A 275,578-nucleotide genomic window follows, 5' to 3' on the forward strand; every position below is an offset into this window, starting at 1 on the left:
CCTTGAGTTAAAGAGAAAGCTTGAAAAGCCTTGTCGTTGTAAAATAAATCGATCCATGTGAGTTGGTGTGAATTGTCTGTGGCACCAATCAAAACAATATTAAACCAATGCAGCCCAGTCTACGGCTGTGGTGCTTTGAGTCCGACTGTCTTTGTGATCACAAAGACAAGCAATCATAATGTCAACCATGGTCACCAGTTTTAGCATCTCAGCATGAAAGCATTGGCTCATTTGGCTGATCACAAAGTGCAACTGAAGCAGATTTTTTCGTCACAAACCAAAGTGCAGAACATTTCAAATCTAGTCCAGATTTAATTTCTCTAATATCACCAGACAATTATTGTATTTTGCTAAATCTTTTTTATATAGCTCGAGCTTGGAGCTCCAGCTACAAGATTAGTTACAAAAACAGTTTGTCCTGCAATACAAGCACGGTACCTATGGGTGGGGCTGTTTTAGAGGATTAATGCAACACTATGGAACTTTAACTGAGCAACAGCGCCCTCTGCAGCCACTCATTATTTTGGGCTCTGTGTCAAAGCCAAATTGGTTTTTCATGTAGAGAAAAAACAAAGATTATCAACCTAGTAAAATGAATAGGCATGATCAAGTGTTCGTTCTCTGTTGTCCATCCCTGCTCAGAGTGACATCATCACACCCCTCACAGCGCTCCTAATGGTGACTACCAGAACAGAAGGGTGCAGGTACTGGCAATGCAGGTATGTAATTTGCTGTTATAGCTCTTGTTCACAGCTTGTTCCTGCACAGAGCTGCAGCGGGAAACCCCAGAGCCCCAACACACAGCACATGCTCATCTGCAACAGGCCTGCCAGGTGTCAGCTCATGACTGTGCAATAAAAAATAAATATTTTCCACTCTGGTAATGCTTCAGAGATAGATCCAAAAATAACATGTGTGCTGGCTTGATTTGTTTGTTCATCCGGGAACATCAGTTTCTGTTTTTTCCCCGGGTGGTATATTTGGAATCTATGCAGTGAAGAAAAGTCGTCTTTTATCAATCGTCTTAGAATATTAAATATATTGCAACTACGGTAAATGAGGACAACATCAAACACAATCACAAAGGAGACTAATTTTAGACCTGCCTTACTTTTGGCCTACATTGTTCAAGATCTTGTTTTCAGACGCTGCAGATGCTGAATTCTTACGTGGTGGAGATAAGGACAGACTGCTCTATTTGTCAGTGCGTGGGGCCCCTCAAGGGCCCCAGAGAATCTGATGTCCACTCTGACATTTTCTCAGCAGTATGAGGTTACATATGAGGAAGACGAACGTCCTCATCATCAAGCCTCCACTGTGAAACAAAACGACCTCTCACTCCTGTGTCTGGTGACATCAGGACAAAATGGCAAAAGTTCCCAAAAAACTGCTGGTGAGACAACGTTTTCTCAAATGAGAATGGACAGGAGCGACCATTTTTAGATGACCTATATGTATCAGTGGCTATTTTTATCTGCAGCTTCAGTTTGGTGCGATGACCTGCGACCTGTCGGGGTCCTGCTGAATTTTAGGAAAGGGCAAAGAGCACAGTGTGTAGTGAGGTACATCCCAGGGATTACAAGCATTGCAGGGTGAGAGTCAGTAACCTGTGGTGGCTGCAGGCTAGCGAGGGTCACAGCCCACCCATGGGGGGAGGGACGATAAGGTCAGAAAAGGCTGAGGAGGATGCAGTTCCCAGACATAAAGTAGACAGATCCAGAGCTCAAACACAAAATAAGAAAACACACGCAGGAGCAGCATGATTCTTGAAACCTTTCAGTAAAATAATATAAAAGTTGGCTACATCAAAGCATAGGTTTAAAAGAAGTTGCAACATGATGAAACTATGAGAGAAACTATTTCTACACTTGTGAATCCAAAGATATCTTGAAGCAGCGAGGAAAAGATCAGAAATTGAACAGTGTGGGCCAAGCGAAGGAACAATAATCACAAAACGCTCTTGAATTCCTGATTGCAGCGACCTCCCTGAGGAAGAAAGAGGTCACAGGATCTCTGAAAAGGCAGCCATTGTTCGTCATTTCCTATGAGATGTCTTAGTAAAATTGAGAGGAAGAAAGGCACACTGCCGGACCAACGTGATAGCAGCCCCTGAAAGTGGAGAGCACTGATGCATGAGAGAAAAGCGCCTTATGTCAAATATAATTGTCCTGCCCTGAAAAACAAGCTTGCAATGTCTGATTCGATTCCCTCCTGTTCGGCTCAGGTTACTTCCTGTCTGCTTTAAGGGCGATGGTCACGGCAACGAAGCTCCTGGGAAGATATTTTGTGGGATTTTCTGATTTCTTTGTCCACAGAGGGGCCGAATTGAATGACCTATCATGCCCCATTATGTGAGTCGTACAAGTCCATGGAGGAATTAGTACTCAAAACTAAATATCTGCTGCAAAAAAAACTATATACAATATATCAATTTGGTGCACCTACCAACACTTTCATCCACGGAGCCCTCTAAAACAAATAACTCCAATGGAACTCAGTAGAGCTCAAACCTCTGTCAAGACCCAATAGTCCCCTTAAAACAAATCAAGCTGTAATAAATTGAATGCATTCATATCAGTCCCCTAAACATGTCATACATTTTCATCAAGATCAATGAATTATGATAAATAAGTGAAAATGTTGGTATCTTGCAATGTTTAAGAAGTGAAAAAAAAAATCCTGGATCCAAGCCCTGATCCAGATCCACGCACGGATTTAATGGGTTCTCTCCCGATCTGTACGACATCCTCCCTCCAAGTTTCGTTGAAATCTGTTTTGTGTTATCTCGCTAACAACAAACAAACAAACAAACGACAGGGATGACATCATAACCTCCTTGGGGAAGATAATAGCAAACCTTCATCCTCATGACCTGCAATAGATGATCATGAAGATGTGAGGCCTTGTGTCTAAAATTAGATTAAAACAAATCGTTTCTATATTTAATTTCAGGCTCTGTGATTGAGATTCAAGCTGTTGTGATGGAGGAGGCGAGCGCTCGTCCTGCTCCAGGTCCGCTGCCCTGCTCTGCTGTGTTTGCAGACGACTGCAGTGGCCCTTTGGTTTCTCTCCTGCCCGCTGCCTGGAAGCTTGTCCAGCTGTCCCATCATTCTGTCAGCGCTGCTGTCTCCCTCAGCCCCAGATTAAAAACGCCAAAGAGGCCGCCAGGAAAAGTGGCTCGCCCTCGTCTCTCAGGACTTATGTCAAAAATGTTTCAGTCCGCAGGTAATTTGCTACAGTCTGGGATCCTTTCGCTGTTTACTTCAAAGCAGCTCCCAAAGAGATAGAGAGAAATGAAAGAGAGGAAAAAATGATATTTAGTTGTGGGTAGTGACAGATCTACATTCTTTGGTATTGTCATGCCATGAGAATGAGGAGTGCTTCTCCGGGGATGCTGACTGAGTCTGCAGGAGTCCTTCAATCGGACTGATAAAAAGCACTGAATCCATGGATTGTCTTTCTAAACAGAGCTTAGTCAAACAAATTGACTCAACTCCAGAAGAATGCGTGGTCACTCCAACACAAACACACAGGTTAGAGACACTTTGAGTGCAAAGTTTAGAAAATCACTCGAGTAGATTAGAGCCATTTGCTTTTGTAAAGACAAACACTGAACGTGGACAAGTTTCTTCGATCTCGCTCTGGGTAGTTCATCTGGAAAAAGGATAAATTATCTAAATTATCTAAATCAGTTTGGAATGATCTTGCAGATTTGCTCTTTGTTTAGACGTCGGTAAATTCTGCCCTCTGTGCAAAATAATGCTGTCGAATCGATAAGACCTGAGGAGGGAGGAAGAGAGCGAGGAAATGTCAAATAATCTGCTTCCCAACTTGTTAACCTTACAGTGAATTCTTATGTATCATTAGTATTATTATTAGTATTAGAAGTAGTAGTATTATTAGTATTACGCTTATTGTTAAGAAAAATATGTAATATTTATGTTCCCCTTATTACATAATACATTTTCTGTCTTGTTTTCCTTATGTAGAAAGCCTTTATTGAATTTTTGCTCATAATTATAAATTTATGGGGGAAAACAAGGAACATGTTGAAAACCACCCCCTTGCGATGTGAAAGAAAGTGAAAAAGAAATGTATCTGGATCTGCACCAAAATGTAATGGGTCGTGCCCCCCCTCCTCCCCACAAATGTTCATTGAAATCTTTTGACTAGTTTTTGCATAATCCTGCAAAATCACAAACAAACAGCTGCAGATGAAAACACCTTCCTTAACCAAAGTAGCATTAGATTTATCATACTGACACCTTTATCTGAATCAAATATCGGTAGAAAAAATAAATCTGTAACTGTAGTAATGGTAACTCAGTTATTGATGAATCAAGTATTTTAAAAGTTAGGGGAGAGTCAAATGACTTGTTGGCATATTTGCTCACATTGTGTTCACTATGCATTTCAATACTTCAAATTAAGAAAAGTTCAGAGGCCACCTGGACAGAGCTGGTTCTAAAAGTTCTTATTTTTAAGTGAACACAACATCAGATAAGACAGATTAATAGCACCAGCCCTGGGAAGTAAAGCAGATATTTGAGGTCTGGAACAAGCCATGATGATCACTTGTCCTGTGGAACATACCAGCACAGTACAATACGTCCTCTCGCTGTTTGGCGTGTATACTTAAAAACCGTACAAGTGTGCACATGTGTGATGAAAAACCCTTGACACCAGTCCCGTCTCAGCGTTTGGATATTTGAAATGCACCAGCACGAAAGAATTCGCAGGGCCTCGGCAGGCCACGTCAAACCCCTGACATCTCTGCAGAACAACATCCCGGGGTTTTCAAGCTCACATCAGGAATGCATGGGCGCATTCATGGCAAACAAAAACAGTGATTAAAGAGGGTAACAGGATCAGCTCTAATCAGCGTGTCCTGAGAAAATGCCAAGGAGTTTTCAGCCATTGTCAGGTCATTCCAAAGGGGGTGATCTCTCTCCCTATTAATTATGTGGCGTGCCGCAGCAGCGGTCCTCTGCAGCCTGAGCGACCTTCTCTGCTTTCATACGTCTGTGCAGGGCGACCAGGACATGCAGAGGCAGTGTGGGGCACCAAGCTTCCCCCCACCTTGTGTCTGCCCTCTCATTTCTCTGACAACGAATAATGGCCGCCTCAGAACTAGTGGCACTGTTAGAGAGAGAGAGGGAGCTTCTTCAGTGCAAAGGGGGGGGGGGGGGGGATAATCATTATCCAAAGACGTGTTCTATCATGGGATGAATTCTGTTTTGTCAGGCCCGATGCTTTGGTGCCTCTGTGCTGGAGATGGTCAGAGCTCGTAATAGAGATGAGCTCAGGAGATAAATATGAGCTCAAAACTCAAAAGATTGATGATGTTGAATCTTGGGCTTATCGTTGGTGCAACAGCTCAATGACATCCTCTGTCTAGTCCCCCCCCCCCCCCCCCCCCCACACACACACACACACTCTATTCCACTCACAGTGAGTAGGGTCAGTGAGGGATGGAGATCACCACACCAGTCTTTACTGTGTCAATGCTGCCCTCTGCTGGTCACCTAGGTTAAAATATATCAACAACCATGAACTACTTTCACATTTGATGATTCTCACATCATTTTTTATCTTCGGTAAATAAAAGCCTTTAGGTAAAGTTTATCACTGACACTTATCCAATGAATTCCATTGTAGAACAGTTATGTTTATTGTAAACTCTTCACTACAACTGACACACACAGAGACAAAGGGCCCTAATTTACTCACTTGGAGAAGGTCAAGAATGATATTAGAGATATGTGTATTCTGCAGCCTTTTCAAAAATAATTTCACTATAATACTTTAATTCTAATTCTAATTTAATTTTAGGACACCTTCAATGGAAACCTTTGATACAGATTGCAGGTGAAATTGGATTGTTGTGAAAACTCCTTTACTGATTTTCACCGTAGCTCGGAGATGCACTCTGCAGCTTTGCTATATCTAAACAATTACTAAATGTCATGAAGATTGGATTTGGCTCAAATGCAAAAGTGTGACAAGGTCATTCGGATTTTTGTTTGAGCTCAATGAGAATAAACTGTGGTTCAGGGACCCCTGTGCCATCCGATGGGTGAGATCTGACACCGTGTGGGCTCGTTGTTTTTAAAGTCGTTTGCTCACTTTAAAGGCCTTAAATGACCTTTCACACAAATACATTTTAAACTTATTGATCTGCCAACAGAGCCCTGCTGGTCATTCCCAGCTCTCACCTTGTAACAAATTGGACCTGGGCCTTAAGAGTAAGACTTCCCACATTATGGAATTCACTCCTGTCCTGACTACTCTGCAGCAGCTCCGTGGAAACATGAGTCAGTGACAGGAGCTCCCAGTTTGACTGCTGTTTGAGGAACTGATGAGAATCTTCTATCATTTCTCACTTTCAGTATTTACAACCGGAACGATGTCGGGGTTGTTTGAGAAACCTTATAAACTATATTATATATTAATGAACCATTGGTCAGATTGTGAAGTCAAACAAACACCATGCTGACATTAATATGTGGGAAAACTTTTGCACATGCGACATATTTTTCATTTGAAATAAAAAATATGAATTTATCAAGAGATACCCAAAATGTTTGTAGAACAATATAATATTTTCTCACTTGACCTGTACAGCTAACCTTTGCCATAAGCCAGTGATGTTTTCAGTTATATAGGCGACGGCTTGCTCTAGAACCTGGAAAGCATTTATCGGCAGCACATTTGGACAACGAAGAAAACGTGTGGCGTTAAAGACTGCCATTATCTGTGGTTCATTCTGGATTGACTTTTGTATTATATTTCCCACAATGCAATTCGACTGCTGACATTTGGGTATGAAAATCAGGCATGCTGTCCTGGGAGCAGCAAATGGAGCCTCGTACAGAGGGGTGGGGGTAGGTGTGTGTGTGTGGGGGGGGGGGACATCACTTGAGGCAGTTCATCAGACCTAGAACAGCTTTACAAAACCTTTTCCCACATATGCAGCAGAAGTCTTTAACACCTGTAAACAGACTGTGATGTGTAAATTAGCTGGAGTTTCCCTTCAGTGCCTGAGCTCTTCATAACACATTACTGGCCGGCTTCTCCACACAAGACCCACAGATGAGTTGTGTATCTCCAAACCACCAAGGGATTAAAGATATTTTTCATTTTCATGTTGTATATCCATATATTGTACTAGTTATAAAATGGCCATCAGACCCAGAGCAATGGGACGTGAATGAGCAGAGCCACAGAGTTATTGCTTTTATCTTTTATCTTTTAGCTAAAGCCTAAATAAATTAGTATTGTCTTTTCTCTTGTTTGAGGTTTCTACATTTTCCTTGATGTTAAAAGTTTTTTTAAACAAACTGTGATTTGTTAATATGGGCGATGCAAATGAAACTGGATTTATTGATCGATCTTCTATGTATTTCAGCCATTTGGTCGCATTGAGTCAGCGCAAATAATTCAGAACATCTTTGCTGATGGAAGAGACTGCTCCTCTACAATTTACTTTGGCTATGTTGCGGCTCATTTATCGGTACAAAACAAATGTTTGTTTTATTCGCAGCCAGTAACAAAGATGTAATGGTCACACTCCAACAAGGACTGACTGGATAGGTATCTGGACTGAGATTCAAACCATGGAGAGAGCAACTTTTTCACTCTATCTACGGCAGAAAAATGTAATATTTGAGAAAATGGATTGTGTCCGAACTTGTTGAATACTGATCTGTGGGCCTCAATCTGAATTTGTCACAATCATAAATGTCAAGTAGTCCCATGGACCGTCATGTGGTGAGGGTGTGATTATTAAACCTGCAATGTGTTCATATGTTTCAAATATATGTGACATAGATACAGTGGATACATGCAGAAACTTGAGACTTTGTAAGATTCAAATACAAGTTTTATTCACAAGAGAAATATAAAATATATAACATTTGACAATATATACACTGTACATTGCAGAAGAGTAGTTCATCTTCTCATCCACACATTCAAGTTTAACTCTGCTGTTCTCAGATTGTCAGTCTCTGCACCTCCTCCTCAAAACCAGGGTCTCCACACTGACGAAGAAGAGTTCAGTGTTGACCCCTCCCTCGGCACAAGGTGTGGAGAGAGTCTCGGGGCCCAGGGTGGTGGGAAGTGGGTGCCAGCAGGGCTGGTGTGAGGGGCCGCGGGCGAGAAACTGAAGATGGAGGTGTTGGAGGATGGAGGTGACAGGCTAGGGGGGAAGGAGAAGTGAGAGGAGAACGACGGGAACGGAGGAGAGCTGGCATATGTGGAGAAAGAAGGAGGGAACCAGGGGGAAGAGGGGGGGGAGAGGTAGTCGTGGGATGGCGTGGAGCAAGAGATGGGCTGAAATGGAGAGGGGGACGGAAACAGCGTCCTGGAAGGCTCCTCCGCAGACGTGGCTTCCTGTTGCAGCTCAGACGTATACTGGTTGAAGTCTGGTCCCTGCTGCTTCTCTGTGTGATGCTTCAGCCCCTCGATCAGGCTCGTTCTCTGTGCCGGTGTTACTCTGCTCATGTAGCTGCTCAGCTGGGACATGCACTGCTGGAAACCTGCACTCTGGATGCTGAAGAGTGGAGGAAGGCTGGACTCTGAGGGATGAAGGCTCAACACAGGAGCACGAGTCTTCGTCTGACCATTAGGAGAATCTGCAACAAGTGACAAGACACGAGGGCGAGAGGGAAAACAGGGGTGTAAGATTACAACATGGATTTACATTTCAAGTACATTTCATGGGGCTGATGAATCATTACATTTGACTAACCATTGCTCCTTTTCTTTCCATCTGTCCGCTTCTGAAGATATTCCACAACCAGGTCCAGAATCTCTGCTTTCTCTATTTTAGGGTTCTGTAGTCGCTGTGAGCGATAACACACAAACATGGGGAAAAAAATTAGTTTTCATCATTGAAATGAAAGAAATACGTGCAGCTTCTTTTTGTGATCTTTTGACTTGACTCACTGGATCCGATGTGTGGTTCAACAGCAAACTCCTCAGCTCAGTGAGACTTTGGTTTATTCTATCTCTTCTCTTCTTTTCAACCACTGGTTTCAGGATCTAGAAAGAGATTATGAGATAGTTAAGTTGAGGTCACTCATCAAGTCATGAAATTAATGTGCAATGATGATGCATTTATCCACAACAGTTAAACACAAAAGACATGTGAAATAGCTAGTTGTAAGTGTCTGAAACCCAAAGCTCCATCGACTGAGGACTGGATAAACATAACGCAACTTTTTTTACTGAGATGTATGATTAGAAAACAAGCTTGTCTTTTGTAATACCTCTAATGAAAAAACAAGGAAGAGAGCATGAGAGCCATTTTGGGGTTCTTGATTGTAAAAAATAATTGTGTTGATTGTAATTGCTGTTAAAGTGCTACAAACCAATAATCAAGAGGCTTTCTTTCTGTGTTTTTTGTTGTATTCTTAAAGAAAATCAATTAAATCCACAGTTTGGATTTTCCTTCACCGATGACTTACAGGTCAAGAGTAAGATAAACACCATGATGCAGCCATGAGGGGATTACCTAAAACTCTCCCTAATCTACAGAGTGTTACTCCATCATTTGTTCTTATAAATAAAAGTGTTAACTTATAGGTACAGTTAGCAAGTGTCCCCAGATAAATAAAAGAAGGAATAGATGCTTACCCTTTTTCTGCTCCTGCCATCCTCCACACTGGGGTTTTGCAGTTTTCTGGTCATGTTGCTGTGTTAGGTCCAAATGTCCAGACTGAGAACTGCGGCTGCTCATAAAGCCTCCTGCTCCCTGTGGGTGGGTTTAACAGGGCGAGGTGCAGCCTCTGATTGGCTGACAGGTGTCAGTGACGGCACTTAAACAGAGAGTGGTTGAATTGCGTCTATGGGGCTGGACGAGATCGAAACTAATAATCTAACGTGCTGGGTAATGATGAGAAATTAAGATAACATCACAGTTAAAGTCAGATGATCTTTTTTCTGACCGAAGATCAGAAGAGTTGTCTTTTATTTGTCATGTGTGAATGGCTTTGCAATATATATATATAATAAAAGATTTTTAAACGAAATCATTTGGCTTCTGAATAAAGTTTTTATTAACGTTGCCCTTCTGTATAACATTCGTAATAAACCGATATGGGAAAAGCTATGTATACTGTAGCTATGAGTTAGAATAAAATGAATATATTTTTCTCTAATCTTTAAATTACGGACTAATTCCCTTTAATCCCAAATTCCAACCGACACTGGAATTAAATGTCTGCCACACTCGGAGCTGTACATTACGAATAAAATGTGTTTAGTAGCACACATAAAGTAGATGGCAAACATTGTGTAACATCAGCCACGTTCTCGATTCACACTCCTCTGCTCCACTAATTGTATTAGAAGATGTGACACATTGTCTCTAAGGCATCAGAGAAGTGAGACCATGGGAACCTCGGGGATTTCTGGTCGTGGGAACAGAATTGAAGTGAGAGAGTGAGCAGCTCCGAGTTTTTATGACGTGTGAGACATCAGCACTTTGCACTAAGTGATGAAAACGACCAAATGAGAGCGCGTTACGAGACTGATGGTGCGAATAAAGAAGTTCCACTATTGGGCGCTCACATTCCTGCATCTATTTATATATTTGGAACTCTGCATGTGGATTAACAAAACTGAATTAATCTAAACGATAGACTATTATGAACGTGGCAGTCAAGGGATGTGTGGGAACAGTGGGCAAAGGGACGCACATCAGGTCACATGGTGATGATGGAGTGTGATTATTACACATGAGTGTTAAGTGTGCGAGGCTTCATACCTGACCCGACATTCGGATTCACACACTCTCTTGTGTGAGTGTGTGGCTGATTCACTCGAGGAGCCAAAGACTACGTTTAAAACTCATTAGTTTCCTTCACAGGCTCAGGAGAAGGAAGTATGGGATTTATTTATGGGGCGGGTCCACGTGTCTCAAATCCCTATACACACACATACAGAGAGAGAGAATGAACATCCAAATGCTAAATCTGTGAGAGAGAGTATTTTTTAAGTTTGGCTATGGACTGTATCATATACTTATCATAATTTCTTACAAAATGTACACTGTGTTGAACTCGATATAGTTAGTTGAGCCTCCATATAGTTAAGCATTGTCATGGTTACTAAGAGCGACCCCTGAGCCTCCACTGATCGCCCTGTCTTTGATTTTAAACGGAAGTATCATTGCCTCTGAAAAGCCTCTTAATCTCTCCGTGATCCGATCATCCCTGTGTTATCTCCACACTTTAGCCAATTATGGGGATCAGTGGTCAGCAGAAATCCAGTGCCGAAGAAGCTGCCCCCCAAAAAAGCCTAAATCCCACTCTCACCCTAAACCCCACACATCTTTAAAAAGAGCATGCAACAACGGGTTGTTCATGCGTCAACACCTCACACCAACCACACCCTCTGTAGATAAACACAACTGCTTCACACACACACGAGCGCAAAGGTGTGAAGCAGGGCAATTTGGCTGATGGGTGTGTAAGTGTGTGTGGGACTGGGGGGTGGCAGGGGGGTTGATAAACAGAAGAGGCTTTACTTACATCTATCTACATTATCTTTCAGTCAAAAAGTGTCTCCTGGCTCATTTTATTGTAACAAAAATATTTGGTGATGCTGTTACGCGTGCGTAAAACTGTGGGAAAACTGCTGATGTAAAATGCAAATGATGCAAAAAGAAAGAAAGAAAGAAATAATTAGTTTATCTCTTGTCCTGAATAAAGTAGGACATTGGGAAATTGTACCTTTAATTGGGCTTCATGAGTGAGGGAAGGTAACTAATTACACGACAGATCGAATGACTTGATAAAAACACAACTTTGAGTAAAACAACTAAAGTTTAAACATTTGTGCAAACTGACAAACCGATGAAGTAACCCTTGCAACCGGGTGTGTGTGTGTGTGGGGGGGGGGGGGGGGGTCACACGGCACACTTTAGGCCCCTCGTTTTCTGGTGATGTAATTTCAGTTGTATTCAAGAACCGCTGAATGAGTGGGGGCGTGTCAGGGGCGCGGCTGTGATTAATGAAATCAACAAATTCCACCGAGGACGCAAATATGAGCTCATTTCATTTTGGATCCACTGTACCGACACCGCTCTGAGCATGAAGGCTTTATCCTCACCTGAGTCTCAAAGGCCGAGGACCATGAGAAGGGTAAGCTGCTGAACTCCATTCGTTGAAGGGAATATATCGTTTTGAAAGAAGAACGAATCAGTCTAATGTTGTGCGTTTCCCTCCAGGTGCCCAAACCTCTGATGGAGAAGCGCAGACGTGAGCGAATCAACCACAGTCTGGAGACTTTAAGACTGCTGATGCTGGAGGGCACACAAAATGAGGTTCGTCTGCGCGTCATGGCTTTGTTATGGTGTTCGTGATTCCTGTGGCTCTTAATTTCATTAATTGATTTAGTGGCTAATTTTTACTTTACCTTTCTTGATTTAGAAACTGAAGAATCCAAGGGTGGAGAAGGCCGAGATTCTGGAGAGCGTGGTCCACTTTTTGAGGACAGAGAAGGATGAGGACAGAGTCATGTCCAAGAACCAGGCCTGCAGCGCCAGCAAGCACAACTTCCATGACGGCATGAGATCCTGCCTGCTCCGGGTCAGCCACTTCATCGCCACCAAAAGCCAGGAGGTAGAAGAAGCTAGCGGAGATGCAAGTCAGGCTTCTCTTGCGCACCCCGAGGAGCAGACTCACAATTCCTCATCAGAACACATCCACAAGACACTGGTACCCGCCGGTGACTCATCTTCTCTGGCTCCCATTGTGGCCCGCCATCACAGCAAGCACGGAATCTCTCATCCGTACCTCACCGGCCTCCACTGCGAGAGCAGGACGTCGTTTTCCTCCAACGCAGCGTGCACGAACATCACTGATCCCGTGTGGAGGCCCTGGCCGCAGTAACAGACACTTTGGACACAGATTTTATTTGAGACTATGAAGCTGACTGTATATGACAGCAAACTGTGTAAATATCTTATTTTATTGTACAGCCATGCACCCCTGTACAGTTTAGACATTTTCTATGACATCATGAGATGACTTTTTCCCCACAGATGTGTGGCGTTTTTATTCTGCCATCCTCGTGTGCAAATATTTTTCTTTTTTATATTTGATCTGTACATATGATATTTTTTTCCAGACGGGCATGTCTGCAGGCTGGTGTTATTTTAACACCATGAGAGAATATATTTTTTGTTGCGCTTTTACGCGTGCGTAAAATGTTGTAAACCGTGCGTAAAATCAGCTTTTACTTTTGCAGCTCGATCCGGGGCGCTGATTTTTCCCCCCTATTTGCACTGCGAGATACATACGGTTGTTGAAACTGTTCTTCTGAACCTGAACTTGTATATGATCTATCTACAATAAAGTACAGTTTCCTGATCATTCACAGTTTGTTGGAGTGGCCTATTTGCTGCGTGAAAAGCTTGTACTTGAGTCGACTATCCAGCTGCTGTTGAAGAAGAAAAGGTTGCAGTTAACACATACTTTATCCAGGCTGGAAAAAACAGTTATGACACATCTTGTCTATTGAAATGTTGATTGTTTTCAAAGCAAAGTGGTCATTCAGACTGCTTCGAGTCTGAAAGTGTCCAATCTACAAAACCCCAGACACCGAAACAATGCGAGAACATATACCTCCATTCTTTGGAGTGGGTTTAATATGCCTATACACCATCCGAACGTTATCAACAACTCATATTCTCCAGGAACATATGTTAGTGAGCCCACGTTAGCTTTTCTCTGATAAAAGATTATGAATGAGGCTGCAAGCAATGGATCCAGTGTTCATTTCCACATCTTTAGTCCTGTCCGCATCTTTAATCTTAGCATGCCTTTCAAAAGTAACACAACTTGGTAGAAAATGATCATGTTGAAAATTCAGATTAAACATTCTGAGAATATTTATCGGTCATTTCAGTTGATTCAAAATTATTTTGTCAACAATAACTTCATATATCAAGCTGAAGTGGTTCGAACGTGGATTTTGTTATGTTGTGCAAGCTTTTCAGCGACAAACTGTGTTGTTGTAGTTCAGAATTTGCGACTATGGGATTTGCTCGTTGAATTGTGTCGCAGATGCGCACACGGTTTGTCCACTGTCGTGTGCTTCTCTAACTCTGAATAGTGCACTAAAAGCAACAACATATATCAACATATGAATGCACGCTGGATAGTTTCCTAGCTGTTCCCCATCCCGGGTAAGGTGCGTGCTAACTGCCCAGTAAGGACCCCTCCCTGAGCGCATGGAAATGAAGTGTCCACCTTCAAGTACAGTATACAATCTTTGACTCGTGGTGACCTGGTGGTTCTGGTATGTGTTTTAGATCACCTGGAGAAGAAGCTTGTTGAAGGGAATTATAATTCACCGTTAAAACTGGATGATGGACGTGGGGTTATTCTGGTTAAATTACCATCTATTTTCCTTTTAAAAATAAATGTACAATTCATCCCATTTATCATCTAAATATCCCTAATGTCCAAGCTGTGTAACTCTGCTATCCTTGTGTCTTGTGCAGTATTGCGATGCGCATGCACGCATTCCCTAGCAGCTCGTTAGAAACCTTTCCTATGAAAGGAGGTGTTAGTCCCGCTGTGCTGATCTGTGGACAGGATGCTCCTTTGTGCACCTCAAAGCTTCAGCTCCCTGGTGAAACGCTCACATCACTGAAGTAAATCAATTAAAGCTGGAATCAGATTAGAGTTTCATTTGAGGAGCATCTGTCTGATTGTGGTTTAAACAAGGCCTGGCGTATTGTCTGAGTAAAATGGATCAGATTAGGCCGGCTCGGATGTGGGCTATGATATGTTTATGATAAGGTTTCCAGTTTGTTGACTTTGGACAAGAAGAAGAAATGTGTCCCAGTGACTGAAGAATGACCTCAACAGAAACCACTGAACGTGTTGTTTTTTATCACATCAGCGCGAACGCAATAAACGCAAAGTGATAAATCACCGTTTGGCCTCATCCGCGAACCGTTCGACGCCTTCAATTCCCACGAGCCAGAACACTTGAATATCCATATACATATATACACGTAGAGGACATATTGTCATAGACTAAAAGCACCTGAACATTTTCTGGACTTATTTAAACGATGTGTGGAATAAATCGAATCGTAGTTTATATCAGAGCCCTTCATGTGTCACGGCTTGATTAAAACCACTCCAAAATAAACCATGGAATTAATTACAGTTCTACAGACTCCCAAATAATATATATTCTAATCCAGGATTTAGAGAAGGTGTGGGTCTGTATTTTCACCCGCGGACACGTGTCTGCAGCTTTACAGCCGCAGTTTGGACATTATAAAAACACAGCACCTCGTGGTGTCAATGGGTTTGCTGGCACCCATGCGTCGGTTGTGACGAGCTCGTGCACGGACACCGCTCTGTGACCTGTCTTGTTGTTGTTGCAGGTTTTGTTGTTATTTGTTTTGCCCACGCGCTTTAAAACATGTATATGTCCCCTGCAGCCCTGAGAAAACTCATCAAACAAATGATTTAGTTCAAACAACTAAAAGTAACTTTCAATAAAATGTTGGTTGTGCTTTGTTATTCTGGAGATTTAAATCAAATGTCGGTATGTTGAGTAATTTTAAAACACTTGTTAGGTTCAGAGGTCGAGTTAATGAACATATTTAAGTTGAATTGCTACAAATAAATGCTTGTGATCTTAAGCATTTACATATTTGAAAGTAATTTTTCGAACATCTTCCACTTTAAAACTGAGTGTTCGGCCGTATCCTACTTTTGAGATAGTGTAAAGTTTATACCTTCTGATTGGTCCATTCAGTCACATCCGAGTCAGAAGGGGGAAGCGATGTGAAGCTGCTGAACAGTAACAACTTATCCAATTCCAAGCCTTAACTCCACAGTGAACGCTAATGTTACACATTGTTATGGACATTTTCTAGAAGCTGATGAAAGGAGAACTCAGGCAGCAGCTGATGTCTTATGCAGAAGATTTTAATGTAGACTTGATGCATCAAGGAGACCAGAGGGTGAAACAATATACAAATGCTGACAGAGTAACATGGGCAAGTGTCACCCATTCTAACAGCACATCCATGAAAGACTTGAATTGCTGTCACTCTCTATGGTACATGTAGGTGTTGGCATCCTAAAGTATGTATTCCTAAATCCCATTGTGTCCTTGCATCTTGCCACTGGTGAAATATTTAAAAAAGTTGAAGTCGATGAGAGTTGAAGTTGGTGTCACTGTCTGGCCCATATGAGTTAGATATGAATGTCCCTCAGCGTAGACACTAATGTACTGGTGGTTGGCCCTTTATCGATGACCTGACCATGGGTACTGCTTAGAATGACAAGGGAGTATCTGTGGAATTTAGATGTGTAATATTCAATATGCATTAATATATAGTGGCCTATACACATGTGGGAAGATTCCTCAGCATACACTGTGTTCTTTGGTTGTGAACACATCATCTTCTAGACTGAGGGCTACTGTGGAAATATTAGGCTACAAAATAAGCCTAATTCTTTAGGATCATTGACCTACAGTGAATGCGGTAACAGGAAGTTTACATTTTAAGATATTACGTTAGTATGTAGAGCCTTGAGATAATGTATAGTATACTAGGACACTATATAAATAAAATTGGATTCATATATGTGTATTATATAGTCTACAGCACCCTCAAGGATCAATCAGCAAAGAGTTGTGAATGTTTAAGCTACTTCCAACCATAAATGTACATTCACAGAAGAGCTCCCAAATGTTTTTGTAATCTGGGGTTTCTGTTGAGGCTATTTGCACAGTTAAATCTGTAGAAGACTTTGGTTTTGGTTATTCATGTTGCCTAAATCCTCTGCTGGTGGTCAACAGCAGGGAAATTCATTAATTAAGGTGAACAATGCTCTACCGCTGTGTCTTTATTCACGGCTGAGCTGAGGGGAGGGTCAGTGACTGGACAACAGCTGCTCTGGTGGCCACAGGCCTGCCTCTGTGATTACAGCAAATGCTAAGCAGACCACTCAGACACACACACACACACACACAGTAATGCAAATACCTTTTTGTGCAATCTAACATTATCAGTTCAATTGAGATACTTCTCAGAAAAGTTTAACTTGAGAAAACTATATGACCTTCAATGAAAAACATGTTTATTAGCAAACAAGAGAATAGTCACAGTAAAAGACGGGATACAAGCAGAATTAACTCATGTAGTACTTTTTACATTGCATGACTGAATGAATGGGGGGCATGGCTGTCATGGGCGTGGCTCTGCACAAAGAAATCAACAAATTCTAAGGAGGATGCAACGTGCGATCATTTCAATTTGGATCAAGTCTACCGACACTATACACTGTACAGTGTATGTGTGTGTGAGCGTGCAGCTTCTCCACTCGGTCAGGCTTTGCCCACAGCGAGGCCTTGAGCTTTCTGATAGTCCTGCTGTAAACTGGACAGGACTTCTCGGTGCTGGTCAGATTTCTTCTCCATGTCTTTCAGGAGCGCCTCATACCTTTGACTGTGACAGGAAGAAAAAACACAGAGGGAAAGAGAACAACATAAATGTTACAATACTAAAGAAACACCAGAAAACACCCTTTTGAGATCAGTTGTATAAACTGAATACACTCACATGAAACATGCTGCTCACAGCTCTGTATGTTATTTCCTGTTTGACACACAGCTATGGTAAGCATCTTTCTATGAACTTAGGTAACGAAGATCCTGCTAACACTACAAAACTATCCATTGATTAAGAGGAGGCTGTTCAGAACAGACAGTCACAAATGCTCAACTGAGACACCTTCTACATATTAACATACAGCTTTGACACCGAGGGGTGAAATATGATACTTTCTAATTTCTGTAGTCTTTGAATAAGCCTAGAGATGCGTTCAAGGGGATGAGGGGTGTTTATTAAAACCAACATGGTCTTATCTGACAGAGGATATACGTAAATCATATAAGATATTAAGACCGAATTTAGGGCTGGCCGATATGGAAAAAATCTTCTCACAAGAATTATTTTTATATCTGTCTATATCGTTTCACATAAAAATCACAATATAGATCAAATCAGTGCCACTGCATAAAACAAAACAAACACAAAGTAGACATCAGTCCTGTACGTTTTCTAATGACTTCTGATCAGTGATGTTAATTGTTAAAAGTTTAACTATAAACATCATCAGTGAGCACAGGTCAGAGAGGGAGTGGGGAGGAGTCAGAAACCGACAGAGACTCTGACTAAGGGCGACCGGATGTTTAATGTGTGTCTGTCCTGATTCTGAAGCAGCAGTAGTTTTAAGTATTCAGCAGTGGAAATTAGCTTTGCGAAAATCATATACCAATAATGTTCAGTCACTGCATCGATGCAGGGTCGCCAACCTCTTTACAGGAGCTCAAACATCAACAGGTATGCTGCTGCTGCTCCTCCTACACTCTGTGCCAAGTGTCAACCTAACCTGATACTGTAACTATATTCCAGACACAAGATTGGTTCGGCACTATGCTCATTTTTATTGGCTGTTCGGGTTTTCTGTCAAGATGTGGATGGATGAGTTCTACCGACCAGGTCTTAAGGTCTTAGGTATAAAAAGAATTGACGGATCTATGTACTACTTCTCTTCGGATGATTGTGAAATACTGTTGTCATGTTTAAACATAAGGCTAATGAGAGAAGTGAGAACCAATGTGTCTTTTGTATATACCAGACATTTCTGTGTTCTAAAGCACCACAGCCATGAACCAAACTTCAGTGACTCACATTTCTCCTTTTATATACTCCAGCCTTTTTGCGACTGTGGCTTTGGCCTCGTCCTGATCTTGTACCACTAATACAGGACCAATTAGTTTATAAACTGTGTTTGTGCTGTTCAGCAGGTCCAGCTCCTGGAAAGAGAGAGAGAAGACAACTTAGATAATGATCGGTAACTTGAAGCGACACATGAAGAACCTTGAATCTGTTCCCAATGCAGATAAGTAAATACTTAATGTTCTTAAACTGGTCAGCTGAAGAAATGGCTTATTGATCATCAGAAAGTTGCTCATTAGGCTAACTACTGACTGTAGCTGCCTGGGTGCAGTTTGTCTTTGTTGGTGTTTACCTGCTGTGCTTTGTCTCACATGCTGTGCTGTTACATATTGTCATGCATTGCCCCTGTCTGAATGTGTTGCTTGTATGTGTTGCCCATAACAAGTCATCTTATCTTAGTTTTAGGTTGCCATTTTAAAAAACTGTCCAGGGAAGAATTGACAAATAGCATGTTAAGCTAACTCTGTGTCATTGACAGTCATTTTGCTGTTGATTAATAAGCATTGTCCCTGTCACACAAACAAATAAATGACAATGACCATGAACGTGAACTCCACGTGAAACTTAAGACATTAGAAGGACAAGAGTTACCTCTTTGACAAAGTTGTTCTCCGTTAGCTGCGCCTCCAGCTTCTGTCTGGCGGACACGCTCTTGCTAACATCTGAATGACAGACAGACATTAGCCGGTGAGCGTCTTATTGAGCACATGTGTTTCAACAATACACTTTAGATATTTCTGAGCGTAATTACTAGTTTAAATGCGTATGAAATGTTTAAGTAGCGTATTTCATGTGGGGTATCTGTCCTAATATGGCCAGTTAGCTTGTTCGCTACAACATGGCTCGATGTGTGTAAGGAAAATGACCCACCTTTCTGCATCTGAGTATATATTTCTATTTCCGCTTTTATCTTCTTTTGAATGGCGTCTGCCATGTTTGTGTTTTTGTTTAAATAAACACCGGGCGAACTATATATAAGAATAAGTCCCAATGTGGTATGACACGAAGGAGCGGCGGTAGCTAACAGGAAGTGGCAGTAGCAGTAGCAAGAGCGGAAGTCAAGTCGTTAATTCAAAGTAAGAGCCCTTACTGATCACAAACGTATTCATATCATATAAACTCGCGGACGTTCACCGAATATAAAACAAAAAGAATATGAAAGGTTTTTTTTATATTTTATTTGAACTGCACGTGTTTTAGTCGCCTTTTTTTCAGTTTGTGAATTTATTCTGATAGCGTCACTGTTGCGGCTCTTTACGACAGTGTTTTACGACAGTGCGCTCAGCTCCTAGTCGCCCTGGTTCAAGATGGCCTCGTCGTTTTGGAAAGGTGTCGTCGGTGTCGGACTTTTTGCCTTAGCCCACGCAGCCTTCTCAGCGGCACAGCGTAAGTATCAGGGCAGGGGAAGGAAGGCTGGTCTGCGGGTGTGTGTTCGCTCCAGGCCGGCGGGCTCGGTTGTTCCCCGGCTTGGTGATATAACAGCAGCACGGGCCTCTCGGCTAGCTGGCTAACTGGATGCTAACGCTGCACCTCTCAGCCCTTAATCAGACAAAGATTAATTTACATCTGTTGTTCATAATAAACCACCACGTTCAGTGACACGTTACGGTTTGTGTGAACTGTGTAATCCTCCGTTTTAAAGACTACTTGTTTCAAATCCATCCAATCTTTTTTCTGTCAACAGATCGGTCATACATGCGACTCACAGAGAAGGAAAACGAGACACTACCAATTGATGTGAGTGACTTTAATCCTCCCAATAGGACATTTCTACCTCCAGTGTACAACCCACCCTACAGGTGTCCCCCCCTGTTCACTAATGCCCCTCTGTCCCGTTGCAGATTGTACTACAGACCCTGTTATCGTTTGTGATGACCTGTTATGGGATTGTCCACATCGCTGGAGAGTTCAGGGAAATGGATGCCTCCTCAGAGCTGAAAAACAAGTAGGTCCCTTTTGCTCCGCAGCAGCTCAGTCCCCCGGTGTGCTGTAGGTGTTGTTGTCCCGTGCCACAGAGGACACGTGCACGTCACCACCTGCACAGCTTTTATAGCATCGTTACTTTGAATTAGGTCCCACAGAGAGACACACACACACGTCCCTCAGCAGCAGCTGTGCTACACTGTGGTCTGTGTTATGAAGGTCCTGTGTAGCTCATTAGTGTTAAACATTGTGTTTTTGTTATTGTTTGATCAGATAATTATAGTTTGGCTCCATTGATTAATCACTAAGGCTATGAAAAAACAGGGAAAATACAGTTTCTGAGACCACAACAGATGGCACTCATCAGTGAATGGTAAATGCTGTGTATTTATATAGTTTTTTTCTAGCCTGTACGGCCACGATGAATTCTTTACAATGCCGTTTTGCCATTTACAGTTTGGCCATTCACACACACACATACAATGCATACAATGTGCGCCACTGTCTCTGTCACACCTCAGTAACACACATGGATGCAAATGCAGGTTGTTGCCCTCGGCCACTTTGGCACCCTAAGTAGAGAAACTCAATTAGCTGCCTTTATATGACAAAGGAAATACAGCTTATGATTATATTATATTTTTAGAGGTTGAATCAAATTCATTTTCAGTAAGCCACGTATCTATTTTCATTAAAGAAACATCCCACTTAATAGCACAAAAAAGGGATTACTTATTTTTTATATTTTTTAAAAAGTTTTTTGTTATGCAGGGTTTCTAAAAGTGTCTTAAAAATATACGTTTAAATTATCAGAACTTTAGGCTTTGATAGCCTTAGAAGAGAAGTTTTTGCATGATGCATAGTTTGTGACGCTTCAGTGTGTTGTTGGTCTTTCTCTATGATACAGATATGAGCTCGCCATAAGAAAATCTTCAATAAGAAATTCTGGTGCTTCAATAATGCTTCAATCTGTCATACTTGACCTAGGTCATACATTTCATTCATTACGGTCTGAAATAGTCTTAGATTCATCTTGTTAAAACCTGCAGGAACTCTGTTATGGTAAATCCTAAATGGGTTTAAAATCCCAAGCCTGAACCATTTTTTAACTGTCAAACCCATTAACTGCGCATTCAGTTTTTTTTAAATGGGCTCCATATGAAATTATTAAGATGCAAATGTATGCAAATTAGACCTTTTTATTTGTATATAATATCTGCTGAAGTCAGTGTCCAACATGTGTGCGAGCCCCTGTTCATCAACATCTGTGCAACAGCAGTTCTTTCATAACCTAGATCTGTTTCTTCCTCCAGAACTTTTGATACACTGAGGAACCATCCATCCTTTTACCTTTTCAATCACCGGGGCCGGGTGCTTTTCCGCTCGCCGGAAGAGGAGCCCTCCTCTGCTTGCAACCAGCAAGCTATTCCCAACCCCATACGACTACGCAAGCTGGAGCATTTGCACTGAGACTGGCCTTTTTTCCTGCCTGTAACATCATCTACGTCAGATAAGATTTGTTTTTCGTTAGACAGAGGGAGGGCAAAGTGAGAGTTCATCTTCCCTCTACTTTTATATATTAACTAATATGCTGTCCAAACTGTCATCAGTCCATAGAAGTGGTCACTTCCATATTCAACACTGACTGTGCCAACCCTTCAGTTCTTCAAGCAGATTTTGTTTGTATATACAGTATGTAAATGCTTTGGAGTCTTAAGTTACCTTGACATCTCCCCCCTCCTGTCCCTTCTGAACTGAAGTGGGATATTGCCGTACTTTGTATATCCTTTGTGTGAGGGGCATAAAGCACTTGGGTTCCTGTTTATTTTCAACCACACATAAGTCTTGAGCTGGGCAGATTTGTATTTTTTTGTTAACTGAAATGTGTTGTATGAACTGAGGACCCTTTATTTCCCTGATGATTTTCTTGAAGCTTAAAGGCTCATCTGTACATCCTGTATGCAATAAAGAGGTTTGATTAATGCCACAGGAAATCAGCGTAAGCTGGGACAACATCAGATGACTGTTCTAATGATACTGTGAACAATAAGGCAAAGTAGAAAGAAAGTCATGGTACATTCATTTGGGTGAAGTTTATTTTTCCTTCATTTTACATTTTGTTAAGATTCAACAGATTGTTTTTAATTTAATAAAAAGGCGTACTGATTTTACTTGGGGTGTCAGAATCTATTTTGTAGATTTGCGTGGGCTCATATTCAGAGGCTGTGAAGTTGCTTTCCTCCAAAGTAAGTACATCTCTCATGAGATCATAATGCTTTGAAATGACTGCGTGCAGAGGAGGACTTTACGGGTGACCTTGCAGCTGGTTTGCTGCATCAGTTAAAAATTCGACCTCATTCAAAGATGTGCAGTTGCTCATGTTGGCCTGTAGATGTCAGCAGAGTCAAAGTTGCCAAGGAAACTTCTCAAACTGAAATATCTATTTTCAGCTGAATGGTTTCTCTGATAGAACATATTTGTGGTTAGTGCCAGTTAATATTGTGTTATTTCAGATGGTTTTATTGAACTTTGAGGAAATTGGTTGTGTGCTTCCAGTAGATCATGGGGTCAAATGATGACTAAACAAGACAGGGAAAAACTTATTTGTTTTCTCATGTGAATTTACTTTCACTTCAGGCCTTAAAAGGATGCTGGTAAGATGTGGGGGAAAAATCACTTAGGTTAAACTTAATAGTGCCAGTAATCACATGTGACGTACCCCTACAGGTGTCAAACACAAACATACACATTCATGCTGCAGCTGATAAGAGGCTGGGTCATGTTCCTCCTTTTTCCACGCCCTGAGAATGTGAGTCAGATTCACGGATCACATCTGTAAACTAAAAGGGCAATCGAAACAGATACCTCTCCTACGGCTGATTGGCCACCGGGCCACCATATTGTGGATACACTCACTTCAGTCTCTGGATCTGCAGCAGCTGTTCAGAGATAGTGGCAAAGAAAATATAACCTCAGAGAGGGAGAGAGTAAACCCTGGGGATGTGTTTTTAGAAATGGACACAAATTCACACACTGACAGTAAAAACCATTCTACTAGTGGTTTATTTTTTTGTTTTCTTAAAAAAATGGAGCATGTTCATAAAACTTTACACTTTTGTATATGCATTTAACAGTTTACAAAATTGGCTTTTAAACATTTCCTTTCAAAATAGTTCATATACTCTGAAATAAACAAATTCACAAAAATAATCTATATTCCTTATGAACATTAAAAAGTACTGTACAACTGTGGTAAAAATGAGGAGAACCAAGGGGGAGTGCTGACTGTGGTTTGTGTGAAAAGCAGCAGAGGGCAGATAACCAGTTGTTCAACAACAGATGATCGTCCACTGAGCACAGATGCACAGATTCCTCTGACTAAAGTTGTAATTCTGGGAATCAATGGAGTGTTTGTTGTGCTGAGCTGTGTGTGGTGAGGGTACCAACTCTAAATGGATACCAACAGCTGCATTCACTGAACCAATGTTGTGTTGCTATAATGGCAGGTAGGACAACACCAATCCTCAATCAGTCTTGTGTTTGGTCCGTTCTCAGTACAACTCACTAATGTGTAAAAAAGAACAACTGATACTTCTAGATTCTAAACTATGGTATGACGCTTGTTTTCAGGAGTGAGTCAGTACAACTGACTTTAGTAACATATTGGACCCAGTTTGGACATTTAGAGACTAAATGATCTCAAGAGAGAAATGTTTGACGTTTCAACTTGTTGACAATAGAGTGGGCAATAAGGCCTCTGAGATGAGGGAAATTATTCTACCATTCAACATTTAGCTTTATCATTTATAGATGTAACTATCCCTTTAGTAAGGAGGCCCCAAAGGTCAGACAGGTGATACTTTTTATCTTGTGTTTCTTGTGCGCACATTATAATATCAAATGAAAAATATGTCATGGGAACAAGTTAATGTATGTGCAGGAAATTATTTCTGCTGATGATAATCGTTTGTCTCCATACATTCCAAGATGAAAATAAAATTTGATTTGCTGAATTCTATCCACCACGGTGAAACCACTATATCGACCATCTGAAGTCGATAGAGATCCATATGACTTTGTAGTAAATTATCTTTTGTAAATCAGTTAGTAACTAAGTAAGCACAAGATTCCGAACAAAGATAAATAATATCACCTGCTACATATTTTAGTATGGAATGTGTATTTTTGTATCATCTTATTCTGTTAAAAGTATCCGGTGCAAATACAGTTTGGTTTGTCATCACTTCAGACTGCTGCATCCAAAAACACAAAACCTGGACAATTTTAAACTCAGTTACTTTTTTAAGACTCTATTAAAGACTTTTTTATTGACAGCTGCTTTTTGACTCACTAGGATCAACATACCCTCGTCTGTCTGTCTGTCTGATGCTGTGTCGAAGGTATACTATCGTGTTGTTGAGCTACGGCTGCTGCTGTTTGTGCTTTGCCTGTTTGTCATGCAGCTGGTGCTCGCTACTCTTGTTCTGTTGTAGTATGTAATTCAAGTAATGCTTGTTGTCCCATGTTATGCTGTTTTGTTGTGTATTGGTATTGAGTGCGCCGAAACGTTTTTGAAGGAGTGTGCTTCAGTCGTTTTAGCATTTTCCCCTTTGCCAGGCTTCCATTGTGAATAGGAATTAGGTTTAATGACTTGCCTGGTTAAATAAAGGTCACTGACTAGATTGACCAAAAATACACATTTTATCGTTGGAAGTCCCCCTCCACGGAAATTCATGTTTTTAAACATTTTAAAAGGTCCTTCTTGTGCCTCTGAGTATTTCCTCAACACTGCAGTAAACAAATGCCAATTGGAAGAAACCAGGGGATTGTAAAGTAACAAACCTAATGATATCAATCCTGTCAACTTGTGGGTGGGGCTATGAATCTGGAAAAGGCTCCTTAACTGCAGGTGGCGCTGTGAGGGTGGGGAGACAGGGAGCGGGGGGCAGGGCCGTATTAGTGTTGCATTTTAGCCATTTCAAGGCATTAATGGAAATTTTTAGTTTATCAATAAAAGTTTCAGTAAAGTGATGATAAACTTCAGCATATATTGCTAATGCAACTTAAAATCACATCATCATTGTTTGATCCATATTGCCCACCCTTAATGTTAATGCATGTCAAGATCATCAAATGATTATTCTCCCAGTGAAGATGTTCAGTACCAGTATCAACACCAGATATTAATACTAAAAACATGAGGGGGACCCAATTGGATCAGATTCCTCCTGTCGTTCATACAGCTAAATGTTATTAATTACTCTAAAAACTGGTCTAAGACTAACAAACACTTTTCAGACCAGCTGAAGAAAGGTGTTTTAAAAAATAGAAATAACAATAACAGAAATAATCTGTCCTGTCCACACTCTGCCAATGAACGATCTGTGGGCTTACTGTGTCTGTCTAACGGAGTGTATATCTGAACAATGTGCTGATACAGACAAAAGCCGTATGGATGTTTAAGGCATCTGTCAATATAAAGAGGATTATATTAAAGTCTCTTTAGTCATCCTCAGTCGATCTGTGCTGGAGGCCCCTTCTCCAGCTAAACCCCTGACCTTCCGCCTCTAACAGGATGTGATGTAACAGCACAGGGACAGTAGGAGCGTCGGCTCTCAGTGCATTTGTCCTTTTTACGCCCCTAGCTTCTCAGTCTTTTTGAGGCAAGTCAATGAGGACCTCTCTTCGATGGCGGTGATATTCAACCGTGAACAAAACATACTTCAGTAACAAAAACCAGAGATGGCTTCATCACTATCTGCCATTGTCGTTGGACAGCAGCAAGGACGCCGCATGCTTCTCCTCCAACTCAGCAAGGATCAACTCCAGCTGCTGGATCAGAACCCGCTTCTTGAACCTGGTGAACAAAGTGAGAAGAACTGAAATACACATACAAACAGTAATTATACTGCAAATTACTATAAACTGTAATTATACTGCAAATTTAAGTCAAGGAATTTAGAAACCCTCTAGAAACAAGCCACTGAAGATTCTTTAAGGTTAAGTTGCTTTGAAATGCAATGAAAATATTTAGACACAGGTCTTAATGACCGGTTTAATGCCTCGCTTTAAACCGGGCAAAAACTCTTCCACTTAATCCTATGATATAAAAAGCGAGTCACTCTTACCTGATGGCCTCTTTGATGGCATGTTGGATGAAGTACCTCTTAACATTAAAAGGGCCTTTCACCTGCTGCAGGAGGGACTCTATTGCATCGTAGTCTGAGAAAAAGTACAGGGAAAGACAAGGATGAAGAAACTGGTCTAACGCTCCTAACATGGCATCTGCATATCGCTATATAAAAAAAAGGAAAATGTGGGGCAATTATTTCTAACATGCATTCATCTAACCCTAATGACAAAGAAATGTTTTTGAGGCTATATATTTAACAGTTTAAGTATTGACTATAAGCAAAGGAATCACAAATACAACCAAATTGTATAACGACACCTTTGAAAATAAAATGAAACCTTAAGCTCAGTCAAATTAAACTACTTGTATGTATCGACCATGTACAAAGCTACTGAGATATTTTTGTCAGTTTTTTTCCCTTTATTTGCTTTAATTTTAACTCACTGTCTCCAGCTTTCTTAAAATCCAATAAATTAAGTAGTTATATAATATTAGAGAAACTAATAATCTATTTCTATGTTTGACTCAAAACCCTTCTTGAAAGGTGGGTGTAATCAGCCCGTCCAAAAGATTTAAACAGTGTTATAAACAGTGACATGTAAGACTACTTTTGCCTATTTAGCTCACCTAGAAATGGACAAATTGAAACTGAATTACAGTAATGTAGGGGAAGTGGGAACGTATTGCACACCAGCGTATCGCTGAACTACATCACTATTTGTTTGGGTAGTTTGCGTCATGCTTTTTTTCCTTTGAGGACTAATTAAGTTACTTTTTTGAATGAGTTGGGTTAATTAGGAATTAGGAAGACAAACACAGATATGACCCGCCCTACTCGGTCTCTGATTGGCTTACGCTGATATTCTTATCCTAACTTGCTAATCAGAGGCAGAGTCAGGCGGGTTTTCAGAACACGAAGGAATGATGCGCACAACAGGCGATTTAGAACTGGGTATACGCTTTGCTGACTGAAAAATAAGCAGGTATACCCTGCACTACACGACTGGCTCTACCGCTCTAACTCACTTCGTCCAGGCTTGCGGACTTCCTTTATGACCCGCGTCCGCAGCTCTGCTTGGCTTCCGTCTAGTGGTGCTATGAAAATGGTCTCCAGCATTGCCATGTCATCGTCCGAGTCGTCGAGCTCGCTCTGCGGACTCAGTTGTTCACAGTTGTGTTTATCCTCCAGGGGCTGCTCATCTAGACAATCCTCCACTAGTGTCTCCTTCACTAGTGTCTCCTCCACTAGTCTCTCCTCCACTAGTCTCTCCTCCACTAGTCTCTCCTCCACTAGTCTCTCCTCCACCAGCCTCTCCTCCACCAGTCTCTCCTCCACCAGTCTCTCCTCCGTTGAGTCGATGTCCTCTTCCTGATCAGCTGCTACCATCCTGGACTTCTCCTCAAGGATCAGTGCAGGTGAGTTTTCAACTACAGGGTCCAACTCAGCAGGCCAGATCGCCCCCGACTCTGGCCCAAGGCCTCCATCGCCATTACTCTCAGGGACCACCAAGTTGTTGACATCCACTCCTGCAGGGGTGACAAAGAATTGTTAACACTTACTCTCTCAGTGACTTTCAAGCAGTACTGTACAATCACTTCCAATCTGTGTATAAAAAGTCTTACCTTTGTGCTGTGGGATGGGTTTGATGAGATTCTGCTGCTCTTGAATCGCCACCGGAGTCTTTCCCACCACCACATGGTTGGTGTTTGCTGGTGGAGTCTGTGGCCGCCGCAGCAATGGGGACATACTTCGCCTTCTCTTCACAGTAGCACTCGAGTTGGAATCATTGGAATTTCCTCTTTTCTTACTTTGAGGGCCTGCGACAAACTCATCTGCCTCATCGATCATCATGCCCTGAGATGCAGGTTTCAGAGAACAGAACAATTAATGATGAACGATGCTAAATATCGTATAAAAAAAAAAAAAAAACATTAAAAGGGATAGTTCACAGAAAAATGGTGTGGGGTGGAGGTGTGGGTGAAGTGTCTGAGTCCACAAAACACTTTAAGAGTCTCAGGCCTAAACAGTGTTGCAGCCAAAGTGACCTCTGAGTTGTTTTACGTCTGAAGAAGGGATCCCATTTACTTCAATTTTATTGGATTTGACTGCAACAATGTTTACCCCTGAGATTCTGTGTTTGGTGGACTCCAACACTCCACCCACCCCTCCACAGGCATAGTGGTAAGTGGAAGATCAGGTCAGGCGGAGAGAGTGTCTCGTTCGGATATTTGCGTTTCACTCATGTTCTCTCAGTTCAGTGCACGTCTGAAAGTTGCTTATGTCGACATGTCTTTACCTTCTTATCCTGTTTGAAAGGATTCCCAAATGTGTGCAGACGTTTCGGTTGGTCGGGGTCAATCTCTCTCAGAGGAGACGGCATCATCTTTAGGTACTCCTGATAGTTTCCCATCTGAGCCACTGGAATACTGTGCAGATAGTCTAACAACCACGAGGAGTTTTATTAGCATGAATATAATACTAAACGAAATACACAGGATTTCCTATAGAACTTTTGTGTTGGTGCTTTGGGTATGTGGTGGTTTGGGTCGTCAATATCATTAAAAGTAGAATGTTGCAGACAGTGATGTGTATGTATAGAATGTTCTTATGTTACTGCTGCAAATACCAGAGATATGACTATTCAAAGGAGCAAAACCTCACATACCTTCGTCTTGCCCTCGGATAAGTTTCTGTGATGTCCGCAGCAGATTGGAGCGCATTCGGGTGACCTGGTCTAGAAGGTTCCGTCTGGGGATGTCGAAGGCATTTCGATAAGCCTGAGGTTTTAAATCCTGCGAACACGTTAGTAAATCCAATCAGAGAAAACCCACCAAACTGTGCACTTCCCCTGTTTTTCCTGTAACTTAAAGTGTGTCACACTCTTCAGAAATGTCCTTGCTGTCCTAAATCTACCTTGTTGGGCAGAGCGATCTGGAAGCCAGCAAACTCTTTGAAGTTGATGTCCGCGAGTCGAATAGGCCCCTCCCCAGTGATTCCCTGCAGCAGCTGCTTGAAGTCTCGTCGGTGGGCTAGAGATAAAGAGCCGGAGTGGTTCTTCACCTTGATGCCTGTTTCTTGAGGAGCTTTCTTCCCCACGGACACGATTAAACGGTCTGACTCAATCTTTGCCTTTAGATCAATAAAAGAACAACAACATTTTACTGTCTTTCCAGATGATAAAATTCACACTTTAATGAAATGTTGGTTAACAGTACTGTTCGTAGCACAGACTCATTTAAGGATTACATTTAAAGCCTCAATCTGTGGTTTCTAAACATTTAAATTGCAGTCATATCTACACTATACTAGAGATTGATTTAATTCCATTTATATATTTACTATGTGCTTATAAATGTTACTGAATGTTACTGAATGAATGAAACCCTTACGGCATCAGAATAATAAATAACAAATCTCTTAGGTTATGGTATTGAGGTAGAAAATATACTACAACCTGTCAATCAATTTGAACGGAGAATTTCCTTCCAGAGTGAAGATGATTTTCAGTTGAAGGGCACTTTGACAATTGACGAACACACTAGCTGTATCACGCTGATGTAAATGGAGGCTGTGAGTGAGGAGTGGTTACCTGCTGACTGAGCTTCTTCAGATAAGAGATGACACTGTAACTCAGGCCGCAGTCCATCGTGTCTGCTATTAGATTAGGTGCACCCATCATCCTCAACGCCTTTTTTAAGGGCTGTTGGATAATTGTGGGGTAACAGTTTTGGGATATTAGTTTATGGGGAAAAACATAATAAATCAATGGATTACAGAAATGATCCAAGTAAGTGACATAGAATCGGCTTACCAAGACGTAGTATGGAGGCATCGTCTTTAGGTAAATCTCTAAGGCCTGACGCCACTTGAGGTTTGGTTTTAGTTTGTGCACTTTAAACAAATCATCTGAAAGGAGAAAAAGAAGAGAGGGATGTCTGAGAAAAAGAAAGGTTTTGCTGTTCTGGGTCAGTGACCAGTCAGTCGTCCACCTGCAGCTCCTCCTGCTGCAGTACACACAATTATAAGTGGCGAGTCTAAGCGAGAATTGCAAACATTTTGTTTTAGAGTGTTTAGCTCGCAGTGAGGGAGCAAGAAGCCGATTGGCAGTTGCAGAGCGGAGTGAACGGGCTGTAAGGTTTAAATCTTTCCTGGATGTAGACTAAACCCGATCCATTCACACCACGGAACGCAAGGACTAGTGTCTTGAAAAGGATGTGTGTGAGAGAACTTAGGAAGGTTGAAGACCAGTTCAGCTGCTCTATTCTGGATGAGCTGCAGAGGTCAGATGGCGCTAGCAGGTTGACCTGTCAGGAGGGACCTACAGTAGTCTCAGCGTGAGATGACCAGAGCCTGGACCAGAACCTGCGCCGCCTTCTGAGTGCCAAGGGGACGTATTCTCCTGATGTTGTGCAGCATGAATCTACAGGAACGTGTTGTTACAGTAATGTTGGCAGTAAGGGAGAGTTGACTGTCGTGTGTCACACCCAGGTTCCTAGCAGTCTGGGTGGGGGCTAACACGGAGTTGTCAAATGTTATTAAAGATTAAAAGTTTAATTTCCTCTGTTATAACCTTGTTATTTGTGATTATGTTTAAAACTTAAGATGTACGCAGAAGTGCTCCAGAAAAACGTCCTTTTTACATTAATTTCAGCTCTGACTCGATGACCCAGAATGTTTGAGGCCAATTTAACGACACACTTAACTGTCACACATCTTACCGAGAAGTGGGAGAAGGACTGGGAAGTTGTAAGGCATGACGAACAGGTTGACACAGGTAAGAGTGGTGCTGGCTTTAAGGTAGCCAAACGGCTGTCCCAGGTCATTCGGCTTCCCACTGCTGTTCACAAACACCTGAGAACAACAAGATTGTGAATGTTTGTAGTTACTGCTTCTTTGGTACTTTGCTGGTTTTCAGAATAGTCAACAGGAGTGAGAAAAGAAGCAACTCATCAGAGTTGATTGGTGTGTGAATATGTACAGTACCTGCCAGCACATGTGTGGAGATTTCCGTTCCAGAACGTACTGGGTGAGTGGAGAGGGCTCCAGTTCATACTTGTCAAACGGAAGTTTGTCAATCACCATGGGCTCACAGTCCACACATGAGAAACGCACCATGGGGTGAGCAGAGCGAGGAGGCTGAGAACAGGAGATGGAGACAGATGAAGAAATTGTTATTATCTGTGATTTGGAGCCATGTGACATCTTCGCAACAAAACACTGAAGATTTAAAGACAATGGAAATCACAGAGCAAGTTGGAGACTGGAAGATATTGGCTATGAGTCAAACTTACTGACTCTGAAAAACACTACTGCCAATAAAAGAAAGAAAGACAGGAAGATAAGAGTGAAAGTAAAAGAGCAGGTTTGTGGGTAAATGTGCATAAGCTGGGAAATGTACATCTAGATTGACACAGACAATATGAATTAGGGCTGCATGATATTAGGAAAACATGCGATAACGTTGAATGCTGCGATGAAGATATGACTTGCCATAAATAAACAAATGCTTGAGTACATAGGGTATTCAGAAAGTCTGCTAAGTGATTATTTGGGGCTTTTCCTACAAGTTAAGACCGTAAGAAAGTTATGTTTTAAAGAAGCATGTTGTAATTGTGAAGACGGTAAATTTGATAAAATATTTTGCAGCCCTAATATGAATAGCACGTGAATAACAGTGTTCTGTCAAAGGTGCCCCTGAGATATTTCTGAGTGTGTCTCAACTCACAAGCGTGGGAGAATTCTGGTCCGGCCAGAAGGACTCTGGTATGGGCCAATGCCCAACTGGCACGCCTGTCTTTGGGTTCGGCCGAACGTATATGAGTTTGTGGCAACTGTGCCACAGCTGAGGACTGAAGGACGACACAGGACGACTTGAGTCCACAGAGATATCTGTTAAACAAAGGATGTATGACATTAGACGGAAACATGTCTCAGTCAAATGCAAACAATTAGCAGTTTGAAAACCCTTTTTAGCACTGCTCAGACTTTCGGACCAATCGCAGGAAGTTGAGGCGGCATTAAACAATAGCAGAAGAAAGAGAAGCAGCTCATAAGGATTGCTTGCAGCGACAATACAATGTTTGCATGACAAGGATGTTCATTTGGCAGATTTTAAAATGGGTTGAGTACTGCGTCTGATGTTGGCGATCTTGTTGGTAATCCCATAATGATAGTACACTGGCAGAGTAACAAAAAAAAACAGTTCATTCATTTTCTCCATTCAAACTAAACGAATATTGCCCGCCAAACATGGAACACACCAACGTCAGACCCTCGTCCATCTACAAACCAATCAGTTTCAAGTATAGGTAGACGCAGCTCACGTAGGTGAAGATGACAGGACACACATATTTCATACAAAAGTCTTGGTGCACTCCCTAAATTGAATTGTGAAACCAAAACTAACTTGATCAAATTAAACAATGCAACAAATCAAGTTACCTCAGTATGAAAGAAGTTGCTTATATTCATCTGTTTTTGGATGATCTAGAAAATGCACTCAGTTCTGCTTTCAGTGTAAAAGTACAATGTGATGATCCACAATACAAAGATTCTCCGCTTCTTTCACCTGTTTTACTGCTCAGTGTCTTTGCTCCAACTATCTGTGATGATATAATGTGCTTAGTAAAATGTCCTGCACTTATTTTAGAAACCACTCGATTCATGTTTTGACTTTGCTTTTGAGCTATTTAAAATGTTGTGTATACCAAGCTGTTATGACAAGACAAGGCAGTTTATGAAACCTCACCTTCCCCAATGGGATCTGGCCCCGTCTTCTCAAAATTAATGACAACTCCACTTTGGACCTTTTGGACCAGAGATTCCAGACACTGGTTCAACATCCTCTGTGTCCGTACACAGTATGATCGCCCTGAGAAGAGAAAACACACAATGATCATATCATATGCCAAAAAGAATAGACACCCACAAAATGAATGACTCCACATGCAAAACCAAAAGAAAAAGTCCAACCTCCAGTAACTTCACACATCTGGGTGATTGAGGACTCATCTGTGGGGACACTACCGAGCTGCTCGTTGTCTGGTGTTGCTGCTCCCGGCAGCCTCAGCACCAACGCAAACAGACGCTGGTCCCACCGAAAGGGCTCTTTGGTCAGTTCACTGCCAGCCAGAGGAGAGTTCAGAGGCAGGTGCAGCTAGACGACAAGCCAGGGTTAAGGTGAGACACATAAGAGAGGAAATTAGTAAGTGCCAACCAAATCCACTGTTATACAACTTTACACTTTGTCATTAAAAAACTGAAAATGATTACATAACGATTTTACAAAACCTCTGACAGTATCAGTTGGTGCAGTGCATAGTGGCGCGGCCACATTTTGTATGTTCTTAATCTCACCTCATCTGGCACCCCAGAGCTGTGCGTAAGCTTGTTCCCATCGGTGATAGTGATGATCACAGATGGCTCGAGGAAGAAAGGGTTTCGTCCCTGAGAGTGAAATGATAACATTCAGCAATTAAATCCCAGTTTAGCCAAACAGTGACCCCATTTATTCCAACAAGCCTGACTTCATTTTCCAGACCAAATTTACTCTTGTGAGCTGTGACTTAAAAAACATTCACATCTCCTAAAAATTGGTCTCTGATTCTCACAGTGATGGTAAAATACACTCTAGGTTTACTGTTTAAACAGAGGTTTGACTCAAACACAGTTATTGGTTTGGTTTCGGGATAACACCCCTGATAAGCCTCTCGTATGAACTGTTTGGAAACTCGTTTTCTTTGCTTTGTGCTTCTACCACTGTGAGCTGTAGGGGTCAGACTTGATCAATACAAATACACAAATATTGACATAGTAGATTTATGCACTCCTGATTCAAACTAGTTTATTCATATCTGCATTCAAGTCAAGCTTTGGAGAAAAGAAAGTGTGAGGAGCGGATGACAGTGAGGACTGAGGACAGACGGATAGGATTAAACTACAATAAGATTCAGTAGTCTTAGTCTCCAGGGAAAGTAATCATTAAAAACTTCACAAGAATTCACATATGTTGTTGCCAGACATATGCTCCAGAAACTTTCCTGATAATTGCGTCTGGACATTTTTAAAAGTGCCTCTAACAATCAATTTAAATGCAGTGCACAATAGTGAAACCTCCCATTGACATTTAAAATAAAATCACAGAATGATATCACGATCATGATTTTCACAAAACTTATGTAACATTGCGAGATAGGACATGTTAACCAATTTGCAAGGGAATAATAATTTATCAGATTTAGATATCTACAAGTGTGTAATTTGGTGCAGCTTGATTCAAATTTAAGGGGACTGTTGGGGCTTGGCAGAGGTATGCATTCTACTAAATGTACTAAATTCTAGTTTAATAAAACCAAGTAAATATATTTTTATGTAATAAATAATTGATCTGCAACTAAGCAAAAATGGAAATTACTCTCAAAACGTTCAAATAAATATTAAGCATGGAAAAAGGAGGAATAGTTCTGCTATTCACTTGTAGCAACACATGAATTTGCTGCCAAATACATGCGTTATAGGATTTTGGTGTCAAATACCTGTCCATAGTTGTCGATGCCTGAGACGAGGCGGTTGAGGTTAAGCAGGTCAAAGGCTGTGCGAAGAGCGTGACCTAGTGTGGTCAGCCCAGACGCCTGCAGGTTCTTCAGCTCGCACATGAAGGTCGCATGGTTCTCCTTCCAGCCTGCCTGAAATACAAACATCAACAGTGGGCTAAATTCACTGCACAGCAGGAAAACTGACATTGCAGCAGAGCAGGCCTGGAGTCAAAGTGCATAGTGAACAGCCACACACAGAAATAAATCCAAGCCAAGATACCAAGACTTTGTAATTACAAACAGAACAAGTTCTGTTCAGGGACCATCACAAACCCATTGATGTTGACTGTCACCTTTGTTAAATCTAACACTTTTAATTACATATTAGTGACCATAAATGAGATCAGGTCAGCTGAAGCTCTGGAAATAGATGATAATGCTGTGAAAATTTAGACCCACATTTGAGCTGGAGGGTGCCATTTCAAACAAAAAAGAAAAGAGTCTAATTTCATAGATGACTTGCATCCCAAAATACACTCCCTACTGCTGCCTTGTCCTCTGTGACGGAGATCCACCCCCACAGGGCCGGATGTGGCCGTGTGACTGCTCTTGGACTTTTCTCCAGGGAGGTCAAGAACCTTATTGCTGCCGCTTCATGCTTAATCTAAGGATGACCTGCAAGCTTACCACTTCCTTTAATGGGCGAGGACAGAGGAAGCTAAGGACGTACACAGAGAGAGGTGGAGAAAAAGTATTGAAGTGTATCAACATGTATGCTCTGAATCAGAACAGTGGGTCGATTTTTGAATTATCATTAAATTAATGACGTTAGATAAATGCTGGGCTCTCATACAAGCAACCTCACTGTGTTGCTGAAGCAACAATTAAAGTGGAAGCACACATTCACAGTGGAAGAAGCAAAGAAACCAACAAACCAGACTATTCTGTAGGCAGTCAGAAATGTAAGGCTTGGCTTCCACTCAATAATTCAGACTACAGAATATTTCTATTTTTCTTCCTGCCCAACCTCCTCTCTCCCCCTCTACATGAACAATTTATTTCTTCTGTAACTGTGCAATCAAAGTATCGCCATTCAGCATAACCTTGTCCTTTCATCATAATCCTCGGTACACACAGCAGGCAAGAAAACAAAGCAGAAGGCACTGAAGATAGAGATAAGAAGATAAGTTGATGATGGACTCTACAACAAGGGAGAAGCAGTAGCAGCACCTGGATGGTTTTATGTGAGGGAGGAGAATTAGATCTTGGATTATTTGGCTGAGATGACAATTGAATGCTTTTTTCTATAATCTGGATTTGTGTATACTGCATTGACTTTGAGTAAAAACATTTTAGTTATCATTAATGACAGCAACTATGCAATGCAATTTGTTGTGACCCCAGCCCTATAATAACGTAAATGAGAATGACGTAGTAATGTTTCAAGTGCTGAGGCTGTGAGCTGAGAAATACCCTTTTTCCCTTTTCAATATGGAGGTCAATAAAGAGCCAGATATAGCCTACGTTATTTTAAGGCTTGCGCAGCTTTAAGCATTAGCACTGAGCAAGACTGTACATTAGTTAATAGATGATCACCAAAAATTATTTCCATTCTTCACAGTAGAAGATATATTGAAATAAACTGTTATGGTCTGTAGAATGGAGTGTGGCCCTGCACTAAATATGATGTTTGCTCAAAGTTATATTTGAGTAAAGACAAGTGGTTACTTTTAGAAATTAGCTCAGTTTATGAATCAAACTCGGACATAACTTAAATTAATATATGAAAAAAGCATTTCATCGTAGGTTAATTACATAATACTCATTCAGTTTAAGATATCAAGCATAATTATTTATTCAGTGTAAAAATGTAAGAAGCCCTTGAAGTGAGAAACACTAATAATATACAATTTAAAAGTATAATTAACTACATAAATCATAGTGACGGATTTAAAATCCAAAAATTATGTTACTTGCACAAATTCATATTTTACCAGCTCTCATTCTCAAATGACTTCAGCTGAACATTTAACTTCTTTCCATTTCATGTTTGTTTCTTGTAAGATAAATTAGAGTACATCCCTACTCCAAAGGCATTTAAATGAACCGTGTATAAAATAATACTACATTATTATTATATAGTAATGTCATAAATTACTGTGATATTATACTGCAATATTGTTAGTGTAGGAAGGAAAACTGAACTTTTAAAAGTATTGTAAAACCAAGTGCTTACTTGGACTGCATTTTGCACCATATGCCTGTGTATCGATATTCTAACCCTAAGGAGGAAAATATTTTCTCTCCTTAGCATTATCTTTATGGGCCATGATGCATGCAAACAAATTTTAAAAAAACTATCGTGTGGGCCTCCAGGCATTACTGGCGTGGGACAAAGTAAGGAACAGAGCATATTGTGTTGACAGAAGTGCTGGAGTGTTATTTGTAGACCGTGTTAGCCAAGAGATTTGTAATACACCAGTCACTGATGCAGATCAGGGAGTTCAGGTGCTGCGAGTCGTTATAGATGTGTTTTTATTGGGCAGTAGGAGCTCAGAGGAGGAGATGTAAGCCAGGTCATAAAACATGTCATCAGATGGGTGGTGAAGATGGCTCTCCTGACATGAGACCACTTCACAGATCCGGATGGGTGTGCGTGGCAGCTAGGGTTTGTTTGCTGAGCCCATAATGCTCATGTTAAATAATGATCTCATTAACACAGATCAATTTCTTCTACCGAACTCGCATAAAGATTCAAGACAAAAAAAAATAAAAAGAATAAAAACGTCACGGTGAAGGGGGTTTATCAACTTTCAGACCAGATTGGCCAATGGTAATGCGCGGATGAGGCAAGAGGCGGTCTAAAATACGATTGGCAGGCTCTTTGGCCAACCTTAACGCGGCACGGTTAAAAAAAAAGAGCGACGTCACAGGCAACGACACATCTCTCCGCCTCCATCTCAACGCCCGACACTTTTCTCAACACAAAAGCAAAATGTCCGCTGGATGTGGTAGTGCATCTCCGGGGCTGCGGGTTTTTGGAGCAGACAAAAAAGGCCGTTTTTCGCCACGGGGAAGCCGCCCAGCACTGACTCCATCCCAGACGGACAATAAAATCTCACTGACAGAAAAACACGTTGGTCTTATCAAATGTAAAAAATGGTTATCAGCTGCTAATTACCTTCACTCCGTATGGTGGATCATCGAATGTAACTAGCATGTACCTGTCGCCTCTACTAGCCGGGTCTCGGGCACGCAGCTGTCAGAAAAGGAAAACCAAAACAACATATATTAATTTTGCACGACCTTGCCCAAGGAACCCGAAGCTCACCAAAGCTGCACATTTGCTTAAAAGAGTCGGGGTGAAATCGTTCTTTACCTTCATAAAGACCTCAACCGCGCCTTTAGCAACGTCCAGATATGTCGTACCCAAATAAGTGCGCTGATTCATAGAGGCGGACGTGTCTAACAGGAAAAGTAAGATAGGCATTTTAAATGGAGAGCCGCGGTGGTATGCTTTTCTAAAAGAACTGATGTCCACATAGGAGCTATCGTGCGGCCAAGCAGCTCACACATGTGTGTGTATTTGTTCGGATAAGCGCCCCCTCCTGCAGAGGGCCGCTGCCTGTGGCCTCTCTCTGTCCGCCTCTCGACAGCTCTGAGCTGCCTCGCGCTGTTCCACTCCTGCTCCGGACCCACGGGAACGCCCCGCCAGCTCAGCCGCGGCCCCACTGGCTGAGCCCCTTTTCCACCGACCACGCCCCTTCACATATATTAATATATAACGAGGACGCCATGGCTGGTCTGCAGAGTGGCTCCTTCTTTACACTCCAGTGTATATGCTAAATTGTGAGAGTGTATAATACGATCGTTACCACTAAGTGACCTGCCTGGTTTAAAGTGAGACAACTGAAATCTGGAGCTGTTCAGATCACATTCAATGTTCCTGCCAAATCCACAACCTCCATCACCACACACACACGTTTGCATAGTTTTCCTTATTGGGACTTTGCATTGACTTCAATTCATTGTGTACGCCCTAACCAAAACCTCCTCCATAACCTTAGCTTAGACCAGTCCATGCACAACCAGAGCCAGAACCTGACCACCCTTCACATGTATCCATTGACTGTAACCTGGAGCTCAGAAAAGAGGTTATGTCTCATCAGGACAATGCTTTCATTAGTCCCCATGAGGTCCCCTGGTCCTGACAAGGTCAGGGTTTCTGCTGAGAAAAGTCCCCAGAGAGGGCAGAAACAAGCACACACACACTATCTTGTTTCTCAAAAGCTCCGAGGACACTCATAATACATTCCCCAGCATCTACACTAACATAAACCTAATTATTACCTAAACCTTATATATCCTAAACCTATGTCTAACCCTAACCCAAAGCTAAGTTTAACCCAAGCCTAATTCTAATCGAAACCTCATTCTAACCCTAACCTCAACCTTATTCTAACCTAAACCTAACCTAAACCTAAACCTAATTCTAACCCTAACCCAATTTTAACCTAAACCTTAGTCAAAAATCTAAAACCAATTCTTAACCCTCAAACAAACACACACACATACAACCACATCACCTCTGATTCTCTCCCTTGTCACTCTTTTGCTGCGTTCATGGCCCCTCACAAGCTCCACACATCCAACTGGCTTAATAAGTAATTAAGTTGAACATATTGTAAGTATATCAGTGTCACAATGTTTGTACCTAGGATGTGTGCAGCAGGGGTAGGACTCAGACTAGAGAGAGAAAATGCACAATTCGTTTAAAAACAATTACAACGGACATATATATGGTCACTTTCACCACAGCCCTCATCATCATCAGTCATCCCTGTTCCACGTTCTCTCCGACACCCCATGAAGGCAACATCGCTGGTACGTGACAGAAGATTTCATCAAAAGAGATTAAAAAAAAAATACATACACTCCATAGATTTAAAGGTCAGTGGAAAGTCATGGTGGCCAAACCCAGGCACAATGTAATACGATTCAGGTGTCTGATTACAGTTACTTTGGCAGCATACAGCAAAATGTACACAATTGCATTTGTGGTTGTCATTTGTTGCCCTTATAAACAGGTTGGATACAAACAATTTTTTAAATATAAGATTTTTTTTAATTTTTACAATTAATAAAGTATCAGGGAGGGAATCTTTATTCTGTAATAATTATCAATTATAAAATTGCAGTGGTATCACGTGGGCATTCATATTCCATATAATAACGTGATTAACGAGCCTTTGAACGACATCCTTTGAGTCTCTTATTTACGAGTTAGTTACTTCTTCCGCTTTGTTGACGTCTCACACGTACTGTGCCTTCCCAGCATTCACCGCGAGCTCTGCAGCATATTATTGACAAAGAGACGAGGCTGGAGGCGAACAACAACAGGGTGCGATCACACACACAGACCGCGGAGACTCTGACCTGTGTGCTGGCAACAAGGTAAAACCCTCCTCCGACTTGTTGTCTTCGTGTAGGACCTCTCTCGGTTGTGTCCTGTGTAATGACACCGCGCACAGACAGCGTTTAGAGGCGATCAGCTATCACCTGGGCTCGGACTAGCAGGCTAATGCTAGCTAACGTCACCAGCGCTGTACGTCGGTTAGCATTACACTGTAACGATGTGTTAACTACAGGGACAGAGCGAGCAACTGCGACCGTGAGCATGATGTTTTCTTTCTATTTCTATTTCTAATAAACACAGAAGCGTGAGGACCTTATATCTTGCGTCTGTTCACGCTGTCACTCACGATCACGCCACACTTTAAAGGCAGACTACAGTGTGTGCTTCAAATACAGTCTTTAGATACAGTCTTTAAATGTTAATATGACGAACCACAAACTACGACGCCTCAGTAAGTGATGAGCGAGTTCAGCAGAGCTTAGTGGACATGGAGGTGACCGTATCGGGAGGTTCACGTGTACGTGGAAAACAAAAGTGTTGATCGCCACTTGGATTGCGACACCACGAGCCCCTGGTTCCTCGAGTAGCACAGTAACCATGTAAACACAGAGACACGTGACCGGACAGGCCGAGCTCCTGTTTGTCTGAGCCTAACTTGATTAAGGTTCATGTTTTTGATGTAGAAAAAAGTGATGAGGAAAAAGCAAAACATGTGTTTATCGATAATTAAAACAGATATTAGTTATACTATAGTTAGATAAAGAATGTTAGCACGAGCATATAAATGTGCACTAATTCGTTTGAGACCATTGATGAATTATCTTGTGTAAACTGCAATAAAACAGCAAGGTGCCACTGCTTCATGTCAGCTGAAGCAGGGGCACCTCATAACAGGTTGGCAGTGTAACTTTGGGCCAAGCTGATATATTGTTTTTCTTTTCTTTCTTTTTCTCCAACATTACTTCCTGCCCAAAAAAATGCACAATTAATTTATTTGTAGAACAAACCTTGGCAGTGCATCTTACATGTTAAGCTTTAATGCATTAACCATAACAGAATATTGATGTGCAAAAAACTAAAAACAGCAGATGAATTCATGGAATAACACGGCACTCGTTGGAACATATACCTCCATCAAGGTCCATGACTCCTGTTTAGAACCACATCTCCTGGACCTGCCGCTTGATCCAGATCTGCATCAATATTTAGTCTTCTCTGACTTCAACCAAGTTTTGTGAAAAAAAAATTTTTTCTTACAAACCTACAAACAGATTACCTACTACTATTGTGCCTATGTCATTGAGTAACTGTACTTTATTATCATACTTTGTTACTTCACAGTGTCTTGTCATGGCTCTAAGAAGCTGAGGGCGGGAAGTGCCGTTTCCACCAAAAGGGAGTTTTGACAGCTGACAGTGGGTAGAGAAGGGTGGGGGGCCCAGCAGGCAGACCGTGGACGGGGAAGGGGACGAGCTCAGCTGGAGCCAATGCAGCAGCAGCATCGACAGCCTGAGCTGGTGGAAGGAAACCTTCCCGTGTTCGTGTTCCCCACTGAGCTCATCTTCTACGCAGATGATCAGACATCCCACAAGCAGGTGCTCACCCTCTACAATCCCTATGAGTTCGCCCTCAAGTTTAAAGGTTAGTGGGCAGAGGAAAATACAATTCATCTCATGCTTCTGTGTACACTATATCACATTTGGGATTATTTCTGAATAGATTGGTAACTTGTGCACTTGTTAATTTTTGTCAGTGCTCTGCACAGCGCCAAACAAGTACACTGTGGTGGATGCCACCGGTGCCGTCAAGCCACAATGTTGCGTTGACATGTGAGTTTGTTTTTTGTCTGTAGTATATTTATTTTTCATGCAGTGGTACATCTATGAAGTTGTTATTCATGCCCATGTCTTTGTTGTTCATTGATTTCTTTAAAAATATTAGAAGGTTTGCAAGGCAGCGTTGACTTTATATCTCCTGTCAGTTTGGGTTGTTTGTACAGCTGACCTTCCCACCTTGTTAAATAAAGACTATGTGTCCACCCAGAGTCATCAGACACAGAGATGTGCGGGCCTGCCATTATGGGGTGTACGACAAGTTCCGACTGCAGGTGTCGGAGCAGAGTCAGAGGAAAGCCCTGGGTCGCAAAGAGGTGACGGCGACGCTCCGCCCCTCTGCCTCGCAGGAGCCGCCCAGCCCCCGGCCCCTAGATGATGACCGCAGAATTAAAGAGCAGTTTGCAGAAAGCGAGTTTTTTGAACAGACTGCATTTCAAACAGGTGAGTAGAGCTGCCTGTTGCGTGGTGCTGTCACTAGATGGCGCCAAAGTCTTACAAAATATGTGCAAATATGGGAATGGGTGCATTCAGGTTGTTTTCTCCCATTTCCTTTAGCATGGCGAAATGGGGAGTTAGCCTTGAGGGAGATGTAACTCTCTGATTGGACAAAGCCTCAGTGCTAAAAAATAGAGTTGATCCTCATTATGAGTCAATGCTGTAACTGCATTTACCAGTTTGCCAATCCCATCACTGTTCACTGCTATGTGTTGCTAATTGGAGGACATATTGTAGTTATACTGATAAGTCAACAGTTTTAGTTTCATAAACCCTGTCTGATCTTATCCTTTAGCTACACAATCCTTTGAGGTCTAGAGCCTTCTCCTTGATTAGAATGAAAGTAAGTTTGCCTTTTCCATGCCACAAAATCTGTTTAAGGCACATAAGTCTGGGGAAGAGTTTATATATCTCGTATATTAAGCAGCAATGACATGATCCCACTAACAAGCCCTGTCTGTAAATCCAAACTCTGATCACACACTGTGTCCTCTTTCTCTCTCGCCTCCTCCAATGTTGTCTAAACACTATTAAAAGCACATCAGTGAGCCGCACCTTTGCACTGGGCATCCTCCTCATGCATTACCATGAGCGTGGACACTAGTTTATTTTGAGTGTATCCCACACACTGAGCTGCTGCTGGAAATACTCAGCAGACTGTAGCACCAAATGTGTGCTAGAAAATATTTCCCATATGCAAATACACTATTTAATCCTGTTTGAGTACTGTTTGCTAAAGTTAAAAGAACAGTTGTTAGAATTTAGTGACATCTAGTCTGCTGAATACCCCTCACCTCACCCTCCCCTCCCTTACATGGAAGAGAACCTGTAGAAGCCCTCAGTTCTCATAAAAACTCAAAAGGTGTTTAGTTGTCTGGTTTGGGCTATTGTAAAAAAACATGGCAGCCTCCATAGAGTGGACCCGCTATAAAGTATTACAATATAAAGGGCCCATTATAAGGTAAAGAAAAAAATTTAGATGAAACACAAGTGAAAACAGAACCAGGATTCTTTTTTATTTTCTATTCCTTTCTATCACCTAAATCTTACCAATCAACCCATTTTTTAATTATACAAATAGTTTATCATTTGTTCTAGATTTTTATTGTATATTCACGTTATCTGACACTGGATTCTTTTTATCTAATTATTTCCCTATTTATGTTTGAATTTAGTGCCCTATGTGAAGCACATTGCAGTGTTTTTGTAAACAGGTCTATAAATAAACATCAAACAGTGAGCTTCAGGCCAAGAGCCACAGACCAGCGGGGGATATCTTAAAGTAAGACACAGTAACATGTTGTTGGTTTGGGTCTTTTCATAGGATTTATTTTTACACCCTTAGAATAATTTTGTGAACTTTTCTAAATGATGAATCTGATCACAGTGTATCCCTGTGTGTGTGTGTGTGCTTGGTAGAGAGCCGTCCAGTTGCCGGAGGACCCAGTTTGCTGACGGTGCTGCTTGGGCTGGTGTGTATGGCCGCCCTGATGCTCCCGACGCTGGGGGAGCAAGACTCTACTGTGCCTCTCTACCTCCACTTAAGTGTTAACAAGAAACTTGTAGCTGCTTATGTTCTCGGTGAGTGAGCAATTCACGTCAGTGGATAATATTATTAATAACAACTTAATTTATTGAGAGCGTATAAAATGCTGCACAACAAAAAAAACAAATAGAATACAGAAGGAAGTACATAAATAATAATGGAAACCCCAAGTTAATTTAGGAATATAATTTTTTTACAAGACTCAAAAGAAGACAACGTCTTAGTCAGCCTTATTTCCTAACACAATTCATTACAAAGCCCTGATGGGAAAAGCTCTGTCACCCCTAGTTTCCTGCCTAGAACCAGGAAGTGTCAGTAAACCCTTGCCTGAAAATTACAAGCTATGCAAAGGTAGATGAGAAATTAAAAGGGTCAGAGATATTACCTGGGGTCAGGTCATGAAGAGCCTTAGAAGTCATCAATGTTTAAAATCAATCCTATAACATACAGGGAGTGAATGTAAAAACAATAAGTACCTTAGTTCTAGCTAATAGCCTAGCTGCTCGCTAGGACAAAATGAGGTTGCATTTAAGTTGGATCTACGCTGATATTATTGTATATTTTGTTAATATGAAATGACATTGTGTATCTGTGTTGTCTCCTATTATATTGTAGGTCTTCTTACCATGGTCATCCTACGCACATGAAGCGCTGGGAGCTGAGGAGGAGATTGAGGGATGAAAATGATCCAAAAGACTAAAGAAAAACATTCTCGCACCTTACGCTTCAGTGTGTAGAGCTGACAGCAGGGGACTGGGTCTATTATTATTCTAAATCGCCTCGTCCCCTCATACATACATTTTTTTTTTTTTAGCATACTCGTTTTTAAATCCACATATTGTGTTAATACATACATTTACACAACACTGAACTGATGCAAACAGGAGAAACCTCCGGAGTGTTGGTGTGAGAGGAGCCGTCCCTGAACAGGGTCTGTGAAGAATCATGAAGCCACTCGCCCGGAGTTGTCCTGTGGCCTCATATTGCCTGTGTTTGTATTTCTGTGGTCAATATTATTTTGAAGGAATCCACATGAGAACATGATACCATGTATATAAAGCCATTCAAGTTTTGTTATGGTACTCACCTGTAACCATTATATTCAATGTTTTGAAACATTTTCAGTGTAGACGTCATGGAGCTTGCAAGCGTTGATACCTTATCTGAGTGAGTTCTTTTTTTTTTCCAGCAGTATGATACTTTTACATGTCACCAAAGGAAAATATTTTTTCTTTTGTTTGCCGTATTATGTCAATGCTACATCAAGTGTTTAATAAAGTCTCCTTACATCTGTCTGGTATAATGTTCATAGATTAAATCAGGGTTTTTCATTTGACATTTTTAAAGGGTTGGTCCGGAGTACACAGATTGACAATTACATCTCGTCAGCTTTGTAATATGAGGTAGTGAAAACAATCCCTAGTCCCAGTGTAATCAGGTTTGACCTCGGAGAAGAGTCTTTGTTTACAGAGCAGTAATGACGGATCAGACAGATGATCTTACTGTGGCCACAAGTGCATGGTTGATATTTCATGTCAGTACATGTGTAGTTGTACTTAAATCTTCGTCAGGACCATTTTGGGCATAGACCTCACAGGATGACCATATTTTGACCAGTCCTCACCTTTTCAAACAGCGGTTGAGGTCACAGTTGGGGAATGAATAATGCCAACGAATGTCATGACTATGATACAAGTACAAGAATGTGTTGGGTTCAGGTAATACAAATGTGGGTGGATGTTATGGTCTCTGAAGCCATGGAGATAAGCTGGTGTGTTCATACTCTTGTCATAACTAAATAAGGTTGATATACTTAAAAACACTTACACAAACATCATAAAGAAATAATTTATTTTGTCCAGATGTTCGCTACAATTGCGATCACAAAAGACACAAGCGTAGGAGACATGTTGGCCAGCTTGAAAGAATACAGCCTTTCCTTCACAGATGCAGTGTGGAGTAAGAATATCTGCTAGATTTGTGCCCTCAATGCTTCTTCAGATGAAAAAAGGTTTATCTCAAATACCTTGTTGGCCGAAGGGAACGCCAACTGCTTTTGCCCTGCACATTTTCTCAATTGTAAAACTAAAAAAATAAACATTCAGTAGCAGGACTGCAACCAAAACTTTTCCTTAAATTGAAAAGGGCACACTTCCATTAAATGATTTACAATCACTTCCTTTTGTACATACATATGGAAGGCGATGGGATCGAGCCATGTAAGTTACACAATAGATATGAATGACGGGAAGTACAGGTTGAACCTCAATATGCAGCATTTCTTAGGCTCTTCAACAGAAAGCTATCATTTCAGTGTCATGTCTTCCCTTTGTAAGACTTAAACACAGGCTGGAAATACGACAGGATTGAGGGTCCTGTGCAACAAAAAAAAAGCTTTTAATAAATGTAACAACACAGCAGAAACAGCAGTCTCTTCACTCACTATGGTGCCATTTGGATTTTACTGCCAATTCATTCAGGCAGTCAGCTGATTTGGTGTAAATGACAACACAAATTGGTCATTTTTTTTACTGAGATAGAAACCTATCACCATCCAATTCATATAAACTGTTCTCCCCATAAATGGAAATAAATTTGGGGGAAAAAAAAAGAGAACATCATGTCCATCCTGAAAAGAACACAGGAACTGTTAGTGTTGACAGATCATGTCCTTCCATCCACTGAGCTGTTCAAGTTGCAGTAACGAACAGCGACGGGCACAAACAAGCCCAACTGAGAATTCCACCAGTTCACAGCCTGTCTCATAAAAATCTTTTGAATCTGCTGAACCCCAGAAGTAGTTTACGTTCTTTTAACAAAGAACCTTCGCTGTTGTGTGCCCATATTCACCTAACAGCCAAATTTAAAACTATGTACCACATCTGACAAGGTTAATATGTACATAATTACAAACAAAGCAGGAAAAAACAATAAGTTAAATCTTTTCTTTCAAAATCTGCAGACGGTGTAAATACAAAGGCCTGAAGAGAAGTTCTCCAGCACAAAAAATATGGAGAAATGTACACATCTGAATAGTCTCTTTTCTTTTTGTCCAGTGCTCAATGTCTCTTTCCAGTGAGGGGAACTGGTGGGAGAGTTTTACAGGATAGCCACATTAAAAAAAACAAAACTAAAAAACAATATCACTATGAAGCCAAGCACCATCCAAAATCCTCAACTAGCAGCTGATGCTCTGTGACTTCGGTCATCCCCAGTTTCACTAGGTTCAACCTCTGTAAACACCAAACCTCGTCCATGGCTTTCATTTCCTTAATTCAAAACATATCTAGACCCTCCACAGAGCAGCCATGAAAAACAGTCACCCAGAAGCAAACGCAGGGAACATTATACTAAATCTAGCCGATGGTGTGGTGGAGGGTCTGAAAAGGAAACTGGTTCCCTGGGGAGAGAGGGGCTTCCCCTACTATGCCAGTCCTTTTTAGTGTATTTCTCCAACCCCCTTCTCATTTTGGGGACAAATCCTGGAGGGAAGCGAAGGGCGAGTTGCTGGATGAGGAGGGCGACACCCCCTCCATTTTGCCTGGGGAGTCGGTGGAGGAGCCGACGCTGCTGAGACTGACATCCAGTAAATCTGGAGAGTGACTGAAACGAAAGAAGTCTTGTTTGGAAATTTACCGAGACACTTTGTTCCTTTTCCCATTTATGTAGTATCTTAAAAACTATGCTGACATATACTGCACTCTCTAGAATGAGTTGCTACATTTAAATTAGCATTTTACATAAACACAAAGGAGCTCCAACAGTAGACCTACTCATATTTCATATATATATGCCCACACATGACCAAAGCAAGCCTGTTGACTGTATGCAATGTACTTAAAAAGGTCATATTCACAACTGGGTAAAAAATACAAAGACATTTTGCACAGTAGTATGTATGCACTGTTTAAAAGGGCAGGTGTGCAATAAGGGAATATATCTAAGAACCCAGTGGAGTAGTTTTTCCCACAGATTGAAATCTTTAATTCAAAGTTATGACACGAACATCCTACAAATTCATTTTAACCATAACTCCTTAAGTTACGTAGGTTGCCTACATGTTTTTTTACAGCACATAGACACTGGCATCGGCCTTTGTGAGAAAGCTGTCAAATCATGTCGTCTTTCCAAGTTCTTCATCGTCGTCTACGTGTACGATCCTGAGATATTTGTATTCCTCCAGTTTTGCGTCTGTCTCGCGTAATAAATGTCACCAACTCACTCACTGTGAATTTTCTACTATATTCTTACAGTTGCTCACTGACATTTTCCAGACATGTTACAAGGGTGTTGGCCAGAAAAAGCCCGGAGCAACTGAATTGGTAATGTTTGTTCTATACAGCCCCTCCAGAAAACTGCAGTGCAAGTCTGAAAGCAACTTGAGTCTTACCAAGAACTCAGATCTGACAGGCTGGAGATGTCGGAGGACAGCATGGTGGTGGTGCCCTGGAAGAGCCTCTTGGGTTGACTCTCTGTCTCCATCTCACCTCCTGAGTCAACAGAGCCGTACATTTAGAAATTTGTGCACACACACTGTGGTGAGTCTGAGAGCCACATAATTGGATTAAATATATAAAGAAAAGATCTTATCAGATGACGGTCAGTGAGCCATTTCAGTCTCTAAAACTTAAATAAAAAACAAGAAAATTAAGTTAACTATTGGAGAAAAGCAACTAGAATATTTGAACATTTTAATAATTTAGTAACTGCAACAATAAGAGCTTTGTGCAGGTTAAAGGTTTGAATAGGGTCCCTAAAAAGTTTCTCATTAATGTCACAAAATGTAATGCCTTATTGGCTCTGTGCATAGCAAAAACACCATTTACATAATTTGAGCAATATTCTTTTTACCTACAAACAAAATTATATCCTGAATATGACGACTGTCTCTCTAGAAGCATGTCAGGTATCTCACCTTTGCGTTTTATTGGCCCCAGTATGCTGGCTCTGATGCAGTTGATGGGGCTTTGACTGCGTCGGCTGAGGAAGACAGGAACTTGCATGTCGTCAAACCAGTATATTTTTTGTAATAGAGACACAATCAGTGGCAATCAGTAAAGTTACACAAGGCCCAAGAAAATAATCTGTCCTCTTCAGATGTATCATACAGATAGATGTATAGGTTTACTAAGACACTTGTACAAATTATTGAAATAAATTCTTAAAGTGCAGACATTGTCCAATTTAGTGCCAAAGGAGGGAAATTACAGTTGTACTGGATCCAACTGGTTTCAGTACTGGCTCACAGAAAACCGAAATTTTCATCAAAATTAGCAAAAGGACAAACTATAGTGATTATGAAGTTGTTAACTCCAAAACATGGTCCTCACCTGAAGCGCCGTGTCGGGCTGGGTATTGGGCTGGGTGTTAGGCCATTGCTGCTCACAAGGATTTGTAATGAAGGAGAGAAACACTGCTGCTCGGAGGGAAGGGAAACAGAAGACAAAATATATCAGCATTGACACAAACTGAACAGATGCATTTGATTAATTTAATTCAGATTAAGGAAATAAGATTGTTTCTGTAATTATGGTTATTTGTTTATCATTAGAAGTTCTGTGACATCTATTAATATTTCAAACTATATAGAAGCTGCCAAGTATTTCTAAAGTACACTGATGTAACTCAAAATAAAAAAAACAAATATTATTGAGGCAGCAGCCAACCGTAAGAAATCAAATTACTCATATCCAATAGGAATACAGTTCGTGTTTTTTTGGGTTTCCAATAAATTGCTTCCTGCAGGCTACCAGGCACAGACTTCTATTCATTAGCCTGATTGCATCGTGTTCTGACAATCAGGTTACCACAGACCGTGAAAGTACTTTAACTTTTTACCTTCACTGAATAATCAGGTTAGGGTGCACATGTAAACATACTGAAGTCAGATGTACCTTTTTTCCAAGCCCTCTGGTTGGAGAAGGGGCCGGCGACACGGGCACAAAGTCAATGCGCTTTGGAGACGATGATACTGACTTCTCCAAATCATTGTCACTCTGAAAACACAATATCACTGCATATGTTTATGTTTTCTCGATTTAAAACTAGAGTTATAGAGTTAGATTGTAAAAATCATTAAGAATGTGGGAGTCTTATACTACCAACTCAGTCTGACCTTGAAGGACTGGTGGCCCTGTTAACTCCCGTACGTTTGAAGTGTTTATCTAGCATGTTTGTGAAAGTCCACTCTACGGTAAAAAGAGAGGCTGACCATGGCCGGATGCCAAAACATGCAGTGGGAAGATACAGTAGAGGCGGCTTTCAAGGATCCGCATTAAAAGAACATATAAACAACACTAATAGGGGATGGAAAAGCTGTAATGAAGAGTTGTTTTTACCAGACTAAGGCTTTCTTCCCAGGACTGGCTGATCTGCATGGCGCTTTGAATTTCCCTGCATACACAAAAACATAAAACAAGGAATTTGATTATGACTTAGCAATTTAACTACAACTGCACAGCATTTTAAAAAGGAAAAATCTATCCATCCACCAACTGCACAGATAAATGATGAACTTACCGCTCGTGAGCAAATTCTCTGTTCATCACATCTACACCCTCCTCCTGCAAGAGCACACAAGAGGGTTATGGGCTACAAAGTCTGAGTTTATCATTTGAACTCTGAACATCCATTTAACAGTTGATATATTCCGATACCAGCATCAGCAAAATGCCCTTGGAACTGCTTGGCAAGGCAGCATCAAGTGTGCACATCTATGCATTGATCTGATACTATGTCTTTAAAATATAATCGTTTTTCTGTTATAAAACTGCATATTTTTTGTTATCCCTGGAATCACTTCTTTGCCACCTCAAAACAGCATGTGTGATTTACGGTCATTGGCAAGAACTGTTTTTAGAACTGTGAGGAAGTGGATCCTGTTAGTGTAGTGTTAATCAGAACTTATTAAAGTGTCTCCAAAACTAACACTAAAATAATGGTTCATTAATCGTAGTCGAGGTAAAAATCTGAAAAAAATCGTGATATTGATTTTAGGTCATATCACTCACCCCTCAAAAAAGCAATAATATTTATAAATTGTGGCGGCACTTTAACAGCTACTCAAAGGGTTTACTTTACAGGGTAATCGGCATACAGTTGCTACTATACAGGGAATATGGCATCGGAACATTACTATGAACAGTGATCACTCTCAAGTCGCTGCAATCAAACTAATTCAGACTCAAAGTCGATGCGCTTTGGAGACGATACTGACTTCTCCAAATCATTGTCACTCTGAAAACACAATATCACTGCATATGTTTATCTTTTCTCAGTTTAAAACTAAAGTTATATAGAGTAAGTTTGTAAAATCCATAAATAATGTGGGAGTTTTATACTACCAACTCAGTCTGACCTTGAAGGACTGGTGGCCCTGTTAACTCCCGTACGTTTGAAGTGTTTATCTAGCATGTTTGTGAAAGTCCACTCTATGGTAAACAGAGAGGCTGACCATGGCCGGAGGCCAAAACATGCAGTGGGAAGATACAGTAGAGGAGTGCAGCATTTACCAGAACTTATTAAAATGTCTGCAAACTAACCCTAAAATAATTGTTCATTAATCGTTAAAGGTAAAAGTCTGAAATAATCGCTATATTGATTTTAGGTCACATCGCTCGCCCCTCAAAAAAGCAATCCTATTTATAAATTGTGGCAGCACTTTAACAGCTGCTTAAAGGGTTTACTTTACAGGGTTAATAGCTGCTACTATACAGGGAATATGGCATCGTTAGCTCGGTGAGAATGGAGAAGACGGGGAGATGACAAAACATGGAGCCTGATACTACCAGTAGATCAACCCGGCAAGACCGACGGCCCTGTGAACTCCAAACATTGGTGCTGTAGCAGGTTTTTGAATCAACATCACGCCCAATGGCTTGAGAAGGAGACGGTGGCCTCACATGCTCCATCTCAAAATGAAACACCCTAGAAACAGTGTCTTTTCTTACTTGTTTGATCTGGTGAAGTCTGGTGCTGGGGACACGGATAGGCGATGAAGGGACCTGTAGAGAAGGACGTGAGGGGAGGGGAGACCTTTCAATACGGAATTGTTCATACATTCATTAATTGTGTTACCATGCATTTGAATCAGAGTAATATATACCATGTTGGGCCTGTTTACAACTGTAGTGCTGTTTCTCCGGCTGCGCAGGACCTCTCTCTGGAACACTTGGGAGTTATCACTGCAAGGACACATTTACACAACAACCTGATGTCATCAATCTCTTACTATTGACGACAGGGGTGATGCATTTGCCGCAGTGTGAATGAAAGGGATACTGCAGTAAAGTAGAACAGCTATGTGATCGTGTAAAACCTTAAGCCATTGATCATGGGTGCACTGTTGGATCTCCTCAAGTGGCCATCGGTCTGCACTAACAAAGATGGGATTTCCAGATCCAGCTCCATCTTCTCCTGGGCCATGCCTCTAGAGTTGTTCCTTTTGCTAGCTAACAATGCCCGTCAACAAGTCATCAAAATGCTCAAATCAGCTCGGCCGCGTCACATTGTTGCGCTGCAAACTTCGCTAACTTTACAGTTGAAGAGGAAACATCAGGAACCAGGCGACAGAGCGGACGTGAGAGCAACTAGCTAACGCGGTGTGGAGCAGATAAGCCACAGCAAGGCCCCGTCGTCTGTATGAAGGAGGTTAACACTGGATGTTAACCACCATAACGTTATCGCTACACTTCATCACACAACGGCTGCATGGTCAGTCTCCACTACCAACAATGTCTGCGATGTTCTGACCAGTCATGAACTTTCCTGATGGATGGTTAGCATGCCATGGCTACATACCGCACAATGCCCGGTAACAGCTAGCTACCGACCCGTGGGAGCGCTGGAGCGAGGCGGCAGAGGCTGGCGACTCAAACCCCGCTCAGCTGCTACAGCATGATAGCGCGCTCAACGAGCTAACGATAGCCAAATTAGCCCCTCAGTTTATCTGAAAACAAAAGGAATGGTCGCCACAATACTAACGTAGTTAATGAAGCGACGCTGCTGTTGCTGCTACACTCGTCGCCATAAGTGCGAGTCTACCCTCTGGCTAACGCAGCCGAGCAAGCTAACTTAAGCTAGTCGATGTTACAGCCAACCGCCCAGCAACCTAGCCTGCTGAGCTAACTAGCTAATTTAGCGTTGACGCCAATGGCCAGAATGCCATGTCCAGAGAGAGGCCGGGTCAGCATATCAATACTCGCTCCTGTCGCATCAGCCCGGTAATGGCCCGGCTAGAAGGACTTTTAAAACAAGGTTGCTCCCAGTAGTACTCGTTCTATAATGTGTTATTTTCGTTTCTGCAGGGCGCCACCAGGAGGGAGCTGGATCCCAGATGATCACAGAGCAGCTAACTGGGCTAGCAGTAAACTTCACGCCCCTTTTAACGAGGGCAGACCTGTCCAATCAAACCCCTGATCTACCGGCGTGCTCAGGCGGGATGCGGCGGCCTGCAGCCTCTGGTTCCTGGGTAGGCTCCTCTCATTCACCGTGCGTGTGATGTATGAATGGTGAAAGCTCTCCTTACTAACCTTGCTGGAAAAGGCAGGTTTGAATTAATTTACCTTGTTCATTAACATCTGTCCTGTGCAGAGAGTGGATGAGGATGAAGGGTTGATGGTTACTCAGACCTGAGCAGCCAAACACCTCACTGTCCATGTTGTAATACAGACTGCTTACAACATCACAGTAGTCTTCAATGAAGTCACAAAGAAGTGTGTGATTATTAGTTTGAATACGAGAAATGGAAGCTTTGTTCAACATTTGACAGTTAAAGGCAGAGTTTGATTAACTATTCAACTTTTAAAAGCATAGAATTCAAAGTAAACAAATTGCAATTCCTTATTCAAAGTTTTGATTCGCAAAATCCTCCAAACTCTTTCAATATAAAATAATCAAGGAAATGTATCAAACAATTTTAAAATAAGCTCATATGAAGACACATAAACGCTCAGCATTAGAAAAATTAGTCCTCAGTTATTTGTTTCATTTTTCCTGAGCATTAGGTAATGCAGATACAATCGACATCATGTAGTATGTGTGTCCCTAATCACAAACTGCACACTTACAGCATTCCCACGGTTTCCCAGACATTATTTCAACGTTCAAAGTAGCTGATGTTAAGTTGTATACAAAGCTTTTCTAGTGAAATCCACAGGTTGCAGGAGAGGTGAGAAGTGTCAACATTTAATGGCTGGTATAGCAAATTTCAGTCAACATGGCTTCACGGAGCATATGGTATGGTTGAATTAAAAAAAGTTTAATTCAAAGATAGGTACATGTAGATTTATTATCTGATGAGTAAGTGATTTTTGACGGCCCCTTCACAAATCTCAAAAATAAAAAAATAATTTCCAGCATAAAAAGGTTTTGGGTTTTTACCTTAAATACAATTACTGATCCATTGGATGCATTGGTGTTAATTTAGAATCTTAAATAAGATGATGTCATCCTGAGCATGCCAAAGTGTTGTAATACAGCCAACATCTGTGTTACTTTTCTACACTGAATCTTAAGAAAATGTTCTCAAACAACAGTTACATAGAAAAGGATTTTGTCCCAAAATATACAAACAGGTGTAAAGAGAATGTAACATTGTCTTCTCGAGGGCCAGTATCGATTGCCCACTGGTAAAAACATAATTAAAACAAAAAGCAATACATTATAAAATAGAATAAAGGTGGTCAAATCTATGAAATGTTACGATACTACAACAATTGTGATACTGTAATTAAAATTAGCAGCATTGCTTTTAATAAATTAATCAATCGCTTAGAAAAATAATCGGTGTTGGGACAAAGCGTTTGCGGTTCTTTCAAAGCCAATCAGTCTAAGGATGAATTCAGTGTGTGGTGGCTGAAAACAGCAAATGCAGTGAGTCCTCGGGATCCCGAGTACTTTTGCTGACACAAATGTGAAGTAACAATTAAAAATGGACTGCAAAAGAAAAATATATACCCATACATTTAATTTGTTTTTAAGTGCTCTTCATGCCTTGTACTTCTCCTTCCCTGTTTCACTAATGACGCAGATATGCTGAAACAGAAAAAGATTAATTTAGTACCACAGCATATTATTAATCTGCATTAAATGTTACAGTCTCTTAGCCTGGTCATAATTATTATATATGTAAAAAGACATCAAATAACGAGAGACTTGAGTAATTATGTTTCTTTGTGTATCTCAAATACTTACATTTAGATCTCTAAAGTACTCATTGTAGTCTAGCGCGTATCCCACCACAAATTTGTCAGGCACCTCGAATCCAACAACTACAAAGAAAACAGGTGAATGCATCACTTTCTCATCTCCTTTGTTGCAAACACACTGTAACATATAGTCCAAAAAAACAACTGTTTGTAATAGAAAACATTGGTCTTGAACTCACAGTCTGGTCGGTAGCCAACACTTCTTGGAGTTCTCTTCACCAACAAACTAAGACAGAATCCAGGTTGATTATCAATCTTATGAAAATTCTTAATAGTTGCATGAAGCACTGAAAAGAAACATGATAATTTTGTCGCATTCGATACAGTAGTTAGTATTTTAAAGGAAGTTATGAGCAGATGAAGTTACCTTGCTACTTTAACCATTTTGGGTTTGTACTGCTTGAGGAGCTCCAGCAATGTCTTCATCGTCTTCCCTGTGTCGATAATGTCCTTGAAACCCAAAGAAGAGCATTTTAGTGGAGCTTGAATTCAAAGTTTTCTACTTCAATTTAATGAAACAGCGCTTACCTCCACGATCAAGACATTCTGTGTAAAGAGGAAAGAAAAAACCTTATTTCAGAGAGGAGCAGTACACTGAGCACATCGAAACAGTCAATATTGTTACTGGCAACTGACAAACAAAATAAATCTGTTTAGCTTTGCTTCAGTGTAACACAGTCATTATCATCAAATATCACCATCAACATGTCTAAAGTCCAATTGTTTCCAAAATTATTGATCAAGTGCCTTTCAGCAGCATTAGTCAGGATGGAAAACAAGCAGTAAAGTCTGCTTCCTTTTTAAATTTTTTACAATTTTATGCCAAATATTATGTCAACAGGGTTGTATCTGTCATTATAATGCCTCCCTCCATACGTCTTACCTTGCCTGTCAGTGTAGACAAGTCATCTCCACCAATAACTTTGATTTCACCTGTCGACTGGTCGTTCTGTAGAGACAAGAATAATGTGAGGACAACAATAAAGTGCCACCGACTTCACATTGCGACTTGTACATATGCATGTGCATCAAGACCAAACCACACAAAAAGGGGCTATGTCTGTAGCATATTGCATAATTATCTTATATATATATTTCAGTACTTAGAAAATGTGAACAAAGCAGATATTCTTAAATATGTAGAGAAACTAGTATGTGCTTTCATAGTTCAAATAGCCAATTATAGGCTTTCAGTTCTATAATTGGCTATTTGACTGGAAATTATTTAATCTGCATTACTATTTTAATATATTGACATGTCTTATTGTGATGTCAAAATGTTTAATTTAAGGTCTTTTGAAGGAGAAATGTTCCAACTCCACTTAAAGATGTCTGAAGCTTTCTGATGTGCTTCTCTAAAAAAACTAAACAAACACTCAGAACTGAGTCAGAACTTTTCTTTCTTGTTAACTGCGGATAATGTATTCATCCGTATTTTCTTACTATTTTTTCTATTTAACCCACAGGTGTGCATAAACTACATGTTTTTAACTTCTTTTTAAGAAAAGTGAAATTGTTTTTAAAATAAATGATTAATATTGTTGGTTTACACAGTAGCTCTTGAGGCGAATGAAGTCCACTGTCATTGGGATGGAGCGGTCACTGTTCCTGTTCAGGGCCTTGATATAGTCCAGCAGGTCTGCAAAGAACTTGTAGCCCCCTTTGAGCACACAGAGGGCCACAATGTGATGGCCCCCCATTTCTTTCATGATCTCTCTGGCCAGTCTCTCTGTCCTGGGGTCACGTGGGAGGGAGAGGAAAACAGACAGAGGGATAGTAAGAGACAGAGGGAAAGAGAGAGAGAGAGAGAGAGATATGGGGACGGGGATGAAAGTCAGCAGCAGTTTCCATTTCCTCACCATTTGTGTCGGCAGACATAGCTGTTATTACTAAACACTCCAAAGAACAATGACCATAGAGATCCGGTTAACAGAAATGAACACAGGAAAAAGGAAAAAAATTATGAGTTGATGAGTTCCTGTTTAAGGCTTTTTTTAAGCTACAGGAAAAAATCAGTTATAAACATCTAATAACAATTTAAATACTGTCTGACATTTCTTATTGTTATGATTATGCAAACACAGTTGTAGCAATTGTATCAGTGTTCATCCTAGCTTTATTCAAAAGCGCGGTCTTTCAGTTTGAGAACAGAGACGTTTTTTGACATGATCTTCGGATAAAGTCTGAAGAATTGAGTCCGGACTTTACCCGCAGTTTGCTTTTCATACATGCACAGTGCAGCAGGAAAAGGGGGAAGATAACATAAACTTCAGTAACACATGGCTGGGAGTTAATCGACAGAACCAATCATTCAAACTACCCCCACTTTATTTGATCCTGTGAATTAATCACATTTCTAAAAGCTCCGCTACAAGCTGCTAACAATGCTACACCCCACCTGTCCAAGATGAGTCCATGTGGGATGTAGACCCTCTCCAGGTCAGAGGCATAGTGCTTTGGTATGCAGAAAAGGTCCAGGTCATACCCCTGCTCCTCATCACTGATCTGAAATAAAACACGACACAAAGGGGTTAAAGAAAATCTCTGGGAGTATTACCTAACATGGGACAAGGCGCAGTCATCTGATGCAGGGTAGTACGAGGGGGCAGTGGGTGGAGTCGGTAGTTATCTATGTTCAGTTCCCACCACATGTTTCACAGTTAGAGGACTGTGTGGGATTTTGCAGAATAAATATCCAGGATCTCAACCCAGATCTACACTGAGGCAGTACATACAAACCTAAGATTCTTACAGAGAGAATCTTTCCATTATACTCGGTCATGATTAAAATCGCCCTTCACCACAACAGATAATCTCCTTCTAATTACATGTCTCTCCAGTAATTTCACACCTAGCCTAATTCTGTAAATATTTATTTTCCTGTGGTTTTTTGTAAAAAAAAAATCAAATTTTCCACTCTTATATGAACTGCATGCCACATGAACCCAGTCAGCAGAAGTGGAATCATGTGACATCGGGAAGCTGGTGCAGAGCTGGACATGCTATGGCTAATAAATAATGTGAGTGACCACAGACAAATTCACAAGTCAACAAAGTTGCTTAACTCGGAGTTGGAAAGTGTCCATCCTCTCATTGCATGAGGTTAAAGCCGAATAGAGCATTTGCCCTATGTCTGCTCAAAGGGAAAAAACAGGTCCATCTGTTCAGGCTAGATCCATTCAGTTACAAATAATAGAGACTGATACCAACCAGATGTCCCCGTGTTTGCCGTTAGTCATATGATTGTTGCCTGTTATTAAAGGTTTGAACCAAAAACATGACAAAGAACCCGATGAACTAGTCTGAGATCTATGATTTTGCTGACAAAATCCATGTATGGTGACAATGCTCTGCTCAGCTAATCTCATTTCAAATGTGATACAGGAGGTTTCACTGTCTTTTAATGCTGTTTTGAGCTAAAGGTGTATTTCATCATCTGTGTCAGTCAGTCTGAAGTTCAGACTTAATGACAATAAAACATTGGATTTCAAGTCCTCGAAATGTCCTGACAAATAGAAAATAGGTTATTCATTAATAGAGGCCATCACTGGTTAGTGATTCTATGTCTTATCTATAATACATGGTACAGAATGCACACATGACCTAGTGCATGTATGTATTTCTGTTCTTGAAGGGTAGGAATTCATGTTCAGTTTGGGACAACTAAGAAAAAGAAGAGTTTTGTGAGGAACGTATGTCAGTGATGTGGCTTAGAAGAAATCAATCAAGCTAATATTATGTTACACATTAAGTAAATTATGAGAGACAGAGCACAGCTACATTAAATCTCTGTTATCCCCTGGCAATCATGATACAATCTTATTATCATGTCCTCTGAATTACTCCTAATATAGAGAAAATTGGGGTCAAAATGTTAACAATTGTGCAATAAATGATCTACAGCTTAAAATAAGATCTGACACTGTGTGAAACAGTTTGGGTTTCACACATTTTATACTGACTGTGAATTTTGCATGTGAGGATCGCTTGATAAACATGAGTCAGTTTACATTTGCTTGTGGAGTTGTGACTGTGAGACTCTATTCAAGGTCTCCAAAAATCCACAAATACATGCTGCGTTTAGATACTGGGAGAAAACAAGGACATCTGGGCCTTTGGCGTAGTCATAGTGTAATTTCAAAGTTGACAAGAGTTTTTTTTTTAAATAGATAACTTATCTCACCCCTCATTTAAAACACAAACATTTACAAACTATAGACTTATACAGTAGTCTATAACAGGATTAAATAAACTGCTTCTCAGTGGAGGACTTTTCTGTTCTGCAGGGGACATATGCAGCAAAGGCAAAAAACCGGATGTTGCATAGATCTAACGTTAACCACCGTGGTGTTAAAAACTGACGATCAGATGAGACATGGAGGTTACTAATGTGAGACTATGAACCTCGCCTTGAAGAAAGCTTGGAGAGAGATACTCCACATTTTCACTAAATTCCTGTGAGATCGTGTCAGATGATCCCACAGACACACAACCACCGAGCAAACATAACACAATGTTTGGTTAACTCCATTTGATCACTGTGTGATATTTGTTCAGTTCCAGTCACAGAGGTGAACTGCCCCCCCCCCCCCACCACACCCACACACACACACACTCACATTCTGAAAACCTCTGTTATTTCCATGGTTATGAATCAACATAAAGCTGAGCACTGTAAAGGAGGGAGACTGCATAGCGCCCCCTGGTTAGCAGCTCGTTTGTTGTCTTCCGGTGTAATAATGTGTAAGTAATGTGTGTATCAACGTGTTATTAATGGTCACATATAACCCGCAAAGTCGGACGCACATGTTTCCGTGACAGGCGTCTTCTGCGTCACGGACACTGATCGTGGAGGGCGCGTGTCTGTGACGGTCTCCACAGCCGCGGGCCACGCTACATGTGAAAAACGAACATTTATTTTCCGCCCAGGCGACACACGCACGCCACTGATTCATTACCGAATGGAAACAGTGGAAGCTGTATTTTTTTTATCACGCGTGGCTTTTCTGTAAATGGCGCGTTGTTCTCTGAGTAACCTCGTTCCACCTTGTGCTCTTAATGTTCCGGTTGCTGCGGAGGAGACTCACCACCACGCAGGAGCTGGATGTCGCCATGTCCGGGTCACTCCCTGTCGGTCAGCTATACACGGTCTGATGAGGAAGACTGCGATGTTTTCCACGATGCCCCCCTTGTGACAGGAGCATACACACACTCACACACACATGGAGGTGCAGCGCTGAGTCGTCACAAAGGTTTTTTTCTGTCTTGTTCCGGAATGCGTGTGTGTAGGTTGTGACGTAGAAGAGCGGCGGGCAAATCAAAGGTGAAAGAACCGGGTTAGCCCCGCCCCTCCGCGCCTGGAGGCGCTGCCTGTGTGTGGCTCCCACAGACTGTCAAAAAAAAAGGTTAAGGAGAAGGTAAAGAAAACAGAAAATATAAAAAACAAGTACACAACCGGTCAAGACAATTCACCAGAGGTGGGACCAAGTCATTTTTTTGCAAGTCCCAAGTAAGTCTCAAGTCTTTGCCCTCAAGTCCCAAGTCAAGTCCCAAGTCAAGACAGGCAAGTCCCGAGTCAAGTCCAAAGTCAAGACTGACAAGTCTCAAGTCAAGTCCAAGTCCTGCAGTTTGAGTTTCGAGTCTTTTCGAGTCCTTTTGATCACTGAGTAATAATATATTTACACAGATCATGTATGCTTTTAAAATATGTATTTATTTATTAAAACAAGTGCAATTGAAATTACAGAAAAAAAATTGTGCCAACATTGCACTTTCCTATTGCATTATTAACCAGTCATTTTTAACATTTAACTCATATTTTGCAAGAATATTCTTCATTGTAAACCACTCCTACAGTATGAACAAATTTGAAAAAACAAGTGCAACTGTAATTATTTGTACAAAAGTACAACATTGTCCTGTCCTGTGTTTATCTCACGTCATATTGTCTGTCTGTGTGTGTGTACATGTGAGAAACATAACAAATACTTGAACATAACAATGAACAGGGTTGTGCTTTTTATATGTCAGGGCCCTATGCTGCATTGCATTTGCAAAAGACCACATTGGCCAAAGGTCTGTCAGTCATTTGTGCACGATGGGGACGTAGTATGATTCCACCAAGTGCCGCTGCGAGCCATTTTGGTGCCCTAAGCATAACTCCTCTATGATTACGTTAAATAATCATCAATAAGTACAAACAAGAATAGTTGGGATTGCCCAATGATGCTTCCTTTTTGGAAGGGGATAAAGAGCGAGATAGATAAAGTTTTGGGAATTAATATACTATTCACCCCAAGTCAGTTTCTTTTCGATCTAACTTCTGAAGGCGTGTACACAAGAGACCAAGAGCACTTGTTACATATATTCTTGATGACTGCTAGGAAAATGGTGACAATAAAATGGTTGAATCCACAGCCACCTACAGTGGCACAGTGGAAACAGAAGCTGAAGGAGGTGTATGGAATGGAGGCTTTAACTGCTCAATTACAATTAAGGTCTGGTGTTTTTGTGAGGAGGTGGCTACCTATTGCAGGATACCTCTCTAACTGAGGGGAATCCTATGGTACGATGGAATGTCTAAACTGTCCATTTATTTTTTTATTATTTTTCACTAATCAGTCTGTCATATATCATTTGTGATGTTGTCAAGGAATGTTTGTGTTTCTCTTCAATAAAAAAATAAAGTTTAAAAAAAATAAATAATAATCTGCTATATTCAGGAGACTGCAACGACATCATGGCTGGAAACCCCCTTAACAAGCCCCTAAGCTGCTAGATTTCTACCAGAGGCGTCATTATTTTAGCGATTGGTCGAAGATTTCAGTTTGGTTCGATTTAGAGCCTCTCAGATCCCTCTTTCCTGGGGCCCCCAAAGTCCCTTGAAACCTATGTGTACTTGAGGAGAGGAAAATTAAAATCCCATTCATTGAGTTGTGTGTTTAACTGTATTCAGACCAGCAGGAAATAAAGAAGAGACAAAAGTATACTGTCTTTGACACTGGGGAGATGATGGTTCAATCAGAAATGATGGTAGCATAGTATGTGTCTGACTGAGAGGACACACCTAGTCAGATACCTCCTCAAATGTGAAGATTTCAGCTGAGGAGAAGGAGAAAGAAAACCTGCCCACGAGCAGTTTAGCTGTGGCCATAATAACTGACTCAGGGCGAAGCAGAACTGTCAATTTGAAACCAAGGAAGGGAGAGGCAACTCAACCTACTCTATGAAACAGTCCTCTGAACATAACTGTTCATGATCATTTTGAGACACAGCACAATGAATATGCAGTTTTCATATCTGCACTGTGACACAATTTACCATTATTTGATCATCTTCAACTAATGGTTGTTTTCTCTATGAGCTAATCTGACAATTTTTTAGATTCACTGCTTGTTTTCCAAGTCCACCATTGAGCGTATAGGACAAGATGTCCTATATTCTCTTGATATAATTATTAAACAATTACAAGGAAAAAGCAGCAAATCTTCACATTTGAAAAGCTGTAGATCCATGAAATCTTTTTCTTCTTGACATGAAAATAACCTAAATTTATGAATACAGTACTTGCCATTGATTTTCAATCGATCAAGTAAATGAATCAACTTCATATAAGATAGGATTCAAGGTCTTCATTTTCACCATACTCAGGGAAACCCAAATGTTTTGAAAAAAAAATCCTGATTTGTAAAGTAACTAGATGATGTTTTGTTATTTCTTAAAGTGATGGTTAAGCTCATCAGAATGTTATAAGAAGGTTGGGGTGGTGTGTGGCTATGGTTCTGCCCATTAGCCATTGTAAATTGTCACTACAGGAAAACACCATGCTACAACTTGGTCCAGCTTAGACATGTCCTGAGGAGATGTCTTCTTAACGATGTTGGCATTTAGCGACAAATCAAATTAAAACAACAACAAAGGTCCCTGTCATCATTATTGTTTACGTTATTTACTCCTTCATTCTCTGACTAAAGAGCAGCTCCAGTGTCTATGACTACAGGATAAGGTGGATTTCTGTATGTAGTGTGTTCAAAGTGTAGGCGCCATAATTAAAATACAATGCTGTTGATGTTCACTATTGACCCACAATATGATGTATAAAGGAAATTGAGAATGTATTTACAGCTGTTAAATATGAAAACAACTTGCAGATGTTGGAGAAACATTTAGATGAAAAAATATCTTTTAAAAACCCCAGACAAGCACAAAGTACTTTGATCAGGACATGAATATGATTGAAGGCACATAATAGGATTTAAACATAATTATCTAATTAAAGCTGAATTCCTTTTAGATGCTTCATATTTAGGGACCTGCTAACATCAACTCACTGTCACATGACTAGTTTCTAAGAACAAGGTTTTTCTGCTCAGAAAAGTAAACATTTAGTTGAATTAGCACAACTGGAACGCTGAGATGTGCAAAACTGGAAGAACATAACATTGACTTTTTTATAATTGCTTTTCCCTTTTATGATTTAATAGTGTCTTGAATAATTGAATTAAAAACATTAGAATTAGACCTTAGGTTTTACCAATGAAAGCTCTGTTCCTTATTTATAATGCCCGCACCTCGATTACCAAAGGCTTTAACATGTATGTTAGTATAGTCATGATTTTACTTTTAGTTTGCTGCACTGAGTCTTTCCACTCCCAGATCTCTCGGATCCTTTGACCAGCTGCTTCTGGTAGAAGTTGAGGGGTAAAGTACATCATTTTTTAGGGTCATAAGTATCCTCAAGTTGTTTTTATTCACTTTTTCCATCAGTCAGTTGACAGGATTAGGCAAGAACCTTTGATCTCTGGATGTAGTGAATTTAAATGTCTTGTCGCATTAGGGGACTGTTGGGCCATGGTAGAGGTATGATATCCACTGAGTATATTGTTTCTACTTTTCTTTATTGTACAGTACTGAACTTGTGAATGAATGGTTTATATATAAAATACAAAATTAAATGTACACCAATTTGAATAACTGCAGAGTAAATAATCCAAATGGCTGCAGAAGAGGCTTTTACTATAAATGGAGAGTAGAGCTGAGGTAGTCTTGCATGACCTTATAGCCTGTGACTTTCCTTCCTCTTCAAACCTCGACCTGCCAGGGGACTGCTTTCAGTTTGGTGTACCCTATGGACACACTTTCAAATGAAATGAGAGACTCACTCAGTAAATGTGTAAAATAAAAATATTTTCTATTTCCAATCATTCATGGATACATTTGTAGAGATACAAGTCAACAGTACATCAAACAAAGTCAAGCCAACTCTTCTAAAGAGCTCTACTTTGCCCTTTAACAGCTAAATAAAAAAATGCCACCTTTAACAGTGGGTAAATCCAAGTGCATGCTGGCAAAACTTGTAATAGTGACTGTCCGCAATCCAGATATCCAATATGACTCATGATGATAATAGAACAGTAGCAAAATATTACATATCAAGAAAGAGAGGCTAACATGAAGAGTATTCTTAAGACATGATTACAGAAACAAGGTAATCAAACGGCACAACTTCATAGTGAGACTAGTAACAAACAGACCCCTCTTAAAAGTGAGTCCTTCAGAAGCTAAGCAATAGGAAGAATGTGTCCACGTTCAGTAAGTGAGGGTCATGTAATCTGTGGGGACATGGGCACTGAGTGACAATCAAAACTTCAGCTCCTATTCGCTGCAATTGTTCGGGTTCTTGAGACTGAGTCCATCATACCCCCCCGTGCTCAGTACCACCGGTCTGTTAAAAGCTCGTCCAGACCACTCAAAACAGGATTTCACAGAGAACACGTCTGTTGCACGCTGGGGACATCAAGTCCATTTACTGGAAGAAATTGTGTGAAGGACTCGTGGGAGCTGAAGACCACGACTTTGTGAGTAGGCTAAGATTCAGTATAAAAAATATCTCTCCCTCGCTTCTGAGTTCTGCAGTTTTCTCCAACATCACAAGCATCAGAACTACCTGTAAAAAAAACACATGACAAAAACTTTAAAAATCTTTTTTTTATTCAAACTCATATTTCACATAAGGACTGTTCAAGAATCTTAGCAACAGTTTTTGTGTTTAACAACCTAATTGCCGTTCACTTGCGTTGCCGGTGTTCCTCCATGGTCGCTAGCTGCCCTCTCTCTGCTGCGATTCTCTCGTTCCTCATCTTCCTCATCCCTCTCCTCATTCCCACTGTGGTTCTTACAGTACAGTCTAAAATACACAGAGATACACACAAACAAAACACAGCAATACAAAGATATTAGTTGTAGTTTCTGATGGGTTTCTGTGAAGTGGTGCAGAATTGGTATTAAAGGTAATCTATGAAGTTTTTACACAATGTTTTAATAGCCGTTTTCAGACATGTTCACTGGAGGACCTCCAGAGAGCATTAGATCTGGACTTCCTCCAGAGGTTTATTTCACACATGAACAACGCATTGGGAGATTCTCCGCTGAGACGCAGCAACAGATCTGCCGCAGGATTCAGGCCAGGGGGGGCCCAGTAGGAAGAGACCAGACGTGACGTATTAATTCTGCTGCGGAGATCACATGTGTTTGTTTACATCATATTGACACAGGCATTGGTTTTATCAGTATCCACTCTCTAGACATCTCTGTCCGTGTCTTCTACGTGTGTGGATCCGCTTTTTCATCCTGAGAATCTGTGGAAACGTTGGTGATTCTCGTTTGAAAGCAGGTTTGCTTAAAATTGAATTTAAAATTTAAACAAAACAAAAATCTCAAGTTTTAATCAACTATAACTAGACTGATATGTTTTTCTTTGACAATGACAAGAATAGTGATTTCCCAAGTCTTAAAAGGTTGCATCTAAATAACACTACATACAAATTACCCAGACTTGAAATAGCTGACAAAATAACGCTACTTGATGATCATGTCAAACTGAATATCAAGCAACTGTGTGGCAGCAGTTACTGTATATATAAAAAGAAAAGTCTGAATGTAAAAACAGATTATACCGTAAATGAATTTTTTCATAGTGAAGTGAAAGTGTTTGTCTGTAGAGGCTGAGCTCACTTGTAGATGCCGCGGGCCATGTTTTCGATGTACTTGGCTTTGTCCTGCAGGCCGCAGTGATAGTGGTAGGTCTTCACACATGCTTTGATTTCACAGCCAATGGTGGCTCCCAGCTGAGTGCACAGAGTACATTTCTGGGAAAACAAGCCGACCAATTAATTTCAATGACAAAACTTCATTTCAAAGCATCTTTCAAAATGAATTGTCCTACCATTCTTTTCCCTCGCTTGATTTCCTGGATGACTGTTTTTACTTCAAAGTTTCCAAACTCAGCGCGCGATGTTGTCGTCAGCTGGACTGTCCCCGATGAAAAAAGCTGCCAGGGGTCAGAGATTAGACTAAAGTTGATATATGTGCAAATTTACAGACAGTGTGTGACACAAACACACGCTCTTAAACAGTTAATCTTACCATGCACTTGTAGTGTGCCGCCACTTTCTTGGAGTTGTCGCTGTGAAGCATGCCCCTCGTTGTGTTCTCTTCCTCACCAGCATGACAAAAGCCACAGCGCTGGCCGCCGTCTCCTTGGCTGGTCCGGAGAGGTGACCTGTCCCGCTACAACAGACAGAACAAACTCAGTACAATACAGCCAACACACCATCCAGGTGAATTTACCAGAGTGCTTCGAAGAACGAGCGTGCTGCCTTACATGGGAGGAGCTCTCCTCGTCTGCAGCCTGTGAGGAGGTTGAGCGGGTGTCTTCCGATTGGCCACGAGAGCCCGCCCTGGCTCTCACCTTCTCAAACCTTCCTCTGCCTCTGCTCTGTGGAGGTGACGAGTCGGACTCATTGGCCACACCTCCCTCTTCATCTGCTGACAAACCAACAACAAAGTTTAACCAAACTAAAATGTATCAAAGTAAAGTTTATGTGTTGTTCACGACAACTTTTCCACAATGTTTATCTTTGCCAATATGCACAAATTTGATAATTCCCATTTTTTTATTCAATTTTATACATCTGGTTGGAATTGTGTTCTATTAATTTATAATTGCTTATGGTCAGACTAAAATATCAAGCCTCGAATAAAAAAAATAGTCAGAAAGAAATCTTATCGTAGCAATTTTATCGTTTTCCTCCAAATACTGTCCAACATATCAGTTTTGCTGCCCAATATCCATACCAGTCTGGTTCTACTTAATCGCTGAAAGAGCGTATTTTGTGGTATTGTTATTATTTATAACTGCAACACAAATCACAATACGATTTAAAAAAGACAATAGAAATAACTTACTATAAATGACATTGGAAACAATCCTAATTCATCAGATATAAGCGTTAATAATGTGTAATATGTCTAGTAACTGAAAAGGAAAATAGATCCAATAATAACAGTACAACACATGGTTGAGTGGGTTCTACCTTCAACGTTGTCCAGAGAATCATCTCGGTGTTTGCGACAGTAAACACTACCAACACACAGATGCAAAGAAATGAGGATAAAATGAACTGATGATAAAAAATATCTTTCTTCACGTCATGATTGATTGAGGGTCCATTCACAGATTGACTTACATGTAAGTCCCTTGTGAGGGATTCTCGTTGATTTGAGCTTTGTCCTTTAGGGCACAGTAATAGTGATACGTCCTCCGACAGGTCTTCACGTCGCAGCCGATAGTAGCACCCGGCCGGTGACAAGAAGAACACGTCTTGTGGGGAAAGTAGAAAAGAAGAAGCTGAGCACATGCTGTTTCCCAAACATTAAGGTTCACTTGAAGATCGTCCTCAGTCAGTTCATAATGTGAAATGATGACATGTGGATCAGAATAGTAATTCAAACAGACACAATTGTCAGACAGAAGTTCATATAATAGCAGTAAAAAGCAGCAAAAATCTTAAAATGAATCAGAATGAAAACATTTATGCAGTATTAATCATTATAAATTGGGTTTTATTGGTTTTATAATTAGAAACACATGTATGTTAAAAGGAAGAAAGAAAACAACAACCACATACAGGCACATGACTTTAAGTAAACGCAAAGACGTGGCGGAGGCTGGTGAAACCACTGTGAAATGTAATGTACAATTTGTAAATCGATATGACATGAAATGTTGCTACTTAAGACTAAATTGCATCTTAGCATCAGAGTCCTAATTCAACATATTTTCAACATGAGGAATAAATCACAATGTGTTGATTTTATGCAATAATCTAGATGTTATATCCTAAAATATTAACAAAAGCTGATATTATTTTCCCAACAGAAGCAGCAGTGGTGTCGGCTCACAACAAGAAGGTTCTGGGTTCAAACCTAACGACTATCCGGGGTCTCCCAAAGACGTGCAGGTTAATCGGAGACTCAATTACCAGTAGGTGTGAATGTGAAAGTGAATGGTTGTTTGTCTTAAATGTCAGTCCTGTGAAACTCTATTAACCTCTCCAGAGTGTACACCTTAACGTCAGCTGGGATTGGTTCCTGCTCCACACATACCCTCAAAAGGATAAGCAGTATTGATAGGGGTGGACTGATTCCCTACTTACCTAATTGATGCTCATAATAGCATCAATCTCTCTCTCCTTTGTAGGAAACTCCTATAAACATGCAAACGTACACACCAGGACTGCAAAGAAAAGACTGAACACACCCCGACAAACTGAGAAAACTTAACATTGAGGACATAGGTCCAAACCCTGGTGGCATCACTAGGCAGTGTGTAAAATCACGCGTGCATCCTAATCACAAATATCCACGTAAATACGCTCAATTTCATTTGAATGATTCATTTAAAATGTTCAGCTTTCACATTAAAGAAGCTCTGTGGCCTTACACAATTCAGTTCTCCTTGACTCAGTAATGCTCATTAAGAAGAGGAGGAGGTGCTTACCAGTTTGTTCCCCCTCTTGATCTCCTTCTTCACATCCTCAACAGAGAATGCGCCGATGTTTTCACTGTCTGAGTGAGACGTGACCAGAGCAGAGGAGAACAGCTACACAGGGAAAAATATGAAAACTATTATTCAATTGTCTTTTTCTGAACAATTCCTCTTGAATAAATGTTGTCTAATTAATTATGCTTATAATATATTTTATACTTAAAATATTTTCTTGTGGGTTCCAATAATCTATTTTTGGCAAATTCATTTTCCTTGGCCACTTATGATGCATTATTTCTCAGCAAACTAATGGTTAACATTAGTTTTAAAGGTTTTACTGATCATGCAGTCGGAGCTGATTTCAATCTAACACACTTCATACTATAGACAGTTTTATTTAAATGGGGTGTCAGAGGGTGTGTAGCAGTGTTTTCTTAATTTAGCATCAACCAAGGGGCTATTTCAAGGATTTCAAGATTATTTATGATATATACATATTTACTCTGAACGGATACATTATATTTATTTTTGGGGGATTTGTAAATGTTAGGATTTTTGTCATCTTCGTCTTAGAAGCAGCTGTCACAAGACAAAATTGAAAATGCACACTTTCTTTTCGACATAGTTCACAATTCTGCATGTGACAGGTAGTGTCGTATGCATGACTTTAGCTTGAATAATCTCAGGTGAAGGGGTTGAAAACTACTGTGTGTGTGTGCTTTCCTCACCATGCACTTATGGTGGGCTGCCACCTTCTGGCTGTCCGACAGCAGCAACTGGCCACACTCCTTGTCTCTGTTGGTTCTGCAGAAGGCACATTTAAGCAGCCGTGCTGCAGCGACTTTCTTCTGTCCCGACATGGCCGCAGGCTTTTTTTGTTGGCCCAGGAATCTTATGAAAAAAACAACAAAAAATATAAATGATGAGGATAACTTTGAACCATCTCAACACTTTTACTTTGATCTCATTATATATGAATTCAACTAAAAGATCTAAGTCTTTCTAAACACACTAATGGCTTATTTCTCTCAAATGTCCCCACAATGCTTCAGATTATCTGTATGTGTGCCGCAAATTAAACCCTCCAATAGAAGTGGTGTATGTGAGGTTTCTGATTTGCAGTGTGATTATCTCACATGTTGTTTTTGTTAAGTGCTCATGTAATATATAGGACACTCTGCACCCTGTTTCATTGAGATCTAACTCCAGAGAATCTGGTGGCCTTTGGTGAAAAATAATATCTACAGAATATGTGAATTGCTGATCAATACCAGAATTTGGGGGAAATTGGTGAAGGAAGGTAGTCGATGATGTTGTTGATGTGTTATGGATTAAGAGACATTATCAACCCACCACAGGCCAGCAATTAGCTACATCCACCAGTCATCCCACAACTAAATCAGATTAAACAGACACAGAGAGGGAGATCGACAGAAGCTGGACGACCAGATCTGATGCAAACACAGACACACAAACACACTCCTTATAATTACAGACAAACCCCTAATATACATGTGATATCGTCATTTTATCAGGCCCCGAGCACCAACAATGTGAATGCCCTATTGCTTTTCCAGTAGAATTAAATGCATTTTTGAAGGCTTGAAAATGTTCATATTCTGTAGCAATTTGAGACAACTCTAGCAAAATGGCTCAACTGCGCCCCCTAAAGCAGCAATTCCGTCTGGTTTAGCCAATCTTCACAAAATTGGTACACATATACAGTATATCATGACCAGATGGAAAAAAACGTTCTTGGCACCAATTTGATAAATGCAACAGGAAGTCATCCATTTGATGACATCTACACAGAAATCATGACTAAAATCACAGTGATTTTGCACGTCTTACACTTTGTTGTACTCCTCCTCGTCCATTCACCAAAAACATGTCAGACTTTATCAGAAGGCTCTCAAGACATTGATGATGAAGTCTAATCAAAACTGTGAGTTTTTGTTGAACACCGTGTTAGTGGCGTGGCGTCAAATTTCAATTGGTTGCTGTCCCACACGCATTTGCTGTATATTCAGTGTACTTTGTTAAATTTCCCTAAAGACATTCATATGTCTTAAAGGAATGGGCCTAGCAAGGTGCCATGTGTCATTTCATAAAGAACAAAAAACCCTCTTGGATCGATACGCTAGACCAAACAGTAAGTCGGCCATTTTGAATTAAGTGGCCATTTTTTTTACCGTTTACGCATGTTGTATTTTGACAAAATTCTTCCTAGAGCTTTCATTAGATCAACTTGAAACTCAGTGAGTGATAAAAATGTATTGAATTGTTTACTCTACGGCCAACAGTGTGACCGTGGCGTGGCATCAGTCTGATGATTGCCAAAAAAGAGGGATTTATTATAACTGCTCTGTCCATTGTCCTATCAGCACCACCTACGGCCAAAAGGAGGTAACCCTTGTTTTACAACTTAAATTCGATTTACATTAAATTTTTACTCCTTGGTCTTCACTTGATGGCGTGGGCCGTAATGGCTGATTAGTAGGTGTGGTCTAGTGTCGCGTGACAGACGATGGAAGTGATGCGTTTATCCTTCCCGGGATGCACAAAACGCACACAAAACAGAGACGTGTTCGCCCGGCCCCTGTTCCCCCTCCTCCGCGGCCACATTGGGTTCTGAGGTCGCAAGTGCTGCTCGCAGCCCCAGTCTTTGTATATGGTTTATCGCTTTTATTATTTTTAGTAGTATTTAGTACTTCTCCATTATTTTACCACTTCATTACAGAAAATCGATTATTGAGATGTAAATTTGAAGTTAAAACTGTATTGCCTGATTTGAGCAGCAGTGAACACACACACAGGAGCTACACTTTTAAATATATTTTAAAAATATATATGCATTGTTTTTAAACAAACCCTATATTCACTCTCTTCCTATATCTTGCCACTTGTGTCTGCCACCAATTCTATAAAATACATATACTTTTCTCATTTCAAATGCCAATTTTTGACTATGTTGCCTGTTGTGATCAGCATACACATTTTATTTTTGAACGATTTGCTTCAGATGTGCAATAATTCACATGTTCCTTCAAAATCCATTACGACTGGTTGTAAACCAACATGTTGTTGTGTGGAGTGCAGGAGAGCTGTCATCTGAGATGGTGTGTGGTTGCGTTGTCCTTCATGTGCTGCATTTACATGAAACATGAGGATTAATAGGATTTGGTCAGCCTCAAAGGAAAGTGTCTTTTCTTTTATAAACCACAATAGCAGTGTGTGTGTGTGTGCTGCTGCTGCAACGCCTTGATATAAAGCCATTATTCCAGCCATGATCGCAGGGCCAGGCTTTTCCCTTCGGCGGCTCCAGACACACACACACACACACACGATGCTCACCCCGCATGTAAATAACAACAACCAGGCTTTATTCACACCGCTGATCGCCCCTGAAACACCTCTCATGTCACATCCCTGCATTGCTCGTCCACGCTGGCCTCCATCTGTGACGAGGACGAGCCCGTATAAAACAAAAGTGGCTGAAATTTAAGGTGGAAAGTTTTGAATTAAAGGGTCAGTGTGTGTGTGTGTGTGTGTGTTGAATTCTTCCTATGACATGAAGTGTCTCTAAGTGAAAACATTTGTGACTATGAACGCCCTGAAATCTCTCCACGGGCCCTTCCATGCAGCTCCCTGAAAGGAAAACGTCTCTCTGAAATGTTGTATTTTGGACTGGAAGTCGGGGAACTGGGAATATTTCCCTTTAACTGAGGGGAAATCTCGTGACGGACGCGGGTGTTTTCGAGTCGTTTCGAAGTAAAGAGCGCCATACGTGATGTGCGGCTGCGAGCGAAGAGCAGCCCGGGCTCGAACGACACCAATACGGCCTGAGAGCACAACAGGCCACGCTACACAACAACTACCGCACAGCCGCGGACACACACAACACACCTCACCTGCTGCTGGGCCCTTAACCGGGTGAGACCGTGGAAAAGGGGGGAAAGTGTCCCGGGCGGCCGCTGAGCTTCTCACCGTCCTTCACTAGTGATCGTGGTGATTTTCACGCTAGCATCAAGCTAGCTGTAGCGTCACAGACCGCAGCCATTTCCGAGTGACGTTTTCAGAATAAGACGCGTGTAGGCGGTGCGCATGTTGAGATGTTTTATGTGTGAAGGGAAAGGCACAGGAGGTCTATCGTGTGTGCAGGAAACGAAAGCGAATTACCTGAAAAATATCTTTTGGACACGGCTTGAATTTTGAAGTCTCGTTTCCCCTGAAACAGAGATGACTTCATGTCTGACCAGATGTGACTATGTATGAGCAAACCTGCTTTGCAATAAAACCCGATTCTGATTCTGATGCCTCGTGCAGATGCAGAGCATGTTGGACTGACATGTTTGTTATGTCATGATTTCACTAGAATAAGAGATTTATGAGCTGATTTCAGATCTGTTTGTCAAAAAATGAATGAATTGTTGTGTGTGTAATGTTTTTGTTTTTCCATCAAAGCCTTGAACAATGCAATGCACCTATCAGTTTGATTATTCAAACATAGATAATTAATTTGATGATTGATTATCAAAAAGAAAGTGATGATTACCAGTCGAGTCATCGATAGATAATTGATAATTTGTTCAAATTCGCATGCAAAACACAGAGGGTGAGAGTTCACCCATTAACAGGATGATCTGAGCACAGACTTGACATGTGACAGTGTAAAACTATACAGTGGTCTACTGCTGGGAGGTCATGCTGGGTAAAGTTCAGAATGTTACCTTTCAAAAGAGACCAAGACCATGCATGTACTCCAAATGGTTCAAGAACAGCTTTCAATTTACTTTGGGTATTCCTCAGACAGGCGAATTTCCCCCCATCTCTTAACAGGTTAAAAAATCAGCAAAAGCAGTTGAAAGTGTAACTGAAAGTTCAGAGAACTGATGATAGATAGATAGAACTGTGCCTGATGCATGATGGTATAATGCTGTAGGCCTCTTATGGGTTTAAAAAGGAATAAATACATTATCATTGTGATTTGGTGTGAAAGACAACCATCAAGCTCATATCACAAGATGACATCAGAAGATACAGGAAAGAAAGACACTTGATATTGTAGCACAATGAGAGTATATGTTGAAAAGATAGACTGTATGGTTTATAATGCCCATCATCATGATGAAAAATCTGTCTTGTAATTTTAAACTGGAATTGATAATGTGATTGTTATCATGATAACTAACAATATTGAATGGTATGAAAATGTTTGTCTTGATATTTGTATCTTGATTACATTTTCGGCCGTATCACCGAGCACTAAGCAAACCTATGGGATTATTGCTGTTCCTATTTTTGAGAATTGTGTTTGTGCACACTTGTGTCCACCCAAGTACACGCTTGTTGAAGAAGTTTATATATAACCAAGAGTGTCGACGTCTCTGAAGCTTTTGAAAAGGTTTATTAATTTCATACACCAACATATATAATGCATATTACTACTAAAACAGTTTTAAACAGCATTCATTGTATACGGGGTGATAATACGTCATTTAAAGCCGAGAACATTTCTGAACTCAAATTCTTTGCCTTTATCTTTTAGCGAGAACTCGGGTGCACTTGCTTTATGTTACAAGGCAGTCCGTTAGACGGAGCTTCTTTTGAAGTCCTCAATGTCTCCACCCGTACGAAAAGTAACCGAGCACTGAAACAAGCGCAACTACAGCGGAGAAGGCGTCCCCGCACATAATTATCTGGGGCTGCAGTGATAGGCTGAGACGAGTGTCAGTCTTTTTGTTGGGCGAACACATCCCGCCCAGTGTCCCGGAGCCGAGCTGCGGGTGGAGAGAGAGAGAGGCTCCACCAGAGGAGAACCTATGAGGACATCAGCCCAGAGACCCGCTCCTCACCGACACCAGGCAGCCAGCAAGTTAGGTGACAGTCGGTCACGAGTGGAGAGATTTTTCATGAAACATCTCAGCGATGAAGGTCGTCGGTTTGAGCCACTTGTAGCGTCGGCTCGCTCGGGTTAGACAGCCGGTGCTCCAGATAACGTGCCGGACGCTCACAGCGACGCTGCGGCGGGGAAAAGAAAGTGGAGACAACTTGCTAGCCTGCTAGCTAACCTTTAGCCACCGCCGAGCCTCCTTCAGCCCGAAAAGCACAGTTCACTCGGTGAGTGTGTGACAGCCGAAGCTCAATGTCCCGGCCGTGTGTTTCATGTTTGTGTTTTCCACGGGGCTCTCTGACTACATGCTGTCGTTAGTTTGCCGGCTTTATCGCTACAGCTAACTAGGTCACAAGCTAGCTGAAGTTTGCTGATGAACATCGCTGCGGGGTTGACATTTTCTTCTTGCCCCTGACATCATTGTTCCACTTAGAAAATCAGCGTTTTGACTCAACTGGGCTCATGTTCACTTCGAGAAACTAACCAAACTAAACCAGAGTTAACTAACAGTGGTAGAGTTACTTCAGCGCTTCGCCCTCGATGGTGACTCGTTTAAAGTTAGCTAAGTCGGCTAGCTATTTGCGCTGTTATACTCTTAACTGTTATTGTGTTTTTTACCTCGGAGTATCGAGTTACAGTCAGACAGGGCAGCTAACCTCCCTCTCGCTTTCTTCAGGTGAGACATTTCAGCCATTTCCTGAAGCAGAGAGGTACAGGAAGTGGAGCTGCATGTACTTGCACAGGATTAGTTTGCTGAAAGTGTGTTGTGTTTTATATTTCCACAGAGATTGTTGGGCTTGGTTCAACTCTCTTCAGCCATGCCTTTTCCCTTTGGTAAGACTCAGAAGAGTCCGGCCGAAAACGTGAGGAGTTTGAAGGAGAATGTGGCGTACTTGGAGAAACTGGACCCTGGAGACAGCAAAAAGTGTGAGAAGGTCAGCAATGATTTCTCCCCTCACTGTTTGACATCTGGATCTTGTTCTCAGCACTAGCTCGTGATCGCAGTCATTAACTATTTCCCCACGATCACAGGTTGCAGATGAGGTGTCTAAAAGCCTGGCCTCACTGAAGGAGGTGCTCTGTGGAACAGGTGACAAGGAGCCTCACACTGAAGCTGTGGCTCAGCTCGCACAGGAGCTGTACAACACCGACCTCCTCATCACCCTCATTGCCAACCTGCACAGGATTGACTTTGAGGTGCTTGTCTCTCTGCTCTGACTTTTTGTTTAACGACCAAAAAAATTAGTATTGATTTACTTTGTGCAGACACCAAATTGCCAGTAGGAGTGATAATGTCTCTACATAACATCATTAGCCAGTCAGCCATTCATCTGACTGACTCAGTCTTTCTGTTTTTTTCACAGAGGAAGAAGGATGTGGTTAATTTGTTCAGCAATATTGTCAGACGTCAGATTGGCACTCGCACACCCACGGTAGAGTACATCTCTACACACCCACAGATCCTCTTCATGCTTCTGAAAGGGTAAGTTCATCTATTCAGGCTACAGGAACTTGGGGAAGTCAAATGCTTTCATAATAGATTTATTATATTATAGATAGGTAATTCTACTCTTAAATAACTGGTAAATATCACAAGCAAATCCCTCAAATTATTATTTTGTTGCTGTGTTTTAGGCTTCAATTTGAGTGTTTTGTGCTAAAATAACTTTTCCTAAGCATGCCTCGTGATTTTCTACATTAGCCAGTATGTGTTTCAACAACTCCCAAAAGAACAAGCATGAACTTGTTGCATTCACATGTGGGTTACACATTTAGATGAAGAGAGTGATAGTTGAGTGCTGGTTATACAGCTTCTAAAAAGAAAAGAAAAAAAAACAGTTATCCCGCGTACTCAAAGAGCAACCTTGTTTAACGTTTACACTCCATTATGATGCGAGTGGCTGGTGTTTGTGGATCAAGGGCTCTCTTTGCAAATTTCCACCTGTGTCATGGATTTCCTCTGCACTGTTTTTACACCTTTTACCAAGAAATTCTCATTTATGAAGAGCAACATTCAGCTGGATTTCTTAACTTCAACTTCAAAGTCTGATATTTGATGTTCATGTGTTTGATGATTCTACCACTAATGTCCCATGTAGCTGCGAGGAGGATTGTCAATGTTAAGTCAGTTCTTTTCAGCCATATCAAAAATACATCGTGGAAAATAGGGCCTAAAAATAAATGTTGTAGTAGTGCTAAAAACTTAGCAGTGTTATGTGTTAAGAGTGGATTTTCCTACAAATGAGGCTGGTTAGTAGTGGTTTTCATTGGTGTTACATAGACAGTGTGTGCTGTATAACTCGCTTATTAGTTGACCTGGACATGACATGTATTTAACGACACAGCTACGAGAGTGCCGAGGTGGCTCTGAATTGTGGAATGATGTTGAGGGAGTGCCTGCGTCACGAGCCTTTGGCCCGGACGGTTCTCCTCTCCGAAGACTTCTACTGCTTCTTCCATTATGTCGACCTCTCCACCTTTGACATTGCCTCAGACGCTTTCGCCTCATTCAAGGTACACTGGCATACTGTCTGTCTAGAAAGTTTTCAACAGTTCTTATTTGATATCTAAGTCTCATATTTTTTTTCTCTCAGGATCTCCTTACTAGACACAAGATTATGTGCGCAGATTTTTTGGAGAACCAATACGACAGGGTGAGCTTTCTCCTGTGGATTTTTGATCTTTAATTGAAAGCAGGCTCATGATGTGCTTTAATGTACTTCAACATTTTCTTCAGGTTTTTACAGAGTACGAGAAGCTCCTGCATTCCGAAAACTATGTCACCAAACGACAGTCTTTGAAGGTGAAAGCTCCAGCGCTCTGTCAAATCACAATTACTGATGGGCTCTAATTTGAGCGGCAGATTCAACTGTTACTGACATGTTTTTAATGATGCGCTGTTTTCCAGCTCCTCGGGGAACTTCTCCTGGATCGACACAACTTCACTGTCATGACAAAGTACATCAGTCGGGCAGAGAACTTGAAGCTGATGATGAACTTGCTAAGAGACAACAGCCGAAATATCCAGTTTGAAGCGTTCCATGTCTTCAAGGTGTGAAAATAGAACACACACATTGTCAATTCATTGTTTAAACATTCAAGTTGAAAAGTCACATAGAATTTTCAATTAAAGAGTGATAGTTAAATTCATACAACATTGAAAGTTTATGGAGAAGTCTGGACTGATTAAGCCATTTTATTTTAAGATAGAACTTTTCAGACTGCTCGGTGAATTTGTATCTTCACCTGCTTAAATATGTAGCTATAAGAGTTCTTTTCATCTTGGCCAATGTTAGACTCCAGCCAGGGTCCTTTTACTATCAACCCCCCTCTGTCAAATAAAGGCAAAACAGTCATCAACATCATTTGAACAGAGAAACTTTTCGGATTGTTAGTTAACCTCATCTCTCTCCTTTCAAAGGTATTCGTTGCAAACCCCAACAAGACTCAGCCCGTGCTGGACATTCTGCTGAAGAACCAGACCAAACTGGTGGAGTTCCTGAGCCACTTCCAGACGGACCGATCCGAAGACGAGCAGTTCTGCGGCGAGAAGAACTATCTGATTAAGCAGATCCGGGACCTGAAGAGGCCCGCAGCGCCGGAGGAAGCATAAAAAGCTGTGTTGACGACTGCTCGGTCAGGTGGTAGATTGTAGAGGTAGTGGCTGGAGCTGCAGAGAGGCTGAGTGAGAGACATGCTTCATTAAGATTTAATATTAACTACAAAATATAGGAAAAAAAGAGTACAGATTACTTCCTTCACTTTCAGTTTTTTTTAGTGTGGATATGGAGGTGATTTCCATCCAGATACCTGAGTGGGCCAAGAACTGTTATTTAAACCATAGTGTTTTCATTTTCATCATAATGCATTTAATCTGTTTTAGTATCCTTGGACCTTAAACTGTTGCCCTTCCACATACACTGTAGCTGGCAGAGACTTTAGAATGACAGAAACGTCACCCCATGCACAACCAACATCTGCTCTGAGGTTCTCTTTAGTCTTCATCTTCAGAAACTATATTTTAGAGATTGAGGTAAATATATTATTTTTCTAATATGTCTCTTCTCTCTGGACATTGCTTAGCCTCACTAATCACAGCGGTTTGATTTGTTGCCTTATTGTGAAGCTGTTGTGTTGCACAGGGACCTGAATTATCCTTCACATGTGGATCATATTGGCCAGGTCAACACACAGTGATTTTTTTTTCGTGAGGGGGTTGAGAATTGTGTATTTCTTTGGCCTTTGGTCACATGTGTAAGGTTGCAAAAGTTTGAAATGATCCAGCTGTGCTGTACTTGCCAATGCGTTAGTTGGAACAGGAAGAGAAAATCCAAATCACAGAGGAATCAATTTATTGTGCTGCGTTTTTTTTTTTTAAGCTGTGTTCACTGAGGCTTGCATGACTGAAATAGAAGCACAGCATCAGATAATGCTGCAGGGTAGTAGCCATCCATTCAGCGCAAACATGTACAGCCAGGATATACAAATTGATCTCACTCAGAGCACTCCATTTCATCCTCACATGCTGAGCACAGATAGCAATAACTCATTTGAAACAATGATGTAAGAAATAATTCATTCATGTCTTTTGAAACTACTTTCCATTACGGTATAAGCACTGCTTAAAACAAGAAATAATATCGCAGTTTACACAGAGGCGCCGCATATTGGATGCATCATGCGTATGTTACATTGTGAATATATTATGTTCTTATCGGAGCATGATATTTAAAATAAGTCGACCTGTGAGACTTTGTACTAACATTGGTTGGAGATAATTTATCTTGATTAATTTAACAGATTTTCTATGACTAGAGTGGACTGTAGGAAATGGTTTCATTTAAAAATATTTATATTTGGCTTTAATGAAAAGTCTCATATCTCCCCATTTATTCAGTGTAACTCCATCTCTCCAACCATTATCTACACTACTGATCTCAGCTGTCATTGAGCGAGACGCGGGATACACCCTGGACAGATCACCATTGTATCCTAACCATTTGCCTCTCTCTTGTCCCCCGGTGTGTCATGTTTGACATCACAAAGACACTGACAGCTGAGGCGTATTCACCAGGGAGTCTCGTTTCCATCAATGCGGTTTGAAGCCGGAGCTGATAAAAAACCTGTGTCTACTGCGGAGTCATTTCACCCGGGAGTGAATGCTGATTATATCTATTCTCATTTCAGGAAAAGGCCTGATGTAAGTGGCGTTTGTGGGTTTTTAGACCACTGGAAAGGGGGCTGTAGAGGGAAACATCCATTCACAGCTACAGGCAATTTAGAGTCTTGAATTAATCTTATCCCCAATCTACATGTCTTTGGACTGTGGGAGGAGCCGTAGAAAAGGAATAACCCGCACAGTCCACTCAGAAAGACTCCAGCCGGCCATCAGGTTCAAACCCAGAAGCTTCTGGCTGTGACCGCTCTAAACACTGCAACAGCGTGTCGCCCCCACTTCAACACCAAAGAGCACAAAAAGAAAAGAGGGGGGCAGATACTGAAACACACAGAATTTTAATTATCATGTCCTTTTCCGATATGATTGTAATGACACATCGACACAAAAAACACTGTAACATAACTGTGATGCATCGGAGAGCACTTTCCTGTCAGAAGTTACCACATTGTCGAAAATAACCACATGCACTGTTAAAACATGAATGAGTTTGTTTTTGGATGATGAGCACTGAGGTCCTCACCAGATCAGTTCTACTTTTTAAAAAAGACACCTTGATATAGTTGCCTTACTTCTGCTGTTGTTACTAAAGTGGCATATTAGGGATTTGGAGACGTGTTGTCTGTGCACAGGTTTCCTAGTACATACCTCATTGGATTTGAGTTTGCAAATGCTGTGTTCTCTGCTCTTTCCTTCCTAGATGGGATATTTTATTTGACATTAAAAAAAAAAAAAACAGTGGGCTGTATGCATGCCTAATCTTGATATATATATATATACACGTACACATAATGTGTGTGTTAAAACTTGGACAGGGACTGCAACCTGGTTTTCACAATGGAAAACTAGATTTTTAAAAGTACTTAAATATTTCATTGTTTGGTGCCACACAAAACGTTAATTCATAATGAATTTCAGTGTGGTACCTTGTAATGAATGTTGCCTTATTTAAAGACATGTAATGGGTCGTCATGATCATGTAAAATTCCAGAACTCTTTAATTTGCATTGTCTTTTTCAACCAAAAGTCCACAAACAAAACATACATACATACAATACATCTCAAGTCCCGCATTTATGACCAGTTATTTCTCAGAACCACAAAGACACTTTTAAAGTGATCCTTCGGGTGGAATTACATTTTTCATTGAAATTAGTAAGGCTGCACTCAAAAAAGATTATCTGCTGTGATTAAGTTGCTTGTTAAAAACTGCACCAGAGAGTCAGATCCTTTTCAAGATTTGGAAAATAAGTACAGAAGTGTGATATGATTGTGGTACATAATTCATAAATACAAAGACTGAAGTCCTGGTCACTGTGCACGGTCATGTCACCAGTTAATGAAAGAAAGTTTGAAAGTGTGTTTGAGTTTCTAATAATATCCTGATTTGAGGCTTTGCTCTGCAATAAAATCAACATAATCAGGCTGATGTTTTACTTAATTGTCAACATTAATACTAATTGGTGTAGATATTGAATCAAACTTCCTTGAAATGTGAGTTTAGACTTGCCGTGCACTTTGTGAAGGACGTTCTACACGCAGACATCCCACCAGAGGGAGCAGTTGGCGTCAATTGGCACAATGCATTAATTGTACAAACAAAGTATTTCATGTTTTCTTTAACCCTACCTCTAATTATGAGTATATATAAATCACTGACAATATTATATAGACAACACAAATCCCTTAAGATCAATATTATGTATTTGATGATTTAAAATTCTCTGTTTAAAACATTTGTTGTGCTTTATTTTATCCTATTGCCTTATTTCTCCCCCCCCCCCCCCCCCCCCCTGTCCTTTTCCACACTCTGGATATATTCTCTTTATTTACCATGGGAGTGAATTATGTGTACATAACTTTATAAAGGGTAAAATTGTGAGCGCAATAAACTTTGTGGCAATTGATTTTTGTGTTGCTTCAATAGTTTGACACAAACATGGACTTGGAGTCAGGTGCAGCCACACAGTTGTTTTCTATTTACTATGTAGGTGTGTACAGACGGAGCTACACTACAATCTCCCTGAATCCTGTTCGTCTATTTGCACGTTAGACCGAGACAACTGACAGCTTCATCATTCCCATGGTGCGTGGAGATGTGGGACCTCGTGTCTTCTCCAGAATCAAGGATAAAACAAGTCGGGACAGATTAAGCCCGACACACAGCTTTCGAAACTACACAATAGCTGCTGCATCACACAATTACCAGTGTGAACATCACAGCTCCATCCAATTTTCAATCAAATCAGAGATCTTATTAGGACAATAACACTATCAACAATAACGCAATATATTTATCATCAATTGCAATATACCAAAGGTCAAATATACATGAATAAATATAATGCTTGTGCATTGTGTAAGCACAGTGAGGAGTTATTACACTTAATTGATCGCCCTTAGGTTTGTCAAATGTTTGTCATTCTCGGCTCATAAAGAGGAGTTAAAACCACAACCTTCAATTAGGAGAAAAAATTTTTACACTTTGCAGACATGATTTGACATTTATTATGATAAATATCTATATCGACAGAAATTAGTGTTCTTCAACTGTTATTTGGCCATATTGTCCAGCTCTTTGTTTAATCAGAGGTGAGAACACGTCTGTGGTACGTTTATCTGTACAAACATTTATATATGAGGAATATCTGTGTACTTTCAAGTAATAAACTATTACAGATATTTTAAATCACCACTTTGGTTTGGCTTTGGGAAAACAGTATCAGTCTCAATACACCTTTAACTGAGACATCCAGATAAAGTCCATACAAAAGCTGAGCTGTTGAGAAATAACTATTTCATGGCTGTTTGTCTGACCTTCAGCAGGATTAAGAAAAACTACTGGACCTATTTTATTCAAACTTGAACCAATTGCATTTAGTTCTGTGTTGCCACGGATCCAATATATCTATTGGCCATATTGACACTGTTTTAGACTTTTACAATTATTCAAATATGACAAAAAACACACAAACCCCTGAAAAACCTGAATGACCAAAAAGCTAAATAAATAAGTAGACAAATAGATAATGAATAATATAAAGGATATGATAATATAAGGGAAAAGGAAATAAAAGAAATAAGAAAAAAGTGGAGATTGAAGAGAGTTGGAAAAATAGAATTGCCTTTTATTGTAGAACTTGTTTCTTACTGAATGTTTCCGTTTCTCTTGCTTTAGAGAGGACGTGACATCACTGAGCCACTGGGTGTTGGAAGGAGCTGTAGTAGACTTCTAGTGAAGAGGAAGAATGTGGTGTCTATAGGAATTATTTAGGTGAAAGGTAGCATTTCTAAACGCTTGTGATAAACTTAGATGGGATGTTTTGTTTTCTTTTACATATTCACCACATTTCCCAGGGAACTATTCCTGTATCGTGATTTAAAAAAAAGATGGGGCACTTTTAAACCAATTTATAATAAAATGTCTTATCTCAATTTATTCGCTAAATTATATGTCATGGTTTTGTTTCAGGGTGCCATTTTTATTTCTTTGTGTCTCCTACTTTGAACATCGCTTAACACCTTTTACCTGTGGTTCTCACTACTGAATTGTTGAATATATGCCATATTTCTTAATGAGCATACCATACATTCAAACATAATTTGTGTGTGAAAATTGAGTTGAAATTGAGGGGCCTTTTGACGGAGGTATGCGATCGCTGTGTGTATCTGCTAGATGACAGGAGAGGAAAGAAACAAAGATCTCTGTTCAGTTTCACCAAATCATTTCAAACACTGTCTGGACTCTCCTCCTCCGGCTGCAGCTTTTAATGAAGTGTACCAGCACTCCAGGGTCACTGTGGCCGAGTCCTCACAAACCATCAAGAGTAATTCAGAGGATTTTCTCTTTGTCTCTGTTTTGTGTGTTAAGTGAACAGAAGCTCATATTTGACCTCATTCTTCACTACTCCTCTGACATGTTTTATTCTTCAATGAAAGATAGGCGATAAGAATAATCGTTAGCTGCAGCCCCTCTGTGACCTTTTGTTTCTCTGCAAAATGTTGAAAATCCACTACACATTCTAGATCTGCTCTTCAGGCAGTTATACGATATAGCAGCAGTGTATTGGGTCAATATTGCCTGTTGCTGTGCTATTTATAGTGTAAACAACGACTGAGAGGAACTTTTCTGGTAGAGGTTGAATCGTAGCTTCACTTCCAGATCATCCATCTGATCTAAGTCATCACTGTTTGCCTCTTAGAAGTGGAATTTGTTTGTTGATATTTGTAGCAGGGAGTGTGAAGCAGTCATGTCCGTCCAGCTCAAAACACTGGGACACATTCCATCCTACCAGGAGGTGTCCTCCACGATGAGGCCTGTTCATTAGGCTGGCAGGCTGATGTCTCTGTGGAGCGCAATTACAACAGATTGAAAATATACAATCTGTATGTGTGTACAAAACATAAATCTTATCTGTTACATATACGTGTGTGTGTTTGTGTGTGTGTTGGGTTTGAGGGCAAAGACTTGCTTTTTAGGGTTAGAGTAAGAGACTATAGGGAATGAGTTATGCCAATGAGGGTCCTCACTAAGATAGAATCCACACCCATCCACACAAACACACCTTCGTGTTCCTGTGACTTCAGAGAATATTACATTGATACCTAACTACCTAACACTGACCCTTAAACTCACTTTTTCCTAAATAAATCTAAATGTAACCACGAACGAATCCTAAACCTAATTGAAATCTAACTTGACCTTAACAAAGCTAAATCAAAAACTTAACCTAATCCTAAACCTAATTTAAATCTTATCCTAACCTTAACCCAATCTGAACATTTACAATAGCATAATCCAATCCCCTAACCCAAACAAATCTAAACCTTATACAAACTTAACAATAACCTAATCCTAACCTTAATCTAAATTTAAATCTAAAGCTAACACAAACTGAAACCTAATCCTTACCTTAATTTAAATCTAAACCTAACCTTCACCATAAATAACAACTAACCTTAACCTAAACTAAAACATAACCTCACAACAGACACTAACCTGAACATGATTGTAACCATAAAAACAACTCTCAACCAGCCCTAGAGAGTTGTGAGGACTGGCCCAAAACTCCTCAGCTTCATAAAACGCGTCACTGGGTATGGACTGGTCTCAAGTACACACACACACACACACTGGTCATAATGCACAGTGATCTTCCACTGACTAACCCATGTGTGTTTGGATGGGCTGTAAATACCAGGCCACAACGAACCCGGCTCTTTCTCTTCTATCAGCGGCTTCTCACCACACATCAACCATGGCCTGTACTGGCTGAGATGAATCAGTCGGGATGGGCAGCTGCAATTTCTCTTCCCTTAAAAACTGCAGCCAATCAGAGCAGCGGCAGCCGCAGAGAAAAGGCAGCATGGGAAACTGGGTTAAAGTTCACTGAGGAAAAGAAGGCAACGCTGCAGCCCGTTCCCACAGAGCCACTGCCGAGGGCCGCCGTGCGCCATCAACAAACCCTGTGCGTCTCTCTGCTCTGCGTCCATGGCCAGAATCTGCGCACTAAGTCCACTGTTGCAACAACAACGTTGCGGATTATTTGTGTGCACATGCGGCTGGAGGGTGGAGGGACGTGCTCCTGCAGACGGAGCAGAGCAGAAGGCTATGTGGGGGCAGGGTTTACAGGGGTTACAGGTCACAAGCCTCCTGGGTTTTTTTTGGCCAGCAGCACGGCGCTGAATGGAGATGGGTTAAATACAAAACAACTCCCCCCACTCAGTCTGGGTTAATGTCGGGAGTTTGCAGAAGTTATTATTTTTATTCCAGGGATGATGCGCTGCTCCGGAGGGGGAATGGTTTCAATTGTGGTGGTGCCAGAGTGCGGAGGGGATGCCATGTTTGTGAGAGGATTTGAGGACTATATCCGCAAAGATGAGTGCGTCGCTCGTGCGCGCCTCTCCCCACCCCCACAAAGAGAAAAAACAACACACAAAAAAGAAAGGATGCTCTCACAATTACATGCATGACAAAACTTTTTGTGCAAAGAGGAGGGCTGCAGAGGAGGCAACATCTGCGGAGAGAGGTACGCTGCAATACTGGGACCTTTCTGCAGACACACTCACTCACATACACACACACACACACACACACACACACACACACACACACATATATATATATATGTTATAGTAGATGAAGCCTATATGTGACTCAGTCACTTGGATGAACGTCAACACTCTCCAAAGGTAGGCTGCAGCTTTTCCTGCCGATTCTTTTACAGATGAGTTTGATGATTATTGTGCGTAAAGATAAGGATTAAGATTGGAGAACTTTTCATGAGCTAAAAATGCTTCTTTTTGTTCTTTTGATGAGCCTTTGATCTGCTGCTTTGTTTGAGGAAATATGAAGCATGTGCTCAAGTCAACCCTGTGCTAAATCTGAATTGATATAAAGCTTTAGTTCGTTAGTTTTATTGTAAGTTAAGTGGTTGTCGTTAGTCACACTTAACGCATCTTGTATTTTGGTGGTTCCAGTGGTTAGATTAGTTGTGTTAACGCTGCAGAGCTGAGGTCTTTGTTGTGTGTGTGTGTGTGTATGTTGGCACATTAACTTCGTCCATGTGTTTGGAATAATGCGTAAAAGACACCCGGCTTCACCCAGCCTCCGCTCACCAGCCACAGTGTTTGTGCTCGTTACGTAACAGAATAAAAGCGGATGTGATCGTCATTGAGACGCATTTTTTAATTGACGCGCTCTTCATCACATTATATGACGCACGTTGGCGCCACTTTGTTACACGAGCCACACACCACGCGCTCAGAGCCGCCTCACACATCCTGGTTAAACCTCGCTCAGTCTCCACACTGCAAATACAAACCCGCGATTAAGATCATGGTGGATGAGAAGAAATGATAATGATTAGTGAGTTTTGATTCAGATGATTTGAAATGAAATGAATTTCTGATCAGAAAATGGAGTCTCGTGGGTTTCCTCCCCTCCGTTGGTGTTTGCAGTGTCTCCACACACTGAGATTTACTGCTCTCACACACACAATGAGGGTTTTTAATAGAATTTCTTTACACTACAGAGAGTTAATAGTCAGTAATAACACATTTCGAGGGAATTTAACAGTTTAGTCTCTTAAAACTGAGATGAAAACTTTCAATGATTCAAAAAGTAACAGTAAAAGTACTTGTACTCAAGTAGGCTATATTGTTAAGTACTTCTTAACGTGACTAATTCAATTTTAAGTTCTTGTACAGCCTGATTCTTTCAGAATAAATGCAGGATTTACTCAACTCTATTCATTTATTTTTACATTAATAGACTTTACTGATTGAGATTTTACCTTTGTGGTAATAATATGTATTAATATGATGCTTTGTTCAAGATTAATTACACAGTATATATATATATATTAGCTCCAGCTACAACATGTTCCAATGTTAATACCTCCCTAATGATAAAGTAATTTAGATTAAGTTTAAATACATTCTTCTGATAGTGCTTCTGTACTTTCACACAAGTACAAATGTTAGTAGTCAGTATTTGTTACATAGTTTTATTAATACCTTTTTAGAATATCTTTGCATTACCTCTTTATTTATTTCCACATCTTTGATGGAATGATTTTATTATATCTGATCATTACAAAGGAAAAAATCAGCCACTTTAGCTGAACTCATTTTACTTCCTGTTTTTTTTTTATTTGATCAACATCTGTGAATGTAGGTTTTGTTTAGGTTTATCTTACATCACATTGTGTTTTTTATGACTTTTCCTCTCAGCATAAAAACACCTTCCTACTGCTGGAGCTTACAAAGCATTTAGATAATCTCCAATAGTTAGTTATCGGATGGAATTTAACATTGTATTCATTCGTCACTAAAATTTGATCTTGTTGTTGTTTCAGATTAACCTGACCTGCAGCAGTTGGAAGTGCTCCACTACATCAGCCCCCCCCCCCCCCCCCCCCCTGCCTCTCATGGTCCTCCAGCTAAGGTGCATCTAGTGTAGTTAGTGAACTACTTAAATATCTACTGCGCTAGTTGCTCCTTCTGGCTGGAGGGCCTGTCGTTCACGCTCCGTGATGTTTTTCACTTCACTTTTCCCTGCAGGGTAGACGTGATGAAACACCTCACGTCTTTCTTTAAAGAGCCTGAATATATTTCAGCTCTCTAAAAGTGTTCCTATTAGCCGGAGTCTGCATGTCACAGCTTTTGTTTCAAGGGATAATTTTAAGATATCTTCACTGACAAATATCAGACAGCTATAATACAGAGCATATATTTATATGTTATTATGGGTTATTTTCAGTATTTATTCATTGTTTAGTCTCAGAAAAATAAGTAAAACAGTGAAAGATGTTCATCCAAAGTTGCAAGAGCTCCGGGGTTACCTGGTTTTCTGATTATTCTCTATGTGTATGTGAAATTTTCAGTAAACAGACATTTTCAGTTTAAAATTATTAAACGAGCCCATAAACTGTAATTAGGCTGGAAACAGCCAAAAGAAAATCTATTTTCCTTTATACTTCATCTCAATGAAGACACATTTTCTAATTGTGTAAAAAAACCTGAAACTAATCTAGTCATAGTTTTCGATTCTGATTTCTCTGCCTAGTTGAGACAACAAGGGCACTGATGGAAAAATTCCCAGTCAACATTTGAATATGTCGTGTTGCATAAACAGGAAGTTGAACAAACTGCTGTCAACTGGTTTGCCTACATCTCTGAGCCTGTTTGTGCTCAGGTGTTTCCCCTCTCACACGTCCCCTGTGACGCACAGCTTCTCCAGCCTCTTGAAGCTGAACGCGTTGTCGGCCTGGCAGTTCAAAAGTGCTCACAGTGCAGGTAGTGTACACAGTCATCTACTGCAGTTTGTGCACTTCAGGTACTGCCTGCCACTTCCTCCACGCCTCACACTGATATCACAGCACGTGAACTGACTTGGAGGTTTACAGCGAGTTTTGTTGGTTTGCCCTCAGCTTCTGTCAGCCTCTGCTGTGCAAATCCATGCAAAGCTCTCTGTTCCCCTCTCAAACACACACACACACACACACACACACAGTCAGAAAGAAGAGATGCACCGCTTTTTGTCTTCTGTTCCGAGCTTTGATGAACTCTTGAAAGTCTGAAAAATCTCAGTCCCAGCAGGCACCAGAGAGCAGCTGCTGTGTAGTCATTTTTGACTCAACAGGCAAATCCTAACATTACGTCTCTTTTGACACTGCTGTTGTGTCTCGCTGTTTACGGGTGGATGACTCCGCAATTTCAAGACTTGACAAGATGAAAAGAAATTGCACAGTATCCATCTGCAATCCGCCAGATGTTGTGAACAGCTACACATTTTATTAGAAAGTGGTATTTGAGATATTTGGAGGAAATGAAAACAAGAGATTTGCTTCTTTTGACTCAGTGAACCTTTGTGCCAGTCTGCACAGAGGATGGGTTTCTCAGGTCCTCTGTGCTGGCTGACACGGAGACTGGACACTAGATGGCACCATTTCAACTTTAATGGAAGGGGAAGTAAAATCGCTGTCCACTCGAGATATAAAAAAGCCAACATATTAGTGTAAAATAGATTGCCACCAGATAAATGTAGCAGAGTGAGATTTATGTAATTATTATCAATAAAATGAGTGTGAATCACTTTTTCTTTGGTCTGTCCACCTCTGTGAACGTGCCACATGTTTTCTGTTCACTTCCATGCGCCTGAATAATAAAAGCTCATCTCCAGCTCATTTACTGTGTGAGTGTCACTTTCATTGTAATGCATGTGCACCTCCATAGTCATATGTAACCACTGTTCCGTAATTGCATCCTACAACACACAGGGCCATCCATCTAACACGACAGCAGCCCTATCCTTACATCACCACTCCTGCAGCCTCACAGCACCAGTGTATCAGCTCCCATCACTACTATTATCACACGAGAGCGCACATCCCTTCATGCGCGCAGGTTCTCGACGTGGCGCGCGTTTTTCTTCTGGTGAGCGCGCTCACAAGGCTTTGCGCTCGTTCGTGTGCGCAGCTACAGCCGAGAGGGGTGATGCACGTGAAGAGGGACTCTTAAGTTGTTGTAGTCGGGGTATCGCTTCACGAAGAGGCGCAGCTCTCCGGTTGGACGCACGGGCGCACGGGGGAGAAACTAAACACCCAGCGGAAGGATGCTGAGCGGAGCGGATCCAGGAGCTGCAGCCTCACCTCGTCAACTCAACACGGCTCCGTCCTCCTGTAACTTTTAACGCACTGAAGTTGATCCAGCTCTCTGTCGCTCTCTGCTCGCCTCTGCCATGGCTGCTTCGTCAGCCCGCGGTGCTCTCTTTCTGTGCGCCTTCCTCCAGCTGTTCTCCCTGCCCGGCGGACAGGTGCCAAACTGCCAGGAAGTGCGCACCGTGTTCCAGTCCCTCCACCCGGGCTCCAAATGGGTCCCCGAAACCCCAGTGTCAGGTAATTTATCATTAAAACGTCCATCTTCGATCCATCTCCATGCTTTACGCACAGAACGCCTGGCAACCGCATCCTCTTCCTGTGATTCCCTTACCTCTGCATTTCCAGCTCTGCCTCTAAACCCTCAAATCAAACTCCAGTGTTCCAGCTTCAGGGACATGACCAATGCAACACTTCTCGAGCTTTGTTTCTCTCTAGAAGGCTGCTGACCTCTCCATGTTTCAGTGCTGAGAGTCAACCCACACACACCCTCCATCCCTCTGACTGAACATTTAACCAACGTGCTCCGAAAAATCCAGTGGTTACAATAAGTGTTTCCCAAAATTTCAGGTTGAATTATAAAAAAAAAAAAAAAACAGCTCACAGAGTCTTTCTATTGTTCCATGCAAGGAGCCTCAAGTGACCCAGCTTTGATTGGGTCACCTGAGGTATTTGCTGTGTGGGGTTTAATCTTTCTTTTGGATTCACACACACACACACACAAATCTTTTTTTCTTTATGAGTTGATTTATAGTCGTGTGACAGGCTGGTCTCTTGGCAGCTTCTCCACAGCCACACTGTCACAGAGTATAGATTAACTGTGTGATATGAGTTGTGTCCACCCCTGATAACAGTTTTGTCAAAGATGCAATTATCCCAGCAGGATAATTATTGTTCCCTGGAGCTCAAATGCCACTGACTGTGTTTGAGATGAGGAGGAGACGTGTCAAAGTGAATTAAGATGAAATAATTATAATAAAGCATTGAGGTACAGAGGAGCGGCGCCGGCCTGTTTTGCAGGACGCAGGATGTTGGTGCACTGCTGGAGCCTGTTGCATGCTCTCTTTTCCAGTCTGTGAGGGGAGACCCTTCTCATGGGGCTGAATCACAGCCTGCTCTAAATGTTAATTGGGTGTTTTAGTGTCATGTCAGCACCAGGGGAAGTGCTCCAGGTGAACTGTTTTCTCTCCATTCTCTGTGCAGACAACATGCCAAGGGTGACAACTAAACACAACATGCTTCAAATCACAACGCGGGGGAGGTGTGCGTTGCACTTTGAAGCATGTTTTGGTCACGCTCCCACCGCCACATGTTCATCTACCATCTGTGGGTGCAGGCAGCTCCAACCACTGAGCCCCACGTTCCTCCATGCATCCATCTTTAGTCACACACCCTCCACCTTAAGGCCATCAGGCTTTTTATCTGCCACGCAGCCCGGGGGGGGGGGGGGGGGGATATATAACCTACCCCAGTCCTGTCCTCCTTCACTGGACACTACACACACACAAACACACACACGCACGCACGCACACGCACACACACGCACGCACACAGACACACATACACACACGCACACACACACACGCACAAACACCATTACTTACACTGCAAATCAATTCACCAGTGTGCCAGAGGACATTCATCTTGGCGGGTTAAGGGATAGTTTGGTCAACACGCGCCCATTATTCCACTGGATGCTGAGTTGCAGAATATTATTGGGTTTTGTTATAGGAACTTGTTGTACATTAAGTTCATCGTGATAAAGCACTGGATTCATACATGAACAGTCAATACAGGATGTCTGGATTACTCTGCAACACATCCTTTAATGCTAATGTTGTGTTTGGGCTCCTTCCGGCCGCCAGTAACAACTTAAATAGCATAATTTAAGATTTATCAGTTTGATTCATGATGTTAATTCCTAATGTTATTAAAATGATGCACAGACAACCACTGCTCTAAATGGGTAAACACAAAGTTTTTGTTTTGTGTATTCTGTATTTGTGATTGGTGTTGACAGAACCTGTTAACACATCAGAATAGAGCAGCGCTATCAGGGTTTAAAACAGCTTTGTCCTTAAGGAGTCAGGGCGTCACAACTCTTTGGGGTCTAACTGACCTTAAAAATAACTGTTTGTCAAAAGGAACATACCACTGTTCATGCAGAGAAGCTAAAACATGAATTGTAGATTTTGTTAAATGAGAACTATGCTTAATGAGGATTTCTGTATTTTGTCACCTTCGTCGAACGCACACTCTCCATTTCTGTAAAAGCAGAGTTTTTATTTTACTTATTTATATTTCCACAAGTTGTTTCAATAAGACGACAACAAAAGAGAACAGACAATCAAAGAATATATTTCCAATGTTCAGTTACTGTTAATTTTATTACACAATGAATCCACAAAACTAAGAAAAGTAAAAGTCAATACCCATAATGGAATCATGTTAGAGGCCCATTTACAAACAGGCTATGTTAATGTATATTTATAAGGAATTCCCATTTGTCCCATTGAGTCTCAAAAATTAAAACATGTTCGTCATCAGATATGATTCATCAAGGATTCTAATTGTACCTGGAACATGCAAAGGACACAGGCTCACATGATCAAGAGCCCATATGAACATTGAAGTTATAAAGATCTTTTCCTAGCCACCAGCCTTTTCAGCAGAATATTCTCTCTTTGTGCTTCTGCCCCTTTTCTGCAGCTCAACTAGCAAACACTCTCCTGGAAAACACAAAGAGGCAGTTTCTCTTAAAAAAAGATAAAAAAAATAAATTATAAAAAACTTCTAAAGCCTCATTTTAGCTTTAGATCTACTTTCAAATAGATTTTTTTTTTTGCACAGAACAAGGAAGTGGAAGTGTATCACAGAGGAAGGATCTTTAAACGGCCAGTCTGAACAGGTGGAACGATTATTGTGAGACCGACTTCAAAAATGATGAATCTATCCTTTAAACCTGCGAGAGAGAAAAACACACTCCCTTCATGTGCGCGCTATTAGCACTTGGAGTAAAATAATACAGAAATGAAACAAATTAAACTGAAGCCTCATGGTCCCGGAGAGATCTCAGGACCTCCCTTTATGAACCACTGCAGTAAAACAGAAATGGGATGCGTTTCAGGACTCGGAGCCAAACCAAAGCACAGTGAGCAGAGAGCAGCGGAAAGATATTCCACTGATTTAACAGCAAAGTAAGGATTTGGATTTGCATGGGGAAAATGTCCTGCAGTGCGGGGCTGTTGTGTGGCCTTGGCTGCCTCAAGACGTAATTTATAAAGTCAATTTGTGAAGTCTCATCACTACGGCACCGATATTCCTGATCCAATAATGTGTTAATCCAGAGAATGATGAAAATCTGTTGTTCCTTTGATGGAGTGGAGGGTTCTCTCATGTATAAAACCATTATGGATCATTTTCAGATGTAAAATTAGAAGGAAACCGCCTTTAAAAAAATAAGCAAAGACTAGAGCAACATTTGACAAATATAATTTTTATGTCGCACAGCTATTAAGTGTCTGTTTTCCTCTTCTCAGTGTGTCATCGGCATTCTCTCGGGACCCAGCATGGGGGTCCCAACCTCCACTGGCATAATGCAATATTGATTCATTTTCAGCGTGTCTAACACCGAACGTTACATCATCCACAAATAATCATATTTACTGCTTTCACTCCGCCTACAACGCATGATAATGTATTCATTTTTTGTGGGTTATTTTTCAGTGTCAGTCTACACATACGAGGGGAAAAAGTAGATACAGCAAAGAAGATCTTTCATTATTTTCTAACGCTCGCACAGTCACAAGCTATTTCTAAATAAATAATATATTTCATTTCTTTTCCACTGCAAAACACTGCTGCCTTAAAAATGATGGCACATATCAAACTCTTCGGACACAATCCCATTATTCTATAGCTTTTTTTAAATATCCAGTGGGGACACCGTCTTGATATTTTACAGTATTTAAACTCTCTATACATTTGTTCCAAATGAATATCCTTAACGAGACAGAGTTACGGGCCAATGCTTGTACAGTAGGTAGGATTTCAATAACTCCATACTTCTATCTGGAGCTGACTGTCTTTCACAAAGCATGAAATATGCTCACTCTTATATTTGGGACATTTTTGTGTGTGTGTTATTTCTTTTTTGGCCAGGCCTCATCCATAATATAATCCTTGTCATTAATTAATGCAGAATAAGTTGGAGGTTTTCAGTCTCAGTCTCGTCCTCTGTAATTATTCCGAACTTTGTGCTCGCACAGAATTTGGCATGTTAATGCGGAACAGAGGGCTTGTCGCGCATGTAACACGAGTTCCTCATCCGGGCATACGGCAAATGAAAGATTGATGAAATTAAATTTAGAGGATGGCTAGCTGTGATTTGAATGGGGAAGTATCACTTTCACTGTGTGTGTGTGTGTGTGTGTGTGTGTGTGTGTGTGTGTAGCCTGTATTGATATGGAGTATTGTGTGGGGGAGGTAGCTGATTCAGGGAGATGTCCTCAGGACGGCAGGACAGACTTCTAATAATGCTGCATGTGGTGCCAGAGGGCAAACACACACACACACACACTCACACACACTCACACACAAGCTCAAGTTTTTCTTTGCTTTCCTGCAGCATGATTCAAAAGAAGCAAGAGCAGAGAAACAACATCAGAGCAGCGATATGAGAAATCAAAACCGAACACAGCTGTAGGAGGTGTAGCACCACTCATGTCTTTGTAGTGGTTAGTGTGCTGCTGCTGCCGTGGGTGGTGGTAGTGTCTGAAGGTGAAACGGAGGCTGCGGTGTCAGTTCACAACACCGAGTCGTCATGTAGCGTGCAAACGGGCAGAGCCGAGCACGGGCAGAGCCGAGCACTTACCCCGGGACATGAGTGTGAGAGCGTCTTAATCAGAGTCAGCAGCGGTTAGAGAGCGGAGGACGCGGTGGAGCTCTGACAGGAGCAGCTGACCTGACTGGCAGCATCTGATTCACTCTAAATAGAAAAGCATACGGTGTAAGCTGCCACTTCATTTTCAACAGAAAATACTCATCAGTTCTCCTACAGCTTCGTTCAGATATGCAATGAACTCCAGATTATCTCCTGAAATTATCAAGCGGGGCTGCATGTGGCAACGCAAATGTCTGAGTCAGAGGTTCCGGAGTTTTTCTGGACAACCCCAAACTCTAGATAAGACAACAGGGTCAGTGGGGTTCTGCAAGGCTGGGTGTCATGTGATAGGAGCCCGACGAATCAGCTAAGACTTGGTTGTGACCAAAAGATCCAATCAGGAAGCGGTTGTGAGCGTCTACGTCATTGTTTCCGAACGTCTCTGTTTCCGCCCATCCAGAAAAAAATACACCCCTGGAGTTTTCAAAATAAAACAAGGCCAGCAGCCTTTTTCCAAACTTCTCAGGTTTAGCGGCTCTAAAATGTTGGGGTAGTGTGGATGCTGGTCGTTTCCCTAGCAGAAAACAACGTAGAGTGGATATAGCGAAACCGGCAATGGACTCAAAACTGAAAAAAAACATAACAAAAAGAAGAGGAGCCATTCAAGTCAAGTTAGAAAGATACTGACATTTGAGATCTTTTTGTGATAATGGGTGAAGATGCGGTTGATGTAGTGTAGATAAACATGTGAGCTCAGCAGTGGAATTCATACGTTACATCCTGCCTCATGTATGCTGCTCCACCCCCTCACCTGAGTGTTCTTGATAACATCCTGTGGCTACTAATGTGTCTGACCCAGAGAATCTCCTGCTGTTTTCTTCATACGAGAAAAGCAGACGTCTGACCCTCAGTCCTGACCCCATCGCCCGGACATCTTCCGGACGTCATGTATGAAAGCGGCTTGCGAGTGTGTTTTCCACTGTGAGCTGTGTAGTTTGATATTTCTTGGAAGGATGCTAAAAGGAAGGGTTCAGGGGATGTGGAGTTCTCTGCAGTAATTAGCTGCAGGGTCAGGTCGCCCAGGCTTGTTGTTCATCATGAAAACACTGAACCACAAAGACCTGTTGTGTAAATGACAACAGACACAACCGATAGGTGGATCAGTGGGACCTGTGGCAACAGCTCCCTTGTCTAATTAAACGCCGAGTTGTGTTGTGTTTATTCAGCTTTTCCTTTTCTGAAAAATCCATCACCCCCTCTTTAATGAAGGGCTCCTGTGTTTAGTGAAAAAAAGACTCTTTCACATTCATGCTTCCAGCTTTCAAATTATTGCTTCATCAAACGATTTAAAGTAGAGCAGCGCGCAGAGCACTAAAAATACTTAAAACGATTGTAATCCCCAGTAGCTAATGGTATTATTATTCCTTGGGTGGGTTGTAAATTGCACTATCGTCATTTCATTTATTGTCTCTGCAAAGTGACACTGGCTTCTTTTGCCCCGGAGAGGAAGCCATGCATTCCCACACGCTTCCACTTGACACTGGTAGCTGATGTATAATTTATGCTCATAATGAAGAGCTTTTAACATATTCTATATCTTAATACAACTTGTTTTTTCCCCCCCCATGGTCTCCAAAATTAAACTTGCATGGAGATATTCTTCTAATTGGCGCGGGGGAAACTTGGAGATACATACTGTGTTGGTGGCTCCCCCCACCCCCCGGCGTGGTGTCCCTGAGCTTGTTAAAGATGTAAGGAGTGGGACTCCTCTGGTCGTGCACAGGACTGTTTGAGCCCCTTGCTCGAGATCTCACCCCTATGGCATTTAAACTGAAACTTTCTATCTGAAAAGAAGTGGCCGAAAGGATTGTCAGATAAGGCGGCGACAAAGTGAAGGGCGATCAATGTGCTCTCTTTAAAAGCCACTCAAAGACCTTGACACACGTGGAAAACAGCGGCCGTGCTGCATGTTGAATTGTCCGGCTCACCATTTCAGTATTGACTGAAAACACGTCTAATAATTTCAACGTGTCACCTTGAGCACAAGCTTGTGTGCTCGGGAAATTTACATGTAAATTGCTCTGAGCTCTCACCTTGTCTTTCTTCATTTGGTTTGAGGGAATTGGCCATCAGGACACAATCGACTAATTAACCGATAACACACTGAGAGACCGCTGCTCTCTGAAGAGCCTGATGGCCATTTAGGCTCAAGGGAGGTGAGCTGAAACAAACTCGGAGCAAAACTGTGCACAGATGACAAGGAATACAAAAAAGTAAGGGGAGGAGAAAGAGAACTGAGCCAAAAGCACAAATAAAAAGAAAAGCAAGAAGCTTATTCCCAAGGGATCTGTCAGTCAAGAAGAAGGCTTTATTTAGACGGCATGATTTTATTATTTGTGAGGCTCAGCGGGGAATCGTTTCCACAGCTGAATCGCTCACTTATTCTCCACGCGCTGGAACTTCTGTAATGAAACGCATTTATCATCTGCAAAACGACAAAAGTGCAGATGAAACTGTCTGTTTGTGCTGACGATAATTGCTAAATCCCTGCCTCGTCTCACCTAAGGAGCTATTGACAGCTTAATAATTTTTGCCCCGGCAGTCTGAAATTAACTTGATCTTATCTGTCAGGAGTCTTTTGTCGGTATTGATTTAAGATATTAAGCCTGTCAGTTTGCATGCAATAGGAGCTGTTTGACAGTTTTATTGCCTGTCTCACTCATTAGACTGTGCACCTTAAACCCTGATGGGAGTCAGGAGTGAGTGTTTGACTCCCCAGTACTTAATTATCAAGGCTGTCACTCCGTAACGTCCCCTGCTACTTTAGCTTCCCTCCACGCTGCCTGTTGTCATTGTTCCGGCCCGAGCTCTGTTTCTGAAAATCCAATGTTTGAAGATCTCAAAGAGACAAAGCCTGAAACCGACGGAGATTTTCATTTCGAGATAAAACCCTCCACAAAAGCCTTTCTTCTGTCTTTTGACACGCTTGTGAAAAAAACTTTTCTCATATAAATTTATACACATAAATAAGTGTGAAAGTGTGTATACATACAATTCGGGCCCTCCCTGCAAATGAATCCGTCCGCTTCTGCATCCTACGCAGCCCGAGCAGCTGAAGCTGGCAGACTCCCCTGACATTTGTTTACCTCGCCATCAATCAGGCCCTTGTCACCGATTCCTCTCAGGCAGCAGAATCCTGCCGACAACTCCTCGACACACGTGTTACAACTGCAGCCTCCACTGAAGCTTTCAACAGACTCATGGGAGAGAGAGGCTGAGAGGGGGAATCAAAGAGGACGGGGGTTTTCACTGGAGCTCCTCTTTGTGTTTAAACATCAGGTGTTTGTGGCCTATTTGTGTCTGTGCATCACTTTTAAGCAGGGATGTGGGAATAAAGTTGAAATTTGTAGTGGTGTATAGGAAGTTCTGTCTCCACTGGACATTTCTTTTTCCTCAGAGGAAATTCTGTCATAGAAATGTGTGTTGACTCTTTTGTAAAGGCATCATTGCTCGAAAACCCACGTTAGTTTTAACTACGGTATAATCTGCTTTTCAAACTTTGTGGACCAGAGGTCATACATCCTGCTGTGCAGCTGTGACAATGTGATAGTAGAGGCATGTTCAGGTATTAAAAACAAGAATAGCTCTTTTTAAAAAATGTCCTTCAGTCCGTCACCACTCAGAATTGCAGCTCATTCAACGTCGCCGCTGCACCAGCTGAGGTTCCGTCTCTATCCTTGATCAGACTGAATTCTAAGCGTACAGACTTCATCTCCCTGCTCACCGGGATTGTTTTTCAAATTAAATGAATTTCTCCAGGGCGTTTGTGTTTTGATCCGGTTTTCGCGCGGCCACGTCGCCCCAATGAAACATCCTTGTCACCCCAAGCTTTTCTCGCGCTGGCGTACAACTGCACCTCTCAGAAGAGCTCTGGGAATCCAATTATTTCTCATCTGTGTAAACAACCCTTAGTGTCTGCGGCCAGGTGCAGAAATGTTGTTTCATTGCCTTCAATCTCACTTGTTGCTTTTATTTTTTCCTCATGCCGTGTATTGAATGCAAGAACCTGGGTTTGTTTGTCTGCACGCTGCACCGCTCCCAGCTCCCATCTCTGTGGCTACAAAAATACTCCTTTTGATCCTCGGTGTGAAAAAACGCAGCCTTGAGTGGTGGGGAACCGTCTGTTGACCAAACTGATCTCTGAGGAGAGCATCACGGCCTTGGTGTTTTGCTCAAATGTATCATCAAAATGACTCTTTTTCTTTTTTTTTTAAAGGAGCAATTTATTTTTTGACTTGAAGCCTGCTAAATAACACAGCTGCTAGATTATATTCCGATTCTCATTAAGGATAGAAGATAGTGTTTCCTGCATGTACAGGATGCTGCTGCATCTCATTGTGTGTGTGAGAAGGAAGAACGTTTCTTCTCTGTTTTAAAAAGAGAGAAACAACTCTCCAGCTCCTTCATTAAGACTCCTGTCCTGTCTCTGTTGATTTCCTGCCAGGTTCGGATCTGCAGGTTTGCCAAACAAAAGGCCCGACCTGCTGTTCCAAGAAGATGGAGGAGCGGTATCAGGTAGCCGCACGCAGCAACATGGAGTCTGGTCTGCAGGTGGTCAGCGCTCAACTCAAACGCCTCATCATCCAGAACGCTGCCATTTTCCAAGGTAAGCAGTGAGTACAGTTTGTCCAAACCTGTCGCAACTAAAATAAAAGAGCGTTTTTTAACTGGCACACTGAAGAACCAGCATCATAATCACAATTTGAACCTGATAATTGATGCCCTCGTATCAACAAAGTCTGTTTCCACTTTCTTGGCTTCGCATCCCTGTGAACGTCAGCAGCTCACTCCTCCAGGCAGTGAGTCACCTGTTCAAAAAGAGCAGGAACATAATGCACGCAGACAGGGATGAGACGTTCAGCTGCTGTTCCACTAAATGCTAGAATGGCAGAGACGTGTGGTTTAAGTGACTTTAGATGTAGCGTGGTTGTTGGTGCCAGACATGTTGCTCCAGAAAAGTGACAGCCCCCTGAGATATTGACGCGCTGAAGTCGGTGATGACTGTTATTCACAGAGTGCAAGACGCCAGTCAGTGGTGGTTGGTGGAAGCCGCTCACAGATGAGAGGTCAGATGAGGCTCACTGGTTGGACTGGTTCAATCGAGCAGACGTATTTGAAGTAACAGCTGAGTGATGTGGGAAGTGACACTTGAAGGTGGTGGAAGGGGAAAGTAAGACCTTACGGGAAGCTATGTGTCTAATCAGCGAATTTTTCCCTGAGAGAACAAGCTGTTCTGGAGGCAAAATGAAATCACACCGTGTAGGCTACCAAGGTGTTCAAACTATATCAGCAAATTGGTGTGGTACAATAGTCATTTCCGTATATTTAGTAATAAGACTTTTTCTCAAGTGTTAGAGAATCTTCAATTAAGCAACAACAGCAGACCATTAATATGGAATAAGACTAATCCTGGCTAAATGAGTAGTTTGACACTAATACGTTCATAGCTTGCAGCAAGTTCAAGTTGAACTAAGCTAACTAGCTTAATGTGTGGACATGACAGTGTTTCTAGTATCACTAGGAATACAGAGTCATAGAAGCACAAATAAAGATGAGTAGAGAAAGTCAATGACACTGACTGTTTAAGAGAGATAAATTTATTGTCCCACACACATAAAGGGGAAAATTTGTTTTCTGCTTTGAACCATCCGGTGTACACAGGAGGACACACAGAGCAGTGGGCAGCAGCGGGTGTTAGGGGAGTAAGGTGCCTTGCTCAGGGGCTCTTAGACAGGGGGTCTTAGACAGGGGGGTGGGGTAGGCACTTTGACAGTGTGGAACCGATCCAGGTGTTGTCCATCCAGGTATGTTGTTTTTGTTGTCACTCCGTGGATTCGAACCAGAGACCACCGTTGGATTTTCTGCCCACAGTCCAACTTTCTGCCACTAGTCCACCGCCTCTACCCATTTCTACTTGTCTTTACTTGTGCCCCCCATGACTCAGCAGAAGTATTGGTTGACAACACAACGACACATGGGTACACAACTTTTCTTTCGCAGTGCCGCCGTATTAGCAACAGTTGTTGTGAAATATCCATTTTACAGTTAATGTTGATCTTTTGTTATCACCCCACGCAGGCCTTTTCAGAACCTCGAGCCGCTCTGTTCGCTGTCTCGGGGTTTCCTCTTGAAGAGAGATGTGTGGACTTGCTGGGCCAACTTTTTTTGAGAAGGCACACTCATGGGTTGTGAAACGCAGCACCATCCTGACATGCTAATTAAAACTTGAGGTTTAATGGGGACCATGGGGTTTGACTTGGTTGTTTCACACTAACTATGTTAGAGACGGCCTCTGTGGTTAGCCTGCACTTTCCTAGAAGGGCTTCGATATTAATTGCGTTAGCATAGGACTTGAGAGAACTCCCCAAACAGCCCCCGGACTGAAAACCCTTTTAACATCCTGGTCTTATCTGTTTCCATCTACTTCATTTTCATCCTCTCACTCGCTTCCCCTCTGTTCCTCTCCATCTCTATCTCTCTCAGAGCCTGTCATCCTCTCTCTCCATGGCTGTTTCGCTCAGTCTACTTGACTTTTCTTTCTCCTTCTGTCTTCCTCCCTCCGTCTGTCTCTTCCTCTCGTGTTCATGCTACTATTGGGAATTGAGTGCATGCCTTGTTTGCAATCTTCTCTGCTGCTCTCTTTCTCTCTTCTTCAGCTCTCACTTCTACCAGAGATCAAAGGGCTTCCATTTTCCAGTCGTCTATCTCCCATCGCTGAGTGCTCCCTCTATCCTTGCTTCTCCTCTCCTTCCAGCTCCACCTGCCCCGCTCAGCTTTCCCAAGCCTCAGACTACACCAGAGGTTTTCACCCTTTTGAAGTCAACTTCTCCAAACAATAGAAAATGCGATCGCTGTTTCAATCTTTGCAGTGAGATGACAGGCAGCTTTAACATCAGGCTTTCCTCAAGATCAATGGCAGGAAAAAGGTACGACATTAGGAATTTCTAATGATGCGTAGCTCTTGTGCAAAAAGACTCATATGCCATTTGACAGTCTAATGAGCCTTAGCTGATCTCTTTATAGGATACCAGGGAAATACTTAGTAATGGATAACCGGCAGCCTCCACTTCCATGTGTGACAGACTCTGGGATTTCATTTTGATTCACATTAGTGAGACGATAACAGCATCCTCCCCTGCGTGCTGCGATCGTGCCTCGTGCTCAGTGGCCTGATGTTGTCAATTTACTTGAAAATGGGAATCTGCAAACCTGTGCAGGATGCTCATCCCTTAAATCAATTTTTTTTTAAATGAGAAACTGATCTTGTGCATGCTGAGAATTTAATTTAGTTAATATATTATGGAATCCAATATTTCTGAAGAGTGTATTAGTATGTGATGCTGCACAAATCTGGATATATGATTTGTATTGCAGCAGTGGCATAGAGATGGCATAGATTACTCAAAGTGGCCCTGCACTCATTTAGATGTTGCAATTATCATTACTTGCTACATTTTCAAGAAGTAATTTCTTCCTTTACTTATTAGTCATCAGCTACAATAACTGCATTACTCATTATATTACTTTCCATTGCTCACTTTGTTGAATAATTTCTCCCTAACTACTCAGAGAATGTCCTTCCATGGATAAACATCCCCACAGCAGGTTGTTACCATTAAATTCTATTCTTAAGCAACATTTTTTAAGTTTGTCCCATATAGAGACCAAAATCTGGAGATCCCGGCATAAGTGCTGAGATACCTCAGAGCTGTCTTTTTTCATCTATCAACTAATTATATGGAAATGCATTGGATTGTTGTAGAATCCCTAATAATGAAGTATTCCTTAATTGTTATTATTAAATAATCAGTTCCAGTCGGTGAAATAAGGTAAAATTATATAAATAACTGAAAAAAGTTGGAAATTCATTTAAAAGTTTAGAGCTCATGTTTGTAATCTTTCATCAATCCCCTAGGAATCACGTATTCTACTGATTTCTTTTGCTGCCTGGCTTTACATTTTCCAGAGATGGAAGTGGGACATTTTCAATCACCTTCAAGTTATAGAGGTGGTCTTATATCGTGGGGTTCACATCCATGATCTAACACTCAAACCTCAAACCCTAAATGAGAGTTTAAACATGACATTTTTTATAATGCTGTAGCTGCTGTATCGCATTGCAAGATCAGGTGCTGGAGGAAAACGCATGAAATATATTGTCATTGAACCAATTATTGATAGTGTTACTAACAGTCCCCCATCATATTAATGAAAACTTATTAATGTCTGTCGTCTGTGTGGTGCTTTTAACAATTTTAAAAGAGATTTCAAAAGCAAATAAAAGTTAATTAATTAAGTCAATTAATAGAAATATAAAATACACATTAAATAGAGTAATGTTTCAAAATGTGTAGATTGCTGTTGCAAATTTTTAGTATTAGTAATTATCGGTAGTAGTACTATTTTCATAGATGACTAAATCCTTATTAAATGCACTTGAGTCTCCAACTGTTTTCCTCAATTGTCTGTCTTGTACAGTATTTATATAAAGAGGCAACAGAGATGGTTGGTAAATCAGTGTGTGTACTCTATGTCTGAAGGTCGTTGTAAACTCACTCAGCTTCACTTTGGGCTGCAACACTTTTCTGATTCCAAATCAGAGTCCTTAAACGGTGACTCAGCTGACTACAGCACAGATTTGTGTTTGTGTTGTGATTTTACTTCTAGTCCCAATGTCATCCCCTCTCTCTCACCCATCCTCTCTGTCTATATCCCCTCTACAACCGCCAGACGATGCAGAAACTCATCCAAAACCATCTTCTGGCATTTTTGGATGATTGGCAGCTCTAATTGTTGTTATTTCCCCATCGATGTGTCCTTCAGAGCCGTGCTGCTGCTGTAGTGATGCTCAGCCTCAGCCTGCAGATTAGGAATAAGATTATCCTCCTCTCTTAACAAGACAAGCTTTTATTTTACTTTTTTTATTTTAATGACTTGTTTGGGTTATTATTGTGTGGGAGCTAAAAGCCCCTGTGCCTGAGAGGGATCTAGCCACTTTTTGTTGCGCCGCGCTTGTGTAAAATGACACATCAGGAAAATGAGCCTCTCCCGGCTGCAGTGCCGCTGGAGAGAACAAGACCGTGCTGCTGTCTGCTCACTTTCATCACAGCTCGGTGCTCCTCTGCAGCCCGAGGAGCAGGCTTCACCCAGAGGGGAGTCACACTCAAGTCCAAAGAGCAAACCCAATTAATAAACATGAGAGGACGGGATTGGCCCCGATTGCTTATACAGTCAAATATGTGGCGACGAGGGGGGCTGCGGCTGGAGTGTGTGTGTAGATATCAGAGAGTTTGTGTGATATCGGTTGAAAAAAAGTGGGACAGCCAGCGTGGTGCTCCTGGATCACTCAGTGAGTCCATGGGAGGCTGGCACAGTGGGGTGTTGGAAAACAGGTCTGACTTGGACTAGATTCAGGCAACATGAGGGCGAGCTGTATGTGGCTTCACTTCGAGCTTTCTCCACTTTACTCTGAGCTCACAGGGGCCACGCTCTGTAAATTATCTGTAGTTTGGAAGCAACTTGAAAGGACACATATTTTTTATCAAACGTAAAGATCCCGGGCAACCTGCGGTCTGCACTGCTCAACTTCTGCGGGGACAAACACTCATACCACAATTTAAAAAAGTTCACTCCATGAAAGTGTGAATAAATCTTCTTTTGTGTCCTTGAGTTCCTCGTACCTCATTCCTACTGGGCTAACAAATTAACATCTCATTAGCAGTCTCAAAAAATTCAATCGACTCCCCCCCCTTCATCTCCTGGATGGGTTTTAATTACTCTAAGTGTATAAGGAATTAGAAAGGCACACCCCCAGTGGCCCTGCTGGAGTCGGTTGGTGACCTTGAGAGGCGTTCGCCCTCATTTGTCTCCGATAGTGCTGAGTGGACGTTTGCCGTGGCGGTAACCCAAACGAGATGTGGCAGGAGGTGGACGATGCAGAAACCTGGCAGGCCCTGGCTGCCTCTCCACACAGCAGCCAATAATCAAAATCAGACCTCGCTGCCCTCAGCATCCATCCCCCGTCTCCCGCTCGTTAGCCAGCCGCTCGATCCTAAGTGCTCCAGGCGTCTGGCCTGAGCAAACCTTTCCTCTGTTCTTCCCATCATCTGCTTTCCAATAATCATTCCCTGCCTCCATCTCTCCGTGGAGCCGTTTTTTGGTCTTCTGGAGAAGTTTTCCCTGAGTAATCCAATAACAGTGAGGACTGGTGGGATGTGTGCCTGCTGCGAGATGTCTGAAGTTGTTTACTTGCTGCCCCAGGCTAATCTAATAACTTAATGATGGGGAAAGGCAGTTTTCCCATGTCCAATGGGCTCCTTCGAGCGTCGTTTACCAGACATGATGGGGGTATACCAGCCATTACCACATCTTCTTCTTTCAACTCGTAATTTGGTTTTAGCATAATTGCTGCGTTTTATCATTATGCATCACTTATTTGTTTTACTTGTAATGAGATTTTTTGGGATATATATTCCGGGAGCTGTTGTATAGATTGATAAACCATAAAGCTGTGCAATTCTGTGGAGTGTTATCTTGTCAGTTTGAGTTCTGTGATTTCTCTTGAAGGAAAAAAAAAGTCGGTGTCTGTCTGCAGTGAACAGCCTGTGAGAACATTTTTGTGTTTGTGAGCCTGAGGAAGAAACATCCGCTGCTGAGAGACAAAAGCAGAAAACATCCCAGGTACAGCGAATGCACCACCGCTGCCATCCGTCTTATTATTTCCCCTCATTATCCAGTCTGGTGTTTGTGAAGACAGTCTCATAAAAACAATCGCTCACCAGAGGCAAATACAAAATAGATGTTTGGGGGCACTTTGCAATTAAATGAAGATGGCTTGCATGGGAATCTAATGTGTGTTTTCCCTAGTGTGTCACATTTTCCTCATGTGAGTCATGCAGATAATGCGAACGTGATGTGTTCTAAAATCTACCGGTATAAAAATATATCTTTGTACCCTCACAGATTTAGCTGCAGCTGTGAAGGTGGCATTCTGACTCTTCTTCTCTGCCAACAAATGACTGTGGTGAATGAGAGTAGGGGGGGGGGGGGGGGGGGGTTTGAATGGCAACATGGTTTGAAAGGTCTTACAGGCTATAGCTGGAACCCTCTAGTGTCTAAAATGTATTTTATCCCTGCAGTTATTTGAATGCTAGTTTGATGTCACAACACTCACATGATTGATTTATTTAGTTAAGAATGAGTTTATATTTTCATCCACGTTGAGACTTGTCTTCGAGGGCTGTTTAAGCAGCGTTTTCAATCAATATCAAAAGCTTTCACCTCCCGGGAGAACATTTGCACAAAATAATGAATTTCAAAAGAGAAGTGCCTTTACAAACTGTGTACTATAGGTGATTGTTTCTGTGGGGAAGCTACACCCTTCTGCCTCATCTTCACTCAGTCATTCTAGGCCTTGATCTCAGTGTCATCTGACAAGATGTCCAGTGGGAGGCGATCTGACAGGATGAAGCAGCACTTTCAACTAATTTGAATGAACACGAATTGTATTCTAATAAACACAACAAGGTATGTAATTTATAAATAATGTTTTTACATTCATTTGTCGTGCCTCCCTTTGTTACTGAAATGCAGTGGCATTTTTCAAAGTTCATTTCTACCAAAAAAATAAAACACGTCACCACATTTGAAAGCTGTGTTGGTCTTTGAGGCAGCAGCCTGTTGACCACTGCCACCAGGAGTAATGGAGCTGTAAGTGCTGAACCAACCACTCTGCAGTTTCATCAAAAATCTGACCGAATTTAAATACTCATACACCCTCTTTTTCTGCATCATGTGCTGTACAAAAAAGGTTTTCATATGGGCGTATATCAGACAACATATAAGTTCTTATGGCTGAGATAAATCTATATCAGTCTAGAAAACTTTGGTTTGACTCTATGTCAATCCAATTATTATCAGAAATCCATCAAACAACTTCAGATACATTGTTCTCTAGGACATTATTCAATAACTCATCTACATGTCAATGGAGCCTCACATCTGTTCTTATCCCAATGTTAAGACCCAAAACTGTATTACAAGCACATAAGGCCGGGCTATATAGCTGCTCTGGCATCAGCCCATTTGCCCTCGACTGCCCCTCAGGAGGAACATAAAGGTGAGGCAACGCCATGATGGAGCACGTAGCATTCAAATATTTATGAAGCGGCTAATGACTAATGATATAAAACCAGTGGGACTTTGACTAATACCCTCAAACAATGCCCAGCTTCTCATGTTTCCATCACGTCATGCAGTATGGCCTTACATTATGCTTTCACATGAACCATCGCTAGATAGTGAGCTAACTGGCTAGCTAGTGAGCTCACTGGCTAGCTAGCATCTTTCTAATGAGCATCGAGGAGGAGATCACTAGGTCAAAAATCATGAAGGAATTGTCAAGCAAACATTTCCCACGTAATTATTTTAACTAGTTCGATCAAATCATTTTTAATAACATGTTAGATAAGTGTTTTTCTGAACGAGGCTAGCCCCCAAAAGCTTCAGTTCATGAGAGAGCCTGTTGATCAAGATAAAAGATCTAGTTACTGTGGATTATGGGACGGTAATGATGTTAAAAGAATCCTATGATATTTTTTATGTTGTAATACATATTTCTATAAACAAAAATTCCTGGCCTTCACCTGAAATCTTTGAGTCAAATCACTGTCGGACTCACGTCCATGAAAACTCTGCTGGCTGCCCTGAAGGTTTCTTTGTGCATTTCTAACAATGAGAGATGAATGTTGATGAGTCAGTCAGACAGTTTGGTCTGAAGTGATTTGAAGTGAATGGAAAATGCTTTTTCTGATTCTAATAATTGTATTAAAGACGAGGCACAACCACAAGGCTCCCGACCCGAGAGTGAGGGAGAGCATGCATCTGAAGAGACGTTAGACATGTCAGACATGAGAGGGGTAAATGCAGAGTGTGTTTTTATATGAAAGAAACGAAAAAGAAACTCTGTATTCTTAAAGGTGCACTGTGGAGCTTAGGCAGACTTATACTAGAGGGTGAAAAAAAACCCACATAAGCTGCTTTCAGACATGCACTAAACTCGGGTTGTATTTAAAAACACAAATTTCCCAACCAGTTCCACCCAATATTTTCCAGAGCTTTCCTTCCAGCCCCCTGGTAAAATCTCTGTGAAATGTCTAAGTGAGCACAGGCGGGGAAACAGAAGTAAAAATCCCTGCTGGTGGGCATGTGATGACGTTTCTTAACTGTGATGTCACAAAATTGAAAAAATGCACAAAATGTATATATATCAGGATGAAAAAGAGTAGCCAATCATGGAGCGATGGAAACCTGTTAAGACAACGAGATTTGAGAGCTTTCATGGCTGAAGCCGGTGTCGATTTGCTGGTTCGAAACACCAAATTTCCCCCGTTGCATTCATACGTCATGTCCTACCTCCTGCATGCTCCACCCGGGCGCCACTCCTCACTTGAATGCTCCTGATATTTACATGCAGAGTATCACAAAAGATAAGAAACAATACTTTACACTATTCAAGTAAATGCGTGCGTGGTTGCCGTTTTTTTATAGATAAAGCAATACCCCACTCACATGTCAGTGCACGTCCTTGGTCAGGGGTTAACTCACATATGTAAACCATAGTTAGGGAGTCATCACAGCCTCACTAACCAGAAGGTTGCTGAATGGCTACACATGAAATCACCCCAACTTGGGAATCGTTTTCACTTCTTCTTCGTCCAAATGAACCTTTGTTTTACATTTTTCAGATGCCGTCAGTTCCCATTGTTTGGCTTTCCAAACTGTCTGCCTTATCTCGACAGGCTTTATGTAGGTTGCCAGGCCCTCCTGTGTCCACGGGACTCCTCCTCATCCTATTCCCAACAGGGCTGGCATCCTGTTTAAAGTGCTCCTGTTGTCTTGCGTTCTTAACAGTACACCTTTTTTGATTTGACCACACTCGCATCCCCCCCTCGAGAAAAAAAAAGAAAAAAAGGCGACGGCTGCCTCTCTGCTGATAATATGTCAGCCAGTCAGCGCCCCATGGGGTGGATATTTGCATATTATTTCAGCTGTGACTCTAGAAATCTTCAATAGCGGGATTATCACCACAGAAGAAGAAAAAGAGCCAACACTTTCAGACTTGTACTTTGGGCTGTTCATCTTCTGCATTGCCACCATTATATTTGAACAAAGGCTGATTTTACCACTGGGATTTAGAGTTGGTGTTTTATGTTGATTCTGGGAGGACCTGTGGAGAGGACGGCTGTTGAGCTTTGCCTTTGAGCTTGTATCAGAAATTACGGGAAAGAGAAAATTTAAAAAGAGAAAATTATGCTCAAACGTTAAATCTTTTATATTTCTCCATTGCTTGTTTTACCTATTGTCCTTGAACAGTAATGAAGTGTCTTAATTGATAAAGAAAACCTTTTTTGCAAAGTTTTTACTCCAAATGTTGTCTTCTTTGGTTTGAAGGCAGGAGGTTGTGCTTTACTCTGCTCAGACCAGAGACATCGCTTAGCTCTGACAGATCTGCCTCATTAGATTCATTATTCCCATTGAGTCTTTGCAGGGAGACCCGCATTTTGTTTTAGCATCGGTGTCACTGAATCATCTTCAGGGACAACACATGATTCGTTTGTTCCTCTTTACAATTCCTACGCCACCTACTATGTCGCATTCTTTACGACGTGACAAGAGTTGTCACGGGCGCTTTCTCGGGACGAGTGTGGCTTCTCCGTGTTTGAGCCCCATTTTAATGATGAGCCCTGTTGCACGCCTCTCGAGCTGAATTTCATCATAGGGGAAAAACAAACAGTGTGGAGTGAGGATCAAAGTGTCATTTGAAATGCTATCATCAAACAGAGCTGAAGGGACTGACAGCTCCTCCCAGCTCCAGCTGAGAGAAGGAGCCTTTGTTTCTTTCAGCGTGTGATGACTGGTGCATCGGGCACGGCAGAGAGGGGAGGAGAGGAGAGGAGAGGAGAAGAGAGGAGAGAAGAGGAGAGGAGAGGAGAGGAGAGGAGAGGAGAGGAGAGGAGAGGAGAGGAGAGGAGAGGAGAGGAGAGGAGGAAGGAAAAGGCCGAGGATGAAGAGTGAAAGCAGCATTTTGACATGAACACATCTCATACTGAGCTAATGAGCTCCCTTAAATGAATCACCCAGCATCTTCATACATCACGTGAGACTTTTTCCTCCAACTTAATGGATGATAACAAATATCCTTTTCAGAAATGCCCACAGTTCTATTTAATCAAAGGCGACTCTCTGAGCTAAATCAATGCAAATGCAAAATCCCATTTGAGCAGCCACAATTATTAAGAAGACGTGTTTGAGAAAGTACAATTTGTCTTCATATTAACCCAAATGGTGCCTATTCTTAGATGTCACTTTGTTAATATTTATCCTCTCTGCAGGGTCATGGGCACAGTCAGTATAAATCTAGAGCCTGAACGATTGTTTACCGCTGATGTGTTTTCGCCTGCAAAACCTTTTTACTACCCTTTATTACGACTGCGATCACCCCCTCAGTGTGAAGCTATTTGAGTTCAGCTCTGTGGGGGCAGCCCCAGCAAGACCTGAAGCTGTTTGCATGTCAATCTCTTTCTTTGTGCGTGGCGTTTGGCAGGCTGTGGCATGGGACACCTGCTCCTAAATAAATGTTCAAGGTCTCGTTGTTTATGAAAGACATCTTCCGCTTTGGCGCTCTGCAGTCGGTTCACTCGCAGGTCTGAGTTGTTTGAACATTATTCAGATCGCAGTTCTGTAATATCTGCACAGAGTTTCCCCGAATAGAAAGATTATAAGACTGTCACAGAGCCAAAGAGCGACCCATTTATTTCTCATCATCCTCTAAGTTTTCATAGTTCTTCCCTCACCTTGCGACCCCAACGGCCTGCTCTCGTCCTCCTGCTCCTGCCATGCACTTAAAGATCAAAGAGATGCATTTTTCATTTTGGCCTATGAAATATTGAAATGCTTACGCAACATGTGCTCAGCCACGCAGACATAACAACCGTGTCAGGGCAGGGTGGAGCAGGGCAGAAGGGCTGATCTCACATCTGTGGGTTCTCATGGCTTATTTAGAACAATATAAATAAGTAATAACAATTAACCAGATTTAACTTCTTCTAAAAGAGGGAGTCTGTCCTCATTTGAAATATAACTCTCACCCACCATGTGTTCAAACACATGACCTGTGTTTACCCACTGACAAGTGACCTCTCCATAGCTGCTATCAGAACCGCACTGAACTCCGCAGATCCTCTGTATTTTCTCACGAGGAGGGTCATGTGTGAACGCAAATGTCCGAGTAACACCCTCAGCAGTTTCTACGGACTTTATCCGCCTTGCCTCCTCAGATAAATACTGGAGAAATTCAGGGAAAGTCGATGTGTGACCACAGCAGGGGATCCCCCGCTGGATTGAGAAGACACCAACTAAGATGTGAAGCGAGTTTGTGGTGATAAGAGCTGATGTCAGTGTCAGGGTGGTGTAAACATGACCATGTGATCTACGCAGCTGTAGTTTATACGTCACTTCCTGACTCAGCCTGCTGCACCTGGTTGCTCCACCTCTCGCCTGAAAAATGGATTTGTTGCTGTTGTGAACGCATCTGTGCAGATAACCTCCATCATTGTTGTGCATGTGTGAAAGGCAGATTCTGGTTAAACTCTGTAGCCAATTTCCACATTTTATCCTGAGGTCATGTCTGAAAACGGCTCATGGCAATATTATTGTCTTCTTTGTGCATGTCACATGTCCATTAAAGTACACTGGTCATGCATATGCTGGTGTAAACAAGAAGCATATTGTCACTGCGGTTGGTTGTCAGTAAGTCTCATTGTTTCCCAAAGTCTGCATTTGAGCCCATTCAGAAAAAATGTTAAGACAAGGACATTCATGATAGTGAGTGGGTTACCGAAGTCATTATAATTCATCCTCGCACAACTAAATTTGTTTAATAGTTATGAGCCACCGTTTCCCAAAAGCTTTCGACCAATTGTGGTTTAGATTTCACAAGAAAGTGGTTTAAACTGGTATATTTATGGAAGGTCATGAAAAGTGTTGGTGAGTAGCAATAATGGCTGCATTGCCTGTTGTAAATGTGTCTAATGGTTCATTTACTCACTGTGGTTTTGCTGGTTGCAGCTTTCTTGAATAACAAAAATGACCTGCAGTAAGTGAGCCGCTGCAAGTCATTCTGCTGGACGCTGGAGAAACAGTTCTGGCTGAACGCTCGAGAAACACGCCAATGTCATGATAGATGACATCACTTACCAATGTGTCCCAGCCCCTGCTGATTTACAGTGCTGTTCATTTCCTTATTTAAAAAAAGAAAAAAGAATGTATATATGTACATATATATACATACTTTTCATTTTTTTACATTTTAAAGTACACTCAAAACACACAGCTTTGACATATGGAAGTGCTGCGACGTCTATTCTCAAGAGTTTTCACTCTATTGTCTGAATCACTAGCTTCAAGTCCTATCAATGCTGCATGATGTCAAATAGCCGATAAAGCACAGTTTGTATTTAAGCACATGTATTTGAGTGTCATTGATGGCTAGTATCGTCCAATGGGTGTGGTTTACAGGTGTAGGTGGGTGTGCAGTGTCCCTGAGCTGAGGCCCCACCCCCTCCTCCTCCGAATATGGTTACTTCTGGTTTCAAACAACCAGGTTGCACTGGACAAAGTGCTAAACAACTGGGGACGGTCACACATTCACCCTCCACAAAGGAAAGGGTACAAGCAGTATCATATTTTCATACCCTCTTCTTAAAACAACACCGCTGTCACCATTCAGACAGCAGCCAAGACTGCAGTTGTCTTTATTGAAGCGATTGACCCAAGGAATTATTGATGAAGTAGGACACCATGTCCGCCCAGCAGGAGTGCGTGAAGAGGTTACTGTTGGCCCAGGGTAAGGCAGAGACTGAGTGTCTTAACGAAGCAAAGAGAGAAAGGCTGGTGGAGAGAGCAAGTGCAGCACGCTCCTCTGCCTGCCTGGCGTGACTGATGTGAGGAGAAATGTTTGGGTGGTGAAGAGTCTGCTTCGTGTCCCAGCGGAGTCTCATCAGGGGAGCCCCTCTCCCCCACCACCTCCCTTTATATTCCTATATCACCAGGCGCACTGGCTGGACGAGAGGCTAAGTGGTGTGAAGCAGGGAGCTCTCCGACAAGCTCCATTACTCCTCCACAACCAATTCCCCTGGTCCGCCTGTCAGTGGAGAGGTGATGGGGCGGACGTTTGGGGGTGTCGGTGGGTCGATCAAAGGAGTTAGAAATGAGTAAAGTCTCATTCATTTTCCAGTTTCCCAGCTGTAGCTATATATATTCTTTAATAACTTCATAATGATGGCTGTGAAAGTAGCTTATTCTGCCTCGTTAGTTTGACTGTTTTAGCCTACATTATAGGATCGTTTTTTCTGTTCTCTCCTCCTCAGAGAGGCAGTGAGACAGAGGAGTTGCAGGAATATGTGAAGTAAAAACAGAAAGAAAGAACTCTGTCATGGCTAACTCAGACCTTGTTAGTATCGATCTGTTCAGATTGAGCACCCTTTCATTTATAATTCATCTCTGTCTGATGCGCACAGATGAGGGCTGGAGAGGGAGGGAACAAACTGTGTTTTAGTATGTTTTCATTAGCCGTCTGAAACGTTTTTTCTTGTGAGGCCACAGATAATGATCCACCCGGGGGTTGTGTTTCGGGTTATGTGCAGGGGGCCTCTCTGTGGCTTGTTGTCCCGGGCCTGATCCCCACAGCTTTATATGGTTTGACAGGGGCTGCGGGCGGCCCCATTGGCCACCGTCCCGTTACAAGAGGCCGGGGTATCTGCTCCCGAATGCAGCGCTGCGGTCCACTTCAGGGAATGTCAGTTTGAACAAGGCGAGTGGAGGGGATCACTCCTCATTAATATGTGAGGAGCTCTCGTCGCTGCAGCTGTTTACTTAACAGAACACGCTTGGGGGCTCCCCCTAAAGAGCGCACCGCGGAGGAGCTGACAGCGTCGCCCTGTCACTCACTCCTCTTGTCCTCCACCCACCCTCTCCCCTGTCTCTCGTGGGCGCTGTACTGTTACCTGTCTCCTTTCCCCAGGCTCCATCTCTCCCCTCATCCATCATGATCCCATCATGCTGCTTCCTACCTGTCAACCTCTGTAGTGACTGTGATTATTTTCCATTTGTGCAGCCATGTTGTACGAGGTAAGAGCATAGGCTTGCTCAGTGGAGGATTTTGTTGTTTTCTTCCCCCGCCGCAGTCTCGTTTTAAATTCGTAAACATATCTATATCTTTGATCTGCTCAGTCAAAACCTTGCTAATGTGCCAAAGCGCTGGTTGCCTGTCACCTAAGAGCAGTACAAGTGGAATAATGTTGGTTAGGACCAACCTGTGTCCCCTCCTCCAACACTGCGGTGATGATAACAAGCTCTCACCCATGTAGGCCGTGCCACTCCCGGCCTCATTCGTCGCCTGTGTATATCACTGCTCTGAAGTCAGACAGAGTTCAGGAGTTCATGCAGCTTTAATAACTTAGTGCAGTTCCCTTCAATCCTCTCTGTCTTGTTTCTACATTTATTCTGTATGACACACTTCACACTCCGTGAAGGAACAGACATTTAGGAAATATTTATATTTTCTTTGAGCCTAGAATTAAACTGGAAGATTAAAGCTTCATTATGCAGCTTCCACTTTAAAACAGCAGCTTCACAATTAGTTTGATGTTTTCGAGGGTTCACTGAGTCTTCACCCCGAACGTCTGATTTTGCTCTAGTAAAAATTATACAGTGTTGCTTTAAGGACACTGTCATCCACATGAATATTTAGTTCCCGTTCGCCTCCATTCTCTGCAATTAAGGGGGGTTACACATTCACATTGTGTAGCTGGCGACGCAGCTCTGTATCGTGGCTTTGTGTGAAGTTCAACTTACGTGAACTTTGACCGGCGATGTCAAACCCTCAACAATAGCATTTTTTTGTGGTTGACCTCACCACAAGACATCTCTTCTTTCTTCTCGTCACCAACAATGCCAGCATCTTCCTCTCTTCTTCACTGTGCATTTTCTCGCAACCAAAAAAACGGTTGTCCGACCACCACTACAACAACCACAGCCTCAAATGGACAACAGACCTCGCATTGTATTTCTGTGTTCATCACATCCTGCACTGCCCACATTCACCAACCAATGTTATGTTATTCACCTCCACAGTCCATCATCATTCGCCTTCATTTGCATATGTGTGACCGTGCTCTAATACCAGTCTGGCTCTGTCCGACAGTAACAACAGCAAATAAAGAAATCCAAAAACTGACTTATCGACAATTACATCACGCTGATTTAATCCATATAAAAACAGTTTTTAAGGCTATTTATGTAATTGAGTTAAAACTTAATTTTTTTATTTGAACGGTATCAGTCCTACCATCTGACCGAAGAAACCAAGAAAGCGTGTTTCCCATAATGTTGAACAATTCCTTCAGGCATTAGTTTGCCCTCCAGGATGCCTCACTGCTGAAACACAGAGACAATAAATAGACCAGAACAAGATGGGATTTAAATTGGCCTCTTTATACTTTGAGGTCAATCTTTCTTTTTTGTCTCCCTCTCCCTTCATCTTATTCTTCCTATGTACTTTACGTCTATCCGGCAGCTTCCTGCTCCCCTCAGTTGAGCAGGATTTGTCACAGGTGTTACCAGGAAGCCCTCGTTCTGTCCTGCTTTGAACCCTCCTTCGTTTCACCGCTCTCAATATTAGGAGCAGGATTGATGCCGGCAAACAAATCGCTTGATCTCAATGATCGAGTCCATTTCAGGCTTGGAGGAAGGGTCCGTTTGTGTGAGCCTGTCTGTGTGTGTGTGTGAAACGCCCCATTAATTGAAAGAACTTGAGTTTCAGTTTCCCTCAGCCGATGCAGAATTCCTCTCAAATTGAGCTTTGTCTCGTGCAGCCTCATTTGCACACCTCACGCCACGCTGTTAACCCTGCTGTGTTTTTGTTTGATGCCAGGCTGTGTTTTCTCTAAGTGGGCTTATTTGTCGAGCAAAACTGCACAGTCAAATGCAACGGGGAAAGTTTAGAGGCTGGTCACGTGTCTGTGTGTGTGTGCAGATACTGTAGGTCATGTACCGGTTCGCTTGGTTTTCAGATCGTTTTCTATTCATCTTCTTCACCATGCCATTTTGTCATGCACATGTTGCCATGTGACACATTAGTTTGTAGTGTTGAAGAATCTGGTTAAACATTATTTCTTTATATATGTTATATACAATAAGAGTGACAGGACGAAACGTGTTCTCTAACAGCACATGTTTAGAAATGTGGGCTTTGAAAGATTTTCCTTGTGGCTTTGAAGTACTTTTAAAAGCAGTGCACTGAATATGAGTATGAAGGTGAAGTGAAGGACATTGTGATTTCTTTACTTGGGGTCATTCTCCATTATGTTAAAGGTAGAGGAAGGACAGCTAATTTTTCATTTTAACAAACCTTTTGTTTTACGACAAAATCCTCTTCATGCAAGGTGTGCCTTTACATAAGAGATTAAAATGCATTGAAGGGTGAGATGTGTTGCTCCTGCGGATGAAAAAGTAACACACAACCTTGGTATAAGGACAATGGCAGCATTCATTTTAGAAGAGCACATTTTAGAAGAGCGCACACACACACACACACAGAGAGGTTTCTACAGCAACTTAGTCTGACATTTGTGTGAGTTCTGCTGGTTCTGACAATGTTTATGTGGGCAAGGTCCTAAAGAGGTGGCATAATGAGTACACACACACACACACACACACACACACACACACACACACACACAAACACACACACACACACTGTGAACTGTCCAGACTCTGATAAAACCCCAGGAGAGGTGTTGAGTTTAACCACGACTTCTCAGAGTAAGCTGTAGACAAGCACCAGGGGTGCAGCAGGGACTAGATCTCCTTACAACATCCCAGTGTGAGTGCAGATGCCCTCATGAGATTAAGAGCTAAATAATTAGAAGAGCGCCTGTGCAGGTTATTCACAGAATCAGGAGAAAACACGGTCGGTAGCGTGACTGCAGAGAGGAAAGCAAAGCAGGCTGGTTATAAAATCACAGCCCGTAAAAGGGGTAGATAAAGAACTTATATTTTAGGTTTTAGCAATCAATACTTTTATATAAACAATGCAGGGAATGATGTATGTGAGAGGTATCACTTGTGTTAGGGACCCACTGAGAATTAACCAAATTTGTAGTTCCCTCAGCTCTACAGAGCTCTCTAGCATCTTTTTTAGATCACTGCAAATATCCTCTTCTTTCTCTGCTCAGCCTTGGTTTTAAGCAGCAGTTAGGAGTTTATATCCGAGCTCTCAAATACCAAATAAACCCATAAAACTAGCAACTATCTAGTAGTAAAATATCTACTAAATAATAACCTTAATATCTCAAGTGGATTTTAGAATGGAGATAATCTACATAGTAATATTTTACTGGGCAGGTTGACAGTAAACAAGAGGCTAAAACAATGATGCTAATGTTGCTCTTAGTTGCATGATGTGTTAATAGTCATTCCTTAGCTAAACGGTTCACTATCAACATTTTATTGATCAGATATTGTGTTTTAAGCAATTAACAATAATGTTTATAATACGATTCGGGAAAGTGAAGCAATTACCGAACTGCATGAAACCTTCTCTTGAATGACCAGCAGAGGGCGACTCCACTGGTTGCAAGAAGAAGTCTTCGTTAGAATTCTATATGAAAATGCCACGACTTCTCCCTGGATTTATAACGTCAATTACCTGAGGAGATCTTTTGTTTCAAGTCTTCTTCAATAGAGCATGATTTATGATGTGAATTATGGTCACGTGTAGACTAAAATAGACGATAAAGCACCAAACGCATTAGGGTGTGGATACCTTGTGATTGACAGTTAGTACAATCCAATGGGTTCAAATATGGCTCCTCCAAATATGGTTACCTCGTTTCAAAAAATCTAGATGGCGATGGACAAAATGTCTAACTTGAGGCTTGGAAAGAGCAGCCCTGAAATGGCAGCTCACAAACGTCATGGTGGGGTTGCCACTTGGTTTTTAGATTGTTAGATTGCTATCCCCAAGTGGTAATTGATCAATACATTTATTGCAGCTTTTAATTTAAAGACAAATGAGAGTTCTTTCAAAGTCATTCAATTAAATAAAGAAATAGTAATTTTTAACACTATCCACAAGCGGCCATTTTGAAGTAATTTAATCTTATGATATATTGAATCCATCAATATTGTAGTAATTATATTTTGTTAATTTAAGTTATATTTATTTGTAGAGGAAAGTTTCCTTCATGGGCAAATGTTCTCATTTACAGCAACACCCTGTTAAACTGAAAAAATAAATAACAATAACAGTCATAAACAGATATAAATAACAGATATACAATTTACAGAAATTAACAAGGGGCCTAATAATTGGACACATAAACAGTTAAATAAGAAGAATCTTAAGATACAGAGAGGTACATCGTGGATTTCTGTTGCTGTTTATTTAGACCAACTCTATCGCTGTAGGTGACACATTTGAATGTCAGCACACTGTGGATTTCCTGACCTTGTGTTCTTGGCTGCTGAAAACAAGAATATTGTGCAGCTGATTGCGGATATTGGTACTGGCCAGCTATTCTTTGTATTTCTTTGGTTCATCCTGGCAGAAAGCTTCTCTGTTCTTTGAAAAATAATAGGCAGCCTTGGGAATGTACTGAAATGAAAGGACACGACATGGCGTGTCAGAAAATTACTTTTCCCTTCCAAATTATTACTTTTTTCCACATCTCCAAAGCAATGTGTCCCATTGACCGATTCCCTTTGGGTCTTTTTCTTTTCTTTTTGAGTCTCTTTGTGTCGGACCATAAATAATAAAATGAAAAAAAAACAAAATACGAAGATTGAATAAAATCTGAACGAAATACGTTTCCTTTTATAGAAAGCACAATCAATAGCTGTTGCTGTCATTCGCGCGGCAGGAGAGACTTTGACTGTCAATGTCATTTGAAAGTCTGCACAGTTTGAATGGCAGCAGGGACGCGGCTGCTTTGAGGCTCTCACTGTGACACTGAAGGGAGGAACAGAGAAAGTAAATCTACGACCCAGAGCTGCAGTGTGACTGACGACCGCTGTCACTTCTGTCTGTGTCTCTCTTTTAACCAGCGCTGAACTCTCACTGCTTTGCCCCCCACAGGAAGTTAAATTGGAGTCAAATAAATATGTTTTCTTATCCACAAGAAGAGTATTTTGGATAATCGATGAGTATTTGAATGCTTGTAGTGCATGTCTGTGTGTGCACAGCCCCCATGTGTCCTGCGCTCGTGATTGTCGGTCTAATTATCTGGCGTCAGACGGAGCTAGAGGCCAACAGGTGTGTAGAGGAGGCTGCTCTGGATCAAAGCCAGTGAAAATAATTACACAACCCATCTCTCCCCTCTCCGAGATAAGAATAACTGCCTGCCGCCTTGTACTCAGACACGCTCTAACCACATATCCCCAGCCCTTTAACTTGGAGGGAAAAGGAGGACAATCATTTTTACATTTATGCTCTGTGGTGCAATGACGGTGAGCAGAGGGACGTTGGACACCCTCACAGACGTGTGGGTACACACGGCGCTGAGGAGTGATCACGGGCAGACAGATGCAGAGTAATGCCACTCAGTTGAATATTTTATCTGTTCATCATTAACACGCAGCCAGGAGGCCAAGAGCAGACATTAAAGGACAGACGCACGCTCCACCAGTGCTCTGGCATTTCCATGGCCTCATTTCAAAGCGCCTCTTTGAAGTCTTGTAACTAACTTCAGTAGTGGCTAGGTTGATCTAAAACCACTATCCGACAATAAAACTGATCGGTTCGTCAAAAAAAGAAAGAAAAGGAGTTTGATTAGATTAAACTCCACTGGACTCTCTCCCACTGTGTTGTGACCAACCTTGACTCAGACTGATTAGGTTTTTTTTGTTGGAGAGAGAAATGCATTTTAAAAGATTTCCAACTGGGAGAAGAAAATAGTACATCAAAGTTACGTCAAACATAAGTAAGCCCGTTTTCCAGTGGACTACTGTTTGCATTGGGAATAGATAAAATGGGCATTCACTACCAGGTCGAATGACTCTGCAGTAGACATGGGTTTTTAATGCTCTGGCTCCAATCGGCAGTGATGGAAACATTACACCCAAGTTTCATCTGTATTTTTGCAGTCTATACATTGATGCTGCACTTTTTATGGTGCATATCGAACTGGTGTGTAAATTGCCATGAACGGTTGTTGACTTTTGTATTTTTATATCTTGGAAACAATGTGCAACAGAGTTTTTTGTCCTTGTATCGTGCAAGATGTATCACTGGCAGGCCCGTGAGTTGAAAGAGCTTCTCAGTTTCCGTCATTTTTTTGGATGACATGATGAATCCCTTTTCTTTCTGTGTGGACATTGAATGTACTCCCTGCCTGTGAGAGTGTCTGGTTGTTTGTCTCTGTATATTGGTGCTGTGGAACCCTGCCGTTCTGTCCTGGACACACCCTGCCTCTCTCTAAATGTCCGCTGGGATTTGCTCCAGGTTCCCCCGAGCCCATGGAAAAGGATAAGATCTATAATGGATGAACAATTATCGAAACACAACAATAAACTATTATATTTTTCAATGCTGAGGTTGATAAACTGAGGCAAATTAAGCTCAGATTCCTTGTTTTAATCAACGCTGTTCTGAGAAGAATGTTCTTGCAACCATTTAAGATCATGTGACAGAAAAAAACAGCGGCGGGATAAATCTGAGCTAAATCTTCTGCTTATCCCAAACAAGTGTGTTTCTGTAACTGTGAATGCCAGTTATGCAGCTCTTAATGTGCCACAATGTTTTACTGACAAGAGCAGGATTACAAAAAAGGCTTTTAAATGGGGATGTAACACAGCTTCAGGTTATCACTTCAGCACAATGGTGCTGGAGTGATATTTCATATGCCTGCCCCACAGTATTACTTCAAACCCTGCAGTTACACACAGGGATACAGGGCTCCTGTCAAGATGCACACTGAACGGGATGAATATGTAAATGAAGTCATGCCTGACTTTAAAGTACGATACTGCGTCTCTGACTTTGACTGCTGTCCTTGCACAACTGAAATCTCACCGGTTATTTGATGATAAATATACATTTGAATCTCTATTCACAAAAATTGTTTAGTTACATTAATGAGGAGTGTGTGTGTGTGTGTGTGTGTATGTATATATACTGTATAGATAGGACCTTGATAATTGATGCACTGTAGACATCCCTCCTGAATTCTGTTTGAGAGTGTGAGTCTCACCTGTGACGAGATCTGTAGTATTCAGTGGCTGCAGTCGGAGATACTCGGCATAATTCATATTGGCAAAATAATATATTTCCTTTCAATTCACTAGTTTTTTTATTTGTCATGGACAGTGCTCATTAACTGACAGACCAAATTCTGTAAGTGAGCCAGAATTAGCTGTATAAGGCAACCTGAAATGACATGACAAAATGACCTATTTATATAATTACAAATTTCTATGGTTAATTCATGTGCATTATATATATTTCATTCCAAATGACTGTACAACCCACCCATGATTAAAACACAGCACCGCTAAGAACAATCAAATAACGGACTACTGAGAAAAAAGGGTTGATACAGGAGACTTATATGTTTCTTGAACATTTAGTATGTTTACAAGGTTAATATAGCCAACTCAGGTGTTGGTGCTTCATTTCAGGTTAGAGTGGACTTATGTAAATATGTTCAATGATTTTATTACCAACTAAAAGAGCACCAAATTGCATCCACTCATCAGTACCCTTAATATGCCCGATTGAAATATCGCTGAGAAAAGGGGGAAAACGTGAAATCTCCCAATGTTAACAGAAGAAAAAAATAAAAACTCCCCTTGAACCGTATCCCCACCAAAACGTAGCCCTTCCCTGATCCATATTGTATCCTTCACCAAGTTTTGTGGCAATGCGTGCAGTAGTTTTCGAGTAATCCTGATGACTGTGGAACAGACAAACGCAGATGAAAACATAATCTCCTTGTTTAATTATTTGTAAACTGCTTGCACTTTGGCTACTCCATCATCCTCATTAAAAGCTGTATGTAAAAGGAATAGGCACAGAATATGTGAGGATCTGCTTATGCAGCGAGCTACCTTTATTTTGGTTCTATTGTTTCTAATGGTGCATCTTATTTTCACCATTTCTGCTCTCGCGGTGCAGTCAGATTTCGAGGCTGCGCTGTTGGCAGGCTCGTGGCACCATGTCAGATTAATCAAACCCGATTAGCGTGGATTTACCATAACATGGAGAGCGCAGAGAGGTCCTGGAAAGCAGCCTGTGTTTTACTGGGACTCATTGTGTCATGGGAGCCCCTTTTTGCCTGTGGAGCCCATTCACTCAATGGGTGTGCTTCAGAGAATAAAATATAGTTAGGACCTGAAGCATTAACAGTATGGTTCTTCAGATAGTTGGGAGTTAACAGATAATAAGTATAAATTGCTCAATCCGTCTTTCACAGATCTGGATTTAAATTCAGGTATGAGGGTCAGTGGGGTCTTTCCTGATTTGTTTAACAGCCACAGCCTATTGGTGCTGTTTGCACACAAGCACAACTTTCTGCAAACTCTGCAAGAAAATGTATCTCTGTAGATTGTGCACCGTAGCTTTCCCTCTAAAGCCACTGCACTGTACGGGTTTTTATGTATTAAATTAATAATTAATTGGTATCTGTTTATTCATAAAACAGCTCCTCTCACGTTTGTATTTAAATGTCTTATTTACTGCACCGCTTCATGTTGTTGTTCCAGCTTCCCTGAGGTAACACTGACAGAGGCAGATTTTAGATTTTGTGCTCCACATACCTGGAACAAATTGAAACATAAGCTGAAGACTAGTGCTGTAAGTGCAGTAGGACAATTCAGGATTCTGATGAACACCTGGTTAATTAGAATCACACTGAATAGAGTGCATGCCTCTGCCAAGGACAAACAGTCCTGCACATCTGTGACACTGTTAGAACGGAGAAATAAAAGGGAAAGGGATGGTGTGATAATCTGCAAACTAAGAACTCAATACTGATAATTTTGCTGATGTATGACATCAAGATCTATGCATTATCTCTGGATCTTTAACCAGATCCTAAATGTATATGATTCTTCCCTGGCCTGAGTCCCATCCATTTACCAAGTTGAGTGCAAATTAGTTTATTTTTTTTTTAAACTACTTTTTGTCTAATTCTGCTGAAAAATATAACAAACCAACAGACACCTGCAGAAACATAACCTTCTTGGGTGGGATAACTTTAAAGTTTTAATTTATTCGATTTTTTTAAATTATTTTGTTTGTATTTAATTCAGGATACACAAAAAAATATTAAAAAGTAGAGGGTCCAGTCCCCTTCTCACATCACGTTTAAATTCACTACATCTGGATATTTTAATCAAGATTAATTAATTATTCTCTGGGAAATCAGTTCAAATGTCAAAAAAGAAATAAATAAATAAGGAATCCTGAATCCATCCTCTCGCCTGGATCTTCACCAAAATGTATTGGATTCTTTCCTGACCTTACCCATACCATCACCTTACAAAGAAACAAATAAAAACAAATGCAAATGAAAACCTTACCTCCCTGTTGGAGGTGATGAAAGTAAGCGTGTTGCTCATACTAGTTATATTCTCCATTTTGTCATGCCTTCTAATAAAACACAGTCAAAGGTTGATAGAACCGAAGCATATGCCGGCTGTAGCGGAGGACGTCGTCCTCGTCTGTCCTGGCTTATACTGGGACAGTGCAGCTCTCACCTCACAGCTCTGATTTCACAGCCTGGCAGGGCCATGTCACAGTGAGAGCAGGCATCACTGGAGGCTCCAGCTCAGCCGCCTGAACTGACCATGAGCTACAATTCCTCCCTGGGGTGTGACTGCCAGGCTCAGGGCAAACTGTGTGACAGACCAACAGCCCGCAGTGGCAGTCCACAGCGGACCTGAGCAATGCCCCCAGTAGGTGTGTGTGTGTGTGTATATGCATATAGTCCATTTCTGTCTGAGCTACTTAATGCAGGAAGAAATATGATGGGACCCCCCCAGTGAGACCTGAACTCAGACCTAGAGGCTGCCAAGCGCCTACTCCCCAGTCTCTGTGCTGTGGGATCATATGATCAGAGCTGGAGAGAGTCCATAATGTCCCTCTTAATGAAAGGAAACATGAAGAAGCACTGATTCAAACTAAGTATTTAATATGTTCCTGGTTGCAGAGGTGTAGAGGAGTATTAAGTGTGCTGTTACTGAGGTTGTTTTCATGCAAGTTGTGAGTGTGCAATGATAAGAAGAGTAAGAGGATCAGAGTCAAAGCTTTTACTGGAAAACATCCTTATGATTCTTATGGCAAGGCAAGAACCTGTGAAATGCATGGACCTGCAGTAAAGTCAAACAGACATTTTTCTAGTAGTGAAAACACATTTCAAAAACACAGAACATTACTGCGTTATATTAACAAGAAACACGTATCTCAGTAAAGTGCATACTTAGCTCTTATGGCCAGCCTGAGTCCACCAAAACAAAGCGTTTCATGAAATCAAAGCTTCTGTAATCTCAAGATTTTATTTGGATCCGCACCAAACTGCAAACACTCATAGATGCCAACTCACTTAACAGGATTTTTTCCAGCAGGAGCTATCATTTATTCCCTGGTATAGCAGAACCCATACAATAGCAGAACCCATACAATGGTGGTACGTCTGGAGGTTAAAGGGTGGATCAGGGAATATTTGTTACACTTTCTTGACGAGAATTTTTAAGATAAATAATGAATTGAGAGTATCAGACCTTGGAGAAGACATGTGCTCTACTGAGTGTCATTCCAGTTTTTTTAAGTGAAAGGATCAATACATGCTAGACAAATCTGTGTAAATATTTAGGAGTTGAATATGTTTATTTTGGTTGAATTTTTGAATGTGAAAATCTAACCTGAAAAATAATACGTGTTAACATTTGCCTTTTAAAACTATTAGAAACATTTCCCTCTGAAATAACAAGAAAGACTTGAGTAAAATTATAATACCTCGAAAATCCTACATATATTTAGGTAAAACAAGCTGGAAAAGGTGGGCTGTATATTTTCACTGAATGGAGGTAAAACAATAATCTATGTAAAGTACAGCTTATTGACATGTATATGAAAACTCTGCTACTTTCACCTCGTTAGATTTATAGTTGTTAACATTGAGGCCCCTTCAATCATCCGCAGCAGACTTCAGTTTGAGAAAGTTGCCTGCAGCTTTCACACTGATCTGCCTCATTGGGGATTAAATGCTCTGTAGTACAGCCACTGGTGCTTTTATCTTAAAAATATACTTTTCAAATATCAACCAGTTCTTACATAAGAAGAGTTAACATTACCAAACTTTAAAACTATACAGGGTGTTGCACATGTAGGTATATGTGCTGCTTGTTGAGATGAGAGAATAAAGAGAATAAAGGGAAAAAACAAGGTTACTCAAGCTGTCTCACAATTTTGATGAGATTATAATTCTGTTCCTTTCAATCTCCAGTTGAAGGCAACAAAAAGAGCAGGACTGCACTTGTCTGTGTGTGCAGGTCATTGTCCAGCATCTGATACTGTATGTTTACTGCACACATTATTCAGTGTGTCACTCATTTCCTGCACTGGGAGGTTTTTTCACCCCTGTCTGGTTGGTTTGTTTGTTGATTTTTAAAAAAATATTTTATTTTCAGGATTATGGAAATACGTCTAAAAACCTCACTTGAGATGAACCCATTACATTTGTGTGCAGATGCAGATTAAGGGGTGGATCCAGGATTTTTATTTTTTTGTTTTATTACAGAATAAATCATTCAGGTTATCAGAACTATTCCTATAAGAACTAGATGATCATGTGTACGATGTTTTGGCGTTGGCAGAGACATGTTCTCTACTGACTGACACTCACAGCTGGTATGGAGAGTGATGAGTCATGGGAGATAAGCAAGGCTCGTCCATCTTCTCACAGCATCACATCCTGTCTGTCAAAACAGTGTCCTGTGGCAGGAGACCATGACTTTGGAAAGAACATGTGGATATTTCTGGATATTACTAAAAGAAGATTTTTTTTGGGGCTGCAGCTATCTAATGCCTTTTTACTACAGAATGTTACTCAATTTTCTCTGGTTACTGAAGTGTCCCTGGTGGGAAAGAACGAAAACAGATAATGAACAAAGACGTTTACAAAATACACAAAATCACTATCAGATTAGTGGGGCAGTGTTCAGCAGTGTTGCCTCACAGGATGATAGTTTAGGGTTTGTCATCATGTTCTCTCAGTGTCTCTGGGTTTTCTCCAGGTCTTTGGTCCAGAGAAATGAAGCTCAAGCTAATTGGAGACTAAATTGCTCTTAAGTGGAAATGTGAGTGTGAATGATCGTTTGTCCTTTTCCCCGTGTCAGCTTGGATCGGCTCCAGTCTCCTTTTGACCCTCAAAGTTTAATCAGTATGAATAGATGGAGGTTTTGCCGCATGCCCCACTACAAAAGTTCTCATGATTCTAACTTTGTAGCTGCACAGACAAATTACAGGGTCATGCTGTTGTTGAGGAGGCAAATGTCGACCATGATTAAACCAGATATGTTTGCTTCTACCGTCAGTGTAAATGTGTTTGGCTCCAAGCGGCCCCCACAGTGATGATGGTGACTGTTCAGCACAACACATATATCAGTCGCCCAATGTGTCTCCATAGCTGCTTCAGGTTTCCAGTGACCTGCGGACATTTTTCATGGCATTATCCTGAGGGGCTGCATATTACAACGTAGTCAGTTGCTCTGGACATCCTTCTGCCTCCTGTGATAAACGTTACTATACTGTATACTAGTGCTACTATACTACACTTCATGTTTTATTGCAATACCTACCATGCAAACTAGAAATGTCTACTCTTTTTCAACACAGGAGCTACTTATGATAGCAGTTACCTCAACTGGCATCATGTACATTTTATCAAGTCACTTTGGAATTTGCATTGGTCTTAAGCTGCTTTCAGACCTGCATTGAAGTCCAGACATTTTCCTGGAATTATCTGGAGGGCCTGTATGCGACAACGCAAATGTCAAAGTCAGTTGCTCTGTACATTTTCTAGAACTTTTCCTGCCAGCCCCCGGAGTTATGTGTCTGGGAAATGTCAGAGTGAGTCCATGTGATAATACAGCAGGGAAATGTCTGGATAATTCACTAGAAGAATACAAATATATCAGGATGAAAGAGAGGTGTCATACATAAAGAGGACCAAAAATGTCAACAGCGGTAGTCAGTGTTGATGTGCTGTAAACAAAAACAGTGTTCTTTCCATGGCTGAATGAATACATCATGTCATGCCTCCTGCCGTGCCACCCCTCACCTGAATGGTGAGCGGTGCTTTTGTTTACACATCTGACCATTTTTGAAAGGCAAAGTCAAAGATTAACTCGCTAGCTTTTTATGAATTCATTTTTACAGTACACAGTTTCTTGTTTCTGATGTATCAGAATGATTCCATTCTCTGTCTGATGTTTGATTGTTGACCCATTTAAAACCACCACCATCGCACTTTAAACAGTGTGCTGCCGTCAGTCTGCCAGTGACACACACCACAGTACCTGTCATGGGTGTTGACTGATCATATGTATCACCTCAGCAGTGACTAACACATGTAGTGTAGGAGTTATTTGTTTATATTGTTTATAGGCAGCAGACATGGAATTCATTATGACGAGAGAGTATTAAAGCAGCATTGTTGCTGCTTTGCATGCAAACTAATTTCATGTATTCCTTGTGTGTGAAACAGTTTGCATGTAGAACCTCAGGGACATTCGCCATTTCTTCTCTCTTCTCTGGTGTTGTGTTTGTGTGGAATGTCTTAATGATCAGTGTTAAGACAAATCTCAGCTGACTAATTCCTCTTTGGCTGTGTTTGTGTTCACCCTGTTTGTCTATTTGTTTGGATGATTGAACACAAGCATGATGTTTCTTCTGCAGTGTCACATTTCATTTTCATTAATTCCTCCGTCTGCGTTGTGCTTCTTTGTCGGCCTCGCTTTCATTTGTGCGATCCGTTCTGTTCCTGCAGAGCAATTGAGCGCTAAAACAGAACAATTTTCTAAACTCTAAACTATTTTCTGATGATCAGTTTCTGTTAGTGAATCCAGATGATACTTTGGGTGTATATCAGCCTCAGCAGCTCCGCGTCAATACTTGCGCCCTCATGAAGGATGAACAGATGTTTGATAAACATCAACATACTGTTTGGACAGAATGTGTTCAATTTCTCATTTATATTTATTTATATCAGGCTCTGATAGCCTCTTTTAGCAATTACATTCCTTTGTAATGTCTTTCTTTCTTTTTATCAGCATTACACAAACAGATATTTACGAAACTGATGAGTGTGTGCAGTTTTTTTTTTTGGGGGGGGGGGGGGGGGGTCTTGACGGCCTGTTGGGCCTTGGCCAAGGTAAGCACTCTACTGAGTGCTATTATTTTTAGTGCAGTACATCTGTGCTGCTATTCGTTTTTTCAGGGAAATTTATAAAGTCAAAACAATAAATACAATATACAATCTTACTTGTTCCATTATAAACTAAGAAACTTGCTGTCAGTGATAACTTCCCTTGATGAGTAAAAACAGAGAGACACATTTAAACAGTTATATCACAATTCTAAATTATTTAAAGATTGATGATGAAAAATGCAAAGAATTGTGGGATAACACTGTTTCAAATTAACCTTGAATTAAGCCACAGACTCATGGTTAAAAAGTCACACTAATTATTGCAATAAAAAAGTAGCTTTATTTAGTTTAAATCTCTTAAAACCTACTTTTACTAAAGCCTTTTGATAACTGGCTGAGTTTACTTCTGTTGTGAGAGTTTTTTCTGTATGTGTATTTGCATATGTTTATGCCTGTATATGTTTGTTTATGTATTTTTATGTGTTATTAATGCACAAGTGTCACATCTTGTACCTTTAATTTTGCATGTGTTAGTTTGTCCTTGGAAAGCACTTAGGGCTTGATTTTCTTAAAAAGAGCTAAATAATATTATTATTATTATTATTGTTATAAAATATGACTGAAAGCTAAAGGTCAATTGAAGTAAGGATCTTAAACTGAGATTATGTAATGAAGGACAACTACTAAGACAAAGGAAAAACAAACTTGTCTCACTGTCTACTTCTTAATCATTCTCACAAATTAACCCTTAACATCTAAGAGCTTATAAACTCATATATAATGCGTAAATACATTTTTCACATTTAATTCTTATCATACAAGTCACTCGAGGTGTAATCAGTTCTTTGTCAGAGCTGCTTCTCATCTTAAGACTATAATTGACCCTTTTTAACTTGCACTCTCATCTTTCATTTACTTTCTTTCACACCTTTGCTTCTGAACTCTTGTCATCTGCTTCCTCGAGCTCTGCCACTCCACCTTTCACCACCATCCACTCCAAGATACAGCCTCCTCCCTCTCTCTTTCTGTCTCTCTTCTCTTTTCATCTCTCGCTCTCTCTCTATCCTTTCAGCCTCTTAATGTCAGAGACATTAAAGAGCTTTCCTGGAATGATAAATGTTTTATTGGGCATCACTCGCTCTTCTTTTTTTTGAAGGGTAAATACAAAGAGGAAGTGAAGGGAAAGTTCGTATCTCTGTCTCCCTCTTGACTTAATTTCCATATCTGTCAGTCTGCTCTCCCCTCCGCTGTGACCTCTCCTCTCCCCTCATCCCTCCTCGCCTCTCCTCTTTCATCCCGTCGCTCCATTTTGCTCCCTCATCTCGCTGTACTGGAAACCAGCATGCTACACTCGTGCCTCATAAAAGTCTGGTAATGTCTGATGATAAAGAGAGAAAAAACAAAGTCCCATGATGGAGAAAGCCATGGAGAAAACCTAATTTCAGTCTCTCCACAGCTACAATACTTTGCAGCACGTCAACAATTGTCCTCAATAGGTGGACAAGTAGCTTTGATCAAATCTCAAGCATCTCAAAAAACATTTAAGAGTGAGTGGGGGTAGGCAATGCTGGTGGTAGGACTTAAAGAAAGGATCTAACTTCTCCGCTGCACTGTTGCTAAATCTTACATTTAGCCTCTAGGCTTGTAGATGATTGTATTTCCTTTTCTGTAATAGCTGTGTGTCCTCTGGGACTGCGTGTGTGCTCCATCTCCGGCACCCCACGGCTGTGCTGCTGATTGCTCCTCTTTTCTGAAAAAATGGGTCATGTTATGTGTGCTACGGCATGATACCTGCTTCTACGTGTATTCAGGGCAGAAGACCACAGTTGCTCGATGAAACGAAACCTGCTGCCGACTGATGCAGCGTTTGAAGAAGACACAATGGAAAACAGAATGTTTTTGCCTCCTGTAGAATGAAATATCAAGACGACAGCTGGATGCAACTGCAATGAAATTCTTTACAGATATTCCTGCAACTCAGACTATACCCTGGCTTATGGGCGGTTGTGGCTCAGGAGGTAGAGTGGGTTATCCACTAATCCGTTGGTGGTTCGATCCCTGACTCCTCCCTCTAGTCAATATCCATAGTGTCTTTAAATAACTGAACCTGAAAGTGCTTTGAGTGGTCTTTAAGACTAGAAATATATATATGAACGCAATCAATTAACCATTTACTTTTCCTCCAGTACTATCATATTGTTCTTGACGTTTGAGTGAAATGTGAAACAACTATTGGACGATTCCATTAAATGTGCATTCAAGTCCTCCTCATAAGGTACTGCAACAACTTGTTTAAGTCCCTTAATTCATCGAGCACAATCATCAAGTCAGAAAACTGGTGACAATCCCGTTCGCAGCACTTTGTAATTAGCAAAGGTTTGCATGTTAACACAGTGAACTAGTATGGCAATCACGATAAGCCTTACACCTTATGTTAGCATGTGAGCATTGCCAATATAATTATGTTAACATCAGGGACTGTATATAAAGTTGGATGACATGACATCCCCGAAAAAGTGGAGCAAAAGCGTCTCAATAACCACCTGGTGGCTGTCTGCAGTACTGGTTATAAATCTCACTTTATCCATGTTAGTGGATCTGGCATAGAACGGACTAAAAAGTCAAAGTACACACCAAGTAAATTATTAATGATAAAAATATGGTTTCTGTTACTTTTGGTGGTTCTTATCACACTGATTTATGTTCAAGTGCAAATTTTTTCCTGTAAGTTTCTGAAGGTTTAGCAAAATCCAATATTTCTTTGTTTGTTTTAATTCTCAGCCCCCGAGAGTTGAAATGTTTCCAACTTCACTTGTGCCATAATTGCTCTGGCCTCATCCATTAATACATGCACACAAAACCGAGGAGACCTCACACTGAGAGTAGCTCTGCGGCATCTAAGTCATTTTATCCATTTCCCCTCAGATATCAGGATATATGGACATTGCAATGTGATTGGTATGCTGGTTGGGCCAGGACCAATGACGCATGGAGTTGTAGCCCCTGGTTAGACGTCACAGACGAGATGAAGAGAGCCAGACGCATGTGCTCTTCGCCCGGCGTTTCACTTTAATCGTTCATTCTCCAAAACATTAAACACGTCAAAGTGGGTAATGGATTGGCCCAATTAACATGAGCTTTGATGGAGAACCCACCTTTTAATATTTCTAACACCTACATGACTGACATTAGTATTATAGTTGTGTGGGAGACTCTTATCAAGGTGAACTTAATTTGGAAGCTGAGTCCTCCCAGTCATCAAAACACAATTAGAGTTTAGTGATTATTCAGAGTCATAATGCAGACAATTAATTTATTCACACAAAGGAGCGGAAATAATGATTCGCATGTGTTGCCAGCCCTGCTCGCCATCCTCAATGATGTTGAATTCAATTGTGTGTGTGTGTGTGTGTGTGTGTGTGTGTGTGTGTTTGTGTGTGTATGCTGCTTTTGGTTATGCACTGAAAACAAAAACAAACAACAGCTACTTCCAGTAGTTTACCGTTGGACCTTTTTACACTAAATGGTGTAAATTATTTTTCAGATTTTCTTTTGTTGATTTTTATGTTTAAAGAATTTAACACCAGTTACTTCAGTTGAATTGAATAAGGCTGCAACGCTATTTGCCCCTATACCTCCAAACGTGTTTTGTGGACTCTAACACTTTACCCAACCCTCCGGCCGCATAGTGGGGAGTAGATAATGAGTGCATTTTCATTTTTCAGTGAACTATCCCTTTTATCCATCGCGTCTCTGAGTGCTGCACATCGGCTGCTCCACCTCTCGCATTAATAATTTGGAGGATTTGATGCTGCTGTGATCGAAACCTCCTACTCTGTTGTGCATGCGTGAAAGGCAAACTGCGGGTAACCTCCGTAGCCGATTCTCCGGATTTAGCCGCAGGTCATGTCTGAAAACGACTATATGTGTGTTTGACCCTGGAGTTCAAGGACAGTCTTGTGTGTGCTGCCTCTGGCTGCTCCTGTCTGTACCCAAGTGGTGTTTATTTAGGAGCTCATCTACCCCCACCCACACACACACACACTCACTCACACTCAAACTCCAGCCTAACCTTGTGCTCTGAAACACATCACCCCAATTTCTACATCGGTACAAAACTGACTGGAGTTTCTATCCTCTCTTTCCAATAATGTACTACAGTGTGTGCGCGCTCACACACACAGACACACAAACACACACACACACACACACACACGCACACACACACACACGCACACACACACACACACACACACACACACACACACACACACACACACACACACACACAGTGACCTGAAGCTCACAGTGTGTCCTGCCACCCTGGATTAATTACTCTCTTTCCTGCCTGTGATCCCAGAGAGCGTCTGAGCTGCGTTAGCTGGCCTCTACCTCTCGCTAGTAGGCAAAGAGATGGCAGCACTCACCCATTCATCACCGTGACTTTGGGAAGGCAGACACAAGGGATGGGGTGCGTTGGCGAGTCAGTGGAAGAGAGAGGGAGAGAGGGTAGAAGTGAAGGTGAAAGAAAGGGGATGGGAGAAGGGGAGCGGGAAAAAGTCAGGCCCCCTCTGATGGAGGCCCTCATTAAAAATTAAACAGTGTTGCCCTTTTTTTTCGGTTCCAGGGGTGGACGTTGTAATGTATGGATTTCTGAGGTAACTCTTAAGGAAGGAGGAAGAGCGGGCCTGTGAGAGTACAGGTTAAGGAAGGGGGGAGAAAAACTGGAAATGAGATACATCTTTATACCTGGAGAAAATTAACCTAACGCATTGCAGAGAGGGGACCCATTGCCCCCCCCCCCAAAAAAAATTCTGGAGATGTCTTTATCACAGTAGATGGATGAAGTCTCTTGTGGGAGGAACGGGAGCTGGCAGGAAGAGGAGGGCAGCACCGAAGGTTAGAGCAGCTCTAATTAATGGGAGACAAAAAGGAAAGGAAAGACAGATAGAGGAGAGAAAGACAATGTGTGTGTGTGTGTGTGTCTGTTCCTGTGTGTGTAGGTTTGTGTGTGTGTGTGTGTGTGTGTGTGTTTGTTGGCCTTTGATCAAACAGTAACTTGTCAGGCTGTTTGTGAGTGTGTGCCCTATTTGTGCCTCTGTGTGTCTCATTTGTGTTCTGGTGACTGAGGTGCACACAGCTGTGTGTGTGTGTGTCTGTGTGTGTGTGTGTGTGTGTGTGTGTGTGTGTGTGTGTGTGTGTGTGTGTGTGTGTGATGAGGGCAAACAAGGGAGTCCTGTTCTGCTTGAGGGATGAGGGATATGCAAGAGAGGAGGCACTGAAGAAGAGAGGGAGAAAAGGGGTGAGGAGGTGGAGAGAGAGGACGAGGAGGAGGTGAGGTGTGTCTCATTCATCGAGGCAGCGTAGGCGTTTGTCTTTCATCTCCTCTCTCACAAACAACAAAGTAGCTCTGAGAGTTTTTTTTTTTCTTCTTCCATCATATACAATAGCCTTTCTTAACTCTCACCTATTTATAGTAGCACAGGTTGAGGAGTGCCATTCACTTTGCAGCATCCTTTAATTAGAACCGTGTTTAGCAATAACCCGAGCGCGGTAAACCCGGCTCACAAACCCAACTGTATGAGCAAACAAGAGGCTCAGCAGAGCTCAGGTGCTCTGACAGGTGACGAAGAAGAAGTTTGTTTTTCCAGCTTTCGAATAGGCAGTGCATAGAGAAGGTAATGATTGTTGTTGTTGTTTTTTACTTGCAAACCTCCTGTAATTAATAGAAAAGAAGAACCGAGACAGAAAACAAAACAAATCCTGCGATGCTTGCTGATGCTTATTTGCATAATTCTTTGTAATAATCGTATCACCTGTTCGCATGGCAGTGAGAGAAGTAGTGATGATGTAAGCCCTGATCAAGAATAAGCCCAGCTTCCTGATGGTTTTAATACTGTAATCATAACTCACATTTATCAGATTTTATCTTATTTTTTTACATTTACATTGTACAGAAGTGTATTACAGTCCCTTGAGAAAAAATTCTGCTCCCTTTTTCCTAAATAACTTAACTATCTAATTAATTCAGAAAAACAGAGATGTTTTTTTATGAATTAACAGGCTAATTCCCCTCCCCCCCCGATACTATCTCTGTTTTGCTGAATTAGCGAGATAATAAAGTCAATAATTCGGAAAAAGGGAGCTAATAATGAATAATTATTTTATTAACATTTTTGAAGTATACTACTTTCAGTATATTGATTATTGTATTGTACATACATCAATTTCTGGTTACCGTCATGCTTTGTGTGTTTTTTTAAAGGAACAGTTTGACATTTTAGTGCTAAGCGTTAGATGAGAGCATCAGCACCCCGTGCGTCGGTGTGTTTGATAGTTGGCTGCAGTCAGAGTCCCACATGAATAAACCCAGGTTGGATTTATACACAGTATGAGTGAACCACAAGCCTGATCAAACTAGCAGCACATCTGCTCCGTCACACATGCATGGGACGTGAGATGGACGCATGCAATATGCAACTGAAATGCCTCCTGTATAGAGACACAACCAACATGTTTTTTCTAATTTGCTGAATCAATAGCCCTCATAATCACAATAATAATAATAAAGTTATTATGTAGCACATAAAAAAAAAAAACAGAGCAAAATTTCTCATTAGAAGAGATTCAAAAGGAGATTCTGAGTTTGCCTGCTTGATTTCCCTTAGCAGTTTGACCTTCAAGGGACCCAAGTTAAAACCTCAGTCCCCTTCAGTCTCAAGTTATGATTTTGTCAAAGTTAGTTTAGCCCTGCCAGAGGATCTCAGGCAGCGATCAGGCTCATAGCAGATTGCAGGTTTCGGCAGGAGCCCGACAGTTCAAGACTTTAAATAGAAGCAGCAAAATCCTAAAATCAATTCAAAAGCTCTCTGGTAACCAGAGAAGGGCTGCAAGGATTGGTGTTATCTGGTCACTTCTCCTAGTACCTATAAGAAGCCTGGCAGCAGTGATTGTGCATGCTTCACTTGGTGATACTGAGGTAAAGTGCATTGCAGTAATCGAGTCTGGACAAGATCAAATCATGTATAAATAATGATTTTTTGCTTTATTGACAAACAGCAGTTTATCCACATGTGCTGTAAGTCCGAGCAGAGCCTCCAATGGACGCCAGGCATTGTCATGGTGATGTCAAGACTCTGGGAAGACACTGTCCCTGCCCTTCACCGAGAATCAAATACAGCACACAGCTCCCCTGAAACCACATCCGTGGGTTTCACATTTCTGTTTGTCGCTGGATAGAAGAAAACAAGATGCATCACGTTAATTAGTCCGCCTGACAGCTCGGTTACATCAACAAGGACAGCATAAAAGGTATTTAGCATCAATTGTGTTCAGTCACTGGGTGGAGTCGAGGGTTTATGTGCACAAGTCTTGTATTTAAGTGTCATCCTGGTTTTATTCAGAATATGGTGGATAAACCTGGTTATTCATATCCTTTTTAAGGTGATTATCACAGTAACTGAACTGTGTTTCCTGATTCCTCAACATTGGAGAGTGAATGGTTTAGTTTGTTCAGTGTTCATTATACTGCTGAATCAAAGCCTTTCCATCAGATCAGCCGTGATGGAAAGCAAGAGTGACAATATATATCTCGATCTAGATTTCAAAATCAGACTTTTTCTTTCAGTGTATTCATCATAATGTCATAATTTTCAACCATCATTTTTCTTCCAGTGTGACTGAATAAGTACTTCGTAACAGTAAAAATCCTTCAGAAGACAGGATGAAGTGGATCAAGTGTTTACATGCCACGGCCTCCTCATGGCGTATGCTGAAGAACTCCAGCGAGAACGTTTCCCTGGGCAGGGATAACGGGTTATCCAGGTGTCTGAAACCAGGATAAGCTGTTTACATGCACAACACTGCTTTTGTCTTCTAATCCGTATCCGCTCTGCTGCCCTTAGTCGTACTGTACGTTTCCCCTGATGTCTTTCCAAATGAATCCCTTCATCACCGTGCTGAATTCAAACAGGAGATTATGCAACGCATCGTAATGGCAATTTTTGGGAGATCCAGTGTTGCGGTAAATTCGAACAGTAAAACACATTTAAATGTCCTGTAAAAAGGCTTTAACCAGATGGTTTTATGTTTGCTGTTGGAATGTTATTTTCGCAGCACAGTGGTTTAAAGCCGAATGCATTTTTCAGTTGTCAGAATACAACACAAGGATCGCTGCTGCGTTGTTTTCGCTGGCTGAATGCAGTGCCAATCATGCTTGTGTGATTCAAAAACCAAGAGATGCTTTTACTTCCATTATCAATCTGAATTTGCGGCTTTATTATAATTTGCTTACAACTGGGCCACCATGCCTGGATGGGAAAATATTTGCCTCCAGATTAAAGGGGTTTATGGGCACAAAGTGAGTTTTCTCTGTTTTGCTGTTTGAGCTCAGAATTCCTTCTCATCATCTTTGGCTGAGAGATTGTTTCTCTCTTTTGTTTCACAAACTGATATAATCCCCAAATCTCAGGACATCTGTTACACTTGTAGGTTGAGTCACCAGGGGTGTTGTGAAACTGTTTTGCTGGGTTTAGAGCCATATCAATATTTGAGTGTGGCGTAGTAGCAGCCCTTGAAAATGAATACTGTGTCCCTTCATATCCAACAACTTGCCACTAGACACTAGAGCCAAGTTTGGGAGGAAAACCGAGGGAGAGATAGTCTGCATGGGCTTCATGAGCCAGTCAGTGAGTCTGATTAATTAATCCCACTGGTCGCATTATGACCACATGACTCTTCCTAAATGAATATTAACTTGAATTAATGGCAGGGTTGTAAATGTTACATTACAAAACACATTTCCTGCTACTCCAGCAGATGATTACAATCAATCCTTTTATTAGAAACATTTGTTATACTTAAGTCATAGCTATCACATAGTATGTGGAGATTCTCACACATGCAATTACAACATGAAAATGAAAGAGGTTTGGATGATGACTATGTGATGATCAAAGATACACTGGACTGCCAATTGAAGAATGGGTTTTGCTAGTGTCATGTCCAGAACTCAATTACACAAAAACACATGTAAAGTGTTAAGGTTTGTTTAAGAGACTCAAAAGTGTGGAGACAATCAAACAGATTCAGTGTTGAAGGAATATATCATCTACAAGGGCAGAAGGGGGATCTTTCACCAGGGCTGATTGAACACTTAAACATCTAATTTCAATGTTGCGCCAAAAGTTAATTGGTACTAACTTGACCTATACACCACCCCTTCGACCAAGTATTACTAGATTTCTATAATTGAGCGATCAGACTATCAGACAAACAGCAATGAAAACAACCTTCTTGGCAAAAATAAGTTAAATGTGCTGTACAAATAATTTCATGTGCAGGGGACTGATGACAGAAAACCAAGAGAACTAGGAGGAGGTAGTAAACAGGGGAATTCAGATGTCCAGGGGAGCAGATCAGAGGGCTTTACAGTGTCCATGGATAGTGATGATGAGGAGCTGGATTAGTGGTAAAGTAAAGGTGCTCCTGAAGCAGACAAAGAACAAGACAGGGTTAGGGTAGGCACACAAAGACATTGTTATCAATACAAGCAGTCAATTGTGATGTAATTGCCTTGAAAAACATTTATAAATATACGTAATAGTTATTTTAAGTTGTGTTCACTTCATATCTACTTGTTAATTTCAACCACAACTTTTGCATTTACTTGATTTTGGACAAAACATTTGCGTTGCAGAAAGTAGAGTACTTATTGAACAAACACTGAGCAGCGTGGGAACATATACAATTTTTTTTCAATAAGCTATAGTGTGAAGTTGTGTCTCAATTCAGGGGTTGCATCCTTCAGAGGACACGGCCTACCCGGCCCAAGAAGAGCCCCTCCTTCGTGAGCCACGTAGACTCTGAAGGCCAAATCGAAATGAGAAGGTCCGGTCTACACAGGACTTTGGTGATCTGAGTCACCTGCTGGTCCCGGCCTTATGGTTGTTGCCTAGCAACTGAGCTGATACTGGACACGATGAGAAAGTTTCGATTGCCCTCGGTTTTTGTATCGTGATAGTAAAGCTGAGTTGAGCGAGATACTCAAGCATTGGATGGCGTCATTACTTTGTTGAAAAAAGGTGGGTGACTGAAGCACAATGAATCCTGTGATCGTTTGGTCCAGAAAGATCCACTCGTTGCAGCCTTCGTGTGTCTGTGATAAAAGGACAACTTCCAAATGGGACAGTCTAGCCTCTGAAGATGAAACCCCTGGATTGTTAAATAAACCTTTTTCAGACATGACCTGCGGGTAAAATCTGGACAATTGGCTACGGAGTTTACACACTGTCAGCCTTTCACACATGCACAACGCAGCAGGAGGTTCGGGCGCCGGCTGCAGCAGACAGAGGCAGGAAGTGACGTATTCATTCCACTGAAGATGTTTTGACTAAATCTGTCACTAGAAGTGGTTTCATGTCTCCAGCTCTTCTTGCCTTGGTCCTGACGAGAGTGAAGAACACTTGTTGCATGTGGTTGCTCAGATTTAGTTTAGTAGTTTAGGGTGATTTATTTTCACTTTCTGTCAAAAACATCTCATCAATTACTTTGCGTGTGATTTATGCCTTCAGGTTTATTAGGACCTGTTTCGTTTACTCTAACACATTCACTTACTGTCTGGCACGTCTGGATTAAGCGTCTGCCCTAATATGTTCAATCTGATATTTAATTTTTAAAGCAGTTTGATTCAGCATGTATCTGAACTGTACCTTAAAACTATAAGTCTGTAAATGCTAGTGAAATAAGACAGAAGTGAGCTGACGGGTTGTGCAAAATATGTCTTGCAATGAGGAGGATTTAACTCCATCATCATCGCCTTTGTATCGTTTCGTTGAAGAGGAGTATGTGACGAATTATTATATACATTTTAAATGAGCCTTGTAAAATGCTGCCTCGACTCATTCTCCGTCTTCTACTCTTCCTAGCATCCTCTGTGGTTGTCAGTGTAACGAGGGATGCTTCCAGTTAACAGCAGTGCACTGATGCATTCTCTGTCATCTTCTGAAAAGCTGGATTTGGGAACTTGTTCTTTGCACTATGCTGTTCGACTTGTTGTCATTTCCAAGCATTTCTTTTTGTTTTCGAAGACAGCCGCTTCCTTTTCCTTTACAAACTCCAAAGCTCTCTTACTGCATTGTATCTTTGCTCTGATAACTTCCCCAGTTTTTGGTGAGTGTCTCAAAGTCAGTCTGTCAAAAAAAAAATCAGCATAAATCGATTCCTTCCTCCCTTTTTCATAGCCTGTGGCTATTTCAGTTATTTCCTGCTGATCTTTTTCCTCCTCAGCCACCTGACCTCCGTGCACTTCCCACCATGCATTTCAGTCGAGATACCTCCCTGCTCAGCAACACCTATTCCAACAACCTGCAAGCTGCAGTTTGCAGCCTTGTGCGGAACAGCAGGGTACAACATTTTTTCCCTTCTTGTATTTAGAGACCTGTGGAGGTTACTTCCTGCCATCCGCAAAAATCCCAGCTTGATCCTTTCTTCTTCCTCGACTTTTTTAAAACTGCTGCTGGTGAAAATTTTCACATTTTCCTGTTCCACATCGATGCCTGTCAGCACATTATTTCTCCCCGAGGCCATCCTGTGTTTAACTTTATACTAAGGTTGAAATCCTCTTGCAGAAAATGGCTGGTGATGTTGAATCCTTTGCTTCAAGTCAATGATCTCTGCTCCATCGAGCTTAACACGACACACACTGTTGTGTTTAAGTTGCATTTGTCACAAGGAGGAGATACAGTAAACACTGAGGCCCTTACTCTGCACTCTGCAGCTCTGTAATGAAACTGTCATTGATGTCCTTCAACCCTCAGGGGCTCAGGCAGTCAATTACAAACACAATAACACACACACACACACGCACGCACTCACACACACACACACACACACACACACACACACACACACACTCACACACTCACGGCCCATTTGATTTCATGGAAGGAGGAGAATAAGTCATCTTCATGGCAGTCCTGCACTGTAAGAGAGTAAACACAGTATGCAGCAGTATGTCACCGTTCATCTCGCATACTGTATATCATTACATATGATCAATCGGCCATTAGAGCCAATATAACCAACGATCAATTATTAACACAGCAATACACATGTCCCATTGAAGGGTTTTTCTGAACGGGCCTTTCAGACACAGGGCCAAGGGATCAGGGGGGCCCGAAGGCCAGGGGACCAAAGCCTCTGTAGAACTGGAGTTGAAAGCCATGACATGAACTGACCACAGAGATGCAAAATGACCACGAATAGAAATTGAACCACAGACAGGTGCAAAATATATCAATAATAATATAATAATACCCCCAAAGAACCACAAAGTGTGAAAGAACAGCATCAGTGTATTGGCCTTTTGAAGGAGGTTGTGGTCTTTACATTTTTTTTACATTTTACATTTCTTATCATCTCCTTGGTTCATCGGTGTGTAACTTATTGAGAGTAAAGTAACTTGTGTTTTAACATTAGCCTTGGCTTTAATACTATGAGGTCACAGAGACTTAACTATCTGTGTGGAGCCGCAGAGCGTCAGACACAAAAACCACAACTTTTAATCCTCTCAAACTTCTTTGTCCTCTCTGCAGCTTCGTAGTCACAATTAAGGCAGAATCCGTCCACAGCCATCCCTCCTGCGCCTCACTCCATCTCTCTCTCTCCATCTTCACTCTCCTTGTGTCTCTCGCTCTCTCTATCCCACACTGTGCACCCATCTGCTTCAAGAATTACAAAAACAGTCTGTATCCCCTCGCTGCTTTTCTTTTGTAGGCTTGCTCCGGTTCAGTCCATCGCTCTTTTATCTCTCTCATGTCTCCTAAGCCCGACTACAAAAAGGAAAGAGTCTCATCTTTCACTATTTTAGCACTTCAAGACACGGCGATGCAAACATTCCCTCTGTAATATTTGTTTGTGCCTGAAAGGGAGCTGTACAGAATTAAACCGATGTATGGGCGTGATGGTTTGTTAGCATGGAAGATAGACGGGGGGTGAATAAGTGGGAGTGTGTTCATCTTCAACCACAGGATCTACTTCGAAATGCATAGTGGATTAATAGAGCTGGGATGCTTGATTTGGAGAGGAGCACTCAAGCTGTGTTTGTCATGACCCCCCTCATCTCCGCTCCACTCTCTCCACGGCTTCTCAGCCACATCCTCAAATCACAACTCTGGAGAGCAACAAGAGCGGTGTGTGTGTGTGTCAGTGTGTGTGTGTGTGTTTATCCTTCCTCTATGTTTCGGTCTGTGTGCGGGTAAGTGATCCATTATTGGAATAGCCTTTCACTCAAGTATCACTTTTCCGAGGGCTAGGATTCCTCGGAGTCGGAAGATGTATCTACTTTATGAGGATTTTCTTTTTTTGTGCACGCCAGGCGAGTGTTTGATTGGAGTGTCGGCTCTCTCTCACCCGTGGTCGGGTTTTGGCGAGAGTTTTGTGCGATGTGTCTCACAGTTCTGGCATTGCATGACTCCAGCTGCCTTTGAATGCAGCTTCAAAGCCTGCCTCGCTGAATGTTTCTCTCCACACGTTCTGGCGCTATCCACCAACCCCCCTGCCTCTTCCTCCTCCTACTCCTCCTCCTCCTCCTCCTCCTCCCCTCCAGCTCTCCGTGTTTTTCCAGTTTACTTTTGCCCTTGTGTCCTTTCCACCTCGCTGTGTCCTCTCTTCTGCTGTACACGGTGTCCTCTGACAGCGCCTACTTGCCGGGCCGAGATAGAGAACAGCTCAACTTTGACCTCTGCCAGGACCGCAGCACCAGAGATCAATGTAGTCAATGGTGAAGGACAGAAATATGGAGGCAAAGGCAGCAGCATGGCATATTCTGTATCAGCTGGGGACGGCAATATTGGTCTGAGCCAGAGCTGCCTGTCTTTTATTCGGATATGAGCAGATGGCAGGCAATTTGGTTGTGGCTTTTTGTTCTTGGGCTTATTTTATGATCACTGTATACGAGGTCATGTTTTTACAACGTATGGATATTCATATGTTGGTGATTTTTTGTGATGATTAGTCTTTTTTACGTAAACCAATTTGTAGTGAAATTCAGGCCAAGCAAACCACTTGTGTCAAGTGTTTCCAGCTGGTAGCTGAAGTATTGCTAAACTTCTCTAATCAACAGTCATTGTCAACAGGGATGAAGTACACTCACTAAAAATACCCAATATAGGTTCATATTTGTGGTTTAGCTTTTATACAATTATTAGGATATTTCTTTATTACAATTTAAAGCTAAGCGTGGTCAACCTGGAATAAGTGGCAAGAGCAGGCTACTCATACAACAATAGGTCGTCTCATTAAAAGCACACTGCCTGACATCTCCAAGAAGGCAACTTTTCGTTCCCCCTCCTTCTGACCATTGTCTCCGCATCAGCAGTGAATGTTTCAGTCTGAACAAAATGATTAGTCATGTTTATTACAGTCCTGCTAGGGTCACAGACACTGGCCTGATCTTTTTTTTCCGTACAACTTATGTAATCAGGACATGAAGAGGATTTCAACGAGAATAAGTTTCAACAATTCAGAAACAACTTACTAATCCTACCACAAAGTCGTATTTTTATAGTTTTGGCCATCATTTTTGTAGGCAAAAATAACATTGGGATTGTAAAATATCATTAGTTCATGTTTCTTCCTCTGTTGGACTTAGTTGACATGTTCACTGATCTCTAACGCAGAATTTGGTGAATCCAGTGCTGTCACAACAGATAGAAATGATGCCACATACTCAAAAAACAAGACCCAATCTGAATAGATCCTGTAAGAAATTAAAAAAAAATTTAAGAAAGTATAAATGGATAAGATCGACAGTTTCTCTGTGTGACATAGTGGAAAGCACTTTTTACATAATTTGTTTACGATTGTGAACTTCAGGTAATAAGTGCGTCAGATGACATTTGTGTTTTCCTTCTGTTGCTTAGCTGTTGGAGAAACATGTTCCAAAATTTCATGGGGAGGAAGATAAATGAATGGAAAGTTTCAACTGCTAGTGTGTGAGTGTGGTTGTGTGTGTGTTTGTGTGTGTGTGTCTGCGTGTGTGTGTGGTTGTGTGTGTGTGTGTGTGTGTGTGTGTGTGTGTGTAGTCCTTACACCTGACTCACACCTTGCCCTCCCACTAAGGTTTGCCAAATGTTCGCCCACACTATCACCACCTGGCCACTGCTGTGCACTGTGTGATTGTATAGTGTTCATCTGTGTGTGTGTGTGTGTGTGTATGTGTGTGTTTGACTCGGTGCTCTCTAACAGATGGAGTAACCTAATACATGTCTCATTTCTGCCCCGCTGTCCATTGGCATGGTCCGCTGGTGATGCTAAGTGGGCCTTACCAGCATCCTGCCTGCTTTGTTCCTGGAAACAACCATCCCCGCCCTGCCCATTTTCCTGCCGCCATCCCACTTGCCCCAGCACTCGCACTCAGACACACGGCAGGCCCGCAAGAGCCGCTCGTCAGGTGGAGCAGATCTCAGGTTACCTGGGACAGGTTGCTTTGACGGTGGCTGACGGAATTGTGTCTGGAAAAACAACATATTGTTTACAGTCAATGAACAGATGCTGCTTTTGTTTTAGACAGGCTCATGAGATTATAACTGAATTTGTGTGTGTGTGTGTGTGTGTTTGTGTGTGTGTTTGTGTGTGTGTGTGTGAGAATCAACTTTTACATACAAGCTAAAAAAAGTTTTTATTACTTTGTTGTAAAAAGTGAGACTGTGAGTATACAAGGTGTCTGCCTGACTCACATTGTGCTGACTCGTGTCTTTGTGAACGGCTCTCCTGCCGGTCCTCTCTCGGTGTCCTGGACAGGTTCTGTTTTGTCACCGGGACCAGGTGGCAGCGGCTCCTCCATCCGTCTCCGTGGCGGCTAGAGGTGACACTCCATCAGGCAAATGGATGAGTCTCATTGGTTGTTTAATTTATTGATGTTTTCCTCTCCTGGGGATAATGGGTGCATGGGCTGCTGATTGATGAGCGTGTGTGTCTGCCTCTGCAGCGTGTCAGCCACAGTCAGCGGTCAGTCCGTCGGTCCTGTGCATTGTGAGCAACAGAACTGACTTTTGTTACAGCCGGCCTCATGAACATCAAATATGGTCATTCGACGGGCCTGTCATAGATTATATGAAAGGCCTGTTTGATGTGAGAGCTGGAGTCACTCAGAGCTGAAAGGTGTGAGAAATAAGTGACCTCACTGCGACAGAGATTTATTCGATTTATTTAGCTATTTAGATAGCCTGGAATCTGCTGCTCCTGATCAGGGTGTAATTGATGTCTCTGATTAATGACATGATACGCAGAGAAAGGAGATATGAGGATAAATGTGGTACTGCAGATTCACTGTGTGCTCTGTGTACTCGTGAAGACTGGATTTCCTTTGACGATGGGGTAACTCATTCTGGGCAACGACTGTTCATATTTGAAATTCACCCCTCCCTTCAATGCTCAATCTCAAACAGTTGGAATCGGCGACCACACACATTTGCATTATCTGTGGACAAAATACACCCTCTGCATTCACACAAACTACATGTTCAACGACCAGAATCTGATCCTTTCCTGTGAGATAGTGCTGTTCACGCTTCCGGCGGCTAACAGCAGTGGATACCTTCTGAAACACTGGTGGTGTACGTTATCTTTGATAGTAGACGGCAGAGGACTTATTACATTATTTAGTTTGAGATGTAACTTGTAACTTGCTAATTGGCTGAAACAGTGTTGTGCTGCTCTCTGGTCGTCCAGTTTTCTATGTTTCCAAAATACAGGGCCAGGGCTGTGTATTTTAACCTGATTCTTTTTGAGCAAACACAGAACTTGCATCTAATAAGGAGATATTAGCAGAATTTGTCAAAGGTCTATTAAACTAATATGGTTTACCCCACCTTTAATGGATCTGAATTCTGTATTTGTATGCCCAAGGAAGTGGAGAAGCCTAGAATCCTTAGGGTTAGACATTATCTGGCTGGTGTTTATGTGGACAGAGGTAAAAGAGGAGCAGAGAGGCAGAGACATTTCCTTTTAAGCCGTGTCTGAAAAAAGCCCAGAGTCTCAGAGGAGGACCAGTTTTCCTGCAGCCAGCCTTCTGCCTCCATCTGTGAAACCGACACAAAATATATGCTACTGCTAATTTTAAGCATGACCCAATATGTGTCTGAGGGCTCCGGCTCTGGTAATGTGTGCTCTTGACCTCCCGCAGCTGGATCCAGAATGTCCCAGGTCCCTGACACACAGCCCCCTCTCCCCCTCCATTAGCGGATACCTGATCCCACGCAGGCTTTTCACTGATGAAAGAGAGCGAGCGGCGTGCGCAGGAAATGGGCTCACAATGCTTCTTACCATGACCCCCAGAGCCATTGAATTGCATTTATGAAGAGCCCTCTAGTCTTTCGCTTTACCATTACAAAGTGGCTCATCTCTTTGTGGTGTAAGAGATACTACAGGTAGCAGCTGAATTACAGGGTTTGACGGAAGAGGCTTTCGTATCACCAAGCAAACCCAGGCAGGATGGCTTCAGGGTGGACGTGCATTTTCTGACTAATCAATCAATAACCAAATGTAAGTGCTCTTTGCTCACATCCTACCAGAGATAGAAGACTTTGTATCAGTGAGTGTGTTTTTCTGCTCGTCTGTGTGAGGGCGTGTCTTTCCCTCCTCCCGCTCCGTCTCCTTGTCTCGGCTGGCAATCTGCACATCTGTCTGCTCATTGATCACAGAGGGAAGTGCTTCAGAGGCGCAGCAGGGGGGCCGTAGCCTGAAGATCCAAACAGATGTGTGCTGGTCCCAAGCAGCCTCTCGTACTCACCCAAACACCCATTAATGTTATTCTTAACCTTTTATTCATCCGACAACTGTTTTGCCGAACACACATGCTGTCTTCCACCCTGTTTCACATGCACAATGGTGTACCACTCTCTTCCACCAAGGTAGAAGGGGGATAAACAGCTTGCTTAACACACTTAATGAATTCTGCTGAACAGTAACCACTGAGTCTCATGTGGGAACTGCAGATAAGATTCCCTCGATTCAGTGAATTTCCCAAAAATCTTCTTTTATGAGCGTCTTGGATTAACACATTGTTTTGGTTCGAGAAAGCATCAAATTCAGACCCACACAGACTCTGACTTTCAAATGATCCTCGGACTCAAGGTAAAATCTGTTATTTTTTAAGATTCTTCTTTTTTTTTGCTTATTCAAATTCTTCTGGAAATGAGGCAAAACTATGCAATGGAAACTACTCTGGCACAAGCACCAGTTAATACTATAGTGAAGTAACTGTGCATATGTTTCATTGCTCTTCGTCTTTAGCAGGATTATGCAGATGGAAGAACCCATTCACTTTTGGAGTGGATTTGATTAAAGGCATGGATCCAGGACTTATTGTTTTTCCTAAGTTAAATAATGCGATGATCTTTACAAAAAAAAACAGGCATATTTAGAGGACCGATGACTACGATTGTGGGGGGAATTTGGTGCAGTCTGATTGAATTTTATAGGACGATTGGGCCTTGGGGATGTGAAAAATAATCCTTGTCAGAGTCATACCTCAAATAGGTCAAAGAATGACCCACATTGAAAGTGTGACTTACACTTCCTAAGGATATTATTATCTAGGATGCCTATCTTGAATAAAGGTCCATTAATCTGCTGAGAAAGCAAAGAGAAACAAACGCCTCAGAATTTGCCAGAGATTCATCTTATTCTTTAAGGTTTTCTCAATATCAAAGTTGTCCACTGACAGTTTTCCAGTGATTCATTAATAACATGAGCTGCTAATAGCTAATGTGGCAAAAGTAGCTGAAGCTAGAAAACAGGGCACAAAAGACAATATTAGTACCTACTGAGCTGAGCTGGGCAGTATAACAATAAATTCAGGGAGCCTTTACAGTCTCCACATTGCTTTTATTTTTTCTGATGTGATATGAATGAAGTAGAGAGACAAGCAGCTATAGTGCTTGATACACATGCTAGACCTAATGTGAGTCCTCTCATATATCAAGCATGAAGTTGCATCCCATGATTATATTATAAAATAAGAAATTAAACCAAACTTACTGTGAAAACTAGAAAATTTGAACAAACATCATTGCAATTAGTATATTATATAAAAAAATGACAGAAACCATCTTTGGAATCAATTTATTTCAATTTATTTCTTTATTTCTGTCCATAACCCTTAAAGCGTTTGTCCTTATGAGTCACATTTTGAGTGGAGCATAGTCACACTTTTACACATCAAATATTTGATTTTAGATTTTTAAAACATTCATCTGTATAGTCAATCAGAGGCAGAAAAGTAGAATGTTAGTAAACCTGCATCCTGTGTGAGAACTGTCCTGTGCTTAATATGGCGTGGTGATGCTTGGACATACAACAAATTGGTGCTAAGTTTGTTGTGTGTTGAAATGTAATGGCCATTCAATTTAATACAAAAATTGGGAATGAGTAATGCTCAGAGCCCCCAACTCTGATACAGTTTTGTCACTGCTGCAGCAAAACCCTGGAGTCCATTGAACATATTTCTCTTTTGAATTAAACTCTGATTTAAGTTATGAAAGAAGATTGTGTTCATTCTTCTTTCAGATGTCACAGAACTACATAGTATGTAAGAGTGGTGTTTCATTTCCTTTTCAACTGTTGTCATCTTCTCATATAGACGTCCATATCCTTATAATTAGTCACAGAAACACATTATATGTCCACGACAAAAGAGGCAGAGCTGTCACTTTCTTCCTAAGAGTTGTCCAAGGACTCAGAGCCCTGTGTAGGCTGAGCCTCATTTGACCTGAGAGAACAGGAAGAAATTAAACTATCCAAGCATGGAAAAAAAAAAAATCAGAGTGCTGCTGTAGCACAAAAACAATCATTTCCACTAATGTCCCCTAAACCAGTGCTTCCTGTCCCCCTCAGCCCTCACAGAACAGCTGTGGCTGTATCTCTCAACAAAGTGATGTAGAGGACTGGCTTTAAATGGGATTCCAAAATCCTTCGTTGTTCTCCTGTCCAATGCTTCATTTCGCTGAGTCTCTCTCTGATGTTCCCCCTCTACGTTCAGTAATGGAGCTTTAAATCCCCTCTGTTGTGAGGTTCTCACTTATTTTGCTGGCGGGTCGATTATGGAACTCTTTCGCTTTTTGTGCCACCTTGTTCATAAGACTTTGCTTTGTGCCGAGAGATGCCACCGATTATTTTACCTCCTCGTGTTGGCCATGGACCACTCCCTCCCTCCTGCATGCTGTTTGTGTTCTTTTTGTTCCCTGAAGGCATCACCCATTAACTGAATAATGCCATTAGCCTCTGCCATTAACTGACTAATGTATTGGACTAATTGACTAATATTTACTTAGGTTGGTAAATTACTTTTTTCTGATACTCAGATGCTTTTCATCTGATACAGTAGCTTTTTCCTCTATATATTTAAAATAATCTTCTATTATTGGAATGTTATGTATGTTTGGGTTTTTAATTCCTGTACGTGTTTTAACGTTCCCATTAGAGGAAACAACAGATCGAGAAAAACTGGGTAAAAGGGGAAGAGGGGAGGCTGTGTGTGGGAGGTTTTTCTGTGACTGTGATCATTAAGGATGGGGTGGGTGTTATGGAGGAAATGCATCTATTTGACTCTTCATGTTTTGGAGCTAAAGTGCTGCCTATTTGCCTATCTGTGACAGCTTGTCGCAGTTTGTGTGATATCCTGAGTTGTATCGTCACCCACTCTACACAACAGCTTTCAAAAGATGGCCTGCATTTCACCTCATCTGACGCCTCATCTCTTATTCTGTCTCCCTCTTTTCAGAGGCCTTTGACCTGGTGCTGCGTCATGGACGCAACTCCACCCTGGCTATGCTGAAGTCGGAGTTCCCAGGGCTCGGAGCTGGGGCCCAGAGCTCGGTCGGGCAGCTCTTCCTCGACATGGCGCTTTACATCCTTGGCTCAGATTCCACAGTGGACCACATGGTGGCGGTGCTCTATGGCCGCCTCTTCCCCCTTGCATACCGCCGCCTGCTGGGAGGCAGTGTGTCCGCTGCGACTGAGGAATGTATAAGAGGAGCCTGGAAGGACTCAGCAGCATTTGGTCCTTATCCCAAATTGATGATGACCCGTCTGTCCCGTTCCCTCCTGGCCACGCGGGTCTTCCTGCAGGCACTGAACTTGGGCATTGAGGTTGTGAACACGACGGACCACCTGCGGCCCAGCCGGGACTGTAGCAGGGCCCTGCTGAGGCTGTGGTACTGCCCGCACTGCCAGGGCATGCTGGGGCCGCCAGCCTGCAGAGGCTTCTGTCAGGCAGTGATGCAGGGCTGCCTGGGGGGAGCGGCCGAGGTGCAACCTCATTGGAGGACATACGTAGACGGACTGGGGAAGCTGGCTGGTTCCATGAGGGGAGAGCAGGACATGGAAGCTGTCGTTCTTAGACTCCCCTCAATGATCAAACTGGCTCTCAAGCACGCTGTGAACGCACGCAGCCGCCTTACTGCCCTGGTGAGTCCAGTACACTGATGCACAACCACACACAGGTCTGCATAGCTGCCCTCGTATGGTCTCTGTACTGAATTCCATTCATTGTGGAGAACCAAACCAGAACCATATCGCTAGCATTAACCATGACATACCTCAACCTAACCTTAGTTGCTCTTATATGGCCCTTTCATGCTTTTTTTAAGCAAATTGTATTTAATTGATTCCTCGTTGTTCTGTGTTTGTAACCTCATGGTTGAATGCACTTATTGTAACTTGGATCAAAGCATCATCTAAATCAAATGTAACCTTAACCTGTCTGGAACGTTTGGTTTTATCTCCTGTTTCGTTAAAGCCCACCCCCTTTCGATAAAGTTGAGTCTGTTCTGATTGGCCTGCTGGTCCAGTCGGTTGTGATTGGTCAGCAGTTTCCAGCTCATGTAGGAAAGGTCAGCCTCTGCTCCTGCTATATCTGGCTTTGTTAGCCTCATTGTGACTGTGGCAACTCTCAAGCCGCATTTTTCGGAGAGATGTTTTCGGTCTCTCAAAATAGCAAACAGGGGAAGCAGTAAAAGACATCACATACACAACATCCAGTTAGTCACCTCTGTTTCTCATAACAACGCGGGAGGAGCTCCGGGTGTGAACTCGTGTTCATCACCTGCTGCCGAATCTTTAAATAAGGTCGGTCTGGACCAGGTCTAGACCAAGCTATCCTCTTTTCTTTCTGCCCCAGAGCCACCACTGGTGTTTTCTTGGGGGAGAAGAGCTCCTTTTACTGGTTTTTACTGTGCTCTTTTGAATTTTTTATAGAACAGAACTTTAAACAAACTAGAGGGGTGCTCTGCTCTATACTATCTCGCCAATTCAAAGTAGTGTTTCCCATTAATTATCTAGACTGAGGTTGCCCGCCATATTGTAATTTGATCCACCACAGTTTCATAGCTGTGTGTAGCGCTATTTGCCGTGTGCATACCTTTTCATATACAGTCTATGGTGCTTACTCGCATGCTCGTACTGTTAGGCCGTTACTGTTCACGCAGACTGTCAGAATTCACAGTTTCAGCTTTGGTTGTGCACATACTGAGAACTTGTCGTTGACCCTTTAGTCTGTGTATCTCTCGCTCGGAATTTAAAGTGTGTGAGAGAGATCTTTGTGCGGATGTACGCGCATGTGCAACCCCGCTATCACCATTGATTAATTGAATTCTGTTGAAAACACTGCTGAGAAACGGGAACAAAATTCTTGGAGCTGCCCATTTATTTGGATCTGCACCAAAACTGTTATCGTCTCTTTCCTGACATATAACACATCGTTCCACCAGTTCTGTGCTAATCTGCCCAATAGTATTTGTGTAACCCTGCTAACAGACAGATAAACTAAAAGAAAACATAACATCCTTGGCAGATTAAAAATAGAGGTTTAATAGGTATCCTTTCAAAATGCAGGGGGTCTCTGTTATAGTGTGTACGTTTGCAGAGATACTGGTGAGACTTTTATTGAGTACTAGAGGAGATCTTTGTTTTGCAGGATTAAGTGGTGACATATTTTCACTTCAACAAAGAAAACATCACTCTATGATAAGAAACAAACACACGAGCAGCTACAACTGACCCACAACATTGTGCAAGAATGCACCTTGAAAACTGAAGAGGAGGAGATGAAGGAGGCAAAAGAAAGGGAGGGATGAAGCATGTGTTTTCTCGGGCATCCTCCCAGTACGTCTCTCGCCTCTCACTCCTCTGCAGCGGTGACCCGTTATGTCTTGTTCCAACTGCAATAAAACAGTGGAGTTTGTTCCGTAGCCCACATGTGAAGTCAGATAGAAATGCTCATGAAATATGAAGGCTTTTCTCTGCCGGAGCTACAGAGCTGGATGTGCTTGCGCTCCTCTGCTGAACCTTTCACTCTTACACCCCAAATTCCCACTGTGACCAAGTTTCCACTCAGAACCCATCATTTATTAACACACAGGTTGACCTCGCTTATTCTGCAGTGTGAGGGCGTGTCTACAGCCATGAATCGCTGACTTAGGGGAAATTGCTCTCTCCCTCTCTCTCTCTCTCTCTCTCTCTCTCTCTCTCTCTCTCTCTCTCTCTCTCTCTCTCTCTCTCTCTCTCTGTCTCTATCTCTCTCTGTGTCTCGGTGAGATCCTTATCCAAAATTAAATACAGCCTGTGTGGGTTTATTTAAGACTGCAGTTCCCGTCACCACAGATTACTTTACACTGTGTTTATGGCTTTGTATCTGGTTCTAGTGTATGGGATTAAAGCTGCAATGGCACAGTATTGTTTAGCCACAAGGTCATGTGTGTGTGTCTGTGTGTGTGAGCCTTTGAATGTAATCTTGTGGAGACATTCTCTGCTTTGTGGTGTCATTGGAGGGACAGATGCATTGTTTCCCTGAAGGTTAATGTCATCTCACTGAAGAGTCATGGAAGATCAATTTCAATAAGACAACACCTGATTACTTCAGCTCAAATAAAGTGAACTTCTGCATTTGGCTGAATGAATTTCAGAATTAAAGGGACATATTGCAAGGTTTTTTTTGTTTTTTTTTCATTGAAACAATTTATCACCACTATTTGTAGCCTGTAAAGTGAAAACTTTATCACCCAGCCTTCCTGTGTGTGGTTGTGGGTTAAAACTGCATTTTTTTAGATACATCTGCATCCTATAGGACTATACACATGACAAAAACGGATATAGATAAAAAATTAATAAATCAGTATGACATCAGAAGAGAAGTCAACCAGGTTGAGTTTGTGTCTCAATAAACAGTCAGCCAGTCAGAAGAGATGCTCAGATACCAACACGAAACACTTCCTGCTTGCTGGAGAACTGGAGAGAAATGTGAATGAGTAAAATTGTTATCAACAATATTATAGGAGATGTAAAGTTATGTCAAGATCTTGTTTAAAAAACACAAATGTATCAAATATATCCTCTTATGGATATCAAAACACGAAATGAAACACTGAGGGAAAGAATAAAACATTAGACCTTTGAGATTTGAGAATTAAATCATATGAGTGGTTCAAGTCTAATTTGCATGCCTGTTCAGCAGAGCCATGCCATCCGTGTGCTCAGTGTCATAGGTTAGACCAATAGAGGATATTCATTTAGCTCGATGTCTCCCTCGGCCTCGTCTGTAGACTTGATGGTTGAAACAGGGAGCAAAATGAAATGCATTGTCCAACACCCGTCACTCAGGTATATAACAAGTCATATCTCCCACTTCTCCGGCTCAGTCTCTCAGGATGGATTCAGGTTGAGGTTTCCAAGTTGGGGTTTCGGTTGGGATTTCATTACGATCTTTTTCCTGTATTTGAAGAGCAGCTCTATTTCAGCTTTTAGATGAGAGATTTCCGACTTGAAGCTTCATCTTGTAGAAGTTGAAATCAGGATTAACCCTCTGTCCTCCAGGTTCCAGACCGAGGCATCTATAGGTCGAGTGGTTAGGGTTTCGGAAAGGGGATCTTTTTTTAATGCCAACATGCACACATACAGACACAAAAGTCAAAAGTCAGAGCAACAAAGAGAGATTTGGTAAAAACACTGCCTAGATTCAACGGAAGGACTTTCTTTATTGTACAAATGTAATAACAGGATCACGCCACATGAAGACAGTGATGGTGGTTACATTTGGACTATGGACAGAGAAGGTCTCTGGTTCGACTCCAAGGAGATACAACAAAAGACGAACCTGGATTGATCTGTCCAAAAATCCAAGAGTCTGCCTACCCTGTCTAGTGCCCCTGAGCAAGGCACCTTACTCCCCCAACATCTGCTCCCCGAGCGCCGTACATGGTCGCTCACTGCTCTGTGTGTCCTGCACCAGATGGGTCAAAAGCAGAGGTTATATTTCCCTACCTGCATGAGTGTGTCTGTGCATGTCTGTGAATGTGTTTGGGACTAATAAATGCATCTTAATCTTAATCTTAAAAGGACCACACATATGATTTATGGGCTACAAAAGTGTCAAATTGCTGCTCTGGTTCTTCAAACCTTGACTTCAGCATGTGTGCACTTGGCTGTGAGGAGGAAATTTCTCTTTGTACAGCAGCATCATGGCTCCACAGAGCAGTATGTCTTGTCTTGTGGTTTGCAGTGAGTATAATAGTTGTGTCTGTGGTCGTGTCCCTCACTTAACCTCCCCTCCGGTGAGAGTGCAGACCCTTGTTACTGCGGGTGACAGACGAGGCCACTCGCTCAGTGAAAGACTCCTCGAGGTGCGAGAGGGACGTCTGTTCTCTCCTCTGCAGACATGAAACATTGTAACTGTGCTGCTGAGATGACCACTCACTGTCCGCCAGCCCGCTCCCTATAGCATGTTAGCATTCATTCCCTCCATCCAGTGCACCTCCAGCCAGAGTCAACCGCTGTTCAGAGAGAGAGACGAGGAGGGCGGCCAAGAGCCCCGCAGCTCCAATCTATTCCCCTGTCAACTTCCCGCCCCACTCCCGGAGTTTGATGTCATCCACCTCCGTCTCCACATCTCATCCCAACCCAGTCTCATCAGAAAACGTTCAGTGGCAACGTTGGTCCACTTGGAACGACGTTACCATCTCACAATCTGGCCTCTCAGAGTGTGAGATGGTAACATTTTGTCAGCCCATTGTTTTGCATTGGCGTGTTCTCACGTCACGTGACTCACAAGCTCCCGTCTGCGGAGAGGAAAACATGGCGGATATTCCTTGTTCTCTCAGATAAAAATATAGTTTTGTAACTTAGTTTGGGCATAAAAATACATTCTGACACCATTTCTAGCGAGAAATGTGCTCTTTGCTTCCACAGTCTTCAGCCAGTTCGTGCTTATGATAAATATTTTAATAGTTATCGCGAATGTTTTTATCGTTGCTATGAGGGTTGCTATGACGCTGCCATGCCAGCACGGCGCAGCGTGCTGTTAAAATCACCGTCCCTGCGTGGTGTCCCTCAGTGATCGTGAATGTTATTCACGTTATATAATATTAATATTTGAGGCTAGATTACACCTCTAATGCGAAGGATCCTGCGAGACCGTTCATCCCGAAGGGGGACCGACTGCGCCACGGACGGACCAGGCGAGCGGAACTGACGTGTGGCTTTTAGTAAACATCCGGTTCTTTAACTCGGGGCTGCGTAGTAACCACCGAGCGCTGGGAAGACAAACGATGTCATCTTCCTTCTGTCAGGTGAGTAGTTTATTGTTTTTAAAGATCGTTACGATCTAGGTTTACAGTCCGAGTGCTGAGACAGCGGTTGCGGAGTCCGTTGATACACACAATGCTAATCTTCAGTTAATACGCCATTGTTAGCCACATGCTACGGCCCACCGTAGCCTGTGCTACCTGGGAGGTGAATACATGGTTGTTGAAACCAGTTCAAGACGCTTAGCTCATCATTGAGGGACGCTACAATATAAATATAAACATGAATTTGATATATGAATGCTTTAGATTAATAAGGAGTGTATTTCTCTACCATTACTCCAAAATATCAGATCAATTTGGTTTAATGTATAGTATGCAATATGACAATAATGTTTCCATGTTATGGAGTTGCAATTCATTTTATAAAACAATTCCTATGTTCTGTTTTTTAATCAAGGACGATCCAAGTGAAGGTACAGGAGTTTCATTAACGTCAATAACTTGGACCGAACACTTTGTTTTGCTTGATGAAGAGCAGGAAGGGCAGCCTGGAGAGAAAGAGAAGCCGGGTTGAGCCCACTACCATCATCCACGTACCACGAGGAAGATGCGGGAGAGAAATGATCCTACCATTAAAGAGGTACTTTTAAGTTACATACCAGAAACACCATTTTATATAATATGCCAAATATGCATTTTTATAAAATCCCCAAAGTACGCTTGCTGACATACAAGTTAATATCACACTGAAAGAATTTTGATCAATCATGCTTCCCTGCTGTGATTGTTTAACTGGGAAAACAACTTTTTCCACAGGAAGGCAAGTCAATTTAAGGAATACATGTTCAAAGTTTTCCTCTGTTATGTATAATGATGACCCCCATCAAACATAATGTTAGCAATCTTTACACCTTTTAATTTATTCTGATTATTTCTGTCTACATGTGTGAATTTGCCTTCATTAGTTTCAGAAAAGAGCGATGATGTATCGGTCACGGGGCGGCAGCACGAGACTCCGCAAACTAGTCTGTAAGCAAAGTAGACAAAGGCATCAAGGTTGCGGCCTGCCATCATTGTTATTTTGCTTAAGGGACTGAATATGTATCATGTAGAAATATTAGCATTTCCCTTATATCTACCAAAACTGCTTGTTTCACAGACTGCAGTTTTGTTTTGGTCCGATGTGGTGTGCAAATACAACCGTATCGGCAATGGGTTGTGGGGCATTAACATTTGTAACTCTAATTTTGTTTTGACAGACTGTGAAAAGAGCGTTGCGAACATCACCAATCTACAGGAAGACACAGTCCAGTAATGGGTGTCAGAAGTTCAGTAGTGAATGACAGGTACTGTGGAAAATGTGTGTCATCGTTGTACAATGTCCTTTGACTCTGTTTACACAAGGTTAACACAAAAAGGTTTGATTGTAAACTGATATTGGTATGAATTCATGTTATTCTCCTCTTCACAAGAAACAAACAATCCAAATTACCTGCAGAACGCCCTTGATGGACGCTTCAGATGCATCGTCAGACTTGCGAGACAGCAAGATGCCAACTTTAATGGCAATTTATTTGTGTAACATTCTGTGACCAAATGTATAGATAACTTTTTGTAGATTGTAAAAAAAGATAACCCATTTATTAAAAAAAAACTACACTAGAATTACCGCACTGCGTTGTATGACTCCGCTAATCATCGCAGTGTCCGTCTACATATTTCTACATATTTTCTCTCGTATAAATGACACTGTGTCTCTTGACAACTGAAACCATAAGATGAGGTCACTGTGGCCTTGACCTTTTGACTTTAACACAAATACACAGTTAGACAAACCGAAAACATACAGTTATGCCAAGATATCTTTGGTTTCACATACTAGATGGCATAAGCAGAGACATCAACTCAGGGAAAATATTTCTGTAGAAAAGAAAGCCCTGTACATGTGAATGTATACATCAATCATGCTTCCCTGGAAGCATACGTGTGTATGTATACATACACACGTACAAACGCACTATTGAGACGTTTTGTTTTTTATCATATATTCTCAGGAAGGACTGATGCATGTACTGAGACGGGACGTGAGGGCCTACTCTTCGTGCTCAGAGTTCAAGCCCAGCAGGGTGCAGCGGGCCTGACATATTCCGGAACAGCAGCACAGTCTTTGGATGACTCCTCTGAAGATGAAAACATGGCGAGGTACTTCTCCACTGATGAAGAACTGTGAGGGCTGTGATTAGCTACACTCTCTTGCTACAAGGCTACTCTTGCTACTCCCTGGCAGCCTTAGGAAGGCATTAGCTTGCTGTTGGGTAGCTGTTAGCTTCAGCATTTTCAGATTTAGCGGCCAGTCTGACGTTTATGTTTAAAAAAAAAAAATCGGAGGAAACCATCTTCATAATTTAACACTATGGTTTGTTTGTGTGTCCTTCAGTTCTTCTCAAGAGAAGCAGTACAGGTGTGCCTCAGCTCCACGGTCCCTCCTGCAGCCTCCGCTCCTGATGCTAACCTCATGTCTCCATCACACCAAGCAGCAGACCTGGAGTGACAGACCTTTCTCCAGAGCTGCTCCCTCCCTCTGAAACCCCCCTCTCCAAAACACTATTTGTGGCGTTTTTAAAGTCTTATTTGCATGAGAATTGTTGATCATAACATTTCCAGCAGATGCCTTAATGTAATGTTTTTGAACAATAAATGACATTTATCATAACATATTGGTATTTCCTTGCACTTCTACACCATGATATTGTCAGATAACATTACATTAAAGCAGTGAATGCTCTGCTTTAAGCAACATAAACACACAATGATTCAATGGATCTGAAGTAGAATGGGCACATAACATTCTGTAGAGAATGCCTCAGTAATTGAAGTCAGAAAATAAATTTCTTTATCTGAGGTTCCAGTCATTTATAGTCACAGGAAAGCACACAGGTCTGGTTGTCTAGGGACAACCCATATCATATTGTTTAAGATGTGTAACATCAAGTTTGTGTATCAGTGCAAAATACATACCGTCATTAGTCAAGAGTTCACTCTTGTTTACACAAAATTTAGGTGACCCAGATGTTTCACAATGCATCTGATAAGGTCTTATGAGAAACATTCTTAACATTAAAGAAATGAACACAGAGGATAACAATATATGTTTGACTCAAATCAGTAGCTGGTAATCAGCAGCCTGACTTATTCAAACACATTAATACTACAATGAATGAGGCAGGGGTTTTCTATCAGAAATCAACTATATCGTCACATTAGGTTTCTCTTGAGCTCATTGAAATGACCTTCACATTCAACTCACTGTCACCTGAACCATACTGTTGTTTCTGTATCTACAGTGACTTTTAGGAAAACATGTATAAAGCAATGTATAAACAATAATACATCTTATTTATATAGAGCTTTTCAAGAAGTGCAAGTACTTCACTGAGGGACAGCTCATACAAACAATATATATGTCATAAATCCATGTGATGGGACAGCCTCACACTTGAATGTAAACCAATTGTAAAACACATTTGCTTATACTGGAGATCTTTTAAATGAATGTCCCAGAAATGATTTCTGATAGAAAACCCCTGCCTCATTCATTGTAGTATTAATGTGTTTGAATAAGTCAGGCTGCTGATTACCAGCTACTGATTTGAGTCAAACATATATTGTTATCCTCTGTGTTCATTTCTTTAATGTTAAGAATGTTTCTCATAAGACCTTATCAGATGCATTGTGAAACATCTGGGTCACCTACATTTTGTGTAAACAAGAGTGAACTCTTGACTAATGACGGTATGTATTTTGCACTGATACACAAACTTGATGTTACACATCTTAAACAATATGATATGGGTTGTCCCTAGACAACCAGACCTGTGTGCTTTCCTGTGACTATAAATGACTGGAACCTCAGATAAAGAAATTTATTTTCTGACTTCAATTACTGAGGCATTCTCTACAGAATGTTATGTGCCCATTCTACTTCAGATCCATTGAATCATTGTGTGTTTATGTTGCTTAAAGCAGAGCATTCACTGCTTTAATGTAATGTTATCTGACAATATCATGGTGTAGAAGTGCAAGGAAATACCAATATGTTATGATAAATGTCATTTATTGTTCAAAAACATTACATTAAGGCATCTGCTGGAAATGTTATGATCAACAATTCTCATGCAAATAAGACTTTAAAAACGCCACAAATAGTGTTTTGGAGAGGGGGGTTTCAGAGGGAGGGAGCAGCTCTGGAGAAAGGTCTGTCACTCCAGGTCTGCTGCTTGGTGTGATGGAGACATGAGGTTAGCATCAGGAGCGGAGGCTGCAGGAGGGACCGTGGAGCTGAGGCACACCTGTACTGCTTCTCTTGAGAAGAACTGAAGGACACACAAACAAACCATAGTGTTAAATTATGAAGATGGTTTCCTCCGATTTTTTTTTTTTAAACATAAACGTCAGACTGGCCGCTAAATCTGAAAATGCTGAAGCTAACAGCTACCCAACAGCAAGCTAATGCCTTCCTAAGGCTGCCAGGGAGTAGCAAGAGTAGCCTTGTAGCAAGAGAGTGTAGCTAATCACAGCCCTCACAGTTCTTCATCAGTGGAGAAGTACCTCGCCATGTTTTCATCTTCAGAGGAGTCATCCAAAGACTGTGCTGCTGTTCCGGAATATGTCAGGCCCGCTGCACCCTGCTGGGCTTGAACTCTGAGCACGAAGAGTAGGCCCTCACGTCCCGTCTCAGTACATGCATCAGTCCTTCCTGAGAATATATGATAAAAAACAAAACGTCTCAATAGTGCGTTTGTACGTGTGTATGTATACATACACACGTATGCTTCCAGGGAAGCATGATTGATGTATACATTCACATGTACAGGGCTTTCTTTTCTACAGAAATATTTTCCCTGAGTTGATGTCTCTGCTTATGCCATCTAGTATGTGAAACCAAAGATATCTTGGCATAACTGTATGTTTTCGGTTTGTCTAACTGTGTATTTGTGTTAAAGTCAAAAGGTCAAGGCCACAGTGACCTCATCTTATGGTTTCAGTTGTCAAGAGACACAGTGTCATTTATACGAGAGAAAATATGTAGAAATATGTAGACGGACACTGCGATGATTAGCGGAGTCATACAACGCAGTGCGGTAATTCTAGTGTAGTTTTTTTTTAATAAATGGGTTATCTTTTTTTACAATCTACAAAAAGTTATCTATACATTTGGTCACAGAATGTTACACAAATAAATTGCCATTAAAGTTGGCATCTTGCTGTCTCGCAAGTCTGACGATGCATCTGAAGCGTCCATCAAGGGCGTTCTGCAGGTAATTTGGATTGTTTGTTTCTTGTGAAGAGGAGAATAACATGAATTCATACCAATATCAGTTTACAATCAAACCTTTTTGTGTTAACCTTGTGTAAACAGAGTCAAAGGACATTGTACAACGATGACACACATTTTCCACAGTACCTGTCATTCACTACTGAACTTCTGACACCCATTACTGGACTGTGTCTTCCTGTAGATTGGTGATGTTCGCAACGCTCTTTTCACAGTCTGTCAAAACAAAATTAGAGTTACAAATGTTAATGCCCCACAACCCATTGCCGATACGGTTGTATTTGCACACCACATCGGACCAAAACAAAACTGCAGTCTGTGAAACAAGCAGTTTTGGTAGATATAAGGGAAATGCTAATATTTCTACATGATACATATTCAGTCCCTTAAGCAAAATAACAATGATGGCAGGCCGCAACCTTGATGCCTTTGTCTACTTTGCTTACAGACTAGTTTGCGGAGTCTCGTGCTGCCGCCCCGTGACCGATACATCATCGCTCTTTTCTGAAACTAATGAAGGCAAATTCACACATGTAGACAGAAATAATCAGAATAAATTAAAAGGTGTAAAGATTGCTAACATTATGTTTGATGGGGGTCATCATTATACATAACAGAGGAAAACTTTGAACATGTATTCCTTAAATTGACTTGCCTTCCTGTGGAAAAAGTTGTTTTCCCAGTTAAACAATCACAGCAGGGAAGCATGATTGATCAAAATTCTTTCAGTGTGATATTAACTTGTATGTCAGCAAGCGTACTTTGGGGATTTTATAAAAATGCATATTTGGCATATTATATAAAATGGTGTTTCTGGTATGTAACTTAAAAGTACCTCTTTAATGGTAGGATCATTTCTCTCCCGCATCTTCCTCGTGGTACGTGGATGATGGTAGTGGGCTCAACCCGGCTTCTCTTTCTCTCCAGGCTGCCCTTCCTGCTCTTCATCAAGCAAAACAAAGTGTTCGGTCCAAGTTATTGACGTTAATGAAACTCCTGTACCTTCACTTGGATCGTCCTTGATTAAAAAACAGAACATAGGAATTGTTTTATAAAATGAATTGCAACTCCATAACATGGAAACATTATTGTCATATTGCATACTATACATTAAACCAAATTGATCTGATATTTTGGAGTAATGGTAGAGAAATACACTCCTTATTAATCTAAAGCATTCATATATCAAATTCATGTTTATATTTATATTGTAGCGTCCCTCAATGATGAGCTAAGCGTCTTGAACTGGTTTCAACAACCATGTATTCACCTCCCAGGTAGCACAGGCTACGGTGGGCCGTAGCATGTGGCTAACAATGGCGTATTAGCTGAAGATTAGCATTGTGTGTATCAACGGACTCCGCAACCGCTGTCTCAGCACTCGGACTGTAAACCTAGATCGTAACGATCTTTAAAAACAATAAACTACTCACCTGACAGAAGGAAGATGACATCGTTTGTCTTCCCAGCGCTCGGTGGTTACTACGCAGCCCCGAGTTAAAGAACCGGATGTTTACTAAAAGCCACACGTCAGTTCCGCTCGCCTGGTCCGTCCGTGGCGCAGTCGGTCCCCCTTCGGGATGAACGGTCTCGCAGGATCCTTCGCATTAGAGGTGTAATCTAGCCTCAAATATTAATATTATATAACGTGAATAACATTCACGATCACTGAGGGACACCACGCAGGGACGGTGATTTTAACAGCACGCTGCGCCGTGCTGGCATGGCAGCGTCATAGCAACCCTCATAGCAACGATAAAAACATTCGCGATAACTATTAAAATATTTATCATAAGCACGAACTGGCTGAAGACTGTGGAAGCAAAGAGCACATTTCTCGCTAGAAATGGTGTCAGAATGTATTTTTATGCCCAAACTAAGTTACAAAACTATATTTTTATCTGAGAGAACAAGGAATATCCGCCATGTTTTCCTCTCCGCAGACGGGAGCTTGTGAGTCACGTGACGTGAGAACACGCCAATGCAAAACAATGGGCTGACAAAATGTTACCATCTCACACTCTGAGAGGCCAGATTGTGAGATGGTAACGTCGTTCCAAGTGGACCAACGTTGCCACTGAACGTTTTCTGATGAGACTGGGTTGCTCATCCTCAACATCCTTTCGCTCTCTCTCATCCCCCCCATTTACTCCTTATGCTCCCGTTCTTATACATGCTGCTGTGAGAGAAGATGCATGATTTATGAAGCTCTATTTTTACCAGTTTCCGAGGAGAAAGAGGAAGGGAGAAGCGGCGACAAAAGAGATGGCGAAGAAAGAGAAAAGAAGAAGAATGGAGAGGGTGAGGAGCGAGCCCAAGGTGAAGGGAGGACAGGAGAGTGTGGAGCAGACATCCATCAGCCTGCGACCCCCTCGACTGTAAATGAAGATGGGAAGAAGGTTGAGACGGAAATATGATGGATCTGACCAAGATTAGATGAGATGGACCGCAGAGTGCAGGAGTTCTGAATTGTTACACCCTCGACACAGTTTGACTCTTAGTTAATATCTATGTCTAATATAACATCCAGTATCTCTGTGCGTGCCTGTTATACTTTCTGTCAATAATACACATTTCACCAGCTCCCTTTTGTGGTGTCTTCTGCCTTTTTGCACAAAAATAACTCAAAGAAATCCAACCAGGTCCAAACTGTTGCTTGACAGAGCTCTTATTAAATATATGCAGTATTTTATTAATCCACTTAAACATGTGAATTACCGTGGACACAAGGATCAGAGTCCGTTCTGAAGATTTATAATCCACTTGAGCTTTCAAACGTGCAACAAATCATGTTTCTAAGTGCTCTAACCTTGCATCTAAGTTATTATTTATCAGGTCATGTGTTCAATTTGAATTATGCAAGATAAACTGGGGTGTTTAAATGTCCTGAAGAGCCCGATCCTTAGTTGGTTTGACCTGTAGACTGTATATAAAGATGGACGACATGTATTCACATTCAACACATTTTGGCTTCACTTATGGGGGAGCGGTCATGGCGTCTGCATTAACATACAGTCTTTGGTTTGACCATCTAAATTACAATTTTATTTGTATGCGTAATTAAAGAGCTAAAAAATGAAACAAATAAGAATTGTCTTTTATTATGTAGTAGTAACTGAAAAAAATACTTTGATTAGTCATTTAGACACCAAAATGATTTAAATAAACCTTGAACAAAACAAGGAAACTTCAGATAAAATCACTTTGCCCGAGATTGTTGAGTCTTCTTTCCTCAGTTGTGATCATCAGTTCTGTGTCACGGAATTGATAATTCGGTCACAAATCTAATTTAGCAAACAATCATTTGCACTTAACAGACACTTCTCAGTGTTCTGCTAATGCAGTGACTCACAGTCACATTAATCCTACGTGTTCTATCTCGCTTAGTAGGAAACATCATGCTGCTAATTCAGATTGCCCCTGTCTCATCTGCCTCAGACATGTGTCTAAGAGACATCATGCTATAATTACATTTCACAGCTCTGAATGCTTCAGGAATAACAGAACAGTGAGTCAGACGTGTGAAATCCATTCCTCTTACAAGCATTTCCTCAACTGTGATGGAACAAACGACTAACATCTCATTTTAAATTAGACTCTTCATCTGAAAATCATCAAATCTAGTGAGATAAACATTCCCCGCTCAGTATTTAGCCTCCCTGATGATTTTAATTCTGGGCCTTCTAGGTTTTATCTCGTAGGATCGTTGTTGTCGTCCAACTTTGTGCTTAAAAAAAATGCATAATTACTGTTTTCACAAGATCTTGAGATTTGTTGTTGTATTTCTGTAATGTGAAGCAGGGCTTTCTGAGCAGGTGGATTTTGTAAATAGGCGAATGGAGCTGAACTGATTAGTGAGATTTAAAGATTATTTTTGAAAGAATCACCTCAGGGTGTTCACCTTCATGTGTGAATACACGTAAATACATGTTTTATCTTTTAAATAGCTCCAATCAGTGTGTTTCTATGCTCCATATTCACGGTGTACAGTCACACATATAGCATACATCCTTAGGGTTTAATGTTTGTCAGCAGTGACTGATGCCGAAATGCATAAATCTTTAGCTGCAATTTGGGTAAATGGTTGAAGTAAAAAGCCAAAAATAACATTAATAACACATTAGACGGAAGGATATTGTTTCTCCAAATTCTGGTTTAAACACAGATTACTGTCAACTGAAATAGTGCCCCAGCAATGTTTCACCAGAAAACAATTTCAATGCTGGTGATGACAATGCATGGAGTAGTTGAAGCAGCAGAGAGAGAAAAAGGAGGAGGAAAAGGAGAGGGAAGAGGAGGAGCAGAGCTGAGCGCTGACTCAGTTGCTCCCCTGAGCCTCGACTCCCCTCGAACATTACTCACCTAATACTCCCCAATACGTTGTTCTAGCTGTGCGGGGCCTCCTGCCACCTTTGCCACAGTATCTTCTCTCCTGAAACTGTTTGCTTATTAATAACTCATTGTGATCAAGATGAATGTGTAAGCCGATTATACGTTTAAAGCGTCGGGATCCGCACAGAATTGCCATGGATTTGTTTGGAATTTATCTTTTCCACTGTGTTTGCACAAGCAGGGCACCGCACAGAGCCTTAAGATGCAGGTGTGCACAGACACGTGGGCCTCTGTGTGTCTGTGCAAGTGTGTGTGTCGTGTTACTGGCCGTCAGCAGCTCTCTCTCTCTCTCTCTCTCTCTCTCTCTCTCACAGGGAGGCAGGCTGCTCGGTGCAGATAAAAGTGTGCAGGTTCTTCGGAGCTCTCACGCTGAGGCAGGCTTTATCTGCACTCTCTCCTGTTGGGTTTGTTAGTCCAGCCCTGGGTGATATTAATACCCAACTAATAAGCCCTTTCCTTGAAGAATCCAGAAACAATCGTCAGGTGGAGGGGATGGTTGTGGTGGAGAATCAGTCTCTCCCTTGTGCCACAACTCCCCTACGGCTTCCTGGGAATGCACAAACAAAAAAAAGCACCAATCACATTAATCATCGCCTGTGGGAGCACCGGCACACGCTCCAGGCGCGGGAGAACGAGTGAATTTCACAAGGGGAAGATGAGAGCGAGTGTGTGTGTGTGTTTCCCTCAAGTACACAGGAGGGGAGTATTAGTGAAGATGGCTAGTCAGGGATGTTGGGTATTAGTGAATGTCTGGTGCTGGTGAACTTAACCATCTGCGATTATCCGGATGTTTTGTGTGTGTGTGTGGACTGAGTTGTGTGTGCTGTTGCTATAACTGTATCCTTGGATGACAATGCTGTATTGATTAACCCTGATGATTCTGTTTTGCAACTAATCAGCATTTCTGTGTGTCAGCATGCACACACTAAACAAGGTTGCGTGTGTGTGTGTAAGTGTGTTGGCAATGCCTTTATTATGTAGGAGTACCTGTTCATCATATTAATGGGCTTAGGGACATTATATTCACATGAATAATTGCATGAAATGATTCATTTTCTGTTTATGCTGTAAATTCTGTTCTGTCTGTGTGTATGTGTGTGTGTGCATGTGGCCTTGGTTACCACTAGATGAAGATGTCCACTAACGCTCTATCAGGTCCCATCTGTATTCAGCGGTGTCGGTGCCAGCCTATTCACTTAAACCGGAGCTGGGCACAATTAACAGTTAATATTACATGGCAGAATTAAACCCCGGCCAGTATCCCGGAGGGAAATTAAACCACCGGCAAATCGTTAAACCACCAGCTAAACATTAACATCCATTTGCATTTTTATTGCACCTGAAAAGAACTTGCCAGGTCCATTATCTCTGAGATACAGAGAGGGACGTTTTGTTTATTATTGTTATGTCGTCCCGCGTGGACACACTATGGCATTTATATGGGGGGGGCAAAACGAGAGGCGTCGTTTTCACGCTCGCGAATTTTGGAGTGTTATGATTACAAATTCGAACAAGGCGGCTACGGCTGGCAGAGGATACAATGGCTTGTTTGTTATGCAAATCCCCCGCCTCCTTTCATCCCTCCCAAAAATAAACAAACACAAACAGATGACAATTTGCAGCAGGGCTCAGCTGAGTCTGGCGGGCAGTTTGGCTGTTGCCAGGTTCTCTCTGTGTGCAGTGTCATTGCTATTACGAGTATGAATAAACAGGCTGAGGGCTGTGAACTGGGAGCGATGAAACATAAGTGGGGTGAAGAGGTCTGGGGAACTGCATTCACTCACTCTGTGCTGGTTTCTCATTTTCTCCTCTCGTCTCGCAGGTGAATGGGATGTGCGGGCAGACTCCTCAGCGGGCCTCCCGTTCAGTCGGGGCCCCTCCTCCTCCTCAGCCGCCCGCAGCCTCTGCCGCCCGCAGTGTACAGACCTCACCCTCAGGCGACTCTGATGAGACTTTGGCTGGCCTCCGCAGGTGAGGAGATCAGGGACTGTAATCCAGAATTTACCTTCATGCATTATTCTACATTTTCATTTAAAAACTGCAATTGGAAACTAAAACAATCTGTGTCCACAGTAGTGTTTAGCTCAGTTTCAGTTGTAATGCTTGTCCATACTAACACGACTTTAAAACATATCCACTGACCACTCATGTAAACACTGTGCATGGCTGGTCTCCTACATATGTATACAGTTGTATTGATGTAAAATGCAGAATCAACATTGTGACAGAAAAGACCCAATCAGGAAGCGGTTGTGTGTCAACGTCATTGTTTCCAATCATCTCCATTTCTGCTTGTCCAGAGTGAAAATAACACCCTAGTTCTCAAACTACAACGGGGCTAGCACTGGTTCAACGTTCTCTGTTGTAGTGGCTCTAAAACTCGTAAGCAGAGTTGATGTGTTTTCAAACAAAGACATAATAGTGAGGAATGAGCCTTTCACCCTTCCAGCTGATGAAGCAGCGCTCACACTTCAGACTGCAATACTTGTTATATTGGCCCTGACACTGAGGGCAGGTTTCCTATTGTTTCTGCACTCTGGTGTTTAACCACTCTTATGCAGTAACAGGCTTAAATGAATAGAGTAATAATGCCCAGCGGGGCCGCTGGACTTGGCAGCAAAATAGCCGGATTAATGTCAATTAGAAATAAAAACACAGTGTATTTTATCCCTTTTACTCCCCTTCTTATCAACGTGCTTTCACTGCTATCACAGTGATTTTTACTGTCTCGTTCTATCTCTACCTCTTCATCTTTGTCTGTCATTCTTTTCTTTCTTCTCTCTTTTTCTGCAGGACAACTCGTCCCTGATGAGTCATATTCAGTTTTATTGTCTGTCTCTCTCCCTCTCGCTTTCTGTTGAACTTTTCCCGTCTTTCTCTGCTGCAGGGAGTTCATATCCAACCTGAGGGGCTTCAGCTCCTTCTACAGTGGTCTTGGGGAGGCATTGTGCAGCCGAGAGCCTGCACCAGCAAACCACTCCCTCTGCTGGAACGGGCAGGAGATGACAGACAGGTAAATCAGTGTTTCATTCACACACTGCAGTCCCTAGACAACAGACAGATCCACCCTCTAGCACACCCTACAGACTGCAGGCAGTTTATGCTCAGGTTCATTGGCTTTATTAATGATGGCTTATACAAATAGTCTGCTCTGATTCCTTCATTCCCTGGACTCCAGCCGCACATCTAGGAGAGTGTAGGTGAGTTGAAGGGTAAGTTTGCCCAGAGCTGATGAGCTTCACATACGGGGCTCCCCTTCTCCCGCTGAGTGTGAGTGTAAATCTTGACTTTGGCTCTATGGGATGTTATTAATGTCAGCGCGCTGTCACCTTATTCTCGCTTAGTTAATTGCAGCTTCAATCACGCTCCCCTAACAACTCCTGCACGCTCTATAGAACCTTATTAGGTTTACGCAATATTTCAGTTACCCCCCTGTCCTTTGGCTGTAAAATCATAACTTCTTACGTTTCCGCCCATGCCCATCAGTCGGCCCCAATTTCAATTTGGCTTAGATAGTCACAGATATCCATTTTCTCTTTTTGCCTTGTAAATTGTGTGTGGAATTTAATCAGTGCACAGGCGCAATTTTCAGACGAGATGTGTTGTAGGTTAATGTTTTACCTCTGGTTACAGAGGACGGGGAATATATAGTCTGTGCTTTTCTCAAACTGCTGAAAAGAGTCCGTCGCAGAGTTCGAAGCGGAGCCTCGACCTAAGGAGGAGACACCAGGTTGGTGAGGGGGCAGAGATGTCCTGAGGGAATGATTACAAACTGGACCGAACTGTGATAGGAGGGTGCAGGAAGGCAGAGGAATTGATGGAGGGATTACAATGTCCCGAGGCAGCAATTCTCCATGTCATCTGTGAGGGCATATGCCTGCAAATTCACTCTGGGTACATTTTCACTCAAAGATTTGCTCTGGGTTAGCCTCCATTATCCTCCCAGACAGGACCTTGTCCAGAGCCAGATGGGGGCCCTGGTTCTCATCTTGTTAGATGCAGATACATTAAGATTCGGGTGGTTGGTGATAAGTCCCGAAGGCGTTTGGCACTAACTGTCTCAGATACTGGAGGAGCAATCTTTGGAGCTAAATGTGGAACTTTTTATCAGGCGTGTTTACCGTCACACCTGTAGCCAAGATCAGAAGAGCAACACCTTTCTAAAAGAGGAAGAAAATCAAAGTGTGTTTCACTGATAACAGTGACAACAGATGGGACAGCTCAAAATATTACATTTCCACTCCTCGTTTAGATTTAATGACAGTGTCAACCGTGTTAATGGCTGTGTGTGTGTGTGTGTGTGTGTGTGTGTGTGTGTGATAGCTGATAAAAGATATGGTGCTGTGACAACTGGGAACATTTTAAATACACAATGTACAAACATTTGAGTTGACGATGTCAAAAACAAGGGAGGGTGTTTTTTTTCTTTTGGCTGAAAGTAAGATGGTTTTTGAAAAATGCAGGACGGTCTTATTCTTCTCTTATCCTCATGTTTTCTTTTATTTCACCCTTCCTTTCAGTTATATAAATAGTTACATCAATAGAACATTGCCTTTAAAAAAATGCTTCACATTGAACAACTTCACTGTTAATGTGTAATTACATGGACATATGCACATTTTGCCTGTTGACTGTCTTTAAAGAGTCAAAACATTATAGATCATAAATTCCCCTTCCTCCATATTAGTGGAAACTAAGAATTCAAAGTTCATATAAAAAAATGTTTTCTCAAGGATAATTTAATTTAAGTAAGATTGGTTTTAATTAGTAATTGAATGATATATCAACTGGGTGAAATGTCATTAATGACAGCAGAGGCTGACTCCTGATTGGTCGAGCACTTGTATCGACAGGACCTCACTTCCCTTATCGCTCCACATTAACATCATGGCAGCGTTTGTATCCAGGATATTTAAGCTTCATTTCAATAAAGGACATGTTACACTAGAAAAGAAATTATTTGTTTTTCTTTTTGAGTGTGAAATTAAAAATATTCATACCTAATCTGAGCAGACTCAAAGATGGAGTGAAAATTGAAGATGATGTTTACAGATAGTTGAGTAAAAATTGAAATAACAGATCTAGAGAGAGAAGTTCAAACTTGTTGTACTTTCTCACAAGTCCATGGCTTGGCTTTAATGTCACACTTCTTTTTAGAAGTTAAGTATATGGTCAGAGGCATATCTACCTAATCCTAGGTCAGAAATTGAATTTGGAAAGTATTATTTTATTCCCACCCATCCCCTACCCTGTATCCTTGATTGGCATACATTACGTTATTCTTCCCTAAACCTAACCCAATCAGAGGCAGGGTAGAGGGTAGGCTTTCCTTATACTTAGGGTGGGGAAGAAAATAACACAAACCATCTGTCAAGCAGCTCTGCTGGAGAATACTGGCGCCTTAAGAGTTTACAGCCACACTAACTGCTGTATTAGGAAGTACTTTGTGCTAAATGCTAACATCAGCATGCTGACTTGCTGATGTAAAGCAGGTGTATTGTTTTCCTGTCAACTATCTGACTTCAACATGTTAAAAAGCAAATTGATATTTAGCACTAAACACAAAGGACAGCTGAGGTTTGTTATTGCAATTTGATCTTAAATATTGATCCAAAGCATTCGAAAAATTATAATTTTGTCCTTTTTGTTGCTTTAAAGGAAACTTCCAGGGATCACAAACATTATTACAGCTTCTCCACAGGGGAACATGAATTCTTTCATCACTTTTGATGATAATCTATCTGCTAGTTGATGAGAAATTTAAGTAAAACGCACAAATGTCAAGCTCATGAAAGCACTAGAAGAAAGGTGAAGGACCACCTAAGTAAACAGGAGACATCTTCCAGGGACTAATGGTATTTAAATACAAAATGTCATGCGAGTTCATCCAACAGATGTTCAGATATTTCATCCAAGGTAAAAGTGGTGGAATGGCAGATTAACAAAACCATCCAGGAGGAGACTTTCACTTGTCTAAATTGGTGTTGTACATTAGAAATCCTATTGAATATTTAGATTTTCTATATTGGGTAAACAATGAAATTAAATTTGTTACATTAAGCCTCTGTTCCAGTGGCCAACAAAACCCACAAACACCCACTAACATCTGACTGTAATGGGAATGGGTCCAATCCAATCCAATTGGCAGTGATGGGAACATGACACTAGTGTGAACATGCGGATTTCTTCTTTATTTGCATTCCAAACTCCTGTATATACCGTTGGTGTGAGATATTATTTTGAAAGTGAGTGGGTGTTTGATTGTTGCTTTTTTCAAATTCGAAAAAAAAACTACTATGATTGTTGACAAACACAGAGTTCAGCTGTAAACCACACCAATCATTTTCAGACAGTCCATTCCAGCTATTTTCACAATGTCATTTAAATTTGATTCACTTTTTGCTCAACACGACATGACACACCGGAGCAGCCTGTCTGTGTACACGCCACAGACCTCACCGTCTGACCCCGTCTGTGCTCGGGACTGGAGGTGTGATCCATCAGGTGGTGTGAAAAGCATCACACTCCATTATGTATCCTCACAACACCTGGACTCCTGCCTCTCCTCTCCCTTGTTTATTCTCTCATGCAGACTGGACCTAATGGAATGGTAATTGGTGTTAGATTAGATTAGGTTATCAGTGGAGGTAACCGATCAAATCACCAAACAATAACACGCAGGAAACGATCGGATAACAAACTGAGAGCTGACAACTGAGACTATCAGTGATGAAAATGGGTTCAGTGGTGCTACATGTTAAATTGTGTCTCGGTAAAAAATTATCAGGCATCTATAATGTGAAACACTAACCTGTTATCCCCGCTCAAAATCTCTCTCCCCTAATCCTCTATCCTCCACCCATATTTCCTCTATTCCTGTCTTTAATGGATCGCACATCTCTTTCCATTATTAATGTGATAATTAGCTGAGGAGAAGGGGTGAGATCATGGCTAATAAGAAGAATAAATAACTGGGGAAATGTAATTTGAGTTTAATAAAAAGTCTGGGGAGACTTTGGGGAGAGCAGAAGACTGATGAATGGAAAGGCGGGTAAAAGGTCTGTGTGTGTGTGTGTGTGCTCGCCTGTCGTAGTGATATGAGTATGACCTCATGCTCTGCACATACACACACACACTGTTTTCAAGGCCGTTTTTTTCTCTCTTGTTCAATTTTTTCCCGAAAAATACTTTTTCTCCAACACTAACCTATTTAATCCATTGTTTTTCCAACATTTGCAGGAACATAGACGTTCACTTCTCGATCTCTGACCTCAGTTACACTCACATCTCTGTGGTGCCTGAGGAACATACTACACCTCATCAAAACAAACCTGCCTCATGCGTGCCAAAGCAGCTACTGTCCTCCCCAGAGCAGAACAGCATGCTGGGAAGGGGTTAACTCCTGGCGCTGACACAAGGGAAGCAACACCTGCAGGAGAGTCTCCACACCAAAGACAACAAACAGAGAGAAATCGGCCTCTCAGACTCTCCAGCTCCTCCTCTTAATAACATGCACATGTGTCGACAGAGCTGCGTTTCCTCACAAAGACGTGTGAGCACCTGCCTGTAGGCTGCTCCTTCCTAAATAAACCCCCGGTGCTAAAACAGGACAAAAAGTACATCTCTGCTAATGTCCTCTTATTAAAACTAGATATGATTAAAAAGCTACTAATTGCCTAGATTCGTGTGCATGGAATTAATCAGCAGCCAGACTTTGCATAATAGTTCAACTCCTTTGAGGATTTTGTCGCCTCCTGGTAAAGCTTGTAATTATAAAAAAAGAAATCTTCGAGTTGGATTTCATTTATAAATTTACAATTCCTTAACAATAATGGACTGTACGCCCTGAAACCAACTGCCTGATTGTCTTGATTAAGGTTTACTCTTGAACATTTTGACCATAGTCCAATAAATACATTCTTTCTTCAGAGAATACCCAATCTCCATTACATTTTTCAAACTATCTTTAGACATCTGCTGGTAAAAAAAAATGTTAATCCCTATTGAACTGAAGACGTAATGTTTCCAGTGAGAGAGAAGTCAGTCCTCCTGTCAGGGTTGTATTACAAATTAACTTTCCAGCCACGAAACTGAGGAACAGAAGTGCTGTCATTCATCTTATCAACACTAGATGGTGATAAATGCCTTGTTTGGAGTGATGGAGCAGCGGTCAGTTCATTGTGTCCTGCGCGTTAATAACAAAGTTCAGCCAGTTCTTTTTAAAGACGGTGAAATTCATTTAAAAAAACAGATTGAACAGCAAAAGCACTGACTCCCTTTTTTTTTGTCTATATCTGTCCTGTCAGGTTTCCCGGGCCCAGCCTGAAGCGAGTGCACCCAGGCTCTGAGTCCAAAAGCAACAAGCCCCCTGAGCCAATCATCAGCCAGATCATAGACAAACTCAAACACATCAACCAGGTGAGCAGAGTGAGAGAGCGTCTCGGGATGTGTGCGTGCTGGGGCATTAACTATTTTGTTCCTCTGACTTCTTTTGTTCAAACTGTTTCTTTACTTTGAAATAATACAACTTTTTAACATCTCTAAAAAAAACATTTTTTTAGATCAGATACCAATTGTGTAAGTAATTTGTTAATGATTTTATATGAACTTCTGTGTGTACCCAATTGAAGTTATTTTGTTAAGTTGGTACAACAATTTTATTTTTTCATTGATGTCTGTGGTAAGTCTACATCTCTGCCCTGTTCTCTGTGGGTTTGTAAGTTTGTATTGGATCAGTCTATTAGTTGCACTTCTTATTTCACAATTGGACTTTAGATTTGGAAGTTGCTGCAGGTCTGACTTTGCGGCTCCTGTGGGTGTGTAAGGGGGCCGGGCGGGTGCTGACATCTTCACTTGTCAGCACAGGACAAGTGAGGAGGTTAAACCAAGCTTCTTTGTGGCGTAACGCACCTTCCTCTCTCATATTTGAGAGAAACTCCACTGGGAACCATGATTTCAAGGTGATGTCAAAACCCTGCTCATCTGAAACACAACAAAGTAGTATAGACAGAAAGGCTCTGATAGATTGTTTTTGATTGTCATCTGCACGGCTCCAAAAAGCACACATAGCTAAACAGAAAGCCCCTCCTTTCTCTGGAGTTGTGACAAGAGGAGTTGCTGTGGTCAGGAATGATGTCGTCCATCCACAGTAGCCCCCTCGACTCCCCCCCCCCCCCCCACACACACACACCTGTTCTCAAGGCCAAAGACCCCGTCTATTTTTTTAGTGCTGCCATCACTATGGAAACCACCTTTTTGGAGTGGGCTGAGATGCTCACACAGAGGCTCAAAGTCAGCCTGGGTAGGTGGATGTATCAGCCCAGAGATCTGTTTGTAGTTCCTGGTTGCTGGTGGTTGCACTTGTAGCTGTCAACACGTCAGATTGCTGTAGACCACCTATAACCCCCCCCACCCCACACACACACACACATATACGCATAGTGTCTTCTACCGGGGAAGTGTGTTTTGCGTGTGTTGGTCTTTGTGCGGGAGCTCCTGAGTGCTGCAGGCCTGTCTCCGCGGATTACAGACCTCCTCTGCTGTTTAAACAACCTGGGAGATCTAAAGAGCAGCCGCGGACCTTCTTCCACTCCCCGTGTCTGACAGCCTGAGACCCTCGAGAAAAAACACGAAGGGCTTGTGGGCTGGGACGCTGCAATTTCCCCATTACTTTGGCTGCATTACCTCATGCTCGCTATGGTCGCACGCTAAGTGAGAACAGCAGGATTGTTAGGTGTTTCCTTAACCACCACCTCACATTCTTCAAGTGGCATGCTGTATGTGTGTGTACTTACAACCCTAACCCCTAACACTTCAATTCATTTTTTTAATGCAACAAACGTCCTGCTCTGACAGGCACAAACATTTGTTCTCATATGATTAGAAGCAGAGCACACAATGTTTGCCATCACGATCCTGATCGGCTCCTGATGAGAATTTGCAAGAACAAGCAGTTTGGTGGGAGGCCTGCGCTCGCTGTGTTTCAGACAAATCACACAATCCCTTGGAATTATGGCAACAGTCAATTCAGATGCTCCCAGAAACCTGATACTCTTCTCTCACTGGTCCTAACGTTGTACTGATGACGTGGCGCGTACATGTGGACATTTACGGCTCTTTAATTCTGTTTACCTAAACGCCTGATATTTATGCAGGTTGACTATTCTCATGGGAGTTTTATAATCCCATATCTGATGACCATACAGTGGAGTGGAGCACATTCCTGCTTGACCTCCAACTTCCCTTCAGATCTCGACTTCAGTGGGCTGGATTAACATCTGACAAAAGACTGGCTGCGCTTGATTACATATTTCATGTGCAGTAAGACTGTGTATGACTCATAGACGTACCTCGTTTTTTTATTTGTGCAGGAATCAGATGACACTAATATTGTCACCACAAATCATCACTAGAGTTGGATACACAAAATAACAGGAACGCCTTTCAACATGATGCAACATAATACATAATCCTGCAATGAAATTCACCCTTTGTGAAGTTTAAAATATTCCATTTTTCTAGCCAGAGTGTGAGGCCTTCAGTGTGTATTTACAGGGTGTTTGTGTGTGTGTGTGTGTGTGTGTGTGTGTGTATGATTTATTGTTATGTTTAAGTGTTTATGTAAAAGCAAGATTTGTTGGCCAGTGTGTGGAGAGCAAAAGGGGAGGAACTCATTGACTGGAATGCATCAGCTATCAGCTTTTTAATCTATCCGCATTCAGATTTAGATATCTGTTGAAAGAGATATGCCAAAATCCCGTCTCTACTTGTTTGAAGAAATGCTCGACTTAAAATAAAGTTGGACTGTGAACAGTGTCCAGATATAATGTCTTGGTTGTTGCCCCCAGAGGTTAATTCATGAGAAGAGATTGACTTCATGGTGGCACTTGAGAAAAGGAACCATTGATTTTTGTGCCATTTCATCCAGTAGATTCAAAGAAATCACAGGATAAGTCAAACTCTTGACCTGCTGCTGGTGCCACACACAAACAGGGAATCATCAGTAATGTGGTTTCATCCTCAGGGGACCGTGCGTGTCTGCACATAATTTCATGAAAATCCGTCCAATAGTTGTTGAGATACTTCAAAGCTGATTGTCAACAAAGCATGGAATCTGCCAGGGAACAGAAGGATAATGTCACATATCACCAAAGACACAGGACTGAGCTTCATAATGCTGCTAAACGTTTATAGACTGTACCCAGCATTTCATGGTCCACGCTTCTCTGAGCCTGCGTGTTGTAAACAGCCTCTAAAGGCAATGGAGAAAGTGATGTTGTTTAGTTAAAAGCAGTTTTACAAGGTCTCCGCCTCCCCGCCAGTTGAAAGACCACCGGCTCTGGATGATGTTGCAAGGGCTCAAAGCAAATGGACCAATTAACCATCTCATACGAGAAAATAGGCCACGGCTCAGAGATAATTACTTTCGTCTGCCTTGTTTGTATGCATAGTGTATGCGGATGGTCCAACAATGCGATAGTAATGTTCCTGGAAGTCAACCAGCATGGTGCCAGGCTGATTATTTCAGTCCCTCGCTGTCGCCTGTGTGCCTTCAGCATCTCAGACAGCATGTTTAGAGCTGATGAAGGTATAGGGTGTTGTCGTCTACATACATTCAGATCTGCTCACGTACTGCTTTTTACAAGTCCTATTAGGCTCTTTTATCCTTCAGACATTTTCCATCTGAAGGAACATTGTTTCCCTCTTGCGAACTGACCCACTTTCAAACCACGAATCCGCCCCAGCCCACGGTAAACGTGAGACTATGTCATAAAACCTAGGGGCTACGCTCTCCAGCAGTGAGGGGGAAACATGGGACCCCACCAAAGAATCCACTTCCTTCCAGCTTTAATCCCCCTGATGTTTCACTTCTCCACTGTTTAAGTGTTCTGTGACTATTCAGCTATGCAGCGGAAATGTGTCATTTCTCACGTTGTCAGTTTTGATCAGAGTATCAGCAGATACAGAGACAGTCTGGCAGGGAGACCGGTTGCCTTTGTGCCTCTGTGTTGCGGCTAAGTTAAACACCAAAAGGAAAAAAATATATATCCTCGAACCGGTGGCCTCAGCTCATAAAATAGCGCTTTCTCACGCCTAAAGCGGCTGATGTCATGACTTCGCCGTGGCCAAGTTTAAAGTGAGTCGTGCACTATAAATGGAGGAAGAGAAATGACTTTCTCCTTCGGGTATTGCTTCTTGTCTTGGAATCTTTAAACAGTGTACGACTGTGAGGAGCCACGGGCATTTTGAAAAATGCCTGCTTACACTGCAGGGTAACAGGTTCCTGTGTGAGGTCCTGTCTGTGCGTTGGGCCTTATATATGCAGCACGGTCTAAGTGTGCGACTCCACACCCTTGCATTGTGGCAGAGTTGGTGATGTTCTAAGGAGGCCGATCTGATGAGTCTCATGAGTAAATATGACTCTGTAATGCTGTCATTTTAGATGTTTTCCAACATGACCCCCCCAGGAATGTTACTTAGTGGGGTCCGGACTTTTTACGGAGTTTGCCTTTCACAAAATGCAGCATGAGGTTCTCTGGTCAGACACGTTCACAACAGGAAAATCCCTTGGGGGTTCAGGCGACGGGTGGTGCAGCATACAGACGCAGCAGGACGTGATGTAAACAATCTGCTTGCATGTTTTTGTTTACAGCATCAACATCTTCATCTGTATTTCCTATGTGTACAGCAACACTTTTTCATCCTGAGATATTTGCACTCATTTCATTTTTGCCTCTGTCGTTTTTTAAATGGGTCATAAACACGCCATCTTACTTGTGGTGAATCCCACTCGAACATTTGAGTTCTCACATACAGCTTCTCCGGAGAATGTCTGGAAATAATCTGGAGTTCGGTGCAGGTCTCAAAGCAGCTAATGGTAGAACTGGCCATGCGACTTCCCGCATGGAGAGACTTATCTTGAGTTCTATCTTAAATTAGAGCCTATAATTCTGATGATGTGTTCTTGCTCTGGAGAGAGGTGAGTTGTTTTTTCTCCGAACATCTGCTTAACTTCCCAGAGTATTGGGTTTCTCCTCTGAACAACTAATCTCCAAGGAGATGGTTGAGTTAGTGACAAAATAGACCAATTATGTGATTGGTCTTTGATTACAGAGCGTTTCCCACTCATTTGTCGGATGAGTTTGCCGTTTGCAGGGTCAGACCTCCTGGGATTGTTCTGACAACTTCTCCTCTTGGCAATGTGACATGTCTTTGGAGAGATGGAACACCGTGAATATAAAAGACAACTTTCTTGAGGATTATTCTTAAGTATTTCATCTTAGACCATTACATTTGCTTTGTCATGTAATGAGCACCAAAGCTTTTATATTATAGCATATTTTTAAAATGGTTTATCTTTCACCTCCATCACTCTCTATCTCTCCCTCTTCACTTCCTTTCTCTCCATCCATCCAGCTGTGCTGAGTTGTGTGTGACAGACTCCAGTTCTGTCGCTCTTCCCGCCTCCCCCTTTTTTTCTTCCCCCCTCTCCCTTAACCTCCCCTCTGGATCCCCCCCCCCATCCTCCCAGCTTCCCAGCCTAATTGAAGCCAGAACCTGGGAAAATCCTGCAGGTACAGGACAAGAAATCCAAGGTGGAAAATAAACCAGATCCCAAGCGGTGCAAATTCCATCACGCAGTCTCACTTCCTGCGAGCCACCAGAGCCTGGGCAGCATGCACTCAACACCTCGTGCAGGCTCTACCAGAACACACTTGCTAATGTATAACTCTCACACACACTCACACTTAGGTACGGACAGTTTTTCACTTTGCCCACTAGCAGCAGTTAATCTTGTGCACACATGGTTAGGAACCCAGCTACAGCAGATACATTTCCTGCTCATATGCAGCTGTGATACACACATTTGAGTGGCTGTGAAATAAAGCAACACTTCAAATATCCTCTATGAAATTCACGAGTAGATGCAATGCAATGTATTTATTATAATCGCAGCAAAGATAAAGATGGAAGCTGCGTCACGACAAGGCCAGCATGTGTTGTCTCTCTCCGACAGGGTGTGCTTACAATCAAACTAATAGACACCATGGGTGTCAGACTAGACCTGCTGTTTTGTAAACTTACACTTGCTAACCTAGCCATTATGCTCATCCAGTCAAAGAGTTTGACTTCTGTTTGATGTTATTTACTGAGGGGTTATTTAATATACCCCCTCAGGGCCTTCGTCCTCTCGCCCCCTTCTTTTTCCTTTTTTTTCTTTAATGTGTGCGGTGTTACAACTGCTCTGGAAGTGAAAGAGGAAAAGGGGGCTGTTATGGTGCTATATGTTTGAGCAGGGGGATAAGCCATGAGGGTTCTTTAAATGAAGTGTGACACCTGGTGTAAACCTCTGAGGAGCTGCAGGGCGTTTTTGTGCAGGCAGAGGCGGTTTGTCCTCTGCAACAGCACCGCACACGCATGTTATCCTTTCATTTTCTGGAGACTTCTGACTGCATGGCAAGTTAAGGATTCGAGGAGTTATGCTTCCTTGACTTTAGGAATCCAACTACGAGATACAGACCCCCCCGCCCCTCATCTCCAGACACACACACAAATACACACACACATACACACACACACACACACACACACACACACACACACACACATTCACACACACACACACACATTCTCACACACCCCAGTCCCACCCTGACTTTCTATCCCGCTGGCTGGGAGGTCAGACGGGGCATGTGAGGGTCTTTTTTCCTCCCAATTAGTCTGCCTGCTAATGAGGCCCCACCATCTCTTTCCACCACTGCCACCCATTCCTTCGTACCTCAATACCTCAACCTCTCCCTGCCTCCTTGTCGCCTCTTCCTCCTCCCCATCCCCTCACCTTTAACCCTGAGGCCAGGGTCGGGGTACCCTCTCTTTATCCCCACCACCCCTTCACTCCCACACCTCCACCACCCCAGTCGGGTGTAATTATCACACAGCCTTCATATAAATACCTTTCTGTACAAGCCAACCTGCTCAGGATGTCCAGCACCCACTTCACTCACTGTTTTCACCCGTGATTCTTTTTTTTTCTCTCTGTCTATAATGAAGATGCTGACTCTTTTCCTTCCTGTTGATTACTGTTGGTGAGCAGAGACACAAACAGCTGAGTCTCAGAGCTGATCCTCACATCCTGGGTTTGTTGTCACTGGACACAGTCACGTGTGGCTGTGTAACAGAATCCCCCCTTCCAAAAAAAGAGGTGAGGGGTCACACTTCCTGTTTCCTGTCTCTGCTAGGTCATCAGAGGGTCTCCTCGTGAGGGTCAGAGATCTCCTCTGTTCCTCCTCAGCCTTTTGTTTGGCACATCAGCGCTCTGGTGGGATGGGGGTGTTTATGTGTGTGATTTTGTTTGGGGGGGGGGTGCAGAGCAGCGTTTAGTCTCTGTTCGTCCTGTCAAAGTGTTCGCACTCCCTGACTTTATCATCTGCTCACATCTCACCCTACATCCCTTTGCTGTATGTGGTAGTTCGTTTCCTTTTATTTATTTTTTGACTGCTCCATCTTTGCCCCCAGTTTGCTATTGTCTGGCACTCTGTTAACTACAGGATATACAAGCCAGCAGTTGAACAGCTGGCTGTAGCCACATTTCATTATCTGCCCACCCAAATGAGCATCCATGGCCCCCTGACAATAGTGGAGGAGGTACACAAACATTTGACTTGAAGGGATAGTTTGAGTCCACAAAACACTTTTGTTGTTTCAGTGAAGGTCTCAAAGCAGCTAATGGGAGAACTGGTGTTAACCAGTGTTGCAGCCAAATCCAATACAATTTAAGTAACTGGGGCATCATTTACATTTTAGCCTAAATGTGCTCTGATATTCTCTGGAGCCGCGTTCACGATTTCCCATACACACACCGCACACACCACACACACCACACACAAGCTCTCGCCCAAGGGTATGTGTGGGTTGCGGAGTAGCATCACTACTTCCGCTGACATTTAGGCTAAAAACATGGTGTGAATAACACCGCTTAGAGTCAAGTTTGACTGTCGGGGCTTACAGACACGGATGAAACCACAGGAGCAGCTCTCATTATTTATGACATTAAAAAATATAGAAAAAATGTAATGGGGTAGAAAGTACAGATATTAAGATGAACAAAAGTTAAACCTACCTGAAAAATAAATCTACTCTAATAAAGTACAGATACTTGAAGTAACAAAGTAAATATATTTGTTACATCCCGCCCATGGCTCCCACTAGGTGTGATCATGGGATATGCACAGATAGTCTGCTGATGTGAAAATAGAGGTATTCTTAGCAACACATGACTCTGGGAACAACGGCGATATCGTTTAAAGCAGACAGGCAGCAGACAAAAAGAGATTGTCTGTGGGATGTAATCAGATTTAGTGACCAGCGGCCTGTTCAGGAATGGGACGTTTTTAAACTATTAAACCCCATGCAGACAATCAGGCACATTCACAGACATAAGTCAAGATTTTCATTTGGTTAGCTTCAAAAAAAGATTGAAGATTGTTGTCATACCAGATATATTTAATACTAGGGGGGAGTCAACCCTGTGCCTTCATGCGCCGCCCAGATCTGAATTGAGAATGTCTGACTAAACAAGACAGAAATGTTTTGTTCTTCCAGCAGAGGAACTGGCTGCAGTTTATTTAATCTGCTATCTTATATGTATGCAGAAGCGTTTTCATTAGCTTTAAAAGATTATCTACCAGAGGAACGATGTCCCTGCCAACAACCTCCATCCAAGTTCAGTCCAAACTACAGAAATCTGGAAATAGCCTTATGGGCTTAGTCTGGAAGGTGGAGTGGACACACGCCCAGTTTAATGCATGAATGGAGAGCTACTTTTTCCCTCTGTGTGTTCTGTTCCAACTGGAATTAACATCAGGAAATTAATCTTGTCTGCATTAACTGTCTGAGGCTGGGCTCCTGTTGCGTGACATACTCGACCACGGAGAGATACAGGAAGACTACAGGATCCGGCAAAAAACCCAGAAGAGAAGAATGAGAAAGCGTGGCTCCTTACATTTCATATTCAATAAGAGTTGAGTAATGAGTCAGGGAAAGCGGGTGGGACTGTTGGGCAAGCTGTGTCGTCCGAAACGCTGCTCGGCCTGTCAACGTGCTGAGGTGCTTTCCATGACTCATACTGTGGAAAGTGCCTCCTGTCATTCCTCTGCCTGTCTCTCCCATGGAGTCCCTCATTCATTCCCACCCTCTTGCTTCTTCTCTTGGCCCGCTCGTCTAAACAGCTCGTCTAAACAGCTCGACACAGGCGCGGCAGCTCAGAGTGCATGTGGGGATTAGGTGCAGAGGAAAAACATTTCCTTCATTTATTAAGAAAAATAGTCAGGGCTGAAAAGTCGTAAGTTTGATCTTTCTAAGGCTGTGACCTGGAAATCAGCCTCGACTTGGCTTTCAAAATATGCTATCGGTCTTACAGTGCAGGTTTAGTTTCACTGGAACTCTGTGATTAATTCTAGACAGTGTAAAAAACAGCAAGTTGGCTGCACTCACATTGGTTTTCTAGAAAAATGAAACTATAGAAGCATTTTGTTTTAACTTTAAATTTCTCATTTGAGAACCTGTTTTCACATCACTATTAAAAACTAAAGTGTAAGTTTGATTATGTTCAGAGTTTTAGTCATCACTCCTACAGTTCAGAAAAGTGCTGAGATTTGGGAACTCAGAAACATTGTTGAAAGATGTAAGACGGGGAGGAAGCTTGTAAGTATAGACATTCACACCATAGTCTCTCTACAAAGATTCACAACATACAGGTCCCCAAAAGTGAAGCCCAAGCAGTTTGACTACCCCCTGGTGGCTGGCTGCAGTATTGGTCATAAATCACACCTCCTCCATGTTAATGAATGGGAAATAGACCAAACCAAAAAGTCGAAAGGGTTTGTCTCAAAGTTGGTCTGTTATTTTTAGTAGTTTTTATCACACTGATGTTTTTTCAAATACTCCTTTTACCAGTATGTTTTGTTTGAATTACCAACGCTAAGGAGGTTATGTTTACGTTTGTCAATATTATTCTTTGTTAGTTGTCAGGATTACACAGAGTCTGTTGGTCATATTAGGGTTCAGGAAAGAACCCATTCAATATTTTTTGCATTTCCATTGATTTCTCAGAGATTCGTTTACATTTATTTTTAAAAAGGAGCCATGTTTAGGGAACTTAAGTGTTATTTGGTTTTTATTTGGTTCAAAAACAGGAATTAAAATGTATCTTTGTAAGGGGACTGTTAGGCCTTGGAGGAGGTCTGCGCTCCACTGACTGCTTCTCTAGTTAGTTATTTGACGCTATAAAAACTAGCTGAAACATCATGATTGACAGCTGAGACGGAAGAGAGGAAGTGGAGACACTTCGTCAGCCTTTATGTAGTCTGTGGCAACATTAGCATGCATTTGGAGTCATGTCTCTTGCCAACCGATGAATTCAAGTCCAATATCCACTCTCCTTTTATTTGTTTGTCTCCATCAGCTCTAAAGGGAGTTATCTGGCTCTTAAGCTCCCAAACGCTATGTTCTCCAGTTAGTCGTTAACTTTATATGGTGTTCGGACGTGGGCAGGTAGCTTTCTTGTTCTTCTCGCTTTCATTTTTGAATACAGCTGCCTGCTTTGGCTGAATAAGGAATAAATCAGATCAGTGACAGGGAACCAAGAATTGAGGTTTAGAAAACCAAAACAATGAGCTGAAAGCAGCTAAAAAGCTCAGTGGAGCTAAGAGTAGTAATTCTCTGATCGTTCATCACAACTACACGCTGCTTCCAGACATTTTTCCTGAAATTCTCCAGAGGCTGTTATGTGAGAACGCAAATATCTGGGTCAGTTACCCATTTTCCTGAATTTAACCTGCTAGCCCAGATGCTAAAAATATCCGACTGAGACAATTGGAAAATACAGCAGGAAAATTTGAAAAATTTTGAAAACATTTCTAACATGCAACAGAAAAAAACTACTTAGAAAGACATCACGATTCAAGATCTTTAAATGATATCAGCCGACACCGGTGTTGATGTGCTGTAAACAAAAACATTTGACTTTGTACGTTATGCCCCGCCTCCTGCATGGCACCTCCCCTTGCCTTAAAGTTCTGGACACTTTCCTGTTGATGCAGTCAACGCTTGAATCCCTAAAAATTAGGTCAGTGGCTGTCATCACTGTGCTAAATTGAAAACAGTATGCTGATGGCAGTGTGCATATTAGGCATTCAGCTCACAGCAACTACAGGAAGGATCTACATTAGACAGCGAAGCAGGGCCTTTGTTATGAGCAAGGGCTAAAAAGAAGCCTGTTTGGGAATTCAAGCTTCAAGTTCTTCTAGATTAGATTTGGAGACAAGATGTGTTGAGGCATTGATAGAAACATGCAGTGCAGCAGATTCCGTCTGGGCCGAGTCATGAGCAGCCTGTGCAGACAAGTCCTGTGCGTGGAGAGGAGGACATAACACAGGCCCCTGATCCCAATCACACATCTCCTCTCTTTCCATTGGCTTTCTGTCTCCATTACTCACCCTCTCCCTGTTTTACTCACAAGGGCACTTCAAAATTCACTTCTAAATTACTATGTTATTATATTGCATGTTTCCAGCTCATTTTCAGATATTTTCTCTCTCTGCCTGTGATTCATGTTTTGTGACACAGGACCTCCTGCTGAGGACTCCCAGCTGATGGGCAGGTTGTTTTCTGTCGCTGCAGGTCAACCAGTGGCTGGTCTCCGGGGCTCGGTAGCAGCTGTCATGTCGAACAGTGACCCTGTGTGGAGTTCATGTCATGTGTGGGAGGCAGTGACAGACTTGCGGTTTCTGTGTCTCTGTCTGGGCTGGCCTGCGCTGAGCAATCTGCCACATGTTTGGGCTTTGTGTGCGGCATTTGAGCCCGTGTTTCCTTGGTGTGACTCGTGCTTTTGTGTTGAGGGGAGGTGAAGACCTGTGGCCTGCGGGATGCCTGTAGCTGCACTGATTACATGTTCTCTGTGTCCAGCTGTCTGTCCAAGCCATCTCCCGATGTGACTCTCAAAACATTGAAGAGAGAAAGAGAGGCGAATAGTGAGACTGCCAGATTTCTTCTCCTAATGGAAAACATACTGAGCATTTCTTTGGAATTTTTTTTCTATCTTATTTGTTTCCTCGCTGCTTCCTCTTGCTTTTGGTTTAAAGATTCCAGCCTAGAGCCCCTTGAGGTTTCCCCCCTCTTGTGGTAAATATCGAGTGTCTTGCCGGATCACGCTGTGGCTCAGCCGTGCCAGAAGTGCAGCGTCACTTTCGACACAACCATACGTCCCACCCCTCCCCTCTACCGCAGCTGTGGCAGAGGCAGCCAGCCAGCGGGCAGAAAACACAGTGCCCCGCCACAGAGGCATGGGCATGGCTCCGCCACCCCCCATATTTAAACATTTTTTTCATCTGCTGTTCATCTGATACTATTTATAGTTGGTATGTTCCTGATCCTATGATCCATGTGTGCCTGAAACTGGAGTTTGACTCCAAATTGTAAAACTCACTTTAGATCGACTGTAGCCTTGCTCGCCAGTCGGTCCAATGCAAACGACTCCGAGTGAAAGATGTGTCCTGTGTCTCTCGTTCATCAAAGCCAGCAGCTTTACGTGGGTTTTTCAAACATGGGTAAACAAGCTAAAAAAGGCATTTGACTTCCTTCCCATTGCCAGTAGAGGAGTTTGCCGTACTGTTTTCTTTCCTGGCGCATCATGTTTTTTTTTTATATTTTTGTTTATTGGAAGTAGTTTCACGAGATACAACAATATAACAGGGAAGACTTCCATCTTACATTTTTTCCCATCTTTTTATCCCTCCCACATTCCCATCCCCAGCACCCATAACAAACCCATAAACACGAAAAAACAACCAAATATAAAAATAATAGTAAAACTTCTTCAACCCACCTACTGTTAGATGGGGGTTGAGGGTGTTTCCATTTAAAGATTATAAGGCGTCTGGCCAACAGGGTGGTAAAGGCAAGGACATTCTGTATAACTCTAGAGGCAAAAGGCTGTAGGGGGGCCCCAAACAAAGCCAAGAGAGGTTGAGGAGAGATGGTAGTGTTATATGCTGTGCTAAGAGTTTTAAAGATTTCAGACCAGAATGTGGCAAGCCCGGGACAGGACCAGAACATATGAGAATGATCTGCTGGGGATTGTTTGCCCCCATTACAGGAGTCAGTTACATTGGGATAAATTCAAGATAGCCTCAAGTTCTGGCGCATCATGTTTGTCGTCACAGCGAAGAATAAACCAGTGCACTCTCACCTTTGCCCCTAGGCCAAATAAGCGTGGGATACACCATGAAATCAAATGGCATGTTGATCCCCTGATGTTTTCTCTATTGCCACTGTCAGGTCAAAGTTTTCACTCACCGTGTGAAATATCATCTACCTGAGAGATTGGCACAAAAGTTGGTACGCACATACAGGATTGGCTCAGTGCACTGCTGTGTCTGTGAGTGAGGACAGAGTGAATCGGAGGACAGCCTGTCTGTTTACGTGTTGGGGAGCTGGTGTATATGTTAGCAGGAGGTGATTTACACCCAGTCTCAGCTCTAAAAGGGATATGACAGTCACTGTTTCCCCTCGCTCCAGTCACCTTTTTTTAGGTTTTGTTCCAAAATACCCTATACCACATCTTCCTCTCGTTTCTTTACAAGTGTTTGTTTGGGTTTTAATTGCCCCGCGCGGCGCCTCACCCCTCCCAAAGTGCGACCGAGTTGCCAGGATACAGGCCGTGAGGAGGAATTTCAGCACCTCAGTAAATCTCTAAAGGACTCTGGCAAAAGCCGACAAACACGGCTCTGTCTTTAACAAAATGGTTCAGTGCATTAAAGTCCCATTCGTCACAGGGCAGAGTTTGTTTCTGGGAGATAACGCGGTGTTTAATGTGACACCTGAGGGCTCTGCTCGGTCAACAGGTGGCGCTTTGCTATGCCGCCACAAATGGAGGTGAAATGTTCCTCTGGACCAGCCGTGCTGTCTGTGAGTTACTGGTCCACCCCTCTATCTAAGTGACCAGGGGTTCTGAAATGTTGTGGTCATCGTCCGTGTATGGCCGCAATGTGCCGAAATGAATGGAGGGTTGTTCGGCAGCCATTCTGGGAACAGGCTTATGTGTGTTCACTCTCTAAACTTTAGAGTTTATGTCCCTTGTAAAACCCGGATTGACTGAGTTTGTATATGCAGGCGGAGGGAAGAGGGATGTTTATCCTCTGACTGACGTAATCCTGTGATTAGCCCTGGGTTTTTATACCTCCGCTCTCTGTCTCACACACACAGATCCCAGGCAGATGTCGCAGCTGACCTGAGACAAAGCCCATATGAACTCAATTTTCTCCCATAGACAAAAACAAGCAAAAACAACAACAAAAAAATGCATGCTGACGTATACAGATAGGAAGGAAATCAATAAAAAAAAAAGAAGGCGGAGGCAGAGCGGTGAAATGAAAGGAGGCTCACAGGGCAGGCGGCTGGAATTTAGCACATCTGTTAGCTTGGCAGGGCTCTCAATCATGTGTGATGCTGCGGAGTCTGAAGGCTGGTCAGAGAGCAGTCGTGACGGGTTGTCTGCAAACCTTCTCACATGTTTTCACCCGTGGTCTTGTATAGTCAGGATCGCTCTGTTTCATCAAAAGTTACTGTGAACAAAGTTTGTCACGTTTCACTCACTTTTATTGATTGAACATACGTGAAGATTGCTTTTTCCCATCCTTTTATTTTTGGTTCAGAGGAACTATCAGACTGTTTATGAAATAACTTTAAAGCTCTTCAACATTTATTTAATTATTTATGACTTTATTAGTTCACCACAGTTCTACATAAACACTGGTGCTATGTGTTGCACAACATATTATGAGCTCCTGTAAATCACTTCTGTGTGTTGTTGTCTTTTGTTTTTAAGACGTGACATGTCTGTTCCCTGCTTGTGTTTCATCTGTAACTTTTTCATGATGCATCTTCTAATCAATAACATGATTTGATTAAGATCTTAAAAGTAAAAGCACAAAGTGTCAGAATATTACAAACCTTAACATCTCTCTTTTTTTCTCATCACTACCTTTCATTATCTTTCTCGTTTTAGATCTTGGGGCTTTAGTGTCCACTGGGCCAGGGTGTGTTATGTGATATTATTGTATCCTTGTTTCCCTGACTCAACCACTTAGGACAATGATGTTTGCCAAGAACAACACAATCATACCAGTCTGCTTGCCTCACTGTTTCTTTTTTCTACCAGTAAATTACATGAATCCACAACCACAGCCCTTTGAATGAATCACTTTTGGGCAAAAATAACAAAACTGGCACCGATAACGAAACGGTTTTCCTGCCTGGTGATTATAATTAGAGTTTGTCAAAAACCAGCACTGTTAGATCTCGCTGCGTTTTTGTCTGGAATTCCCCTCGTACTGTTATAATCACACAGTGCACAGTCGGTTCAAGAGGCAACCCTCACTTATTTTCACAGCTTCGTTAAACCATTAATGCACACAGGCACATTCCGGCCACAGAATGATTCACTGAGCGACTAAGAGGATTTTAATGTCATTAACCTTTAACTACTTCCTGTTTGTCCCACAGCTGCTGCGGCTTGTGACGGTATCTGAGAAACGCTGGCGAGCCCGGTCCCGTGGTGGCGGAGTGGACGGGTGGAGTGACGATGGGGACGAGGGATTCCAGAGCGGCGACTGTGACGATGAAGACGAATGCACTGGAGTGTCAGGGCTGGGGCCGCCCCCGAGACGCAAGCGGCTGCGCATCTTTGCAGGTTGGAAGCACGTAATTGAAACTCTATCGCAAAATCAACTTCAATTGCAGAGTGGGGGGTTTCAAATGAGCTGCTGCATAGGTTGATAACGTCAAATTACTTCAAATTGCATTTATGAGATGGGCTAAGAATAAAAATGTTGGGCACAAGCTATTAAGTTGTTTACATTTAGGCCTGCAAACCAAAGTGGAGCTATTTATTTTCATAGTGGTGAGTGCACGAATAGATTTGGCTTCTTCCGCAGTGAGTCAGAGCCATCACAGTCCAAACACAGGCCGTGGGCACAGCAGAGAGGTGTTGACATGACTACTGTACATGTTGACACCACCGTGACACTATGCCGCAGGAGAAGTGAGACTTCCTCAGGTAGCCGCCTCACCTCAACCTTTCGACCTCCGCGCTGTCAATCCCATGAGAAATGTCAGATGTGCTACCTGAAAGCCAAACATAGAACAAATGAAGCTACAAACTGTTGGGAGAAAAGAAACCAAACAGAAAGAAACGGGAGAAAACAGACAGGGAGCAGGAACAAGGGGGTTTGATCGCTCCATACGCAGACACAAAGCCGACGCAGCTGAGCAAACAGTGGGCTGGGAGTAGTCCTCCTCTCCGGGGTGTTGTGGCAGAGATTTGGGTTTGTCAGGCAGGGAGCGGGAGCAGGAACCTGGGGATAACACAGGAATCCTGCAGGGCCATCACTTCCAGCAGGCCGGGCCGTGAGAGTAAGACCCTGCTGTCCTTACATTGCTGCTTCTATACGCTGAGTCATTACACAGTCGCCGCAGGTTTACTAACTGCTGAAGGTCGACACTGTGGAAAGTTAAAGTTCTCTTTATAGACTGGCCTCAATCTATTTCTCATAACCCCCATAATGTCTTATATTTTTCGGTGAATTAGCACATTACCTTACCTTACATGTGCTTTAAGGCTACACCTACTCTACTACATTTTCATTTGAAAACGCATGGCGTCCACACTACTCCAGAGATTTAGAGCTGCTAAAACTGAAAAGATTGAAAACACTGCTGCTCTCTTTTAGACGTAGATGAAGGAAACAACCGGCATTAGCCACGGCTACCAGTGTAGAACACAACATGATTAATCAATTACAAGTGTTTTTGACTCTGTTGTCCTTGCTAACAGCTGTTATACAGATAAATTCTGGATTTTACAATGATACAACTGTTTCCATGTGTAGGAGACAAGCTATTATTTTAGCAACATGCAACAGTTCCCATGTCCTTTTAACACCGGCGTGGACATGCTCAGTTCACATGAGCGGCCACATTATATGTGTTTTCAGACATGTGAGTATGGTGACAATGCAAATACGCTCGTGTGGACAGAGATCGTCCATGTTTTCATTTGAAAAGGTTGACACTGTGGGAATTTAAAGTTCCATTTATAGTCTGTGTGTGTGTGCTCATCATATGAGTGTAGCACTGGGTCTGCAGGCACATAGAGGCCTGTTTGAGCCTGTTTGTACACAAGCCAGTAATGTTTGCAGACCTTGTGGAGTCCCTGCTCATTGGCTGATAAACAGATAGCCACTGATAGCCTGTGATGACCCAGAGAAATGCTGACCCAGCACGTCCGCTCAGTCCACTTTGGTCAAACAGGGGACTGGAGTTCAAAGGTCGACCTACAGAGTATGAGGCCTAATGGGCTGCCTGTCTGTGCTCTGCTGCTCCGAGATGGACGAGGCAGATCTGTTTTCACAAAGCCTGGAGCAGACACACACACACACATACACACACACACACAGATGAGAGAAGTTGGGGAAAGGTGACAGGAGCTACAACAACAACAAGGTGCAGACAGGACAGAGGCAGACCTGCCCCCCCCCTGACAGTCCAGCTGTCAACCTGCTGACCACACAGAGGATGTTCCCAAACGTGCATCATGATTGATCTCTCCTCGCTCATTCTCTCCACAGATTCCATAACCTTATGATCACTAACGACACTCACCCACAACACATACAGACACACGAAGACACATACAGACACACACACACATGCTGCACATTCACCAGAGAATTCCAGGCCAGGAGAGCTATTCCAGGACAGTGGGACCCCCCCTCACACACCACCCCCAACTCTCAAAAGCCAGGCTCAAAGCCAGGCATCGAACTAGTTACAGCTCCAACATGAGATCCAATCTGTGCTCTGACCTCGGCTGATGTGTCGGTTCCTCTAATTTTCCTCATGATTTGAGTGGTGGGAGATCTGTTGTATTCCAGTGTGTTCCAGGCCCACAGCTCATCAGGTAGATCACCATCACAGCAATCAATGACAACATCACACTTTGTAAGATAGTAGTGATGCTCAGATAATCCACTGATTTGTCTGAGGTCAATTGTTGCACAATATGCACATTGTTACAACAAGCCTATGTAACTGACAGTTATTGAATAACATAAGTAGGCTGTCCTGAATTCGTAATGAGAGTAACACAAGCAGTATAGATTAATAAAGTATGTTGGTTTTTTAAATGTGGGTATTGCGATTGATTCCTTTACCATTGCCAGTGAAGGAGTTTGACCTTCTGTTTTTTTCCGCCGGTGAGTCATACGCGACATCTTGAACGTATATGGAAACTGAGGCGTTCTCTCACTTCCCTTTCTTGGCTGTGCTGTTGCACGTTGTTCCAAAGAATACTGACACAAACGTTCAGGCTTTTTAGCCATCAACGCCCTAACGTCGCCCGAAAAGGTGCAGAGTCAGCATCTAGACTGACAAAATAAAGAAGAGATGACACTCGGCGTTCAGCCGAGTGTCATCTTTCCATCGCTGATGTTCAGAGCAGGAACCGATAAAAACCGGCGTCAACTTGATCCAGGAGTGAATAGACAAAAGCCAGATGTTAGTGGGTGTTACTGGATGTTTTAACCAGTGGAAAAGAGTATTTTCCCACTGGATGAGGGCTCACCTGTGTGTTCCGATGCTCTCATATACACCTGGCCTCAGACTGTACAGCCTCTGTGTACGGCTCAAAGCGCCTGCCACCGTCTCCTCACAAACCTGCTCACAGATTCCTCTCAAAGCCTCTCTTCATTCACTCGTCCTTGCTTCATTTTTTTTTTCTTCTGCTGCTCTTGCTTCAAATGTGTACTGCAGTGTTTTCAGACTGCAGCCTCACAAAAACAGTGAGTATTTCACCGTACAGTCTTACAACCCTGCTCCCCCTGTGAAACATGAAAACCTGGCGTCGAGGTGAATCATTTGTTTCAAACTGAGTTTCAGCTCTTGTGGGAAATAAATGGCGTCGTGGTGAGACATCAGCCTCAGCATTAAAACCAGTAAAAACCGGTTAAAATGTTGTATTTGATCAGTGTATTACATTGCGTCACTAGTCTACATTAGGGTTCCTTTTTGGAAGAAAATGATTGACATAAAGAAAAGGTGGAATCAACCACAGAAATGTCAATTTTTATAACAGGAGCCGACCTCTTAATTCTAATCCACTTATAGAAACGGCGACTTAAGAGTTTTAACATCCAACTGCTCGACTTAGTGACATGTTAAAATGGGTTTTTGATGCAGTTTGGAAACATTCAAGCGTCTGAAAGCCAGCAGTTGGTGGGATCGGCCCAGAGCTCTGCCTTGGGTGTTTCCTCGCTGAGATGGTCGGGCCTTTGCTGTGCGCTGTACCTCGCCGCACTCAGCAGGAGCCGTGTGAATAGACCTGTTGTTATGCTCCCGTGCTCAGACGTTTGGTCACTGCAAGCACTCTGGAGGAAAGCTGTTCTTTCTTTCTTTTTTTTCTGAGCTTGTGAGCGTTTTATTACCGCCAGGGGTTAGAAAAATAAAAGTCGAAATATTCCTGTAATGTGAAACACGCAGCTTACGGTGAGACGCTGGGCTGGGCTCACCTTTCAGCTCTGCTACAAATTTTGCGGCTGGAACAAAGGGGGCGAGTAAAGGAAAGAAGAAGGTGATGAAAGAATGCGGGGAAAGAACAGAAAGAGACAAAAACACCTTTGATAACTCTAAAGGTTGATACACTGTGAAACCTAAACATCCTTCGCTCTGTATGAAGGAGGAATTAACAGCAAAAAGCGCTTCCAATACGACAACCCGGTATGTTAATTAACTACAGATGTGACCCCCGACCCTCAGCACATGATAGGTGAGTCACACGGCGCCGGTCCTCCACATTAGTGTTTGCCACATGTCTTCATCATAGTAGCCATAATCCAGACACTGTTGACACTAGCTCAGGCATCTCTGGTTAGGTCCGCCTAACCATTTCTGTTGCCTCCTTATTTCAGTTTCAGAGAGCCGACGATTTGAGCTACTGCACTCATGACTGTGTGCCCAGCTAGAGTGGTCCACATGTGGCTGCCAGGTCGAGGGCCTGCGTGCCACAGGTTGGCGTGAGACAGAGGGAGACGTGCTCAGGCGTTGCAGATGTGCGCAGGTGTGGATGATGAAGGAATCTGGGTGCCCACATGTCCTCTGTGGTCTACAAGAGCGAACAGATGATACCAAGGTGCAACAATAAGCAGGCTTCAGTATCCCTGTTTGACACAGCAGGAAATCACCAATTATTTATTTGTATCGCACTTCTCAAAACTAAGTTACTAAGTGCTTCGCAAGTAAAAAATACATAAAAATATAAAAATAAAAGCATTCAAAATGTATCAAATCTCCGTCATTAAAGAATTAAACAAAGGAATAAAAACACTGAAAGAAGGATAAGCATCACCTGCCAATACAACAAAAGAAAGCTAGAATTCAGTCAAATCAAGACAAGCAGTGCGATACATTTCACCGCATATAATAAACACGTATTAAAAAGAAAAGAACACCGAGCTAATTTAAAACACCGACAGATTGTATCTCGCCATCAGAGAAGCATAGTTGAGTCTATAGGCTAAAGATGGACGCCATGACAGCTCCCCTAAAGTGAAGCCAAAGTGTCTCATTCACCCCCCAGTAGCTGGCTGCAAGATAGATCATTGACAGCTGAGACTGACTTGTGATTGTGAAAGCGTGTGTATTGACAGGACCTCGTTACCATGGCTCCCTCCCCAGATCACTGCTGCGCAAATGATGTCATCAACACAACATGGCAGCTTTCATGTGAGACCTTTTGGGATAGTCAAAGGAAGTAGAAACGTGTTGTCTCTCTTGAAATACAGTTGCTGGGTGTGATCCGCAGCCTCGCTGGAAATCACTCCTACAATGTTTATTTAAAAAATACCTGCCGTTGTCCTCCTCTGCCTGGAAAACTAATCTTAGCCAACTATAATCTGTTTAGGTTCCAGATGATTAATGGTTAACTTGAAGTCATGACTACTGAGGAGGTGTTGAGAGGCTGGACGGTTGTCGGTGGTGGAAAGGCTGATAATGTGCAACACACTGGAAATGTTCTGACCCAATGTTCCCTGCCCCTGTCCCTCCTCAAGCTTATAAACAACCTCTATAAATGCAGCCAATCCTCCAAGTTCCCCACCTCCACCACGCCCCTCACAAAAATAATGAAGCCTGCCACCATCTGTGTAAACAGGCTTGGTTAGTATGAGCTGCAGTCTCTCACTCTTGTTCTTGCTGGAGTCAGCCACAGGGCCCCGTGTGTCGCCAGCTTTAGGGCTGACTGTGGTGGCAGTGAAGGCGAAGATGGGAAAGGAAAGGGAAAAGAGGGAGGAGAGGAACAGGGGGATGAAATTACCCTCTTATTGGATCCTTGTTGGTCTTCCGCCATGGAGCTTTCTCAAATCAGTCCGGGGATAAAACCCTTAAGATTAGCCAGAAGGCAGGAAGAAGAGCCCTGGTTTTAATTTCTGTGGATACAAGTGCACAGTGCCGACTGGGTTCTCATCATGTACATGAGAGGGGGCCCAGCAGTGTTTGATTCATTTTGTAGCCTGTGCATTTTTCTGTGTTTGTCTGTGCCTCACGGAAAAAAAGCGTTTGTTTGCCCAAGAGCTTTATTTACATTCACAGGCACTTTTTGGACGCTCTAAATTGATTCCAGGCCCGTTCCTGGGTCGTGTCCATCAGCTCAGCCACAGTCCACAAACACTCTGCACACAGCGGGGCCATTCTCGAGGCCTGCTGCTCTGCTGCTCGCCGCCGCAGCGACACACTGCAGCCATTTTGTGGGAATGTCTTAAAAGCCTGGTTGGGGGTTTGGGCTTGATTTGCATTTTACGTGTTAACCCTCTACTTTCACCTACACCCTCCTACATTCTCGCGCTATCCAGTGTTTTCTCACTGCCGCATGCTCTGGCTCTGTCTTTCCAGCCCATTCTTGAAAGTAACTCAACAATGCAGCAAACATTGCGGAGTCCTGCTGTCGATAGACTCTGAGCTGCTGGAGGAAACCACAGGCTAACCACTAAAAAGGGCTGAGATAGACTCAACAGGAGCTCGCCGTATGTACAGTCAGACCGGCCAAATTGTCACTCTTGGCTGTATTTCCACTCTGCCTCTCTGTGACAGGAATGTAGGGAAAATTCGGCTTGTTTGTTGGCAGAGATTTTTGCACAACAAACACGAGTCTCAATCTACCAGCTACATTTCCTTCACTGGACTGACTGCTGGACCCGGGAGGAGAGTGTAAACAGATCTGTGCGGGATGTCAGCTTTCCTCATTATTAGAAGATAAAGATAGCATCCGAAGAATGTGTTCCTTAGAGGCTCCCTGCATGGCCAGGACCAGGATGTCCCCCAGGCCAAACATTGACCTGCCGGTCATCAGCTCAGCTCCGTGCGAGGCCACTCCTGCCCCTCTCTCTCTCTCTCTCTCTCTCACCCTGATAAGAAGCACCATTGTCCAATCTTTGAAGAAACACCCTCAACCGGCGCTCCCTGCCAACCTCTGACCCTCCGTCAGCACCGACCTCCGAGCTGCCGAGGTTCACAGGCCTCCTCTGTACGCGGCGGAGCTCCCCACCCTGAACGAGCCCCTTGCCCTCAGCACAGAATCAACTCTTTGTATGTTTGATTTGTTATGGTTCTTTACCTCTCTCACACTTTCCACCCTCACAGCGTCAGCACTGCAAGGAATTCTCGCTTCAAATTTATGCCTCTGTTTCATGCTTTTATTTCTCTTCATGCTCCTTCGATTCCTAACTTCTACGTACTTACTTCTTTTACTGTAAATGGAACTATTGATATATTACAGAAAGGAACATATCGAGAGGCCAGTGGGTTCAACATGATAGTCAACCCTTCACTGACACCACTTCCCCTCACTGACCAACTTAATTAATAGGCGTTGACTTTCGCTTGTCCCACAAAGCAACAATTTAGAAAGTGTCTGGGAGTTTTTTTTCCTTTCCCTTCTGACAGCTGTGTATATTCCTCTTATCAGAGGTAGCCAGCACATTCACGACTCAGTTTAAAGTTTCAGTTTTTCAGATTTGGACTCACTCAGCCATCAGTTTCTATCCTTCTTTTTTTGCTTAATTTAGTCTCCTAACCCCATTCTTTTCAGTTCTGTACCTTTCCTACTCTATTATCTCTGTTTGTGTCCTCCGTCCTCTGTGGCGTCACATGTCCCTGTCTTACACTCTTGCCCTCTTTGTGGGAGGGTCCCTCAGCCTAGAATAACAGTGAGTGCTGTGGAGGTTGGGAGGCCAGTGCGGCTCAGAGAGTGATTCTGTTGCTAAGGCCAGGGGAAGGGCCTCCTCCAGGCGTCCCGTTTGTGTTGGCCTGACATTCCCAGCCTCTCCGAGCGCCCCTGTGGTCAGCCTGTGGGTGTGGAGGCAGACGGTCACATTCCCTCCAGCCCATGGACAGAAGCATCCCGCTCCCTTCCCAGCTCTCAGTCAGCAACGTCCCGGGTCAAACAGCCTTGGACAAGTTACAAAATATGACCAATAGTTTCAATCCAGCTCCTTAGCTGTTGCCTTCTAAATGATAAGACCCAATCAGTCCTGCTCCTATCATGTTTTCACAGAACCATTGTCTCTGAAGCTGCAATGGGCAGCTCCCAACAGAGGATTGCACACACACACACACACACACACACACACACACACACACACGCTCACACACTCGCATGCACACTCCAGTACCTCGACTTCAAAATTTGCTGAGTTTAATATCCAAGTGAATAGTTTGCTCTGCAGAGATGAAACGAGTGATAAAATATTTGCTTTGCTTCGGAAACCATAATATCTTTTAAGCTGTTGAATCTTAAAAACCTAGATCAAATTTGACCAGCTTAGGTGTGCGATATGCACACATCGTCTGCCAATGTAGCGGCAATCTAAACCATCTCTCCCCATTTCATAAGAAGCACCTGTGTTTGGAGACTTAACATTCCACATACTTATTTGACCAAAAAAAGGCCTTTGTGCATAGCACACATGTACTGAATAAACTGTACTGGACCATGAAGGTATACACACTCAGCAGAAGGGTCATTATAATGTGCATCATCTCCTAAAAGCAATTCTGATTTATTTATGCCTCTTAATGGAAAATCTAAACTCAGATTCAGCTGCATTTAAGAAATGTGTCGACTGTAAATACAACACAGCATCAGTGAACCATTTCCTGTGAGTTTCTGTGTCATGTAATCATCAACTGCACTTGTGTCCTAGAAAATGTGTCTTTCCTCTGCAATTGCAATTTTTTACGACATAGTTTGCTTGTTGTTACAACTGTGGGTTGGAAACGACAGGCCTCAGGCCCAGAACGCTGCTGAAAACAAGACTACAGACTGTCTCCCCCGCTCTTTTCCCTGTTTTCCTCTGTGCAGACAGACATGCCACACAGACACACATGTACAAACACAGTATAAACATGCATGCAAACACACACACACACTTCAGCCCCTTTGACCTGTAAATGGGATCCAAACAAACGTCTGCTCCCCCTAAAACTATTTAAGTATTTATTCCTCTGTTCTCCTGAGGACAGGGCTCTAAACAGAACATAAAGTTAAGGCCTGAATGTGCCGTTGACTTGCATGTGACCGCCCAACCTGCTCACTCTTAGCGCAAAGACTTCAGTGTAGCCAATCAATGGCTGGACTGTTGACCTCTCCCCTCCGGTCGTAACTCGAGCTCATAAGGCCACGACAAAGCTAGCAGGGGTACGTTAGCGAGGTGGTGTCCTTTGAGGAGTGATAGCCTTAAAAACGGACGAGCTGGAGGAGGGCTCGGCTCCACTGAAAGCCTCAAGGGCCCACATTGGGGACATTAATCACAGCCCGGGATGTGGCTCTATTTTTAGCCAGACGTTATCCGTCTCTTTGGCTAATTTTCCCTTCCTGTTCGCTGTCCTGGTTCCTCCCCAAATGGCCATAAATGGAAAAAGACAAAGACTGCTGAATCTGGATTACGCCTGTCTGTGTTTTCCTCTCTTTCACTCTCACTCTGTCTGTACTTTGCTACACACACACACACACACAGGCACAGGTGTTCATCACTAATTATACCAGGATATTATTAGTCCCTGCAGCCCATGGTAGGAGTGTAGGGGATCTAAGTTTGCACAGTGTTCAGTCCCCAATGGATTGTTTTTAAAGCCTGCAGAACAGGGCCCCTCTGTGGTGCTGCTCATGTCGAAGTGTTTAAACTAGCAAGAAAAACCCTTTTTTTCCGCCCCTTGCTTTGAAGGATTTTTTTTCACGGACACCCTCTTTTTTCCACTCATATTATTGCCGCTGTAAAGCACACCAACACAATGCTCTCCCACTTTGTCTCTCGCTCTCACAAACACGGACAGGGCACGCACACACCCCACTCAATCATCCCGCACACAGACACACAAATGCAGATTCGCATGGCCCCCCGCCCTCCCTCTTATCCGCAGTGTATATAAAAGCTGTATCGAATTGCACCTTGAGCTTAATTGGCACGGCAGTACAGTGTGCCGCTGTCGACAGTGACAAATCGTTCTTTCAGAGCCCTGAAGAATGTCTGCCCACTGCCATGTCAGAGGACACAGGAGGAGAAAAAAGTTAATTGTCCCCTGGCCGCCATTCAAACAGTGTTGTAACCGCATAGACATTCGTAGGAGATGGGGTTTGGAGCTTTAGGGGTTTATTTGTTTGCCTCCTTCCGCCGTTTGAGACGGTGCCTGGCAGCTGCGGGCATCAGGGACCTGGAAGGAAGGGCCCCCGCTGTCTGTGTTTCTACTAGTGCAGAGGAGGCGGGAGGTTTAGCCGGACTCCTCGCCGCTCCCTGTGATCCCACAGTGGCTCAAATCGGCCACTTCATCCCACTGGATCACTCCCACTGGGGAGGACAGTAGACACATCAGATGAGATGGCTAATTCAATTTGGAGCTTTCTGTTATTTTAGGACCTCTGATGTGACAGTGTGCATGTGTACGTGCGTGTATGTCGGTATGTGCGTGTGTGTGTGTGTGTGTGTGAGTGAGAAAGTAATTGTTTATGCACACAGCCCCCTGACTATGTTAGGGAGGGGTATGTTAGAAATGCACCAGCGTTTGGGTTTGTGTATGTGTGTCTGGAGAGGTGTTCTGCATCTGGCATGACGGGGGACAGCTCATAGTTGGCGTTCCAAACCATGGAGTCGCTTTATTACTGATATCCTCCTTCCTTCTCTCATAACTCAGGCGTCTTATTTCAGTCTCCCTCACAACTCTGTCAGACAAAGTAGCACAGAATATGTAACACACACACACACATACACACATGCACACATGCACACACTGGGAGGGAGAGCTCTGCTCAGCGTCAGCCGGAGAACAGCTGTGGATACAGAGCAGCAGTAAGTAACAGCAGAGCAGCAGGTGACCATGAAGTCACTGCAGCGTACAGAACAGATGGAGAAGAAGGGAGGAAATACAGGAGCGAGAGAGGAGTTATGAAGAATTCACATGAAAAACTCAAGAGCGAGATAGCTGTTTACTTTTTTAAACTTTCATCTAAATAAAGTATTCAACAAAACCTCTGCCTCGTCTCCAGGAAAACACACTGACACCTGGGAGTTCCCCCGTCTAACCACAGTCTGCTGTTAAATGAAAAGCCCAATTGCAGCAAATGAGTTAAGTGCCTTGCTTGAGGGCATATTTACAGTAGTTGTGTGGGGAGAGGTGAAAGTTAAGGATGACAGGCTGCTCACAGTGGACGGGGGTCACCGGTGTACACACTGGTGTAATTGTCTCCCATAACTAACTATTTTCTCTAAGTCCCAGTGAGGCTCACTGCAGACACACAACGACGTGCATGATTAACGACATAGTGAAAACATAGTGTGATCACAGGAATAAAAAACTGCTGCATGTGGGGGGGAGTGCATTAACCTGACAGCCCTGCCGCAGGACTTCTCTGCATCCTGACGTCTAGTCACTGGTGATGATCATATTCACTCTACAGAGTCACAGACGTTAAACATGGTATCAGATCCAAGCGTAGATATTTTGTACTCAGAAAAGTGGAGGTTTTGTTTTATTTTCTACACATGTACAATCTCTGTTATCTGTGTGTCTATAGGTTGTTTCCCCTGCTCGCAGTCTTTCTGCTTAGCTAAGCTAACTAGCACCTGGCTCTTGCTCCATCATTAATGCAAAGACACAAGAGCAATGTCTCTCAGTAAGAATACAATAAATCAGAAATGTTAGACCAAATCGGATCCTCTTGTGCTGTAGGTATAATCTGTCAAATTCACATGAATGCCACCTCAAGTCAGAACAGTAACTCAGACGGTCCCAGAGATGATGTTACACAAGATGCAGAGTTTCTGATGTCATCACTAATAAACCAATTAACATAATTTTACAATTAATCATCAATCACATGTCAGACACAGGAATCCAAAATCCAATAGTAAAAAAGGCTTAATTTGTTCCCCTCCCCACTTTGAACTAGATAGCTATTTCCCTCCCTTGTTGATTCCATAAATCGTTTCATAATTAAAGCAGGAAACAATACATTTCCCAATTTTTTTTTGACATTAAAGTTTTATATATATATTTATATTTGTTTACGATAACATACATTTTGAGACATGATCTCATACAGTCAGTTTGTGTTTTTTTTCTTTATTTTTTGTTTTCAGCATCAAACCACTGAAGTACACATTTCAGCACTTACTCTCAGTAAAATATATGTCTGTGGGATTTAACATGTGTCCACAGCAATAACATGTGACATCTGGTTATATGTGGAGGTTGGATTTCTCGTTCTCCCAATGTAACATTGTTTGAACAGCTGTGAGAGACATCATGCAGAAGGAGGACAGACATACCGCACGTGTTTTTCAGATTTTGTGACCGTGTTTCTTCTAATTGTCTCCATCCTCTCCTCCTGTTTCCTCTCGTGTTTTTCATTCTTTTGCCTCCTCTCACTATCTCATCTCTCTGCCTCCGTCTGTGTGTCTCGCCCTCAGATCTCGCTGATAACCTGGCAATGGAAGACTTCACCTTCCAGGAGCAGCTGCTGACCCCCCGGCTCGCCACAGCTGGCGTCGGAGGCGTCTCCTCACCCACGGCTCCGCTCAGGAGGAGCTACCTGGTCCTGACGCTCCATGTGACGCTGGCTCTGCTGCTGCTATGTCTCCACTGACCTGTGCACTCACACTCTCTCATCACCTCTTTACCTTAGGATTCAATATAAACTCTGTGGAACATGTCAAACTTTGGATCATCGAAAGGAAGCATGAACTACAGAAATTGGTACATTCCTTCAGAAAGAACTTGTTTTGTTTTATTAAAAATCACTCGACAAACGTATAAAAGCACACCAGATAACCCCTTGGCGTTGTGTAAATAAGAAACCCATCTTCTGGTCCGCTCCCACTATACCCTCTTATTCACTGGTCAAAAAACCCACTAACACCCACTTACTTCTGGCTTTTGTCTGCAATGTGAATGGATATAATCAGCATTCTATCCTGGGTATCCCGCAGTAGATGCAGGTTTTTATCAGCTCGGGCAGTGATGGAAATGTGACACCAGGGTGAACATATACTTGCCTACTCTGGTGTAAAAAGAGGTATGTGGTAGTGACTATATTTGTGCCCTGTCGCCTCACCTCCTCTTTGCCCTCATACTGACATTTATAGTTACAATGTGGCAAAGACCCCCCATCATTAGTCAACTCTGACATGGGGCCCGTAAGGGAAGCACTTCTTGGGAAAACAGACACTCAACTGCCTGCACCAAGTTATTGCCCAGCCGGAGCACTTTGGAGGAAGAGCTTCTGCTACTTTCCTCTGTGGCAGTGAGTAATCTCCTGCAGGGAACGGAGCTGGTGGCGCATTTGACGTGATCTCCACATCCCAGAGAGCCAAGGTGAAAGCTTCAGTTAAAGACGCACCGTAACCTTCAAATGCTCCTTTGAATCTCCTTCCTCTCGCTCTCATTCCTTGTGTCCCTGTGATATCGATATTATTTCAGACTGATCCCAGCAATGCAAGTGTTTTTGTCACTGCTGCTGCTGTTAATGTTTGCTTTATTTCGTAACACTGATGATGATTGTTTTGAACAGTAACAACCCTAAATGAGACTTAAACACCTATAAAAGACTCAAGGGCTATCCACTGAGCGCTGGTCCACAAATCAGCCTGATAACTGTACAGATGTATGTTTCTCTGTGTTGGTGCCATGTTTACAAAGATATGTTGATTTATAATATTGACATTTTTCATTGTCATTTGGTCGGTGGACTAGATTGTTGGCCGGTCTGTTAAGCATTTCTAGCTCATTCTTTAGCACTGTTGGTGAAGAAAGGAGTGATGTGAAATGTAAATATGTAAAAAAAGTGTGTAAATTGCATTCTACTCTAATGTTACCTTTCTATTGAATTGTTTGTTTTTCGATGTTTTGTTTAAACCGGATGCCAGATTCTTCTTTTTTCCTGTTGTTTGTTGATTTTGAGTTTGTATCCCAAACTCCCTGGTTGCTAAGACATGTGATGGATGTGGGGAGAGACGCTAATTAAAAGCCGGAGCTGCATGTGCTGCCGCCACCCAGCTGACTTCACAGCTGTACTGTACGTGTTGACTGTACTCACTCCAGACTATTTGACTCATGTCAGAGGAGAAGCACAGGTGTTAACTCATGACAGCAACAATGGCTCTGCTCCACATGGGTGTGCCAGTGAATCATGTCAAGGGTCTAGCAGGCAGAGCACTAGGGTCCTGACATCAGACATAACTGCCAGGAACAGAACCAGACATGGAGGAAGACATTTCTTTTTCTTTTTTTCAGTTGAATGTTGATGGGGAAAGTACAATGTATAATAAACTAAACATGATTTACTGTTTGTGCTGTCCTGTCTCTGTATATGATATTTATTCTGTATTATAGTTGATTGATTATGTGTTTTTTCTCATGCGATGGACTTTTGGTTCCAGATATTTGAGGCAGCTTTCCTTTCACACATGACGAACGCAGCAGGAGATTGCCAGGGTCACATGCTTTCACGGCAACAGGATAATGTGCGGAACATTCAGGCCAGGGCTGGCACCATGTCGAGTATACAGGAGGCCGGACATGTATGAAGTCCTGTGTATGTCTTTACAACGTCGGCTCTCAACACCCTTATCCTTGTCTTCTACGTGTAGGACAGCTCTTTTATATTCTGAGATATTGTTTGGTGTGAATTTTCCTGCCGTATTCTCACATGAGGTGACTGATATTGTCCGGACATTTTACCAGGGAGATGGCAGGAAAAATGTCCAACTGACCAACTGACTGGGACATTTGCGTTTCCGGAAGATTTCTGGATAATATCCGGAATTTAGTGCATGTCTGAAAAAAGCTTATGACGCTGTGTCCTGCGACACACTGGCGACCTGCCTCAGCTGCAACTAGCTCCCCAAGGAACCTTTAAAAGGATAAGCTGATCCTATTTTATGTATTCAGTATTTCCTCATGAGATGGAGCCTTGGTTTATTAGTCAACAGTGCATTTATCCAAGTCATGAAAAATATGATTTCAAACATATTTTTGATATGCAAATATACAGCATATTGACGAGAAGGATCCAAGCTGTAACCCCCTCTCACATCACATTTAAGTCCCACGAAAACTTGGTTTCAACTTTCAAGTCTGTAATATTAAAAACTATGTAACAATATAAGCAGCAATCCTGGCTACAGTTTGGGAAGAAAAACAGAAAAAGCAAAGTCGATCAGCTTCATCAGGACTGTGTGGTTGTGTTTGATCAGATTCGACAGTTAACAAATAACCCCATAACTGTCACACACTTTCAATTTAATGTTGTTGAATCCTAACTGGTGAACACATGTGGGTAACCTGTAAAAAAAAATCTTTGGCACAAAAATAATTATTTGCAGGAATTTCCAGAACCAGCACGGGTAACATTATGTAAATAATAAAAAAGAAACAGAAACTAAAGTTAATGTATTGATAAAATAAAAAATAGTTTTTTCTAACTTCTAAACCAGTGTACAATTTATTATCATCTAGGATGATTTTGTGTGGATGATGCAAAATCTCTCAGCCCTCAATGTATCATCAATCTTATCTGAGAATGCAGCTGGTTCACAGCAGAGGGGCAGTCACTTGTGGAGAGATGATTATGCAAAGCGACTGTCTTTGTGTTATTTTGCATCACATCAACAACAAGGAGCTGACTGATGAAGTATTTTGTACTATGATGGGACAGTACCTTGTACACTGACGGTATCTACACAAGGCCTGTGTAAATAGAGTCGGGGTGAGTTACAACATCAGTGACCATGTGTCCCATGGATGTAGATAACCTTTTGGTTCATGGGATCTATATTAACAGGCCAGTTTGGGTCTGTATTTTCTTTAGAATAGAATGGGCCAGTTAGTGCAGAATGGTCAAACTGGACCTGTGTAGGCCTCAGATCTGAGGCATCACCGGCAAATGTCCTGGTTTGTTTTTGTCACTTCCTCAGAATCAAATACCAGGTACCTTAAACAACAGAAAGGATTTAAGTCCAGAACGTTTTATGACCAAGGCACAAAATCCGCCTTTTCTCTGAATGATAAACCACTTTACTCTGCAAGGCTTTTTCTTCTGCTTTCTCCTCTTACACATGTTCCACAGTTACATGTGGAAAAGACCAGGTCTTGTCCCACCTCCTGCTCAGGTTTTGTTCCACTATGGTTTCTCTTCTTATTTTGTTGTCTGATCCTTCTCTCAGTGTCTCTTGTTGCATTTGTTCCTCTCTGTGGTTTCCTGTAAAATTACAAGACAGTAAAAATCTAATACCGGGACCAGGAGAAAACAGCTACTTACTAATGTTAAAAGCTATAATTTAAATTGAAATGATGAAGTGCTGAATTCCTACTCAACTACAATCGTTAAATCTTTAAAAAAGTAAAAATCTGTTCTGTCTATATGTTTCTTTAAAGCTTTTCACTATAAGCTGCTTCAATAAAAAGGGCTGTATGTGAGTTCCTCACCGCCAGAGTCAGTGGCTTCAGACATGTTTTTTGGGAACCTTTCCTGCCAGCCTGTGTAAAATGTCTGAGTGAGACCATGTGAGAATGCTGCAGGAAACTGTCCAGAGAATTCACAGCAGGTGAGTCGGCTTGTTCATAAGATGCTGATGAACGAGAGTCGAGATCTTTTGGAGAAGCGAGCTTCAGTCAGGAGTCAGTCCTGTTATCGGGGGTAACTCATTTCTTGTTACTACCACCAGGTAAGAATAGACTCGTCTTACTTCACATGAGTTAGTTCCAGTCATTTTAGATATTGTTGACCTTGATGGCTTCTGCCATCATTTAGAATTACAACTGTCCAATCAGGGTTTAGAGGGTGGGAATACCCTGCTCCATCCGTGAAAAATATAGAAATAAAGAAATATGATGGATACGGTTTGATGTTATTCCCACACGTTCCATGTCAACTGCAGGTTCTGTTGACAAGTTGATACATTTACCCTCCTCCGAACAAGAAATCAGCTAATGAACACAGGGTCAGGCTGAATGAATGATGAGGAACAAAACTGCATTTCAGTGTAATTGTCAGGCAGATTTAACATTAGTATATGAATAGGGAAAAGATACACTGTTAGATTGGTGCTTTTAAGGTCAGCTTCAAACGAGTTCTCTGAGGCTGTCCAAAGTCCTGCAGGGAAATATAGCCAGGTATTACCAGAGGGAGCAGTGAGGAACAGCAGAAAGTTGCATAAACCCAAAACACCAATGACAGATCACTAAGTACTTTCTGGAACACCTTGAACGTCACATGTTCAGGGATTCAAGGTGGAGTCATACTTACAGAGCGAGGAAACCTAACCAAGTGAAAATAGAAGGTTATCCGCAGAGGTTAAGAATAGGACGTGTATATGTTGCAAGTATATATGTTACTTTAATGTGCCTCTCCCCGTATGATCCACTTCAAAGCCCTTCGTAAATCATCTGATTTATGTGTCTCTAGACTCTGCTCGTAGTTCTCAGAGCAAAGCATCATCTGAGTTATGTGTTTTTTTTTCTCTGCATCTGTTTTCCTCACTCCCGGCTGATAATGGACCACATTATTTTTCCTCACACTGAAGCCCATTAGCTTGACCCCCAGTGTCACCTATTACCCAGGTAACAGACTATCGTCCGCGAACCCACAATGGAACTCGCTTCATTAGTCCTAATTGTTTGTGTTGCATCTCCATTTTTAAAGCCTGTCTACTTTCCTTACAAGGCCAATCACTCACAGCTCCTCACACAAACACGCCTGTCCCTGCAAATACACTTAGAAGATGTTTCCGCCGTCTTGCCTCTCTGCTGTAACTTTTCACACCCTCTGCTCTCCAGATCCAGTTAAAAATGCCATTGTTATCCAGCTGTGCTTTTCTCTCCTGAACTGGATTTGCTGCCTTTAAGATGGAAAAGAGAGGCTGATTATCAGGAGATGAGCAAACGCTGGCTGCAAGAGAGAGCAGTGGCAACCCCAGGGTGGTGCTGGTGGTGGTGGTGGTGGTGGGGGTTATACTCTGAATGCTAATGCGAGGCTGGAGAAAGGGCAAACAGGCCCATTCAAATGCAGAGCTCATGTGTTTTCTTAGGGTAATATTGGGGCAATGTTGAAACAGCACGCATTATGAGAGTGAAAGGTCAATTTGATGTTAGTCAGCAGGAACAGGGGGAAAAGCTGACTATCAGGAATTCTTGCATTTTCTGCCTGAGTGATTGACCCTCCCTATGAATATGTATTTCAGCACTATTTCATGGTCACACAGAGATGTTTGGGGCTTCGCTACCCTCGTGAGCCTGAGGGGTCATCAAGCGACGCATAGAAATTCAAGTAACAATTTAATTCGGGTGCTTTTGAACGTGCACCCGAGCCCACTATTTTTTTTTTTTTTAACCAAGCTGGATGCCGAGATTCCTGTGCCTAAGAGAGAGAAAAACCGAGACATGTCACGTCGTTCAAAGCTCATTCATGTCTAATTACCATGGCACTGGACCATTTTCTTACCTTTTGTTTGGCCCATTGAGAGCAGCGCCGGGCCCACGCTCTCCCATGCACACACAGCTCCCGGCATCCTCCTCCTGCTCCTCGGCAAAACCCCTCCGCCTCCCCCTGCAGCCGCCGCAGTCACACAGAATGAATGGAGCCGCCTGAGGAATGTGGACACAAAAGGAGGAATGTCATTTTGCTGAGTGCTGCACCCCCCCACCACCCCCGATGGAAGTCCGCACACACACACACACACACACGCACACACACATACAGAAGCACCCCACAAGTCCAGGCATGTTTAAACACCGGGGGTTGAAGGTCTTACTACGACTTTTTTTTCGGTACATTTGAGGATTTGTATATAAGACAGGAGTCGTACTGTCGAGATTTATAAAACTCTATACATCCATTTTGGACTCTCTATTAGAACATGTGTTTATTGAGTATGTGCGTTAGATGAGGAGACAACATGGACATGATGTGAGGGGTTATGCTTATTTGAAAACCTTTACTTTGCTCGTCTTCTTTAAACTCAGTCTTTAATCACCATCGATTTCGACTGCCTGTCTTGTCAGTGTAATCTGAATTTAATTTGTTTTTTCCCCAGTGAAACTAGATGCAGCGAGGGGCCAAAGGTCAGAGGCAGAGAGCAGCAGGACAGCACATAAAACAAACTTGTGTCTGAGAATAGAAAAAGTAAAACAGGAACAAAATAAATCATAAAACATGACTTTGATTTATTTTTGCAAGATGACCAAAGACACACTTAACTTGGGTCTCAGGGTTTGTTTCTTAGGCGATCGCAGAAGCTACGATGTTTTCAATAAAAGTTTTGGCCGATTTTTGTTTTTATTATTTCAACTGTACGCCGCAGCAGCAGGATACTCAGTGTGCTCCCCTATCTTATAGCCTTAAATGAATTGTGACTGTTTTATACCTTTCCCATTCATTTCTGTCATCTCTATCAACGTACAGCTGCTGCGACACGCTTCCATTCCTCTGTTTACTGTAGTTTACAACACTGGGCGCTCTATGTGACAGGCAGCTGCATATTAAAAACACCACCACTGCCCCGTTGCTAACAGGACACATGCAGCCTAACCCGTGTTTGTGTAAGGAGCAGGCCTGTCATTTGGACTCCATGGTTACTGTAACACTAGCCACGTTTTAATCTCAGGCTTTTAAACAAACCAAGGTCCACTGGATTATAGTGGCTGGACAGAAATAACAAATTTTGATTAAGACAGAAAATGTGTAACTCGCTTTGTTCTCATGTACATGGCGGTAATGCTATAATTTGTTTAGATTTTTTTATAAATAAACATGTAACAAAAATATCCTCACTGCTATTACTATTAAAACCGGTCGAGGCAGATGTTGGCTCACACTGAGTCGGGTTCTGGCGTGTGCTCATTGTAACTTCTCAACTTTGGAGAATATTCTTCATTTATTATACTATCTCTAAGTTACTTTTAGATTTTATATTTATTTGATGTTATGTTCCCGAAACTTTAAATATGATTAAAAATGGTTTAAGAGTGAAATAATATATTTTTTGGTACTTTTAACAATGCTCAGACACTTTACGTAGAATTAAGAAAACAGAGAGCAGATCTAAATGAAAAAGTATAAATACAAAATACACGTCATTATCACACACTGACATATAAGATGCGCCTGATAATGAAACAAAGCAGTAGCAGCAGCTAAGAAACCTGTATATTTATTTATTAGTAGCTAATTATTATTGTTGTTGCTGTTGTTCATATCAATCTTTATTCATTATTTGTATTGTATTATCACGTGGTGCTTTGGTGTCATACAAATAAATTCATCATGGATAAGATTCACTGAAAATGCATGAGTTGATTCCCCAGCACACTTAATCACCACTGATTACTTCTTTCGTTTTATGTTAGGACAGTGAAAGCATGATGAGGGATGTCTGTTTCCTTCAAAGAGCTTTTTATCTGCACATCGGCAGATAAGGAGCTCTGTTAAAGCACAGGTCAAACCGGGGTCTGCAATAAAGAGAGATTTGTGATTTTCACCACTTTGGGTTTTTTCTTCGTGTCATGCGGGCCAATAATAGCAGAGCCCTCGTGTTGTGCCACGGCGCAGCTCCACCCTCGAGCTCCAGTCCTGATTTTCTAGCCTGGTACTTACCGCTGAAGTCTAGACACCATCACCGAGAGAGAGAGAGAGGGGGGGGGGGGGAAGAGATCCTGGGTTTAAAGTCCCTGCTCCACGCTCCACCCCTGGTGTTTCTCACTTCCACCTCTTTGTCCCCCGGAACTCGCACTCGTCCCTGAGCGTCCGCCAGGGTTTTCTGCCCGCATCTGGATCTCTGAGCACGGCCAGCGGCACAGTCCAGGCTCCTCACGCACCGATACCCGTCGTTTACAAGGGAAAGAAAAGAAAAGAAGACAAACTTTCCCGGCCTCTCCTCTGCTGATTGCTCCTCTGGTTTATCGTCGAGGCTGGGGAGCGCTGCTGGAAAGTTAGAGAGAGAGAAAAAAACTTTTTCAAAGTGTTGCTCTGTCGCGTCTCCGTGTTTTTGTCCTCTTGTGTCCGGGACTCGACACGCACCTTAACCTCAACAGGGACGAGGTGTGCGCGGCGTTTTCCCCGGTGTTTGGAGCCCGGGTCGTCGGAGCGGTGGCCTCCTCGGAGCAGCTGTGAATGAGGTGTCGGTGGAGCTGAAGAAAGCAGCGTCTCCATGAGGACACTCAGCGTGGGAGTCGCTCCAACTCTGTCCTAGCTTTACCTGAGCGGCCATCGTTGGCTCTTCTCACTCTCCCGAGTGTCTCGAAGTTTTTTCTGTCGCTGTTGTTTCGTCACTGCCTCGCCATGAAGACGCTGCTGTGTGTGGCGTTCACCCTGCTTGTCTTGTCTGTTTCTGGGACCGCGGAGCAAAAGTTGAAGAACTGCAATGAAGTCCGTACCGCGTACAGCTCCAAGGGCTTCAACGTCAACGACGTCCCCAACAAAGGAGTCAACGGTGAGTCTTTTTTAACACATTCTGCTTTATTGTAAATTTAAACCCAAACCCCGGTCGATCCGGAGCGGTGGGTTGACAAAGTGCGGCTTGAGGACGACCCTCGGCCCCGGGGTGGTCTTCCGGTGGTCCAACGGCTCCTGGGAACTTGTTTAAGCTAGCAGAGTTAGCATCAAGACAAATCGGGTTAAATCGGCCAACTGTGTCTACCCGACCTAAATGTTGGCTCCAAAGGTACAACCGAGGCAGTCATGGTTAGTTATAACTAACTTTCAAAAAGTTTTCCACAAGTTCTTTGAGGCAAAATGTTGTAAGTTATTGAAACGTCAAAGTTAATCGGTCATTTGTTGTTAGCAGACATTTTGTCAGTAAAGATAAATGGTTAATGTTACAGATGTGGTGCTTTTGTGTGTTACATGGCAACTACAGTGAAAGTTCTGGGAATGAAGCAGTGACACATTTTGGGGTTAAACTCTTCACGACAGTGGTTCATTTATTAATCTAAATCTGTTTTAAATCCTCCATGTGGGGACAGAAAGCAAGTCCCCTTAATGTATTTGTAAAATGTTACGGTGGAGGACATGTTTTTTTAGGTCGGTTTAGGGCATGGTATGTTCACGGTTTAGACAAGAAGTGGTAATGTGTAAGGCAATTCTCCAGGAAAGCAATGCAAGTCAATGTGTGTGTGGGAGCCATTCACTGCTCCAGTGAGTAAATATAGTCCTCATCTAGGAAATACTTGCAGGTAATTCATAACAATAAAGGGCTATAATCAACACACCAGCCCGGCTCCCCCACTGAAAGAAGCCAGGCCTGTGTTTATTTCCAGGCTTCCTCACTACGGGCTCCTATGGCTGTGAAGTGCGGGCAGCCGGCAGTGATTTAGTAAACATTGCTGTGCATTGTGAACAGGGCTTATGACTTTTTCCTTATTCCTGGAGTTTTGATTTTTTTTTTCTTTTTTCTATGGCTTTAACATTTTCTTTGAGGGCACACGTTGTACTTGTACTTCTTTCTGCAAGACAGGATGGAAGGCCCCCAAAAAAGGCTGCTCCGTAATAAATAAGCACAGCTTTGTTAGCAGGCAGACGAGAGGTGAGAAAGCAAATTAATTAGGCTAATCATGAGTTAAACCCAAGTAATGGAAACTCATGTAGAGGGGCTTTTAGAGTGAAGGCTCGAGGGGGAGCAAGGGAAGGGGGTTGGGGTTTGAAATTCCACTGTGTCCTGCATACTTTAAATCCCTCCCTTCTCTGATTTCATTTTTATTTGTTATGGTGGTTAAAATGCATATGTACAAATATATTCACCCACCTAAAAATCAGTCCAGTTTTTTTAGGTGTAAGTCATCCGGGCAAGGCTACTGTCATGTTAGGGTCTTTTTTTATGTCAGTTTGGATTGAATTATTCGCTTAATCTGGCATTATGCCACATAAAACAATTACCCCATTCTGTCTTTTTATATATACATATATTTTAACAGAAACCTCTCAGGAGTGCTCACTGTGTTATTTCTCCTGACAAGGGTGACCAGTTTGTATATATCCTCTTTATTGTACTGATGTCCTTCTTGAGTTTACGCTGCATAGTATGAGGATGTTCAGATTGTCCTTTTCTGTTGAAGCCACAGCAGCTCATTAGAATTTGATTTGGACCAAACTGTCACAGAGGCAGTGAAATAATTTTTTGCCCTGCATTTCACACAACTCTATAGGTCCCTTTTGGTTTTCCGCCTGTATGTCTTTGTGATGCTAAACGTCATTGAGAGTACCCCAACATGTCTGCATTGGTCGGATCTAATTGTCTTGGCTTCTCTGGATTTTGAAAGAAGGCAGTTTTATTGTGCAGGTTTGTGTTGTATACACACGTGCCTTTTTCTTACAATAGATTCCTGGTGTATGTCTGGGCCCTGGGCAGGACCGACCTCAGTGAGTAACCCTTTGTCATTGAGAGAGACTGAGATAATTGATCCATAGAAAGCAACAGGGTCTACTGTCATTAAGGAGTGTTGGGGGGGGCTCCAAAAGTAGACACAAAAACTCTCAATGTTTCATGTCGCTGAGGAGAAATGGCTCCAGATGTGCAGCCTGATTGAACTTCGGTCATGTTTGTCAGAGTTTCACTGCTTCTCTTTGTAAAAGGTCAAACTTCTAGCATTAATTCTTTCCCAACCATAACACAGTCAAAACTAGTTTTGAGTTTGAGCAAGGATTAAACCATTACTTACTTGGAAATGTATAACACAATTGTACAGTTGATAATCAAGCAAATGTATATAACATCTGCAGGAGTATAAATAACACAACATATGCAATGAAATAATTTAGTTCCACAGATAAATCTACAGTGTACAGTCACAATATGTGACACTTATTTTAACCATAACTGTTGAGGATGATGTTGCAGAGGAGACCTACTTAAAATTATACAGTGTCTTTGCCGGTCGTCTTGGAAGTATTTTGTGAAATATTTACCTCCTTTATATACACATATGCATCATAAATCTGATTGCTGGAATATGAGTCTTATTAGAGACATTGGAATCAAATCTCGCCTCTTACAACATTCAACATCATGTTATCGTTGGCAGCCCAGAGATAAGAATGTTTGTTACCACTCAAATTTCCAACAGGCTCAGCCGAAACCAGACTCGATATTCAATAATGATGTTTTAATGCAGTAAAACTGAAATGGAAGCCCTTATTGCCTTAGAATAAGCAGAATTAAGGGATATAGAGGAACAGCAGGCCCAGTTGGTGAATTCCTCGTTGATCCCATGGTATCAATCTTTTACCGCTCACATGGACGCAGTTCAAGACTTCCCCCCCCCTAGTTTCTTGTTTAGGGCTTGTGGTTGAATACCTCACATGAATAGGAAATAAATCACACTCACACTTTTATCGTTGAAAGATAAATATTGTAAACAATCATAAAGAATGTAAATGGAGATTTAACTGTCTGTAGAAATCAGCTGATAGTAGGTATGTTATATTTGATCATTGTCAGGGGGTATCTGTGAATTACTGCTGCATAGCTGCAACATGGACCAGCTCTTTGAGCTCTCTCTGAAAGCAGAGCAGCTAACTCTGACCAGATTGGATGTCAAAAGCTACTCGTTGGGCTGGATGTTTTGCTTCCCATTTTGTAGCTCATCAAGCAAAATCTGTTTTGGTTTACTCTGACAGTTGGGCTTGATGTAATGCGTCAGGTATGGGACAATGGTCGAGATCAAAGTGAAGAGGGTCGTTTTTCCTCCCTTCAGCTCAAGGAACGTCCCTTTCCTCATAATCAGTTCAGTGCATTATGACTGAAACTCAAAGCGTGCATGACCTCAGCACATTGGCCTCTCGCTGAGCCCAAGACATTCTGCAGTCTCACATTGTGAGGGCTCCTTCCCCCTTGGCTGCTGGCTGCATGCTCTGCATCATTACGGTTTGGGGAAATAACAGGTTGTGTTATTGCAGTGACATTCAGCAGATAAGATAAGAGCGGGGAACGGGGGCATGCAAAGTCTGTGAGCTTTTAAAGCTCAAAGTCCAATATTTGAGTGGCTCTGCTCTGTAAGACTGGCCTTGTATTTTAACGCCTGTAATAATTAAGCAATAAACTACCCACCAACTGTCTTACTTGCCTCTCAAGGTCAATCCTATAAAATATAGATGGCCCTCTATGTTTCATGTGAAGAACAATGCAAGTCTTATCATTAGGGTAAGCAAGTCTTATCTCGAGTTTCGCACTTTGCAATGAAGAAAATTGTGCCTAGTGGTTGTACTTTGTGTGTTTGTCTACTTTTATTATTGTTCACACCACCAACTGAGTGAAATGTTAAGTTAATGAAACTGTATTCTTCCATGAGATATACAATTGATCAAATCAAGTTAAAACACGGTTAAGCTTCTGGGCCCAACACTGTGTTTTCCCAGAGAAACAATAAAGCTTTGAATGTGTGTAAAGATTTTAGCATTGCAGCTTTATTTGTTATTGAATGATCCTTAAAAGAAGAAAAACACCTTTAGCCTAAACTCGTTTTTTTGTCAGGCACAGCAGGCTCAAACTGATTCAGGTGTGTCATTCAAGAAACCGTTCAGTCCCTCCCACAGGTGTGCAGGGTGCCGTAATACTCATGGAAGTCTGACTCATGGTAGTACAGTGTAAATAAAGAATTACTCATAGCTTGGTTTTGGATTAGTAGTAGCAAAATTCACAAATCCAATGTCAGTGGTTTAAATCTGTATTCTTTTTGGGGAAAAAGCTAAGTAAGATGTAAATTTAGTTAAGAACTGCTGCTGAGTTGCTTTCAGTTTAAACAAAGTTCTTGGCACAACAACACTATTTTCCAAGATTAATTCCTTTTGCAAACTAGTATCAGTGATTTAATTGGAAGAGAAATTTGATAAAATGTGTGGGTTGAGATTAAATGTCCCTTATTAAAGCCAAAGCATTCTCTGATACCATTCCTGAGGGTTGGGATAGACTTCTGCAGCTTGTTGGCTTGAAACATAACTATTTATTTTAACTCTCCTTAATATGCATTTTGAAAGGAGCCGTTATATTAAAAATACAATCATCTTAGCTTTCATTGCTGACTTCAGTTTTTGTTTTGTCTTCAGGTTGCACGAGGGTGACTGGGCAGGGCTCCTTAACTACTCAATAATGCAGAGGTCTATTATGAATCATCAACTGTTGATTCGCTAATCAATAAATATGTTGTATGTGGTTGGAGTTGCTCCTCTCTGGTTTTATCCTTGGAGATCAGATGAAAGCAGTGATACAGGGAAGGCTCCTGTTGCTCCCTGCTCCGTATTTGTGACATGTCCCCTGTAACTCATGGCGAGCCTTCAGGATAATCGAGTTTAGGTATCATGAGGTTAAGGTCTTGTGAACCTGGGGGTAGCCTAGCTGCGACATTCAGTGTCCAGATGGTGCCAGGGGAGGGAGGCTGGCTACACGTGCCTGTCAGCTCTGCTGTACCCGCCACTCTTATCAGCTTCCTGTGATCACAGCCAGGCAGCTCTGTGATCAGCGGCTCTCACTGCGTCCCTTTCTGCTCTGCCAGCAACAGTTATCATTGAGTTATCATTTGCCCAAAACAAATCTGCTTATCACAGTGAACACAAAAATTGGCGACACTAAAACTACCTGCTTTAGTTCCATGGATCTTGTTTGACGGAATGATTTTGCCATGTTGGACCTGATTTGCTGCTCGGGTAGCCACCTTCTTCAACAACTGTGGAATGTTAAGTTTCCCTCTTTCACTCGCTTAGTATGCTCTGGGTGTAGCATCAATTCAATGGCTGTGTGTGGACTGAGCGTTTGTATTTCCATCTCTCTGCATCCTTTGCTTTGACCCCCCCAAATGGCCAAGTGAGCGACAGATCAGTAGGGGGTGGTTTGCTGTGTGTTGGAACAATTGAGCAACCCCTTTTCGGCAGGCCTACCTCCCCCCTCCTCACCGCATTCCACACCGGACCACCAAGACCTGCACACAGGGAACCCCAGAGCTGGGAACACATGGCAACAAAGAGGGCAGGAGGGACTAACTGAGGCATACAGAGAATGAGAGGGGGGATTTGAGTGACAGGAAAGAGTTTTGTACGGTGGCGTGTCAGACTGAATATCCAGGAGAAGTGGTGGACAAGGCAGGAGCCAGAGAGCCACTGTGTGCATGTGACACAGGCTTAGGGAATCTGGGGAGGTAACTGGAGGCAAGCATGCACACACTATGACTCATCTTCACGCTAACATACAGGCGTATACGTACAGCATGCTCCTTTTTAAGCTGCTTTCAGACATGTACTGGACTCTACAGATCCTAAGTATTTTCTCCAGAGGAGGTGCATGTGTGAATGCAAATTTCAAAAGTGAGACACTCTGTGTTTTTTACAGACTTTATCTGCCTGGCCTCCTAGTATAAAATCCTTAGAAATCTAGGCAAAGTTGATGTGATAACACATCCCCTGCTGGATTCACAGCAATCAGGTTGAGGGATTCAGGACGCTTCAAACGTGCCACTGACGCAAAAATGAAAAAGAAAACAAAAGGGAAACAAATATCTCCTGGTGAAAAAGCAGTGACATGCACGCAAAAGACATTAACGAAGATGTCAATGGACTTTGTGGTGATAAGAGCTGATGATGGATGATGGGGTGCTGTTAACAAAATCATATGAACTACGCAGGAATTGTTATTGGATTTGTTGCTGTTGTGAACCCGTTTGTTCAGGGACCCTCCCGCTGTCTTGTGCATGTTTGAAATGATTCTGGGTAAACTCCGTAGCATATTCTCCGCATTTTATTTGAAGGTCATGTTTTACCTGTGGCCACAGTTAAACGTTGACTCTGTACTTTGATGGATCTGGGTTGGTCTTTGTCTGATGCAAACTGTGAGAAATTCAGATCTGGCTTTGTGGTTTTCCCTACTTTGAGTTAAGGGAAGTAACCCCCCCCCCCCCCCCCCCCCCAAAACTCCTTGTAAACACGTCCTGTTAGCACGCTGTTCGAGCCCCCCCCAAAACCCCCTTCCCCCTTATCCCGACTAACATCAGTTAATTTTCTCCCCCCCACTGCTCGCTCTTAAGCAGCTCCTCTGGGAGGTTTTGTTTCATTTCCTGGCCTTTCCTTTCCTCCTCAACTCTGGGTTGTTTCCACTTTTCAACCGTCAACAGTGGTTTACTGCTATTTTCCTGCTCTGCTGCGTTCAGCATACTTACCTCCCTCTCGTCTAGTCTCAGCTTTTTATCTTTGCCGTTTTCTCTGTGAAGAAAGGCTTTTGGATGATGCATGAGCCAACTAGAATGCTTCTCTTGTTAACGCGCATCTCTCTAAAGGTTTGATATTTAATTGCTGGGAAGCACCAATAACCCTTTTATCCTCTGATACTACGTACAGAATAGTATCCAAGTGCAGCATATTTTTGGATAAACATGCACACTGCTTTGTGAGGTGACATAGCTTATTAATACAGTAAATGCAACACTTAAGGACCTCTAATTAATTGTCTTGGCACTTATTCAAATTTGTTTAACTACCTCTGTCTCCATTGTACGACTCGTCTGGCTTTTGAAGTCTGTATATGCAACTCTCTCTTGGTGGTGTAATATTTTTTGTCGCTCTGATATTTGAGCTGCTGTGCGTCTCCTTTGTGTTGATCACCTCGGAACTGGTGTCACTCAGCCAGCTGTGAGGAGTGTGGCGCACAGCTGTGTGCTCTGATCCCAAACTGCAGGGGTGGAGTGGTCCACCCCCACCCTCCTCCTACTCGCCACTGCTCAACTCACTCACTGAAGCCATCTCAGTGCGAATCTGCCAGTGGTGCGGTTATGATGTAGGTGTAAATCAACCAAAGTTAATTGATTTCCTATGAAGCCACAGTAGGGTTCATGTCTGTGTTGATAGTCATGATCATCATTAGGATTTGCGTGACTCTCCAGAGGCCAGTGTGGTTACAGAATGAAGCCAGGGACTTGCCTGGGTGTTTGGGCTGAAACTCTAGTGCTGGGTGCAGGCCAGGCGGGCTGTAATCCCTGTTAATTACTCCCAAGGTCTACATTAAGACTCCCACTGATGAGGCAGTCACTCACACTTAGCTCAATTTTCCAGACTGCAGTTAGCATAATAGGTTTCCTAATATTTACCTAATCCCTCTGTGAGCTGCTCATGCTCTGATTTATTTTCAAATAAATTATATTCTTTGAGATCAAAAACCTCAGGTTTTGCTCTTCAAAAGTCCTTTCGTCTTTCAAATAGAAACTAACTAGGCGGCTCTTTGGCTCCTTCACGTAGCTCTGTGAATTTGACTGTAGCATTGATGCCATGTGTTAAAAGCAGGTCATCAAAACCCAAATTTTAAACATGAAGAAAACAATGGCAGACGTCCTGCTAGCTAGGGGCTGATAAGTAATGGAAGAAAAAAAAGGCACAGATGAAAGATCAATACTCTGTTAAATGATAGCTCCAAAACTGTAAATGATTTGGCCTGTGTGTTCCGAGGGTGGGTTCCACTGGCAGAAAATTAGGGAAAACAGCTTTGATTCATCGACACATTCAGTATATCATCAGGGAGGGACTAAGCCATCCATGGCTGAGGCCCATTAAACCATTGTAGTGTTAGGTTTAGACTTTCTAGTTCCTTTGACGGTCAGCTATGAGGGGCTCTCTTCCCACCACCACACTGGTGTCTAGTTTCCGAAAGCCCAACAGGTATATCAGAATCTTTGTTGCCCTTTTGTAGCTGTGAGCTTCCAGAAACCTGATCTTGTACCTGACCTCATTCTGCCTGGGGGGGCTTCGCCGGCCCCGTCCTGCCGCAACATCTGGTGGACTTCAGCTGCTTTTGGATGTCTGTTATAAACATTGTTAAAGAGCTCCCTGTCCTTAAGAGGGGTTTGCTGGCTTTTACTGGCAATGTCAAAATGCATTGTTTGTGTGTCTTTTAAAAGCTCTCATATGTTTCAACACATTAGAATTTTTTGAATTCTTCTATTGTGGAGGGAGGGGCGTCATGATTTGTTGTGTGAAACTTACTCATGCAAATGCTCATAACCAAGCATCAAATTATCCTTAGATAGTCTAGTCTGTATGGCTGTCTCAGGGCATCAAAGCATTAGCGAGTAATATCTGTTTGTTGCAGCATTTCAGCAGTTACAAGATGGCTAAGCTGTTAACATTTGCCAAACTCGTCGGTTTGTAATATGCCATTTTCATATGCAATGCTGCTGCCATTGCTAGTAAGACAAGATCGGCCACGCACAAAATTAGAATAGCTAACAATGATACATAATGAGTAATACAAATAATAAACAGACGCACCATTGGAGTACTAATTTTGTATGCACAATACCATGGCACAGTCAAAGCTTTGGAGCATTGGGGTCGACCCTACTAGTGGGTGGCTCTCGAGCAGTGCGTGTAAAACATCTTAGGACCTTATTGCTAAACAGTAGTCCATTTCTCTGACAGCACAGCAATGTTTGTGCAGTGTCCCATGGTGAAGCACTGGGCCTTAAGTAAAGAGTGTTTTTCATTTTCTCCTTTAAATACTGTTTTCATTTGTGTGCCATGAGTCAGTGGAAAGATGGAGGGCTAGTGTAGAGGGACAAGCCAGGAAGGTCTTTTGTGCCTCTTTTTTTTTTTACCCCTCTCTTCCCTCTCCTTGTGATAAACATGCTGTGCTGTAACTTGTCCTCGCTTTTTGTCCGAAAAACTTCTGCCTGTCTCTGCCAATCTTAAACATAACACAATCACGCTCTCTTTCACTCAGATTTCCTTTGCTCATGCACACACACCCACACAGACCTGGCTATAGCTTCAAGGTGGAATCTGTAGTAAAAGCAGTAGATCAAACACTGTAATACTGCGGCTCATCAAAAGGCACAACCTGAGAGAAAGATGTGGAAAGGGTGAAAAATTGGCAGAGTTGTTAATGTGAATCACTGCCTCTGACTTGCTCTGATAGAGGGAGCAGTGGTTAAGTAGGGATTACCATAAGTTCAGTGGTAGGAAGGAAAGTTTCTTGATTTACTTGTGGTGTTTTTTTCTTTTTATGCATGAATCTGTTGTCCATGCAGAACTTGTCTTAGGCACTCATGATGAAACCAAATGGCTGAATGGTCGGACCTTGCACGAGTCTGAACAGTCACGCCAGTCACCGGTGGTTGCTTTATTTAGCAATTTGAAATCACACAATTTATAGAAAAGTTATGTTGGAAACTCAATGAAAAAACTAGAGACACACCTTCAGGTGTTGGGAGTTTGACCTTTTGGTTTTGTATGATCTAATATCTTCAAATCTAAGCTTGTATATTATTTGACCCCTGACAGATTCCCTGCTTCTTTTGGGCCAAATGTTTACCTTTTTAAGTTAGAAACCTTTTGTATTGTGTAAAGATTGTTTATGACAATATGAACAATTAACGCTGATTAATTTGTTTATGTAAATGAGCTCCAGCTAACCTATTTTGAACTGTTTCTACAGTATCTAGAATATTCAGTGTTTATTCTTTAGGTGTTGAGGTGTCGCTTTTAGTAAGTTTTAATCGCTAACACTGGATTTCCACTGTGCTATCAAGAGACTTAATGTAAATGCTTTAAAATATCTGTACAATACATTGCTCTCAATGCAGATGTCACAGTCAATCTCTTTCCTCCAGGCTTTGTCACCAGAAAAGAGTTAATATAAACTGTGCTGCAGGTGAACTTTGAGAACAGCCGAAGTGGGTTGGATTTGGGTGTCTTAACTTATTTGGGAAGTGCAGGAGCGAGTTGAAGCCCTGACAAAGCAGTGACCTGGGAAGTGGTGAAGGCAGGGAGCTTTTGTGTTGGGAGACAAAGCCGGAGATGCAGGGCTGGGACAAGAGAGGGAAACAGACAGAGCGAGAGGCCAGGGCAATGTTGTGGAATCTCCCCAGGGGCTTCTGGGTAAATGTTCATGGATGACAGCGTTTTGGAATGTTCACAAATGGAGAGTTTTAATTGGCCAGAGGCCCCGACTGGTTTAGTAATCAGAAATGGACTCTGGTGGCAGAGTGCTCAGTTTTATGTATCCCAGGGTGTTTGGAGTTTGTCAGACTAAGTGCCTATGAGAAAGTAATTGACATGTTGGAAAAAAAGTGATTTTTTTTTTCTGTGCAAAAAAGCAGTAAATGGGACATCAACGCTGGAATACGTTCCACTCTGCTTGTACCGTACAGAGGTACACATGCATTTTTCTTTCTCATCATAATCATGCCATGCGTCAAAAGTTTTGGCGGTTAGGTGTTTTGACAGCTGTGTTGTGGAACAGATTTTGATCCCTGATTCATAAGAGGAGAGAGACATTATCCAAAGCTTTGTGACTGGCTGCATAGCTTAAAATAATCACTCTAGGGAATGCTATGCTAAACCAAAACTTCCTGCCTCAGAAATGGATAGTGAACATTGTTCTAAATTGACTAAATCTGTCAGAAGCAGTGTAAGTGTTTCCCAGGCTCACTGCTACTCTGAAGTGTCCTCCTAGTCGTAGATCCACTTATATATGGATTACACTTGATGCTGAATCATGCTTTGATTCAACCTCAGTGTAATGACTAGTCATGTGAGGGATGGCTGCTTTCTGATCAGCTGACCACATGCGTTTTGAGACAAAGTCAAATGCATGCTTTAGGTTAGACACAGCGTCATTATAAATGCAAACAGTACAACCAAATGCATCAATTATCTGACTACATGTTTCAAAGTAGTGCCTGTATGAACCAAATTTTGTATAATGGTGCATGCAGCTATGATATCACTCTTTTTATGAACACTATGAACAGATTCCTTAGATGGTGTATATCTGTGTATGGTTTATATACAATTTACTTTATTTTATGGTACTCAGTTTCTCCTTCCCGACTGTACTGCCTTGCTTAATGTGGCCTATCTAATAATTGACAAAGCTCACATCTACTCTTTTGAACACGTGCTCTGATTTGTAAAAGTGCTTTGGATAGAAATAGCCAAGAAAATAAATATGGCTCCTAACCCTTAACCAGCAATAAGCAAAAATAGAAAACGTACAATATCACTCCCAATAGCAGCCCAAAAAAGTATCATATATACAAATAATAAGAAGGTAGCATTCGTTACCATGGCTTTTTAAACAATAAGTATCCTTGACACATGCACATAAAACCCCAGTGGGCATTATTCAGACCAACTTGAGCTATACTGTGTGTTCCTTAACTTTTCAGTTCATTTAGGCTTAAAGATGCTGAGCAGCAGTGAAGTGAAACACTTAGCATTAGTGTAATGGAGACGTTTTGGCATCACGACCCACATTTTTATTAAAGCACTTCAGTCATATTCAGATGTCCCCTGCCAGCACATATCAGTCCCCTGGACTTTCCTTATGGAACTGAAAGCTCAAAAGCATTATTGGTTTGGCCAAAACTGCTATAAACTTGTCATTACTCTATTTTTGTAAGAGGCTGAAGTGTAGAAACGATGTAGGTGGAAGTAGAGCCCTGCCCCGATTATCTTCATATGAACAGCTTAGCCTCTAATAATGGTTTCTGCTTACAGCATAATCTTTTGGAACATTTTCCCATTATGCGGTGACTCATCTATAGCTAAAAGGACAGCCATGTACACAGGATGTTAGCGTGTCAGATAATTGTAATGTATGGAAGGGTGTCGACATTTATCTTGGCTTGTAACTTTTTTCAATTTAAATAGTTCTCTGTTTTTGAACATGACGATGGTTTTGCTCCTTTTTAACATGGTTTGGAAATCTGAGAAAGTTAACTACTACACAAAGATTTTGAGAGCTCAGTTTTCATTGTGAAACCCTGCTCAATGTTCTATAACATTTAATCATCTTTTTTGACTTGCTGGAACATTATTATGTGCGGTCTAATTTTCTAATTGTTAAGTAGAACTGTTGCTATGCACTGATGGCAGCAAAGTAATGGTTATGTTGTCTGGGATGTCATTGGTCCAGGTCCCTAGAGATGAACTTGGAAAATCTGGATAGGAAAAGTGAACAGGACTCACTTTCCCCCTCCTAAATTAATTGGCTTAAAGCCCTTGAGCAAGGGTCTGTGGTTGTGCTGAGCAGCAGCTTGATGTGAATGTGTGGCGGTTTGTAACCTTCCCTCCCCCTAAGGCTGCTCCTCCAAGGTTGTAAATAAGACAGAGTTCTTACTCAGCTCACCCAGTTAAAGGATTTGTTGTTATATAGAAAGAAATATCAAATTGTACCCAGGCACTTCTCCTAGCTGTACACTGAAACTGTAAGATGCAGTATATAACAAGACACTGCTGGGATTTATAGCACTAGACTGTCATGTGGGAGAGTTCCCTGCTAAACCCTGTACAATTATGGAGCAATGAAAAATATTTCATCCACCGTCTTGAATACATGGTGTGTGGGTTTAATTTCAAAATGACACATCGCACACTGAACAAAATGATGCCTATTCAAAGTTAATACTGACAGATGATAAAAAGCAAATCGTTTTGTAGACTGTTGCTTTCAAATTAGAGATTTGTTACTTTATTTGTTGAGGACTAAACTATCGGAATCATTTAAAATGCTTACTTACTGGCTAAGAAAGTAATTGGAAATGTTTTTTTCCAAATATGTACAACTGGAATTTTTTTTTTTTCATTTGTAAATACAGATATGGACATCTCTGAACTCTCTAGGTTCTCACTGATGAATGAAAGGGAGACAAAAAAAGAAAGAAGTGATTTGACAACATGCTGCAACAAGAATGAATTTAAGAAGGGAATAATTAAATAACAGAATTGCTATGATTTTGAAAATGAAATATGCAGCTGTTGGTCTTTTTTATCTCTCCTTTCAGTTGTGGCCTTGCCTCACCCATTTTTTCAATTTGCGTCTTTAAAACAGTCCACACAAATAATTACACCTATCACAAACAACATGCTTGTTTGACCAACTTCACATCTTTTAAAACAAAACCCCATGGACTCTTGAAGACCACAAGTTCAGCTCATGCTATTGTGCCTGACAGGATGTAGAGCAGAACAGAAAAGTTACCCAACAAATGACACCGATCCTTAACCCCCCCCCCCCTCCCCCCCTCCCAGGATAATTACACCCAAAACAGAGGTGAGTAGCAGGGGAATGTTATGGCTGCAGGGCGTGCAAATTTACAACAGTCTGTAAGAAATGCTCAGTAGACTGGCAGTGCTTTCCTTTACATGTTACAACAGGGTGCATAGTACTGTATGCCAATTAATAGTCAACTTTTGTATTTTAGTGTTGTTTCTCATACTGTTGGTGCTCTACTGAAATGGTTTGGAGCTGAGTTTTACATGTTGGACTAAGATTAATCAGACCAACCTCTGATATTGTTTTACACGTTTTTTAAGTTTGGAAACTAAGTTGCCCCAGTATCCGCTGTCACACATTACCTAGATTCCACTGGGATTGGAATAGTATGTACATAAACTATGAGCTGCATACAGTTTATCATGTTATTATTTACAAATGTTTAGTGCTGTGTGTGTGAAAGCTCTGAGGTAAGGTTTAGTTGCAGACCACCAGGCTCCAATTAGTGACAGACGTCAGTGAATGGTTCATGACATGCCGTACCCCATGGTTTCCTTCATGGCTCTCTTAGCAGTTTAGGTGAGGTTCTTGATTCAGAAATATTCCTTTAGGGACCTTTATGACTCAATATTGGAGAAGATAACTGTTTTCCTGTGACTTTCCAGGCTGTTAATTGCCTGTATAGAGGTGTAAGGGTGCTTTTTTTGTATGTGTATTGGTGGTGTTATTATTGGGGTTTGTGGGGGGTATGTTACTGTGTGTGGTGGATGTGCTGGTTGCCGGACAGGGAAGGGGGTCAGAGGACAGGACCTCACTCAGAGGAGTGGCTGTTAACCCCTGACCTCGCTGGTTAAGCCTGCAGGGTGGTGGCAGTCGAGGCGGAGGTGGGGGCACCTTGAGGTCTGTCTGGTTCAGGGGCACATGATGGCAGGCAGAGGGGCGGTGAGGTGTCTAATCTGGTTTTTGTCTGTTAGGCATTTTCACCTCCCCCACCATCCTTCCTCTGAGTTTGAGAGGCAGGACAATGTCAAAGGGAAGTGACTTATTTTATGAGCCATTTAAAGGGGGTGGTGGTCTCTCCACAAAGGAAAGCCAGAGAAGTGGTGGAGAGCTGATGAATACCATGACACACAGTCACATGCTTGTTTACAAGATGCTCTCTTGTTTTGTCCACCATAAATGGCAGTTTTCCTTGTCTGAGTGACACTTCATTAACGTACTGCCGCTGTGTCTTATTACATTTTTAAAGTACTTTGGAAGCTTGAAGATTGAGAGGCCCCTGAAAGGAACTCCACAAGTGAGAGCCAGCTCGCAATCCATACAAAGACTATTCATTCCAGTCATGGTAGAGAAAATGATGCGTCAACTTACACCGCTTATTGTGAAACATTGAGGCTGAAAACGTCACGGACAGTCCGTGTTGAGTTTATTTTACTGGATCTAACTTTTCTCATTAACCGTTCACTCTGTTCTGCTCCAACAGTGCTGTTTTTTCTCTCCCAGCGGCTTGAGAAATTGGCTGCTACAATGTTTTCACAAAGTATGCATTAGCTCAGAATCTTCCGTTTTCAGGGACTTAATCCTCTGCGCTAACAATGTGACATTTGTGCAGACATTCCTGTGAAATATTGACCATCTCACTTTTATTTGTGTTCTTTGGTAACTAGGGATATTTGCAACGTGGACATGGCTCTTTTAATTGTACGCCTGTGCTGTAGGCGAGCAGGGGGCCCTGCTGGAGGAGAGACTGGATGGCTTTTTCACCTAAAAGTCGATCTGTGTGTGTGTGCATGCTCCTTGTACCTCCAATCATGCTGGTACAAAGAGCCATGTGTTGAGCAGTGATGTGATGTGTGAATATGTTTAAGTAGGGGCTGCCAACTGTGCCTGGGTGAGCTGGTGTGTGGGTGCATGCATATGTGGAGAGCAGGGGATCGGTTGGAGGGGGAGAGATGAGTTTGGGGAGAGGACTGTGAGAGAAGGAATGACTGGAGGCTTATTTGGACTTGATCCCAGACAGAGGGGTCCGGTTTATGGCGACAGGGTGCATCCCTCCCTCTGGTGCCCTGTTTAGATTATTGTGATGCTATGAGTCACTTCTGATTCTACAATTTAATATTTAATACATTTTAAGCTACTATTTTAAACACGCAGGGAAGTTCTCTGAAGTTTGTGTGCTATTATTGGCTTTAATGTTTGGTGTGGTGAAGTAAAAGTGAGATGTTTGTGTGTGGGTTGGGTGTTACAAAGTTAACAGTCGTAGCACATAAAGCTCTTAAAACTAAAGGAAACTTCATATAGAAATATGCTTTTATATCTTCATCTATATAGGTGTTTAGTAGTTTCTGTGTGTCAGATAGAAGTCAATGGACGGTGTCTGATACATGCACAAAAGAATGAAAACAGCCTCAAGATGTCACAGAATAACAAATTGACATGTCTGAGTTGTTATGGCAATACATACAACATAGCAGCCAGCAGTGAGGATAACAAAACAACCCACAATCTACGGACAGGCCAGCCAAAAGGAAGTGTTCCAACATGAACTGATATTACAACAATGCTCAACCCAAGAAGAAATTGGATAGTAAATATTTAATGCTTCTCAAAGTAAAGTGAGAAACTCCAAATTTGTCCTGTCATTGGGTGACACTTGGAGGGGTACTACACCTGTTTGTTTACAGTTGAGCCAGCCCGTTACAGATATATTTATTTAAAAAAAACCTGGAATTTATTTCTTAGATGTAGTTATGCAATTCTTATGACAAAGAAATGTAATTTAGACTTGATATTTAACAGTTTATTTATGAAGAACCAAATATATAGAACATAAGTTTATAAAAATATGTATATAAATATGCTCATCTTTTGATTTCTGCATTTTGTACTCTGTAAAACAGGGTGCATGCCAGCAGACAAACTTCCCTACTTAAGTCTCTAAAAGGCTCATATTGAATGATATTATCAGCCAATTGATGTATCTGTCAGGCTCTAGTTTGTAGTTTTGAGTTTCCTGTTTACGAACATGTTTTTCACTACACATTCCTTGTGCAAAAATGTTTAAATTGGACTTGACATGTTAAATGTGTCTTTCAATAAATGCAGGAAAATGTTGTAGGTAATTTTAAAGCTTCAGTCCATATAAGACACACAAGACCTTAATGTTGCAGTAGCTTGCAGGCACTCAGGCCTCGAGTCAGTGAGCACGAGCTGGTGGGGAAAACCAAACAGGCCGTTGGTGCCTGGATGCAGTGAAAGGATCACTGTGTTCCCCCAAATTCCAGCAGCCATGTTTAAAACAAAACATTATTGCAGCTGCAACTTCGCATTCGTCTACCACTGACCCTCGTTGTGATTGGATGTTCAACTCATTTCCAACAACTTTAACATTTGCTGTTTTATCAAAGACAGTATTTGAGTTTTGAATAATCATTTCAGTCAGAAGACGTAAAAATTCAGTTTTTTACAGCTGGCTTTTTCAGAACATTGTGTAACTACAATGATGCTTAAAAATGTTAAACTTCAAATTTCTCCTCGGAGGGCTACATTAGCCAGGAGTGTGACACTTTTTACGACAAATAGCAAGCATTAATACGAGCGTCACCAATTTATAAATGCATCACTTGACAGTCAGAGCGGTCACATGGAAATTGCCCAATTCACAATCAGCAGACCAGTGCTCTCTTGTGTGTTCTCCACTGTGACACCTTTTTAGACCTTTTTTTCCCCCTCAAATATATGGTGTTTGAAATACCACCCTGTGTGGCTGCAAAGCCAGAATGACCTTAAAAAACTCTGCTTCAGGTTCAACCACGCCGTTGCACACAGCTGAAGTCAGCCTTCTAACCTGCACACAGTGAAGAGCTAATTCCCTTTTTTTTTTTAAGTTTGTGTTTAGACAGTCAGCACTCAGAGAAAGATACAGTGTTAAACTATCAATCAGGACAAGATAGTGCCAGGCTAAAGTGGCCGGCTAAAGACTGCTCTGAGCTAAGTGTTTCAATTACTCCACTGAAATGCAATTTAAGGGGGTTTTCACTGCCAAAGTGCAATTTATTTAGGGAGGATGTCAGGTTGTTACTTAACGGACGGTTTTATTCTATAGAAATGCAGAATATTCTGTTAATGACTAATGTGAATGTGTTTCATTATCTACGTTAATTGTTCAATTGGCTCAGTTTATTGTAAATCTTCACATAATGTTTTATGAGATGAAGCCTCTTCTGAGCAGATTTGTATTCTGACATTCCTATTGTTGGTTTACAACTGATCTGTTTTTACTCTAACATAACAGGTTGCATGTACTGTATATCTCTGTAATGTGACTCATGATGACAGATTCCTGTAGAAGATGTTGTTTAACAGCGTGTTCTCCTTGTCTTTTCCAGGAGCCCCCCTGAAAGTGTGTCCGCAGGGTTTCTCCTGCTGCACAGTGGAGATGGAGGAGAAGCTGAGCCAGCAGAGCCACTCAGACATGAAAGCTCCCGTCTCCAGGCTAAGCACCAACCTACAATCCACCTTCAAACAGAAACACGACCACTTTGACAGTAAGCAAACAACCCTACACCAAGAATCACACACACATGCACACCATGCGCTTTTCAGACTTTACTGTGCTGGTGTCCCTGAGCGTCTCCATTGGAGCACTTGTGTTGCATGCATTTTGACGGACGCTCCCACCTGCCAATGCACTGCCCAAAGTGGAGACAGTCAGTCTGTGTCTGTTGGCCCTTCCACCTGTCTCTCAACGTCTCAGCTCCGTGCCTCATCGTCCCCCTAAAAGCCTGGTCCCCAGCAACTCGCTTCCCTCCTCTCCAGAGAGACGTGTGCCCTTCCAGACGGACCACACACATCATCTGATTTAGTCTTCTCTGTACTTCCTGTTCCACTGTGTGTGAGCACATGTGTGTATGCCTGTAAATATTGGGATCGGGTTACTCTTGTTGAGGGTGGGAGCGCATGGGAACGTAACACTGCTGAGTCACCAAGGAAGTAGGGTGGCTTTGAAAATCCTTAACCACACAACCGTGCCACCTCGCCAGCTCTAAGCTTACTAATACATGTAGAGCATGAGACGTTTTCCCGCTGCAGATTCACAAACAAGTCAGGGAATCTTTGAGTTTCTAAATACTTTGAGTTTCTAAATACAGTGGAGGTATGCTTTTTTAAGGATAATTAATGTGCAGGGTTTGATGTTTATGTACAGTACACATGCATGCACATGTGTGCATATGCAGGTCAGGGGCTTTCACATCTTATGTGTCCGTGAAAGGCAGCGAGGGATCGTCAGTAACAGGAAGCGTGTGTATTACAGCCAGATGTGAACAGGAATGTGACGTGTCGGAATGCAGTCGCTGCTCGAGCCGTCCGCCCTTCTTTTTTTCCTCTCTTACTGCCCTTAGTCCCCATCCCATGCCTCTCTCTCCCCAAAAAAACTCTTTGCCCCTCAAACTCTTCTTTCTCTTTCCATCGCTCTCTCTCTTATTTCTCACTGTTGCTCGTGTTTCACAGCGTGCATGTCTAACAAATGTTGTTGTTTTCTGATCAGCTTTGTCCTCCAGCCTCTTTATAAATCTTTGCAGATTTCTCGCTCTGACTCAACCGGTTCTCTCTTCGACATTGATTAAGGGCTTCAGCTGGCAGTTTTCACAATTGATAAATTTATTGCATTATCTTTTTAATTAATTATTTGGTCTATAAAGTGATGGCAAGATGCTTATGAATATATTAAACCTAGACCCTAGGCTGATGTCAAATTCCAAAACAGTCCTGAACCCAAATATGTTCAAAAGTTAAAATAAACAGAGTAGAGCACATTTTAGAAGTAGAAAATAATGAATGATAAAAATTGTTGAATTATTGAAATCTTTTCCTGATTCTCTTTCGATCAATGATTCAATAAGTGATCGTCATTTTTACGTCAAAAAAAGTCCCTGTCATTATATACATAATAGTATAATTCTATTTATAAAAGGTTTTTACATCAGTCTTTGAATTAAGTTTTGAAATTGATATTTTATTGTCCTGAGAACATAGCAGTACTTGAAATTGAGAAATAATATTTTTCTTATCCAATAAAGATGTAATTTATTCTCGCTGTATTGTATTGGTCTGTTGAAGCAGGTGTTGAAGTATTTATCTGCGCACTTTGTTATAGATGTTTAAGATGTGATGGATGAGACAAAAAATGATTCATAGATCTTAGATTGAGGTCATGATACCGGAGCCAAAACTATCTAGACAATTTCCACAGAAATTTTACATAACTTAAAATTCGTACAAACTCTACTGTAGCTTCAGTCATATCCCACCACCAAACAATTAATGTTTAAATACTGTTAGGTATTTTCTTCCCTCTTAATATATCTAAAATCTTTATATCACAAAGTGATTACTGCAAGTCATACAGAAATTAACAGAGCTCAAACAGTGTAACAACTTGTCCAAGGGGGGGCAGGCGTCAAGCTTACAGTGAAATATCTTCCCTGTGTTTCATTAACCTTCCTCCCCCTCTGTGCCTCCACCCTCATCACTGTAGGCTGCTCGCTGCTGTCTCTGAACTGTTAGATGTAGGATCTCTTTACAAAGGCCTGCTGTGCTTTTTCCACCTGGGCCATTAGACCTTCTCTCTCACTGGATATGATGACAGGCTCGGGTTGCAGTCCCATTATTTCCTGTTGTCACACCGAGACACCCAGGAGCAGGCACATCCCGTCAGTGAAACCGGCACAGGAAGTGCTTATCATTGTATTGACTCTTACTGAAAAAGACGGCCGTGTCAGTGATGTCAGCTGACTGCTCCTTAGCAGAGTGCATAGGTGCAAAAAAAAAGTACATGAAGTTGGATGCAACAGCATGCACTCGCACACCAACAAACTCAGGAAGTGGTGTATGTGATTAGGCAGGCTCTCATGCGCCTGGAGCTAGGAGTCATGGCCAATTAAGACCAGAGCCAGAAATAGTTCTCCCCTCTCTGCGTCTCTTCACTGTGTGTTTGTCCTGGCCTCAGCCTGTCTGTCCTGTTGCATTGACCCTGTCCAGCAGAGCAGGCCTATGTCTAGGATTTAAGCACATGGATTAAGGCCCCTTTACTCAACACACACACACACACACACACACACACACACACACAATATAAGACACATCATCTGAAGCAGTGAACTCCAACAGCAGGAGGGACAGGATCCCATCCCATAAGAAAAGTGAGAAGCGCAGGGACTAATTGTCACAAATAGGATGCAATTACTGCCTGGGCTGGAATTGGGAGGAGCAGAGTTTATATGGACACGGGTGGGGGGGCATGGGGAAAGGGGGAAGCTCCTTGGAGGGGGAGGAAGTGGGAGGGAAGAGTGGGAGGAGATCAGTCAGCTCCTCTATTCCTGTGATGGATTGGACCTAACATTGCTTATAATTTAAGGCTCTTCTCTCTGCAACATGTGGAAACGGTGACAGGATGAGGGAAGGGAGGAAGGAAAAGACAGATCCTCACAGACGGGAGTCATCGCTGTTTTACATTTCACTTCAGCCTACACACTCTCCAATTGTAACCTCTCACCCAGATTCTCATAGACCATTGGCTGAGCGACAAAAGCATTTTTAATGGAAAAATCCTGAGGGAGTGTTCAGCTCCTCGGCCTGTTGGCAGACGGCTGTGTGTCATAAACTGTTTTTAATGACAATGCAAGATGCCTTTGTAATGCTGGTCATACTTCAGTGCCTCGGCTAAGGGCCAGATAGCGTCTAAATGCCCCCTCCCTCACACAAAACGTGCACAGACCGCTCTTTCTAACCAGTGGGTTTGTCCAAACTCATTACAGGTCTTATCTGTTTAGCATATAGGCATTACCACTTGTAATAAAGTGTAAAGGAAGCATAAGTTTAGGACTGCTCTGCTTCTTGCCTCCTCCTCTTAAACTCCTCTGTCTCCTTTCACTGACTTTAAACTTGTGGCTACTATGACATTCCAGGGGGTGGGGGTGGACCTTTTGTTTTAATCTCTGTCAATGGAGCGTGGAACTTGGTGCCCTCTTCCCTGGCTTTGTGTGGGTGCATGTGCGTTAGAAGGGGGGGGGGGGAAATGATGGTGGGGAGGTAAATGGAGAGGCTGCAGTGTTTCCGGTATCCTTGGCAACACAGTGGGAATTTGGAGTTTAAAAAGCCCTCAACTTAACCTGCCCCAAATCGCCCTCACCCCTCCCCTACCTAATTTTTTTGTTTTAGTGTGTCAGTCTGAAGTGGAAGTGACAGCGCTTCTCGGGGACTGTGTGTGTGTGTACGTGCTGGTGGCAGTGAGCGTTTAGTGACTCCACTTGTGAGAGCATGGGAACTTTACATTTCAAAGGCAAGCAGAGGTTTTGTGGGGGGTGTGGAGAGAGGATTAAAAAAAGAGAGATGAGTGAAAGGGACTGAGTGTATGCTTGCATGCGCCCGGCACCGAAGATGAAGCATTTTTCAGAGACTCTGAGGAATTCTAATTTTGTCCAGATTAAGAAAGTTATGGGTTAGGAATGGGGGGGGGGGGGGGTCTGTGGAAGAGGGGGGCCTGGATTATTGGGGGTGGGAGAAAGTGGTGAGGGAGGGGGGTGATGGACATTCCTTAGGATGAAGTAGGTCATTGTTCCCTGTCTCTCGAGAAGAGAGCTCTCTGAAGGAACTGATGAAGTGAAAGCAGCGGAGGGAGGGAGATGCAGGACTGATTTGAGGGGGGGGGGAGTACAGGTCCGAATACGGGAGAGGAGGGGGGGGGGGGGTCGCATTATTCAGTAATCCTATTGAAAATGCCTCTGAAGGACAGTCCAAGAGAAGCGGGGAGAAAGGAGAGGGAATGGAATGTGACAACAGAAAAATGCCATTGATGGTGGTCAGTTTGAAGCTGCTTGATATGGAGAGACGTCTCCACTGAATGGCAAGTCCACAGAGATGAGGAGCAGCGCCGCTCGTTCAGCCTGACAGAGATGCTCCGGCTCCACCTTTCACCCCACCGGCTTCACTCGCTCCTCTCATCTCCTCGTTGTCAACCGACCCCCTTCACATCGCACATTCCTCCGCCTTTCAGCCAAGATTTTATGCTTGAGCCGTTTCTGTTGAGATGCTCAGAATTTCAGGACATGGGTACAGGTGAAGCAGAGTAGCTTAAGTCTGATTTCCTACGTTGGCAGCAGCTCAGAGCCAGAGAGCAAAGGTGTTGAGGTAGAGCTTTACATATCAAGATCTATAGATGTACTTCAATATAGTCGTTCGGTCAGAAGTTTTACAGCTGCAACATATTGTTTATTTACTGTATGTACACTGTAGAGATGATTTGATACAGTTTTTCTCTGCACGATACCAATTCCAATACCTGGACTTTGCATCAGCCAGTATGGACTACTAATCCGATTAAAACAACTTGTACTTATATGCTAACAGGTGATTACTAACTCTGGTTTGGAATGGTTCTTCAGATGTTTTAAATCGATGTTTTACTTATTGGACTTTCCTGGCTTAAATATTTGCTAACTACTGACAGTGCAGCTAGCTCTGGTTAATGCTGCACTACCAGAAAATTCTTCAGTACTTACCAGGGCAGTACTTACCAGGGGCAGTACAGCACAATTGGTGTTATGGAGTCTCAAAGAAAATTGCAGTTTTAATGTATAGACGCGGTATCGAATTGGTACATTGATTCGCTTACTGGTGTTTTCGGTAGTATCGGAGGCATGCTGGTATTTGTATTTAGACATCTCTACTTGACTGTGGTGATAAAGGAATCCCAATGTTTTTGTGTGTTGTCAGTTGTTTTTACAGAAGTTGTGTTTGAATGTTTCATGCATTTAATATCAAATGGAAGAGTTCTTTGGTTCATGGCATCTTAAACTGAATCCCCATCTCAAATGTTAACCACTATTTGATCTGTATCTTTTCAACTTCAACATTTATTCATCACATTAACTTCCATCTCTTTCTCTTCTTTTCTCCAGAGTTTTTCCGTGAGCTTCTGAAAAATGCCGAGCTCTCACTGGACAGCATGTTTGTGCGAACATACGGAATGATGTACATGCAGAACGCGGAGCTATTCAAGAACTTTTTCGAGTCCCTGACTCGGTACTATGTGTCTGGCAGCGCTGCTGTCAACCTGGACTCCATGCTGTCGGACTTCTGGGCCGACCTCCTGGAGCGGATGTTCCGACTAGTCAACGTACAGTACGAATTCAGCGACGCCTACATGGAGTGCGTCAGCCGGCACACAGAGCAGCTGCAGCCATTCGGCGACGTGCCCCGTAAGCTCCGCATCCAGCTAACCCGGGCCTTCATCGCCGCACGCACCTTTGTTCGCGGCCTGGCTCTTATGCCAGAGGTGATCAATAAAGTTTCAATGGTAAGCGGAGTTGCTTGTGAAGCTTTTGTCTTTCCCAAAAATGGATATAGCAGTCAGTCAACCTCTGGACACGGAAGAGCTCACTCTATCCCTCCCTCCTGTTTCTGACTTCATATCTTTCTTGGAAAAACTGGCAGGGTTTCCAGTGCACTGTCTCTGATAACATAAACCTCTTTGTCTGCTCTGGTATTGCATGGTTTTTCAAGTTAGTGAATGATTCATTGTTGATTAGATTCTCCTGATTTGTGGAGGGAGATTACAAAATGAATGTTCTTACTTATAGTCTAAGTATGTGTCTGTGTTGCTTTTGGATGAGTGTTATTGCCGTGGTACAGTGATAGCTGAATGCTCACTGCCCCCTGCCTCTTCCAGGTTAGTGCATCTCCCAGCTGTGTGCGAGCGGCCATGAAGATGATGTACTGTCCCTACTGCTCGGGCCAAGTGGCCCTGAAACCCTGCCAGAATTACTGTCTGAATGTCATGCGGGGGTGTTTGGCCAACCAGGCCGACCTGGACACAGAATGGAACAACTTCCTCGGTAAGCAACCATCATGTGAACAAGGACACTTTCTGCAGTTGTTATCAAGCAAACCTGACCGTAAATGCACCCTGCTCTAACCATAATCACTTAAAGTGTTTGATTTGGCAACAAGTCACATTCAAACATCTCCCTGCTTACAAATTCTTTCACATGTTGTCACCGAGTGCTCATATTTCTAGTTTTATCTAATCAAGCTAGTTTTATCTAAACATTTTTGCATCTTTACGCCTACGGGCATGAAACCATGATGACATAACAGGATTGGTGGCTTGATGGAACTGGGGGAGGAATATTTTTACCGATCGTGTTCACCGGCTTTATGGCACTTCAGTTTGGCAAGAACATTTATAACAAAGGAACACAGTGTATTGTAAAAAGAAATCATGTACAAACACATCCCTCATTCTTTAGTATCTTATCGAAAAAAAAGGGAGGGAGGGAGCGGCCGTACACGCTGTACATGTTGTGGCCCTCAGGATGACTACAGCTCCTATGTTGTGTAAACACAGGCCCAGATCAGTTTCCTTCTAATGAGGGTGGCACACATGTCACTCTTTTGTATAAATTATATTTGCTCTACATAACTAGCTGGGATATCACCATCACATGTGTTAGTCCCTGGCCCCTGGAGGACACTGCTCTGCAAGAATCAAGTCTCTGTTTATCAGTAGCCTGCTCGCTTGTGTGTGCTTCCCCCTAGTGGCCTTTTGTAGCATCCACCTCAGAATAAGGGGGAATAGATATGACAACTTTAATGATCCCACTCTTGGGTAGTAAATGGGAAAACGTGAAAGTATAAAAAAGAATAAGTTAGGCAATAAAGCAGAATTTTTTTGTATCGGATTGAAATAAAAATATAGAGAATATACGCTTTTTCACTAGAGACAGAGATGTTATTTGTTGAGAGAATTATACTTGAATAAACTCATTTTATGAAATATCTTTGTTTTTTATTCAATGAAATTCTCAAATTTTCTGCTCTTCAGATGGTATGCTTAGTCTGGCTGAGAGGCTGGAGGGTCCCTTTAACTTTGAGTCTGTCATGGATCCCATCGACGTGAAGATCTCCGAGGCCATCATGAACATGCAAGAAAACAGCATGCAAGTTTCGCAGAAGGTCAGTATATTTTTACACAATAATGAAAAGAAAATAAGTATAAAAGGATTCAGTTCCACTCACATAACTTTATTTCTTGTTCACCGCCAATAGGTTTTCCAGGGTTGTGGGCAGCCCAAACCGAGCATGGCCTTCCGCTCCAAGCGTTCTCTCAAAGAAACCGGCTTTACTGGCCGCTTCCGCCCGTACAGCCCTGACGCAAGGCCCACCACCGCTGCGGGCACCAGTTTGGATCGATTGGTAAGGTCTAAGAAAATCCAGAGCACACTCAGACTACTGTTGCTTTGTTTTAAGTCGTTGTGTCTGACCCGTTCTTTGTGTCTTTGCTACTTAGACAACTGATGTGAAGAAGAAGCTGAAACATGCTAAAAAGTTCTGGTCCACATTGCCAGACACTGTGTGTGTAGGTGAGAGGATCGCACCTGGCGATGAGTGCTGGAACGGAACCGCAAAAAGCAGGTAAGAAAAAAAACAACACACCAAGTACATGGAATTCAAGTTTGGCTGTATTGTTGCTCAGTCTGACATGTTGGACTAATGTTAATTCTCCCTCGACACAGGTACGAGTCAGTTGTCATTGGCAACGGGCTGGCCAATCAGGTATCAAACCCTGATGTGGATGTAGACATAACAAAGCCAGACATTATGATTCGCAGTCAGATTGCAGCTTTCAAAGAAATGACGAGTAGGCTCAAAGCTGCGCACAGCGGCAACGACATCTCTACGGAAAGCGGTGAGGACAATAGTTTTGAAGGATTTGAATCTATGATAAAAAGTCCTCGTTGCACACGTCTGACCCTCAATGTCTTTTATGTTTCCCAGATGACGAAAGCAGTGGAGGAGAGGAGAGCGGCAGCGGCTGTGACTCTCCATCCTGCGACACAGACCGGGACATGTACTTCTCCACTCCACCGAACCCTGTCAAGCCCCGGGTTGATCAAGTGGTGGTGGGCAAAGCTCCATCGACTGTGGCCGCCACACACGGAAGCATGGCGCTGGCGCTCTGCGGGGTGGCCCTGGCCCTGCTCGCTCCCCACCTGAGATAAGACTGGCTGGGCAGGGAGAGGACGAGAACGACCAGGAATGACAGAACGAAGGGGGAAACTGTCAGAGAGACTTTAAAAGACTGCCTTCAGGACCTTGGATTGTCCGCCATTGGGGAGGGAGACTCTTCTTAATATTATAATAACTTCACTTTTAATTATTTGTTTGTATGTTTTTAAGGACATCAGTGTACAGCAATATGATTTACGTCCCAAAAATCCACTTTATTCCCCCTTTCCCAGATAAACCTTAACTCCTTATGGCTCTTAGGGAGCTTCACTATGGTTCTGCTTGCTGCCTTACAAACATGATATAATTGCCTTTATTGAGGCAATTTCATAATTAATTTGTGTGCCTTCTTCAGTGATTGCCACCTGATAACTCGAAAGGAACGAATGAGTGAGTGCCTGTGGTGGGACATGTCTTCATAATTCTGAGGATTGTCTTTCTTTCCATTATTCAAAGGTCAACACATCATGTGGTTGTGGGTGTTAACATCCCACAACGATGACTTTTCACATTGCCAATGTGCACACTGTGAACATTTCTGTGCATTTATACATTTACACACATGAACCAGTCAAAAGCTCTGATGCTGCCTTTTGATCTCCACTCAGGAACAGTTTGAGCTTCAGTTGAGTTTGAGCTGCAGAACGCTCATAAATCCAGAGAGAGATGTTACAGCACCGGTGGTAATGTTTCACCAGGAGATGGAGTCAGTCTTTAGAAGAGCTTTCGGGCGTCTGTGAGCCCGAACAGGCAGGTAATATGTCTGCTATGAGCGTTATCACGACTTCACTTTGAATTTCCACATGAATTTGTTAGTTTCCTCAGCTTCAACGCTTCAATACTAAGTTCATACCTCATGCATGCCCGCAATGTCAATGCAACCGAGTGAGTTGAAAGTGCCTGAAAGAGTTGAGACGAGCAGCTGGCAGCCTGCTGAAAGGTAACCGCCGTGGAAGAAGGAGTCCCCTGACACAACCCCTAAAGAAGGCAAAGCTGACATGTCCTGAAAGCCCTTTTTGGTACCGTAAGCTCAGTTCAGCACAGAAGATCTGCCTCTCAGCAGTCTTACTGTTGGAGAAGAGAGGGTGGCGACATGTATGTTCAGAGCATTTCACATTAAACTAGAGAAGCGGAACAAAAGACAGTGCTTCGATCAAATGAGAATCGAGAAAAGATTATTTTAATACAGGGTTTAATGTTGAAGAGGTGTTGTAATTTTTAGATATTTTTGGTATGAAGATATATATTAGGTACTACAGTGGATTTTACTGCTAGTTTTAGGTGGTGGAAGAGGTCAGTGTGCACATGGGGGCACTTTTGGTCAGTGAGCACAGTGTGTTGGGGCTTCATTTATCTTTTTTTTTTGTCTCCCCTCATCACCTCCGCCCCACAAAACACACGTGTACCTCTTAAATGGCCTTTGTCACTATAATGGAATCATCCTGAACCAGTTGATCTACCTATCCTCATGTTCTCATCATTTTGACTCGAGGTGGAATGTTGAAGTATTGCTACCAAAATGAATACAACATATGGTGCCTGATCTTCGTTTTGTTTAATTAACCTTGGTACATCATTAGCAACTCGGTAAAGTCTGAAAAAAAAATAATGTAGATGTTTTATCTTCTCGCCTCAGATACCCTGAAGGGTGTTTGAGATCACCATAACCGGCAGAAGAGCACATCAGATTTTTATATGTGGTTTGATCTGATGAGTGCGTCTGTTAGTTGCATTACCTGGTCATTTCATCTCTAAAGATGCTGCCTCATGTAGCTTCTGTACAGTAATTTATGCATGTATTTGAATGTCATTTCCAATTCTTTCATAACTGACGTAGATTATTCACACTACAGTATTCAGGAGGTTTCTGATATGCAACGTTCAGGGGACGAATATTCATTTTTCAAAGTATTTGATTTGATCTAATATTGGGGGTTTTAAATATGCATTTTAACCTAAATTGAACAATGGCTTTGCATGACTGATATTTGTCTGCAGCTGTGAAACAAACAGGCTGCCGTCTGACAGTTGACTGACAGAAGGTGAATACTGGACACATCCTATACACCTCTTTTTGGCTTTGAGATCAAATTGAATAGTCTCCAAACAGTGATCAACAAGGAAAGCAACATAAAGAATCTGATTTGAGGATTTTATAAAACATCTATGCAACCTGTATAAAATCCTGAAGCATTAAATTACAATTATGAAGCTGGGCTTCAGCAGCTTCGTTTGACATCACTTCTGCATGTAACTCCCTCAATTCCCCAGATATTTTTTTGTTTTTGTTTATGTTCCACCAACATTTCTACAAGAGCTTGTGCATGTGTTTGTGTCATGTGACGCAGCGTTTGAGGAAACCCAACTTTCTGAGAGGGCTAGGGAAATGTCTTTGGGTGATGATGGTAAATGTCTGTGCTTGCGGGCCAGGGCAGCAACATTTCCCAGCTGGCACGAGTCGGTCCAGCTGCTGGATGATGTTCTCTCCATCAACAGAGCAACTTCAGTCTTGTGACTTTAAAGTTGAGTGGGACAGGTGTCGAACCCCGTCCCTCTGCCTTTGGCCCACAAGAAAAGAGAGGACTCGCTCTCTGAGGAGCGAGTGAGGGACTTGACTGAACAGAATAAAAGAGATGTAAATAAAGAGCAGCCGTTTTTAGATGTCTCTAAAAGAGGCCATAACATTACACCAGATTTTTACTTGTCAGAGTATCTCCTAAATGCTATGAAAAAAAACAAGATGAGATAGATGTTAAATTGTAAGAGGAAAAAATGTATATTAAACAACATTTCTTAGTCTTGTTGAAATAAAGACTGCCAATATTTAAACTGGTGTGGATGTCGTCATTTTCCTTAACACTTGTAAATACGATGGTCCAGTGTCTGTCGTCGGTGTCTTTGTTCTTTGTCAACTCAATGAGGGTGACCGGCTCATAGGCTTTAGTTTCATCACAGACATTTTTTATTGATTGTTATGAATACATTAACTGGAAAAAATATATTGTACAGTGCATAGGGAGGCAGACATCCCAATGGAATTATTTTGAAGCCTCTAACAAAAAATGTTTTAATTTCACAATATTAGAAAATATTAAGTTGACATGCTGAAAATGATATGACTACCTATGAGAGCCAGCAAATTAACAATAACAAATATAGCCCAATAAAAACAATTATACTTTATATTTTCCAAATGGTGTAAAGCGTTGGTCACCAACCTTTGTGAGTCAAAGATCACTTTAATTCCAAAAGTAAGCTGATGACAGGCAGATCATTATTTTTTGCAATTTCTGTTAAAGGCTGAATTTACTAGAAATAAATAAACACAAAGAGAGGCAGTTGTGCAACTTATCATTCAATGCACAGTTTTCAAATGAATATCAATTCATATTTACAATGCTCGATATGTAGCTTCTCTTGATTTGAATATGGCCACAAATATGATGAATGCCTTGTATGAAAGAAGTCCCTTGTACACAAATAAATACTAGTACTACACAGTATGAAGCCGTGCATCTTCTGCTCTTGCAAATATTTCCCAATCAAAAACCTTTTTATACAAGGGAATGGATTCCATTAACAGAAATGCCGGAGTGCTTTTATTTTGAAAAGGCATACAGAAAGTGGTTCAATCTTTTGTTTGTTACATAAATTCATCAGATAAACGTGAAAACTCTGGGGCTTTGGTTATTATCGACAGACCGAAAGATTCGCATCTTGATTCCCTAGAGTCCTCACAATTAGTTTATTACATAAACCAGCTTGTTGTTGAAGGAAATGCAGGAGAATAAACCCGCAGCACCGTCAGTAGCGGACACAGTGCGTGTGAAAAAAATACAACCGACACACAGCTGATCTGCGGCGCGACGACAGCCAGTGAGTCCAGAGAGATGGAGGATCGACAGTGAATACTGGGGGATCGACCTGTCTGGACACACTGCTCTTTGGCACTACGCATGCAGGTAGAAAACAATTTAATTATCAGATTTTCAACAAAGTGATTGCCATGCTGAGACGATCCGGTCCCAGCTACACCTCCAGTGCAAAATATAATGTTACTATATTATGAAATAGTTATGATAATCATGAGCCCGAAGTAAGATCCCATCTTAAAAGTGTGTTAAGTTAATAAACACATATATTTATACTATATATTTATACTGGTTGACCCAGTTAACGTTTTTGAAGCTTCTGTGATCCTACAGCGGTTCCAAACCGTGCCCTGCAGACAAGTCTGTCCCTCAACATGATGGAAGAGGGGATCTTTTTGCTTTTCGATACAAAAGTCTGTTCACGCAATCTTCCAGAGGGGTAAAAAATACTGAAATATTGTACTCAAGTAAAAGTACCTTTACTTTGATGAAATTGTACTCAAGTACAAGTAAAAGTACCCATCTAAAAATCTACTCAAGTAAAAGTAAAAAGTAGTTCATTTAAAATGTACTTTAAGTAAAAGTTATTTAGTTACTTCCAACAACTTGATGGGGGCCACTCCTATACAGTGCAAAAAAGGAAATGGGGTCATAAATCCAATCCAATAACAGTTATTTTTAATTAAAGGAGAATCTTTACAAATATAAGTGCAATGACATTAAACATGTCAAACATTAAACATGTCAAACATTAAACATGTCAACACAACATTTAGGAACTTTTGGGAGGATCATGTCAAGACATGAACCACATGACAGCTAAAATAAAAAGTTAAAATGCTGCTGTCCCACTGTATATTTAAACTTTTGGTTAAACTTTGGTCGACCTTTAGAGCACTAGTCTACAAACTTCTTGTTGAGTTTGAGCAGCAGCTGATTTTCAAGGTGAGTAGAGCTCATCCGGGCTCTGCAGTGAACAGCATCCAGCACAGGCGGCAAAGGCAGGTAGCCCAGTATTGAGTTTCAGGCAGTGTTGTGCGTGAACAAGTTCAAAAGAACGCGTTCATTGAACACGTTCATTTTTAAGAGAACGTTGAACTGAACGAAACTTATTGAAAAATATTGAATTTGAACGGTGAACATGTCCATATTATCTGAGGTCTAGCTAAAACGTTGTTGTGTTTATTTGAAAAGGAGTGCAGTCTTGGGGGGGGGGGGGGGCAGGAGTGAAGCTTGCATAGAGCGCCAAATGTTCTAGCGCCGGCCCTGTGTAGCACAGTGACTCTCAAACTGATCACTTCAAAAATTCATTTTGGCATGCTTGATGCAAGTGTTTCCAAAAGGCTAGTGCGAATGTTGCGCCAAGTGGTGAAGATGGCTTCACGAAGGGCATCCACTGTCTGGAACTGAAGTCCATTTTTGTAAACTTCCCTTGCCATCCATCCCCAAATGTTCTCAATTGGATTAAGATCAGGGGAACACGCAGGATGGTCCAAAAGAGTGATGTTATTCTCCTGGAAAAAAGTCTTGGTCAGACGGGCATTGTGAATTGGAGCGTTGTCCTGCTGAAAAACCCAGTCGTTACCACACAGACGAGGGCCCTCAGTCATGAGGGATGCCCGCTGCAACATCTCCACATAGCCAGCTGCTGTTTGACGCCCCTGCACAACCTGGAGCTCCATTGTTCCATTGAAGGAAAAAGCACCCCAGATCATGATGGCGCCCCCTCCACTGTGCCGCATAGAAAGCATTTCAGGTGGCATCTCCTTGTCATGCCAGTAACGTTGGAAGCCATCAGGACCATCAAGGTAAAAAAAATTCTCGTCAGAGAATAAAACTTTTTTCACCTTTGAATGTCCCATGTTTGGTGCTCCCTTGAAAACACTAAACGGGCAATTTTGTGGCTTTGAAGGAGGCGTGGGACTTGAAGACGTTTCTTGTTTTTGAAGCCCTTCCTTCGCAGATGCGGTCTGATGGTTATTGGGCACCAGTCATGGCCTTCATTTGGGACGAGGATCGTCCCGTGTCTTGACGGACAGCCATTCGGATCCTCCGGCTCAGCACCGGTGAGATTTTTTTGGGTCTACCACTTGATTTTTTTGTTCTATAACCCTGAGGATCTTTTAAGAAATGCAAAATGACTGTCTCACTGCGTCCAACCTCAGCAGCGATGGCACGTTGTGAGAGGCCTTGTTTATGCAGTTCAACAATCCTACCACGTTCAAAGACGGTGAGCTTTTTTGCCTTTGCCATCAAGAGATCTTCACAGTGTGATTACTTTACAGGAAATTACATGGAATCCAAATTTTTGACCAGATTTTGGCTTTTAAAGGCTGTGGTCTTAAACCCTTGATCAGCTGATGAACAGCCTATTTGAGTTAAATTGTTGTTTTCAATAAATTGCCTGCTCACAACTTTTGGTGTCTTGTTCCCATTTCTTTTTGCATTTTGAAGCTCTACTTAGAACCTTCCTAGGATCCAACAGTGCAAAATGCAAATTCATGCAATTTTTTAACTGGTCTTAAGATTTTGATCAGGAGTGTATTTATACTAGTTGACCCAGTTAACGTTTTTGAAGCTTCTTTGATCCTACAGCGGTTCCAAACCGCGCCCTGCAGACACGTCTGTCCCTCAACACGATGGAAGAGGGGATCTTTTTGCTTTTCGATACACAAGTCTGTTCACGCAATCTTCACATACAAAATGCTAAATTTCCATTACACCCTTCAATCCTAAAGTGATGTCTTTTATATCCTGTGCCATTGGTCAGCCTCCCCTGAAATACTGTGACATGAATATCAGCAAAACACAGATCATTGCCCTCTGCTTCGGTGATACTGATGTCCCTGAAACAGTTGTGTCTTGTCTCTAGACGTGACTCTTCCCCTGTCACCACACCTCATCACAATGCCTTATCGCCAATGTGCCGTGGAGATTAAAAACGAGTCTAGCCGCTACACTCTGGCCAACCCAAGGTGATGTGTTGCTCATTTTCTGACGTACATTTTTAAACCTGACTTAAGCAGGTCTCTGAGTTGTAATAATTGGTAAGAAGCATCCCCCAACTTCTTTCATCTGGACTTTGATTTAATCAGCAGCGACATTACAGGATGGCCAAAAAAGGGGGGTTTTGCATGTTTACCTGCTTGTTCAAACTGCATCATGTTGGGACACCCTGTGACTGTTAAAGTTGTGACTGCTCGTGGGTGAACTCATGTGCTTTTAATAAGACGGCGCTGCTCTCATTAATATAAAACTGATGGTTTGACTTGATACAAAAGGTTTATGTCGGTACTGACTGACACGTTGTGTTTCTGTAATCAGGGTGTTCATTGTGAGTGGCGTCTGTGAGATCCCTCTGACACCAATTGTGGGTCCCTCCTCCACTGGCAACGCATTGTTCAACAAGACCACCGGCTTTGCAACTGGAGCCGTAGGCGTCTTCACCTACGACCTAATCAATGCCGATCTGAAGGACTAAAACCACTTCATGGCTGCCATGTACTCTGTGCCCTATGACTGGAACATCTTCTCCACCTGGTTTGCTGTGGGCATCTTTGGAAGAGAAGTTCACTGCGACCGCGATCTGTACGATTTGATGTATTATGGTGTTGAAAACAACTTTGTAAGGGCAAAAGCAGATGGCTCTGGCATTTCTTATGAGCGTGATAAAGCTATTGTCAGTGCCTCCATGTCTCACTCAGGTAAAGCACTCTTGAGGGTGGATATCAGGGATACTGGCAAATACTGAGTTAAGAAAAGTTCTGACTTTTATCATGTAAACTACACTGTAAACCGACAGTAAGTTTAATAAAATATTCCAAGAACCTCAATCAACTGTGGTGTTGATGAATCAAAACAATTCAAGTATGAGTGTACACTGAATCCTAGTTATTGGATGTGTGATTTTGGAAAGCTGATCCATCAGATCCTGTTCTCTTTTGCTTTGGCCATGTATAGATACAATGAGCTAATGCAGATTTAATTTGGCTGATGACACCTCCTAATACGCACAGGTCTAGTTGATGGGTTTCTTATGGGTTTAAGTCTATAAGATTGGAATTATATCATTTTATAAATTCAGACAGCTTGTAAGTGAGGCAGTGTGAATAAAATCTGTGAACAAAGGTGATCAGGGTATTATTATTTTCCATGAAGTTGCTCAGAATAATAGCAAATATATAATGTGCTGTGAATGTAATAGAAGACTCCACAAGTTGGTCCTACAAAATCAACCACACTTTTCAGGACCCACAGTGGAGATGATCGTAACTGATCCCCCTGCCCCCTGATCAGACTATCAAGATCTCAATATAATTCAGGTTTAAAGATATCATAAGTACTTCAGGCTCTCATGCAAAGTGTGGGAACTATGAGCATTGAGTCTTCGAAAAGCAATCGAATCTGTTTTCACCACATTATTTGTTCTCTCTTTTTTTCCACTAAGACAAATCTTTTCTACTCCAGCACAAACCTGTGGTGCTTTATTTGCCAGGTTCACAAAGATTCAATAAAAGCTACTAACTTGTTTCTGTGATCATCCCTTTATAAGCTTAAAATATTTTTGACCATAATGTGAGGCCATCATTACTGGACAGTTTGATGCCCCTTGACTGATCTTTCTATATTCAATGATAATAATTATAGAACTCTATTATGAATCGTATCTTGGGTTTATCAAAGCCTTAAAACGGATAAAGTAATTGTTGTAAGCGATTTTAATATTCATTTGGACATTGATAAAGATAGACTTAATTGGTTTCAGTTGGTGTATACATAAACCCACTCATTGTTTTAATAACACCCCTGACCTTGTTCTAACATATGGTGTCAAATTTGTTGATGTTTAAACATTTAAACAACATTTAAACATTTTATATTTTTTATATTTTTGATTCATATTCCACATTTTTACTTTGATGCACTTATCGTAGCGCTTTCTTCAGATCAACTTCAAATTAAGGTGAGTGTCATCAAAAAAAAGATGGGGATATAAACTACCTTGAATTTCCACTTTTCGTCCCACCGTGTGACCGTGGCGTGGCGTCAAAGTTTGATTACACGCCATCAAAACATGAGGTTCTATATCTCAGACATATTGGGTCCAATCGAGTCCAAACTAGACATGTGAGACAAGAGTCCCGGTCCTGATGACATCTGCACAGAAATCATGACTTAAAATCACAGCGTGCCGGGTGGAAACAGGGAAATATCTTGTTTTTGAATGTGACATTTCCTCAAAGCGTGTAAACATTGATATGCGGCGAAGGTTTATCCTTCACCAAAGGACATGATGTTGTCATAACTCCACTGTGCATTGTCCTATCACTACCAAACTTCTGCACATGATTAGAGTCCAAGCCTGAACAGCTCTATGTGTCAATATTTCCTCAGTGTCATAGCACCACCTACTGATTCGCCATGAAACAGGAAGTACTCTGTAAATCCACTCTGCATTATCCACTCGGCTCCGAACTACTGACCTATGATCACAATCCTGACCTGAACAGCTCCATATATTAATATAAGTTCAGGGTCATAGCGCCATCTACTGATCAGTGTGAAAATTAAGTTGTTTTAGCATTGTCCAATTGACACAAATTGTCACGCTACATCAGAGCGCCTACTTGAACAGATCTATATGTCTGTATGTAATAATAGTGATGGCGCCACCTACTGGCAACAGGAAGTAAGCTTTGTTTTACAACTATGATTCGATTTACATAAAATGTTCACCATGTGATGTGCAAATGATAGCGTGGACCGTAATGAGCAATTAGAAGGCAAGGATCGACATTGTGTGACGGATGCAGGAAGATGCGGAGACGTGCGATTGGTCATTGATCGCTCTCTCCACTAACCGCAACAGGCTTCAAAATGCCTGTGCTCGAGCCTGTTAGTGCTACAACGTAGCCCTAGTTGAAGTTTGTTTTCTCACCCACTCTATAAGAACTTCACCCCCTTTCAAACTCACAGGATTTTAACTCCAATATATTTACTCCCTTTACCTCCAGATATGTTTGCCATACTTACCCTGTGTGTCAAAATGTACCCGTGTTGTGTTTACAGTGGTTTGTGGAGGTTAGGACTGTCTGGCCTCACGTAGCAGAGAATGGGCGGGGCTACAAGGCGACCCATCACACAGGTCTGAACATGAGGCTGACAAACACTGATTAGACTTTTATTTGTTATGGCAACTCATTAAAGTGTTTGTTTGTGTGTGTTAGTTGGTCTCCTGCGTTCTGAAATTATTTTAACATGTTACTTGATATTTTTAGTAAATCTCTTCTATTACGCAAGAAAAAGTGGCCTCGATGTCCAGAGGTAAAAACAAACATGCCTCCATACTGCTCCTGTGCTCAAGCTCTCACCCAAGGGTGCGCGGCAGCATCGCTAGTTCCAGTTGCATCACTGCTTTCGGTACCATCGCTAATTCTGGTAGCATAGCTGCAGTTATTGCTGAGTATCGCTGATGTCGTCACCTGCCCCTGGGATGAGAGCATAGAGGCGTGAGGCAAGAGGACTCAGTGAACTGGTGCCATCTATGTCCACTTGTCTTAATACCCCTGTGTTTGGCTGCAGAAGTCTCCATGGGGATGTAGGATTTGATAGAACTTCCTGGTCTGTGTTAGAATTCGAACAACAGATATTCAGGGACTCTAACACTCTGAGCTAAACATTGGACCTGTGTTCTCCAGTTCAAGATTCAAGATTCAAGATTTTTTATTTTCAAATGCACAACAATAACATTAAGCAGTCGCTGGCAGTGAAATGCTTGAGTCTCAGGCTCTCTTCTAGCAATGCTCAAGTAATAACAACCTATAAAATTAAATACAAAATAAATAGTATAAAATAAAATAAAACAGAATATCAAAATTTAAGATAGAAAATAAAGTATATATATCTAAATATATATATAAACAGCTGAGGAGAAAATAAAATATATAATAGTGCAAATATGCAAATATGTCACAGAGAGGAGTTTAAAAGTATTATGGCCTGGGGGATGAAACTGTCTCTGAGCCTGGTGGTGTGGGCCCGGATGCTGCGGTACCGTCGGCCAGACGGCAGCAGGCAAAAATGTTTATGGCTGGGGTGAAAGGGGTCTTTAATAATCCGGCTGCTCTTCTTCCTGTACCGCTGGGTGTAGAGGTCCTCTATGGTTGGTAGCTCCATCCTGGTGATGTGCTGGGCAGACTTCACCACCAGGCCGGTGCATGCTTCGGCGTTTTCACTGGCCCGCAAGCGCAAGAGCCCTTCTGGGCCCCTTACGTGCTTATGCATCTCTTCTTATGTGCTTACGTGCGTCGCCCAATTTTCCAACTATAGACAAAGTGACGCGAGCCTCGCCCAGCCCGCAAGGCTTGTGATTGGTCTGCTAACTACATCCCCTCCAGAGTCTAGTTTCCGGTTTCATGCCCCATAATACCGGCAGAAATCACGGAAGATTTAGAAGAACGAATATGGACCAAATAGAAGAGCACTTGGCAGAAGAGATCCGATAGTATGACCACTTGTATAACCTGTCACTGACTGGCGGTTTTGTCCGCCAGAAAAAGGCTACGAGGAACCGCAGTGGCTATGTAAAAAAACAATCGACAAAGAAGAAAGAAGACGTCTCTAAGGTCGTCTTCGACAAAAAACATTACTCCGCCTAGTGTTCTGGCGGGGAATTCCTTTGTAAGAGGCACAATGCTTGGGGAGGCTTGGGAAAGCATGACCGACAAATAGTCCTGCGACACAGCAGCGTGAAGAGCAGCTGACGCAGTTGCAGAAGCCAAAGTCAAAGTCGCATGCGACTTCTTTCTTCTTCGTCGATTGTTTATTTACATCGTCACTGCGGCTCCTCAGAGCCTTTTTCTGGCGGACAAAACCGCCAGTCAGTGACGGGTTATACAAGTGGTCATACTTTCAGATCTCTTCTGCTAACCGCTCTTCTATTTGGTCCATATTCGTTCTTCTAAATCTTCAGTTGTTTCTGCCGGTATTATGGAGCATGAAACCGGAAATGCAGCTCCAGAAGGGATGTAGAGCAGACCAATCACAGCCTTGCAGGCTGGTGGTGGCTTGCGGAGCTTTGTCTATAGTTAGAACAATTGGGCGACGCACGTAAGTATTGATATACACCACATACATTACACATAGATGTATTGACATACACCACATACATTCCTTTGACCTCTTTATCACACTCTGTAGAACAGTCAACACTTTGTACCACACATCCCAGCTCCCTGTTTCAATTCACACACAGATAATGAGCAGACCTTGGCCTAAAATCTCTCCCACACAGCACACTAACGCAGCTGCACTGACACAGGAACATTATCACCTCTGGTAACCACGACAACGGATTGCACGTACAGTATCCTCATCACGCGACATTCCAAGAGGATGAGGCACTGCCCCGTCTAGATGCAGCGGCCTCCATCTAGTTTTGACCAATCCAAGAAGAACCCCTGTCACGCCCAATATATAAACTATGTGCGCACTCTGTTTAAGCGCTTTTTCTTCTGTGTAGCCTTCTGCATAGAATTAGAAGCCCATGCATGTTCAATTGCTGGACACCGCAGTTTCCTGACCTGTGACCTCTGGATAAACCTGCCTAATTTTAACTTGAGAACGACGACTCCTGCCTTTAATTTCCACCCGCAACAAATTGGTAGCAGAGGATGGTTAGACGATTGAAAGAGCGGAGTGGAATCAACCAGTCGGAGAGGAGGTCGTCTCTCGGACGGGAAAGAACCGTCCTGAAGTGACTCATCTCTCCTTGGGAACCTGATAAAACAGCGCTGTTCTAATTAAGAGGTAAGCAGAGCCTATTTAATTGAAATCTGCATATTGTCGTGATAGAGAAAACCTACATTTTTGATCAGAAGTACTGAGGATGAGTATGAGTTGCATATGCTAAATTCAGTAAAAGTAATAAAAATGGTCTGAAACTGCTGTGTATTGTGCAAATTGTGTTTTTATATTTTAATAAAGAGTACCAGCAGCTTACACTGTAAAATCGATCCAATAGGGTTGGTGTGAGAGTAGCTGAAGAAAAGAGTACCGGCAGCTTACACTGTAAAATCGATCCAATAGGGTTGGTGTGAGAGTAGCTGAAGAAAAGAGTACCGGCAGCTTACACTGTAAAATTGATCCAATAGGGTTGGTGTGAGAGTAGCTGAAGAAAAAAGAAAGACTACCCAGGGATGGAGGTCACGTGCCACCCTTGGATGTTCTTGAGATTGAAATGTCGAGTTATATGAAGGTTTTAACTGCTCTTACTGTAGCTCTCTCCAATCAGGTCTCCAGGGCCCTGGCGACTGATCCGGAGGAAGCTGCAGGACCGAAGGTAAAAGTTGGTGACTGGGTAAGAGTCAAGGTTCACAAGAGAAAGTGACCAGAACCCAGGTGGACTGGACCGTACGAAGAGAAGGAGGTTACTTCACACTCGGCCCAGGTCAAAGGTAAATCAGGCGCTCCTTGGCACCACCTGACAGATTGTACCCCAGCACCTTCACCTTCCCGCCCATTGGCTGAAATAAGAACTGATTTGAATAATGCAACAGGAGCTTTACTAACCAGACACACCATTGTTTTAATTTGGCACAAATAACGGAAGACTGTTACGAATAAGGATTTGAAAGAGGAAATTACTTATATAAAAATTGTTATACTACTATTGATTATAATATAGCGAGGATGTGAAGTAACTAGTATGAATGGAAGTGTGTGCCTGTTGGAAACGAGAGAGGAGGAGAGAAAAAGGAGGCAAGGTCAAAAACTGACTGAGACATAGAAAAACTGACTGAGTGACTGTGGTAGAAACTGTTGGGGCGCGGCCCGTTGAATCTCAAAAGAGGGAGTTCTGTCTCTGCCCGAAATTTAAAAAAAAACGTGGCAGAGAGCACGCTTTGGCTGTGAATGTTCATGCGTCTGTGTGCAGGGAGATACCTACAAGATGTGTGTGTGTGAGAGTAGGAGTGTGTGTGTCTGAATAGAGACGAGAAAATGTGTGTCAAGGTCAGCTGGCTGAGTGAGACACAGAAAAACTGACGAAGCGACAAACTGACTGGAAAACTACTTTTTCCTAAACTAGAGGTGGTATATGCGCGCGCCATCTGATATATGTTGTATGTATGGGCGGGAGGGGTAAATGTGTTTAGGACTTGCCAAAGAAAGATTAAGACGTGCACAGCAGAGGATGAAAAGGGGGAGGGCCAGAAGCCTTACAGCTTACAACTGGCGTTAAGATCACAAAGAGGCGTGGTTGTTTGTTTCTATGTTGTTTGTTTGTTTGTTTGTTTGTTTGTTTTAATATGGCTTCATTCAGAAGTAAAGAATTCCAAACTGAATTGTTAAAATTACACTTTTTGGCACAAATTAGTTGTTTCAGATATTTCCAATACATCTAATCTATTAGAGGAAAGGAGAAAGGTTTTGGGCTCAAAAGTTCTAGATAAAGAGGAATCATTTAATACCTTTTTTTTTTTTTTTTACCTGACACAGCAGGGCTAATAGTAAATACCATCTTAATACTCCACAAGTTACTAATTGGATTCGAAATATAAATTCAAGGATGAGTGATTCACTACAGCACATTAAGGTGTCCTTTTAAAGCCCATCTCTAAGTACAGTTAATGTGCAATGTTTTATCTTTTCTTTCTCTGTTTGTATTATATTTAAGCCACTTACACCCATACAAAAGTTTCATCCGCAACTGTGGCCTTGTGAGAATGAGATAACAAGGTTTTTTGTTTTTAGTCTGGAGAAGTTGCTGCTCCGATGCAATGACCCCAGTGAAAGTTATATAACAGTTGATCTGTTCTGCAATGCTCAGGTTTGAGGAGAATGGAAATCTAGCCCTTCTCTTTGGTTGTTGAAATGCTGTTTTATTGATTTTTATTTTCTTAGAGCTGAATAATGTGTTTTTATATAAACCGAATCAATCATATCAGGATGAGGAATTCTAACTTAACTTTAAACTAAATTCTGTGCAGCCTAGAATTAGATTAGTTTTTTTTCAGTTTAACCTGCAGTTGCTTTTATTCCACATCCAAAGCAACCATTTAAAATTCAATAGGAAGGACATGTTAAATCTATTTACAGTTGGAATTTAAACTAGAAGTTTGATTCACCCCCATGTAACTCTTGTTAGACTCTGGAGACCAAAAATAAATATGTTTTACCATTGGGAAGACGAATAAATTAAAATCCAGTTAAAGGTCAGAGGTCAAATACACTTCAATTCATAGCCTGTTTCATCTTAAATGAAAATGTAGAAACCATAATACAAGCCCCTCTGTTTACACACTTATTTGAATGCCCTATCTATAATTATAGTTTAATTTCTTTGGGACCCTTTAACTTTTAAATTCAGGGTAGACATGTTTTTATTTTTGTTTTGTTTTATACGTTATCTTAACATCTTATGCTCTTAATTTGAAAGGTGTTGTTAAGCTCTACTTATTGTTTTTATTTTATCATGAAGAAAATTGTGGCAGAATTACTTTTAAATTGTTTTGTTCTGTTTCAGCTGTCGACTCTGAAACGTTTGATTGAATCTAATCTCTCACACATTTGTCCTTGGTATGTGATTCCTGTTTTATTACAGGACAGTTTGATGTCAAAGCTTCTGAATTATCGTACAGAAGCAATCAATGAATTTTGGAAAATGGTTTGAACTCAAATAATCAAACGCTGTCATATCTGCTGCTTATTGAAATCCAGCTTGTTGATCATTTAATATTTCATGAAATGCCAAAGATTTCTGTCACTCTTATGCCACGTGTTTAATTTTATTTTTTAATGTCCACTGATTTGGCCGACCACTCCTCAAAAGTTTTATTGAAATTGTTGACCACAAAAGGAGGGTATGTATGTTTTGTTTCGATTATTTTGTTTGTTTCTTTTCAGTAATAAGTTTATATAATCTATTTTAATCTCAATTACGCATCACAATAAATTAATCACTTTTCTGTTTGTTTTCCTTTCAAACTCTGGGATCTGGGCTTCATGTCTTCACAACCCACTCCCATCCGGTGTCAACTCCACCTCCTCCACCTTGACCGACTACGCCCTGCGCCTGGCTTACATTATAGTTCAAGCTTAAACACCTGGCCTGTAGGCGAGTATCAATTCCACGAAAGGATCTTTACAAGGCTGAGATCCAGATCACTGACTCTTAAAATTAAAAAAGCCTCACTGACAATTCTTGACAATTTTGTTCCTGGAGCAGATCTGACAGAAGCTGATATCTAAACAGCTTGCTCCTGTACCCTGTGTGGTCACATAGAAACGAATGGCCCTGGATCTGCTACTGGCAGGAAAGGGTTATGTGTGTGCACTGCTATAGGAAGTTCTTACAGTTTTTTTCCATCGCTAACGAGCGCTTACCTATACTTAAAATACTTTTTCTAAACTCTTAACACAGACTTACACCTACAAAACACAATTGGCCAAATAGATCATTTTCTTCTCAAAAGCACATTTTGTTAACTATATACTAACTCTTCATTTCAAATAGAAGACATCTTTCTCTGCACACACTAACTTTACCAAAACACTGGACATCTGACTCAAAATGAAATTATTCTTTCAAAGAATAACTCTTGTTTTCACTTCACAAGGAACATGCAGCCAATCAAAGTACACCAGGTTTCAAAATACTGGCTATTGTGGACATTACAAAAACTGCATAGACTTTTATGTTTCCGTTTTACAGGTATTTGCATGCAAAACATGCAATCCACTGTTTTTTACGCCAAATTTTTTGGTTGGGAACTGTACTGTATATCCAGATGTAATGTTCACATTCAAAAGCATTCCAGTAAAAAGCGAATCAGTTTTTTTTTCTTTACTGTTTACTACAGGAGGTATAGTAGAAATATTGTTTACAGTATGATACAACAGAAAACGTTTTACAGTATTGTTTAAAGTTAACAAAATATCCATGAACAAAAAAGCAACACCAAAAAGCCCAGTAAAAAGGGAGAACTAAAAAAAAGCACAAAATTCCTTTATCTAATCCCTGCGATCTTCAGGGTTAGGCCACAAGTTTTCATCCACATTGCATCTGATGTTATCCAAGGCGATACACCTTGGATAAAACCGCTTGGAATGCCTGATCCACCCTTGACAATCATCAACTGTGATGTCCCTGCAGCCAGCATCCATGGCTTCAAGGAGGGACAACTGGTCATGTGGCTGATGGTCATAGACTTTCCACCTCCATGTAGAAAAGAACTCCTCTATGGGGTTGAGGAAAGGTGAATAGGGTGGAAGAAATAGACGAATCAGTCTTGGCTGGACCTCAAACCATGCTGTAACTGCTTGTGAGTGATGGAAGGCCACGTTGTCCCAGGTGATAACGAAGGTCCTCCTGTTTTCACCCTCCTGATCCTGTTCTGGAACCAGGCGCTGGTGGAGATCATCGAGAAAAGCAAGGAGGCGCTCGGTGTTGTAAGGTCCAACCTGACATTTGTGGAGGAGTGATCCTGCATTTGAAATTGCCGCACACATAGTGATATTTGCCCCTCTCTGTCCAGGAACATCAACTGTGGCCCTTTTTCCAATGACGTTTCTTCCACGTCGACGCCTTTTGGCCAGATTAAATCCTGCCTCATCCACGTATACGAATTCATGAGGGGCCTGGTTGGCCTCCAATTCCATAACTCTCTGAAACAAAATTTATGTAAATCATGCCATTATAGTACTATATACCATACAGTACTGTAACCTATTACTGAGTAGGTTACCTTCTTGAAAAGTGCAAAGCCTATAGAACTGTACATTGAATTGAATATACACACTATACCTGGACATATTGTTGTCGTAGCACCTTGACTCGCTCACTGTTCCTCTCAAAGGGAACAGTGTAGAGCTGTTTCATCCGCACTCTGTGTTTGGACAAAGTCTGCGTAATGGTTGCGAGGCTGATGCTATTGATATTGTGAAATATCTCTTGGTCCTCCAAAATTCTGCTTTGAATCTCATGCAGTTTAATTGCGTTATTTGCAACAACCATATCTACTATGGCAAGCTCTTGTTGATGATTAAGGAGCTTACCTCTTCCCCCAGAGGGAGGAAGACGTTGCATTCTTTTGAGGGACAAAAAAAATCAACATATGCATTACTGTATGGCCTCATTGACATGTCAAGTGAGAATAGAAACAATCCATGTAAAATGCAAACTTACCTGTTGGTTTGTTGAAAGATGCATATAATTGACGCAACCGTTGACCGCCCCAAATTGGGCTGTACTCTTTCACCAGCCTCCCTTAGTGAAAGACCGTGGTTTATCACATGGTCAATGATAGTGGCACGAATTCCATCACTCACTGCCCTTGTAGCCCTTAGAATGCCACCACCACGCATTCTTATACCTCTACCTTGCCCTCTCCTTAGGCCTGCTCTTCTCCCTGGACCTGCTCCTCTCACTTCTCCTGCTCCTCTCACTACTCCTGCTCCTCTCACTACTCCTGCTCCTCTCACTACTCCTGCTCCTCTCACTTCTCCTGCTCCTCTCACTTCTCCTGCACCTCTCACTACTCCTGCTCTTCTCACTACTCCTGCTCCTCTCACTTCTCCTGCTCCTCTCACTACTCCTGCTCCTCTCACTTCTCCTGCTCCTCTCACTACTCCTGCGCCTCTCACTACTCCTGCTCCTCTCACTACTACACCTCTCACTGCTCCTCTCACTGGGCCTGCTCTTCTCCCTGGGCCCCTTGCTCTAACTCGTCCTCGTCCAGACATCTTTTTCGGTTTCTGTTTCCAAAAACATCACTCCTCAAAGTCCTCCTTTTAGTAATGCCATTGATTCTAAGCCAGAGTGGAATCAGCTGTGGTTGACCCAATATACCCAACATACATCAGCTGTGTGTTAATTATTCAATTGTTTGTTTATTATCAGCTGAGATATATTGTTTCAGAACTGATATTACTGTATTACAGAAGCAGAGGTTTTTATACTGTATCTAAGGTTTGGAATATTGTGTTTGCAATTGTGGGATGTTGTGTGTTAACATTTGTAAATACTGTAATACAAAAATCGTGCTAATCGTGTTTAGAGTTTTGAAAATGTGACTACTGTTTAGAAAAACGCTTGTTAGCGACTGAAAAAAACTGTAAAAGACATTTTTTCCAAACTGCCCCTGGTGGCCGGGTGACCAGTGCCCTCTCCACCTCTACGCACCATGACATGACATGGCCGTAGACTCTGAAATTGCTGAACTGGGGATGTGGAAGCTGATGCTGTGAAGCTGAAGCTGAGGAAGCTGAGGATGATGGAGATGACGACGAGACGATGATGATGATGTATGAGGATGGGTTTGCACTGGATGGGATGGGGGTTGAGGGGTACATGAACTCCCCAGTAAGTGGTCACACCCACGAGAGCGTTTGTGAGGATTACAAACTTTTAACTATAGTCTGTGTCTGACAGAATTCTTAACAATAAAGATAGAAGTATTTTAGTTAGATATTAGGCCTTCACACAGATTATTAGCAATAACCTTTTGATTCTCAGAATGTTCAATCTTGAACCTAGCTGGAAATGTTTGTGAGTTACATTGTCTCTCTCACTGATGACGATTCTCTCGGAGGGACCTGAGAACCAACGCCGGAGTTTTTACTTTAATTTCCTATTTTTCTGTTCATTTTAATCATTTAACAGAGTCCACAGTATTAGACTTATATTTTTAGCTTTTGTGTGAAACTTTTGCTGTGATTCTTTTAATCACAGCTATGTTTTGGCGCTTTTGTTTTTGTGTTTTACTGAGTATTAAGTTGGGTTTGTTTTTCTGCCTTGTCCTTTTCTGCCCTTTGCCTTCCCCGTGTTGTCCACACCTATCAGGTGTGGAAAGGGGTATTTATTGATATACACCACATACATTACACATAGATGTATTGACATACACCACATACATTCCTTTGACCTCTTTATCACACTCTGTAGAACAGTCAACACTTTGTACCACACATCCCAGCTCCCTGTTTCAATTCACACACAGATAATGAGCAGACCTTGGCCTAAAATCTCTCCCACACAGCACACTAACGCAGCTGCACTGACACAGAAACATTATCACCTCTGGTAACCACGACAACGGATTGCACGTACAGTATCCTCATCACGCGACATTCCAAGAGGATGAGGCACTGCCCCGTCTAGATGCAGCGGCCTCCATCTAGTTTTGACCAATCCAAGAAGAACCCCTGTCACGCCCAATATATAAACTATGTGCGCACTCTGTTTAAGCGCTTTTTCTTCTGTGTAGCCTTCTGCATAGAATTAGAAGCCCATGCATGTTCAATTGCTGGACACCGCAGTTTCCTGACCTGTGACCTCTGAATAAACCTGTCTAATTTTAACTTGAGAACGACGACTCCTGCCTTTGATTTCCACCCGCAACATAAGCATGTAAGAAGAGATACATAAGCGCTTACGGGACGTGAAAACGCAGAAGCATGCACCGGCCTTTATGGTTCAGGGCGGTGCAGCTGCCATACCAGGCGGTGATGCAGCCAGTCAGGATGCTCTCTATGGTGCACCTGTAGAAGTTGCAGAGAATCCTGGAGTCCATGTGGAGCTTCCGCAGCCTGCGGAGGAAGAAGAGCCGCTGTCTGGCCGTCTTGCTGATGGAGTCTGTGTGATGGGTCCAGGTCAGGTCATCAGTGATGTGGACCCCGAGGAACTTGAAGCTGCTGACTCGCTCCACCGTGGCCCCGTTGATGGAGAGGGGGGCGTGTTCTTCTCCTCGTCTCTTCCTGTAGTCCACGATCAGCTCCTTCGTTTTGCTAACGTTGAGATGGAGGTTGTTGTCCTGGCACCAAGATGTCAGGGCTCTGACATGCTCTCGTTAGGCCTTCTCATCGTCGCCGTTGATCAGGCCTATGACAGTGGTGTCATCAGCAAACTTAACGATGGTGTTGGAGCTGTGGGTGGCCACGCAGTCATGCATGAACAGGGAGTACAGAAGAAGACTGAGCACACAGCCCTGGTTGAGAGTCAGGGTGGAGGATGTGGTGCTGCCGATCCGCACCGCCTGTGGTCTGCCCGTCAGAAAGTCACCACTCTGTGTTTGATTATTGTGTTGTACTTTGAATTATTCGTTACCTGTTCAATTTGAAACTTTGTTCTTTGTGAATCTCTCTCACTTTAATTTCTGTCTTTGTCCTGTTTCCCATCGTGGTTTGTCTCCATCTTTCCTCATGTGTTTCCCCTGTGGTGTATTATCTCAGGTTCCTCTGTGTCTAGAGTCTTTGTGTTTCTCTTTGTCAGGTTGACTTTTACGTTTGGGTTTAATAAGTCGTCCTGGTCCTGTTGTCTATACTTTTGGTTTGTATTTGTTCTTTTGCCATCCTTCTACGTGTGAGCCAGTTTTTACACGTATATATATATATATATATATATATCCAGTACTTTGTCCCATCTTTTCTAATTAATAAACAAGCTGCAATCTTTATTAAAAGATTATGGTGAAGTGTTTCAAATGAAAGTGTTTAAATACAAAAGATTTTAAGTGCCCTCTAACATCACAGATTAAAATGAGAGCAATATGAAGAAGTAATTTCAACCATTACGATATCTGATTTTTTATCTCATCATCACACTTTACATCATAATAGACACACAACATGGTGACATCACAATCTTTGTAGTTCAGCAGATCTCGCTGTCATTTGTCCCAGTTTAAACAAAGAACCCAATAAAGGACCAAAGTTGCAATTAGAACTTATTTTAATGAAAGAAAGTCAATCTTGTTGAACTGTATACAAATGTGCTCAGTGAACTGATGCCATCTTTGTCCACTTTAGATATTCAGGGACTCTAACACTGATCTAATCATTGGCTCTGAGGCCTCAGTCTTAGGACATGTGTTATCCAGTGTCTCTTTCTCATTGTCTTCTGTGGCCCCATGTACCAGTGTCAGCTCTCGGGCTGATTGGTGGACTTTCACCTTGAACACGTCACACTTCTCAGGTAACAGGCCTTTGTTGAAGAGCACAGACGTCAGATAGGAGAACAACACGATGGCAGCAATGGCAGACAGCATGGAGATGGTCTTAATTGGAGCGTGCTGGACATAAACTCCATCCTCAAGAACACATCCTGGGAAGTGGAGGACAACTGGCAGCCCGAGTGATGGGAGTCCACTGAGAACTCTGACCACCAATCCCACCACACAGCCCATAACAGCTCCGTAACCATTGGAGATATTGACGAAGAGGACGCAGACCAGTTGAGGGAAGGTTAATATGTAGGCCACTTCAGCACTAAGAATCCAGAAGAGTAATATACTGTTTTCATTGCTGGTTAGTGATGTTCCAGCCAAACCCACGACCATCACAGCAACTCGGATCACCCACTGAATCTTTCGGTCTGAAGCCTGGAGAAAAAATAGAGAGGAGGATGTGAAGAGGTTTGAGATACTAACTATTATGTCATAATTCAATGTTCTCACCTGTGGCCTCAGGATGTTCTTGTATATGTTGTGGGTGAAGACAGAAGCAGCAGAAATCAAGGCAGAATCAGCAGAGGACATCACAGCAGCAGCAACACATCCAGTTCCGATTATGGAGATGAAGGGCGGCGTGAGGTGTTGTAATGTGATGGGCAGGATTTGAGCTGCTTCCCCACGTTCATATGGAGATGGAGAACCATAAGACGTCAGGTTCCAATCTGAGGAGCAGACCAAAAAAATTCATACAAAAATAAAACATTACAGTGGACACCATATAAAGTGAACAAGGATAAAGTAATCAACCGTCAAGATCGTCAACAGAATCGCTCCTATTCAAAGGCTGGTTAAATAACATGGTTATAGTGATCAAGTAGTTTGCTTACGCTGATCATTTAGGGTGTTGGTACCGGGTATTTGTGAACTACAGATCGGCCCACATGTGTAGTCAAAGCCTTGAGCACATGTTTTTTGTTCTGGAGACAATCCAAAACTCAGTCTCCCAGGATGCCTCAACATCAGGCAGAGGTGTGAAATCTGACCTGAGACACAAGTTTCACCCTCTATCGGTCCCTCTGGGCCCCATGACCCATGAAGGGTTAGGGTAAGGGTTCAATGGAGGAGAGGTGCAGCTCTCCACTCACCGAGCGAGGGAATCTTTCTCCCAATCCAAGCTCTACCAACCTTCTAGCAGGTCTGACTGGAGCAGTCTGCTAAAACCTTCCAAAAGTATGCGATGCGAGGGCTTGCCTAAGAACCAGCTCAAGAGCTGCATTTTTCCGTTTCTATGGACGGGTAACGCAACTGGGCTTAATAATTATACTAGACTGTTCATTCGATCTCGGGTGATGTTTATAAGTTTGATTTGTATTGCTGTGATATTTTGGTTAAAAGTTATTTGAAAGTTCATGTTAGTTATGTTATAACTTACATTAACTTTCAAAGTGTTGTTTTCATTAATGTTGCATAAGTGTAAATTTTGCCAACCTCTACATTGTCAAGAACTCTATATACCTCAACTTAACTAACTATCTATATGGTAATTTTGTTCCAAATTTATAGATAGTTATTTCATGAGACTTTATCAATAACTATTTTCCCTTCCATTGAAGGGTGGTGTCCCAAGTAATTTTAATCAATTCTAGCGAATTAATATTAATGTTTTTAATATTAATATTCAATATTTTTTCTGAAAATCACATTTATTGAATGCCAAAAGGCACACCATTTTATTGTGTCATGTTTAATGTATCAATTGCACAACAGGGGTCTTTTTATGTTTGGAATGAAAAATAGTTGTTTTTTTTACAGTTGACTCTCCTGCACTAAGGATTGTGACTCAGCACCTTGTTTTATATGATAATGGTTCAACCTTGGTTTCAAAACCCACTGTCATCAAAAGGTCACCTTGCTCTATACCTGCTCACTAAGTTATGCAAATATGTTGCTCCTTGGTTTCCTGTGATTTAACCATTGATTTAACAGGTTTTGTTCTCTCATTAACATTAAATACAACAGATAAGTGGATGTTAGATTTCACAGCTTACATTAGTATGTAGAAGTTGTCGTACCTGTAGATGCAGCAGCTGCCCCAAGCAGAATTGGAGGTGTTCCAAACACAAGTAATACGAAAGCAGCGACTACGCACGAGAGCTTAGCTGTGGGTAATGAAGAAGCTGCCAACGTCCTCTGGTGTAAACACTGAAATCCCAGACTTCCCAGTGACTTGAAAATGAAACACAATTAAAATATGAGTCATGTGTCTTTATCTTGAGGATTTCTCTGATCCCTAGTGAAGTACATTTGACATCAGCCACAGTTTTGCTCCATCTTACAAATATCAAGAATTCATCCATCATGATCCCGGTCTTCTCCAGTCCTGGTGCACCAATCCAGGGAGCATGTAAGGTGTTGTTCATCAGTGTCTTGCCAATGTCCAAGCAGTTAGGGTTCATCAAGACAAAGGGAATACACAGCCACTGCAGAGACAAATACAAAGGTAGGTAATGAGCAAGGACTCCAGCATTTTATACAACCTTAAAGAACAGCAACTCATCAAGCAAATGAATATAAGAACAAGCTGAACAATATCAGTGTAGGCCACAGAGTAGAAACCTCCCAGCAGAGTGTAGATGATGACAACTGCAGCAGAGATCCAGACACACAGAGTGTAGGGCAAACCCAGGACCACACTCATGGTGCCTCCTGTTAAACACATTGTTTCAGTGGAATTCTACTTATATACAACCTGTACAAGTATCTATGACTCATATTCCTTCAAATACATTCATTTTAATCTGTCATTTAAACCAAGACATATATGAGGGGGGTTAAATTGTTTTCATGTTTATTCTTACTTACCTAAACAAACCAGTATTAATGATACCCATAGTATATCAGTAAGAATTGAGGCCAGGCTCAGTCCAGCAGTCAGAACTTGTCCATACTTGATGTGGAAAGGGTCCATAATTGTGACGCACTTCATTTTTCTTAGTGGTTTAGCAAACACCAGGCCACCTTGATTAAATGAGGGGGGAAACAGAAACTAACGATATCAACAGATCACATAAATATTGATTCAACTTAAAGTGAATTGATTAAGTCAAATTGCCAACTTCAACTTACATATAATAAAAGATAAGCTGTATGCAGTCATCATCGTGGCTGCACAGGTTAGTCCCATTGACGGAGTGTACACCATCTCAGCTGTGCCAACAATGAAGCCTCCTCCAACCCATGTGGCTGCAGGATGGATCAACACACAGCAGATATTTGGACACAGACTAAAAGTTAGAACATAATTCAGTATCATTGATCAACAGGACCAGTGGTCGGCAACCCGCGGCGAGCCGCTTGCGGCTCTTCGGCCAGTCTGCGGTGGCTCCCTCTGTGTTGTGCATTTGCGCATATTTTTCGTGAACCGTGAAATTAACGAATCAGTTTTCATATGATGAACGTGAGTGAACGTCACGTTTAAATCATCATCGTATCAGGCCTTCATGAAATACCGGGAGCGGGCGAATGTGTGTGTGCTCCTACATATCACACACACACATCTGGGCCCCGGGGCTCAGCCCCCAGCAATGCGGTCATGCCAGCCGACACTCGCCCCCTGTGGTAAAATCATCTGACACAGAAATTCTACTATGCGCATATACTGACATTTATGGTAAACGCATCCAAAGCCTTTTTTCAAAATAAACTGCTGACATGGAGCATATACAAAATGCATAATTGAAAAGGAAATGGATTGGATTATATTCACAAGAAGTCTATATCGTCTCACGTGACATTTTTATGAATAGCATTTTGACTATCAATTTTAGAGATTTTACAAAATAAGACACTTTTAGCTTCAAGTGGCTAATTTCTGGATATTTAAAAGTACTGTAAAAATTCTTTGCTCAATAGGTTCAGAGTGAGACTGATATGCCTGTGTTCAGGACCTCCCTGACTACCTACATACTGAATATCAAACATATTTACTGTAAAGATTTGGAGATTTTTCAAAGTAAAGTCCAACATTTTCACTGTGGAATAGATCATTTCAGGATATTTCAAAGTTCTATAAGAACACTTTGCTCAATAAGTTCAGAGTGAGACTGATATGCCTGTTCAGGACCTTTCTACCAAACATTTTAACTGTATAGAAAAGTGCCCCTTCAGCTGAAGCCCAATTTTTTCTTCATTCATCAATGTTTAAGAATAACAATGACTCTCTCTGTCATCAATTCCCCACAAATGTGTTTTGATATTTGACAGGGTATTTATTTGAGTTCTTGTGAGAATTTTGCCCCTACATGCTCCGCGGCGCTCACAAGCCCCCACCGCGCACCTCCCTCCTCCTCCTTCACTTTTAGTACTCATGCGGCGCTGAGGGCCAAACGGCTGCAAACACTTCACACAGGTAATGACGGTGTTTGTGCATTCCTCCGACGTTGTTTGGTGATAAATTAAGCACACCATTGGCGCCGCTGAAAACATTACGTCGCAAGAAATGTAATGTTTAAAGACATTTCCAGGGCCACTGTTGAAAAGTAACAAGCTCGAGATGAACGGAAAAAAAGCATAGTTCTGTTTTTCATTTATTTCAAAGAAGGCCTACACATGTATTTGGTTCTCCTCTTCATAAGAGTTTGGTGTTTTCCTTTTTTGTAACAGGTAAAACTAGCAGTCAAATGTCAACAGTTTTTCTATTTATTTTCATTCTATAATTTAATAAATGCAACAAACTATAGTTTTTATATATATTGCATAACTATATCTTTATAACCCGTAACCTGGGGGACAGGCGGTGGACTAGTGGCAGAAAAATTGGACTATGGGCAGAAAGCTACGGACATCGGACTGGAAGGTCTCTGGTTCAACTACTCGCAGTGACAATGAAAAACATACCTGGATGGGCAACACCTGAATCTGTTCCAAAGTCCAAAGAGCACTCTCCCTACCCCCACTGTCTAATTGCTCCTGAGCAAGGCACCTTACCACCCCAACATCTGCCCCCCGGGCGCCGTGCATGGCTGCCCACTGCTCTGTGTGTCCTGCGATGTTCACCAGATGGTTCAAATGCAGAGCATGTAGTGTGACTATGCATGTGTTTGGGAATAATAAATGTATCTTGTATGTCTTGTTATCAAATAGGTTTTGCGGCTCCAGACAGATTTAATTTGGGGGGAAGAGGGCGCGAAATGGCTCTTTCGATAGTGAAGGCTGCCTTCCCCTGGACCACTAGGACTTCATCCAAATAAGAATGTTGCAAGTCAAATCTGATTTGGCTGTTTATAATTCATGTTAAAAAACCATCTGATTGTCGTCAGTTGAGCTGTCCTCACCTGTCATGGTGAAGATCCCCACCACCAAGTTGATGCTCCGGTTTCCCAGTAACGTCATCTCCGTCTTATTGGCTCCACTTCTCTTCTGTTCCCTCTTGGACTTGAAAGAAGCCCAGATGCCGGTCCCAAGGACCAACAGGTAGAAGAGCACCATCAATATCACTCCTGGAATGTTCACTGCCATGGTGAAGAAGGTTGACTGTCTTTCACACAAGCGTTTTTCAACGTATATCATGACCAACGAGAAACTGGAAAACATAACGAGTGTAACTGGAAAAGCAACATTTCTCTAAAGGTGAGCATACAAGAGAGACAAATTTAAAGTTTCCATGTTTGCATTCTTACCCATCTTGAACATCTTAACGATTGAGCCTGATTTACTGCTTCTCTTTCTGTAATTACTTGGTGTTAGTTCTGCTATAATTTGCTTTACATGCGTGCACAAGTGATATCTGTCGGATCGCATTGCATTTCAACTTGCTATGTTGTGAAGAAAAGCAGTAAAGCTAGAAAGATATTCATAGATTCAGACTCTGGCGGTTGCTCCATCAGCTCACTCAGTTTTAAAATGTAAAAATGTATAATTTTGTCACATTCTGCATTTCATTCCAGTAAAAACTTTACACAGTCCTTTTTTTTTCTTAGTACATCCTTATTTAATTGACAGTTTATTTTCTAAGTTGGGTGCACATGATTTCACATAGTTTTTCATTATTTTTCTTTAATTATTCTGTCTTTTTATTTCATTTACACTTATCCTTTGTTTGTAAAGAGCTCACCTGGCAAAAGGCCTGAAGCCTGCAGGAAGTGGTCTTTTAGATTAGATTTACACAATTGAACATCAAATTTTATTACAAAGATTTAAACAGTTAATTAACATTAATGGAACCGCCCTTAACTGGTTTAAATCCTATTTTTCTGATCCCTCCAAATTCGGATGACACCCAGTTATACTTGTCTTCAAAACCTGAGCAAAGTAATCAGTTATCTAAACTTCGAGCATGTCTCAAGACATAAAAACCCTTGATGACCTGCAATTTTCTCTTATTCAACTCAGATAAAACAGAAGTTATAATACTTGGCCCTAAACACCTTAGAGATACATTATCTTAAGATATAGCTGCGCTAGACGACATTGCCCTTGCTTCCAATGAAACAGTCAGGAACTTGGGAGTGATCTTTAATCCTGATTTGTACTTTAATTCACACCTAAAACACATTTCTAGGGAAACCTTTTTCAACTTGCGTAATATCTAAAAAATTAGACATGTCCTTTTGCAAAAAGATGCAGAAAAACTAGTCCACACCTTTGTTACATCCAGACTGGACCATTGTAATTCATTACTATCAGGCTCCAGCAGTAAGTCGTTACAGCTTGTCCAAAATGCTGCAGCACGTGCTGACGAGAACCAAGATAAGAGAGCACGTTTCTCCATTATTAGCATCGCTACACTGGCTTCCAGTTAAATCTAGAATAGAATTTAAAATTCTCCTCCTCACCTTCAAGGCCCTGAATAATATGGCGCCATTTAATCTTAAAAAGCTGCTAGTACCCTATAAAACCACTAGAGCACTCCGGTCCCAGAAATCAGGCTTACTTGTCGTCCCTAAAGTCTCTAAAAGTAGAGTAGGAGCCAGAGCGTTTAGCCATCAAGCTCCTCTCCTGTGGAATAATCTACCACTTTCAGTTCGGAAGGCAGACACCGTCTGTTCGTTTAAGGCTCAAAACCTTCCTGTTTGATAAAGCTTATAGTTAGAGCTAATTATTGCGGCAGAAAGTAACTTTTCCAATGTTCTTAAATAGGAAGCGTTTAGTTTAAAAAGGCATAGAGGTATTGATGGCTGATCTACTGAGTTGCTTTTTTTATTTGAAATGAAAAAACCCGTTTATTTGTTAAATCATCATCATCCTATCAGGCCAGCATGAAATACCAGGAGCGGAAACTGTTTGTGAGTCTGTCTCCAGACAGCACAGACAGGCCCAGGGGCTCCACCCCCACTCACTCGCTCAGAGACACACACATGAGATCAGAGCTCGTTCCCTTGAAGCAGCCGGTCAGGGACAAACAAGACACAGTGTTCAAAAATCAAGTTGAAAATGAAATACGATGAAGCCTTTCTTGATCTTGGGTTCACAGTGAATGAAGGAGGACATGAGGAGAGACCAGTTTGTATTTTATGTCTGAAAACTCTGGCAGCTGACAGTATGAGACCCAACAATTAATAAGACACTTAGAAACATTACAAACCAGTCACATGTTTTTGGTTGAGCTTTATCATCGTAACAAAGTGATTATAATTTAATTAATTTCTTTCTCTATTTTTGAAAAAGTACAGACTGAAGGAGGAATGTAGTGATAAATGTCACCAAACGTACATCAATTAAGTTGACTTTAAGCAAAGTTGAAACAGATTAACAGAAATAAAAGTTGCATGTTTTAATATATCTCTTTCATACCATCACTGTTGTGGAAATCGTTGTTAATAACTAGAAAATTCCTCCTGCCGAGAAATTTCGAATGGTTGCCTAGAATTTGCCGGTTCCGGACTAAATATTTTTTTTTTTGGGGAAGAGAGACAGACTGTGTCAAATTGAGAGAGATAGAGAGACCCATAGAGAGATACCCAGAGTAGAGAAAGAGACCCAGAGAGAGAGAGAGACAGAGAGAGAGAGAGACTGGATGGTATAAAAGAGAGAGAGAGAGAGAGAGAGAGACAGACTGGCTGCTTTAAGAGAGAGAGACAGACCAATATATATATATATATTTAGAGAGAGAGAGAGAGAGAGAGAGAGAGAGAGAGAGAGACTTGATCAGTAGGTGGCGCTATCAGTAACACTGCCTACACACTAATAGGTCTCTTCAGGTCAGGAATCTGATGAAGTGTGTGCGATTTGGGACCGATGTCTAAAACTTCATTTTCACACTGACCACTACGTGGCGCTTATGGAGGACCATACATGACTTAAGTAAAAATAAATAAATGTATATGTAAATACAGAAATAAATAAATAAATAAAAAAGGAAATAAATAAATTAATAGAGAAATAAATGAATAAATATGTTAATACCAAAAGAAATGTCAAAATAAATGTCTTAAATATATTTGCAGATTTATTTATTCCCTGATACATTTCACCTTTCATTTGCAGTGTCCTTATGCTAATGAGAAAGGCGGGCCTAACCGCAGTCTCATGCAGGATTGGTCACAAGAGTGTCGTGATCCAGCCCTACTACTTCTGCCTCTCAATGCTGACTGGTGTCCAGTAGCTGTTTGCAGCGTTGAGCCAGTTCACACTTAAAATGAACTAGTTCAAGTTCAGAGGGTTAGTTAAGGTAATTTTTTATTGGGATGATGTAGGTGTCAGTAGTCCTGACTGTGAGCGTCACGTCTCGTTTTCTACTGAGCACAAGGAGCGAGCCGAGAGGAGGAGGAGGAAACAGAAACTCCAGCTCGGTACAAACCACCTGCAGCTTCTGCTCTGATCATGAAGCAGCTGATCTCTGAGCAGATGTGACCAGAGAAACTCTGTGAAAAGGAAATGTATCAGGAAATAAATAAAGTTGCAAATATATTCAAGACATTTATTTTGACATTTCTCTTGGTATTAACATATTTATTTCTGAATTTATTTCCTTTTTTATTTATTTATTTAATTCTGTATTTATTTATACATTTATTTATTTATTTATTTTTACTTAAGTCATGTATGTTCCTCCATAGGCGCTATCCCTATCAAAGAACACCCTAATATATCTGTTCAGGTCTGGCATCTGATAAAGTGTGCGCAATTTGGGACCGATGCTCAAACTTCATTTTCACACCGACCACTAGATGGCGCTATCACTATCACTGCATACACATTAATATGTTTGTTCAATGGTATTTTTTGGTTGCTATTAGTACAACCAGTGGATCATTGAGTCAGCAGCTCAACCCACTGATCCAATTGAATTGACCTTAAACATCAATGACAATTGTATTTTTAGAGCATTTAAAGTTCTCCTTCTGAAAGGCACAGAAAATGACAATGTTAAAGTTCTACACCTCAGTTGGTCTTGAACCCTCTTCTGTAACCACTGGACTACCTATGCTGTCATACAACACCTTTGAAGTTGCTAATATAAAGATCTCACTGTCCCCTTCTCCCCAGTGGCCCCTCCCTCAGCGTGTGTAACTCACTGATGACAACAGGTGTGGGAGAGAGCGAATGACAGATTAGACATCAGGAGAACGTCCCGAACAAAATGCTCAAAATTCAAAATCTATAACTTCTATTCCTGAAATGAAAGCACCCTGAGAACCACAACACTTTGACGAAAAGTACATATCGATTTCATTATTTAGAGGAAAAAAATACGGCCATGCGAGCAGTTTAGCAGTCCTCCTTTTGCTGCATTTGTTTTGATTGAAGATACATTTTTCCACCCTCGAGCACCGTCATCAAACAAATACTTGTTACTCAAAAACTATAAGTCCTATCTGGAAAATGAACACATTTGAGAATCACAAAGCTTGACACTACAACCAGGTGTATTAATATATTTGTCCAAAAGTCATTTTTGGCTTCTGTTGGTTTTGAAGTCACAACCAGTGGATCACTGAGTCAGCGGCAGATCCATTAATTCAATCACATTGACTTTAGATATCATTGACAGTTGATTATTTAAAGAATTCAACAGTTCCCCCCTGAAAGGCAAAGAAAAAATTCAATGTTTGTGTCTTACCCACACTTGGACTTCAACACGCCATTTTGGGTAACTGTCCCTCTGCTCTACTGGCTGAATTACCTGCAGTGCTGATTACCCCCTGTGTAGTCTAAAAAAAGATCTCACTGTCCCTTTTGGCCCCCCTCCCTCTGCCTGTGTGACTCGCTGATTACGACAGGTGTGTCTTGAGAGAGGGAGACGTCAGAGCTCAGGAGAACCTCCCGAACAAAATGCTCTAATTAAAAATCTATAACACAGAAATGAAAACACAGTGAGAACCACAAGGTTTGGACAAACAAGTAAATACCTATATTATCATTTAGAGCCAAAAAATGAGGCCATGTGGACAGTTTAGAAACGTACTTCTCATTTCATAAATCTCCTCCGAAAAAGTACATTGGATTGCATGAGTGGAGAAATGATCTCCACTCTAGCACCGACATCAAACAAATACTTGTTACTCAAAAACTATAAGTCCTATCTGGAAAATGAAAACAAGAGTTTACACTACAACCAGATATATTTTTTATTCGTGAGAGCTGAGAAATGGAGCCTTGGGAGCGATTTACGTTTTATTTTTCAGTTTTAATCTTTTCAGAAAAATCTTCAGAATTAACATGGGGCTCCAATGGGAGAAGGATCGGAAAATAATTCCTCGATTTTTCGATGCGGATATAAGCACAGGTCCGAGAGATTTGAGAGTGACATCTCTGCGAAGGAAACAATCTCACCACCTCAAATATCTAAAAATCATGTCTGAGGACCTCCGTTTGGGGATTTGCAGTTTTAGTGACGAAAAAAGGGTCTGAAAACACTGATTTTCAGCCTCTCGCTCTTTTGGTAGAGAGACCTTGAGCCCCATTCGTCGTGTTTGGTCGCGTTATCGCGATTTTTGTGAGAACCGGGGGACGAATCAATTAGAATAATAGCACACTATTCAACGTAATTCCACAGGTTTATTTGTAGGTCTTGTGATTGTGCGACAAAATTTGTAGGAGGAGAAGCGGTCCAAACTTTTAGGAAGAAGAAATAAGAATAAGAAACACCACGGAATAGTAATATGTAATGCTTTGCATGGCGCAATGAGTGTCATCACAACAAGATGGAGATATATCTTATATACTATATATATATTGATCACTCTGTCCACTAACCGTAACAGGCTTCAAAATGATCCTGTTAGTGCTACAACGTAGCCCTAGTTTAATAATACAATTTTAAATATTTAAAACTAAATTCATCATCTCCTGACAATAATCGATGCTAGTTTATCTTCAGGCACAGAAATCACAGAAGCAGCTGAGAATCCTGTTGTACATTTAGACAGCTTCTCTCAGATCAACCTTGATAACTTAACTCCAATAAGCTCATCAACTTGTATTTTAGAACTCATTCCAACAGAGCTACTCAAAGAAATTAGTTCTTCACTTAATACAAGAAATCTATCATTATCACCAGAATAGGTACCACAATCTAGCTGTAGTAAAACCTCAAAAACATCCACTCTGGACCTGGATTAATGCAGAGCCGACAATTTAACTGATAAGCACGAGCTGGTCTTTATATCAAACAATTGGGAATGAGGGGATCGTATTGGATTTAGACTAATTGATGATTAACAACAATTTTGAGTGAAATGACTGGAGACAGAGAAAAGACAGATATCATTGGAGGATATGATTGATCTGAATCAAAGGGAACTTCCTCTAGGTGCATGCCAGGTTATGATGCAGGGTACGCAGCTACATCAGCGTTTATTGAACAGAGAAATATAAACTGGCTTTTAGCCATTAAGACTGTAGTCTTGTACAGCATCTTCATGTAAAAAAATCTTTATATCTTTATATTTTCAGCACCTAAATTCAAATTATCTACTTGAAAAATAAGATCAGCTTTAAAGCTCCAGTGTGTCAGATTTAGGAGGATGTTATAGCAGCAAGATTCATGATTGTGTTTCTGCTACCTTAGAATGAGCCTTTCAAGTCTCTACATAAGGGGTTCCTCCTCCACATACTCCTCCATGTTGCACCACCGTGTTTCTACAGTAGCCGAGAATGGACAAACCAAAAGCTTGCTCGAGAGAGAGGGCCTTACACTTTGTCTGTGTTACCTGAAGGGCACCGCATACTCACCTATACACTGTAGAGATGATATTAGGGTTTCATTTCACAGCTGTAGACTCGATGGGTAAAGGTATGGCGTCTGGTGCTTCACTAATTGTATCTGTTCTGTTATAATAACATTATAAGTAGAATAATGATTGCAGGGGCAGAAAGCTGCAATAACAGATTTCACCCCTTTAACAGATTCTAAAAGTGAATTTATGTTATCTGATTAATTCCTCTTTAAGATCCCTGAAGCAGCAGCCTGAAGCCACAATACTTTAATTTATCTCCACACAGGTTTTATGCATCTAACTAGCTTTGTATGACATAATGACTTACTGATTGTATATTACTGATATCCTCCTCCGAAGCTGTGTTCCTGCAATTGGTCAATCATGTTTATCGCAAGGGTCTTGCTACTGCGGCCCCATCTTAGGAAGTGGACATGTGTTGTTCATCTTTAGTCTGTGGTAATAACAGGTGCAATGAAGTATTCAATGTCAGCATCTACTGGGTGGTAGACAACAGCTGCATAGGCAACAACTGCCCAGAGAGAATCAGAGTTTTTTGGATGTTACGGTGCTGGTGCTCATAAGATTTAATGTAAATAAATTTCATCTTAATACTGAATTGTTGTTCTCCTCTTACTACCTTGTTTGATCAGATATGCAACGATATATATCTGCCACCGGGAGGCTACCGATGGTTTTAAGGTCATCTCCTCTTCTTGTGATTAGGAAGAGCAGCTCTGGATCTCATCTATTGTCCCTAGACAGTTGTTAAAATGTCAACCTAAAATTAAGATAAAATGACTTGTTATAGTCAACTCATACCTGCGATATATACACACTAATATTCCGACAGGTACAATACAGCAATTTCTTCAGCTGACCAGTATAAGAACGTTTAGTATTTACTTCTCGAGAGGCGGTGATCTAGTGGCAGAAACTTGGACTATGGGCAGAGAAGGTCTCTGGTTCGTCTCTGGTTCAACTCCACGGAGAGATAACAAAAGACGAACCTGGATTGATCTGTCCAAAAATCCAAGAGTCTCCCTACCGTGTCTAATGCCCCTGAGCAAGGCACCTTACTCAGGAGCTCACTGCTCTGTGTGTCCTGCACACAGATGGGTTAAATGCAGAGTTTAAATTTACCTACCATTGCATGAGTGTGTTGTGCATGTCTGTGCATGTGTTTGGTATAAATAAACATATCTTAATCTTATCTTATCTTAAACATGTTACCAGTCATAGTCCGTGTTTATCCTCTATATAAAAATGGGTTTGGTCCGTCTCATTCTAGCTTTCTACGAAAACATGCTTTCCCTCCAAATTAGTGCAATCCAGAATGATTTTCGTAAGGAAAAGTTCGTAAGAAGGCTTGATGTCCTGCACATAAGTCACTGCTATCCGTGTTGGCCCTGATTGCACCTTATTACATTGGTAGCCATGCGACCATAACCGTGACAAATTCCCACACTTACCTTAACCTAACCTCAATTCATATCTTACCACTAACCAGAACCTAAGAGGTTTTGTTCCCCATGAGGTCTACTGGTCCTCACAAGGTCCATATTTATGCTTAAAATGATGTGTAATCCTAATGAGGTATCAATGTGAAAATGGATGCACACACACACATATCTGTCACATCACAGTTTGGTTTTTCACACAATACAGCTGTACAGTATAAGAAAATCATCTTCTAAACGCAGGAAGCTAATAACTGACTCCAAGTAAGAAGATGTCTCATCAACTCAAGGCATAAATAGTCTTCGGTTCAACCTCTGAGACGATACATCAGCTCTGCAGTCGTCTCACATCTTGAACACACTGTCCATCCAATTATTCTCAAGTTATAAATTAGGACTGCAATATTTCAGCAGTGTTAAAACTGGTGTCCCCACATTGAGAAGAACAATCCATTCATTGTTGGATGAACTGTATATTGGTGTTCCACAGCTTGAATACATTTACATTTAGGCTGTGGCTGCAGCAGTGACGTCAGAGTGCGCGGCTGCAGCGCTGACGTCTGCGGCCTCGTTACAACTCCAGGAGACTTCCTCACTGGTGTCATCATCCACGATGGGACACCAGACCCAGGTAGCCCTGGAGTTTATCTTCACGTCAGACCCTTTGGAGAGCACCTCACTGCTCACATTGAAAGTTGGCAAGCAGGTGGTGTTTGTGAACTCTATTACACTGTCAGAACACCAGAACAGGTCATTGGTGGCGCTTGTGGAGTCTAGGGCCTCCACAGAATCCCAGGAGTCTTGGTCCATTGAGCCAGTGGAGCCGCTGTCTGAGGATGACCAGTGTATGCTGTCCTCAGTGGGGCAGAACCCCATAGCTTCTTGTGAGTCGGTCAGACTGGATGAGGGAAGACAATCAACTAGTAAATCAGTCACTGTCAATTAATTAAAACCATCGGTCCATCCAACTTGATGTGTTTAGTTCCAGTGTGAAAGGACATGTGGACACTTACTAGTCTCTGCTGTGGATGTCCCCCCTCAGGTGGCTCATGGAAATGAAGGGCAGCTCCAGAGCTTGATGAGGAGAGATCCTCTCATCCCCGTCGAGATGCAGCAGCCCCTCCAACAGAGACACAAAGGCCATGCGGTCTTCCATCTCAGCCGCCCCCAACTTTGGATGGATCTGGAAATGAAAACAGGTTTCAGGTCAGATGATCCATCTCCTGATGGCAGATAACTTACTGGTACAAATCCAGTCTTTACTTGTGCAACTCATGAGAGAGTACTCACATGAATCAGGCCGTTGAGGGAGTTTGGCAGCTCGATGACACTCTCCTCTTCCCCTGTTTCCACGTTATTAACGGCAGTGAATTCTTCTGCAGTTTGAAGGAACAACAAGTATTACAGATGAGAACAGGGCAGTATGATTTAGAAATGCACCAATAGAATTCTCAAAGAACAGGTTTACTCTACCATCAGTCTCCATGATGGACTGTCTTCACCCTCCTCTTCGATGAAGAACTGGTTGCTGTACCTGCCAGCACGGAGCAGGTGGTCCTGCGGCAGGCCCAGCAATGTCACCATGGTCTTGCATTCTCTATGAATATGAATCATAAATACAAATATGTTTGGTTAGATGATAATTACCATTTGATATTTGCATTTATTGGGGAACAGGTTTTGAGCCAGGTACATGAATGCCAGCACGCACGCGACCCCCCACACATCGATGGCCTCGGAGATTGGGAGACCCAGACAGATCTCTGGAGCCCTGAGAAGGAAAGATATGAGCTGCAGATGAAAAATCTGTTGGAACATTTCAGTGCAGAGAAAATAATGTTGCTAAAAAGAAGTTTTAGCAAGTGCAGGATGAACTCACATGTACCCACACGGCTGGATATCCATCCCCAGCTGGACCTGGGACGCCATCATGGCGCAGCCAAAGTCAATTAACTTTACCCTGAAGGGCTGAGCCTTCCTATTCACGAACATAACGTTGTCCGGTTTTATGTCCGCGTGCAGGACCCCGAGACCCTTCAGGGCATCCAAGGCCACCAAGAGCTGGAGGGACACAAAGAATACACAACATTTAGAATGATTTCTTCCATGTGCTATTGTTAGGTGTCTGGTTTAGGTTTTGGGGATCTCTCTAACAGAAGAGTGTTGGTTTCATGATGCATTGATCGCTGCTACATACCTGCTTGGCAACTGATCAGTCACAGATCGATGACTGATTCCTGCAGAAGGTAACACATCATTATCATCTTGTGTCATCTTGTGATAGTAAACCCTGTGCTTGTCCTCTGGAATAACCCCCCCCCCTAAAACATCAACCACAGATGAAAAGAGATGCGCTTTCACATCTGGATGATGCTGCTGTCTTCAATGGGGTTCGCTTGACATCATGCTCCTCATGCACATGGCTTTCTCTCTCCGGGGCCTTGATGTCATTAAATTAGTGGAGTCCATCAAGCCGGAGTGTCTGGTCCAATAGATGTGAGGGCTCTTGAAACGTTGACAGGACGTGTCTGCAAATCATTTAGCAAAATGAGCAGCTAAAGTAGATAAGCAACGAAAGGGAAGGGAGATGTATCGAAGTAGTCTCATGATTCAGTATTTGATACGACATTATCTTATATTATACAACACCAATTCATCGGTTCTCTGACACAGACTTTAAGGGAAAGCAGAGCTAAACTAATCAACCTTAATAATTGTGTCCTCTAGGTAAAGAGGTAATAGTCAGTAAAATATCAACATATCACTGTGAAGCTATTTACAAC

The 275,578-nt window shown here is 42.0% G+C and overlaps 14 protein-coding genes and 2 long non-coding RNA genes across 19 annotated transcripts; 8 read left to right on the top strand and 8 right to left on the bottom strand.

The window, feature by feature from the left end:
- Positions 1-8,022: 8,022 nt before the first annotated feature.
- her11 (hairy-related 11) lies at positions 8,023-9,693 on the bottom strand. The gene is made up of 4 exons (XM_062393346.1): positions 9,640-9,693; positions 8,950-9,045; positions 8,753-8,846; positions 8,023-8,636 (listed from the first exon to the last, which is right to left on the bottom strand). Exons 1-4 carry the CDS (start codon positions 9,691-9,693, stop codon positions 8,023-8,025), a joined length of 858 nt encoding a protein of 285 aa, XP_062249330.1.
- Positions 9,694-12,140: 2,447 nt separating this feature from the next.
- Positions 12,141-12,899, top strand: her5 (hairy-related 5). Its single transcript, XM_062394360.1, has 3 exons — positions 12,141-12,149; positions 12,236-12,331; positions 12,438-12,899. Exons 1-3 carry the CDS (start codon positions 12,141-12,143, stop codon positions 12,897-12,899), a joined length of 567 nt encoding a protein of 188 aa, XP_062250344.1.
- Positions 12,900-17,104: 4,205 nt separating this feature from the next.
- Positions 17,105-19,843, bottom strand: pfdn6 (prefoldin subunit 6). Its single transcript, XM_062393764.1, has 4 exons — positions 19,661-19,843; positions 19,382-19,452; positions 18,743-18,867; positions 17,105-17,494 (listed from the first exon to the last, which is right to left on the bottom strand). The coding sequence occupies exons 1-4, from the start codon at positions 19,722-19,724 to the stop codon at positions 17,374-17,376; spliced, it is 381 nt and encodes a 126-aa protein (XP_062249748.1). The 5' UTR covers positions 19,725-19,843; the 3' UTR covers positions 17,105-17,373.
- Positions 19,844-20,053: 210 nt separating this feature from the next.
- On the top strand, positions 20,054-22,884 carry mmgt1 (membrane magnesium transporter 1). The gene is made up of 4 exons (XM_062393765.1): positions 20,054-20,176; positions 20,475-20,527; positions 20,632-20,735; positions 22,027-22,884. The coding sequence occupies exons 1-4, from the start codon at positions 20,098-20,100 to the stop codon at positions 22,181-22,183; spliced, it is 393 nt and encodes a 130-aa protein (XP_062249749.1). The 5' UTR covers positions 20,054-20,097; the 3' UTR covers positions 22,184-22,884.
- An 889-nt stretch (positions 22,885-23,773) lies between these two features.
- Positions 23,774-39,019, bottom strand: ints6l (integrator complex subunit 6 like). The gene is made up of 18 exons (XM_062394156.1): positions 38,761-39,019; positions 38,563-38,640; positions 35,382-35,531; positions 34,204-34,293; positions 33,820-34,003; positions 33,596-33,718; positions 32,573-32,736; positions 31,831-31,983; positions 31,566-31,698; positions 30,659-30,753; positions 30,437-30,547; positions 29,761-29,976; positions 29,513-29,639; positions 29,144-29,286; positions 28,470-28,701; positions 27,873-28,373; positions 26,842-26,935; positions 23,774-26,570 (listed from the first exon to the last, which is right to left on the bottom strand). The coding sequence occupies exons 1-18, from the start codon at positions 38,869-38,871 to the stop codon at positions 26,468-26,470; spliced, it is 2,808 nt and encodes a 935-aa protein (XP_062250140.1). The 5' UTR covers positions 38,872-39,019; the 3' UTR covers positions 23,774-26,467.
- Positions 39,020-40,713: 1,694 nt separating this feature from the next.
- Positions 40,714-45,966, top strand: mospd1 (motile sperm domain containing 1). 2 transcript variants are annotated; one of them, XM_062394056.1, is made up of 6 exons: positions 40,714-40,835; positions 42,139-42,438; positions 42,551-42,626; positions 42,841-43,073; positions 44,547-44,708; positions 45,289-45,966. In XM_062394056.1, exons 2-6 carry the CDS (start codon positions 42,285-42,287, stop codon positions 45,318-45,320), a joined length of 657 nt encoding a protein of 218 aa, XP_062250040.1. In that variant the 5' UTR covers positions 40,714-40,835; positions 42,139-42,284; the 3' UTR covers positions 45,321-45,966. The 2 variants fall into 2 exon arrangements, with proteins under 2 accessions (XP_062250040.1, XP_062250039.1); XM_062394055.1 differs by lacking the exon at positions 40,714-40,835 and adding an exon at positions 41,727-42,026.
- Positions 45,967-46,507: 541 nt separating this feature from the next.
- pabir2 (PABIR family member 2) lies at positions 46,508-54,031 on the bottom strand. Its single transcript, XM_062394053.1, has 10 exons — positions 52,991-54,031; positions 52,778-52,856; positions 52,623-52,676; positions 51,193-51,236; positions 51,012-51,066; positions 50,568-50,669; positions 50,004-50,089; positions 49,589-49,653; positions 49,064-49,163; positions 46,508-48,276 (listed from the first exon to the last, which is right to left on the bottom strand). Exons 1-10 carry the CDS (start codon positions 53,095-53,097, stop codon positions 48,138-48,140), a joined length of 831 nt encoding a protein of 276 aa, XP_062250037.1. The 5' UTR covers positions 53,098-54,031; the 3' UTR covers positions 46,508-48,137.
- Positions 54,032-54,830: 799 nt separating this feature from the next.
- On the bottom strand, positions 54,831-61,144 carry hprt1 (hypoxanthine phosphoribosyltransferase 1). Its single transcript, XM_062394054.1, has 9 exons — positions 60,968-61,144; positions 58,279-58,385; positions 57,431-57,614; positions 56,764-56,829; positions 56,409-56,426; positions 56,248-56,330; positions 56,060-56,106; positions 55,867-55,943; positions 54,831-55,707 (listed from the first exon to the last, which is right to left on the bottom strand). The coding sequence occupies exons 1-9, from the start codon at positions 60,992-60,994 to the stop codon at positions 55,660-55,662; spliced, it is 657 nt and encodes a 218-aa protein (XP_062250038.1). The 5' UTR covers positions 60,995-61,144; the 3' UTR covers positions 54,831-55,659.
- A 3,901-nt stretch (positions 61,145-65,045) lies between these two features.
- On the bottom strand, positions 65,046-73,766 carry phf6 (PHD finger protein 6). Of its 3 annotated transcripts, none has more exons than XM_062394190.1 (11): positions 73,620-73,766; positions 70,437-70,599; positions 69,721-69,822; positions 68,408-68,541; positions 68,255-68,301; positions 67,543-67,703; positions 67,305-67,448; positions 67,105-67,209; positions 66,894-67,027; positions 65,937-66,066; positions 65,046-65,826 (listed from the first exon to the last, which is right to left on the bottom strand). In XM_062394190.1, the coding sequence occupies exons 2-10, from the start codon at positions 70,566-70,568 to the stop codon at positions 65,937-65,939; spliced, it is 1,089 nt and encodes a 362-aa protein (XP_062250174.1). In that variant the 5' UTR covers positions 70,569-70,599; positions 73,620-73,766; the 3' UTR covers positions 65,046-65,826. The 3 variants fall into 3 exon arrangements, with proteins under 3 accessions (XP_062250174.1, XP_062250172.1, XP_062250173.1); XM_062394188.1 differs by having other exon boundaries at positions 67,543-67,706; XM_062394189.1 differs by having other exon boundaries at positions 67,543-67,706; positions 73,615-73,758.
- A 1,719-nt stretch (positions 73,767-75,485) lies between these two features.
- On the top strand, positions 75,486-82,684 carry cab39l1 (calcium binding protein 39, like 1). Its single transcript, XM_062393690.1, has 9 exons — positions 75,486-75,828; positions 76,387-76,536; positions 76,634-76,798; positions 76,966-77,084; positions 77,947-78,115; positions 78,196-78,255; positions 78,339-78,404; positions 78,510-78,653; positions 79,023-82,684. Exons 2-9 carry the CDS (start codon positions 76,420-76,422, stop codon positions 79,212-79,214), a joined length of 1,032 nt encoding a protein of 343 aa, XP_062249674.1. The 5' UTR covers positions 75,486-75,828; positions 76,387-76,419; the 3' UTR covers positions 79,215-82,684.
- An 8,033-nt stretch (positions 82,685-90,717) lies between these two features.
- gpc3 (glypican 3) lies at positions 90,718-202,507 on the top strand. Its single transcript, XM_062393773.1, has 8 exons — positions 90,718-91,177; positions 100,324-100,485; positions 150,150-150,835; positions 167,496-167,644; positions 168,561-168,686; positions 173,980-174,091; positions 189,236-189,422; positions 201,742-202,507. The coding sequence occupies exons 1-8, from the start codon at positions 91,021-91,023 to the stop codon at positions 201,915-201,917; spliced, it is 1,755 nt and encodes a 584-aa protein (XP_062249757.1). The 5' UTR covers positions 90,718-91,020; the 3' UTR covers positions 201,918-202,507.
- On the top strand, positions 155,326-158,659 carry LOC133958796 (uncharacterized). Its single transcript, XR_009921726.1, has 5 exons — positions 155,326-155,988; positions 156,404-156,586; positions 157,206-157,292; positions 158,001-158,148; positions 158,384-158,659. It is a non-coding gene; the product is annotated as an uncharacterized LOC133958796 (long non-coding RNA).
- On the bottom strand, positions 160,044-163,377 carry LOC133958795 (uncharacterized). Its single transcript, XR_009921724.1, has 5 exons — positions 162,715-163,377; positions 162,117-162,299; positions 161,411-161,497; positions 160,555-160,702; positions 160,044-160,319 (listed from the first exon to the last, which is right to left on the bottom strand). It is a non-coding gene; the product is annotated as an uncharacterized LOC133958795 (long non-coding RNA).
- A 7,463-nt stretch (positions 202,508-209,970) lies between the features above and the next one.
- On the top strand, positions 209,971-240,186 carry gpc4 (glypican 4). Its single transcript, XM_062393234.1, has 9 exons — positions 209,971-210,756; positions 228,678-228,836; positions 234,249-234,646; positions 235,019-235,184; positions 236,174-236,304; positions 236,398-236,544; positions 236,639-236,763; positions 236,865-237,037; positions 237,127-240,186. The coding sequence occupies exons 1-9, from the start codon at positions 210,606-210,608 to the stop codon at positions 237,348-237,350; spliced, it is 1,674 nt and encodes a 557-aa protein (XP_062249218.1). The 5' UTR covers positions 209,971-210,605; the 3' UTR covers positions 237,351-240,186.
- Positions 240,187-241,184: 998 nt separating this feature from the next.
- LOC133958351 (DELTA-stichotoxin-Hmg2b-like) lies at positions 241,185-245,021 on the top strand. Its single transcript, XM_062393095.1, is given in 3 exon segments — positions 241,185-241,319; positions 244,102-244,204; positions 244,554-245,021. Coding segments are annotated over 2 exon segments (495 nt in total). The 5' UTR covers positions 241,185-241,319; positions 244,102-244,136; the 3' UTR covers positions 244,981-245,021.
- Positions 245,022-258,914: 13,893 nt separating this feature from the next.
- Positions 258,915-264,694, bottom strand: LOC133959003 (high-affinity choline transporter 1-like). Its single transcript, XM_062394058.1, has 8 exons — positions 264,511-264,694; positions 262,304-262,420; positions 262,040-262,195; positions 261,742-261,883; positions 261,514-261,664; positions 261,250-261,403; positions 259,682-259,899; positions 258,915-259,606 (listed from the first exon to the last, which is right to left on the bottom strand). Exons 1-8 carry the CDS (start codon positions 264,692-264,694, stop codon positions 259,031-259,033), a joined length of 1,698 nt encoding a protein of 565 aa, XP_062250042.1. The 3' UTR covers positions 258,915-259,030.
- Positions 264,695-275,578: the final 10,884 nt, after the last annotated feature.

Source organism: Platichthys flesus, chromosome 8 (genome assembly GCF_949316205.1).
Source record: "Platichthys flesus chromosome 8, fPlaFle2.1, whole genome shotgun sequence".
Classification (NCBI taxonomy): Eukaryota; Metazoa; Chordata; class Actinopteri; order Pleuronectiformes; family Pleuronectidae; genus Platichthys; species Platichthys flesus.

What these genes read in the sequence shown, in the direction of transcription:
- mmgt1 (XM_062393765.1), top strand. Translation starts at nt 20,098, where the DNA reads ATGGCCTCGTCGTTTTGGAAAGGTGTCGTCGGTGTCGGACTTTTTGCC. An exon ending in AGCCTTCTCAGCGGCACAGC is followed by an intron (nt 20,177 to 20,474) that starts GTAAGTATCAGG and finishes TTCTGTCAACAG; the next exon opens with ATCGGTCATACATGCGACTC. An exon ending in ACGAGACACTACCAATTGAT is followed by an intron (nt 20,528 to 20,631) that starts GTGAGTGACTTT and finishes GTCCCGTTGCAG; the next exon opens with ATTGTACTACAGACCCTGTT.
- cab39l1 (XM_062393690.1), top strand. Translation starts at nt 76,420, where the DNA reads ATGCCTTTTCCCTTTGGTAAGACTCAGAAGAGTCCGGCCGAAAACGTG. An exon ending in TGCACAGGATTGACTTTGAG is followed by an intron (nt 76,799 to 76,965) that starts GTGCTTGTCTCT and finishes TTTTTTTCACAG; the next exon opens with AGGAAGAAGGATGTGGTTAA. An exon ending in TGGAGAACCAATACGACAGG is followed by an intron (nt 78,256 to 78,338) that starts GTGAGCTTTCTC and finishes CATTTTCTTCAG; the next exon opens with GTTTTTACAGAGTACGAGAA.
- mospd1 (XM_062394056.1), top strand. Translation starts at nt 42,285, where the DNA reads ATGCAGCAGCAGCATCGACAGCCTGAGCTGGTGGAAGGAAACCTTCCC. An exon ending in GTTCGCCCTCAAGTTTAAAG is followed by an intron (nt 42,439 to 42,550) that starts GTTAGTGGGCAG and finishes AATTTTTGTCAG; the next exon opens with TGCTCTGCACAGCGCCAAAC. An exon ending in TGTAGCTGCTTATGTTCTCG is followed by an intron (nt 44,709 to 45,288) that starts GTGAGTGAGCAA and finishes ATTATATTGTAG; the next exon opens with GTCTTCTTACCATGGTCATC.
- LOC133959003 (XM_062394058.1), bottom strand. Translation starts at nt 264,694, where the DNA reads ATGGCAGTGAACATTCCAGGAGTGATATTGATGGTGCTCTTCTACCTG. An exon ending in GGGGATCTTCACCATGACAG is followed by an intron (nt 262,421 to 264,510) that starts GTGAGGACAGCT and finishes TCCATCCTGCAG; the next exon opens with CCACATGGGTTGGAGGAGGC. An exon ending in CAGCTTGTTCTTATATTCAT is followed by an intron (nt 261,665 to 261,741) that starts TTGCTTGATGAG and finishes TTTGTATTTGTC; the next exon opens with TCTGCAGTGGCTGTGTATTC.
- ints6l (XM_062394156.1), bottom strand. Translation starts at nt 38,871, where the DNA reads ATGCCTATCTTACTTTTCCTGTTAGACACGTCCGCCTCTATGAATCAG. An exon ending in GATGTGTGAAGTTACTGGAG is followed by an intron (nt 33,719 to 33,819) that starts GTTGGACTTTTT and finishes TTCTCTTCTCAG; the next exon opens with GGCGATCATACTGTGTACGG. An exon ending in GCCAGATCCCATTGGGGAAG is followed by an intron (nt 32,737 to 33,595) that starts GTGAGGTTTCAT and finishes TTTGTTTAACAG; the next exon opens with ATATCTCTGTGGACTCAAGT.
- pfdn6 (XM_062393764.1), bottom strand. Translation starts at nt 19,724, where the DNA reads ATGGCAGACGCCATTCAAAAGAAGATAAAAGCGGAAATAGAAATATAT. An exon ending in AGAACAACTTTGTCAAAGAG is followed by an intron (nt 18,868 to 19,381) that starts GTAACTCTTGTC and finishes CTCTCTTTCCAG; the next exon opens with GAGCTGGACCTGCTGAACAG. An exon ending in GAGTATATAAAAGGAGAAAT is followed by an intron (nt 17,495 to 18,742) that starts GTGAGTCACTGA and finishes TTCCTGTCACAG; the next exon opens with TCAAAGGTATGAGGCGCTCC.
- her11 (XM_062393346.1), bottom strand. Translation starts at nt 9,693, where the DNA reads ATGACCAGAAAACTGCAAAACCCCAGTGTGGAGGATGGCAGGAGCAGA. An exon ending in ATGGCAGGAGCAGAAAAAGG is followed by an intron (nt 9,046 to 9,639) that starts GTAAGCATCTAT and finishes ATCTCTTTCTAG; the next exon opens with ATCCTGAAACCAGTGGTTGA. An exon ending in TGAACCACACATCGGATCCA is followed by an intron (nt 8,847 to 8,949) that starts GTGAGTCAAGTC and finishes TATCGCTCACAG; the next exon opens with CGACTACAGAACCCTAAAAT.
- phf6 (XM_062394188.1), bottom strand. Translation starts at nt 70,568, where the DNA reads ATGTCGGGACAGAAGAAAGTCGCTGCAGCACGGCTGCTTAAATGTGCC. An exon ending in TCAAGAGGGGGAACAAACTG is followed by an intron (nt 68,542 to 69,720) that starts GTAAGCACCTCC and finishes TTTCCCCACAAG; the next exon opens with ACGTGTTCTTCTTGTCACCG. An exon ending in ATGGCCCGCGGCATCTACAA is followed by an intron (nt 66,067 to 66,893) that starts GTGAGCTCAGCC and finishes TGTGTATTTTAG; the next exon opens with ACTGTACTGTAAGAACCACA.
- hprt1 (XM_062394054.1), bottom strand. Translation starts at nt 60,994, where the DNA reads ATGGCGACATCCAGCTCCTGCGTGGTG. An exon ending in AAAATGGTTAAAGTAGCAAG is followed by an intron (nt 56,107 to 56,247) that starts GTAACTTCATCT and finishes ATTCTGTCTTAG; the next exon opens with TTTGTTGGTGAAGAGAACTC. An exon ending in AGTACTTTAGAGATCTAAAT is followed by an intron (nt 55,708 to 55,866) that starts GTAAGTATTTGA and finishes TTTCTGTTTCAG; the next exon opens with CATATCTGCGTCATTAGTGA.
- her5 (XM_062394360.1), top strand. An exon ending in TGGAGGGCACACAAAATGAG is followed by an intron (nt 12,332 to 12,437) that starts GTTCGTCTGCGC and finishes TTCTTGATTTAG; the next exon opens with AAACTGAAGAATCCAAGGGT.
- gpc4 (XM_062393234.1), top strand. Translation starts at nt 210,606, where the DNA reads ATGAAGACGCTGCTGTGTGTGGCGTTCACCCTGCTTGTCTTGTCTGTT. An exon ending in GAAACACGACCACTTTGACA is followed by an intron (nt 228,837 to 234,248) that starts GTAAGCAAACAA and finishes TCTTTTCTCCAG; the next exon opens with AGTTTTTCCGTGAGCTTCTG. An exon ending in AGAATGGAACAACTTCCTCG is followed by an intron (nt 235,185 to 236,173) that starts GTAAGCAACCAT and finishes TCTGCTCTTCAG; the next exon opens with ATGGTATGCTTAGTCTGGCT.
- pabir2 (XM_062394053.1), bottom strand. Translation starts at nt 53,097, where the DNA reads ATGGCCCAGGAGAAGATGGAGCTGGATCTGGAAATCCCATCTTTGTTA. An exon ending in AGAGAATTTGCTCACGAGCG is followed by an intron (nt 51,067 to 51,192) that starts GTAAGTTCATCA and finishes TTGTGTATGCAG; the next exon opens with GGAAATTCAAAGCGCCATGC. An exon ending in CCAGAGGGCTTGGAAAAAAG is followed by an intron (nt 50,090 to 50,567) that starts GTACATCTGACT and finishes CCCTCCGAGCAG; the next exon opens with CAGTGTTTCTCTCCTTCATT.
- gpc3 (XM_062393773.1), top strand. Translation starts at nt 91,021, where the DNA reads ATGGCTGCTTCGTCAGCCCGCGGTGCTCTCTTTCTGTGCGCCTTCCTC. An exon ending in CCCCGAAACCCCAGTGTCAG is followed by an intron (nt 91,178 to 100,323) that starts GTAATTTATCAT and finishes ATTTCCTGCCAG; the next exon opens with GTTCGGATCTGCAGGTTTGC. An exon ending in GCAGCCGCCTTACTGCCCTG is followed by an intron (nt 150,836 to 167,495) that starts GTGAGTCCAGTA and finishes CTCGTCTCGCAG; the next exon opens with GTGAATGGGATGTGCGGGCA.